The following is a 207,793-nucleotide window of genomic DNA, read 5'->3' as shown; positions in this document are numbered from 1 at the left end:
CTGCCCTCTGGACTTGCCAGTCACTGCTTTGCCATCATAAAGTCCTGTGTGGTGTTGTCAATATGGGCATCAAGCAAACAGAGCAGCTCAGGCTAAAGAGCCAAGGCAGCAGACAATGCGAATTTGGAAGCTGGCAGTAAAATATTGAGAAAGCTGTTACCGTCACACGTCGTGATGACCTGACAGAGAAATCAGACATAATGGAGAGAAAGGCGGGGACAACAAAATGAAAACGTGAACGTCTGTGCCTGTTTGTGCTCCGACAGAGCAAAGCACTGCATTTCCTCTTAAAGGTAGTTTGGGGGGGGGGTTGTGTAGGCAGCATTTGGCAGGGGAGCCAGTGGGGCCCCCTGGGCTACGCTGGGGGTGGGGCAATGGGAGAGGGGGTGGTGGGATCCTTTTTGGATTTTGAAGTTGACTTGGAGTTGAACTGCTTGTTCCACAGAGCTCTGCTGTGAGTGTTTGGGGTGGTGAGGAGGTGGTCCTACTGGGGGTGTGTGTCTTTTTTAAGTAATTGGACGGCCCCTCTCTCTGTCTCTCTCTCTCTCTCACTCTCTCACTCACTCTCACTCTCTCTCTCAGATCTTGAAAACAACTGCATCCCACTTCCAGATGCTATCTGGCAGGAACCGCAGCACAGCTCCACTGCTTACGAAGGGCCTCTGCTGAAGTCTGCAAAAAATCAAAAAGACAGAGCGAGAGACGGGAGGAGAGGGGGGTCGAAGGTAAGAAGCGCAGCGGGGTTAAAGGGGTGGCCACCATAGCAGGCCATTCCACAGAGTTGAGTGAAGCCCGTGGGCACACATGGGCACCACATTCATGACCTGGAGTCAATGTGGGGGTGTCAGGAGAACTGCTCAGCATTCTTCTCCTAAGATTACAAAAGGGGGGGCTGGGTACAGCTTTCTAAATTCCACTGGAGTCGGAGGAGTGTTTCCAACTGGCATGGGGTGGGCACTTGGCCTCCAGTTCCTTCCATTTCTCAGATTAGGAGATTCAAGGTGGGAATACGATAACGGAAGGACTGAGCTTGCAGTTTGTTCACATCTGTAGGGGTCAAGTGTGCTGGTGAAGTGTTAATGGTTTGTACCCCATCACAGGGAGCACTAGTGCCCACAGGACGGCAACGCTTGAGATAGTCTCAGGTACCGTTTGCCAATAAGGATTTCACAGTCCTCTGCTCATGTGACCATAATGACCCCACAAACCTGTGAACTTACTGGATATATTTAGATTTGTTTTGTTATCATGTATGGGAAAGCAGGGACTGGTTCACATGTGGGAAGAAGAGGAGCCAACAAACTTGTAAGCATTCATGTACTGTAGCATGTCTTGTCATCTGCTCACATCTGGCATGAATTTTGCTTTAGATTTATTCCCATCTGAGATTTAGTCACATTCAACACGGCGGGTTTTTCTTGAGTCCAATTTGCCAGATTGTATGCACGTCTAGCGTAGAAGGTGGCACTGACTACCAGCAACTCTAAGAGTAGACTGTTTGATCCTAATCAGTCAGGTTCCAAGAGGGGCATTCCACTGAGGCAGCTCTTCTTACTGTTGTCAACATGTTACGGCTGGCTAGAGCTACCAACGTGTTAGAGCGATCTCTCCTCTTCCTCAGATACGGTCAACCACCAGATCGTCCTTGCCACCCTTCCCTGAACCTTGGCATCACAGGCATTACCCTCAGGTGGTTTGACTCCTACATCATTGGCATATCCTTCTGTGTATCCTGGCAAGCAGAGATGTCAAAGGTGCACCAAGCTGGCACAGGGGTGCTGGACCCTCACCTCTTTTCTCTATACATAGCCTCACTTAGCTTTATCATCTCACTGTTTTTCTTAGCAGTGCTATGCTGATGATACTTAGCTGTACATGATGTCCCTCCACAGGACCACACTGTGTCAAGTGACATCTCTGTATCATTTACTGGTATTGCAAACTGGAGGAGGGAGCGGCATCTCCAGCTCAACCTGGTAAAGACCTTCTTGTTATCTCATGTCGTCTGTCTATCCAGCACCCCATCTTCGTTCAGCTCAGCTGATTATCGCTAACACCCGCCAAGTCGGCGGCATGCCAACGATGACCAACTGTTCTTCACTGACCATGTCACAGTGATCTCTTGGTCTTATAGTATTCACTCTACACAACCTCCACAAAACCAGACCATATTTGACAGAGTTCACAGCCCAACTCCAGGTCCGGGCTTCGGCCTTGTCGCATCTTGACCACTTCAACTCTTTGTGTTTAGGAGTGACCAGCATGTGTCACCATGTGGAAGACACTTATGTTGTCCTAGGCTCCTTCTTGACCACTTAGATCTGCTGATGAATGACGTCTGATGATGCCACCTCTGTGTACCATCAGATCTTAATCCAGACTGTTTTCATGTGTAGCTCTTAGCTGGTGGACTGAGCTGCCCACCTCCATTTGAAGTTCTGACTCCCTCAACGTGTTTAAGAAGTGTGTGAGACTCTCTTGTTTGGTGATTTTTTTTTTGTTGTTGTTTATATTTGATTTCCATTTAATATATTATTTATTCATTTATTTGATTCATGTCCCTGTCCGTGAGTGAGTGCGGGTCGGGCCAAGGCTGGGTGAGTTCCTGGAATCCCCACCAAAAAAAAAAAATCACAGCCCCACCGACAGTGTGAATGGACCTCTACAACATTACGTAGAGTCATTTCATTCTGGAGGAGATGTGGGCTTCAGTGTTGTGCTCATCTTGGGTAGACCTTGAACCAGATTTATTCCAGGTGATTTGGTCCTGTTCTTCTGCTCCCTGAGGGTCGTTGACACCTTTTGGATGGGTGTTGCTGGCAAGCTATTTTGGATTCATTCATTTTCAGCCTGGGGACGGTATCTGAGGTGACATCCAAGAACATTTGCGTGTTGGCTTTGTTGGAATGAGAAAATGGGGGCATAGTCGGGCGCTCCTTATGGGCAGACCTCACAGAAATGTTAAACTTTATTTTGACACAAAGAACCAAAGACATATGGAATACGTAACCAGGTAGTGTGGTGGAGAGCAGGACTTTAGGGACTCTCAGATATAGAATTGATGTTATGTTAGACCGTCCAGGTGAATAGGATGGATGAGATTCTTGGGCTGAATTAGTCTCTTCTTGTCACTCATTCATTTTCCTTCATAGCTGTTTTGCCCTTCATTAGGACAATCTGGATGAGAACAGGCCATTCACCCTGACACAACATGCCAGTCCCGTTCACCTAATTCTAAAATAACATCAAGTCGAGTTTTGAAGGTTCCTAAAGTCCTCCTGTCTACCACACTACTTGGTCTCTTAGTCCAAGTGCTTGTAGTTCTCTGTGTGAAGCAAAATTTATCCTAAACAAGTTTCCAACTGTGTTCTTGATGAACTCATGATAAAGTCACCATCTCGATCCCCTGCACTAATTCCCTTCATAATTTTTAACACTTCAGTTATATCATGTCATTTTCCAACCCGCTTAAACCAGACCAGGGTTGTTTTGAAGCTAGCAGAGGGCACAGGGCAGGAACAAATCCTGGACAGGGTGCCAGTTCATCGCAGACACTTCAATCAGGTCTCCTGTTAGGGCCAGGTTTATACTTCACGCGACGCAACGTGTGCTCCAGCGGACGCTCCTGCTACGCAAGTGTTGTACTGTTTATACATGCGTGCGTTCTTTATATAAATCTGGAGGAATCCACCAGGTGGCAGTGCGAGATATTATCACAGTGAGAACAGGTTCGGCTTCGCTGTGTTGTGAATTGCCTGGAGCAGCCATTAAATTCCGAGGACACCTAGCCACAATATCTGTGAAAAGGATGGATATTTAATGATTAAATCCATCAATCCAGGGATGTGCCCATTCCAGCTAGCATTGGGCACGAGGCAGAAACAGTCCCTGGATGGGGCACCAGCTCATCACAAGGTAAATACAAGCACTCATATACACACTGCCGTCATTTTAGCGTCACCAAAGCCCCAAATCTGCATATCTTTGGAAGGAAATCAGAGCACACTGTGGAAACCCAGCAGGAAAACATGTAAACTCCAGGCAGGGAACACAAGGGACATGACTACCTGCTAGACAGCAGCGCTACCACTCGCCACCGTGTCACCCCCCATGTGTGTAATTATTAACAGTATTCATTATTTAAATGAAATTAACGATTTATCTGTAAAATGTAGCATACATATGCTAATGCATTTCATCATGAAAGTGATATCAAGTATAAATCTAAGGATTCTAAATGTGTAGAGAGCTGGAATATCATACATTTAATGTGTTCTGTGTGGTGATCTATTGCTGCTTGCCGCTGCTGTCACTTTAGGAGGAAGCCCTAGAAGCTCATAGCGATTAACAACAGGGTCGGTTTTAAGATAATGTTTTACTTTATACAGGCATTCCCTACACTTTACGATGGTCTACTTTAACAATTAAGTAAACTATGAGGTTAAAGTGGACATTTCGAGATTTAAGCCGAAATTTCCACTTTAATCACAAAATACACATTTTCGCTATGTCCTTGATTTTTTTCTCTGTGGCTCAAATACAGTGCTGTACATTCTGTTGCTGTTGTGAAGGTGCCAAAAAACAAAAAAGATGGCACAGAAGATGGTATATGAGACTTTTAAAATGTATCGTGTCATTACTTTGGGGAGTATGCGACGCTTGAATATAAAAGCACCATGAATGCATTTGTATGTCGCCATTTTGCTTCACCACATCCAACCATTCATCAAACATCGAAGCAGGCACATGGATCCCGTTGGATCCTCAAAGCGGATCCAACATGTCACATGTGGATAGTAACGTCACATTCCAACTTTTATCACACTGTTTCGCCCGACTTTTTGCTGGGAGTGCAACTCGCGCACGCGTTGCGTTAATTTCTGAGGACCTGCTCAGAGGACGCGTCAAAAGAACGTTGGGAATGCGTGGCAGCCATGATGCGTATGCGTTCTGAGTGTGAATCCTTTCCATTTACTTAAACTGTGAAGGCTCAGCTCTTTTAATCTTTCCTCATAACTCATCCCCTGTTGCCCTGGAATCAACCTCATCGCTCTTCTCTGGACTTGTTCCTAAATACCGTCCCAAACAGAAACAGTATGCTGTCACCAAACAGATATGAAGAAATGTGGCCTCCTACCGGCCCTGAGTGACCTCAGTCTCGCTAGTTTTTGCCATCACATATACAGTACCCTTGATCGGTGATATCTTGGATCCATTTCAGTCCTTGGCTTCCAATATATGAAAATACAAAATGTATCCATTGTCATAATAACAGGGATTATTAAGGTCCGCATCTGAGCCTTGAGCTGAAGTTGTCGTGCTCTTATCTTTAACATCATTATGGTATTTTCATGAATGGTATGACCTGTTATAGCTCCAGTTCCTTCATCATTTTGCAGGTATGGTATGATATATGAGTAGCGCTTACTCTTATGATTTTTTTTGTTAGAAGATAAAATAATTTGTCATCCATAAGTGAGCAAGTATCCTCTTGTGTAAACCACCTGAACATTTGCTGTCAGACACCATACAACATGCAGGCATTTATACTGTTGAAGCACAGCGGAGCTGCAAATTACTGCAAATTATTAGAGCCTACAAGTATTAATGACGGACACATTTGAACATTCGAACAGTCTGGACGAGAACAGGTCATTCAACCCAACAAGGCTCACCAGTCCTGTCCACCTAATTCTTCTAAAAAAAACCCATCAAGTCGAGTTTTGAAGATCCTTAAAGTCCTCCTCACCACCACACTACTTATTCCAAGTGTCTGTGGTTCTGTGTGAAATTCACACTTAACAAGTTTCCAGCTGTGTCCCCGTGTTCTTGATGAACTCATTTTAAAGTCACCGTCTCGATCCACTGGACTAATTCACTTCAGAATTTTTAATACTTCAGTCAGGTCTCTTCTTCATCTCCTTTAAAGGCTCAGCTCTTTTAATCTTCCCTCATAACTCTTCCCCTGTAGTCCCTGAATCAGCCCAGTTGCTCTTCTCTGGACTTTTTCAAGTGCCGCTATGTCATTTTTTAGCCTGGAGACCAAAACTGCATCCATTACTCCAGCTGAGGGCTCACCAGTGTGTTATAAAGTTTCAGCAGAACCTCCGTGAACTTGTAGAAAGATTCACATCTGCCTGTGTCCTGCTAAGCAAAGCACAGGGAGTTTGTGTGCATTTTGCTTTACATTTACCAGGCAGGGTTTGTCCTTGAAAGTCTGTTCACATTTAAGGGCTTCAGATTTGTGATTTTGTGGTGGGCGTGTGCCTCAGACCACATCTGGGGTTAATTTTCAGTTGACATCTGGGGCAAATGAGATTCATGTCAAAGCCAGAAGGGCTTTGTTTAAGATGTCATCTGTGAGTAACGTTGCTTTGGATGAGGTGTGAGGAAATTGAGGTTCTGCTTGTCAAACCGGATTGGACCACTGGTCTTCTGTATCATACAAGGAATGCAGAGGGCTGCTGCCTATCCTGACAGATTTTAGTACACTGTAGAAAACTACCACTGTGCACTCACGCAGACAGACTCCATCTCACCAAGCCACTCAGAGTAACTAAATCAGCTAACGCACCTCTTTGGGATGTAGGAGGACCCGGAGACAAACCTCACCCTGACCCGGCCAGAATTTGTCAATTCCATACAGACAAAAACTAGGCCTGTGATCTTTTGGAGCTGTGCATCAGATCACATCGTGGAGACCACACGTGAGCTTCAGAGGACATTCGGTTTAGTTGGGGTCTAGGTCAGTGTTTTGGACTGACAACCAAAGTCAAAGATATGGCAGACCACTTACTTGCCAATAAGGCACTTCTTAGCGTAAATTCCACATTCCAGTTTACTGCATGTATTTATATGAAAAATCCAATGTTGCTGTACTTGCATTTCACATTCCTGGATCTTAGCCAGTGATCCATAAAAACTCTTCGGCCTTGAAGATAATGCAGTAGCAAGCAGGCTGACAGCATCGATGCAGCAGAGGTGGCACATGTCACCAGACACATAGGGATGGGATCAGCAGGCTGGCATCGAAGTGAAATTAAAAGATAGAGGCTGGGTGGACAGGAGAAAAGCTAGGAATGTCAAGAAGTATCACAAGCGGGGAGTAACTGCTATAAATGAGAGGCAGCCGATCTAAAAGAAGTGGAACAGAAATAACAGCTAACCTTCAAAAGACGGTCAGACTGATTGTGCGGTGGTGGTAGTGGTTATGGGTTTAGTGGTCCCCCCCTACCCCCATATAGCGTGGCACTGGCCAGCAGCCTGGTTGTCATTAATAGATAAGAACATAAATAAGTACACGATGGGCTAACATAGCTGAGTGATTTATACATCACCTTGCTCTGATATACAGACCACCTCTTGTAAATGATCCACACAACACGGAAAGAGGTTTGGGGCAGCCGCCCATATACTAGCTTCCCATATACAATTGGCTGCCAAAAATGTAGCAAAGATGTGGTTCAAATTGATTTAGATCAGTCCATAACAAAGAACAACAAGAATAGGAAAACATGGTGCTTATATGTAAGGTAGATGAGAAATGATGTCATCAGATAGGAACCGGAAGTGACGTCCTCAGGACTGGGACCGGAGGTGATGTTTTGATGCTTGAAACCAGAAGTGATGTGACCGGAACCAGAAGTGACGTCCTCGGGGACTGGGGGCAGAAGTGACGTGGCCAGAACCAGAAGCGACGTCCCTGGGGGCAGAAGTGATGTGGCCATAACCGGAAAAGATAGATACTTTATTAATCCCAAGGGGAAATTCACATACTCCAGCAGCAGCATACTGATAAAAAACAATATTAAATTAAAGAGTGATAACAATGCAGGTATACAGACAGACAATAACTTTTGTATAATTTTAACGTTTACCCCCCCCAGGTGGAATTGAAGAGTCGCATAGTGTGGGGGAGAAACGATCTCCTCAGTCTGTCAGTGGAGCTGCTCCTCTGTCTGGAGATGGTACTGTTTAGTGGATGCAGTGGATTCTCCATGATTGACAGGAGTCTGCTCAGCGCCCGTCGCTCTGCCACAGATGTCAAACTGTCCAGCTCTGTGCCTACAATAGAGCCTGCCTTCCTCACCAGTTTGTCCAGGAGTGAGGCGTCCCTCTTCTTTATGCTGCTTCCCCAGCACACCACTGCGTAGAAGAGGGCGATCGCCACAACCATCTGATAGAACATCTGCAGCATCTTATTGCAGATGTTGAAGGACGCCAATCTTCTAAGGAAGTATAGTCGGCTCTGTCCTTTCTTACACAGAGCATCAGTATTGGCAGTCCAGTCCAATTTATCATCCAGCTGCACTCCCAGGTATTTATAGGTCTGCACCCTCTGCACACAGCCACCTCTGATGATCACGGGGTCCATGAGGGGTCTGGGCCTCCTAAAATCCACCACCAGCTCCTTGGTTTTGCTGGTGTTCAGGTGTAGGTGTAACAAAGTCCTTGATTAAGTTCCTATATTCCTCCTCCTGCCCACTCCTAATGCAGCCCACGATAGTAGTGTTGTCAGCAAACTTTTGCATGTGGCAGGACTCCGAGTTGTATTGGAAGTCTGATGTATATAGGCTGAACAGGACTGGAGAAAGTACAGTCCCCTGCGGCGCTCCTGTGCTGCTGACCACAATGTCAGACCTGCAGTTCCCGAGACGCACATACTGAGGTCTGTCTGTAAGATAGTCCATGATCCATGCCACCAGGTATGGTCCCATCTCTGTCAGCTTGTCCCTAAGGAGCATAGGTTGGATGGTGTTAAAGGCGCTAGAGAAGTCTAGTAACATAATTCTTACAACACCACTGCCTCTGTCCAAGTGGGTGAGGGATCGGTGTAGCAAGTAGATGATGGCATCCTCCGCTCCCACCTTCTACTGGTATGTGAACTGCAGAGGGTCGAGGGCGTGGCGGACCTGTGGCCTTAGGTGGTGAAGTAGCAGCCGCTCCATGGTCTTCATCACATGTGACGTCAGAGCGACAGGCTGGAAGTCATTCAGCTCACTAGGACATGATATCTTTAGGACGGGGGTGATGCAGGGCGCAGGCCGGAAGTGACATCCTTGGTCCTGTTACTGGCAGTGATGTCCTTGAAGCCAGAACCGGAGGTGATGTCTTGATGCTTGAAACCGGAAGTGATGACCCGGGGGGTGAGGTTGCTTCAAGTGTCAGGGCCGGAACCGGAAGTGCTGTCATCAGACCCAAGTGGAATTTCCCATGCTCGGTCTGCTAATGGAAAAGAGCAAGGTTTAGTGCACTCTGCAATCCCCTGGTTTGGCGAGGAATTACCAACTTTTGAGCCTTTTAGCTGCCTCGCATGTGCACGTGTGACACTCTGTATTCTTTTTGTCCACCCTTGCTGTACATGGCATTAAGAGGAGTTATGTTTCAGCTGACATCTCCACTGATCATGCTCAAGATCTCCATTTTGGGGGGACCAATGTTTTAGATGACATCAGGGGGAACTGGGTTTCGGACCCTCTCTGTGGGAACTGACCTTCAGATCACATCTTGTTTTTGGCTTTGTGATAGAACTCGGGGGGGTTTAGTGAGCCCCAAACACGATTATACACTGTGTCCTGAGTTCAAGTAAAGGATGATTTATTAACCAAATTCCTCCACAAAGTAGCAAAAGCACAAGTAATCTCTCTCTCTCTCTCTCTCTCTCTCTCTCTCTCTAAAAATCACAACTCCTCTCACCACCTCATTGCCCTCCTTCGGTCGAGTGTTTCTCCATGTCCTCCCAGCCCCAACTCACCTGCATAAGGGAGTGCAGTCCCTTTTATTAAGGACCCAGGAGTACTTCTGGTGCCGGGGCTACTGCCCAATGGAAGTACTTCCAGGTCATACAGAAGTCCCATTTATTAGGGAGCGCATCTCTCAATAGCAGCACCTATGGTCCCCAGCAGGACCGTGTTGTCAGGCATACTTCTCCCAGCATTTCCTGCTGGTTCCCAAATGGGTGCTATCATCTTGTGTTCTGGGGGAATAACTTATCCCCAGCGACATTTTCCACTCCAGCCATCACTTCTGGGTCTGGCTCCTTCCTCTCTCCTGGTCGGGATGCCCGTTTTGCCTGCTCTGAGCCTCCCATCCGGGCAAGGAACCATCCCCTTTTCTGGTCAGGATGCCCGTCCAACCCCTATGGTATTTACAGCTCATATTTATGGTGATGGGACTTCATATGGCATTTAAGGAATGCAAAGTTTCAAACTTTCTCCAGAGAAATTGACCTTCAGATTGCATCTTGGCGACTGTGCTTTAAATTGTACTTAGGATAGTTTGGTTTCAGATTGTGGTGCAATGTGTCCAGGGTGCATGATCAGCAGACCAGAGCAGGTGCAGCTTATTTTAAAGAATAGTACAACTCGGACTTCATGAGTGTAGGTGTGTGTGGGAGGAAAACCGTGGAGCTGCGGAGTGCATGATGGGGGAATTGGCGGATTGCTCGTCCACATGCGTGAAGGTGATTAGCACAGTCATCCCTCATTACAATGATGACAACAACAATGTATCACTTGTATAGCCCCAAAATCACACAAGGATTGCCAGAATGGGCTTTAACAGGCCCTGTTTTTTGGCAGCCCACCTGTCCGCCATCCTTGACCCTCTAAAAGGACAAGAATAAACTCCCAAAAAAAACTTTGTAGGAAAAAGAAAAGGAAGAAATCTTGGGAATGGCAATTTAGAGCGAGACCCCATTCTAGGTAGGTGGGGCATGCAATGAGTGTCAAAGCGCTTGGGTGTGGTTTGTTAATAAAGCAGCTACGCTCATAAGGGTATAAAAAGATCTGAGCAGGTCAGAAAGAGTTGATGGGGAAAAGAAAGAAAATCAGAAGAAGAAGAAACAAATTACAGAGAACGAAGAAGAAAGAACAGAACTGGGCTGATAAGCAAGAGCAAGTAGAAGATGACGAGTGGTTTGGTGGGGGGGGTTCATGGTGGACAGAGAGGAACATCACTTTTGGGAAAGATCTCCGTTGTTGAGTGGTCAGAGCAAGAGAGGTTGTAGGCTCCAGGGGTCCTGTGGGTATCGATGGAGGTGACTGGATGAGTGAGCAAAACTCAGTGTGTCCCCCAGTGGACACTGATGGAAGGTGACTGTGTAGCGGGGCTACATAGTTTATAGTGTTGTCAAATGTTAGTACTGAGTGCGTCTTGTTTCCATTGTCCCGTTTGCTGTTTATGTGTGTCAGTGAATGCCGTCCCCGTAAAGGGGGATGGATGATGGAAGGAGACCGCAACCCCAAACCTGGAAAACACCTGTTCACTATTAATCAATTACATCCGTCACAGGACTATTTAAGCAATCAGGAGGGAATAGCCGAGAAAGAAGAAAAAGGAAGGAAAGAAGAGGAAGAGAGGAGATGGATCAACTTGCCTGCTGTTTTTTCACATTGCGCTTTTACAATAGTTTGTTTTTCATTCTCATACTCATTTATCTCTAGTTCAGTCATCCGTCTTCAGGACTGTTTTATAACCTGACTCTAATTCATGATCAGACATTCCGTATATCATTCATTGTTGTTATTCGTTGTTTGTTATATGTTACAGGGGCAAGGGAGGGTTTGTTGTATTTATATATGGTGGTGGAGGGATATTTATATATATTTTTTCTATTTATTTATTTTGCATATTTATTTCAATTAATACAATCAATCAGTTTAATTTTACATATGTGCTTTTCTGTTGTGCTTATATTTACACCGTCGATTGTGGGGAAAAGTTTAATTTGTTAGAGGTACGGCTTGACAGTTAGATTCAAACTCAGTAAATTATCCAGGCCACAGGTCTTGAAGGTGTAGCTGCCGGCTGGGTAAGGGGTCGGCCATTACAACTGGGGCGTAAGCCAGAGCCATGGGTGAGCAGGGGGGTCTGGATCAAGAGGAGAGCACTGGGACTGAGGAAGAAGAGTACATTCTGACTGTGATTTTATCGTTGGTTTTAGCTTATTATTTACTGCCTTTATTAACTGGATTTTACATCCTGCTCTGCACTGTTTTTATAGAAGAAGATTAGTAATCTTCTTCTTCTACTTCTTATTTCGGCTGCTCCCTTTAGCAGTCACCACAGCAGATCATCTTATTCCATATCTTCCTGTCCTCTCCATCTTGTTTTGTCACCCATGACCTGCATGTCCTCTCTCACCACATCCATAAACCTTCTCTTAGGCCTTCCTCTTCTCTTCTTACCTGGCAGCTCTATCCTTAGCATCCTTCTCCCAATATACCCAGCATCTCTCCTCTGCACATGTCCAAACCAACACAATCTCGCCTCTCTGACTTAGTCTCCCAACCGTCCCATCTGAGCTGACCCTCTAGTGTCCTCATTTCTAATCCTGTCCATCCTCATCACAACCAATGCCAATCTTAACATTTTTAACTCTGCCACCTCCTTCTCTTTCTCCTGCTTTCTGGTCAGTGTCACCGTCTCCAACCCATATAACATAGCTGGTCTCACTACTGTCCTGTAGACCTTCCCTTTCACTCTTGCTGATATCCGTCTGTCACAAATCACTCCTGACACTCTTCTCCACCCATTCCACTCTGCCTGCACTCTCTTTTTCACTTCTCTTCCACAGTCCCCATTACTCTGTACTGTTGATCCCAAGTATTTAAACTCATCCACCTTCGCCAACTCTACTCCCTCATCCTCACCATTCCACTGACCTCCCTCTCATTCACACACATGTATTCTGTCTTGTTCCTACTGACCTTCATTCCTCTCCTCTCTAGAGCATATCTCCACCTCTCCAGGGTCTCCTCAACCTGCTCCCTACTATCACTACAGATCACAATGTCATCAGCAAACATAGTCCACGGGGACTCCTGTCTTATCTTGTCTGTCAACCTGTCCATCACCATTGCAGATAAGAAAGGGCTCAGAGCCGATCCCTGATGTAATCCCACCTCCGTCACTCCTACCGCAGACCTTACCACTGTCACACTTCCCTCGTACATATCCTGTACAACTCTTACATACGTCTCTGCCACTCCCGACTTCCTCACACAACACCACAACTCCTCTCAGTCACCCTGTCATATGCTTTCTCCAGGTCCACAAAGACACAATGCAACTCCTTCTGGCCTTCTCTATACTTCTCCATCAACACCCTCAGAGCAAACATCGCATCTGTGGTGGTCTCTCCAGGCATGACACCATACTGCTGCTCACTAATCATCACCTCCCTTCTTAACTGAGCTTCCACTACTCTTTCCCATAACTTCATGCTGTGGCTCATCAGTTTCATCCCCCTGTAGTTACTGCAGCTCTGCACATCCCCCTTAGTCTTATTCTGTCTTGGTGGTCCTACTGACCTTCACTCCTCTCTAGAGCACATCCCCACCTCTCCAGGGTCTCCTTGACTTTCTCCCGACTCTTGCTACAGAATATTAATATAAATTATTAAACTCACTTTGCACAGTGGCTAATGTGGCGTTCTACACATTTTCATGACTCAGAACTACTCAGAGCACGATTAATGGAGAAAATGTAAGCCACATATTCAAAAGGCACAAAATGTGGTGCCTCACATTGGATCATTCATATATTAGAATACACTTTTAGACAAATAAAGATAAATGCAAAACTATTGAGTATTTCTGTATCTTTAAATGTGTGATAAAGAAGAAAAAAAAAGTGACCAGTTTTGCAAATAATTTAATTAAAATAATAAGACCCTCCCATTTAGGGGCCTGGCTACGCCCACACTCCTGTGTTTTTATTTAAAAAACGCAGACATTTGTCTCTGTTTTTGCCTTTTGTCCACACTTCCCTGACTTTTTTTAACACCCGAGAAACAGAAACTTTTGAAAATCTGTCTCTAGAGCCACAAATCGAAGGAAAAGCCAGTTCAACATTGCAGAGTGGATGGTTGATATCGTAGAGTTTTGAAAGCACAGACTCCAATTGTCGTGCTTATGATGTGGCCCTTCCCTAATTGGCTCCTGCTCATTACATCTTCTAAGCTGCTTTCCTCGTCTTCTAGTCGTGCGTTACTCTCAGTAACAATTCCACTTCAGTCCAAACAAAGCAATCTGTTTTTCTTTTTGTTTTGTTTTTTGTATTTGCCATTGCTGTTTTCCGTGTGCACATGCGTGGAGGACACTTCTGTTTATGGCTTCCACCAATGCTCGCTTGCCTAGTGTGGGCGAACAGCTACGTCACATGGGGTACTGCTGCAGACCAGAAGATTCGCGACAGCAACTATCTAGTGTGTAATTTGCTGAAGTTGAAAATGATTGACAGTTGCCCCACACCTACTTTGCTTTAAAGCACTGAATTGTTTTCGTGTGGGCGGAGTTACTGTTCGTAAACGATGTGATAAAGCTAATGTGGGCGGAGATCATTTTTGTTTAAAAATGCTGTACTTAAATTAAAATGTATGTAGTGTGGACGTAGGTTAAATCTAGCAGAGCCCATGTGGCACACGGAGCAGACATTGGGAGCCATGCTTTTAATTAACACGCGGAGAGAAGGAACAGAGGAACTCTCATGAATGGTTTCTGACCATTATGAAGTAACATTCACGTGTTCAATTATTAGTATTGTTTTTATTTTTATTGTTTATTGGATGTTGTCCGCATATTGATCTGGCAAAATTTTACACCGGATGCCCTTCCTGACGTAATCCTCCAAATTTATCTGGGCTTGGGACCGGCATGAAGAAACACACTGGTTTGTGCATCCCCTGTGCTTGGTTTCCTCAAGAAGAAGAAGAAGAAGAAGAAGATTGTTTATTGGATGTCATTGCAATGTCTTTTGGTTTACTGATATCTTACTGTCCTTTTTTTTTTCTTATGGTCGTCGTCATTTTGTTGCTCAAAGGATGCTCTGACATGTTGCCAGATACTGATGTAAAGCACTCCGTCATTGTGCTCGTGGCAGACAGCACATGACATTCAAGCTTTGGGATAATTGGAAAGATTCTAGGATGGTGCGCTTAACTATTCTAGTTGTAGTTGTGTCTATATAAACACAGGGAATTCCAGTTTCTGTATTCCATTTTGCCTGAAGAAGGGGCCTGAGTTGCCTCGAAAGCTTGCATATTGTAAACTTTTTAGTTAGCCAATAAAAGGTGTCATTTTGCTTGATTTCTCACTACATGCATAATGGCTAACACGGTACAACACCCTAGTACTACAGTCTGGATCATAAATGTAAGGACACATTTTACACCTTTTCTACAGGCCGGGGAGATGTGCCATTTTCTGAAGAAGGAGCCCAAGTTGCCTCGAAAGCTTGCATGTTGTAATCTTTTTTAGTTAGCCAATCAAAGGTGTTATTTTGCTTGATTTCTCACTTCATTCATAATGGCTAACACTGTACAACACCCTAGTACTACAGACATACAAGACACCGAAATGTACCGCTACTACATGGAATTGAAGACCCGGTGGAAGAAACTGGCACACATGGCCAGCGACATCTTTTTCTTAGATTACATGTCGTCTGAGGAAGGGGCCTGAGTTGCCTCGAATGCTTGCATATTGTAATCTTTTTAGTTAGTCAGTTTGCTTGACATCTCGCTACATTCATAATGGCTAACATGGTACAACACCCTAGTGCTACAATCTGGATCATAAATGTAAGGACATGTTGTACACCTTTTCTGCAGGCTGAGGAGATGTGCCATTTTCTGAAGAGGGCGTCCGAGTTGCCTCGAAAGCTTGCATATCTGACTAGTTGTAGAAAGAATGTTTAGTTGCCGCTTCCATTTTAGAACTTGTAGTTTTGACTCGTTTGGTTTTGTTTATTCTCTTTGATTCTTTTTGACTCCCACCTGCATCAGTTCATCTTTCTCCTAACCATTTTTCACCGCTTTGGTATGGAGCCCCGGTGAGAACGGGGGAAAAACAACAAAACAAAGGAAATCATATAAATGAATTTGAATTCGCATGCACATTTGAATCGAAACGTTTCCTCAATTTACTTAATTTTTGCGCAGCAGGGCCATGCAGGATGCAGATGCACGCATTAACTAAACTGAGGGAACGTTTTAATTGATATCCATCCATCCATTTTCCAACCCGCTGAATCCGAACACAGGGTCACGGGGGTCTGCTGGAGCCAATCCCAGGCAGGGTGCCAACCCACCGCAGTAATTGAAATCTGCACTCAAATTAACGAAAGCAACAGAACGTTTTGGTTAAAAGGTGCGTAAACAGGCGGAGTGTTTTGATTTAAACATGCGCATGAATTAACTAAACCACGAGTGGGCAGATTCAGTCCTGGAGGGCCGCAGTGGTTGCAGGTTTGTGTTCCAACCCAGTAGCTTAATTAAAAACCAATCCTTGTCAATTATTTAATTTCATGGCTTGTTAGTACTTTAACTCTGCCATGTCAAGTCGTTCTCATATCCTAGATTTTGTTTCCTTTCTAAGGATATCCTCCAAATGATCTGAAGTCTAAAAGAGACGAGTTATTATTAGTCCTTCACTTTTTTCTTTTCACTTTCCTTCCAAGTATTTAATTAAACCCAATAGTGCATGATAAATACACACAGGAGTAAATGGAGACAAGCTAAATGGAGAAATGCTGCTCTCTTTTGTCATTTGCATCTTATTGTTAATAAGGAGCAATTAAAAACTGAGAATACAGCTGTATAAGACTAAAATAAGCAGTAAGGGTTCAAAATCTTAACGAGTGAGACAACTAAAGTGAAGCAGAAGTGTTACTTGAGCAACAAGTGCTTCTTATTAAGCAATTAGGTTGAAGCAAAAATCTGTGGCCCTCTAGGACTGAATCTGCCCACCCCTGAACTAAACCAAGAGAGCCTATTAATTAATACGTGTGTGTGAATTGTAAATTGTTCCCATGATTTTTTTTTTGTACCCATGTCCTCTCCAGGGCTCCGTACTTTTGGTCCTTTTTTGTCTTTTCTGTGTAGTTCTTTTCTCCTCTCTTTGGTTATAATAGAAACAAGAAGCCTCATTAAGAAAGAACTTCATCCAGAAGACAGAAATAACCACTGATTACAAGTTGGCAATGGCAAACACGAGCAGCTGCTGCTGCTCTAATGAAAATGAAATTGAAATCCCAGCCTGCAGAGCTCGTAATTACTAACTGAATACGCCAGCAGGCCCCCCTACTTGACGAACGTTGGCCTGGTAAAGTTATAAGGACAAGATGATGTTTTGGGATTCAGATTAAGCAAAATGAGCATGTGCTTTGGTCATCAAGGGAATGGGGGGGCACCACAACCCCCAGCTATCATCCCCTTAACACTTTCACTGCCACGCTTTCTTTTTTTATATTGTAATTGTCCTTATCTGCCGTATGAAGTAAATGTTAGTCTGCATTGTTAAAATAACATTTTCCTTGGCATGATGAGTGACTAAAGTTTACACATTTCATTCAAAGGTGTTGTCGGATATCACATTTGTTTCCGTGTTCAGGGCGTAAGAGTTTTGCTTCTTATCGAGTGTAAACACGGCCCTCTGTGTCTGGCTAGCATTAAAGTCATCAGCCGATTGTGTCAAGCCCAGGCCACATTAGACGTCTTTCTCAGTGATTTTCATTTGTAGCCTACATTTACATAGTCTTAGCCGGTTAGTCGTTTAATGTGACATACCCAATGACTGAGGCCGACTCGCCTGCGACTGGCTACGATAAAATCAAACAGGATTGATTTTCATTTTTAGTCGGAGGAGTGGGCTCTGTGATTGCAGGTGAGTGGACAACCAATGAAAGCTCATCCACAAGGTCAATGCGTAGATTGTAGCGATGAGGAATAAAGAAGACGTCTATGTGTTTTGAAGCTTGCAAACAGACCAGAGGCTCATGGTTGTGATGACTTGAGTTTTACATAATTACCGTATATATACGCTGTAACAGATAGAGGGCACTATCGCTCCCTTGAACCCTTGTTCGAGAGGCCAGACAGCAGGTAAAAGTCCAATATGACTTTATTTTATAATAATTATGTGCACTCTACACTCCACTATACTCATAAATACACAATAATAAATCAATAATCACAAATCCTCCTCTCCCAGATGCATTGCCACCCTTCCAACCAGCTCAGCTCATTGTTCTGGTCTCCCAGAGTCCTTTATATAGTCCATGACCTGGAAGTGTTTCTCTCTTCTGTCCATGTGACCGTGAACACTTCCGGGTCGGATAAAAAGCTCCTTTCTTCAACCCGGAAGCACGTCGTTCCTTCTGGTCATGTGGCCAGGACGTACTTCCACGTTATAGGGCACATAGCAGTCTGAGACAGTGGCTCCCGGTGGCCCCCAAAGGTATCCAGCAGGACTGTGCATACAAACTACAAGGTCCATAAGGCCCTGCTGGAATTCGGGGAACCTCCATGCTGTTGGGAGAGCTCCACCTGGTGGCCTGGAGGTGTTGGCCGGAATATATGGCCGGCAATCCCTTACAACGCGTTTAAGTTCTCCCACAGATACGTCGGGACTTGATTTTACCGTATAATTTCCGGTATTTTATAATGTCGGTCGTATAAGTCGAATGCGGAAAACTCACGCTATTGGTCCAAGAGATTATGATATGCTAACGCCCACCTGAGAGAGTAACCATGGAGCACACGGCCTTTTTATTTCTATGTATTGTGCCTACGTGACCACACGGTGATACCCAAACTATTCCGAAGACACGTTTGCACTGATTTGTGCTTTTTGTATCTCACACCCTCGTACACCTTTATCGTAAGAGAATCGCTTATCTACAATGGAGCGTTCGATCAGAAGAAATTATGAAGCAGATTTTAAATTAAAAGTTGTTAAAGTGGCGAAAGAAATTGGTAACTGCGTTGCTGCAACAAAATTTAATGTGTCTGAGAAACTGATACGAGATCGGAGGAAGCAAAAAATAAATAAATCTTAAGTGTCATATTTTTGAAGGGGCGTATAAGTCAGGGTCTGATTTAAATGATGAATTTTTTGGGTTTCAACACCCGACTTATACGCGAGTATATACGGTAAACAGAATTGGAAAAAAAGAAAAGGGCTGCAGTTGGTGCAGCACTCAGTTGGGTGTTAGAAAAAGGAATGTGGATGAGCACTACTGTGCTACAAAGTCTTAAACGTGGACAGTAAAGCACACACGCTTAGTGAGTTATCAGTCGTGTAATATGACTTGGTGCTGCAAGGCTGACGTGCCCCGCGACAAAAAGTCATGTAATGTGACATCAGCTTAACACAACTTTGAGATCTTCATTTTACTATTTCTTTTAGCACTTAATGAGTATTAATGTCTTGTCAGTTACACAATGGAGGGGCACTATTGGTGGGTTGTGCTTATGCAGTATGTTAGCTTTAATCCAGTCCTAATTTAACTGTACACTTCCATCAAAATATTCAAATCCTTTCCCATTTTCTGAACCTTTGCCTACCAGTATAAACTACCCATGGACTGTGATGCCCTAATTGAAATTTCATGCTTTTGAATCCCGTTGGCAGTGTTTGTGTGGCTTTTACTCAGTGGACTCCTGCATCCCAACGTCATGCATGTGTAGGTGCTGGTGTTAATAAGGAGTGTGCCCCCCGATTCCAGTCTTAGTTACCCTCCTGCTTCCTCTACTGTTGTGACAGACAGCAACACCCTGCAATGCTAAACCAGATAAGCGGCTTACAATGGATGAATGGACAGATGGTCCCTGTGTGCAGTTTGCATGTTCTCCTCGGGTCAGTGTGGGTTTCGTCCCACAGTCCAAGCATGTGCAGTGTTAGGTGGCCCTGGTGTGTGTTTGTGAGTGTTCATCCCACAGTTTCCCAGTGCCCTATCTATGGATTTGTGCCAGCCTTGTGCCTGATGCTTGCTGGGATTGGCTCAAGCTTTCCCACAAGCCTGCTGTGGATTAGTGGATTTGAAGGATGGATGGATGCGTCAGCGTTCATTGTCCTTGTGTCCTAGCCGACTCCCTCACTGTGTTTAAGAAACCTTTTGAAGACTTTCCTGTTTTTGAATATTTGTCTAATTGCTTATGGTTTTTGATGCTTGGCTTCTTTTGTAGTTAAGGTAAGGCTCATTGGCCTTGTGCTATAATTATTTTAATGGTTGCTTACTTTTTGCTCTACTGCACTTTTCACTCATTTTAGTCCATTTTCGTAACTTAGTCTGGTAATGCTTGTTTCAGTTCAGACCTGTAGCTGATGTTACCTTGCTTATGTTGTCACAAGAATGGACAGGAGACGTAAAGAAAGTTTGGGGCAGCCACCCGTGTATTATGCCCTGACTGCAAAAGGGTTAAATTCTGAGGAGTTGTGTCTGGTTCAAAGTCCAAAACAGAACTGAAGACATGTGGCAAAGATGGCAGCTTTAACCCTGCTCTGGTACCATGACAAAAGTCACATTCTTGGTACCATGGGGTCAGTTTGACCCCATGGTGAAAAACCTGCTGTATGACCAGAATAACACCACTTTGTTAACAATATTTTGTTTTCCTTGAAATAATATGGTATGACAATGTGTTATCTATAAAATCCAAATAATATTGCACAATGCTTCATGTGCGAGTTTCCACTTATTTTACCCCACTGTAGGCAAAAATGTTACTGTTGGCATTGGTTGCACAACCGTTTGGTATGCTCTTTGCACACAAACTTATTGCACTTGTTACAGACTAATTTGATTTTCTTGTCACTTGATCTGGGACAAATATAGCATCTCTTAAGTGACAAATATAGCATCTCTTGCGTTGTCCTGGTTAGCGCTGTGTGGTGCTTGCGGCTGGTGTGGGTGCCTCTGGTACAATGCCGCAACTGTAAATGACCTGTTTGACATCTTTCGGCATCTGCTGCACTTACAATCGTTGACGTGCATGTGGAGTAATCAAAGCGACTGTCATCATCTTCTGATTCATCTTCTGACTGTGATTCATTTGCACTTACTACACTGTTGACGTCTGACTCTTCATTATTGGGTTCGTGGTCACTTTCATCCCAGCTCAAATCATCTTCAATGTTGTCCCCATTTTCACTGTCGACGTCACTTACAGTACCTCACCTAAAGACTGCAGAACATCTTTGCGAAAAAGTCCCCGTCATGTCGCCATTGTGTTATGCTGTGCCTGTCACAGATCCTTGAAATAAGGAAAAATACCTTTCTCACATTGAAGGTACTATGGGCTCAGTTTGATCCCAAGCGAAAATAAACCTAAATAAAAAATAAGCGGAAAGACTTTTGAAACTATCGAACATGTGTCACATACTTAGGAAGGCCTTACGAGAAAATACATGGCAGGCGAGGTCACTAATCGTGATAGTTTCCAAAAAAAAACACGGTCCAAAGAGGGTTGGGGTCACATAGACCTCATGGTACCAGAGCAGGGTTAAAGGCCTGGACTGGAAGTGATTTCATTGGGACAGGAAGTGACGTCCTCGTTGGCACCAGAACCGGAAGTGACATCATCACACGCGGGAGATCCCATGAATGGTCTGCAGAGGATTGAGAGAAAGAGTCTGTGCACCTCACCACCCCCTGGTCAGGCATGGAATTGTCACTATTCGGACCCTTTAGCTGCCTCTCATGCGCACATGTGTGACAATGTTGACTTCATTTGTAAGTCGCTTTGGATAAAAGCCCATGCTAAATGAATGAATGAATGTAAATGTAAGTATTGTCACATATACAGGATGCAGTGAAATTCCAGCTGTCACGTCAGACCAACATGTGACTTGTGCTACTCTCTGGCACCAGATGAGGGTCATTCATTTATAATAATAATAATAATAATAAGACGCCCTGAACTGACCAAAACTGAATACCTTCATAGGCACAGTAACACCATTACATTCCTGCACTGGAACATCTACAAAGAATTCAGCACCACCCCTAAAGAAAAAAAGGATGAGCATGAGCCCCAAACAGTAACACAAAAAAATAACATCACAATCCTATGGGACATGCCAATACAGACAGAGCAGGAGATAAAGGACAACAGACCAGACATCGCCATTAAGAATAAAAAAGAAAAAAGCTCTCTGCTCATCGATATGTCCATCCCGACTGACAGAAACACAGCAGTAAAAGTAACGGAAAAACTGTCAAAATATAAAGACCTTGAAATCGAAATTGAACCAATGTAGGGAATGAATGTCGCAAACAATACCAATAAAGATAGACGCCCTTAAAGAAAGGAATGGAGAGATACACCCAACAGATCGCAGGTAACATCAAAGTACAAGAATGACAGAAGATCACAGTACTTGGAACATGTATGATGCTAAGATTTGCATTGGGTGTGACGAGGATGGACAGGATTAGAAATGAGGACATTAGAGGGTCTGCTCAGGTGGGACGAGTGGGCGACAAAGTCAGAGAGGCGAGATTGTGATGGTTTGGACATGTGCAGAGGAGAGGTGCATGTTGGGTATACTGTGAGAAGGGTACTAAGGATAGTGCTGCCATGTAAGAGAAGAAGAGGAAGGCCTAAGAGAAGGTTTATGGATGTGGTGAGAGGGGACATGCAGGTAATGGGTGTAACAGAACAAGATGGAGAGGACAGGAAGATATGGAAGAAGATGATCCGCTGTGGCAACCCCTAACAGGAGCAGCCTAATGAAGAAGAAGAAGAAGACAGTACTTGGAACATGTCATTCCCTAAGAAAGGCTCTATCCATTAGACAGACTTCAACCTCATTCTAACTCAAGGCCCAAGGAATGGACCCGGTTAATTATGTTGTATTATGGCATGAACGCAAATGGACAAATAATAATACATTTTATTAAAAAGCAACTTTCAAAGTACCTGAGGACACTGTGCAACAATATATATAACATCAAACAGTCCGATACACAAACATTATTAACAAGAACAACAAAAAGCAATATTAAAAAGATAGGTTTAGATTTAAAACCAGAACGTGAGGTACAGTACTTGTACGGAGTCCCAAAGGCAGGGCATTCCATAACCGTGGTTCAGATACACTAAAAGCCTGGTCACCTGTAGTGTGCAATCTGCACAGTGAAATGGTTACCAGCAAGGAGTCAGAAGAACAATGTGAACGTGATGGAGTATATGGACGTAATAAAGAAGACTGATAAGGTAGGGCTACGCCATGAAGGGCCTTAAGAACTAAAAGGAGAAGTTTATATTGAATACGGACAGGGACAGGTAGCCAGTGTAATTTAGAAGTGTCGGAGTAATGTGCTCCCAGGGTTTTAAGTGTGTATCCACCTTCGTTGTTGAATTTTGTACGTATCGTAGCTTGTTTAGGGTCCGAACAGGGGTACCAAACAACACTGCATTGCAGTCGTCAGGGCGTGAGATGACAAATGCGTGGATAAACATCTCAGCTGCACTATCAGAGAGCAATGGACACGACCCTGAAATTTTGGTGGAAAAAGGAGATCTTTGGTAATATTATTAATATGTAGATCAAAGGAGAGTGTGGGATCAAGAGTTTTAACCTGTGCAGAAAAAGATGTAATAAAGCCCGGGATTTTTACTGAAACATTACCTATTTTCCTTAAAGTGCCTGTAGATACAATAATTAAAGCCTTTAGTATTATAACTATTCAGTCAGAGTTTTCAGACAAAAAGTGTTTGATGTCAGCCAAACAGGCAACCAATGCAGGCGGAGGTCATGTTTGCAAAAGCCCTGTGTGTAAATAAATTGGTGTATCGTCAGCATAACAATGAAACCGTAGACCACGCCGTCTAATAATGGCACCGAGAGGCAGCATAGAAATAATAAAGAGTAGAGGGCCAAGAACTGATCCCTGAGGGACACCCTGGAACAAATAAGATGGGTCAGACCTAAACTTACCGACGGCAACAAATTTATCAAATAAAGCATGGGAAGTGGACACCAGCACTTGACTACAAAATCACAAAGGAGGACAGTTCAGTTTGGTGAGTCACGTTAATCTGCTTGTGCTCTGGAAACAAATGTAATGTTATCTCGATTGTGAGTAAGGACACCTGTGAAAATGACAGGGATAATTATAATATAAATATGGGTGTAACTATTCTAAAACACAAGAAAGGGACAGGCCTTCAGACACATTTTGAACAGAAGTGCGCCAACGAGAGTTAAAGGGAGGAGGACGAGGAGGAGGACTTGCCAAGATCTCAATAGTGAGACTTCACAAAGAGTCGTAAGATCTCAAGTGTCTGGTAGGTTGAAGCAGAGCAGGTGTGGTAGTTAAAGCACAAGTTGCTCTTTAAAGGATGAATTGAGTCAGCTCACCTATTTAATTTACGGGTCAAAACGTCAAACGAATTACTGTGAATATTGTCAATTGGTTACACAGCAAATTTGTTAAATGCTTATCAATCAACTCTGCTGAAACAGTTGGTGGTGATGGTGCGGAAGATGATATATGAATATCTACAACCGTTAACACCGTCTGGTCTTCCACCGGCCGAATTACTGTTGTCGCAGTAGAGGCGTGGAGCCACCTCTAACACCCTCAGGTACCACTCTGAACACCAGGTAAAAGTCCAAGACTCTTTATTTTTGTCACAATAATGTGCACAAATCACCCTCCACTCCACACTCATATAAACACAATAAACTCTTTCTCACATACCAATCCTCCTCGCCCAGACACTTCGCCCTCCTACCTCCCAGCTCAGCTCAATGTCTGGGCTTTCCCACAATCCTTTTATACACCCTGACCCGGAGGTGTTCCTGTCCAACAGTCCACAGTTCCTTTTCCCTTCCGGGTCTGGGTAAACAGTCCTTTTCTTCAACCCGGGAGCACGTCGCTCCTTCCTGTCACGTGACCGTGACGCACTCCCGGGTTATAGGGCACATAAGAGTCCACGAGCCCCCCTACAGCGACTCCCGGTGGCCCCTAAGGTATCCAGCAGGGCTGTGTATAAAAACTACATAGTCCATGAAGCTCTGCTGGAACTCGGGGCACATCCACGCTGCTGGGAGAGCTCCTCCTGGCGGCCTGGGGGTGAGGGCCGGAGTAAAAAGCCGGCAATCCTCCACACTGTTGAAAGAAGGATGTATCGTAATGTTATTGCGTCATTTATGTCTGAGTGATGGGCTATGCAATAGGACAAAATGAGTCGTATTCAAAATTGGTCAACCAATTCTGACATGTAAAATTCTAACAGGTGACAAGAAAGGTAATGTAGTACATCATCAGCGGAAAACATTAGACACCAAAGGAGATCTTGATATGCCATTTGTATTAAAAAGTTTACAGTTTCCTGCTCGAATAGCTTTTGCTACGACAATTAACAAATCACAGGGACAAACATTCAAAAAAGTTGGTTTATTTATTCGAGAGAAAGAAACGATATTCACTCACGGGCAGTTATACGTTGTGTTGTCACGATGTAACTCCAAACACGGAATCAAAATTCAATGGGATATTTGGTGAAAATGGAATTCCAAAAATTGTTTTTGCTGAAGTTGTACAGTTAAAGTCCTTCCATCCATTATCCATCCCACTATATCCTAACTACAGGGTCACGGGGGCGTCTGCTGGAGCCAATCCCAGCCAACACAGGACGCAAGGTAGGAAACAAACCCCGGGTAGGGCGCCAGCCCACTGCAGGGCACACACACACACACCAAGCACAGACTAGGGACAATTTAGAATCGCCAATGCACCTAACCTGCATGTCTTTGGACTGTGGGAGGAAACCCATGCAGACACGGGAAGAACATGCAAACTCCACGCAGGGAGGACCCGGGAAGCGAACCCAGGTCACCTTACTGCGAGGCAGCAGCGATGCCCACTGCACCACCATGCCACCCTTACAGTAAAAGTGTAAGTTTAAAAAGAATTTACGTGTTAATTGCAAAGCCAAACAGAACAAAAACGTATAACGCAACAAATACCTCTAACGCAACATGAAACATAATTTACTTTCAATTTATTACGTTTTACTATATTTTATTGGGCGGCACGTTGGCGCAGTGGGTAGCGCTGCTGCCTCGCAGTTGGGAGACCTGGGGACCTGGGTTCGCTTCCGGGTCCTCCCTGCGTGGAGTTTGCATGTTCTCCCCGTGTCTGCGTGGGTTTCCTCCGGGCACTCCAGTTTCCTCCCACAGTCCAAAGACATGCAGGTTAGGTGGATTGGCGATGCTAAAATTGGCCCTAGTGTGTGCTTGGTGTGTTTGTGTGTGTCCTGCGGTGGGTTGGCACCCTGCCTGGGATTGGTTCCTGCCTTGTGCCCTGTGTTGGCTGGTAAACTAGTTAGTTCTATTATGCATATGTAACAATTCCCATGAAAATAACCATCTGTTTAAATTGCACATCCGCTTCCCCATATATACGAGCGGCAGAGTCATGATGTTGCTAGCGCATAGCGCCCACACGGGGGTTGGCGAATCGAAGCAAGAAGGGGGTAGAGCCCCCTAGTTATCTAACATATCAGAATTTGGCTGCCGGTAGCAAACTCCAAACTCCAGACATCGCTGACTTTCTTCCTTAGTAGCTTAACCCCAGTGATTCTGACGTGTGTCCTTCTTCCATCTTGAAGATTATTTTTCCCACATAATGCCACACCTCCTCCTTTCCTTCCTTGATGAGATTTGGATGAGGTCCGTACACAGTCCCCTCTGTCTCTCCTGAAGCAGGTGTAGCCACTAATATTATATTCACCCCCAATAACACTCATTTAGTCAAGACTCTGTAATTCCTACAATATCAAACGGCTGAACGCAGGATTTGTCGCAGAGGTGGAAGTCACAGAATTTCTTAATGAGATCCATGTGGATTGAATAAGAAAGGGCAGAATTAAAAATGACACCCACATTCCTTGCAGAAGCAGAAGGAGGAGGTCTGGTGACATCATCTCCAAGCGTGATTGTAAAGGAGCTCAATTTCTTTAGCTGAGCATCAAGAATGGACGTTTTTTAACATGGGGGCTTAAAAAAGAAATCTTCAAAGTTCAGTGCTTCTCAATGTTTGAGACAAAGACACATTTTTTTTCATTGATTCAACTCTCTGCTCGCTCCACAGTTTAAAATTACAAATCAAACCATTCTGGCTGACTAAAGTGTACAATGCAGGCTTTCATTTAAGGAGATTTGCATGCATTTCGGTCACAACATGTAGAAATTACAACACTTTTTTTCTACACAGTCCTACTTGTAGAAATGTTTTTTTTTGTAATCATGTAATACAAACTTTTAAAAAGCCAGCACATAGGGTGTGTAATAGTGGACATGGGTTGGCTGGTGCCCTGACTGGGACAGGTGGTTCCTTACCTGGCCTGGAGGCCATTGTAATTGAAGGATATGAGGAGACAGGAATCCCGGTCAGTTTGTTTAGTGGTACCCAGTGGTTTAGTGGTTGGGGTTCTGTTATAATGGACGAACAAGGGGGAGACTGCTCCCCAGAAGCAAGTGCTCCCTCAGTACACTGGGTGGCGACATCTCTCTGCCGTGCTCCCCTTTTGGACGCCTGCAGGGCTGCATGGGAGTTGTAGTTTTGACAGACTGCTGGAGGCGGGCTCTATTGTTCTACCTGACCTGGAAGTGTTTCCTGGATGCAATGTGGAAGCACTGGAAGTACCACTGGGTTCACTATCAAGGAAGCTGCTACGCTTCATTCAGGTGTGCTGGAGTCAGATGGAAGAAGAGAAATGTCAACTGTGAGGAGAAGAGGAAAAGGGAAGAAGTGTTGGGAGTAATATTATGAAGATGTGTGTAGGTGATTTATTATAATAGGCCTTTTATTTGAACCTGGGACTTATGTCACTATGGTTGTGACTGGGGTTTGGGGTGCTGCAGTGCCCCCTACTGGTCACAAGAGGCTATATTAAGTAATGATTGACTGAACAGATCCCTTGACACTGTTCTTTACATGATTTAGCATGAGGCAGCGACAGCCGCATTTTAAAGACACTTAATCCCACCAAAAAGAGACATGTTCATTAAAATACTTATAATGAGGTGACCCAGAAAACAAGATGGGGTGATGCCATCCCAATTCTGCTTTTTAGTCACAAAGCCAAATGGAGGCATTTAGTGCAGGAAGGTGACATGAAGAATCAGGATGTTTGAACTCTGGATAAGCAGAGCACCAGGTGGGCTGAGGAGCCTGGAGATTTGGACGAAGCACAAGGTTGGAAAGCAGAATCTCATAAAGCTAACTGAATGCAAAGGCAAGTAATAGAAACTCTTAGTGCTCCCCTTTTTCCCCCCTTCATGATGTGTATAAAACATATGAGAAACTGACAGCATTCGCCGCACGTTAGTAGTTTGGTTGTGCAAGAGTAGAGCTCAGTGAAGCTTAACGAAAGGCTTCAAGAGGCGCGTCAGAGAGATTTTCTTATCATTCTCATCTGACGACGTGTCTATTGCAGGCTGCTTCTCCTGTTCCTCTTTTCCACGGTTGTCGGGAAGGTTCATTCCTCAGTCGTCTGTACCTGTTCAGATCTGCTCGCCCTGATCTGGTGGAAGGAGCACGCCGAGGACGAGAACAGCAATGCCAAAGAATAAGAACTGTGAGTGCGCCAGATCTCGGACACCCCGACCACACTCGTGTACAGTTCATTCACAAGGACCGCAACGCTTTGGAAACTCCCAGTTTAGCCCCTCTTCGAGAGAACAAATGTCTTATCATATCCATCACACTGCGGCGACAACAAGATAACAGCCGGCCGGGGAAAACAGCTGGCTCTGCACTTACTGTATGTGACTTTGTTTGCTCGTCTCCATAAGCAGAAGGATCTTCTTCTTCTTCTTTCAGCTGATCCTGTTAGGGGGTCGCCACAGCGTATCATTTTGTTCCATCACAGCAACACTCACAAACTCAAAATGAGTCCCGGCTGAAATGTGACAGGCGCCATCCAGCATTCACATGGAAAAATATGTCATGTGTTGTTGTTCATCTGAGGTTGTATTTACCTAATTTAAGACCAGCTAAGAATCAGATGATTTATTTTTATTATGCCCGGATATGTAAAACCTTAGAATTGAATGAGGGTGCACTTTCTTTTTCACCATGCTGATATAACAGGTGGGCAGCACGGTGGCGCAGTGGGTAGCGCTGCTGCCTCACAGCTGGAAGACCTGGGGACCTGGGTTCGCTTCCTGGGTCCTCCCTGCGTGGAGTTTGCATGTTCTCCCCGTGTCTGCGTGGGTTTCCTCCGGGCGCTTCGGTTTCCTCCCACAGTCCAAAGACATGCAGGTTAGGTGGATTGGCGATTCTAAATTGGCCCTAGTGTGTGCTTGGTGTGTTTGTGTGTGTCCTGCGGTGGGTTGGCACCCTGCCCGGGATTGGTTCCTGCCTTGTGCCCTGTGTTGGCTGGGATTGGCTCCGACAGACCCCCGTGACCCTGTGTTCGGATTCAGCGGGTTGGAAAATGGATGGATGAATGATATAACAGGGAGATTGCATCAGCAGTTGGAAGTTTATGGCGTGTGTTCTCAGTAATGTTAGAATTCGACTTCAATTAATTAAAAGTGAGAAATAGAATTAGAGTGTAGGAGACAAGAGCACAACACACACTGCCGATGAACACCCAAGAAGATCTGTTAGCGATTGCCTGAGGGGTGTGGCCGGGGCGGAGCTTAAGGCTGTGTCTACGCTGCTGTAGTTATCTTTATAAAACGCGTACATTGGTCTTTCGTTTTCGCATTTCGTCCACACTAACCCAGCACTTTTAACCCATGAAAATGGGGACTTTTGGTAACGCTCTTCAGTGCAGTTTATTTCTGAAAGTGGGAGGTCAGTGCTGTAGTGTGGATGGGTGAAAATGAAGAGTTTTGAAAACACCGACTCTAAATGCGCTCCAGTTTGTTTGTGCTTGTTATGTGGCCTTGCAACGATGCGGGAGCCACATCCTGCTCCCATCTCCTTTTTAAGGAGCTCTTGAACCCGACACCATGAGCTGGACAGTGAAGACATCACGAAGCAAGGGGATGGTGCAAAAATACTTTTATTAAAGCAATCCAACTAAACAGTGTCCAAGTAAGTAGTGCAGTGCAATCCAAACGTTATTAAATAAATAATCCAATAAAAAGGTAAAAATCCCACAAGGCTAAAATGAGATTGATTAAAATCCTGCTGATGACATTGGGGTCACACCAGCCAAGCTCAACTTCTTCCCAGTCTCTCCAGCTCTTTCAAGGTATGCTCAGCGGGAGAGACTTCAGCCACCGTTGTCCTCATTCTACCGACCCCCGTCCTGGATGGCTCCACCGGCATCTGCCTGACCGCCTGGGGTCGGTTGTCCTCCCGTCTTCCTTCTCGCAGTCGAAGTCGTCCCTCGGATCCGTAGGGTGGACTTGTCCCTGATTGTACTCACTCTTCTGTTAACTCAGTGAGTACATGAGCGCTGATCACTCGCCCCATCTGGGACCCCTGACCGTGCTGACCTTACTCTTTCTCAGCTGGCTGGCTTGTCCACTCTCCTTTCCCCCAATGCTGCTCGCTGCCTCTTCCTTTCTTTTACAGTTTTCCTTTTCGCCTCATGCTTCTCCTATTTATTACGGGGACGTGGCTCAGGTGTGGCGATATACAGTTTCCAGCTTCAATTATGGATGCGGACGATTCCTCACCTGTGCACTGTTAAGAAAGGCGCTATATATATATGCGCCCGACCCGACACAGACTGACAATGGAGGCATGTTAAAATTAAACCAAAAGGGTTTATTTTTCTTCTGCCCCTCAGCTACAGCACAGTCCCAAAAGCAAAACCAAAACAAAAGGCACACTATTCTCTTTACCACCACTCCTTCCGGCAAGCGTTGTCCTCCTCCTCCCGACTCAGGCTTCCGGAGTGGTGGCTGCTGGCCCCTTTTATAGCTCACCCGGAAGTGCTTCAGGCGCTTGACCACCTGCTTCCGATTGCAACTCCGGGTGTGGCTGAACTACGGCCCAGTGCCTCCTGGTGGCCACCTCGGATCCCAAAAGGGCTGTGGAGAACTCCATCTCCCATGGAGCCCTGCGGGTATCTGAGGCACCACAGTCACCCAGGGGGGCTGCCACCAAGTGTTCTGGGGGAGGTACTGTGCAGCCCATGCTTGCTCTCCTGGAACATATAGAGAAGGGGCGTCCCAGCTGGGCATGGACCCCAGCTGTCTGTCACAGCACATAAGCGAGGAAACGCCCCCCTCATGTAGCGTCCAGAAATCGCTCCAGCCACATGACTACGCCCCCTCATGGCAATTATTTATTCAAAAATTGGGCTTTCATTCTGAGCCGTGGACCCGCTATATCACAGGTCCTTCCCTGACTGGATCCTGCTCGTTATATTTTCTCATTCCGTTTTCTCACCTTCTACTTGTGCGTTACTCTCAGTCATAACTCCACCTCATCATCAGTCCACACAAAAACAATATTTTTAGGTTTCATGACTTCACCATTGCTGTTCTCCTTGTGTAAACACAAGCTGCAAATGAATGTGCTGCATGACGGAGACACTTCCCCTTCCTGTTTCCGCCATTGTGTTTGTGTCTTGTGTGTATTTTCGGCTATTGTAGTGTGGATGAAGATGCCTTCATAAAATGATGTGAAAACACCAGTGTGAATGGAGGTCTTCTTCATTTAAGAACCCCATTTTAAATGGAAACAAGTAAGCCCGCGATTCTCTAGAGAATCATAAATCCAAGAATGGCAATCAGTTTCTGTTCCGTCCGATATCTGGATGGATGACATATCATGGAGGGTGGGTGCGTCTGGGGAAATGTCATTTAATTAAATAAGCATATCTGGACTAAAGCGGTTTCGTTTTGTGGAGACGTGATTCCGTTGCCTTTGCTGACACCGACCGCTGGCAGAGTGGAACACAGCAAGTTCAGTTTACAGGTTGTGGTGTTCGTGTGCCAGCCACTGAGTCTGGGAAGCCACTGGGTTAGAGTCTGTGACCGTTATGTGATCTACAGTATATTACAGGCACAGTGGATTAGACGCCACGGCGTAGTACGTATGCGGCTCGGTGGGAAGCCGCTGCGTGATAAAATATCATGGAGGGTGGGTGCGTCCTGGGACAATTCATTTCAACGCGCTTCTGTTATTGTTTTTCTTCATTCAGTCTCGTTTTTGTTTTTTTATGGCTGTGTCGTCGTATATGCGGTGGTGTGGCCGGTCGCGTCCAGGCGGCTATACAACCTGGCGTGCACGCTTTACCTCAGGATTAGTTCACAGGTCGTAGGCATGGTAAAGTTTCCATTTAATTCAATAACCCTATTTGAAGTAAAGCGGTTTCTTTGTGTGGGCGCCTTCGTTCATTGTTTATATCCATACAGGCTCGTGTTTGTATTACTAATCTTTGAGCTCCCTCCATTTGAATACGTGCCTCCTTTGCCTGTGCTGTGTCAAAAGCGCGTTGTGGGCGCACTCGTTCATCGTGTTTATCCATACGGGCTCGTTTTTTATTTCTGTTAGTTGAGCTCTTTCATTGTGGAGCCGTGATATCTTTGCTTCTGGTGTGTGTGAAGTGTGTTGTGGGAGCCTCCTGGCACAGTGGAGTAGAGCAAGTGTAGTTTACAGGTTGCGTTGTTTGGGCGCCACCTACTGACTCTGGGAAGCCGCTGCGTTTGACTCTGGGGCGCTGCGCCGCAGTGCGCATGCGCTTCAGTGCGCATGCGCTTCAGTGTGTCCGCCATGCATAAATTAACTGTGGTTTAGTAATATAGATGTAATCATGTAGATGTAGCCTTAGAGCCCCAGGTTTTATGGGATGTGGATTCCTCTTCTCTGAGGAGCGAACAGACTGGCTTATTATATATCTGATGGAAGACCACCACCCGATTAGGATGAGGATGAAATTTTTCAAGTTTTAAGGGTCACTATGAAATTCTTTGTTTACCGTTGCTTAGTTATGTTATGTATTGTGGTCATCCGAGGGAATGACAGGTCATGGCAAAATAAATGTTGGGGTGCCAACCTGACCATCTCCATTCACTTCAAATAATAATAATAAAGAAAGCAAACACACGATGGCGTCAAAACCACAACCAATGATGGCCTCCTTCAAGCTTGGGGCAAAGTAATTCTGTCGTTTAGGTAATTGGGGCACTCCGTCTCTTCGGCTGTTCGGTCACAAAGTGACGCCTCCTCCCTGGCACTGGTGCTTTTATGGTGCAGGGAACACAAGGGGCGGAATCAGTTGCACTCACTGGGTGGTCTCTCGGTACTATGGGGGAAAAGGAAGACGACATAACGGCAGCACCTGCTCTCGGCCCGGGGTGGAACTACATACAGTACCTCGGAACTTGGAGGGGTGACAATATCATTAATGTCCTCCGATGCTGATGGCCATTGCTAGCATGCTGTTCTTTTTCCAAGTATTTGTGTCAGACTGTGATTTTTTTATTTGGCATCCATTGTACTGGAGAATGAGCTCCTCATTAGAAGCTTTGTTTACGAGAAAGGAAAGACTTTCTCGCACACGGTAATAAAATATTTAAGAGAACCTCCATGTACCAACGGCCGCTTCTGTCTGACTGCAGATCTTCAGACAACAATCTCTGCTTCACATTAAAACTCTGACAGAACTCTGAAGTTGGTTTCGTTTTATGGAAAGATCTAAACAGGCATGACATAAGTGCGGAGCCATTCAGGGAATGCTTGCCAAGTGTCTGCTTTGCCCATAGATTTGCTTACTGTAAGTGTTCTCCAAGCTCTGAAATGACTACTGCGACTCAGCGGCACTTGGTGCTCATACTCGGTAAATTCTCGTTTGGCATTTGTCCCCAAATGTTATTCAGGGGACCCCCAGATTTGCACAGGAGTTTCAAGTCAGCGTTAAGACCAAATCCAGCGAAAGAGATGCAGCATTTTATTGGTTTTTGCAAACTATTATTGATGATTTATTCAAAACGTCAGCCTCATAGTGTTTTTGCCTGTGGTGAGAAGACGGCACATCAAAAGGCTGTGTTTGGAAGGACTGAGAGATGAAAGAGATTAACTAGGGCTGAGACAGATGGGGGTCAAAACCGGGAGATCTAAAGAAAAAGAATTAAATGAATTTCAAAAAGTAAAAAAATAAATAAATGAATAAAAAACACATGAACTTCCTACTAATAACTCCAAGTCTTCATCTCTCTCTTTACTAAACACACAGATTATATTTAGCTGGACTCCACAATTGTGACGTCATGCAATGCATCACCAGTGGTAATGCGGTAGCATTGGGGAGCTGTTAATAATAATTCTTTGCATTTATATAGCGCTTTTCTCACTTCTCAAAGCGCTCAGCAATTGCAGGTTAAGGGCCTTCCTGGCTCAAGGGCCCAACAGAGCAGAGTCCATATTGGCATTTATGGGATTCGAACCAGCAACCTTCCGATTGCCAGTGCAGATCCCTAGCCTCTGAGCCACCACACCTAATAATATGGTGTGACCAGTAGAGGGCGCCACTGAGCCCCAAACTCTAGACACAATCACACCTAACACAGTCACGGGTTCAAATATTACCCCCTTTTTTTTAATTCCAGTGCCTTAACAAACAGGCACCACAAACACAGAAGTCTCTTTCCATACCCTGAAAGTTTTTATGTTCTCTGCCACCCGAGCGCTGACTCCCTGGGCAAGGCTAAGCATCGGAAGCGTATTAGGTCACGGAGAAATGAACAAAAAAAACAGCGACAGTGAAGAAGAAAGAGATCGAAATGTTGAATTAAATCTGAAAATTTTCACTTTAATCTGGTGGTTTATTTTGTCATTAAAGTAGAACATCATAACCTTCATCTTAAAATCAAAGTTTAAATTTACTAGAATTTCTCAAATCCCATCATAACTAAAGCAGCACGTTAAATGCTTTGTATTGTATGTGTGTGAATCACTTTGTGCTTCTTAAACGGTCTTTCTCTTTCACACACAGGAGCGTAAAGGCACTGATTGCCACACAGAATACATGACATTTATTATATTACAGCTCTCTCAACACTTTAAAATACTAATATATACTTCATATCATTTTCATAAAGAAATCCATTAAAGTATGTACTAAACATGGGGACACAGTGGGGCAGTGGTAGTGATTAGGTGGCTCCCCGTCCAAGAATTGTTCCTGCCTCCCCCCGTCCAGGTACTGTTTATGTCTCCCCACTCCATCCAGAATTGCTCATGACTCTCCCATCCAGGGACTTGTCCTGCTTCCAGCAAGATATTTGCTTGGACACACGCGACCCTGGATGAAATAATTTATTGCAGCAGTACTGTGTCTTTTAAACGTACCAACCCCCAATTCCTGTCCTTCCATTTTTTTTTCTCCACATAACCAATCGGCACTATATAAGCTCTGTATTAAAGGTATACCCACCCGTAAGCTTAGAACGCAGATTCTTCAAAACTGTTAAGGAACATTAAAAATCTTGGTAATACATGTTGAACTATTCCATCCATTTTTCTATCCAGGGTCTCGCCAGTCCCAGGAAGCGTACAACACGAGGGAGGATCAATCCCTGGATAGGGTGCCGGCTCTTCGCTCCTGCTGTGCCACCGTGGCCATACATGTTTAATAATTAACAGTACACATTATTTAAATGTAGTTATTCAAATTTATCTGTAAAATGTAATATACATACTTTAATGCATTTCATCAAAAAATATCAAGTACAGTATACATCCTAGTATGACTCAGGCGCCGTCGAGAGTGGCAGCCTTTTCAGCAGCCATGCTGCTGCTGGAGTATGTGAATTTCCCCTTGGGATTAATAAAGTATCTATCTCTCTATCTATCTATCTATCTATCTATTATATAGTGCCTTTCATATCTACTGTATCTATCTACCTATCTATAGTGCAATTCTATCTATCTATCTATCTATCTATCTATCTATCTATCTATCTATTATATAGTGCCTTTCATACAGTATCTATCTATCTATTAGATAGATATGAAAGACACCATATAATAGATAGATAGATAGATACTGTATGAAAGGCACTATATAATAGATAGATAAGAAAGGCACTAAATAATAGATAGAAACTGTATGAAAGAGACTATATAATAGATAGATAGATACTGTATTAAAGGCACTATATAATAGATAGATAGATAGATAGATATGAAAGGCACTATATATCTATCTATCTATTATATAGTGCCTTTAATACAGTATCTATCTATCTATATAATAGTGCCTTTCATATCTATCTATCTATCTATTTATTATATAGTGCCTTTAATAAAGTATCTATCTATCTATCTATCTATCTATCTATCTATCTATCTATCTATCTATCTATCTATCTCCTTTTATGTTAGACCCTGGGACACGGTCCATTGGAAGCACTTCTGGGTCAGACGGAAATCCCATAAAATACCAATTATACATCCATGCAGCGCCCCCTGGTGGCACCCAAGGACTCTTAAGGATGAAAACTGTACCGGTCACCCTGCTGGGTGTCCTGTTCTTCCTTTTACGTTAAGGAAAATAAGTACAGGCAGGAGGAAGCGTCAATGAATCTTCTTTATTCTCTAACTCTTGCAAGAGGTAACACTCATTAAATCTTCTTCTTCTTCTTTTGGCTGCTCCCATTAGGGGTTGCCACAGTGGATCATGCAAAATTGTTGTCTGTATATTGATTTGGCAAAATTTTACACCAATGCCCTTCCTGATGTAACCTTCCTCATTTATCCGGGCTTGGGACCAGCACGAAGACACACACTGGTTTGTGCATCCCCTGTGGCCGGGTTAGGTAACACTCCTTAAATACATATCATTATAGCAATAAAAAGTAAGTGTTACAAAGAGGTACTTATGCTGGAACCTTTTATACATTGCAAAATCAGACTTCAGTCCCCACTCATAACATAAGCTCTAATATTGTTGGTTACACCTGGTTGCTAACAGGACATGGCAGAATGGTAACACCTTAAATGGTCCTAACTGACCCTAGTCAGAGACGTGTGCACCTCATTTCACAGCCATCCTTTGGTAGGTGCGGCCCTGCGCGGTAATCAGCGCATACTCTCAACCTCCTCCTCCATTTTTAACTGAGAGGTCAGTTAGTATGTGCAAAAGACTACTTGCTCCGATTGTTTTGTCTTGGTACAGTTCTCTATTACTCTACTTTCCCCTTTTGTATTCTTTGTTGTGTAGCCTTTGTCAGAATGCCTCAAATCTCACAGACTTAGTACTGTTTGTAAGCTACCACTCGCCCCCGTAGAAGTGAAACAGGACAATGAGGAGGTGCTCCCGCTCGGCTCCCCACTCCTGATGTCACGATTCCCTCTCCTCTCAGGCCACAGTCTCTGCCCCGGATTAGAGCGAATATATCACTCCTAAAAGTGAACTATGATGCTTAGCGTGATGAGAGAAGTCGCAAACTGGAATGTTCAAGCAAATTATAGACAAAAAATGATCTGAATCCATTAAGTAGGTCTCTCGTTCAATAGCTGAGTGGAGGTAAGGAACGCTCTGAGGTTGGTGCGTGAGTGAGGCGGTCCCTGCTTGGCTCCCCACTCCTGACGTCACTCCCCCCCCCCACTCTCGGCCTGCAGCCTCTGTCTTGGATTAGCACAAATATATCACTTCTGCAAGCGAACTATGATACTTAGTGTGGTGATGGAAGTCGCAAAATCAACCGGAACGTTCATGCAAATTATGGACAATTTAAATCCGTTAAGTAGTTCTCTCATGAAAAGTGGACAGACATGCAGACAGACGTTGGATTTTATATATATATATAGAGATTGTACTTTAGAACTTCTCCCCACCTTCCCATCTTCATTTATAATCTCAGGCAATTAGGTGTAGTAAAATACAAGCAGGAGTTAAGTTACAATTTAAGTAAAGTATTATTCATGATATTCATAAACTGCCCCCTGCTCGTGTCACTCGCCAACCCCCAGGTGGACCCACTTCACGGCTCTGCCGCTCGCGTATGGGGAAGCAGATGTACAATTTAAACAGATTGTTATTTTCATGGCAATTGTTACATATGCGTAATAGAACTACAGTGGAACCTCAGTTTGCGAGTAACTTGGTTTACGAGTGTTTTGCAAGATGAGCTAAAATATTTAATAAATTTTAACCTGATAAACGAGCGAGGTCTTGCAATACGAGTAGTATGTATACGCTTTGTCTGCTGAGCGTCATGTGATCACAACTGAGCTGATGGTTCTTCTCTCTCTCTCGCTGCGGGATTGTGGGTAATCGTCTCCTATTCTCCATCTTAGTCGGCGTGCCTCACTAATATAGTCAACATCCGTACGAGCGTATAGTGTTTACTACAGCATTGTGAATGTGTGTGTGTGTGTGTGCGCACTGTGATGTGCGAGTCCCTGTCTTGCACCCCAAAACACGAAGCTGAGTCTCAGTACTTCAGCAACACCAGCTTTATTCAGCTTGAAACAGCAACAGCGCAGTTATTTATTGTAGCAGGATCTGCCGCTCTCCTATACACAGACATAGCAGTCAGGCAGAGTCGTGGCCAAGTAGTACTGTGCCCTGCGCATTTATAATGTTCCTTGTATCAACCATCAACGGCAGGCACTTACAGCATGTCCGCAATCTTTACGGATTCGCTTTTACGGCGAACTGCTACAGCGCTAGGAGACTGCGATTGCTTTGTGACGCTCTTCCGCGTGTCGTCCTGTTGGGTGGAATCCCACAAGAGTTTAGAAACTCACTCACACCAGCCATGATTCTTTTCAAAGGTAAAGTGCAGGTTAATTTGTTTTGTGTATTTTTCCTTTATATTTTGTATTAATCATTTTTATATGAATAGTTTTGGGTTGTGGAACGAATCATCTGAGTTTCCATTATTTCTTATGGGGAAATTCACTTTGATATACAGTAATCCTTCCTCGATCGCGGGGGTTGCATTCCAGAACCCCCCCGCGAAAGGTGAAAATCCGCAAAGTAAAAACCATATGTTCATATGGTTCTTTTTATATATTTTAAGCCCTTATAAACTCTCCCACACTCTTATAAACATTTCCTGCACAATTATACAGCATAAACCGTTTGTATTCTCTTAGATATTAGGTAAGATTCATTGAAATTATGTATGTAAACACACTGTTTATATACAGTAAAACCTAAATATTATTTTATAGATATCGAGCGTCTCCAATATCACATATGTTACAGCCATTATGACAGACAGGCTACCAGCAATAAATACGTACAATGCAAGAAAAATTGTATACAGTAAAATGTGTGTACAGTGATACTAAACTATGTACATGTAATAAGTACTGTACGTAGAAAATTAATTATGTTACTCACCAACAATGACACAGCAACTTGTCTGATAACGATGAGTTTAATTTTACTGCACAACAAAGGAGAGCGTTACAGCTATTCTAAAGGAGCCTCTCTAGGCGACTGTATAGCACCGCCGTTGTTCTTCTTCCATCAGTCTTCAATCCAAATTTCTAAAGCAGATTCCATCCAGACTACTGCCTTATCACGTCCACTTACAACTCATTTTGCGCCCTGGTTAAAGGACACTGCGGCCATAGATCTTATATTCTTTTCCTCCTTTTTAAATAAAAAAGAATCGTGGACTCATTGATTCCGTAATGGCGTCCTGCAGTGGTGTAGCTGTTCCCTTCCTTCAACATATCCAAAACTTTTACCTTTTCGGATATCGTTAGCATCTTCTGTTGGCGCTTGGGCACGTCCCCTAAAGCAGTAGCAGGAGCACGTTGATGCTGAATGAGCGACATGAGACTTCCTGGTTAATGCATTACTCCGTCGCTGAGCCTATCAGCACACAGGAACTTAACTGTGTGCTCTGATTGGGTAGCTTCTCAGCCATCCGCCAATAGCGTCCTTTGTATGAAATCAACTAGGCAAACCAACTGAGGAAGCATGTATCAGAAGTAAAAAGACCCATTGTCCGCAGAAGCAGCAAAAAATCCGGTTATATATTTAGATATGCTTACATATAAAATCCGCGATAGAGTGAAGCCGCGAAAGTCGAAGCGAGGGATTACTGTACGAGTGCTTTGGACTGCAAGCACATTTCCGGAACGAATTATGCTCGCAAACCGAGGTTCCACTGTAACTATTTTACATTACAGCGAGTAATTAACCACAGTAAAAAATAGTAAAACGTAATAAATTGAAAGAAAATTGTGTTTCATGTTGCGTTAGAGGTATTCGTTGCGTTACACATTTTCATTCTGTTTGGCTTTGAAATTAACAAGCAAATACATTTTAAACTCTTACACTCTGGCTGGGATTGTTTCCAGCAGACCCCCGTGACCCTGCGTTAGGATATAGCGAGTTGGAAAATGACTGACTGACTGACTGACTGACTGCAAAAAGCAATATTTGGAATTAACTTTTCATCAATATCACATTCAATTTTGATTCCGTGCTTGGAGTTACATTGTGACAACACAACGTATAACTGCCAGTGAGTGAATTTCATTTCTTTCTCTCTAATAAATAAACCGACTTTTTCGAATGTTTGTCCCTGTGATTTGTTAATTGTCGTAACAAAAGCTATTCTAACAGAAAACTGTAAACATTTTAATATGAATGGCATATCAAGATCTCCTTTGGTTTCTTATGTTATCCCCTGAAGATGTACTCCATTACCTTTCTTGTCGCATGTTAATATTTTACATATCAGAATTGTTCGACCAAATTTAAATACAACTAGTCCTGTCAGCTAACTGGACCCCAAGAGTGTCTGCAATTTATTCGTAGCTAAAGACTTGATACATGCTTTCTGCTAGAGGTTACCACTTTTGAAGCAGTTTTCAGTCAGCACTTAAAATGTATACATTGCTTAAACGTGGCTCCGAGGCTAAGGATCTGCGCTGGCATCCCGAAGGTTGCCAGTTCAAATCCCCATCACTGCCAAAAGAGATGCTACTCTGCTGGGCCCTTGAGCAAGGCCCTTAACCTTCAATTACTCCAGGGGCGCTGTACAATGGCTGCCCCTGCGCTCTGACCCCAAGGGGTATGCGAAAAGATGCATTTCACTGCGTGTTGTCCTGTATAACTATGCATGTAACAAATAAAGAATTATTATTAACTTATAGCAACTTTAAACATAAGCTCAGAAGAGTGAGAGAGTCAGCACACACCCAGTAAGCAGTGTAGCTGGTTTTTCTACATTACCTGCCAGGTGCACACCGGGCCAGTGGTACCAATTCAACTTCTACACCCTGCTGGGGTTGCACCCCCAGAACTACAATTCCCAGCATGCTCTGTTCTGTGGATATCCTGCAGGGTACCGAAACCCAGGGACGCTGCCACCTAGTGTGTCCATGTCTACCCCAGTCCTTCTCCCCCACTTTGCCGTGATGTTCAACAATGGAGCGTCCCATGTTCATGCGTCAACTAGACTAATGGCAGAGTACTGCGCTGTGTATATTTAGACTACCCATAAGCCATTGCGAATAAGACGTTATTGAATCATCCTAACCTAAATAGAAGGCCATGCGTTGAATGCTGGGGTTGAGTTGAGGGTTCCATTCCAGAGACTACGGATGTCTTAAAACACAGGAATTGCAGCCATTTTTGACTCGTAGCAGTGCGGTGCATTGGTATTTTTTGCAGTTTTGTTTATGATGATGCTCCTTTTTTATCCTTATAAAAGAAATGCTTTAGGTGGATGGGGCATAAATGCAACTGCAGTGCGACAGCCGCGTGACATCCCCGGCTGAGCTGATTCTAATTTTTATATACAGAAATGAGTCAGGAGGCGAGCACTGCATGACGTCTCGTCAAACTCGGGTAGCCACTGCTGCATTTATGCGTGAAAGAAATATGTGAAATACGAGCATCCCAATGGGACGTGTCCTGTGAACGCTTTACTAACTGGTGGCTCTGAGCTGAACAACTCCGAGGCGACTTTACTACCAGAATTCACACCTTTCAGAGGCAATGAATCAATTCTGGTCATTTTTACAATATGTTGCACTGCGTGTTTTTTAGCAAACAGTATCACAAAGTGATTTACAAAGGAAATCTGTGAACCTTTATATTGGGTAGAACTTTTTAAAGTTAACGTTCATACAAGGTGGCTCACAAATTAATCATTCATATAGTGCCTTCCGTTATCTGCACTATTGCAAAGCCATTTTTAAAGCCATTTGTGCTTTAGGATGTACAGGACCTTCAGAAAGTACTCAGAACCCCCTACTTTGTTCACATTGCGTTATGTTTCAGTCAGGTGCTAAAATCTGTTCAATTCATTTTTTGCCTCATCAAGTAACACTCAAGGTCCCCGGAATGACAAAGCGAAAACAGGAGTTTAGAAATTTGTGCAAATTTATTAAAAATTAAAAAGCTGAAATATCCCACTGACAAGTATTCAGAAGCTTGCCAGGTGGAGTGGAGGGGAAAAGAGAGAAGAAGAGTGCTGTATGCTGAACTGTGTTATACTTGTGGGAAACGGGAGAAGGCGTTTCCCATGAAGGAAAATAAATAAATAAATAAATAAATGTGTGTGCTTGCACTTGTGCCTCCTGCGTCTGTCTGTATCGGGTAGGATGGCTGGTACTCCCCCTGGTGGTCCACACTAGTCATGTCTCCAAACAATGTGTTGAAACATCTCAACGATGACCAATAGAACGGGATGCCCCAGCACATTGATTTTGGGTTTGACGTGATGAGCCTCTTGTACACCAGGATTTTGTGCCATTCTTCTCTGCAGTTCCTGTCGAGTTCTTTCGGTTTGGATGAAGACTGTCAGTGGGCAGCTGCTTTCAGGTCTCTCCAGAGATGTTCAGGTCTGGGCCACTCAAGGACATTCCCATAGTTGTCCCTGTGGCACTCCTTTGTGCCCAGGGTCACTGTTGTCATTTTGGCAGGTGAACCGTCGGCCCACTCTGAGGTCCAGCAGGTTTTCAGATGGGATATCTCCGTGCTCTGCTTGGTTCAGATTTCCCTCAACCCTGACTAGTCTCACGGTCCCCGAAGCTACTGTTGGAATGGCACTGCACGGGTGAGGAGCGGTGTTTGGTTTAATCCAGACGTGGCACCATTCTTGGTTTCGTCAGACCAGAGGATGTTGTTTCACCAACTCTGAGAGTCCTTTAGTCACCACTTTGCAAACTCGAAGTGGGCTTCCTTGTGTCTTTTACTGAGTAGAGCCTTCTGTCCTGCCAGTCTGTCATCAAGCCCAGAATGACGGAGTGCTGCAGTGATGATTGTCCTTCTAAAAGTTTCTGCCGGCCTCACGCAGGTTTTCTGGAGCTCAGCTGGAGTGATCATTGGGTTCTTGGTCACTTCACCTACTGAGGCCCTTCTCCTATAACTACTCAGGGTGGCCAGGTGACTATTGTGGGATGAGAACTGGCAGCCAGAGGGGAGTTTGGATTATTTAGCTGAACGGGAAGTCTGAGAGGAAGAATGGATGGATCTGCCAACTGGACGGAAAGATAACTCTGTGCCCAGCCGGAGTAAAATGCAGGGTGAGTCAAAATGATGTTAACACAAATGGTACTGCTATTTATATACTTGTATACAATTTTTGTGAACAATTTCTGTGCCACATATGGTACATGTGTAAAACTTGATGGCAAACAGGTTAAGGCATTCCTGTCAATCATCTTGCACATATGAAGTTTGTTTTGTGAATAAATTGTTTCCGCCATTCAAATGTTAACATAATTTTGACTCCACCTGTAATGGATGGACCAGAAGAAGCTGGAACTTGGGAGTAGTTCCATCCCCCATAGTCTAGGTGGCAATGGTCCTCATATGAGAACCCAGTCGGGACACCTGCAGGGGTACTAGGGGGAAATGGAGTCCGGAAATGTATCCCTGTAGGGGTCCCTTGAGGTTGATAGAGGGCGGTGTCGGGGGAGGTCCAGCCTACTTTGTCAATGGCCTGGAAGTGCTTCCTGGAGGAGACAGAATGGTACCGGAAGCATTCCCGGGTCCGGCATAAAAAGAAGCCCGATGCCGCACAGAGTCGAGTCAGAGTCGAGAGGCAGCTGGCCAAACTCAACTGGCGGACGGAAGGAGGAAGATTAAGTGTGATTATTTCTGATTGTATTTGCATCTTGGCTGTTTGGTGGAAAGAGGACTGTAGAAAGGTGAAGTGGGAAGGAAGAAAAGTCCTCATAAATATGTGGTGCTGTGCTGGGTCAGTGGTTTGGGATTCTCTAGCACCCCAAGTGGTTGTGGTTGTCCCAAGTTTCTTCCATTTAAGAATTATGAAGGCAACTGTGTTCATGTGGCATGCTGCAGGAATTTATTTGTAGCCTCCTTCAGCTCAAAGACCTCATGGCTTGGTTTCTTTCTCACCCGTGGGACCTTCTAAAGACAGGAGTGTGCATTTACTAGTGTGACGGACGGCTGGGACATTTGCCCGGTCAGGATGCCTCCACGCTGGAAGTATCCAGAGCATTACCTCCACTAGAGTGCTAGGTGGCAGCCCCCCCTGGGTTACAGCAGTGCCTCAGACTCCCGCAGGGCTTCATGGGAGTTGGAGTTTGGTGCAGCCCTGTGGGGTTCCGTGGGTGCCGCCAGGGGGTGCTGCAACTACTACTGGGCCCTTGAGTGCAACTCTTCCGCCACACCCAGAAGTGCTGCCGGAAATGTGTCAATGAGCACCTGGAGCACTTCCTGCCATTCCAGCCACTACTCCGGGAGCCAGAGTCGGATGAGTGTAGACGAAGCTTGTCAGGTGGAGTGGAGTGGAGGGGAAAAAAGAAAAGAAGAGTGCTGTGTGCTGAACTGTGTTATACTTGTGGGAAACGGGGGGAAAGCGTTTCCCATGAGGGGAAAAAAAAAAACCAAATAAACGTGTGTGCTTGCACTTGTGCCTCCTGCGTCTGTTTGTATAGGGTAGGCTGGCTGGTACGCCCCCTGGTGGTCCACACTAGTCATGTCCAATCAGCTGAACTGACCACAGGTGGACCCCAAACAAGATGTAGAAACATCTCAATGATGACCAATAGAAGGGGATGTGCCACGGTCAGATTTCAAGTGTTATAGCAAAGGGGTCAGAATGCTTTTATTTTAAGTGAATTTGCACACATTTTTAACATCCTGTTTTCAGTTTGTCATTCTGGAGTGCTGACTGTTGCCTGATGTGGGAAAAAAATGCATTTGAGTCATTTTAGCACAAGGCTGCAGTGTAATAAATGTGCACAAAGTGAAAGGGTCTGAATGCTTTCTGAGTCCTCTGTGGTGTCTCTTCCTTGCCAACACTGCCTTGACATGTTCTGCAAGAAAACGCTACCTTGTGCCATTGCAAAGTAATTACAAATAAATCATTCAGTGTTGTAATTTAAAAATAATTATTCATGCATTAGTTTCTGAAACCACAAGTTTGTGGACTCTTGTAGCAGCGAGTGTACATTGGAAACAGCCCTTTAATGGGATGCCAGCCTGTTTTTAGGGCTGTGACAGGTCTGGCCGGGACACCAATGAGATGGAAGGACCATATGGGGCGTGGAGAGAGGATCACTGAGGCAATGCCTCTCCTGGGACACTGGAAGGCAATACCTTCTGGGCAGCTGTGGCACCACGGATTCCCGCAGTGCATGCTGGGAGCTGGAGTTTGGTGCAGTCGCTGCATATTTTTGAGCATTTGCACCGTTTATACATGAGACCCCTGATGAGTAAGCGCAGAAGAGATGGGAATGACAGGACATGAAGGTGAAAGAGATCTTGATTTTAACTCTTGTTTGGATTTGTCTATTTATTGACTGATTTTTAACTCCCACTAATTATTTATGGATTGTTTATTTATTGTGTGGAAGAAAATAAATTGGAAATGCTTTAAAGAAACAAATTTGTCCTCAACTAGGACCTCTTTGAGTCAGGAACCTGGCAGGAGGAAACTTGTTCATTGCGTCTTTTATTTTCTCTTCAGCAAACTCTTCACGAAGGAACATTCCAGTTACAGCAGTCTACTTCGGGACAGTGCGCTGAGCAGAAGTGGTCAGCAAATGGTCACAGAACACTGACTGGAATCTTTCTTCTATCATGGTGCTCTCACACTCCTTCGTCTCTGTGTTTTTAATCTGTGAGATTCTTGTTAACTTGTCTCATGACAAATCAGTTTTGGCTGTTTTGGTTTAGGGGTTATGTGAATTCCTGTTGCTGGATTTTAGGATCACTGCTTTTTGCAGATGATGTTGTCCTGTTTGCTTCATTAGGCCGTGATCTTCAGCTCTCTCTATGGATCGGTTCGCAGCTGAGTGTGAAGCGGCTGGGATGGGAATCAGCACCTCCAAATCCGAGACCATGGTCCTCAGCCGGAAAAGGGTGGAGTGCCCTCTCAGGGTTATTAGCGAGATCCTGCCTCAAGTGGAGGAGTTCAAGTATCTCGGGTTCTTGTTCACGAGTGAGGGAAGAATGGAGCGTGAGATCGACAGACGGATCGGTGCGGCGTCCGCAGTAATGTGGGCTCTGCATCGGTCTGTCGTAGTGAAAAAGGAGCTGAGCCGTAAGGCAAAGCTCTCAATTTACCAGTCGATCTACGCTCCTACCCTCACCTATGGTCATGAGTTATGGGTAGTGACCGAAAGAACGAGATCGCGAATACAAGCGGCTGAAAGGAGTTTCCTCCGCAGGGTGTCTGGGCTTTCCCTTAAAGATAGGGTGAGAAGCTCAGTCATCCGGGAGGGGCTCAGAGTAGAGCCGCTGCTCCTCCGCATCGAGAGGAGTCAGATGAGGTGGCTCGGGCATCTGATCAGGATGCCTCTTGGACGCCTCCCTGGTGAGGTGTTCCGGGCACGTCCAACCGGGAGGAGGCCCCGGGGAAGACCGAGGACACGTTGGAGGGACTATGTCTCTCGACTGGCCTGGGAACGCCTTGGGATTCTCCCGGAAGAGCTAGAAGAAGTGGCCGGGGAGAGGGAAGTCTGGGCATCTCTGCTCAAGCTGCTGCCCCCGCGACCCGACCTCGGATAGGCGGAAGAGGATGGATGGATGGATGGATGGATTTTAGGATGGTTTAGGTGATTAGTCGTCCAGTATTGCCTTTGGTCTTTTGTTTTTCTTTTATTGGCATTTATCATATTGGAGAATCCCGTGAAGAGTTTTGTTTGGGTGAGTTTCTAATTGGATGAAAAGTTTGATAGAACTCTTCTGAATGAACTGTTGATTTGGTGTCTTGTTGGTTACATACCATGGTGCATTGAGTGTCATTCTTAAGGCTTTGTTTTGAAGGCACTGAATCTGACAGAGGAGTGCTTTGGAAGTGTATCCCCGTACTGGTGCTGCGTACAGTAACTGAGCTCTGATGATGCTTCTGTACAGAAGTATTTTGTTTGTAGTGTTCAGGTTACGTTTTCTGTTCATCAGTGGGTACAGTTGGTTGAGTGATCTTTTTGCTTTGGGTAAAGTTTCAGTGATGTGATTTCTGCACGTTGCGCACTTGTCTAATATAACTCCCAGGTATTTTGCTGTATTTTGCCATGTAATGGGACGGCCAAACATTGTTATGGTGCCAGGCGGTGGTCTGTGCCTTCTGCTCAGTAGAACTGCAGTGCTTTTTTCTGGGTTGATGCTGATTCTTCTTCTGCCTCTTGTAGTCTTTTTGTGACAACCCAAGTTTGGCTCACAGAACACAGAGACAGGGAGTCATTCTTATAGACAACTGAGTTTGCATAACAGTGCTCAAGTATTCCTTACTCTGATTGGTTCACAAGCTTGCATTCACTCTGATTGGCTCAAGAGACACGGGATGAGCATAACCAGCTTACATACCACAAGATCAAAGTCTCATTTCTACTCTGTTCTTGGTCCTTACAATACTTTTCAATACTTCTTGAGTTGTTGTATACGTGACGACCATCAAGTCTTACTGGGTACATGATGGTCAGCCAGCTTCTTGAACCATCGCCCAAAACCTTCTCGTCCTTTGTGGTTCACTTGACCCTTATCTGGTTTCCTGATATGCTTAGACTAGACTGCTACTTCTAAGATAGATGCTATATTTTTGATATGGAAAGCATACCAAAACACTTTATGCGCAATAACAATATTACCCCTAAATGACCGTGTGACCCCTTAGTCTCGTTTTCCTTCCACAATTGGTTAATTAAAGAACAACTTTGTCTTCACTATTTATTTATCTGCACGAGTAACTTGCACAATGCACTGTGCAGCACTCTTGTTACTTGTGTGCCCCCCATTACTCCTAGTTCAACACCCCCCCCCCCCCCCCTTCCTTATACACTGTAACAGTTGAGGCTGTTATCGACCTCTCGAACCCTCAGGTAGTACGCCAAACACCAGGTAAAAGTCCAAGACGTTTTATTTTTATAATAATAATGTGCACAAAGCACCCTCCACTCCACACTACTCATATAATAAATCAACACTCTACAAATACCAAACCTCCTCTCCCAGACACTTCGCCACCCTTCCTCCCAGCTCAGCTCAGCTCAGCGTCTGGGCTTTCCCAGAGTCCTTTTATACTCCCTGACCCGGAGGTGTTTCTGTTCCATTACCCACAAGTCCTTATTCCTTCCGGGTCAGGGTATACAGTCCTTATCTTCAACCCGGGAGCACGTCGTTTCTTCCTGTCATGGGATTATGACGCACTTCCGGGTTACAGGGCATATAAGAGTCCACAAGCCTCCCCACAGCGACTCCCGGTGGTCCCCAAGGTATCCAGCAGGGCTGTGCATAAAAACTACATAGTCCATGATGCCCTGCTGGAACTCGGGGCCCGTCCATGCTGTCGGGAGATCTCCTCCTGGCGGCCAGGGGGTGAGGGCCGGAAACTCTCGCTGGCCATCCATCACAACACCTACAACTCCAGGCAATCAGATAAAGTACGGGCAAGAAAAAAGTGATCCATTTATTTGTGTATTATAGATAACAATGTTTTAATCTTCAATTATTAAAAACGCAGATTGGATATGGCTCTGTAAACCATCCCACCTGGCAGTGCCAGCTGTGTGCGGGTGTTTCAGAAACTTGTAGTTCTATTCAGTTCTCTTCTTTGCTTTCACATGGCTGCCGAGAGAGACTTGGTCTTCTTTTCCCCGAATGGCAGAGTTTGCCTTTACAAGGCTTCCCTGATTGTGCTGCGATGCCCCCTGATTCACCAAGCCCCCCCTTCAAGTCCAGTTTTGTCTCTTGTCAGCGTTTTCTCCAGTTTCAAAGTCACGCACAAATGCAGAATTAAAAAGCAATTTAAGTCGTCAGGCAGGCTCAGATGGCGCTTTTCTTATCAACGAAGCTTTGGGGTTAGAAAAATGGTTTATCTGGCTTCCTTGCACGTTACAATTAGCTAGTTAGACAATTGTTTAAACATTTATATTCTTAGACATTAATAATAAAAAATATTATTAATCTACTGTATATGTCATGTCATTTTCTTACCTGCTTATACGAGATAAGGGTTTTTTTTGGGGAGTGCTGGAGCCTATCCCAGGCAGCATATGGCACAAGGCAGGAGCAATCAGTCCATCATACAGCGAACACACACACACACGCCAAACACACACTGGGGGCAATTTATTGTCACCAACTCACCTAATCTGCATGTCTGTGGACAGTGGGAGGTAAACCCCGCAGACACGGAGAGAACACGCAGACTCCACATGGGGAGTTAAACCCTGGTCTCCTTACTGTGAGGCAGCAGTGCTATCACTGCACCACCCTGACAGCCCGTATCAACACGTATGCTAGATATCATTCCCCATTACATCGACACACCCAATGTGTGTGGTGTTCTGGGGTCTTCTTGGTGGCTGTGACTTCTTAAAGCTTGTCATGGCCAAGGTGCCCCTCTCTGTCCAGTGTCATTCTGACAGACTATATCACTGGGGTCCCCAACTCCGGTCCTGGAGGGCCCCAGTGGTTGCAGCTTTTCATTCTAACCCTTTTCTTAATTAGTGACCAGTTTTTACTGCTAATTAACTCCTTTTCTTTTGATTTTAATTGACTTGTTTTTTAAGATTTGTTCCTCTGAATTGCTTCATTTCTTTCCTTAAACAGAAATGAAGTGTGAAGTGAGTGAGCCAACAGAAGACCAACTAAGTCGGGGCCTCAAACTCCAACCAATTTCACTCCAACCAGTTGCTTAACCAGGCACTGATTCTTGTTGTTAATTAAAGTCGTTCTTTATTTCCATGGCTTGTTGCTGCTCTCATTGTCCAATAATAGACATTTCTGAAATTGTTGATTTTCTCTTTTCTAAGAGCACCGTTCAAATGTTCTGAGGGCCTGAGCAGATCTACATTGCAGGGACCTTCACCTTTCTTTATTTTCAGATATGGTATGATGGGCACCAGTTGTTTTGGCTCATTTTACATCGCATTATTGTTTGACTGCTAATGAAGGAAAAACAAACAATTAAGGGGTCTGAGTCTTCAAGGGCAAGTCAATTAAAAAGAATTCAAAAGAAGTTAATTGGCAGCAAAAACAGGTCACTCATTAAGAAAAGGGTCAGTCAGTCATTGTCCAACCTGCTATATCCTAACACAGGGTCACGGGGGTCTGCTGGAGCCAATCCCAGCCAACACTGGTCGCAAGACAGGAACAAATCCTGGGCAGGGTGCCAGCCCACTGCAGGGCACACACACACCAAGCTCACACTAGGGACAATTTAGGATCGCCAATGAACCTAACCTGCATGTCTTTGGACTGTGGGAGGAAACCCACGCAGACAAGGGGAGAACATGCAAACTCCACGCAGGGAGGACCCGGGAAGCGAACCCATTAAGAAAAGGGTTAGAATGAAAACCTGCAGGCAGCTACTGTGGCCCCCTAGGACTGGAGTTGGGGACCTCTGCCATATCAGTACGTGATCAGAGTAGTTCAAGGGCTTTGAACATCCAGAAAAAGACCCCCTTTACTGCAGAAAGTTTCATTTTTGTTGGTTTAACGTCTTTGCCTTTTTTCTGTTTTTGTGTTTAAAAAAAGTTCAAGTAAAAAGGAAAAGAACTCCTTAACACTTTAATGCACAAGAATAAAATCACAAGGGAAAATACAATGGCAATAATAATAATAAGAAGAAAAAGAAGAATAAAAAGGAGCATGACCTGAGTGAAAATATAGGAGTCGGCTGAAAGCCAAATTATAAAGCAGCAGAACTCTCTGTTTGCCCTGCCAGTGAGTAGGATGTGGTGGCAGAAAAATAACAGAGGGGTTGTGGCATTTGGGCATTTTATTTAGCAGGTGGAGTTGAGGGGTGAGGGGTGCCTACCCAGCGCTAGAAATGGAAATCTTCATTTACAGAGAATATCGACCTGTGTACAGAGCCTCCCCACCCCACCCCGCAATGTTGTCTGCTCCTGTAAGTGCACCTTCCACAGACGCGGCTGTGTGGGCTCTGGAGGTAAGAAATGAACCGAGGCTGCCATCCTGCACGGCTAATCAGGAAAAGTCGGCTCGATCTCCCGCTGGCCTTTCCTACCGCTGTGTCAGCAGCTCGCAATAAAGATACCAGATTTCACAGGGTCCGCAGGGTCTGTCTAATGTGCTCTTCTAGTGTTGTTGTTGTTTTTATTTGTTTAATAGAGAAAAAAAAGAGTAACTCACCATATTGATTGTGTCACTGTGTGTCCTGCTGCTGTGGTTCATAGCAATTTGACTGTCCTTGACAGGGTCTGTAATGTGATAGGCTTTACAAAAGATCTTCCTACAGGGCTTACTATGAAAGATTCAAGTACATTTATTTTCAGATAATTTGCCGTAGCACTGACTGCAAGAACCAATTAGGTAGCTCTGACTGTCCAAGGTCGTTTTTAGGGTTAGGGTGCAATTATTCTGGATCACAGGGCAAAGCCTATAACTAGGAAAAGATGCTATACAGAAACAAGTTCATAATAGTGACCGCTATGAAAGATAGCGTATTAAAATATCTTATTTATTCAGTGTTTTGTGACTGTGAGAGCACCTTAACTACCTAACATTCATTGATTGTATGAAGGTTTGAGCGCACACTCCTTGTAAAGCACCATCGGAAACTCAGGGGACGCAATTGTGCTTATGGCTTCATCAGCTGCTGGGTCAAACGAAGATAGGCTTTTGTGAAAGGCACTATATAATATAAAGCACTCTGTGTATTAAACACAATTGAATTATATCTACTTGAACTTTCAAGTGCTCAGTCAAATAAATATAGTCTTGTATTGCTTATTGGGACAACTGTGAAAGACACTGTATAATATAAAGCACTTTTAATGTTATTTTCATGTAATTTCATTAATGATGCTTAAATCTTTAAGAACTGTTGGGTTAAATATATTAAATATAATAAATATACATTTTTGAGTCAACTCTGAAAGGCACTATATAATACAATGCACTTTGTGTATTAACACCATTTACTTAATAGTACCTAATACTTTTTCAGCTACTAGACCAAATATAGTTGTATAGCTTAGATTATTGTGTTAACTGTGAAAGGCGCTATATAATTAAAAGCACTTTGCATGTTAAACACAATTTAATTATTTTGTGCTTAAAGCTTTATCAGCTGCTGCATCAAATAAAGATAGCCTTCTTGTATTGTTTATTGGCCAATTGTGAAAGGTGCTATATAATATAAAGCACTTTGCATATCAAACACAATTTAATTAATGATGCTTAAATCTTTAAAAACTGTTGGGTTAAATGAAGATAGCCTCTTTTGTATAATTTTTGGGTCAACTCTGAAAGGCACTATATAATATGAAGCACTCTGTGTATTAAACACAATTGAATTATTTGTACTTGAACTTTCAACAGTTCAGAACAATACAAGATAGTCTTGTATTGTTTACTGGGTCAGCTGTGAAAGGCGCTATATAATATGATGCACTTTTCATGTTAAATACAATTTAATTATTTTGTGCTTAAGCTTTATCAACTGCTGCATCAAATAGAGATAGCCTTCTTGTATTGTTTATTGTGTTAACTGTGAAAGGCACTATATAATATGAAGCACTTTGTGTATTAAACACAATTGAATTATTTGTACTTGAACTTTCAACTGCTCAGAACAATGCAAGAAAGTCTTGTATTGTGTACAGGGTCAGCTGTGAAAGGCGCTATATAATATGAAGCACTTTGCATATTAAACATAATTTCATTAATGATGCTTAAATCTTTATGAACTGTTGGGTTAAATATATTAAAAATAATATAAATTTGTGGGTCAACTCTGAAAGGCACTATATAATATGAAGCACTTTGTATATTAAACACCATGTAATTAATAGTACCTAATGCTTTTTCATCTAACAGACAAAATTAAGTAGCAGAGCTTATTTTATTGTGTTAACTGTGAAAGGCACTATATAATTAAAAGCACTTTGCATGTTAAGCATTAATTAATGGTGCTTAAAGCTTTATCGACTGCTGCATCAAATAACGATAGCCTCCTTGTATAGTTTTTGGGTCAACTGTGAATGGTGCTATATAATGTAAAGCTCTTGTCTTGTTACACTCTAATTAATTAATCGTGCTTAAGGGTTTATCATTGTTTTGTCTTGTTAGAGTATTATATTGCTCTACTTTCCCCTTTTGTATTATTAATATGTAACCTTTGTCAGAATGCCTCAAATCTCACAGACTTACCACTGTTTATAAGGTATTATAGTATATAACTTCTCCCCACCTTCCCTTCTACATCTATAACCTCAGGCAATTAGGTGTAGTAGAAGACAAGCAGGAGTTAAGTTACAATTTAAACAATGTATCATTGGTAATATTCATAAATAATAACAATATGCAAAGTACATATTTGAATATTGGCATCCATACAACCTGATAAATGGTAATATGTAGTTTCAGGCGGCACACAGACTTGTTAGTTACTTAAAATGTCTCTAGTTAAGGCATCATTTTGTGGTCAGCTTTCTTCAGAGCAGGCCGCATGCCTGTCTCAATATGGCTGCCAAGCTGTGCTCTTCATTGTGTTGTCCTTTTCAGTTCATGGTGTGTGAGATGGTCATTCATCAGTTTGGTAAGAGAGAGAGAGTGAGGGAGTGAGCAAATGTATAGGTTTTCTGTCCAACCCCTACAGCCAATAGGATGTCATGGTACTTAATGGCTTCTGATGCAAGCCAATTCCAGACAGCCATACTTCAAACCAATGGGGTGACAGAACACCTTCACACCTGCCCCCCTAAACCATATGTTAAGGTAAAGCTTGGCAGTTAGGAATCCTGGCTTTGTGTTGGGGTTGAGAGAGAGACTTTAGCAGAGAAACACTTACCAAACTGGTTTGAGGCACTCAACCCTCATTCCTAAAAGGGGGGAAGGGGTTCTTAAACCATCAAACCATTGCTGTTATTATCAATAATGTAACACTAATATTACTTTGCTTTGTCTAAGTTACAAATAAAGACATACAAAATATTTATCAACTTGTATGCAAAATTTCACATCACAACAATCATCTACTAGATCAGGGGTGTCAAAATCCTGTCTCGGAGGGCTGCGTTGGCTGCAGGTTTTCATTCTAACCATCTTTTTAATTAGTGAACAGTTTTTGCTGCTAATGAACTTCTTTTGCCTTAGTTTTAATTAACTAGTTTCAGGCACCTTAGTTGTTTTTTTTTTCTTAATTATCAGCCTAACAATAATGAAACATAAAACAATCCAACACATGACTAGCTAACCTATACTCCTCACACAATAGCTGAAAATAAATAGAGGCGAAGTTCTCAGTAAGGATAATCTCTGAGGTCATCGAAACATTTTGTCTGTGTTCTTAGAAAAAAACAGAAAATCAGCAGTTTTGGAAATGTCTGCCATGGCAGAATGAGAACTGTATCAAGCCATGGAGTTAAATAAAAAGTTTAATTAACGGCAATACTCACCTTCTAATTAAGGAACTGGTTGGAGTAAAATTGGTTGGAATCTGAAGTCCCAATTTAGCTGGTCATCTTTTGGCTCATTTGTGTTTGGCTGCCATTTAATGAAGAAAAGAATCAACTCAGAGGAGTGAATCCTTAAAAACAGGGCTATTAGAATGAAGGGAAAACAAGTTAATTAGCAGTGAAAACTGGTCACTGATTAAGAAAAGGGTTAGAATGACAACCTGCAGCCACTGCAGCCCTTCAGGCCTGGAGTTTGACACCCCTGTACTAGATGAGATCAAAATAGCTGCCTTATGTAATCTATTGTGTCAACGCTGAAAGGCTGAATGTAATATAAAGTACGGTCCATGTTGTAACCACAAGTTACCCAACACAATTGTGTGTTCAAATGAAAGGTTTTTATTTGTCACCAACACATTTCAAATAAGCACCTGCCAAAATTCTCAAGTACAAACAGATTCTCGTCCTCCCTCTGCTTTCAGTTGAGTGTCCCCGACTCCTCGAGGTAAGACAGTGGACCCAGCACTGGTGTCATCCGGAGGACCTCTGGTTCGGGCAGAAACCAAGGTAGTCTTTGCCCCCCTTGACCCCAACAGGGTTGTACTTCTGGACTCCCTGTGGGTGTCTCAACTGCATTCAGCCTGGGGGAACACTGCCACCTGCCATGTGGGGGCATGAACTGCTCCTGGCACTCACACTTAAGATTGTAAGGCGCTCTGGCCGGGTCGAGTCTCAACTCCTGCTGTCCTTCCCCTATGGCAGAGGTGGGCATAGTCAGTCCTGGAGGGCCGCAGCGGCTGCAGGTTTTTGTTCCAACCCAGTTGCTTAATTAGAAAACAATCCTTGCTGATCGTTTCATTTCATGACATTGTTAGTGCTTTAACTCTGCCATGTCAGGTCATTCTCATATCCTAGATTTTGTTTTCCTTTCTAAGGATAACATCCAGTCCTTCACTTCTTCCTCTTCTCTTGCTTCCAAGTATTTAATTAAACCAAAGAATGCATGATAAACACACACAGGTGTAAATGGAAACAAGCGAAATGAAGAAAGGCTGGTCTCTTTTGTCATTTGCATTTTATTGCTAATTAAAAAGTGAGAATACAGCTGTTTTAAGACTAAAATTAGCAATAAAGGGTTCAAAATCTTAACGTGCAGGACAACTAAAATAAGCAAAAGTGTTACTTGAGCAATAAGTGCTTCTTCTTAAGCAACTGGATTGGAACAAAAACCAGCAGCCACTGTGGCCCTCTAGGAACGACTTTGCCCACCCCTGCCCTACGGCCTACCATCATCCTCCATCCCAGCCAGCCTGTCTGTTCTTCCTCTTGGGCACTTACAATGTCAAACACAGTTTAATTAATAGGGCTTAATGCTTTATCAACTTCTGGATCAATTAAAAATGGCCTTTTTTGTGTATAGTTAAATAGGTCACCTGTGAAAGGCACTATATCATATAAAGCACTTTCTGTGATAAATACATTTTAATCCATACTGCTTAAAGCTTTATTAGCTGATGAATCAAATAAAATTTTTAGGTTCAACTCTGTAAGGCAGCAGGTATAAGATGCTGCATCAAATAAAGGCAAGATCTTTGGTAATACTAAATATGAACGAGTCTATAAAGTACAGGCCACGCTACCTGTTGCAGACCGGCAATAGAACAATTTAAAGGTATTTGCTCCCTGTTGCCCTGTGTGTACTTTTAGCTCCTTTCCTCTGTATTTGTGTGTGAATGTCTCTTCACCGGCACTTTGTCTCTCGAGCCCATTCCCGTAAAGCCTTCTTCTCAGACCCTGTCATTATTTTCAAGGCACCTTCCTCGCCTCCTCTCTGGTTTTATATTTGCTGTCTTTGAAGCCGACTCTCTCTGCATGCCTCCCATGCTGCTTCTCCTCCTTTGTGCATCTCACATTTGCATTTCCTCTTCTGTGTCGTCAGCAAAGCCAAGCTGACCAATCACACCAAAGCCAAGCTGACCAATCAGATTGCTCTGAGGGACTGCACACACAGACTTTAGTGTTCTATTACATAGCAGATGCCTTAGTCGGGTGTAAAATGGGGTGGGACTTCTCTGCAAGACTGGGCTTTGAGCCTGTGTGCAGTCTACATGTTCTCCCTGTGGCTTACAGTTCATCCAGAAAGTATTCACAGCGCATCACTTTTTCCACCTTTTGTTATGTTACAGCCTTATTCCAAAATGGATTAAATTCATTTTTTTCCTCAGAATTCTACACACAACACCCCATAATGACAATGTGAAAAAGGTTTACTTGAGGTTTTTGCACATTTATTAAAAATAAAAAACCTGAGAAATCCCATGTACATAAGTATTCACAGCCTTTGCTCAATACTTTGTCGATGCACCTTTGGCAGCAATTCCAGCCTCAAGTCTTTTTGAATATGATGCCACAAGCTTGGCACACCTATCCTTGGCCAGTTTCGCCCATTCCTCTTTGCAGCACCTCTCAAGCTCCATCAGGTTGGATGGGAAGCGTCGGTGCACAGCCATTTTAAGATCTTTCCAGAGATGTTCAATTGGATTCAAGTCTGGGCTCTGGCTGGGCCACTCAAGGACATTCACAGAGTTGTCCTGAAGCCACTCCTTTGATATCTTGACTGTGTGCTTAGGGTCGTTGTCCTGCTGAAAGATGAACCGTCGCCTCAGTCTGAGGTCAAGAGCGCTCTGGAGCAGGTTTTCATCCAGGATGTCTCTGTACATTGCTGCAGTCATCTTTCCCTTTATCCTGACTAGTCTCCCAGTCCCTGCCGCTGAAAAACATCCCCACAGCATGATGCTGCCACCACCATGCTTCACTGTAGGGATGGTATTGGCCTGGTGATGAGCGGTGCCTGGTTTCCTCCAAACGTGATGCCTGGTATTCACACCAAAGAGTTCAATCTTTGTCTCATCAGACCAGAGAATTTTCTTTCTCATGGTCTGAGAGTCCTTCAGGTGCCTTTTGGCAAACTCCAGGCAGGCTGCCATGTGCCTTTTACTAAGGAGTGGCTTCTGTCTGGCCACTCTACCATACAGGCCTGATTGGTGGATTGCTGCAGAGATGGTTGTCCTTCTGGAAGGTTCTTCTCTCCCCACAGAGGACCTCTGGAGCTCTGACAGAGTGACCATTGTGTTCTTGGTCACCTCCCTGACTAAGGCCCTTCTCCCACGATCGCTCAGTTTAGATGGCTGGCCTGCTCTAGGAAGAGTCCTGGTGGTTTCGAACTTCTTCCACTTATGGATGATGGAGGCCACTGTGCTCATTGGGACCTTCAAAGCAGCAGAAATTTTTCTGTAACCTTCCCCAGATTTGTGCCTCGAGACAATCCTGTCTCGGAGGTCTACAGACAATTCCTTTGACTTCATGCTTGGTTTGTGCTCTGACATGAACTGTCAACTGTGGGACCTTCTATAGACAGGTGTGTGCCTTTCCAAATCATGTCCAGTCAACTGAATTTACCACAGGTGGACTCCAATGAAGCTGCAGAAACACCTCAAGGATGATCAGGGGAAACAGGATGCACCTGAGCTCAATTTGGAGCTTCAAGGCAAAGGCTGTGAATACTTATGTACATGTACTTTCTCAATTTGTTTATTTTTAATAAATTTGCAAAAACCTCAAGTAAACTTTTTTCATGTTGTCATTATGGGGTGTTGTGTGTAGAATTCTGAGGAAAAAAATGAATTTAATCCATTTTGGGGTAAGGCTGTAACATAACAAAATGTGGAAAAATGATGCACTGTGAATACTTTCCGGATGCACTGTATGTGAAGTTTTGAATCTGAACTGGCCGAACATGAGCGAGTGATGAACTGGAGTCTTGGCTGAAGGTGCTTCTTGCCTTGCACTCCGATGCTGCTGGATCATCTCGGCTGGTGTGACTCTATAATTGGATTATGTGTGTTTTAAAGTATGAATGGATGGTTGTGAAGATGACATGGCAATGGCAATGCCAGTTAGTTAGTGCTGATACCTCACAGCTCCAAATCCCATTTTGACCATTTTGTGTGTCGAGTTCTTTCATGTCATTTCCCCTCCCACCCCGAATACTAAGTTTTAATTTGCCCAGTATGTGTGTATAAATGGGCCTTTGGAAGGGCGCTATATAAATAAAATGTATTATTATTATTATCTTGACTTTGCCAATCAATGGAGGCTCTGATCGGGGCTCTCGAGAGACTGAGTGTCTGGGCTTGCGAGTGTCCTGAATAAAAACCAAGAGCCAGGCCTTTAATGACCTCTTGGGCATGGCCATCAGCAGTGTGTCTGTCTGCGGAGAGAGTGTCGACCTCGTCGAGAGGTTTACTTACCTCAGCAGTGACATTCATGTCTCTGGTGACTCTTCCTATGAAGTCAGTAGACAGATTGGGAGAACATGGGGGGTTCATGAGGTCACTGGAAAGGGATGTGTCCATCCATCCATCCATCCTCTTCCGCTTATCTGAGGTCGGGTCGCGGGGGCAGCAGCTTGAGCAGAGATGCCCAGACTTCCCTCTCCCCGGCCACTTCTTCTAGCTCTTCCGGGAGAATCCCCAGGCGTTCCCAGGCCAGCCGAGAGACATAGTCCCTCCAGCGTGTCCTGGGTCTTCCCCAGGGCCTCCTCCCGGTTAGACGTGCCCGGAACACCTCACCAGGGAGGCGTCCAGGAGGCATCCTGATCAGATGCCCGAGCCATGTGTGGATGTGTGGCCCTGCTAATATCTGTAAAAGAATGAAGGTCCAAGTCTTTAGAGTCCTGGTGCTCCCTGTTCACGAGACATGAACGCTATCCAGTGACATGTGATGAAGACTGGACTCCTTTGGTGTCTCTTCGGAGAATCCTTGGGTACCGCTGGTTTGACTTTGTGTTGCTCACGGAGTCCTGAATGAAGCACATGACCTGCATTGTGAAGTAGCGTCAGTTACGGCACTACAGCCATGTGATGCGATTCCCTGAGGATTGTCCGATTCACAGGATCCTAATTGTTGAGTACCATGCCAAGGTGACGCCCACATAGCGCTTGGCTGTGGCAGATAGAGGGTCATTCCCAGAGGGTGGGACTGGACCACGTGCCTGCCTGGGGAGTTGCCAACCAGGATCCCGAGCTGTTTCATAGTGTGGTACCAGTGCATACCCCCAACCTCACCTGACCTGATTATTATTATTAGTCCATTTGAGTTCATGCCATAATACAACATAATAACCATATTATTATTATTATTTTATATCTTGAAGTGGTTCCTGTCTTGTGTATGATGGACCCCAGCACACTGCACACCTAAGTCTGGTGGATTAAGTGGGTTCACTGGATGAGCAGGTCATGTGAAATGCGTAGTGATGGTGCCCCCCCAGTAGAAGCCATTATACCAGTTTAATGGTAACGGACTCTAAAGTGATTAGTGGTCACACACGGTGTTAATGCTGCTGTTTAAAATGCAGCTGTTTTATAAAATTGACTGTAAAACTCTTTATGATAGTCCTTCGTATGAAATCCGCTCAACCAAATAAAGATTAATTGATGTGTAAACTTTTTTATGAGTGTGCCAACTTTGAAAGACTTAATGTCACAATACATTACTCGCTTTCAGCAGCACTTCACATAATAAAGATGAATGGATTGTAAAATGTTTTTATTTCTTTTGAGACTGCTTGCTGTGATCTAAAATGAGTTGACTGTTACATGTTTAGCACACACTAAGGAAAGGTGCTGTACCACATGAAGATGATGGAGGAAGCCAGCGGTTTGATTTTCTGGAGATGCTCTGTCCGCCAATGCAAACCCACAGACAGGTTCACCATATCTCACCATAATAAAACTCATTTTCCCTAATAGAACTTGTCCTTCTCTGGCTCAGGTGCTTCTGTCTTTTTGATCCGCGTGGGAGGCAGCGAACCCGCATCCTCCTGCCTGAGAGCAGCTCTGAAGACGACGCTTTTTAATTTAATTGAATCTTTTGAGACAGAAACGGGGTCAACTTGTTACTGAAGATTTACTAATCTTTCCTATTGTGCTTTTACTTTATATTGAGAGGCCCTGTGATTGTTCCTACATCTCTGACATAAAATGTTTTATTAAAAATGGACTGCATTTAGTTTTATTTGTGTAACACAAAGCCCTGATCACAGCACTTTGCTAAGCTCTCTGTGTGTTACCAACGATGCATGGCATTATACTAGATCAGATTATTTTATGTGATGAAGTCTGATCATTAAATGCTCACCATTACATAACAGATTTACTGTGTGGATTGTGAACATACTAGCGACTGAAGGCCAACACTTCAATAATGGAGTTGGGGGAAAAATGTGACATAAATAAAAAAGAGACATCGATTGTATTGGAGTAAAAGGCTTGTCAGTGCATTCCCACTCAAAGAGGCTAAAGATATTTTATAGACACACAGCTATGTTATCGCATAAATGATCACAGCATGTGGCCAGCATGGTGGCACAGTGTGTAGCATATCCTGGGTTTCAGTCTTACAATGTCTGTGTGGAGTTTGTGTGTTCTCCCTGTGTCTCGATGGGTTTCGCTCCTGCCATCTGACAGCAGTGGTAGTGCTGCTGCTTTGCAGTAAGGAGCCTGTGGAAGATTGTGGGTTCGCTTCCCGGCTCCTCCCTGTGTGGATAGCGCTTTGAGTACTGAGAAAAGCGCTATATCAATGTAATGAATTATTATTATTAAGGTGTGCAGATTAGACAAGTGGGCATTGAGTGTGCAGTTGAGTGTGGCCGTGCACTCGTGTCGGTCTACTAGTGGGCACATGCTCTGTTTGGGGTCGCTCTCTGCCTTTTTACAGAGTGTGTGTCCCAATTGGCTCCAGCAACTAGTGTGCCACAATTGGATTGAATAGACTTCAATAATCCCGAGGGGAAGTTTAGATGCACACAGCAGAAGAAACATAAAAAACAAAATTACAGACTGGCAGGACAAATCAATCAATTTAGTCAATCAATCAATAAGTTAATTATTATTATTATTTAAGGTATTTATGTATTTGTTTATGTAAAGAGCATCTGTATAAAGCCAAACATCCCCCTGTAGACAATAAAGTGCCATTCATATCTATCTGTTATATAGTGCCTTTCATATCTATCTATCTATCTATCTATCTATCTATCTATCTATCTATCTATCTATCTATTATATGGTGCCTTTCATATCTATCTATCTATCTATCTATCTATCTATCTATCTATCTATCTATCTATTATATGGTGCCTTTCATATCTATCTATCTACCTATCTATCTATTATATACTGTAGTATATCTAACATTAGGGTAATATCTATCTATCTATTATATAGTGCCTTTCCTATCTATCTATCTATCTATCTATCTATCTATCTATCTATCTATCTATCTATCTATCTATTATATGGTGCCTTTCATATCTATCTATCTATCTATCTATCTATCTATCTATCTATCTATCTATCTATCTATTATATAGTGCCTTTCCTATCTATCTATTATATGGTGCCTTTCATATCTATCTATCTATCTATCTATCTATCTATCTATCTATCTATATAGTGCCTTTCCTATCTATCTATCTATCTATCTATCTATCTATCTATCTATCTATCTATCTATCTATCTATCTATCTATCTATCTATCTATCTATCTATCTATCTATCTATTATATACTGTAGTATATCTAACATTAGGGTAATAAAGGAACTGTATTTCTATGGATGGCCGTTCAAGGAACTTTCTTTTTCATTCAGTTAATGTTTGTTTTTCGTGCATTTCTGTTTTTCAGTGGAGTGTAATGTGTTGTAGTCCATCAGTGTTTGTGTGTGGGGGGGGGGGGGGGGGTGTGCTGCAGCTCAGTTTTTGTTTAAGAAACAACTTATCTATCATAATAATTATATTATAGTTTTCACCTTGTATCTGTTGCTGTGCATTGTACTTGTTGTGGGATTTGTAGGAAAGTAGTGCTGGTCACTCGCACTGCATATTATTTAGTTAATTTTTCTCTGTAGTTGCCGCTCTCGGGATTGGCAGTGCCTTTTATAATTGTGCTGTCCTGAGGGCAAGAAAATTTTCCAGAGGAGTGGTACAATATAATTGGAAATAAACACTATGAAAATTTGATAATACAATAATTAATAACAAAAAGCAAACATACGCCATTTCCGTCTGTGGAAAAAGTAGGTCCACCCTTGGCTCTAATAACTGCCCTCAAGTTGGCATTTCCTTGAAGTGCCTGGTGGTCTCTGGCTTCAACCTTCTCCCACTCTTCCATGTAGAGTTCTTTCAGCTGTGAGCTCTTTGGCGGGTGTCTTGTATGCACAGTCCATTTCAAAACCCCCCAGCCCCACCCACATACAGCATCTTGACAAGATTCAGATACCAGCCTTGGTCTTTGCTCTTTCCTCCATTTCTTTCTTTACCAGTCATTTCTGGGTGTGTTTACTGGTTTGTTTACGATCTTTGTCATTTTGCAACACCCACGTTTGATTGAACTTTAGTCTTCTGACAGCTGATCTCACATTTTCCACTATCACCGTGGGGTACTATGAGGACTTCCTAGTGGATTCTGTGATGGTGAGCTAATGCAGTAAAGCAGGAAGAACCCAGAACATTTCCACCATGTTTTACATTAAGGTATCAAGTTCATCTGGTGGTCAAATGTCATCTTTGGTTTTTTGACAAACATGTCTTCTGGTGCTGTGGCCAAATAACTTGCGTCTGCTCAGAGCCCACTGTCCCCGAAGTCCTGGTCGTTGCCTTGGTGTTTACTGCCCTGATGTTCTTTTTGTTTCCTCTCCTGGCACACCCTCTACGCTGATCTCATTTGTGCAGCCTCTTCCTATTGGTGGACTCCTGCACCTTGACATCAACATCGCCTGGAGGTCCTAGGTGTTCTGCTTCTGGGCTGAATATGCTGGGTCAGCCTGGCCTGGTCAAGTTGGCAGTTGTTTGGAATTTTCATCAGAATGGTTGATTTCCAGTTGTTTTGTTAAGTCCCTTCCTAGATTGTTAGACATTATTGCGCTACACGTCCTACTTCAACAGCACCTTCGCAGCTTCGTCATGCAGCAGAGCGTCCGTTGGCCATAGAAAACACATCACTGTGACAACGAGTTCGCTCACAGCTCCCCTTGCAGAGCATCCGTTGACCAGGGGATGATCGCCGATCCGTGGGGCACTTTAATTTGGCCGATGACTCTACCACTTTCTCTTTGTACCCACTCCTCTGGGACGGTCCAATGCCAGTTGCGCATCCGCAGCCACAGGACCAACCCAGTGAGGAAGGATTATCAGTGCCTGGACTGAAGGAGGGAGCTGAGGCAGAATGACTAGTGAAGTCACTGCTTGTTTGCTGTGTTTGTGTGTCATGGAGTGGGAGCTCCCGCTTCAGTGAATACGCTCTCTGTTCCTGTTTGAGGGTTGTTCATAAAGCTCATCGTTCTGAAGACAGAGACTCAGCCTTGTGTTTTGGGGTGCAAGACAGTGACTCACGTGTCACAACATCTAGAACCTTCTTTCTGAAGGCCTCTGTGCGCTCTTTGTATCTTGGCACAATTCAACGATAAAAGAGCAAACTAAGTGAATGTCTGAGGTTTGAGGACGGAGGCGTCAGACGAGGTCCACTCTAGTGGCGTTCTGGTCTTCTGCACCTGATTGTAATTTGAGGTATGTGAGGTGACAAATGGAGGGTCTACTTACTTCTTGCACATGTGAAATTTGCATTTATGTTTGTTTAAATTCAGAGACGGAAAGTAACGAATGATATTTAACTTCATTGTTGTACTTGAGTAGATTTTGTAGGGAAGTGAACTGTTTAAGGCGTTTTAAGTGTTCTGCGATCAGAAACAACTTTGGTGACAAAGGATCTCGCATCACCTGGACGTTAAAACTTTCTCAGTCTGGGGGCGTTAAACTACGGAGGAAGCCTTATGCTTTCCCTTTCATGGCGCTCAGTAGCGTGTTTTTCAACTGATATATCACTTGCAGCGAAATACCGTTGCAGCTTTCAATATACCTGTTCCAGTCTTGTGTGGAAATATCTGTCTTGCCGATGTATGTCGTTCTCGCATCGGGCCCTTATGTTTTCAGCTTTCTCGGTGCGGCTCTCTCTGCTGCTATTCAGTGTCACAGTGCTTAAAGTTTTATTCTTGTTCCTGTCACCACTGTCATGTTTTCTTAATGCAGTACACTGTCATGCTTATGAATAAGATATTATAATATAAATTATTATAATACTAATAAGACCGGGTGTGCCTTTTTGTTGCTCTTTATTGAGCAGCACCACCTAACAAAACGTGTAAAGCGTTAGCCATCATATCACTACACATCAACCCCCAATCAGGCATCGATAGTTGAACTGAAATGCACGCTAATAATGATGGTGACACACATGTGACCAGGAGCGAGATCTCAGTGGACCAAGTGGAGGTAATTACCCGCCAGGCCAGGGGGTGGCAGGGCGCTCTAAACCTATTTGTGTTATCTCTGCAGACCAAATACGGGAAAACCTGCCTGCTTTAACGTCACTTCCGGTTCCGGCACCCAGAATGACAGGCCTTCCTGTTCCGGTCAAATAACATCACTTCTGGTTCACAGCATATAAAACCTTCATCTTTCCAAACCAGTTCAGTTCAATCCTGGAACTCAACCGAAGAACAACTCCTTGTTTTCTTTAAACCTTTCGCAGCCAGGGACAATACGAGGGTTGTCTGGGTTCCGCGTGGAATTTTATCGTTTGTCGAGTGTCAGCCTGTCGAAACCTGTTCTGCTGTGCAGAGGGATTATTCAATTGGTTGCATGTTTTTGTTCAGATGTTTTGCTCCCTCTCTTCCTTCAGAATGAACACGAGAAGCAAACAAACTGAGAGTGCGCAGCCGGCGCTAGCGGCGAAGCTCCCGACTCCGTGCGTGCGTGACTTTCGAGTGATGATTTTTTACGACTTTTCTGATGGTTTAATCCGCTCGGTGGAACGCACTATGTTTGCCATCTTTTTCAACATCGATGGCATTGTCGCGTCAATTCCGCTGATGGAGAGGACAACTGTGACCTCTGAGTGGTACTGAGTGGTACAGAGTGGTACATTTTTTCTGCGATGGCTAGAGGCCGGTCAAAGAACTTGCGAAGGCACTTTTTGCATCATGACAATGCGCCAGCCCACATGGCTAATGCGACAAAGCATTTCATTGAAGACAGTGGTGTCAACGTTTTGAACCCGCCACCCTACTCGCCTGATCTTGCACCATGTGACTTTTGGCTCTTCCTGTAAGGTGACAGAACCCCTGCGAGGCCACAACTTTGAAACTCGAGAGGAACTGATTGCAGCTGTCAAAGAACAGCTGGACAACCTCCCAAAGACAGCCTTTTGCGAGTGTTTTGCGGCGTGGGTCAGAAGAGCCCAAAAGTGCATTGATGTTGGCGGTGAATACTTGGAAAAAGTTTAAAAAGGATCGAAGTACATGAGAAAAATAGAAAAAAAAATCCTTGGCTACTTATTTTCGAGTGATTCCGCGCGGAACCCAGACAACCCTCGTGCATGGGTGGCTGCACCAAACCTTTCTAGTATGTTGAGACTCATTCTTTCTCATGATATATAATGGTTTTAGTCTTCAAAAAGTATATTTATTTAGTTAACAATTCTACTTCATTTCCATTTTTCAAGGTGGATTGTTACAAAGTACAAATAACTGGCTATGTTCAAAATCTGTCTAAGCACACATTTCAACAACTGACAAAATAGAAGTCATCATTCTTACTTACAACCCAGCAACACCTGCCTACTCGTGTATTTAAGGATGTGCGGCTCAGTCACAAAACTTTTACTGTAGCTTATTAATCGGTAGTCTACTTTGATGTATAAAGATAACATTAATAAAGTATATTAAAAATTTTTAAGTAAAACGACTTTATCTACATTTTTCTTTAACCATAATTTTTGTAGTTATATGTGACTAAATGAAATCGTGCGGCGCACATAAATTAATTGATTCAAACAATTTTTGAAACTTGCTTAGCATGCTGGGGAATTACAATGTTGTGTTTTTATATGTCATGACAAAAATAGCTGTTGTGTTAATTGAGTGAATGAATTAATTTATGTGCGCCCCACGATTTAATTTAGTCACATATAACCACGAAAATTGTGGTTAAAGAAAAATTTATTTTTTGCTTTTTGGTGCATCTATAACTGCATTTTTTTATATATTTTATTTTTCACTTTTTAGTTTTTGAGTATTTTTGCAAATGAATTTTATTTAATCATTTTTCATGAACGGGAAGCTTCTTTAAAAGTATTACATAATATATCATCTTTGCAGAATTATTTGAATACTAAAAAGAATTCTATTTTGTTTTCTATTTTTCTGTTCAAGCTCTTATGGGAATAAACGCTCGGTCGCTGCAAAAAAGATAAACAGAAGGTTAAGCGTACGGCAATACTCCCTCACCGTGATCATCAAGGCTACTCCTTCACAAGAGTAAAAAAGTAAAGTTGGCCCGCGTATTCACCCACTCCACTTACTGGAAGAGGCAAGTGGGGGCAATCCGACACGTCTCTCGCTCGTGCACTCCTATATCTCACTCTATTCTCTCCCCGTCATTATTATGTGTGCGTTATTTGGAATCACATAACCACTGATTACAGTAAAATTTGTTACACAATTGCATCGGTTTTGATGAATTATTGTATTGTCATCGATACTGAACACGCATGTGAAATTTGAAGAAATTCGCTTTACCAAAAGAGGGTTTCAAATCAGTTGCAATATTTGACCCAGACAAACAAACAGACAGACAGAGAAGTCAAGTTAAATAAAAGTGGTTCATGTTTTAAAAAACGTGCTTATTTATGCTGCGTCTACGCAGATTGTTCTTGCTTAACGTCAACAGGATTCAAAAGCCTTTGGTCTGCTAATACACTCGATTGGTAAAACTATTTTTCTTTACTGGAGTCTTTGCCATCTCAAATCCTTATATTATTTTGCTTGTGTCCGTCTGTGGTTGCCACAATTACTATAACCCTCCACAACAATAGCGAGGAATCCGTGTTCCTGGCAGAGTTTTGGTCTTAGGCATATCTTCAAGTCTTCAATTCTTCAATGTGACCAATTTTATCGACTGTGGTATTTGACTGTTTATTCAGTGCATACTTTGTTAGAGACCGAAACGGCATTATGACACTACCATTTCACATCTCCTTTCTCTCACTTCAACATACTGTAAGCCTCCTGATAAAATGAAAAGGCACATACAGCGTAGCTGCGACCAACACAAACGATCTTGCCGGCCTACATACTTAGACCAACGCACAGAATCAGAAACATCGACATCACACCAGACCAACCAGCACAGGCAAGATGCCTTAGAACAACAAAGACAACGTATGATGAACCACAGAGCGGCATTATCCGAAGATCAGCGGCAGCAAGTCTGGCACGAATTACACACACAACCTGTCTGAAGAGCAGCTGCAAACTAACAGACAACAAGAAACATTACAATGGAAAACTACAGGGATTCCATAACACTGACAACTCAAAACAAGATATTCCCTTTATATTACGGTGTACGCAATTCCCTATTCGTTAGAACATTGTATGACTATCGCCAAGTCACAACGACAAACGTTTAATAACTTCGGAGTTTATTTGCCAGGCCCTGTTTTTATCCATGGCCAGTAGTATACAACATTTTCCACAGCTGCATCGAAACCCGGCTTAAACGTACATACTTGCAGGTTACACACGAGAATATTTTTGCTGACAATAACGTTTATGCAACAAATTGCTTTTTCCGACAAGTATTATGATGCCAATATACTACACTAGACAAAGATCCCGTTTCGACAACGTAAGATGAAACGGGCACGAGTGGAATAGTAATAAGTATAAGCACCACAAACCTGATATAGGTGTATTGAATGAAGGCGTAATTAGGCCTTGAGCTGTAGTCGAAATCGCCTTTCAAGCCTCTAGAGCTTTAATCGAAGTCGCCTTTCTCTTTGAATTTTTGCGGCCGTAAATCCGCTGCCTCCCGCGATGTTGGGGTTGGATGTCGGTCGAAGTTGCCTTTCTGTTTGAATTTTCGCGGCCGTAGTCACCTTTCTCTTTGAATTTTTGCGTCTGTAAATCCGCGGCCTGCCGCGATGTCGGTCTCGTAAGGTTTTTTGGGCAGCTGCACAGAAGGCAACTGCGCATTCGGCTTCGGACAGACGTGAGTGAGTGAGTGAGTGAGTGAGTGAGTGAGTGAGTGAGTGAGTGAGGAGACTGGTGAATTATGTATTAAGATTACCTGACGGCCACACTTCACACACACTGACTTACATGTGCCCTGCATTTCCCTTCTTATGTGCTGTTAACCTGTTCCTGTTACACTTTGTATTGTAAATATTCCTGCTGTTGTAAGTGACTATAATAACATCCCATACTAATCATGTGACTATTCTAATATTGGGCCCTCTCACAAGTCACTACTTATTAAAATAATCTCCTTTCTTACTGTAATATGTGATGTTCTTCTCTCCCTCATCATCATTTCAGTAACGCTTTTATTCTTGCGAAATTTTCACAAGCACGACTTGCTAGTTATACTTTATAGTGATAACCGTATTTGGCATTGTCAGCTGATATTTAGAGGTGATTTTGATTATTTGCTTACTATGCTTTTGTTGTTATGTTTTGCATACTTTAGATTTTGAAATATAAAATGAAAATGAGTGTAGAATGCAGCCTTATTGATATCCAGTTGTCATCAGCATATTGCACATTGTCACAATTTAGGATGAATTTGACGTTTTGTAGCCTTTTCCAGTCCTCCGCTTCTAGGGGTGTGGTCTATGGGGTCGTGACCTTGGCCTAAAGGGTCAGCCTTTTTGCTCCGAGCCTTACCCGATCGGTGGATATAATCCTTCTTTACATTTCTGGCCTTTAGTGCGATTCCTTTTCTTGTCTTTGCCTGTTTGTCATCTTTGAGTTTGGCCTCTCGTCTGGGTTTCGGTTGCGTCGGTTTATTTTTATTTTCACTTGTTTTGCCTTTTGCTTGCTTCTCCAAGTTTACTCAAGAAACTAGCTGTCTGTTTTTCTTGCCAAGTCTGGACACTCCTGTACTATTAAAATATGTTGGCTTGTTTTCATGAGTTTAAATCTCATTCTGGAGAGGGAGAGTGTGGAGACCCTTTGCAGGTAATGAAGGGCCCAGTTTGTTAGAAGCAGACAGTAATACCTACTTAGAGAATGAAGCCGCTGTGCGTGCTGTGCTGTTCTTCTTTTGGGATTTTGGTTTAAAAATCTAAATTTTTCATATGTTGAAATCCAGATAACACTGGGTCCTCCTGCCATATTTGCTCTATGGTTGGAATTTTATCATTTGTGAAAGATGCTCCGGACATAGACAGACATGACGCCAGAGGTCCACACATTTTACTTTTAGTTCTTACACAGCGCAGTACACACAGTGCACAAACCACCACAATAATAACAGCTCACAGTCCTCTTCTCTCTCTGTCTATTGCCTTTTCTACACTCCTCTCCTGTAACCTCCATCCTCTTCCACCCGACTCCGGCTCCCTGAATGGAGTGAGGCGGCCCCTTTTATAATGCACTCGGATGTGCTCCCTGATGATGATAATAATAATTAATAATTCTTTGCATTTATATAGCGCTTTTCTCATTACTCAAAGTGCTTAGCAATTGCAGGTTAAGGGCCTTGCTCAAGGACCCAACAGAGCAGAGTCCCTTTTAGCATTTTTTACGGGATTCAAACTGGCAACCTTCCGATTGCTAGTGCAGATCCCTAGCCTCAGAGTGATCTGAATGTCCAAGGCTCCTTAGTCCTTCGGGCGCTCCCTGGCGGTGGCCACGGATCCCCACAGAAGGTTGAGCCTTCCACTTCCATGGCTCTCGCACAATCCAGGATGGCTGCCCTCTTGCGTCCTAGGGAAGGAATTGCCCCTCTCCCGGTCCCCTGCTTCTCCAAGCCATCCATCACACATTTCACTTTTGACATTTAATAGAAAACATGACAGTTGCAGTTTTGCATTTAAGGTTTTCAACGAAGTTCATTCGCAGTACATGAAGAGAATTTTTTTTTAAATAAGATCTCAATGAAGAACATAGCAGCCTTATTTAAATTCATATTTTAATTATCATTGTAAATATACAGAGTCTGCTTCCATTACTTTAAATCTCATTCCAGTGGAAGGGAGCACAATGTGTTTTACAACTGATGATGGCACACATCTTTAGACAAGTGAGCGCATGAGACTCATTATTTAGGAGGTGCATTTGAATGCACAGGAGATCTGCTAGATAAAGGAGGACAGGATGTGATGCCGAATGATAAGGCTGTCTTATGACTTAAGGACATTTGGTGTCACTGCAGCACACTCACGTGCAGGCCTCATTTGCAGGAGATGGTGTGAAAATGCAGCACGAGACGACACCGTCCACTAGAAGGGAGACATGCTCACTCTACAGAGCCTTGTGGCTTTTGAAGGCCAACACAAGTGCAATTTCATGAAATCCTTCTCCTCGTAATCGCCATACTATTAAATCAAAGTCAATTAGAGACGGGAAGTCATTGCAGTGACATGACTGAATGTGGCTGCTCTGTTGTTCCAGGTAGAAAACACCTGAAGCAGCATTCACCCAAATGATGAATTATGGCTCTACGGCTGCCGGCTTTAGAGGGTGACATTTGGATGATTAAATCAGCTCCTGGGACTCAAATTAGTCAGTCTTTATTTAAAATTAGCTGTCCCCCGTGGCTTCACCCGTGTAATAGTGAAACAGGACAAATTTAAAAATCATTAAAAAAAAAAACAAAATTAAAGTAATAATTTGTATTGAGAATAACTTATATTAACTTGATATACAGTATTTTTGGTTTTGCTATCAGGGTTGAGAATGTAACTGTGATCTCTTTCACAAAAATGTAAAATGTTGGCAAGGTATCTCTGGCCAGGCAGAAGGTAGGTACACTCCAACATTAAATGTCGCCACTGTGTCTGATCATGTTCAGCTCTGACGGGAGAACGTCCCCCTTGTGTGCCAATGAGCAGCTCCCCTCTAAAACACACGTAGCTCAGATCTCTGTCTCTCAAAAACTTCAAACGTTACTCCTTAATAATCTCTAGATGATAATATCTGTCGAGCAAACAGGTATCGCTAGCTAAGCTGAGGCAAGGTGCGCTCCAACACGTGGCGAGAGGTAGACCAACTCGAGCGGAGGCTGGCGCGTGAGTGAGGAGGGCCCCGCCCGGCTTCCCACTCCTGAGGTCCCACCTCCCCCTCCCCTCGGTCAGCAGTGTCTCTCTCTCTCTCAGATTCGCGCAAATAAATCAGTGCCACAACCGAACTCTGATACTTAGCACGATGAGAGAAGTCGCAAAATCAACCAGAATGTTCCAGCAAATTATAGAAAAAAAACCCGATATAAATCCGTTAAGTAGTTCTCTCGTGAAAAGAAGACAGACAGACAGAGAGACGGATGTTAGATTTTATACTTATAGAGATAAGGCCTTTTATGGATGGCAAGCATGTTCGTTGTGCACTTTAAAATGAAAACAAATCATATTTGTATGGCACTTGTACATTGTGTACTTATCATGCACTGCTTTGTGATTAAACGGCAATTATTTATTGTGGTGCCTCTCGCGGTGGGCATGCTGACAAAGTGCTGAATAAAGCACATCACATTACAGAGGGTGAGGCTGGACGGCCAGCATGGATGAGTCCACTGTCCGTGTTAAACCTGCAGTGAGCGTCGTTACTCACCCATTGGCCTTTCCCACTGATATCCATTACAGAGCACTTTCTCTTCATCTGTCTGTTCATTTTAAAACGGCTCACATTAACGGCGTAACTTGTGGGCTGATCAGTTATCATTGTTGTCAATGCCTGGTCGAGTCTTAATGGGAGTTTATTTTATATGCAATATTTATACATTCTGACATTTTACCCTAAGGTTTCTGTTTGTTGTTATGTTTTATTTATGGTACAAAGTGGTGTTTGATGGCTGGCCTATTTTTTTGTGATCAAATCTTTGGTTTATTTTAAGTGCAGTAATCACACACAACACATTTAGGAATATTTGAAATAGGAACGGATTATCAACAACAACCCCAAACCCCCCTGTAAAAAGAGTTCTGTACCTTATTAAGAATTACTGATGCCCACACAAACTGGTGAGAGATGTCAGACAGACACTGCGAGCCCCAGTGGAATAAGATGGCTGGCCTCTGGTTTGCTCCATTTTAAATGTGATGTTGTGGTTTCTCTCTAAACAGGTAAGCCCGCGATTCGCCAGCGAATCGGAAATCCACGAATGGCAATCAGTTTCTGTTCCGTCCGATATCTGGATGGATGACATATGGAGGGTGGGTGCGTCTGGGGAAATGTCATTTAATTACGTAAGCATATCTGTACTAAAGCGGTCTCGTTTTGTGGAGACGTGATTCCGTTGCCTTTGCTGACACCGACTGCTGTCAGAGTGGAGCACAGCAAGTTCAGTTTACAGGTTGTGGTGTCCGTGTGCCAGCCACTGAGTCTGGGAAGCCACTGGGTTAGAGTCTGTGACCGTTATGTGATCTATATTACTGGCACAGTGGATTAGAGCAAGTGTAGCTCACAGGTTGTGTTGTTTGGGTGCCACCTACTGACTCTGGGAAGCCGCTGCGTTTTGGGAAGCCGCTGCGTTTGACTCTGGGGCGGGCGCCACGGCGCATTACGTTGTGTTAATTGGGCGCCACCTACTGACTCTGGGAAGCCGCCATGTTTTGGGATGTCGCTGCGTTTGACTCTGGACTCTGGGGCGGGCGCCAAATTGAATGACCGTTATGTGATCTACATTACTGGCACAGTGGATTAGAGCAAGTCTAGTTTACAGGCTGTGTTGTTTGGGCGCCACCTACTGACTCTGGGAATCTGTCGCGTTTTGGGAAGCCGCTGCGTTTGACTGTACAGGTTGTGTTGTTTGGGTGCTCAGAGGTTGTGTTGTTTGGGCACCACCTACTGACTCTGGGAAGCCGCCGCGTTTTGGAAAGCCGCTGCGTTTGACTCTGGACTCTGGGGCGGGCGCCAAGGCCGCAGTGCGCATGCATGCATATATTAACTGTGGTTTAGTAAGATAGATTGGGACAATAAACTTCAGTTGAATGGCTTGATGCCATCCCATATCCCATAATTCTTAAACCAGTTGCAGCCTATCCCAGCACTACTGGGTTCAGGGCATTTCCCATTCACTCCTAATTTGAGAATACCTGGAGAAAAGTCTCAAGGAGAATATGCAGACTCATACTGGCACAGGATCTGAACCCAGGATGCTGGGTGCACGATGTGGCAGCACTGACCTCTGTGTTACTTAATCAATTAATGTTTATTGCATGTTATTCCTTTCGCAGTAGACGCATGTACTGTAGTAGTAGATCTGTACGCAGACATGTTTCCTCCACCTTAACGCTGAGCACAGGAGTGCCACATGGGCGTGTGCTCGGCCCTCTCCTTGATGCCCTCTTTACTCATGACTGTGTGCCCGCTTACACTTCAAATACCACCATCAAGCCTGCGGATGACACAACAGTAGTGGGTCTGATCATCAATAATGATGACATGGCCTATAGGACGGAGGTGCCGTAGTTGGTGGGGTGGAGTGAGGAAAATAATTTGTATCTTAACTCAAAAATCGACTTTCTGGTATACTGAGATAGAGGAAAAGGTCACCAGAACCACTTCCATCCATTATCCAACCCGCTATATCCTAATACAGTGTCACGGGGGTTTCTCAAATATCATATCTCTTTGTTTCTCATTATAACTAATTGATAATATTGACACACAATCAGTTATCTCTATTTATAATCAAACTTTATATTAAAATGATATTTTCGCACTTAGGGAGGTCGAAAACAGTGGTGGAATTTTTTTATGATTACATGAGCATTACTGCGATTACATGCAAAGTAAAAAGAGTTGTAATCACCTAAAAACATAGAAAAAGTGTTAGGATTATGTAATATCTGTTGCAGTAAATTGCTATATGTAAAACTGCATTTTAGCAACATTTAATTATGATAATGATGACGGAAAATCATAAAATGAAATGTATTACCAGGAACACGACGGGGACGTAGCAACTCATTGTCCCATTACATGGCATGTTCAATGTTTACACGTTATTGCTAAACTGATGATGTGTAAATTAAAATAACATTAATTATTGAAAGAACATGTGTTATTTTGAATTTAGTTTTTAATATTGTGTACATTTTTATATTTCTATGATACAAAAAATTTGGATGATTGTTTAAATGAAACGCTACTTCCGATTGAGTAATTTTTCTGAAATTTCATATCCGTTTGCTTTTTATCATTATAAATATCAATACAAAATTTGAATCATCTATCTGTAATTGTAACAATAGTTTACTTGAAAATTCATGAAAGTATTGAGTTAAACTACCACTTCCGGTTAGCGGAAGCGGCCCAGAAGTTGATAGGATTCCTTATTTTTGACATAAAGCAGGTGTACAAATCTCACTGACCAAGGTCAAGGTGTCTTCGAGTTATTGCGTTTACGCACAGACACACATAATTCCAAAAATGGTATTTTCACACTCAGGAAGGTCTAAAACGTCGAGATTCATCAAAATCTCGAGGTCGCATTTTTTCATGATTCCTAAACTTTCTCTGTACTATGCATACGAGAAAGTAACAAAGACAAATCATTATAGATTTTAGAAAAACTCCAAGGACGTAACATGCATCAACTAGGATCAGGAATGAGTATTAACTGGCCTAACCTTGCAAATAGCAGAGCACAAGAGTGGGAGTTTTTAGACGTAAAACGTTAAGTTCACGTCGTGAAGGACAGGCTCACTGTGTGGTCTTTGTTTTTCTTGGAGGAGATCCCCCTGATAGGATTACACCCATCTTTCTTTTTGATTGTGATGCTCAAGGATTAAAGCCAAATCTGGATCCTACATTTCTTTTGAACTTTAGGCCTTTATCTATATTGCCATTTCTCTCTAAGATTCTGGAGAAAGCTGTTGTTCTGCCTTTCCAGGCCTTTTTTAGAGAGAAATGTCATTGGTGAAATATTCCAGTCTGGCTTTGTAGCTCATCACAGCACTGAATCTGCTCTTTTACTGTAAAGGTCTTTCATGACCTCTTATTAGTGGCTGATTTTGTAGATTCTGCACTCCTTAGGCTCTTAGACCTCACTCATTGCCAGGAATGTAGGTGTGATATTTGATAGTAACTTCAAATTGGATGAACATATAAATTCTGTTGTGTTTTTTCCATCTAAGAGTTTTAACTAACATCAAGCCTTTTATGTCTGTTGCTAATCTTCAAAATGTGACTCACACCTTTATTTCTTCACCATTGGACTGCTGTAGCTCATTGTACACTGGGGTCACCCAGCAATCCCTTTCTCATCTACAACTGCTCTAAAACCCTGTGGCTGGACTTTTGATGGGCATATGTAAGCGTGATCATTTTTCTTCTGTTTTGACCTTCCTTCCTTGGCTTAACCTTTGTGTATACAGTATACCTTGGGTTGCTAGAGACCCACGATGTCATGTTTACAGCTCTCACGGGGTCATATGATAATGTGCGGACGCAATTCTTCAGGCATGCCTTATTCGTTTCCTCTGCACCAATTTACTACCAAATATATGGCAAAATAGTTTAAAATTATTTTATTATAATCATTTATTCATCTAACACATATTGGGTCGCTAGCGACCCCAGATGCTGTAAAGTGTCAGTTTTTTTACATTTGCATCTTAAGTGCTCTGTTTGTAAACAGGGCTTGAACAGATTGTGCCTCTTTCAGGATTTCATTGCATCTTTGTATGTTCATTACTTCTGCGTTTCTGTCATGTGACTTTTTATGTAGGCATTTTACGAGTTTAGAGAGTGTGAAAGGATTGGACAGACACAGAAAGAGGTTTGGGGGCAGCCGCCCATATACTTGAATTAGGCTGCCAAAGATAAAAGTTTGGTTCCATGAACAGTAGGTCTCTACAGACTTCAGTCCAACAACAGAACAAAAATGACAGTGTGGGGAACAGCCCGGACACAGACAGGTAGACACGATGGTTTCACCCAACACACGTTTATTAATCATATTTACAGTGCACAGACCCAGTGCCGCAGCACCAATCACCCCTCAAGTCCTTGGCCACACGCACAATGCCTTCTCTGTCTCTGGTCCGCCTCCACTTCCTCTCTACCAAGCTTCGTCCTTCTTCCACCCGACTCTTGCCCCTGACTGGAGGGAGGGGGCCCCTTTTATTCACCCCGGAAGGGCTCCAGCTGCATCCTGAGGGCTCGTAGCCACACCCCTGTGTGGCGGAAGCTCCAGCGGTGTAACCGGAAGCCCACCGGGTGTCCCCAATCCTCTTCCCCCCAGCACTTCCCGGTGTAGCGGAAGTACTGAGGTCCAGGGCTCCCAAGGCATCGGGGTGCCCCCTGGCGGTGACCACGGGCCCCTACAGGGTTGAGCTTCCAAAACAACCAGAGAGGATGCCCCCTCGTGTCCTGGAGGAGGCACAACCCCTCCACCAATCCTCCTGGGCGTCCCGGCCGGGCATGAACGCCCACCGGGCACCACAACAGGCAAACATGGCGGTTTTAAAGCTGGACAGGGGAAGTGATGTCCTCGAGTCCAGGAGAAATTTCCCGTTGTTGGTGTGCCGATGAAAAAGAGGAAGGATCAGTGCACTCTGCAACCCCCTGGCTTGGTACGGAATTATCCCTTTGTGAGCCCTTCAGCTGCCTCCCATGGGCACGTGTGTGATAAGAGATAATAAAAGAAATATTGAGCACTTATCAGCACAGAAAGCCCTTGAAAGAGACCCCTTTGTTGATAGCAGACTACGAGTCAAAGCGGGACACGGTGCACTGCAGAGGGACACTTCTGATGCCATAAAATCATGAATATTGTGAGAAGGAAATTGTCGAAGAACAGAGCTCAGCCGAAGAGGATAATGAAGGTAATGTGGGGCTTCGGGTTAAAAAGAGCAGCTGCAGAGAGTGAAACAGCACAAGTAGCATCACCTGAAACAAAAGGGGGCAAAAAACACAACTGCTCAGTGTTTTAGGTATTTATGAGTTTAGAGAAACAAGATATAAGAAAAGAAATGCTGCTGTAGTTCTTGTTAAATTATTAATTGTAATGTGCAGTACGTTGGGTCAATGTTGGTTGTTTTAAATGTGCTTTGTAATTAAACTAAACTAATTCACTGCTTGAAGACTTCAGTGGTACAGTGGCGAAAGAAATTGGTAACTGTGCTGCTGTAACAAAATTGGATGCATTTGAGAAACTAATACGAGATTGGAGGAGGCAAGAAGATGTAAAAAAAAAAAAAAAAATTAAGTGTCTAATTTTTGAACAGGTATATAAGTCGGGGTCTGATTTTATGATCGATTTTTTGGGATTCAAAACCTGACTTCTACACGAGTATACTGTATACAGTACTTAATTGGGTTTTTTTTCTATAATTTGCTTGAACATTCCAGTTGATTTTGCGACATCTCTCATCGTGCTAAATATCATCGTTTGCTTGCAGGAGTGATTTATTTGCGCTAATCTGAGACACAGGCTGCGGGCCGAGGGGAGGGTGAATTGTGACGTCAAGAGTGGGGAGCCGGGTGGGGGGACCTCCTCACCTGTCCTGTTTCACTACTACATGGGCGGAGCCGCGGGGGCGGCTATTTATAAAATAAAAACTAATTAATAAAGCCTAATCATGACCTAACCGGTTTGCCCCCCCCCCCCCAACTTTGAGTTGATTCGCCATTCATATTTACTACAGTTGTGTGCCTTCAGGTCAGCTTAGTAAAGGCTGTCAGTCCAACTTCCTCTCCTGACCACGAGTGAGTTACTTGCTCTGTCTGAGCTTCAGCTTTATATTTACAAAATAATATATTTTTTCAAATTATTACTAACCCTGACACCATTGTCTAAGGCAGCTTACAACATCTGACTTACTGTTGGTTCCATTTCTTTTGTTTTTCCCTGTTGGAGCACAGACTAGTGAAGTGGTCACATGGTGTCAGTAGTGGGATTTGAGCGCACAGCCTCAGGGTCTGAAGTCCAAGGCTTTAACCACTTCAGCCTCACAGCCTGAGAACGTTCTGCTAATGTAGGGTGTTAATGTCTAGCGTCTTGACCGTAAGAGACACTATACATTATGAAAACTGATTCTTCGGTTAGTGTTCGGGAAGATACAAATGTCATGTTTTGTTAATCGCATGCATAGAATAAAATGAAAACAAGCGTGAATTGAGTTAAACTTAGAGAGCTTCGTAAGCCCTGCTCCAAGGAGACCAGCGTTCAGAATGGCATGGCATGGACTGGTCACGTTGTGCCACTTTTGTATTGTGCTGGACACGTAGTGACAAAGCAGCTTTTGTCCGCAAGAGGCCATTTACATTGCACCGCCACCCCCCCTGCCCCATGCCTTCCTAAACATACGGCATCATCATATAAATAAATGTAAGCTTTGTAAGGCGCTAACAATCACCTGCTTCTTTTGGGCGGAATATGCAATGAGAAGAAACAAAGATGAAAAATTCAATTGTTGCATATGCTGGATTCAACTTTGCTAACATTCCTGAGTGGCTGGTCAGTGAAGTGACCCTGCTGGACTCCCCCTGTCTTAACTTCTTAACCCCAACCTACCCGGGGTGGGAATCCAAGTTAGTGTTCTGTCAAAGCCAGAGTGATGCATTATTAGGTGACATGGTGGTGCAGTGGCTGACACTGCTGCCGGAGGGATTCAGGGTCCTGGGCATGAACGTTGTGGGGAGTTTTGTTGACACTTTCTAAAAAGTGCCTGTTGTATTGTTTGGCAATTTTGTATTGAAAATCTGTGTGGATGTCATAGCTCTGGCTGTTGTCTGAATAAGCCCCATGGACCCCTGCGATGGTGAAATGAGTTTGGATCAGTGGTGGACCGTGCATTTCACACCTAGGCCTTCAGTAGTGCTCCGTCTGAATCAACCCGCCCCTCAAAAACTAATTTATGGTTATAAAAACCATCTTAATATGCAGAAATACAGTATAAAGAGCCGTTGCATCGCAGATAGATAACTCCTATGCCACAATAAATGCATTTATTGAATAGACAAACCAGGGGTGAACAAGTTCCTTTCTACTGCAGCTACAGCCCGCGACACACATAAAAAACATCAATAATAACTCATAAACTTGCAATATTATTTAGGAAAATCGCAACATTTTACTCACCAAAAATTCGGATTATTTGTAAACAAAATCCATCCTCCTCTCTTTCCTCAAAAACAGTTCAATTACTCTGTCGTACAGATTATCCGTGCGCTTCAGTTCCATCACGAAGTCCCTTTCTATCGCCATCGAAGCTAATGCTGAAAGTCGAACCTGCCCTGTCGTATTTCTGGCATAAGTTTTATTTCGCTTTAGGGCTGAAAATGTCCGCTCGACAGAAGCAGTGGACACGGGAATGCTCACCGCCAAACATACCAATGTGGACAGCTTCCCCATGATGCTCTCATTCAGATTTTTCTGATGAAGGAAGTCAAGGAGATCAGTGGGAGATTTTCCTGCAAATTCATCCATGGCATACATTACAGTCAGTTCTGTTTTTAGCCAAGACAGATCAAAAAGTGCTCCGTGGCTCTGTGTTAAACTGGAGAAGGCTGCATGCGGGAAGTTTTTCTTGTATTCTCGAAACTTCTGGGGGTCGAGGAGCGTGACAAACATCACTTTTTCGTGGTCTTGAAATCTGGTCTGTGTCTGGCAAATAATATTGTCCAGAATCCTGCCATGGAGTTGGCGGTAGTGCGCGTGAGGATCTTGCACTTGAGCTCTTCGTGCGCTCGGAGCACCTGCGGTGCGTTCAGTGGCCTCGTAGAGTTCCTCATATCGGCTTCTATCTCGCTCAACAGTGTCACAGAACTCCTTTACACTAGCCAGACACAACTGCACATCCAGTTTTTTGTCCTGTAGTATTGAAAAGAGCACATCTGAATACTCAAAAATGCCATTGAATTGTGTGAAGCAAAAAACAAAACTCAAAATCATCCAGACGTGCTTTAAATCCATCAGCACAGCGCACTGTGTCCTCATCATACTCGTCATGATGCTCCAGAATGTGATGAAACAGTTCCTTTAGAGCGTCTCTCTTCTCTATCGGATAGAGATAACATCCTCTCTAGGGCCCTCTAGCAGGCGTACGGCAACGTCACCGTATTCAGACCCATTGATTGGATAGAGTCTATGCAATCAACGGGTCTGAATACAGTGACGTTGCCGTACGCCTGCTAGAGGGCCCTAGTGAAACCAACTCAAAATCTGATTGGTTGAAGCAACGGTTTAATCAACATCTATTTTGTGTTAGAGGGCCTGCAGAACGGATTGTGAAGGCCTGCGGGCAGACTTCTTTGACTTTGACCCTGCCTGGCAACAAATGATGGCTGAAATGTGATTGGTTAAATGCTCTAATACGAAAATACATGTCTGGAAGCAGCACAGGCATCGGAAAAGCAATGAAAGGAAGTGGACAGACTATTTGGAATTATTTAATAAGCATTGATGGACAAAATATAATTAACATCAGTTTGTGATTCACATATTTTTTTAGGCCAGCAGAGAAGGCCTTGCAGGCCCTGACGGTCCGCCACTGCTTTGGATGTTACAATGTTTTGTCTTGTGGTGGTAGCTGATGGCACATATAGGGAGATGGGTCAGAACTGAGGGAAGGATAAATACAATTACAGTGAGGACCTTGAAGAAAACCTGCTCCAGAGTGCGTGCCACCTCAGACTGAGCCGACAGCTCACCTTTCAGCCCGATGATGACCTGAAGCCCACAGCACTGGAGTGACTTGGGGACAAGTCTGTAGGTCCTTGAGTGGCCCGGCCAAAGCCCACACTTGGACTCCACAGACCATGTGTGGTGTGACCACCAGGAGCCCCTGAAGCCCAAAAAACCAGGCTGAACTCAACTAAACACCGTCTGTTAAATTTTATTTAACAATCAGCACCTTGACAGGCTCACTTTAGTCCAGCACAGTATGATTAATTCAATATGTATTCTAGCAATAATAACAATAATAATTCTTGACATTTATACAGCGCTTTTCTACACACTAGTGAGCAAGGAGCCACTTCAACCACCGCTGATGTGTGGCATCCACTTGGATGATGTGATGGCTGCCATTATTATGCCAGTACACTCAGTGGTGAGAGAGCCAATTAGAGACGGGAATGATTAGAGGGCCAGAATGACTAAGCCATGGTGGGCAATTGAGCCTGAACATTGGGATACACCCTGCTCTTTACAAAGGATGCCCAGGGATATTTTATGACCACAAAGAGTCAGGACTTCAGTTTTACTCCTCATGTTGACAGCCTAAGTGTCAACGTTACTGCCCAGGGACATTGGGATCCCTTTTCAGACCACAGAGTAAGCGCCCCCTGCTGGCCTCATCAACACCTCTTCCAGCAGCACCCCAAGCTTTTCCTCCCCTTCTCCTTCCACTCCTCCTTTGTAAGTGTTGTCCTCTTCCTCTCGACTCTGACTCACCTGGATGAGGCAGAATGGCTCCTTTTGTGTGGGACCCTTGGAGTTTTTCCAATGCCACGATATTGTGTGCCAAAAGCACTTCTGGGCCACATGGAAACTGCATGAAGAAAGAAAGTCCTTTTCCCACAGAGACCCCTGGCGGCACTCAAGGCACCCTAACCAGGTTACCATTCTGCACCACAATTCTCAGGCAACCCTGAAATTGGGAGCAAGCCAGAAGAATACTACCTCCTGTCACGCTGGGGGACAAATTGTTCACAATATCCAACCTCCCCCAGTCCATCCATTATTCATTCGTCCTGACTGGGATAGGAATTAAGGAACATCCTGGCTGGGTTGCGCCCCCACTCTGGTGGTCCTTCAATTACAGCCTCCCAGCTGGGTAGGAAACTTACAGTGGAGAGCCCTGAAGATGCCAGCTCCCCATCCAGTCTAACAGAGGTGGAGAGGATCTGCCAGCAAAAATGGAATAAACTGCCCAAATCAAGGAGTGCCAAGCTGCTAGAGACTTACCAAGAAGACTCAAAGCTGGAATTGCTGCCAAAGAGGCTTCTACAAAATACATGGCAAGTAGAAAATAAAGGCCGTGTGCTCAGTGGTTCCTCTCTCAGGTGGCCGTTAGCATATCATAATCTCTTGGACCAATAGCGTGAGTTTTCCGCATTCGACTTATACAACCGACATTATAAAATACCAGAAATTACACAGTAAAGTCAAGTCCCGACTTATCTGCGAGTATATACGGTATATAAACTGGAAATTGTTGAATTGCTTTTCCTTTGTCCTATAATCTCGCTCGCGGAGAAATGCTTTGTAAATATTCATTTCATCCAGACATGTTTTATAAATTTTAGTCGCTCCTCGTAAGTTAATAATGTACAGCTGGTAGCTCATGAACATGGAGGGGACAGGACGGGTCCGGTCCGGTGGTCTCCTGTGTGGCATCTGGGGAGTTTAAAAACACACACACACCAGTCTGTGCCCTGCAGAAATGCGTTCAAAAGGCAAAAATGCTGAAGCTGTGGCCATGGAGCTGCAGATCGGTTATTTTCAGAAGATGAAATCCGAGTGTCCTCAGACAACACAACATAATTAGACGCTATAAGACAAGCCGTCTTTCTTTCCCCAGGGACACGTTTGGCCAGCGTGCCACTCTTGTTTTCGTAGCCGCCAGGGAGGGAGATATTTTGTGGTTTTGTCTGTGGGACTTGCACAACATTATTATTATTCTTTTAAAAAGGCTTAAGTTTACTATTTTTCTTTTTTTTTTCTTTTCTATTGAATCCTTTCAGTGGGCTAAAAGCAGAGCCTGTCGAAATAGCAGCCCTCATCAACATGCACGATGGTCCTGGGAAGGACCAGATGAGACTTTCTGGGAGGATCTCATGGCCGCAGTTAAAATAAGAAGTTCACATTTTACTCGCCTGTTGTTTTCGTTGAGTATGCATAAACAACAGACTGAAAAAAGAAAATAATTAAAGCCGCTGCATGTGAATCACAAGTTAAAAACTACCAGCTTGGGATGTTTACCAGCCTCGGGAAACCTCGGATGTGACCTCAGCGCCTCCAGAGCCTCATAAGGGGCTAATTAGGAGAATAATTAGACAAAGCACTGTGCATAGCTGCGTTACCTTTATATAGCGCCTTTTAGCAAAGGTGGCACAGCAAAGCACCAGGAATAGCAGCATTGAGATGCCCGGGCACATACAGCTGCCCTAAACCCCGACACAGACAGACTGGCAGGACGCTGGTTCAGCACTCAACACACACTTTATTTATTCAGTCGCCATCACAGCAGACAAGGCACAGTCCTCCACACAGGCTTTGTCCTTCCTCCTCTCGACTCTGACCGCCGATTGGCCCCTCTTTATAGGGACTCCAGGTTCCCAATGAGCTTCTTCAGTGCTGTGGCGTCAGTGCTGCCAAATAGGGCCTTGCAAAAGTCCATGTGCCCCCCTCTCTCATGACCCGCGGCCCCACTGAAAACCAAGGGGGCTGCCCTCTGTCAGTCCGGGGGAGAAACGGTCTTGAAAATCCGTTTCTCTCTCTGTGTCCCGGCTGGGTAAGGGCCCCAGGCTGTCCAACCACACTTTATATAGCGCCTTTTAGCAAAGGTAGGACTTGAAAGTATATTGTATGGTCCCAGTGTTGATTTTACATTGTGCCCTTTGTCAAAAGCAGATTTGAAATGTACCAGACATTCGAACATTTGAACAATCTGGACGAGAACAGGCCATTCGGCCCAACAAAGCTTGCCAGTCCTGTCCTCTTCATTCTTCTGAAAGAACATCAAGTCGAGTTGTGAAGGTCCTGAAAGTCCTCCTGTCTACCACACTACTTGGTCTCTTATTTCAGGTGTCTGTGGTTCTCTGCATAAAGAAAAACTTCGTAATGTTTGTGTGAAACTTCTCGTTCACAGGTTTCCAACTGTGTCCCCGTGTTCTTGATGAACTCATTTTAAAATAACCATCTCGATCCACTGGACTAACTCACTTCATAATGTTAAACCCTTCAATCAGGTCACCTCTTCATCTTCTTTTCCTTAAACTGTAAAGTCTCAGCTCTTTTAATCTTTCCTCATAACTCACCCCTGTAGCCCCTGAATCAACCCAGTCGCTCTTCTCTTGACTTTTTCTTGTGCTGCTATGTCCTTTTTGTAGACCAAAGCTGACCACAGGACTCTAGATGAGGCCTCACCAGTGTGTTATAAAGCCTGAGCAGAACCTCCTGTGACTTGTACTCCACACATCAAGGCGCTATATAACCTGACAGTCTGTTAGCATTCTTAATGGCTTCTGAGCACTGGAGTTTGATAGTGTCGAGTCCACTATGACTCCTAAATCCTTCTCATAAGGTGGACTCTTGACTTTCAGACCACCCATTTTGTTTTCAAACCTCATATTTTTACTTCCTATGTGTAATTCTTTACATTTACTGACATTAAACTTCATCGTTCACAAATCTGCCTGAGCCTGTCTGCTGTCCAAATCCTTCTGTGATGATATAACGGATTCCAAATTATCTGCTAATCCACCTATCTTGGTATCATCTGCAAACTTAACCAGCTTGTTACTTATATTCCTATCTAAATCATTTATAAATATTAAAAATAGCAGCAGCACCAGCACTGCCCCCTGCTGGTCACCACTCTTAACATCACCCAGTTCTGATGAGGTTCCTCACACCATCACCCTCTGCTGGCTGTTCAGTTAAACTCCTGTCCTTGCCAGGTGTTGCTCAATCTTATCCTTAATATTTCCTTCCATTAATTTTCCTGTGTTGCATGTTAAGCTTACTGGTCTGTAGTTACTTGGCTCTGCCCGGTCACCTTTTTATATAACAGGATTATATCTGACATTTTCCAGTCCTTCAGCATCTCCACAGTGCTCAGTGACTTCCTATAAATATGCTTTATATCCGCACTCGCTAACCTCCTTAAGAGTAAATATTATTTGGTCCTGGTGATTTGTTTGATTTCAGCCTTTTACCTTTATATAGTGCCTTAAATCAAAGGTGGCATTGCAAAGCAGCATAAATATCAGCATCACATTTATATTGTGCTGTTTAACAAATGTTCCCAGGTCCACCCTGCGTGGAGTTTGCATGTTCTCCACGTGTCTGCGTGGGTTTCCTCCGGGCGCTCCGGTTTCCTCCCACAGTCCAAAGACATGCAGGTTAGGTGGACTGGCGATTCTAACTTGTCCCTAGTGTGTGCTTGGTGTGTGTGTGTGTGTCCTGCGGTGGGCTGGCACCCTGCCCCGGAATGGTTCCTGCCTTGTGCCCTGTGTTGGCTGGGATTGGCTCCAGCAGGCCCCCGTGACCCTGTGTTCGGATTCAGCGGGTTGGAAAATGGATGGATGGATGGATGTTTATCAAATGTTGGACTTGAAAGAACTTTAAGGCCCCAGCATTGACTTTTATATAGTGCCTTTTACCAAGAGCAGGATTACAAAGTGTCATAAACATTAACATTAATTTAGTTTAATGCCTTCTATGAAATGCTGGTACTTGACAGGCATATCAGTATTACCTTTACATTGTACCCTTTATCAAAGGTAGGATTGCAGACCAACCATAAATATCAGCATTAAATTTATATAGCACCTTTTGTCCTGTGTAGGATAGGAAAGCATCCATCCATCCATTTTCCAACCCACTGAATCCGAACACAGGGTCACGGGGGTCTGCTGGAGCCAATCCCAGCCAACACAGGGCACAAACTCAGGAACCAATCCCAGGCAGGGTGCCAACCCACCGCAGGGATAGGAAAGCACTTTAAATAAAAATGTTGTTTTATTTACTGTTTTTTTTTTATCAGGAGTGGGATTGCAAAGTATCATAAATATCAGCATTAACTTTATATAGTGCCTTTTATCAAGAGTAGGATTTCAAACCACCATAAATATTCAGAACAGATTTTATTTACGGCCTTTTCTTAAGGTTAAAATTGCAAAGCACATTTCGTATCTGCATTAATTTTATTTAGTGCCTTTTATCAAGACAGGATTTCATACCCCCATAAATATCAGTGTTTATTTTATATAGTGCCTTTTGTCCAGAGTGGGATTGGTAAGCACTTTACATGTCCCCATGCATTTTATATGGTGCCTTTTATCAAGAGTGGGATTGCAGGTCAACATAAATATCAGATCTTATTTTATTTGGGACCACTTTCAATTTTGGCATGTACTTTATACTGTGCCTTTTATTAAGGGTAGGACTGCATTCCATGGGTGCCAAGGCACTTTCAGTGTCTGCATTTATGTTATATTCTACTGAATGTGGGACCAGACAACCTTTGTTTGATTTAGTGCCCCCATAGTGTGCGTGGTCACACAGTCACTGCCTGGTCATTTGTCCATTTTCACTTGTTCACTCACTTAGCCTGTTACAGGGTCACAAGGACCTGGCAGCAGGGTGGGCACAGTCATTGGCGATGTCCACACTCACTCACTCACTCATGTGGAGGTCGGTAAGAAAGAAAGAAAGAAAGAAAGAGAGAAAGAAAGAAAGAAAGAAATTCACTTGGATATGGAAAGGACCCCCTGTAGGTTGTGCACACACAAGGTGACTGGACTGGGACTTGGACCAGGACCCCTGGAGCTTAGGGGCAGCTTTTGTAACCATCCCACCACCTCCTGAGGGTCATGACCCGTAGTAAACACAGCAGTGGTGAGTCACGTGTCTGATGTAAATCTGTTAATCTTCAGTCCGTGTAGCGCATGTCACCGAGTGTGAGTGCCACAGAGGTCAGCATTGTGACGTCAAGTTTTGGTGTTCGTCGTTCTCTGTGGGGTCTCTGGTTTCTGAAGCATCTCAAGATGTGCCTTTCAGCTTAACGGTTGTCACTCCTTTGGCCTTAAACGAGTCAGTGTGGGTATGTGGCTGAGTGGGCTCTGTGATAAACTGGCATCCACTCCAGGGTTGGGTCCTGTGATGCCCCATAGTGGACTAAGTGAGTTTGAATAATGCTTGGCTGAATGAGTTGGACTAGTCGAGTCAGGTGTCAGCCCACATTCCAGGTGGGCTTGATCTTTGCTTCATCGCCGGTGCATTTTAAAACCTCTCCCTGTTTAACCCCAGCACTGTAGTCACTGGGTGGTCCGTGAGAGCCCCTCGGCCAGTTTGTGAAGTTCAGTGCTTGAGAGCATCTTGGGGTCTTGTGGAATGGCTGGCACCATTTACAGTCCAGGAGACTTTTGAGGGTCTGTAATCCAGTAGTGCTCAGTTCAGTCATGACACCCTGCAGCTGCAGGTTTTTATTCCAGCCAGTTTGATAATCCATCAGCCATTTTTGCCTTCAATTGATCTCATTGTTCAGTTAGCTGTCCTTTGTATTTCTGCTCTTATTTTACATTTCGTGAATTAGTATTACAGTTTACCGTACATTTATAAGAAGTTAAGAAATATTTGAATATTTTGCCATATCTTTGGATACTTAGTGATGTCCATTTCTTTTTAATGTACTTTTTCTGTGGAATTTGCTTTCTTAATTTTAGCCAAATGCAAACAATTAATAAATGAAAGCATCACAGACAGCAGGCTAAGTAACCTGAATGATAAAAGGCAGACGTTTCAGTGTTCTGCACTTGTGTACTTATTCCATCTTCTTTCCAGTTGCTTTGTCTCTGTCATTCCAACAGATGCTGCATCACAAACATTTGTTGTAATAAAATGCATTGCATTTGTCATTCCAACAGATAGCGCATCCCAGCCATTAAACAGAGACATATGCATTTCATTTGCCATTCCAACAGATTGTGCATCACAAACAACACTGCTTCTATGAATACCTTACCAAATCGCATGTAACAGAGATATATGCATTGCACTTGTCTTTCCAACAGATGGCACATCACAAAATTTGTCATAATAAAATGCACTGCATTTGTCATTCCAACAGATGGTGCATCCCAGACATTAACACTTCTTTTACAAACCCCTTACCAAATGGCATGAAACAGAGACATATGCATTGTTCTTGTCATTCCAACAGATGGTGCATCTTAGACATTAACACTGCTTTTGCGAATCCCTTACCAAATGGCATGAAACAGAGACATATGCATTGTACTTGTCCTTCCAACAGATGGTGCATCCCAGACATTAACATTTCTTTTACGAACCCCTTAACAAATGGCATGTAACAGAGGCATGTGCATTGCACTTGTCATTCCAGCAGATGGCACATCACAAAATTTGTCATAATAAAATGCATTGCATTTACCATTCCAACAGATGGTGCATCCCAGACATTAACACTTCTTTTACAAACCCCTTACCAAATGGCATGAAACAGAGACATATGCATTGTTCTTGTCATTCCAACAGATGGTGCATCTTAGACATTAACACTGCTTTTGCGAATCCCTAACCAAATGGCATGTACCAGAGACATATGCATTGCACTTGTCATTTCAACAGATGGCACATCACAAAAGTTGTCATAATAAAATGCATTGCATTTACCATTCCAACAGATGGTGCATCTTAGACATTAACACTGCTTTTACGCATCCCTTACCAAATGGTATGAAACAGGGACATATGCATTGCATTTGTCATTTCAACAGATGGCACATCACAAACATTTGTAGTACTGTATTGCATTTTATCACTACAGATGTTTGTGATGCACCACCTGTTGGAGTGATGAATGTAATGCATTTTATTCCCATATGTCATGTCATTTTCTAATCCACATAATTCAGATCAGGGTTGGTGGAGCCCATTTCAGCTAGCGTAGGGCACAAGACTTGAACTAACCCCAGTCCATCTCAGGGCAAAAACACACAAACACAGCAGGACCAATTTATCATCACTAATTCACCTAACCTGCACGTCTTTAGATGGTGAGATTAAAGTGGAGCACCCATACAGAGATGGGGAGAGCATGCAAACTTCATGCAGGGAGGACCCCAGATGTGAACCCTGGTCTTCTTTACTGCGAGGCAGCAGTGCTACCACTGTGCCACCCTTAATACTAGATGCTTTATAAGTTACATTCCAACAGATGGTGCATGCAAATGTGAAAGCTCAGGTCTGCTTTGATTATTTAGATTTCAATCCGTCTTAGGCAGCTGGCACAGCTAGTTAGTAAATATTGGCTTAAATAACCAAAAAATTAGAAAAGAAAATTATTATGCATTTGAATTCCTGCTTCACTCAGTAAACATTTAGTGTAACCAGTTTGTAATTTATGAATCAATGCAAAAAACACACACTGGGACGTAACGACTTGCTTAGTTACCAGTGGAGTCCAATTACCAGAAGTAACCAGTGGCCACTGGGGGACTCCAGGGAACTACTGAATTAGAGACCCCCCCACCAGGGCTGCACTTTTCACCAGATCTCCCAGTTGGCATTGATTGACTACCACTAGAGGGGCCATTCTTAGCCCTGACTGTGGCTGTTGTGGAGTCTATGGGGGTCTCAAAGGTCACGAGCTTCATTACGGTTCAACAGTCTGAATTTCCGCCGATTACCGGTGGGCTTCCTTACACCCTGGTCCAGAGCGGTGCCCCCCAGTGGCTGCAGGTTCTGACCGGTTTCACAGTCCTTGAGTCATTTTAACTCGAATTGACCCTGTGGTTTAATCTGCGCCCCTTTAATTCTTTTTTTATTGAGAAGACCGCAGCAGTGCGTCGCTTACATTTATGAGACTCCTTTGTCTTTTTGGTGGTATCGTTCAGCTGAGAGAGGGCGCTGTTGCTAACATTCTCTTCACCAACACCTCCCAGTGAGGGGCTTATCCCTGCCCCTTTGGGTTCATCAGCTATTAGATCCCCAGCTGCCCGTAAGGGGGCACCTTTTTGTAACCGGAGCGACCCACCGAACGGCGCTCCTCCGATTGACCCCTGAATTAGTGTTGTTTCCTTTTTGCCTAACGTCAAGCGGTCCCCCCATTTTGTAGGACTTTCCCAACTCTTACCCATCATTCCTGCACCCGGTCACACCCGTCTTCTCATGTTGTCATTCTGAAGTTATGGAGTCTGAATTTATTTGATTTTAGCACAGCTGATTCCATCTGTAGTGTGCCAGGAGTAAGTGGGGCAGAGCCCAGCTGTTCCCTTAAAATAAATTCTGCAAGAAGACCACGGGGGCGCAGTTGTGAGTAAACGACCAAGTAGTGCGGTAGAGAGCAGGACGTCAGAGGCCTTCAGATGTCCATCTGATGATCTGTTGTCCCGTCTGAGTGAACAGGAAGCCCCCCATCCTGATTGTTTCTGTCCCTGATTGCGTAAAGACTTATATGCAGGTTCACGCGCCTTCCATCTTATGAAAAATTGGAAGGTGGTGCCTGGCCCGTCTCCATCAGGATCAGGTCATCGCCGATACCCTCTGAGACCACCACCATCTGGCAAAATCAATTTAAAGATGAACTCTTTCAGGGCGGATGTTGACGACGGATATCAACTGTAAACTGTGACAAAAACCCGCCGTTACGTTTTAGTTCGGCTCTCTTTGCGAGAAGAAACGTTAGCTTCGTTGGTTTGACCGAGATTACCTATGCTGGCATGAGTAGTGGAGAGCACACTACGGCAAAAATCGCATCAACTTCTGGCAGGAGAATGAAGCGAGTGGTCTGGTCACTGCCGCCCCCAGGCTTCTCAGCAGGAAGCATCACTCTCTTAAGCGTCGACCACACACTCCTTCTCTGGGGCTCCCTTTCTCATCTGCCTGCGTCCCATCTGTCACTCCGACTCCTGTCCTTCTCTCCATTCTCTTTACCCTCCATCTCGCTCTTTTCCTTCATCTTCTGTTCTATTTTGGACAATCGAGGTGAGAATGAGGCACCTGACCGATCCGCTCACATTTGCACATGTGTGTGTGCGAGCAGCCAAGCACCCCAATCAACCTTGGAGTGAAGCGACCCGCTCCCGATCAGAGCCTGCACTTCACGGGATGCCATTATTCATTTAAAAACTGCACTGCGCTGCAGACCTTCCATCACAAAAACCCTCACAACCACCCACTGCCCAAGAAAATAAACTGGCAAACAAGATTTGGGGCACACGGCTGGAGACTTGCTAGGCACAGATTTCACACCAATGTTATGGTGGGGAGCAGAACTTGAGGGACCTTCAGATCTCAACTTGATGCTATTTTGGACAATCGATGTGAATAGGATGGGCGAGCTTGTCGGGCTGAGTGGCCAGTTAATGAATCATAGGTATCGCCATGGCTGTCATTTTCAGTTGACTTAGACTTGCTTATCATTACAAGAGCTCAGATTGCATTGCCTGAACTGCTGCACAGGCGGACGTGAAGCAGATAATCATCTACTCCCCGGCTTCCCATTTCCCCTCACTCCCCCAAATGCGGTGGAAAAGTTTCATTTATTTTAAATTCCACAAATACATCTGAGTGAATGATGTGCGTAGCTGCTTCTCCCTTGGCGGTGTTTAAAACTTTGGCCTAAGCTACCCAATCATCCTCCCCTTGCCCCCTTGATATTGTGTCACCTTTTGAATTCCTGCTTTTTATAAGATGCCCCTGGTGCTGTAAAGGTGGCCTGCCAAAATAATCGGGCTGCTAACCACACTCTTCTAAAATGAACCTAGTTATTTTTTATAGCGCCTTTACAGTGTGCACATTTACCAACAAGGAGGACACTTTTTTGTTGCGAGTTGCCCAGGTGGCAACAATGGAGTTAAGTCACTGATGGGGACATCTTAGTGCACTGAAATTCAGCGACCAGGTAGTACCTGCTTTGGGGCCACTCTTTAGGGCATGTTGACCCCTGAAGGCACTGAGAAGGTCTCAATACATACTACCTTATTACATAGATAGATAGATGAATGGCACTATATAATAGATAGATAGATAGGTAGACATGAAAGGCACTATATAATAGATAGATAGATAGACATGAAAGGCACTATATAATAGATAGATAGATACGAAAGGCACTATATAATTGATAGATAGATAGACATGAAAGACACTATATAATAGATAGATAGATACGAAAGGCACTATATAATTGATAGATAGATAGACATGAAAGGCACTATATAATAGATAGATAGATAGATAGATAGATACGAAAGGCACTGTATAATTGATAGATAGATAGACATGAAAGGCACTATATAATAGATAGATAGATACGAAAGGCACTATATAATAAATAGATAGATAGACATGAAAGGCACTATATAATAGATAGATAGATAGATAGATAGATACAAAAGGCACTATATAATTGATAGATAGACATGAAAGGCACTATATAATAGATAGATAGATAGATAGATACGAAAGGCACTATATAATTGATAGATAGATAGACATGAAAGGCACTGTATAATAGATAGATAGATAGATAAGTAGACATGAAAGGCACTATAAGATAGATAGATAGATGAAAGGCACTATATAATGATAGATAGATAGATGAATGGCACTATATAATTGATAGACATGAAAGGCACTATATAATAGATAGATAGATGAATGGCACTATATAATTGATAGATAGACATGAAAGGCACTATATAATAGATAAATAGGTAGACATGAAAGGCACTATATGATAGATAGATAGATGAAAGGCACTATATAATTGATAGATAGATAGATGAAAGGCACTATATAATAGATAGATAGATAGATAGATGAAAGGCACTATATAATAGATAGATAGATAGATAGATGAAAGGCACTATATAATAGATAGATAGATAGATGAATGGCACTACAGTAAGCCCTCCTCCATCGCGGGGGTTGCATTCCAGAACCCCCCGCGAAATAAGAAAATCCGCGAAGTAAAAACCATATGTTTATATGGTTATTTTTATATTGTCATACTTGGGTCACAGATTTGCGCAGAAACACAGGAGGTTGTAGAGAGACAGGAATGTTATTCAAACACTGCTAACAAACATTTGTCTCTTTTTCAAAAGTTTAAACTGTGCTCCACGACAAGACAGAGATGACAGTTCCGTCTCACATTTAAAAGAATGCAAACATATCTTCCTCTTCAAAGGAGTGCGTGTCAGGAGCACAGAATGTCACATAGATAGAGAAAACAATCTCTAGCAAAGAAATCAATAGGGCTGTTTGGCTTTGTGAAGAACTGCGGCACAAAGCTGTTGAAGGCGGCAGCTCACACCCCCTCCGTCAGGAGCAGGGAGAGAGAGAGACAGAGAGAGAGTTTGTTTTTCAGTCAAAAATCAATACGTGTCCTTCGAGCTTTTAAGTATGCGAAGCACCGTGCAGCATGTCGTTTCAGGAAGCAGCTGCACAAAAGATAGCAACGTGAAGATAATCTTTCAGCATTTTTAGACGAGCGTCCGTATCGTCTAGGTGTGCGAACAGCCCCCCTGCTCAGTCCCTCTACGTCAGGATCAGAGAAAGTCAGCGCAAGAGAGAGAGAGAGAGAAAAGCAAGTTGGGTTTCTTCTCAGCCATCCACCAATAGCGTCCCTTGTATGAAATCAACTGGGCAAACCAACTGAGGAAGCATGTACCAGAAATTAAAAGACTCATTGTCCGCAGAAATCCGAGAACCAGCAAAAAATCCGCAATATATATTTAAATATTACATATAAAATCCGCAATGGAGTGAAACCACGAAAGGCGAAGCGCGATATAGCGAGGGATCACTGTATATAATTGATAGATAGATAGACATGAAAGGCACTATATAATAGATAGATAGATAGATGAAAGGCACTATATAATGACAGATAGATGAATGGCACTATATAATTGATAGATAGACATGAAAGGCACTATATAATAGATAGACATGAAAGGCACTATATAATAGATAGATAGATGAATGGCACTATATAATTGATAGATAGGCATGAAAGGCACTATATAATTGATAGATAGATAGATGAAAGGCACTATATAATGACAGATAGATGAATGGCACTATATAATTGATAGATAGACATGAAAGGCACTATATAATAGATAGATAGATAGCTAGATGAATGGCACTATATAATTGATAGATAGGCAGACATGAAAGGCACTATATGATAGATAGATAGATAGATAGATAGATAGATGAATGGCACTATATAATTGATAGATAGACATGAAAGGCACTATATAATGATAGATAGATGAAAGGCACTATATAATTGATAGATGAAATGCAATTTTTAATTGATAGATAGATCAATGAAAGGAACTATATAGTGTAATAGTGTAATACTTTTTCACCAACTGCCACTGCTATTAATTATATAATGCCTTACATATCTATCTATCTATCTATCTATCTATCTATCTATCTATCTATCTATCTATCTATCTATCTATCATATGACTTGATATTACAATACCAATATTCTGCACTTTCATGCCCGGCCTTAGGCATAGGCGAAGTAGGCGACCGCCTAGGGCCCCGGCGTCCGGGGGGCCCCGGATCGACTCCTTGGTCTAATTTTCACGCATTTCGCAGAGCTTCCAGGGGGGCTCCGCCCCCCCCCTTTCGCCTAGGGCCCCATAATACCTAAGACTGGGCCTGGCACTTTCTTGATGTCTTGAATGGGTGTAGGGTAATCGCTTCATTGGGGCCATCATTTGGGCACCCTACTTCATCGGTGTTTCAATGATAGGCCCACTACAGCTTTACATTAGATGACAGCGCCAACCTCTGGTTCAGCTGAGAAGCAACATTAATTGAGCCCATGCGTGCGTGTGTGACACCAGACACGGGAGAGCATACTAGCGCCACACATCGATTACCTGGATTGGGGTTTGAAGCCATAAGGCAGTATTACTAAGCTGCGTATCCCCCATTTATATAAAAGAGACGGGTTGATTTTATTTACCTTTGTATGTGAAAGTAGAGTTGACTCATTACTGATGTTTAAGTCCTAAGGAGGGCTCATGAGTGTCTCATCAGGAGCCCAATGGGTGCAGGTGGTCTGCTTTAGGCACACGCCAGGCAGGATGTCACAACTGCCCGAGATCAATCCTCAGTCGCCAAAGACGATTTCTGGCGGGTGACCAGCCAGCACTTGAGGTCTTTCGAGTCGCAGTCCATTAAGTGCTCCTTCTACTTTTTTTTATTTTCTTTGCTGACTTTCATTTTTCATTTCCTTCCTCATATCTGCACTAACTGCACTTATCGCCTTGCCCATTTATTTTTCTGTCTCTTCCTCATCTGCCTGCACTCCATCACCTTTATATTTTTTTTGTTGTTGTTTTTTCCATCTCTAAATCTCCCGGCCCTGTCACCGAAGTCGTATGCTGGGCCCGGTGGTGCGGAGGCCCTCCTCCGGTTTTCTTGCTCTAAACTTGGAGCTGCGGCTCGTTAATCAGTTGAGCACCAACGATAACGCGGCGGCACAACAGAGGCGCAGGAATTCTGCTGATTGTTCCCATCGCGTCCTTCAGGACAGTCTGGCCTCCGCGGAAATGTAACTGCATTCCGATGGGCTTTTGGCAGGTTTTGCCCATGTGGGGGTTGTTTATCAAGCGATTATTATAAGAAGTATAGCAGAAGACCCCCCCACCCCACCACCCTGGGGAAAAATTAGGAGCCATCTCATTAGCCTGTAGCTTTATGATCCATGGCGTTCTAATGAAATTGGCACATTTGCTGCCTCATCTTCCCTTTTTTTTGTGCTGAGCTGACAGGTGATGTGTAACCACAAACCCACTTTGGAGATCAGACCCTCACTTGGGGGCACCGTCTACCACTTGGTCAGGTCCAAGAGCACCTCAGGCCTGTTAATGTCTGATGCTGGTGGGAGCGGAAGTGCCTGAGGGGTTAAAATGTGGAGGGTCTTATTTAGGATGCAGGTGTGCGTCTGGTGGTCACCTCCAGGCTCTGCTCTGAGGGTGCTGTCGCCAACTCTATTGCACTTCTGAGAAAACGCTGATGTCAAGCCTTGCCCACAGCACCCAGAGCAGGCTCCACCCCTTCTGTTTGGATGCCATAAAAGCGGGCAGCAGGCCCAGGAAGGCGATGTCTCTCATTTTTCTTGTACCATCAGCAAGGACAGGACGCCCCATGACAGAACCTTTTGGGACGACTTCATTTTGTGCCATTGGCACTTTTGCTGCTGCTTAATTAAATGGGCTTGGCCGGGCTGGTGCCGCAGTTCATTTCCTGGGATTGGCATGGCCTGTCCACCCAGTCACAGAGGATTGGGTCATTATTGTGACGTGTGGGAGTCGTGGAAAGCGTCTGCAAAGTCAATTTGAAGTTTGATGCAAGTCATGGCGTTTTATTGATGTACAAAGGGGAGGAAATAAGTATTTGATCCCCTGCTGAATTTGTAAGTTTGCTCACTTAGAGGGAAATGAGCAGTCTCTGATTGTTATGGTAGTCTCATTTTAATGGAGAGAGACAGAATATCAACCAAAAATATAGAAAAGACACATTACATAACAGTTATAAATTGATTTGCTTGTCATTAAGAGAAATAAGGATTTGATCCCTGGCTCCCACAGATTGGCAGTAAGCCCACGTGGCACACAGATGACAATCAAATCAATCAATCAATTACGGATACTCCTGATCTCAACCCGTTATGTGTGTCCACCGAATCCATTTCTTCCATTCCAACCTCTCCACCACCACGGGCAACACCAAAGTGCTGTCAGAGGACATCAGGGACAAGACCTGCACAAGGCTGGAATGGGCTACAAGACCACCAGAAAGAAGCTTGGTGAGGAGGTGACAACTGTTGGTGCGATTATCGGGAAATGGAAGATAAATAAAAAATGATCATCAAACATTTTTTAAGACTCCATTTTGTGACGAGCTTTGTCCGACTTGGAGCTCTGATTGTGTAGGGCAGTCACGTGAACTTTCACACTCAGACACTCCGATTTCTCCGTCTTTCAAAAGCAGATGAACACCATATTAACATTCATGCACACGGCGCTCTGCAAAAAGCACATAGCGCTAAGTGTGGATTAGTAAATGACCAGCAAGCCCGCGATTCTTGAAAGAATCGCAAATCCAAGAATGGCAATCACTTTCTGTTCCTTCCGATACTTGGAGGGATGAAATATCATGGAGGGTGGGTGCGTCCTGGGAAAGTTAATTTAATTAAATAAATATACTTGTACTAAAGCGGTTTCTTTTTGGAGCTGTGACTCATCTGGTTCTGGTGTTTCAGAAGCGCGTTGTAGGCGCCTTCGTTTATTGTTTTTATCCATGCAGTCTCTTTTTTGTTTTTCTATGGCTGTGTCGTCAGCAAGAAGTTGGTTGCTGACGGCGGCAGATTTGCGTACTGAAGTGGCCATGGCGCCGGATCCGGGCATGGAGGGCTACATTACTAAACGAACGTGGTATATGCGGTGGTGTGGGCGGTCGCATTCGGGCTGCTGTACAACCTGGCGTGCACGCTTTACCTCAGGTTTAGTTTACAGGTCGTAGCCATGGTAAAGTTTTCATTTAATTAAATAAACGGGCTCGTGTTTGTATTACTAATCGTTGAGCTCCTTCCATTTGGAGCTGTGACTCCTTTGCCTCTGCTGTTTCAGAAACGCGTTGTGGGCACCTTCGTTTATCGTGTTTATCCATACGGGCTCGTTTTTGTATTTCCGTTAGTTGAGCTCTTTCATTGTGGAGCCGTGACGTCTTTGCTTCTGGTGTTTCTGAAGCGCGTCGTAGGAGCCTCCGTGTATTGTTTTTATCCATGCGGTCTCGTCTTTGTTGTTCTGTGGCTGTGTCGTTAGGTAGAAGTCGTTTACTGTTAGGAAGCATACTCCAACTTACACACACCGACCGCTGGCACAGTGGATTAGAGCAGGTGTAGTTTACAGGTTGTGGTGTTTGGGCGCCATGCACTGACTCTGGGAACTACGGGCTCGGTTTTGTATTACAAATCGTTGAGCTCTTTCCATTTGGAGACGTGACTCCTTTGGCTCTGCTGACACCGACTGCTGGCACAGTGGATTAGAGCAGGTGTAGTTTACAGGTTGTGTTGTTTGGGCGCCACCTACTGACTCTGGGAAGCCGCTGGGTTTGACTCTGGGGCGCTGAGGCGCTCTGCGCATGCACCTCGGTGCGTCCGCCGTCCGTGCATAAATTAAACTGTCGTTTAGTAATATAGATATGCAGGTGGACAATCATCAGAATCTAAAACAGGGTTTCACAACCTTTGGGCTGCGGGACTGTAGGTGGGTCAACTGTGCGTGGAAAAGTCTGATGATGGCACTTGAGTCACAGCATCACGGGTGGGTCGCAGCCGAACCTGAGTGACCTCCCCAACCCCCGACTCTGGCGATCACACTCAGCGCATCCAAGAAAAAAAAAACATCAATGATCGCGCTTGATTCATCCAATGCTCAATTTACTGAGGAGGACCACCCCACTCCCCCCGCACAGATGATCACGCTAAATACACAGAGGGGGACACTGGCATATGGAAAAACTGGGTCATTGCAGGTAATATGAAAATATAGGGGCAAAAAGATTCTTCTCTCTCTATATAAAAAAATCCAATGTCTTTCTGTATGTCTGTCTGCTTTTCATGAGAGGACGACTTCACAGATTTAGATCGGGTTTTTTTTCTAGAATTGCTTGAACATTCCGGTTGATTCTGCGACTTCTCTCATCGCACTTTGTATCATAGTTCGGTTGCGGCACTGATTTATTTGCACGAATCCGAGAGAGAGGCTGTTGACTGAGGGGAGGGGGAGGTGAGGCGAGACCCTCCTCACTCATGCGCCAGCCTCCATTCGAGTCGCTCTACCTGTCGCCACGTGTTGGAGCGCACCTTGCCTTAGCTAGTGATACCTGCTTGTTCACAGTTTGTTTTAGAGGGTAGCTGCTCATTAGTGGAGATATCACAGCCACGTGCTTTTCTCCACATGTGGGGGACGTTCTCCCGTCAGAGCTGAACACGATCAGATACAGCGGTAACATCTGACATTGGAGCGTACCTACCTTCTTAATCAGGTTGCGATTCGGTGGGATACTCCTGAAGTGACGGGGGTCCCATAACTGAGTCAGCCCTTCTTAATCAGGTTGGGATTCGGTGGGATACTCCTACAGTGATGGGGGTCCCATAACCGAGTCAGTCCTTCTTAATCAGATTGGGATTCGGTGGGCCTCTCCTGAAACGACGGGGGTCCCATAACAGAGTCAGCCCTACTTAATCAGGATGTGATTCGGTGGGCCTCTCCTGAAACGACGGGGGTCCCATAACAGAGTCAGCCCTTCTTAATCAGGTTGGGATTTGGTGGGCCACTTCTGAAGTGATGGGGGGTCCCATAACAGAGTCAGCCCTACTTAATCAGGTTGGGATTTGGTAGGCCTCTCCTGAAGTGACGTTCACGGCCCAGCACACCACCGTATAAACAAGCTCATAGGCTGGGAGTCCAGGCACTGAGGAGTAGCAGACGTGTGAACAACTCTCAGGATCAACGCCGTGAACTAAATTGCACCGACTCAGAGCCGGTGGGAGTCTACAGGGCAGAAGGAGACGGCATCTGGTGCCCTGACCGTGCCCTCGGTATCTGGAAGATGCCAGCAGACGCACTGAAGGAATGCCAGTTGTGTGTCCGTCCGTCTGTCAGCAGAGTGCGGTGGGCCTTCCTCTTATTGTGATTTACATTCTCGGGTTTCCATTCTTTTTTTTTTTTTTTCTTCAGATGAATCCCTTCAGGCCTTTTTTTCTGTGGCTAAGAGTGAGGGGCGAATTTGGGGGTGCAAACAAAAGTTTCCTGCCCGGCTTTCCCAGGGGTGCGCTTTCACAAAGGTTTCTGCTGTTCTTGGATTACAGGAAGTTGCGCTGAGCCAGAACATTCTCTCCTCTGCTCCTCTGCCAAGGTGACAGGAGAAGGATGAGGGTCTCAATGCTGGAGGTCCAGGCCTCCCTTTTGAATCGTTGAAATTCTTTCTCTCCTGTTCGCTCCTCCGGCACTTTTCCTTCACTTTAGACCCCTGAGTTCCCCTTTCACCTCCATTCTGTGATTTCATCCACTCTTCCCATGTAGCCTCTTCCCTTCCCCAATACTAACTTGCCCCCCTCACCTCTTCTGACCCCAAAATGCCAGCCGTTCATCTTCTCCCTCCTCTAACCTCCTCCCCTTATCTGTCTTCATTCTCCCTGTTTCTACTACACAGTCCACTCCCCTCCTCTGAGATCCCCCATTTCATTCAGATCCCCTAAGGCCCTCGTCAGAACCTTTCCTTCATCTCTTGATTCTTCTTCCATCCATTCACCTGCCCCCCTAACTAAACTGTGAGATAGAGGACCCCTGGTAGACTCAGGCCCACTAAATGTAAACCAGCGGGCCCCCCCCTCATAGGGAGTAGAGTCATTTGTAATAATCCTCCTCCATTTTTGTCCCCCTGGGTTTTGCAGGGTGACCAGCCCCAAAACCCAGTGTCACATTTAGGAACCTTCAAGTCCCGCCGAGAAAGCCTGCGTAGGAAAACAGGGAACGTCATCCGCCATCAGCCGGCCTCACGTCAGACGAGCTGTTTAGTCTCCGACTGTGGAGCTTTGGGATCAAACAGAGTCCAGGAGGACTACAGAAACAGATCCCCAGACTAAATATGAGCCTCGGTGGGCCTCCTGTGAGGAGCCCCCCTACAGGGAAGTGTCAGGGTAAGAAACACAATGCCTTCCCTGCTCATGTTTTATTGTTCACGTTCTCTCAGCTCTGGGTCAGCCATTAGCACTCTGACTTGCATAAAGATGGGTGCCAGAATTTGTTATATGATATACGGTATGTTGGTGTACCGGTCCTGGAAGAGACTGGAAAAATCCAGATTTTGAAACGGTGTGTGTGGTACCAGCATGTCAGGATTTTCAATACCGAAAGTAAACGTTAGCACTCTCCTCCCAATCCCCCACCTCCACCTCTCGACACTCACTATTGCACTGTATTGATGCATTTGGAACTTCATGGGACAGCCTGCCTCCTCTCCCCCCCACCATATGGTTCAACAAAATCTAGACTGTGGGGGAGAACGCTTATTGCATTTGGGACTTCATGTCCATCAGGATGGAAGCGGTACGTAGTTTGGCCCAATCGGGTAGTGTAGCGCACTCTGGGAAGGTTGAAGTAAGACCAGAGGATTCGGAGTTCGACATCATTTGCTTCAGAACCATTTTGGTACCAGTACTAAGGTCTGAAAGCTGGTGTCTGTACTGTCATTTCACTGCTCTAATCCTGCCTCTAATTACTTTTATTAATATTTCTTAGCTGTCCATCATGTCTGTTTGTCAAGGCCCATCCTTACTCCCTACTAGCTTGGCACTTGCTACCTTAATTTTAGAGTTCACATTTCCTCTCTAAGCGAGGGTCCAGCTCTCCTGCACGTCTAACCTTTGGCTTAATGGACTATCGGTGGTTTGTAGCTCATACAGAATAATAAAAAATATGTAGGCACCCTTACATCTTAATGCTTAGTAAAATATAAGTGTCTACGTTTCACCATTACCACTTGTGGCTCAACACAATCTAGAACGTGGGGGACACGCTCTCCCTTATTGTGTTCGGGACTTCACGTCCATCAAGAGGGAAGCGGGTATGTACCGTATATACTCACGTATATGTTAGGTCTTGAAATCTGAAAAATCTATCATAAAATCAGATCCCGACTTATACGCCCATTCATAAATATGACACTTAATAATTTTTTATTTTATTTTACATCTTCTTGCCTCCTCCAATCTCTCATCAGCTTCTCAGACACCTCGAATTTTGTTGCAGCAGCGCAGTTACCAATTTCTTTCGCCACTTCAATGACTTTCCATTTCGAACCAGCTTTATATTTTCTTCTGATCGAACGCTCCATCATAGATAAGGGATGCTCTTACGGTAAAGGTGTATGAGGGTGTGAGATACAAAAACATAAATCAGTGCAAACGTCACTTCGGAATAGTTCTGGTATTACCATGTGGTCACGTAGGCACAATAGAGAGAAACAAAAGGCTGTGTGCTCCATGGTGACTCTCTCAGGTGGGCGTTAGTGCATCGTAATCTCTTGGACCAATAGTGTGAGTTTTCCGCATTCGACTTATGACCAACATTATAAAATACCGGAAATTATATGGAAATCAGTGCAAACGTCAATTCGGAATAGTTTGGGTCTTACCGTGTGGTCACGTAGGCACGATAGAGCGAGACAGAGAGAGATTAGGAGCCACGCTGACACAGCGCATTGCCACACCAACATAGAAAATAAAGGCTGTGTGCTCCGTGGCGACTCTCTCAGGTGAGGTGGGTGTTAGCATATTGTAATCTCATGGACCAATGGCGTGAGGTTTCAGCATTCAACTTGTACGAATATCAGAAATTACACTGTAAAGTGAAGTCCCGACTTATCCGCGAGTATATATGGTAGTTTGGCACAGTCGGGTGGGGAGCGATTGTGTAGTGCACTGGGGGAGGCTGAAATAAGACAGGAGGATTCGGAGTTTGACATCATTTGCTTCAGAACCATTTAGGTAGCAGTACTAAGGTCTCAAAGCTGGTGTCTATACTGGAGTTAGAATTTTAGTTCCGATCCAACACGGCCCCCTGATGTACAATAATCAGCTAAAATCCTTTACCCTTGAGTTGCTTTAGTGGCACCTCGATGAAGGGTTGTGCCCACCAGGGGGTGCATGCCTTGAAATGGCACACTGCCTGTCAAAGGTTTTAGAACACCTCAGTTTTCCTTCAGATTGAATCAACTGGAATGCAGTGAATGACCTAAAATGGTGAAAAGGTGAGCAGTAAACTGCCTTTGGCTTAGTGAACCATCGGTGGTTTGTAGCTCATACAGAACAATAAAAAATATTCAGGTCTGAGTCTTTTTAATCCTGACTCTTACATCTTAATGCTTGTAGTACTAGGGTGTTGTACCATGTTAGCCATTATGAATGTAGAGAAAAGCCAAGCAAAATGACACCTTTTATTGGCTAACTAAAAAGATTACAATATTTAAGCTTTCGAGGCAACTCAGGCCCCTTCTTCAGGCAAGATGGAATACCTTTTTACATCTTGCCTGAAGAAGGGGCCTGAGTTGCCTCAAAAGCTTACATATTGTAATCTTTTTAGTTAGCCAATAAAAGGTGTCATTTTGCTTGGCTTTTCTCTACATCTTAATGCTTGGTAAAATATAATAAGTGTCTACTTTTCTCATGGGCTCTATAATTCTTTTCTAATGCGTAGAGATTACCGATTTTAAGAATACATTTTTCTATAAAGCAAACAATTTGCACAGGTGTCCCAACTTCTACCGATTACTTAAAAACCCTCCATCTGTCCTACAGTAGTGGAGTTGGAGCGGACCGTGTTACGACACCCTCTGAAGTACAACCACCAACACGGCTCAAAGTGCTTTATGAGACGTCAAAGAGAAAGTTACAAGAAAAGAAAAACAGGTAAGATTAGCAATAATATTAAAGAACTAGTCATTTAGCCCGTTACAATAACGGGCGCTAGAACAGTAGTGCATAAACATTAGTAGGAACAGTCTATATTAAATGGCAAGGGACTTTGACCTCATTCTGTTTGTTGGTCGTATTTTTCTTTGTTTTGTTGACGTTTACTTGCTGAGCTGACCGTTCTTCATGGGCTGCCGCAGTGTATTGTGTGTCTTTAATTTTCTGTGACAGTAATACTGTCTTGTACGTCCGTAATATACCTTTAATTTTCTCTGGCGGTAATACAGGCGTGCGCGGCGGTAATATGCCTGTAATCTCCTCTGACAGTAATACTGTACTGGCTTGTATGTGGCTGTAATGTGCGTCACTGGATTAATTTCCTCTCGCAGTAATACTCGTTTGTATTTCCCTAAAACGTCTCTAACTTTCTCTGACAGTAATATCGCGTATCGCACCGTGCCCCGCGCATACGCACTTCACCAGAAGACTCCCACACACGGACACCCGGACGCACACAGGGATTTTATTAAAGAGGATAAATGACAAAGAAAGAAAATGAAACAAATAAATCGATACGATCTTAAAAAAAACGGTAAATAACAAGTAAAAGAGCGGCGTCGTTATACACAGTGTCATGATGCGAGTCTGGTGACAAGATCAGAGGGGCCGGGAGGACAGAAAAAAAACAGAAAGTCCACTTAGGTTGGAGATAAAAAAACAAAATCTGCAGGGACTCCAAGGCCTCCACTGGGCATTCTGCCTCACATAAATGTTCTTAAAGCAGCTGTCTTTGATCTCGGGCATCACACGATAGGATTTGACAAAGTTGGTCTTGTGGACCACCGAGACACCCGTCTTCATTCCATCACTTCAGGGGGCCGCCCGGTGCCTTGATTTGGTGGTGGACAGACAGACAGCAGAGAGTAGTAGAGATTAGTACAGATTCTGGATTCCTGAAGAATATGATACTACTGTGCCCATATTGACGATCAGGAATATAACTAAAATGTGGTGTGAAAGGCGCTATATGGTGCCCGACCCGGCACAAAGAGACAGGGAGGCACATACAAATTTATTGTCTTCACCTGTGGGACATGTCTTCCCCGTGTCCCACAAGCACAGTACAGTCCCAAAAGCACAAAGTAAATACATCCATCCATCCATTTTCCAACCCGCTGAATCCGAACACAGGGTCACGGGGGTCTGCTGGAGCCAATCCCAGCCAACACAGGGCACAAGGCAGGAACCAATCCCGGGCAGGGTGCCAACCCACCGCAGGACACACACAAACACACCCACACACCAAGCACACACTAGGGCCAATTTAGAACCGCCAATCCACCTAACTGGCATGTCTTTGGACTGTTGGAGGAAACCCACGCAGACACGGGGAGAACATGCAAACTCCATGCAGGGAGGACCCGGGAAGCGAACCCGGGTCCCCAGGTCTCCCAACTGCGAGGCAGCAGCGCTACCCACTGCGCCACCGTGCCGCCCCAAAGTAAATACACCAAAACAAAACACACCGGTCTTCGCCGCCACTCCTCCTGGCAAGCGTTGTCCTTCTTCTCCCAACTCTCGCTCCCAGTGGTGGCTGCTGGCTAACTTTAATAGCCCACCCGGAAGTGCTTCAGGTAATTGGTGACCTAGATCCGGCTCCACCTCTGGGTGTGGCTGCATTCCCGCCCACACGGGCTCAGGAAACCATGCAGCTCCCCCTGGCGGTGGCCACGGAGCCCAACAGGGCTGAGCTCTGGAGTCCCATATCTGTGGCCCCAATGCAACCCAGGGGGGCTGCCACCAAACGTTCCAGAGATAGTAGTATGCCGCCCACAGCTGTTCCCCCGGACCAAGTGTCGAAGGGGAGTCCTGGCTGGGCATGGAATCCGACCATCCACCACAGTGGCTATAAAAAATGAAAATTAAGATAAGTGGTTTTTAGCAGGGTGGCACGGTGGCGCAGTGGGTAGCGCTGCTGCCTCGCAGTTGGGAGACCTGGGGACCTGGGTTCACTTCCCAGGTCCTCCCTGCGTGGAGTTTGCATGTTCTCCCCGTGTCTGCGTGGGTTTCCTCCCACAGTCCAAAGACATGCAGGTTAGGTGGATTGGTGATTCTAAATTGGCCCTAGTGTGTGTGCTTGGTGTGTAGGTGTGATTGTGTGTGTCCTGCGGTGGGTTGGCACCCTGCCCGGGATTGGTTCCTGCCTTGCGCCCTGTGTTGGCTGGGATTGACTCCAGCAGACCCCCATGACCCTGTGTTTGGATTCAGTGGGTTGGAAAATGGATGGATGGTTTTTAGCAGTTGTGAAAGACGGGCAGACACAGACAGACACTGAGACAGCTAGATGTCCACAAGACACACACGTTTATTTTGTTCTTGCACAACACGGTGCACCAGAACAGCCACAACAACAAGTCCTTTCCTTCTTTTCTTCTGCCGCCTCCACTGCTCGACTAATGTAGTGAGGCGGCCCCTTTCACTGTGCACCCTGAAGTGCTCCAGGTGCTTCCCGATTAACCTGCGGCAGCACTGCCGGGTGTGGTGGAAGTGCTGCAGATCTTGCTTCCAGAGCTGTCCAGGCGCCCCCTGGTGGTGGTCATGGACCCCAACAGGGTTGAACCTCCAATCTTCCCAATCCATGGCCCTGATGTATGCCAGGGGGGCTGCCATCTTGCGCCCCGGGAAAGATATTGCCCCTCTTCCGGTTCTTTCCCTTCTGCAGGCGTTCCGGTGGTGCCATCCCCGGTCGTCTGCCATAAAGTTTTTAGCGAGGCGTAAACAACGGCAAAAATGTTGTTTGCGAGAGATTGAGGCGAATGCGTAAAGCAAAATACTCCGTGGAAGACGTTTTGCATATTATCACTGAATTGGACTCTGACTTGTCGGACCCCGATTTTGATTGCAAATGAATGTGGGGTAACCAACATCAGCTGATCGCGGTGCTGAACAGGATCGTGTCACTGACGCGCCTATGGCATCATTCGCTTGGGAGGACCACCACTTACAATGACAAGAAATACAAACCAGATTGTGATGCTCTGTGACCGCCACTGCTGCCCCCTTGCCCCGCAAAGAGAGCCTGGCAACCATCCTGCTGTGCTTTCCTGGTGAACTGGTGACCACAGCACACAGCAACTGATGCTTTATGTTGATTTCTGTGTGAAACCATTGCTTTGTGTTTTTTGGAAAAAATATTCAGCCCTCAAATAGTTAAAGTGCTCCACCGTATTAGCCTGGCGAATTTTTACGGGTAACGTATTCCAGATTTTAGGTGCCTAACAGCAGAAGGCCGCCTCACCACTTCCTTTATGTTTGGCTCTTATGATTAGAAGCGGACCTCCATTCGAAGATACGAGGTTATGACTTTGGCCGTAGGGGGGCAGACATTCCAACATATAGGACGGGATGAGATCATTGGAGGCTTTATAAACCATCAGTAGAGTCTGAAAGTCACTTCTGAATGACACGGGTGACCAGTGTAACGACGCTAGGACTGGGGTGATGAGCTCAGATTTTATTTTGCTAGTTAAGGTTCTTGCTGCTGCATTCTGCACTCACTGTAACCGATTCACGTCTGTCTTAGGTGGTCCTGTTAGGAGTGTGTTACAGTAAACTAGTCGACTAAAAACAAAAGCGTGAATTAATTTTTCAGTACATTATAAAGTCATAAGAGGTCTAACTTTTGTTATTTATTTTTGAAATTTTTAATCACCACATACAATTTCTTGTATTCGGAATTTGTCATTCCTCACATACCGCAGCTTTCTCTCCAGAGAGTTTTTGGGGTCCGAGCACAGGGTCAGTTTTTTGTGGAGCGATTGCAAGTTAAGGGTCTTGCTCGAGGGTCCTAAGCAGTAGCCTTCCTTGTGTAACTGCCGGGATTCGAACCGGCAACCTTTGAGTTACCAGATCATTCAGCCCCAGTAAGTGAAAGCAACGCAGTTCTAGTAATCTGGTTGATGTGCGATTTAAAGTTTAGGTGATGAAAGAGGAGTGCCAGGGCCACCGGGATCCATCGGCGCTGGACACTGAAACAAGATGAAGCGTCAGATGAGTGGGGAGTACAAACGAAAATCAGCAGCAACACATGTTTAGCTCGATGGGTCGGCATCAGTAAAAGATTAAATGCGCTAAATTCAAGAAAAGTTTGTTTCATTTCCTCCAAATGACTACACGTTACGGTCAAACTGAAATTATATTTTTGTTCAGCCTGAAGGTGTCCATCAAAATCACAAATTTTTCAGGAAGCAAAACTTTGTTGTCCAGCTAGCTGTAGGAAATGAGGGTCCTCCGCTGTCCATGTCCCATCTCGGACTGGCTGGTGTTTGTTTTGGCTGCCAGTGAGTGACACCCACAGGTCAGGGGTATTTGTGACAGCTGGTTAGTGACACATGGAGGGCAGCAGCCCCGGAGGTCTCTTTCTGCCCCATTAGGTACACCTACAGAGTTAGGGCTTCCATGCCAAATGAGCGGCACTCCCGTACGTGTTTTAAAAGTTCACTGCGGGAGTTTTAAACCAAATAAGGAGTTCTGTGCCGCTCAGCTCTTATCAGATTTCTGCTGTAGCTAAAAAAGTTTGCATTACACTTTATTTATTTATTTTTGTATTATGTTTCTCCGAATTTTAATTGGTGAGTTCCCAGTTATTGATGGAGAGATGAAATAAGATCGAGCCGTTTCGTTCGTTTCTCGTCGGCCCAGGCGGGATATTTCTCGTCTGTAGTCGCCGCCGCCGCAGCTGCTTTCATTACTGCTGCAATGCAGGAGAAATCATCGAGCTCGGCGCGCGACGGGGCGCACAGACTGCGCAGGACTGCGGGACCGCTCCGCCACTGAGGCTTCCAGAGGCCGCCCGCCGGCAGGACGGATGACACCCACTGGCGCCGAGTGAGTTGTGATTGTCAAAGCTGGGGCTTCAAGCGTGGTGGGGGGTGGCGGAACACGAGGGTCGAAAAAAAAAAAAGAAGAAGACGCGGCAGGAATGTAGTGGCGTAACTGAGGTGGGAGTCTAGCGGAAAGGAGGCTTTGGAGGGCAGCGAGCGCAGCTTTCGGCAGATTGGCTGCTGGAGATCCGACGGGGAAAAGTAAAAAGAGAAAAAAGATCAGAGCAGGGCCGCCCGAAGTCGGGAATCCGTCATCCGCAGCGCATTCAACGGGGAGGGGGACTCGAACTGCACCGTCGCGGTACTGCGTTACCCCCAATCGAGGAAAAAAACAAACAAACAACAACAACTTGTTATAAATGTGGGACTGATTTCCGTATCAGAGGTACAGTTACACCCCATCGATCTCTTATTTTTGCAGCCTGTTGCCGGCAGCATGGCATGTACGCAATTACCAGCGTTGGATGTGGCGCCGTTCACTCGCGTACAGCAAACTTCACGTAGTTAGGATACGAGATCAGAACAGAAGGTCGGTGACCAGACCATCATGTGCGCAAGACCCCACCAGGCGCTGCAAAGCACTGCGCCACTGTGCCCCCCATTTCAAAGTGATGGACTTTGTAGTTACATTGTGGGAGCACATGGCTTTACAGTTAGACTGCCATTAGAAATGTACGGCGACCTCCTCACTTTATTATGAGGAGGAGGGTCCTTAGTGTATGAAGTTGGTTCTTTGGAGTCTGGAAAGGTTTGGGGAAAAAAACAGAAATCTGTAGTGTCTGGTGAAGCGTCCCTGGCAATTTACTAAAATGAAATACATTTACAATTTCCATCCATCCATTTTCCAACCCGCTGAATCCGAACACAGGGTCATGAGGGTCTGCTGGAGTCAATGCCAGCCAACACAGGGCACAAGGCAGGACACACACAAACACACCCACACACCAAGCACACACTAGGGCCAGTTTAGAATCGCCAGTCCACCTAACCTGCATGTCTTTGGACTGTGGGAGGAAACCCACGCAGACACGGGGAGAACATGCAAACTCCACACAGGGAGGACCTGGGAAGCGAACCCAGGTCTCCCAACTGCGAGGCGGCAGCGCTACCCACTTTACAATTTAGTTTTTAAAAATATCTTGCTAGCCAATAAAATAGATTTTAAAATATGTTACACTATACTTCAAGGATAAATATACTTCTGTGCAAAATACTGTATGTTTTCATATATAATCTTTAACGGTATACACCTGTATAAGAGTAAAGACATCTTTAATGTCTAGATAAGCGACCTACGGCCCTTACACTGATGGAATACCTTTACAATGTGTTTTTATAAAATTCTGTTGCTACTGAAATAAATATATTTTAAAATATGTTACAGTATACTTGCAGGATAAAATACACTTATAAATAAAATACTGAACATATTTATATCAAATAAAAAAAATCTATATATTATATGAATATTTAAGATTTAAGAATCTGTAATGTCTAGTTATTCTACCTATCCCTTAGATACATTTTCAATATATTTTTAAAAATATATTGCTACCAGTATGAATATATTAAAAAAAAAAGGTTACAGTATATACTTCAAGGATAAATATACAAAGCTGCATATATTTATATATAATATTATATATGTGAATAAAGACATCTTTAATGTTAAGTTAAGCTACCTAGCTTTTACAAAAATAACTTACATTTACAATATATTTAAAAAAATATATACCAATACCAATTAAAATATATTTTTAAAATGTGCTACAACATACTTCATTTATAAATATTCTACAATATCTTGCAGCATTCAAAAAGATATTACAAATGATACAAATTATTGCCATTTTTGTATATTGTGACATATTTTCCAAAATATAAAAATATTTTCTCAATGTATTTTAAAATAGTAGTGTTAGTGTACTGTAAAGCATATTTATTACAACATGCTTCTAAATATATTGTACATTCTAGTTATACAATTTATAGTATGTGGATATTTCAATGTATTTTAATACAAATGTGTCAGAGTGGAGTCTGACATCCCACAGGTGCTGTCACCAACAAACTGGGGTCATTGAGGAGCCCACGTGTGACATCAGTGGGGGAAAACAACAAGTGACGAGTGACACACACACAAAACTGACTAAACACACAAGACATTTACACACGTGTTTGTTACAAGGGAAATGTGTGTGTTTGATTATATTTCAACTACAAAATTATTATTTTTGAGCTTATTACAGTCTATTTCACTTTCATAAGGAGAAAACAACAAATCAAGAAAACCTGAATTTGGCCTGCACTCATGATGGCAGCAGGAGTTCTTAAGAATCAGGAACACGCTGTCGTCTGGTGAGGGTTACTTATGGACCAGCCTCAAATGTAAAGAAACAAACGGTGTGTCGGCATCTACTGATTACTTTATAATTAGAGCAGAAGAAGAAACTGAATTAGCCTGTGTGATGGTGTGGAGCAGGAGTCCGTTAAAACCAGCCAAAAATCAATCAATCAATCTATCTATCTATCTATCTATCTATCTATCTATCTATCTATCTATCTATCTATCTATCTATCTATCTATCTATCTATCTATCATATAGTGCCTTTCACTTTTATCTGTTTTTCATTTTCCTCCACAGCCACTAGAAGTCGCTCCCAGGGCTCCTGTTCCTGCCCCACAGATAGATAGACAGATAGATACTTTATTAATCCCAAGGGTAAATTCCCACAGCAGCATACCGATACAAAACAATATTAAATTAAAGAGTGATAACAATACAGGTATAACAGACAATAACTTTGTATAATGTTAACGTTTACCCCCCCAAAATGAATTGAAGAGTCGCATAGTGTGTGGGAGGAACGATCTCCTCAGTGTGTCAGTGGAGCAGGACGGTGACAGCAGTCTGTCACTGAAGCTGCTCCTCTGTCTGGAGATGATCCTGTTCAGTGGATGCAGTGGATTCTCCATGATTGACAGGAGTCTGCTCAGCGCCCATCGCTCCGCCACAGATGTCAAACTGTCCAGCTCCATGCCTACAATAGAGCCTGCCTTCCTCACCATTTTGTCCAGGCGTGAGGCGTCTTTCTTCTTAATGCTGCCTCCCCAGCACACCACCGTGTAAAAGAGGGCGCTCACCACAACTGTCTGATAGAACATCTGCAGTATCTTATTGCAGATGTTGAAGGACGCCAGCCTTCTAATGAAGTATAGTCGGCTCTGTCCTCTCTTGCACAGACCATCAGTATTGGCAGTCCAGTCCAATTTATCATCCAGCTGCACTCCCAGGTATTTATAGGTCTGCACCATCTGCACACAGTCACCTCTGATGATCACAGGGTCCATGAGGGGCCTGGTCCTCCTAAAATCCACCACCAGCTCCTTGGTTTTGCTGGTGTTCAGTTGTAGGTGGTTTGAGTCGCACCATTTAACAAAGTCCTTGATTAGGTTCCTATACTCCTCCTCAGTGCCCCCGTGTGGCCAGTTCACTGTAAATGAATGACTTTGCCCATTTGTCTTTGCTGTTCTGTGTATTTATTTGTCCTTTTTTGTCTTTTCCTGCAGCTGACTGAAGTGTTTTACTTCATGACACGGCGGAGTGCACATTATGGACAGCAGATCAGGTATGAGATCGTTTTCATTCTTTCTGGTTGACGTTTTCCTTTCCTTTAACTCTGAGTTATCTCCACCTCGCCGACGGTGACGTCTTGACAGCACAGTGTGTCACTCTGTTGTGATGTCCACCTGTCACTCTCTCTCTCTCTCTCACTCACCACAGGCCTTGATCTCATTTCCACTCTCGAGGTCACCTCCACCACATTTGTGTATTCACTTCATTCTCGTTCTGCTTGTCTTGGCTGAGCCCTGGTGGGATTTGCCCCTCAATCCTTTGTGACGTTTTTCGAGTTTTTCCTTCCCTTCAGCTTCAGCTCTGCTTTCTGCATATTTTGTGAATTTCCCCTTGGGGATTAATAAAGTATCTATCTATCTATCTATCTATCTATCTATCTATCTATCTATCTATCTATCTATCTATCTATCTATCTATCTATCTATCTATCTATCTATCTATCTATCTATCTATCTATCTATCTATCTATCTATCTATCTATTCAGTGGCAAACATGACAAATTATTTTGTAATGCTCTTTGAATTAAAGAGATAAACTGCTCTGTGTTTGTTGTGCTGTGTGATTGTAAGGGTAGTCCTGTGCCACCATTACTGTGCGTTGGCCCCATACCCTGTGTGGCGTGTCACAATGTAACAGGACTGTCACCTCTAACTGGGGTCTCAGCTGAATCTGCGCACTTGAGACACAATGGCCACCCCCGTCTTTGACCTTAAATATCATTTATCATCACACTTGCCTTCCTGTATCACACATTAACTAAAACACTTGAGACCCTAATGGGACCACCCCCTACCCCCCTCAGTCGTGTACCCCATTGTGATGATCATGAAGAAGCCAACAAACACGGAGAGCTCCTCACCTATTAAATGCTCTCTGTTGCCCTGCGGCTCATCACTGGATGAGAGTCACTAAAACAAGGCTGAGTGACATGGACGGTGACCCCCCTCTCCAATTTAGGCTGCTGTACAAAGTTGGTCCCCCAGGTGGCACTGCGTTTGCTTGAGAGACCCCAATGAAAGGACAAGTGGCTTGTCCCTTGGAGCCCAAACTCCCTGACCAAGATGACCTTGCAAGTCTGCGAGTTTTTCAGCTGAACAGTCTTCACCTGGCAGCTTGTAATCGGGCAGGGGCTTCATCAGAGTGACAGAAGTGTCACCTACAATGGACATTGGTGGCCAAACCAAACCTCCTGCACCTCAGAGTAGGTCACCCACCTGAAGCTCAGCCTTTTCAGGCCTGGCCAGCACTTGGATGAGAGACCCTCTAGAAAAGATGGGGTTGCTGCTGGTGAGGCCAGCAGGGGGCGCTTACCCTGTGGTCTGAATGGAGACCCCAGCACCACAGTGCAGTGACGGACACACCGTGCTGTAAAAATGGCGCCATCCTTCAATGTAAAACCAAAGTCCTGAGTCTCTGTGGTGGTCTTGAAAGATCCCTGGGTGTCCTTCATAATAAGCAGGCTGCACCCCGATGTCCAGGCTAAATGGCCCACCTCGACCCCCTTATCATCCCCTGTCTCTGATTGGTTAACCTATTGGCTCAAAAAATGGCTGCCATCACGTCATCCAGGTGGGTGCTGGTTGAAGGGGCTCCCCACTCACTGTGAGGAAAGCTCTATATAGAAATGTTAGGAATTATTCTTATTTTTCTATTAAAATCAGTAGTTAACGTTAAGTGTATGCACTGAGCATTATTAGCAACCTTGAAGACCACCATCTCGAGAGACGACGTCCGTTAACGGTGACAAAATGAGTTCAATAACTTTAGGGTGGGATGGACGCGCCACTGACAGGAGATTTGCTGTCCACTCCACATCAGAATACATCTGCGTAGGGCAGGGGGTCCAGTGCTGGTGGGCTGCAGGTTTTCATTCTAACCCTTTTCCTAATCGGTGCCCAGTTTTCACTGCTAATGAACTCCTTTTCCCTTCATTTTAATAGCCCTGTTTTTAAGGATTCAGTCCTCTGAGTTGATTCGTTTCTTCATTAAATGGCAGCCAAACAGAAATGAGACGTGAAACGAGCCGAGCGATGACCAGCTAAACTGGGGGGCTTCAAACTCCAACCAGTCTCTCAATGAGGAGTCCATTCTTGTGGTTCATTAAAGCCGTTATTTAATTCCATGGCCTGTTGCTGCTCTCTTTGTCCCACAGCAGACTGTTGATTTTCTCTTTTTTCTAAGACCACCGTCAAAATGTTTGGGTGACCTGAGCAGATCAACGTGACCGAGACCCTCACCTTTCTTTATTTTCAGGTGAGCTGCTCATGTGGCGGCTTCTCCTTACTGTTTGGCAGCTCATTCAGGAAAAAGAAATAACTGAGGGGTCCGAGTCACATCAGTTAAAACGAAGGTAAAACGAGTTAAACAGGCAGCAATAACAGCTCAGTAACGAAGAAGACGGTTAGAATGAAAACCTGCAGACACTGCGGCCCTCCAGCACCGGAGCTGGGGACCCCTGGCGTAGGGCTTACAGATGGCCAAAGTGCACCCTAACTTTCATCCCCACGTTCAAGATTGTATTTTTTGTGTAAGAGATGGCTGATGCCTGCTTTAAAGCGTAAGCACGTTTGGATGAAGCCCCCCGTTCTTAACAGGAACGTCAGAACTGTGGCCTTTTGTTCTGTGAGGTGGACGGGCTTTTCACGTCCCTCCATTAGCATGTGCCGCCTGGACTGGGAAAAGCGGAGACTGCAAGAATAAATGAATGGTTGAAAAAACAACAGCAGGTGGGCCTCCCTTTAGATGACCTACAAGCCCCCTCACTAAACTGGGCAGCTCAGATTGAGATGTAAACTCCCAGCCAAGAGGGTTGAGTGTGGAGGAGTTTTGGGGCAACCCCAACCCTAAAGCAAATATGCTTGTATTTGCACCCCCACATTCTTTATTATGTCGGCCCACAAAGACGTCCTCCCCACTTCTGCTCTTGTTCTTGTATCCTTGCACTCATCAGGTCTGGAAGGAGACGCGGCCTGCGGTCGTAACGCACTTCTGACTTCACCAGGGCCGAGTGCTGCTGTCCTACGCGGCTCCTCTTTATTCATTCACACCGCAGGAGGCGAGTCGGGCGGTCGGAGCAAAAACTGAAAACGCAGAGAGGAGCAAGAAATCGACATACAGGAGACATTCTTACAGACGCAAAATAAAAGACAATTACATGTCACACCAGACAACTGGCATCTCCTTGGGCACCGACACTGATGGCTCTGGGCAGCACAACATGTGTGTGTGTGTCTGTGTTTGGCGAGGTGCTCCTTGTGCAGTTCTGCACCATGCCCTTAACCTCATCCTGGCTTCACTTGAATTCCTTGACTTATAAAAGTAGGTCAGGACCAAAGTGAGACCCCCAACCCCCCTCTGTCCAGTGTCATTTCGACAGACCATATCAGCACGTGTGTGTGTGTGTGTGTGTGTGTGTGTGTGTGTGTGTGCAGGCACAAAGGTATCTGATGGTTCAAATGCTTGGCATTTACTCTTGTGGAGAGTCCAGAAGAATAACGAGCTCACCACTGAGGGAAGATTAATATAATCAGGGACATCATGTGGTGGGCTGTGCCCCACTGGCTCGTGATACATGGACAGACAGATAGATAGTGAAGGGCACTATATAATGAACAGACAGATAGATAGATAGATAGATAGATAGATAGATAGATAGATAGATGTGAAAGGCACCATATAATAGATTGATAGATGTGAAAGGCACTATATGATAGATGTGGAAGGCACTATATAATAGATTGATAGATAGATAGATGTGAAAGGCACTATATAATAGATTAATAGATGTGAAAGGCACTATATAATAAACAGATAGATGTGAAAGGCACTATATGATAGATGTGGAAGGCACTATATAATAGATTGATAGATAGATGTGAAAGGCACTATATAATAGATTAATAGATGTGAAAGGCACTATATAATAAACAGATAGATAGATGTGAAAGGCACTATATAATAGATTAATAGATGTGAAAGGCACTATATAATAAGCAGATAGGTAGATAGATAGATGTGAAAGGCACTATATAATAAACAGATAGACAGATAGATATGAAAGGCACTGTATAATAGATTGATAGATAGATAGATAGATGTGAAAGGCACTGTATAATAAACAGATAGATGTGAAAGGCACTATATGATAGATGTGGAAGGCACTATATAATAGATTTATAGATAGATGTGAAAGGCACTATATAATAAACATAGATAGATATGAAAGGCACTATATAATAGATTAATAGATGTGAAAGGCACTATATAATAAACAGATAGATAGATAGATGTGAAAGGCACTATATAATAGATAGATGTGAAAGGCACTATATAATAAACAGATAGATGTGAAAGGCACTATATAATAAACAGATAGATAGATAGATGTGAAAGGCACTATATAATAGATAGATGTGAAAGGCACTATATAATAAACAGATAGATAGATAGGTAGATAGATGTGAAAGGCATGATATAATAAACAGATAGATAGATAGGTAGATAGATGTGAAAGGCACTATATAATAAACAGATAGGTAGATAGATGTGAAAGGCACTATATGATAGATAGATAGATAGATAGATAGATGTGAAAGGCACTATATGTTACATAGACAGACAGAACTTTATTTGTCTCCAGGGGACATTTGGCCCACAGAAGTCCCACTGATCCTGTCCCATTTTCTCCCTTAACCAGACTCATGGCTTCATTCACACCAGCAGGGTAAAGTGACTCAAATCTAATATTTTTTTTTTGCCTTAATGTGACACAAATCTGATGTTTCCAGGCTGTACAGACACAGAACTCCTTCTTCTACTTTTCCCTCTTCATCATTTCCCACTTCTATTCTTGATTATCCTTCTCCAAAAATGCTTCACCCCTCCACTTTGTCATCCCCCAGTTTCTTTCCCCCCTGAACTTCCATTTCCTTTTGCCCACATATTCCTTGTCTCTCCTCCTCACATGTCCATACTCTTCAGTCTACTTTCCAGTATTTTCTTAGATTTCTCTCCCACTTTTATTGTACCTCTGGTGGTCTCATTTCTTCTTCTGTCCTCTTTTTGTAACTCCACACATCTCCACATTCTCATTTCTGCCCCATCTAACTTCTTCTCCTCAGCTCCCTTTACTGCTCAGGTCTCGGTTCCATACCTCATTGGTGGTCTCACCACTGTCTTAAAAGCCTGACCTTTAACCTTCGCCTTAATTCTTTGATCACACAATACTCCTGACGCCTTCTTCTGATTGTTCCATCCACCCTGCACATTGTTGGTTATCTCTGCTCTCTAGTTCCTCATCTTGGGATCCTCAGTATTTAAACTTCTCCAGTCTTTCCAGTGGCTCCCCCTGCAGGCTAACGTCTGAATCCTGATCCTCATTAAACCTCAGATAGTCTCACTTCTTCTTCTTCCTATTTATCTTTAATCCTCTGTTCTTCCAGCTTCCTACTTTCTTGTCCTACACAACACAATGTCATCATCACAAAGCCAGAACCGGGGGGATTGGTCTTTTACTCCTTGAGTCAACACATCCATGACCAGATCAGAGTTCAGGACTTCAAGCAGACCCCTGGTGCAGACCTCCTGTTATAAAATGAAAGTATAATGTCTGGAGTTCAGAGTAGTCCATAATGACTGATACCCGTCTCATTATCTGTCAAATAACAAAGACAAACAAACAGTGGAACGACGTGGCTTTTTATAGTGAGGTGGCAGGAAAGGGAAGTGACATCATCAGACGGGGAGGGAAGTGAGGTCATCTGGATGGAAGTGGAAGAATAAACTTTATTCTTTACTTAACTTTACTCACCTGAGAGGGGCCTTAGTGCTGATGTGCGACCCCCTGTCTCTTGTACTTCCACTCCCAAGTGGACCCTTTGGCTGTCCCCTAAGCGCACATGTGTGACACTCTTCAAACAGGGATCTTGCCCATTACCCCAGCACTGCTTGGAACCCGAGTCCTCACTTTGTCCTACGTATCCCCGACAATCCTCACACACGTCTCTGCTCCCCCTTTCTCTCTTGTGCCCCTGCAGACCCCCTGAGGTGGCACTCTATCATAAGCCTTCTCCAAATCAGTCAGCATCATGGGCAGACCCAGTTGCTGGTGACGCAGATGACTCGCCAATTGGGGGACAGATGCGTTGACATTGCAGGTCACCTGAACGCCGTGACAGGTAAAACCGATGTGAGTTGAGTGGCCGTAGCCTAAGTGACCAAGTGGTGTGGCAGACGGCAGGACTTTAGGGACCCTCAGAACTCGCCTTGATGTTATTGTGGAGGAGTTAAGCGGACAGGACTGGCGCCCTCTACTGGCTTGCGTGGCCCGTTCTCGTTGTGGCCATCACGTGATTTAATTCCCCTCGCTGTGTTCATGAGTTCATTTATCGCCGGTCTTTCGCTGTGTCGGTGGGCTGCCCTCCTAATTTCAAGTCTCTTCTGTTCCCATTTGCAGCAGACGGCCTCTCCCTGAAGCCACTGGATGGCAGCAGGCAGCGGAAGCCCATCCCATATTCGGTGGAGACGCCCTACGGCTTTCACTTAGACCTGGACTTCCTCAAGTACGTCGATGACATCGAGAAAGGCCACACCATCAAGCGGATTCACATCCAGAGGAGAGCCAAGGCGCCCAAATTCAGCACGCTGCCCAGAAACTTCAGCCTCCCCAATGGCACCCGGTCAATCCAGAAGGACGGCTGGCTCCCTTCCTCCCGAGGCCGCTCCGGGACGGTGGGTGTTCGCCATGTTTTGGACTTTGAGGCGGCTGCTGCGGGCCCACGAGGCGCCCGGGAGGACGCAGCCCAGAGGCTTTTTGATGAGCAGCCCTTGGGCTTCAGGGTGAAGCCCCAGCTGCTGAGGGCCTCCAGCATGCCAGTCACCGTCCTTCAGAGGAAGCACTCGGAGAGCAGTGAGGACATCGCGCCGCCGCCCCCCGGCTCGGTCCCTGGGTCCTACGATTCTTCTGAAGTCCTGTTTCGCTCATGCGATGGCTCTTCTCTGCCAGAGAGCCTCGAGCCGCCGCTCGTTATTCAAGAGCTGGAGCAAGAGGTGGCATCTGTCCCTTACCGGTCATGTGACCACTCACTCACGCAACCCTCAGGGGGCAATAAGCAGGACCTGGCCAGCAGTCCAAAGACATCGGGGAAAGACAGAGAAGAGGAAGAAGAAGGCAAGGCCACGCTGCAGGCCTCCTCGCCCACCAGCGGTGCCACAGATAATCTCACCATCATCACGCTGAGGACTAAGCTGACAGTCCTGGAGAAGCAGCTGAAGGATACCACGAGGGACTTGGAAAAAGCAAAGGACCTTCTGAAACAGCAAGCCGAGGGGGCCGAGAAAGAAAAAGAGGTGGGATTTGACCCAATGGGGCGGCAAGGACCAGGACCCGGTGTGCCCACGCAAAGACACGATGTCTCTGTGGGCACTGACACAAAGGAGCTGTGTGACAGGGGCGTCACTGCTTTGGATCCCCAGATCGAGATGACAACCCGGGCCACTCAGATACAAGCCGACGAGTTCCCCTGTCTGGTTTATTCTGAAGAGAAAGGGGTGCAGGTGGATGGCCCCCCTCATGAGGGTCCTGTGGGGGACCGCGTGCATGCATTTGAAGGAGGGCAAGTGAAACCAAGGGAAAGGAGCCCACCTGAAAATGACCTTGGCCTTCAGTCCACTAGGTCACCAGGGATCGGCCAGCGCCTGACAAAAATCCAGGAGCTCCTGCACGAGCAGCAGGGGGAGCTGGAGAGCAACTACCCGGAGCTCAGCCTTTCCAAAGTCAGTTTGATTCAGCGCCAGCTGCTCAGTTCCTTTAGTGCCCTCAGGGCAACGTGGCAGTCACCCCCTGAGGACAACAATGCCAACCTGCAGACTCCAGGAGAAGGTACCTCACGCCATAGCTCATAGAGTGGCCATCTTAGATATGAGGGAGTGGGAACGCAACACTAGGGTCAGGCCAGTAGGGGGCGGGCATAAACCTAAAAAATCAATCAGCCTTCAGTTTCCAGGTGTTATAAGTTCATTTGCGTGTCACATGCACGGAGGACAGTGACGATCAGCACACAATATGTTGACACTCTCCGTTGCCATAACTACCTGAGCTCCAACCCTCTGTAGCGACGCCATTGGGGGAAATGACCACCTTAGCAGTGGTCAACTAAAAATACCGAGTGGCAGCAATCAGTCAGTCTTATTTATATAGCGCCTCGAAAGTATTTGAAGTGAGGCAACTGAAACCCCTATCTATCTATCTATCTATCTATCTATCTATCTATCTATCTATCTATCTATCTATCTATCTATCTATCTATCTATCTATCTATCTATCTACCATATAGTGTCTATCTATCTATCTATCTATCTATCTATCTATCTATCTATCTATCTATCTACCATATAGTGCCTTTCTATCTATCTATCTATCTATCTATCTATCTATCTATCTATCTATCTATCTATCTATCTATCTATCTATCTATCTATCTATCTATCTATCTATCTATCTACCATATAGTGCCTTTCTATCTATCTATCTATCTATCTATCTATCTATCTATCTATCTATCTATCTATCTATCTATCTATCTATCTATCTATCTATCTATCTATCTATCTATCTATCTATCTATCTATCTATCTATCACTACATGGTGTGACTGAAATGTCAGTAAGGCCCCCTAAATGAAAGTCTGCAGTGTGCACTTTAATCACGATGTCTGAAGTGTCATTTTAAAATGTGGAGCAGAGAGGGAGGAAATCAAGGAGAACAGTGTTTTAGTCCCACACATTAGAGAGGGCCCTGTGAGTTTATAAAAGTAAAATATTCACATTACAGGAAAGACCCCCCCAAAACTAACGAATGACCCCGTCTAGGGAACTCATGCCTTGGTTGATGTCCTCAGGTCCCCCACGCCACATGTGGACTTGCTGGGAAGTCTAAACTTCTGTCCGATGGCTCAACTCTCACGTCTGTAAACTCCTTGTGGGGGCACCAATCAGATAGTCGGCCTTGTGATCAACTCGTCTTCACTCTCACTCGAGAGCGGACCCCCTGCTTCCAGACGTCACCCTCCCTGAACAAGACCTTTGTAGAATGTATAAAGATGAACAGCTGATTTGTAGCAGGGAGGGGGGGGGGGGGGGGGGTCACGGGACTCACTTGACCTTTCTTTCTTTCTTTCTTTCTTTCTTTCACATTTGGCAGTCTGAGGTGTCATTTATGGTATTTTTTAAATATTTTAGGCAGCTCTCCATCATCCACTCTGAAATCCATTATGAAAAAGAAGGACAGCCGGAGGAATGCAACAAAAAAGAACCTGAAATTCGTGGGAGTCAACGGCGGGTAAGTGTCATGAAATGATTCAAAAAACGCCACGAAAAGGTTTGGGGTAGCTGGGGGTAGCTGAGAACCTAAGTATACTACAAAGTGGTGGTGGAAGAAGGCAGAACAAGAGCAGTGGGTCTTTATAGACTTGAGGCCAAAACAGAACTGATTTATAACAGACAAAATGGGATGGGTGGGAGTCAGGAACCAGAAGTGATGTCATCAGACCCAGAAAACTGGAAAGTGACGTCATCAGGGCAGGAGCTGGAAGTGGCATCATCGGGCCCAGGCGGAACTTCCCTTGGTTGGTCTGCAGAGGAAAAAGGCAAAGGATCAGTGCGCTGTGCCACCCCCTGGTCTGGCATGGCATTACCCTCATTCGAGCCCTTTAGCTACCCTCCCATGTGCGCGTGTGTGACAGTGACCACATTTTGAACACGTGGTGGGTTGGGATGGACAGCAGCAGTAGAGACTTTGGCACTGGCTGGCACCCCTCAGGGACTGATGTTGGTTTTATTTTTTTATTTATTTATTTTTTTTACCCTGAAGAGAATCTTCAAACAGATTACATTCGTTTAATCACACAGTGAGTATCCGACTGAGCACAATTTCAAAATAGTGTATAATTAGGCAAACATTTTATATATAGCGCCTTTCACACTGAGCACAGCCACCACAGTTTTACTTCTGATCGCCATCTTTGTCTTCTGGCTGGTAAACCCCTGAGCAAGTCAGCCTTCAGCTCTGCTCTCCCCTCTTCTTAGGTCTTTAGTGCACAAGTTTATATAGCGCCTTTCATGGTGAACTTCGTCCTGTTGTACAACATGAACTCAGGGTCACACTAAGTGGGATTTGGTCCTTCAGTGTTTCTCAGGGCATCCTTAAGTCCTCTTAAGGACTAAACTGCTCATTTTTTAGACAGTTTATCCCCAAGTGCTCTCCATATTACACTCCGCCGGCCACTTTATTAGGTACACCTCGCTAGTACCCGGCTGGACCCCCTGGTGCCTTCAGAACTGCTGAACAACAAGGTGCTTGAAACATTCCTCAGGTCTACATTGACATGACAGCATCACACAGTTGCTGCAGATTCTCAGCTGCTCATCCATGATGTGAATCTCCTGTTCCACCACATCCCAAAGGTGCTCTGCTGGATTGAGATCTGGGGACTGTGGAGGCCATTTGAGTCCAGCGACCTCACCGTCATGTTTGAGATGATCTAAGCTTTGTGACATAGCGCGTTATCCTGTTGGAACGAGCCATCAGAAGATGGGGACACTGTGGTCATAAAGGGATGGACATGGTCAGTGACAACACTCAGGTAGGCTGTGGCATTTAAATGATACTCATTTGGCACTAAGGGGCCCAAAGTGTGCCAAGAAAATATCACAGACGCCATCACAGCAGTAGCAGCCTGAACTGTTGATACAAGGCAGGATGGACCCCTGCTTTCAGGTTGTTGATGCCAAATTCTGACCCCACCATCTTGAGAAATCGAGACTCATCAGACCAGGTGACGTTTTTCTAATCTTCTGTTGTCCAATGTTGGTGAGCTCATGTGAATTGTCGCCTCAGTTGCCTGTTCTTAACTGACAGGAGTGTCACCCGCTGTGGTCTGCTGCTGCTGTAGCCCACCTGCTTCATGGTCGTGTTGTGCGTTCAGAGCTGCTCTTCTGGTTGTAACGAGTGCTTATTTGAGTTTCTGTTGCCTTTCTATCAGTCTGGCCATTCTCCTCTCAACTGATGCTCACTGATCTTTTCCCCTTTTTCAGACCCTTCTCTGTACCCCATAGAGATGGCTGTGTGTGAAAATCCCAGTAGATCAGCAGTTTGTGAAATACTCAGAGCAGCCCGTCTGGCACCAACGGCCATGGCATATTCAGAGTCACTTCTGTCCCCTTTCTTCACCATTCTGATGCTCGGTTTGAACTTCAGCAGGTGGTCTTGATGAGGTCTACAGGCTGAAATGCATTGAGTTACTGCCCTGTGATTGGCTGATTAGAGGTTGGTGTTAACGAGCAGGCGTACCTAATAAAGTGGCCGGCGAGTGTAAACAGCGTCTTTCTAAGTCCACAAGGTCCCATTTTAACAAAAGAGAGTCACACTTGTGCACTCTGTGCCTATCAATTCTTGGCCAAAAACAAGCCAATGACATTTGTTTATTGCTCCAGTGACTGTCGTCCAGTTTTCTGCTGTAACAATAAGAAGTGCACTGTGCCATATAGCGCCTTTCAAATGTGAACAACCGCCTACTACAAACATTAGGAAGTCTTTCTTCACCCAGAGAACCACAAACACATGGAATCAGTGACCAAGCAGTGTGGTGGGCAGTTGGACTGTAAGGACCTCGAAAACTCGGCTTGATGTTATTTTAGAAGAATGAAGTGGGCACTGGGCAGGACTGGCGAGCTTTCTTTTCTTTTCTTTGGGTCTTTAGCTGGTGTCCGGCCGAGGGGTGTCCTCAGAGCTCAGTATGCTGCTGTGGGTGCCCATTACATCTCAGATTTCGGACACAAGTCACTTCCATGTCAGGCAGTCCGTGGCAATGTCTTGTCGATGTGGGGTCTTTGAGTCATTCAGGTCTTCCTTGATTTTATAATAATAATAATAATAATAAATAATTTGATAATGTGTGTTGTTCAGGGGAAATGTTAATAAATAATAATAATAATAATAATAATAACTAGTTTGTTAATGTGTGTCGTTCAGGGGATATGTTAATAATAATAATAATAACAAATTTGATAATGTGTGTTCAGGGGAAATGTTAATAATAAATAATTTGATAATGTGTGTTGTTCAGGGGAAATGTTAATAATAATAATAACTAATTTGATGTGTGTTGTTCAGGAGAAATATTAATAAATAATAATAATAATAATAATAACTAATTTGTTAATGTGTGTTCAGGGGAAATGTTAATAATAATAATAATAATAACTAATTTGATAATGTGTGTTGTTCAGGGGAAATGTTAATAATAATAATAATAATAATAAATAATTTGTTAATTTGTGTCATTCAGGGGAAATGTTATTAATAATAATAATAATAATAATAATAACTAATTTGATAATGTGTGTTCAAAAGAAATGTTAATAATAATAATAATAAATAATTTGTTAATTTGTGTCATTCAGGGGAAATGTTATTAATAATAATAATAATAATAACTAATTTGATAATGTGTGTTCAAGAGAAATGTTAATAATAATAATAATGATAATAACTTTAATTTGTTAATGTGTGTCATTCAAGGGATATGTTAATAATAATAATAATAACTAATTTGTTAATGTGTGTTGTTCAGGGGGAATGTTAATAATAACAATAATAATAAGAAGTGTATTTCTATAGCACCATATCATTCATTTCCATGCAACTCAAGGTGCTTTTCCCAGATTAATAACACAAATAAAGACACAGCACATTTACTTGGATTATTATCATTAATTCATACTGAGATGATTCCTAATACTGTAAATGTAAGTATACTGAACAGCAAACCTACCAGGTATTGTTAAGCAAACTTTAACCATGAAAGTGCCAAACAAACCTTCACTCTTATCAGAACAAAGGTTTTCTAATTAAAATATTTAGATATGACAACAGAACAGGCCGATGTCATGGCTCTCTATACTGTACAGTACAAATACACACACACAAAGTCAATGACAAGATAAAAAAGCACATAAAGCCGTCCATTGCGGTTTATACGCTGATTTAGGACGTGACGGAATTCTCGATTCCTGATTGTGATTGTTTGACCAGCTGACATGGAAAAGAGGAAAGCAAAAAACGCCTACGAAATGTTAGCTGTTTTTCTTTAAAATGACTGCTAATGAAGGGTCACCTTCACTGAATAAAAGCAGATAACTCAGGGGTCCAAGGCCAAAAAGCTTGAGAACCCCCTGTTCCAGTCTGAGTCTTTAGCCTCCAGGCTGCCATACCATCTGTCACCAGCAGGCGTCTCCCTCACCTGAGAGTAGCACTCCTGACGATGTGTCTCTTCAGTCATTAAAGTGTGTGTGTGATGTGGGGGGATTTGGGTTGTAGTTGTCCTGGGTCAGCTGGCACACTTGGGTGTTATGAGGGTCTCTGTCTTTGTGTTGTTGGAGCTCCTGTGTGAACGAGTGGAACATCTGAGAATTGTGCACTGACATACAGAAACCCGGTGTCTTCACAGATACGAGTCGACTTCAAGTGACGAGTCAAGCAGTGAAGACAGCATTCAAGTCGACACTCCAAGTGGTGCAGAAGATGAGGGGGCCATTGAGGGGGACGACGGAGCAGCTCAGGAGGTGACGCCGGACAGGACAGCTGAGGATTCCCAACAGCCCCGGAGGTGAAAGTCGCACAGTAACCTCGAGAGAGTCCAGGACCTCCATCACATTGGGTCTGTTGTGTTTCACACACAAGAATGGCAACAAAGAGGTGTGAGGCCACCAAAATGGTCAGCAAAGCAGGCTGGAGTCTCTACTGGCCTGCCCAGAGGGGGAGCACACAAAGGTGGCCTGAGATTAACCAAGACTGGCTGGCTTCAGCCTACTCAAGGGTATTAATGGGCTTCCAGATCAAAGTTAAAAAAAAATACATCCAGTTATATTAAGAATATAACGTGTCTAAAGATGACCACAACATATGATATCTAGGGACGACCACAAACTCTTGCCTAGGAGATGAAAAAGGGCAAACAAAAATGAATCATTACACTTAAAAGATTTATTTAAAAAAAATATTCAGAAACGAAAGAAAGCTCAAAGAGCAGAAACGGCCAATACAAAATCGAAAAAACAGAGCAAGAAGGTCAGCAGAAACAACGGAAAATAACGGTGACACCGGCACACTCGCCAAACAGCAGGCACATACAGTGAACCGCAGAGGGACAGCAATTCCCATGAGCCTTTGCAGCCTTGGAAGGAGTCCCTCAACAGAGATTGACAGGCGGCCCAGCCTCCTTGGGGATCCAACCACAAAACACAAGAGACAGGGCAGGCAAGGCAGACAAGCATCAACACATAGAGGCCAACCAATTAACAAAAAATATACAATTATATAAGGAATATACTAAGTAAGTAACATTATTAACATAAACAGTAATAAATAATTAAAAATAAATACGAAAGACATAAAAAGGAATTTAAACATGAGCCAGGATCCACCTTAATAAAAGGACAGGGGTCTGTGCATCTATGTGTTGTTTGCCTTGTCTTTGTCATTCCAACAGATGACGTATCAAAAACATTAATACTGCTTTTATGATCCCATACCAAATGTCAAATAACAGAAACATATGCATTGAATTTGTCATTCTAACAGACTGCACATCACACACATTAACATTGCTTTTATAAATCCCATAACAAATGTCAAAAAACAGAGACAATACTATATGCATTGCATTTGTCATTCCAACAGATGGCGCATCACACACATTAACACTGCTTTTATGAATCCCATACCAAATGTCAAATAACAGATACATTTGCATTACATTTGGCATTCTAACAGGTGGCACATCACACACATTAACACTGCTTTTATGAATCCACATCAAATGTCAAATAACAGAGACATACTGTATGCATTGCATTTGTCATTCATATCGTCACAAACATGCTAACACTGCTTTTATGAATCCATTGCAAATGGCAAACAGCAGAGACGTATGCATTACAGTTGTCATTCCAACAGATGGCACATCACAAACATTTACAGTAATGCATTCTATTATTACAAATGTTTGTGATGCGCCATCTGTTGAAATGATAACTGCAATGATTTTTATTGCTACATGCATTACAAAACACATTGTCATAGATGGTGCACTGCAAACGTTAACGCTGAGGTCTACGTTAATTACTTCAATTTCAGCCCCTCTTGAATGGGTAGCACGGCTACTTAAACATAACAGAGTAGGGCCTTCATATTTGGGTGTTGCCCCCAGCTTTATGTGGATTCTCCTACTCCAGCGTGGCAGGACTCTTCTAATCGATTTCTTCTACTTACTTGTATTATTTCTTATTTTTTTTAGGGTTGTCGTGAGCGAGGACTTCCTTCATGCCTGTCATTTCTTAAAGGATCAGCTGAAGGACATCGAGTTCCCGGACCAGAAGCAGGTTGGTTTCTCAGTTCATTTTTAGGTGGGTTCATTCGCCACGTCCGACTCAACTTGGCTGTCAAATCGGGTTCAACGTTTGTCAGCAAAGTTCGGTTTTATGCCCCGTCCACACCACTACATTTTACTTCACAACCGCACATATTAGTCTACATTTCTGTCTTTTGTCCACGCTACTCCCAACATTTTGAACCCCTGAAAACTGAGACTTTTGAAAACGCTCTCCAGAGACGCACGTTTCTGAAATTGCACAGAGAGGTGAAAGTGCGCTGAGGGGTCTCCAGCCCGCTACTGCCAATAACGTACCCGAGGGATGAACCGAGCGGAGGAGGACACAACACACAAAGCAAGGGGTCGCCACATAAAGGGGGCAAGTGCTTTGATTAAAACCTTCCAAAACCAAAGCCGTGTTCACAAGTGTGGAGCACTAAATGTTCAATAAATAAATAACCCATAAAAAACAAAAATCAAAAAGGTGTTGGCGGAGGTTTAAACAATCCATCAATTAATCCAATAAAAACGAGGCTGGAAGCCGTCCGTGAACCCCTGAGCCCTGGTGCAGCCCTTTAAACACGGACCCTAAGTGGTTCCTTGCAGCCAAGGAGGCGACAAACCACCAGTTCAGCCCACCGTCTGCGCTGCCCCTGGGCTCGGACCATAAAGGTGCCATAGAGTGCCGTGGACCGCCCTCTCCAGTTAAATTAAAGGAGGCCATCAGAGGGCAGCCCCTTAAAGGCAGAACATTATCTGTGCATGTTGGTAGCTCAGCCTCTTCTATCGCTTCTGTAACCTGAGGGGGGTACCCCAGGGGTCTCTCTTAGACCCGGCCCTCGTCTCTTTAGATACAGTGCTATGTAAATGTTTGGGCACTTTTACATTGGACTGTGTGTTACTGTTCTGCTCTGTGCTAGACAAGTACAACACTCTGTATTATTGGTACGCCGATGATACCCAAATGTACTTCCCGTTGCAATTGGGTGAAATGGAGTTGGTGGCAAAGCTTAGATGATATAAAACACCGGATGGCACTTAACATCCTGCAGTTAAATGAGTCAAAAACTTAAGTCATTCTATTAGTCGAAACACATCTAGCACGTTGGTTCCACTTGTCCAGTACTTAAAGCCATGTGCCAAACAGCTCGGGGTGATCATGGATTCAAATCTGAAATTTGACAAACAGGCCAATGCTGTGGTAAAAAGTTGTTTTCTTCTACCTCAGGTCGAATAGTAAAGTCGAGCCACTTCTGTTGTTTAATGAATTGTAAAGCTCATCCATGTGTTTGCCACGTCTCGCCTGTATGTCAGGGTATCCAGTGTGACACCGTCTCTCTCGTCTGCAGATGGTGCACAACGTAACTGTTAGAGCTTTGACCAGCAGCAAAAAAAAAAACAAACAAACAAACAAAAGGGGGGATGACATCACTCTGGTGTTGGCCGTTCTGCATCGGCTCCCAGAATTTGAAGGTTTTAGTGTTTGTTCTTACAGCCCTACCTGGGTCATCTCCACCGCTCTGAGCTGATCTCCTTGTTCCACATTTGTCAGTCTGGCAGCTGAGCTCTTCACATCAGCTGCCACTGAGGGGCGAGCGGGCCTGTGCGGTGGCTGCTCCTAAACTGTGGAACGTTGCCCCTCGCAGTAAGGGCGCCCCCCACAGTTCAGTTTGAAGTTTCTGCTAGAAAAGCACTTGTATTCACATGTATTTTACTGAGTGTTTCAGTCTCTCTACTTATATTGTTTCGCAATGTGTATATCTTATGTTTATGCTGTTTATGTTTGTAAGTTTATATATTTTATATGTGTATATATATATATATATATATATATATATAATATATTTTAATAATTCCTTATCTGGCATTTATAATGTGCTATATAAATAAATTAAACCTGACATAAGCTGGTCATATCTGGCTCCAGCAGGGCACCATCCCAGAGTCCCACTGCCAGGCTCACGTTCCTGTGGTCCACGGCTCCCTCCACAGGACACCTCACTGAGCCTTCAATACTCCTGCAGTTGCTCTATCTCTCTCCGGCCTTCTGCAGCGAGTCGATCCAACCGAGCAGCGCGTCACTCTTCAGTTCCCTCAGCCGGAGTGACCTCCTTCAGCCCCTGAGCATCGGCCGCACACTCCCTCCAGGGGCTTCCTCCTGGCTGTCTGCCTTCTCTCTCTCGTCTTCGTCCCGCCTTCTTCTCTTCATCGTTTAACCTCCTTTTCTGATCGTCTCTGTTGTTCTATTCCTTCTCTCCTGCTGGCTTACCCTCATATGCCTCCATAGGCGTCGCATCTCAGTCACACACCACTGCAGGAAGCCGAGGAAGCAACTGAGACAAACCGCACCCTCACGTGCAGGTGCGCCTCACCCCAGCTACCTCACCGAGTACAACAACAACAACAACAACATTTATTTATATAGCACATTTTCATACAAAAAGTAGCTCAAAGTGCTTTACATAATGAAGAAAAGAAGAATAAAAGACAAAATAAGAAATTAAAATAAGACAACCTTAGTTAACATAGAAAGGAGTAAGGTCCGATGGCCAGGGTGGACAGAAAAAACAAAAAAAAACTCCAGAAGGCTGGAGAAAAAAATAAAATCTGTAGGGGTTCCAGGCCACGAGACCGCCCAGTCCCCTTTGGGCATTCTACCTAACATAAATGAAATAGTCCTCTACGCGCACCCATTTATTTATTTATTAAAATTATGTATTTATTAAATATGTTATATATTAAATAATGTCGCAGTAGAGGCGTGGAGCCACCTCTAACACCCTCAGGTACCACTCCAGACACTGGATAAAAGTCCAAGACTTCTTTATTTTGTTACAACGTGCACAAAGCACCCTCCACTCCACACTCACATAAACACAATAATAAACTCTCTTCAAAACCAATCCTCCTCGCCCAGACACTTGCCACCCTTCCTCCCAGCTCAGCTCAGTCTCTGGGCTTTCCCACAGTCCTTTTATATCCCCTGACCCGGAAGTGGTTCCTGTCCAAACCCACAAGTCCTTATTCCTTCCGGGTCAGGGTAAACAGTCCTTTTCTTCAGCCCGTGAGCACGTTGTTCCTTCCTGTCACGTGACCGTGACGTACTCCCGGGTTATAGGGCACATAAGAGTCCACGAGCCCCCCTACAGCGACTCCCTGTGGCCCCCAAGGTATCCAGCAGGGCTGTGTATAAAAACTACATAGTCCATGAGGCCCTACTGGAACTCGGGGCACGTCCACGCTGCTGGGAGAGCTGCTCCTGGCGGCCTGTTGGTGAGGGCCGGAGTAAAAAGCCGGCAATCCATCACAATAAATTAAAATATAAAATTTTTTTTAATGTATTTATTACAATTATTTATTTATTTATTAAATACATGTTATATATAAAATTAATATATTTATTACAATTATTTATTAAATATATTAAAAATATATATTAAAATGTATTTAGCAATGTTTATCTATTAAATATGTTGCATATTAAATAAATCATTTTTTTAAATGAAATTATTAAAATTATTTAACATTTATTTATTAAATAAATATATTTATTAAAATTATGTATTTATTTAATATTTTAAAACTATTACATATTTATTAAATATATTAAAATTATGTATTTACTTATTAAATATATTAAAAATATTAAGTTTATTTATTAAAATTCCTCCGCCACTGGACTATATATATATATATATATATATATATATATATATATATATATATACATATTTATAAGTTACATTATTTTTTTAAAATGTAATTTTTCAACTTATTTATTTATTAACATTTATTTATTACATTAATATATTTATTAAAATTATTTATTTATTGATTTAGCAGTTTATTTATTAAATAAATATGTTGTATATTAATTAAATTATTTTTTAATGTAATTTTTCAACTTATTTATTAACATTAATTCATTAATATATTTATTAAAATGTATTTATTAAAATTATTTATTTATTGATTTAGCAAAGTTTATTTACTAAATAAATATGTTGCATATTAATTAAATCTTTTTTTAATGTAATTTTTCAACTTTATTTATTAACATTTATTTATTACATTAATATATTTATTAAAATTATTTATTTATTAATTTAGCAGTTTATTTAGTAAATAGATATGTTGTATATAAATAATTTTTTAAAATGTAATTATTAAAATTATGTATTTGTTAACATCATTTATTAAATGAACATCTATATATATAATTCACTAAGCCGCCGACAAGTAGCCATCCATGGAAAGCACACAAGACAGCCACGCCCACCAACTCTAAGACCATTGGATACGACGAAAACTCGCAGAGCCACGCCCACCAACTCGGACGCAGCAACTCACAAAACACGACGTCATTGGATACAACGACAACTCACCGAGCCACGCCCACCACCTCAGACGCAGCACCTCACAACACAGGGCGCCATTCACGTTCGTCTCTGCTAGACTCCACATGCACCTCTGAGCCATGTTGACTTTTCATTATTCTTTTCGGTTATGGCGCACGCACCACCATCGCAAACTGTTTTACACGCCATGGTCTTAGAGTTGGTGGGTGGGTCTCCGTGAGTTGCTCTTGCGAGCGGGCACATGACCAGGCGGTGTGTATGCTTTGAGAACTAGGGTGGACGTGGCAGGTCCATGTAAGAAGAAGCATGTTTGTCACGGATGTGAATCGCTGAATGAGCGTGCGACGGCGGTCCTCCAATTGTCAGTCACGGACAATTGTATGTTTCCCTCTCAAAACACAATGAAGGAAGCAGTCTTTAAAAACCAATAAGCCCTGTGCCTCTGTTTCATTAGCGTCTCACCTGCTTCACCGATACAGGCCCTGCAACAGTCGAGACGCTCTCTCTCAGCAGCTGACCTTCTACACAAGCTGTGTGATTGTTAGTTAGTTAATTAGTTACTCGAAGGATTTCAAGATTTAATATGCACAAGCGGTAACACTGCAAAAGCAGCCCAAACCAGAAAAGACGGCTGGCAAAAAGTGGCCGACAAATTAAACGCGTGTTCATTGTACTTACTGAAAGCAGCGTTACGGATTTTGCAAATGTTCATTTTTTTCCCTCCTTTTAGACAACTGTGTCTTTCCGGAAGTGTTCAGCCATCAATAAATAATTATGTGGCGTATGCCTGCAGGAACACGAGCGAGCGAGAGAGAGAGCGAGCGACACACACACACACACATACACACATACACGTGCGCGCGCGAGAGAGAGAGCGCTGGACACATAAGAATAATGATACTTCGTTACATTGATATAGCAGTGTTCTCAGTATTCAAAGCGCTATCCACACAGGGAGGAACCGGGAACCAAACCCACAATCTTCCACAGTCTCCTTACTGCAAACCAGCAGCACTACTACTGCGCCACAAGGCAGTTAAAGAATACACCGGGCTCGATTTTGTTTTCACTTCTGTTTACAGCGATCGGGTCGTAGATAGCATTGTTGCAATGTTACTTTTCTTGGTGGCTTATTACATTACGGATGTTTTACATGTTCATTTTTTCCCCTGTGCTTAAAAGACATTAAAAAAGTGTTTCTCAACTGTGACTCCGGAATATCTCAGTACGCAAGCTATATTAAGCGTCAACAACGAAGACTCGCTACACCTTAATCTACAAGTACTGACAACTGTGTCGTTCAGGAAGTGTTCACCCATCAATACATAATTATGCGGCGTATGCTACGCCGCGGGTTGGCTAGTATTAAATATATTAAGTAAATGTACTCATTAAAATGGCTGCCTTTTCCTACCCCACAGTTCCCCACCTGCCTCCTCCAGCTCTGTCGGTGACGGCACCATTTTGTCGATGTTATGTTATCTTTCCTATCTGTTATTTTCTGAACGTGGCCCATCGTTGGGGGCAGACAGTGGTGGTGCAGTGGTTGTACTGCTGCTCTCCAACAAGGAGACAGGGGGAGGAATGTTCAAGTCCTGGAGGTCCTCCCAGAGTCCCAGGACAGGCTGGTGAGGTGGATTGGCGACGCTCAGTTGTTCCTGGCCTGGTCCCTATCTGTGTGCCCATCAGGTTTTGGGCGACCTTCTTGATGAGACCCAATGCCCCTGTCCCCCCGGTGTGTGTTGGATGTGTGTGTGTGTGTTGGACGTGCCCTGTGATGGTGCAGGTTTCCCCCCTGCCTTTTGCCAGTCACTGCTGGGTTGAGTGCAGCTCTCAGAGACTCGGTGAAGATAATCAGCAGACGGTGGTCTTTCACGGTAAGCATTTTGACTTTTCACGGATTGTTGTGGCGGTCGGCGGACTGGATGAACCTCCATACATTTTCTTTTTTCGGATGCTCCTCTGTCCTCAGTGCCTTTTCCTGCAGGACCAGTCTGAACCGGTTTGTGCCGCTCACTTTCTTTGCTCCCCATAGGCGCAGTGTTTGAGCCTCGTGTACCAAGAGTGGTTCGGCGTGTCCAGTCAGAAGCGCTCCTCGGCGGGCGAGGTGTCTCACTATCTACAGGAACTTGTGGCCATTTCAGCCGAGATGGTCGAGTTTGTCGTGAACTTGGCGGACGGCAACGGGAACACAGCCCTTCATTACAGCGTCTCGCACTCCAACTTTGACATCATCACACTGCTGCTGGACACGGGTAAGGTCACAAAGCCCCCTCCCAACCCCCAACCCCCCCAAAGCCTGTCTCTGCCTTTTGGATGGAGTCTCTCAAGGTTCGGCCATACTGGTCTTGAAGTGAGCAGGTGAGACCACCGTTGGCGAGATGAGGTTAGTCACTCTATGGTGTGTGCAAAGCCACGGGTGGGTGCTGAGAAAGATGTATGAGTCACAGGTGGTCCGGCGAGTGCTGGTCTTTCAGGATACCATAAAGTGCAGTGGACTGGAATTGTCCAGTTAAATTACAGGAGGCCATTCGAGGGTATAGTTAGACATTCTGAGGCACGTGTCCAGTTGGTGTGGTCAGTTAGCCCACCTAGGTGAGGCTGGACACCCCCACTTAGATATCCTGCTGCTGTGGCCAATCACCCCTAGCTGTGACACAAACAGTGCGGGCCTGTGAGAGTAAGCTGTGTACTTAGCCAGTGTGGTCAACAGTTGTGGTCAGTTACTCCAGAGTGTGTCAGTGGCCCCAAATTGTGACATCAGCAGGCATAGTCAGTTGCCAACATGTGCCAGTGGTAGGTGCAGCAAGTCATCCCGAATCGTGGCACCATCAGGTGTGAGCAAATACCTTGAATTATACCAGCGGCGAGTGGGGCCAGTTATTGAGACGTCTCTCTGCCATTTATGGCCACTCACTCCAGGCTGTGCTTCCAGCGTGTGTGGTCAGCAGCCACCACCCTGAGATGTGGCGGTGACAGGTCTGGTCAGTCACCCTGAGTGCTACAGGTGGTCAGTCAACCCTGAATGGTGACACCACCAGATATGGTCAGTCAACCCAAATTGTGACACTCTCAGGTGTGGTCAGGTACCTTGAGTTATACCTGTGGCAGGCGTGGCCACTTATTGAGATGCATCGCCAGCATGTGTGGCCCCTTAATTCAAATTGTACCTTCATCATGTGTGGCCAGTCACCCTGAGTAGTGCCTAAACTTGGCCAGTCCAAGTTGCGCCAGCTGCAGGTGTGCTCAGTTTCTCTGAGCTGTACCTCCAGTAGGTGTGGTCAGTCACCTTGAGCTGCATCAGTGCTACTTATGGTCAGCCACCCTGAACAGTGACACCTCGAGGTGTACCTATGGCAGGCGTGGCCAGTCATTGAGATGCATCTCCAGCATGTGTAGCCCCCCCGCCTTAATCCAAAGCTGTACCTCCAGCCTGTGTGGTCAGTCACACTGAGTTGTGCCTCCACCAGCGCTGGTTGGTCAGTTACTCCGAGTGGTGCCTGCAGCAGGTGTGGTCAGTCACTCTGAGCTGTGCCAGTGCCGGGTTCGTCAGTCGCTCCAAGTTTTGAAGTTGTATATTGGCCAGTGACCAGATGCTGTCCCACCCTTGAGCTGAGTCTCCTCACGTGACCTCAGAGACATCGTCTGCTCTATCCTGTGTCATCACTGAGTGCCCTGCTGTGACAAAGTGACTCTCTCTCTCTCCAGGTGTGTGCCAGGTGGACTGTCAGAACAAAGCCGGCTACACCGCCATCATGCTGGTCTCTCTTGCCGTCACTGAATCTCAGAAGGACATGGAGGTGGCTTTGAAGCTCCTGAAGCAGGGGGACATCAATGCCAGAGCCAGCCAGGTGGGTCGACAGCCACGTCAAGTTCTTCTGAACTGGCACACTGGTCAGTTACCGTGTTACTCTCTGCTGCCGCCTGTAAAAGGCGCTATATTAAACAATTTGATTAACTTTACTCATCATTTCTTCATCATTCAGTTCATATAGCGCCTTTCACCAGCACCACATATCATGGCTGACAGTTGCATGCATCTGTAGCATTGGCACACAGGTAGGTGAGGTGACCAGCACCCTGTGACACTTCAAGACCCCATAATCACATGGGGTGGAAGTGCTGGAGGGTGCAGAGCCCTGACTGTCAGCTGTGGTCACTCCAGTCTGCCATCTTCCAGGATGGCCAATGTTGGCTGGCTTCTCTGTGCCTATTGCTGTTGTTTTTCTTTTGACGCCAGCCACATGGGGGCAGTGTTTTGGGGGTCCTTGTCCTGCCCACAGTACGTGCACTGACACCGTGTCTTCGCGTGTCCCTGCAGGCTGGCCAGACAGCTTTGATGTTAGCAGCGAGCCACGGCCGAGTGGACATGGCGAGAGCCCTGCTGGAGTGCTGCGCCAACGTCAACGTCCGGGACAACAAGGGTCGCAGTGCACTCCTCCGCGCCAGTGAGCACGGCCACCTGGACATGGTGCGCCTCCTGCTGGCTCAGCCTGCCTGTGACGTCCAGATCAGCGATAGCGTGAGTGACGGGGGGCCGAGGGAGTTTAAGGGCTGGTGAGTCTTCGTCTGCTGCTCTGCCGCTCTCCTCTGTAGTCAGTCACTGAATCGTCCGGTCATTCTGATCATTCACCTCTCCAGACTTCATGTCGTTCACATCTTCATCCGCCCAGCATAGCTTCACTTACTACAATGCGCTGGTCATTCATGTACTCTTCACAAATACATTCATTTACACATGCAGTTCATCCATTTGCTTAATTTCATGTGTTTTCCTTCTTTCACACACATTCATGTGTTTCAACACTCACTGATCCGTTTACTGCTCTGGGGTGGCACAGTGGCTAGTGCTGCTACCTGGAATATCTCACACATCCGGCTGGGGCCGCGTATCACCCTGCGCTCATTCATCCCTTCATTACTCTAGTTGACTATTCATTCACTCATTGAGTCGATCATCCGTTCATCCACTCAAGTAATAAGACGTTCATTTGGTGATTGTTTCATGTCTTATTTTATGAACTCATTCGTTCAGCCTGTGACTGAATTACTCTCAGTGTTTGATCCCTTAGTCGCTCACTCACTCCTCTGTTCATGTGATCACTCTCACTCATTTACTCTTCCTCACAATCTGCGCCATTGTCTCAGGCTGCTGTTGCACCTTTATGAATGAGTTCACTCAGCTCAGACCCGTACACGTCTGATATTTACACTCACTCACTCTTTTCATGAGCAAACACACCTCACTCTGATTTACGGATACAGTGCTCATTCACTTACTGTATGTCGTTTACTCACTCGCTCATTCATCTGTTCATGTGACTCGTCACAGTCATTCCATGTTATTCACTCATTCGTCTTTTGCCTTGTTCGACTCTTCACTTGTTTATTCATCCATTGACTCCTTCACACACTCCAGTCCTGTGGTCACCCAGATTCATTCGTTCATTACGCATTTGATCCTTTACTTCTTCATGTATTCACCTCTTCTTGAACGGTTTGTTCACTTTGTGTTTGATCTCCCACTTTCTCCTTCCTTCACTCCCTCTGTTCTCTCGTATTCCCTAATTTGACTCTTTGTTCATTCATTCACTAATTAACTCAAGTGTTTCATCGCTGGCACACTCACTCACTCACTCCCTCTGTTCACGTCATCACTTGTATTCACTTTTGAATCACTCCTTCACTCATTTTCCGTTTGTTCCTTTTTTAACTTGTTTATCACAGATTCATTCACTCACAAAGTTTGATTAAGTATTCACTCGCCTGTTCCTGTGACTGTTTACATCACTCTGGTGGTCACTCTTATCCATTCGTTTGATTCTTCACTCATTCATTTTAATGATTGCTCAATGCATTTGCTTGCATCCCTCACACTCTCCATCTCTTCACTCCTTTACTTGCGTATCCATCACAGACTCGCACGCTCACTGCTATCCATCTGTTCATTGAACATTTGATATTCTTCATTTATCTCCTTCACTCTCACACTCACTCCTTTATTCATGTGCTCACTCCCATTCATTCACTCCTTTCTTTGCTCATTCACTCACGGTATTAACCTAAAGTTTGATCGCTTGCACACTCGTGCCATCTCTTCATGTCATTTCTTCTTTATGTAGTCACTTTTGAATCACTGACTCCGTTCACTAAGAGTGTCTACTCATCTTTCATTCATTCATTCGTTACTTTTTCATCACACTCACCTGTTCCTGTCTCTCCCATTCATTTTTCACTCGTTACTAATTTGTCTGCGGTGTTTAATCCTGCACACTCTCCATCTCTTTGTGTCTTTATGTGCATTTGTTCACTCCTTTATTCACTTATTCATCTCCGACTCATTCACTCATCTGATTTTTTTCTTATTCGTTCATTTTATTTTTAACAGATTCATTCACTCAGAGTTTAATCACACAGAGTGTATATAGCGCCTCACTTACTTGAGTGCCCTCGATCACATCCACTCACTCTCATTCGTTCATTTGATTTTTCGCTCATTCATACAGATACTTGCTCTAATTTTGTTGAATCCCTCACACTCTCCATCTTTTCATGTGCTCACTCCTTTATTCACGTATTCATCACAGACTCATTCACTTTGTGTTTTATGCACTCACACGCTCACCGCCCTTCATTTCTTCATGACACCTTTGATTCTTCATCCATTCATTTCTCTTTTCATCTCCTTCATTATTCACTCATTCTCTCCATTGTTTCTGTGCTCATTCATTCACTCATTGCCTGTTTCTTCTCTTCTCTCTCTCGTTCAGTTCCGAGTCTGAGGCTCGTGCCTGCTGTGTATAGCGCCTCTCACCGCCTGTTTGTTGCTCTCCTCTGCCCGCTCTTGTGATGCCCTCTGTTTTCTCTCCCCTTTAGGAGGGCAGGACGGCGCTGTCTGTGGCCCAAGATGGTTCCCATGCTGACGTTGCGGACCTCCTTGCGGCACACTCCCGGGAGGCAGAACCGCAGCTCTCCTGACCATCTTCAGACCGAGCCCTCCGTGCCAACATCCACCTGGCTGGCATGTGGCAGTGCGCCCCCTGAGAAGTGATCACGTGACGGCATGCGACCTTTCCAACAGAGACTGGGGTGTGCGGGGGGGGACTTTCGGGGGTGTCATGGTGCACTCTCTCATTTTAAATGCTTTTTGTATTTTCTTTTGGCTGACAATACACTCGCACCTATGAAGCACACAGGTCGCACCACTCTGCTGTTTGCACTGGAAAAGCAAGTCTGCTGGACCCCTGGGGTCCCCCAGGTAAAAAGGCAAGCAAGTTTAGCCTCAGCTAAGACACTGAGTGGACAGCAAGTTATCATGGGATGTATGGAGAGAAGGGGAGAGGGAAGGAAGACGGGGACTTGGTAAAGACCCCCGTAGCCGCTGTGCTCCCTGCCAGCCATGGCGTTCATCAGCAGGTGAAGACGTTTCATGTTTACCGTATGTAGTGCCCTCCCCTCGTGGGTACGATTACAATTTATAGTGCCTTTCATGCTTACCATTGTCCTAGAATGACCTCCAGTGTATTTTATAAAGCAGTTTCCTGTGGTGCTTCACCAAAGCCTGTGCTATATAGCGCCTTTCACAGTGTCCCTCACAAGAAGAGCCTTCACAGTTTATTTTTATGGCCGTTCATTCGCAGCGTCACTACTGAGTTGTACAGAGGCAGCTCAGCTCCTCTGTGATGGTCACAACCACAAAGGCCTTGGGCTCAGTTTTATATAGCGCCTTTCACGCTGAGCAGACATGTCACATTTACTGGACACAGCGCCCTTCATGGTAACCAGGAACATAACGTGACCCCCCGTGTGTGTCCACATGGGGCTTCACCACAAACGGATTTGAACATCTGCCTGTTTTTTATAGCGCCTTTTATGACATCCAGGAGCCTTTCACTCTGAGTTTTATTTTTACAGTCAGCCTTAGTGTAGTTTTTTACTTTTATATAGCGCCTTTCACACAGATTGGCTTTATAGAGCGCCCTTCATTGTTACCATCACCATAAAATGACCTCCAGTGTTTTTTCTAAAGCATCTTCCGTGTGGAGCTTCAGAGCTGAAAGGGTTTTAAAATCAGCCTCTGTTACAACCCCAATTCCAATGAAGTTGGGACGTTGTGTAAAACGTAAATAAAAGCAGAATACAATGATTTGCAAATCCTTTTCAACCTATATTCAACTGAATACACTACAAAGACAAGATGTCGAATGTTCAAACTGATAAACTTTATTGTTGTTTTGCAAATCTTCACTCATTTTGAATTTGATGCCTGCAACACTTTCCAAAAAAGCTGGGACAGGGGCAGCAAAAGACTGGGAAAGTTGAGGAACGTTCAAAAAACACCTGTTGTGAACATTCCACAGGTGAACAGGTTAATTGGAAACAGGTGTTTGTCATGAGTGGGTATAAAAGGAGCGTCCACAAAAGGCTCAGTCGTTTACAAGCAAGGATGGGGTGAGGTCCACCACTTTGTGAACAACTGCGTGGGCAAATAGTCCAGCAGTTTAAGAACAACTTTTTTCAACGAACAATTGCAAGGAATCTAGGGATTTCATCATCTACTGTCCATAATATCATCAGAAGATTCAGAGAAATCTCTGCACGTAAGCGGCAAGGCCGAATACCAACACTGGATACCCGTGACCTTCGATCCCTCAGGCGGCACTGCATTAAAAACTGACATCATTCTGTAAAGGATATTACCACGTGGGCTCAGGAATACTTCAGAAAACCATTGTCAGTTAACACAGTTCGTCGCTACATCTACAAGTGCAAGTTAAAACTCTACCATGCAAAGTGAAAGCCATATATCACCAACACCCAGAAATGCTTCTCTGGGCCCGAGCTCATCTGAGATGGACTGACACAAAGTGGAAAAGTGTGCTGTGGTCTGACGAGTCCACAGTTCAAATTGTTTTTGGAAATCATGGACGTCGTGTCCTCCGGGCCAAAGAGGAAAAGGATCATCTGGATTGTTATCAGCGCAACGTTCAAAAGCCAGCATCTGTGATGGTATGGGGGTGTGTTAGTGCCCATGGCATGGGTAACTTGCACATCTGTGAAGGCACCATTAATGCTGAAAGGTACATACAGGTTTTGGAGCAACATATGCTGCCATCCAAGCGACATCTTTTTCAGGGACGTCCCTGCTTACTTCAGCAGGACAATGTGAAGCCACATTCTGCATGTGTTACAACAGCGTGGCTTCGTAGTAAAAGAGTGCGGGTACTACACTGGCCTGCCTGCAGTCCACACCTGTCTCCCATTGAACATGTGTGGTGCATTATGAAGCGCAAAATACGACAACGGAGACACCGGACTGTTGAGCAACTGAAGTTGTACATCAAGCCAGAATGGGAAAGAATTCCACCTGCACAGCTTCAACAATAGGTGTCCTCAGTTCCCAAACGCTTATTGAGTGTTGTTAAAAGGAAAGGTGATATAAGACCGTGGTAAACATGCCACTGTCCCAGCTTTTTTGGAACGTGTTCCAGGCATCAAATTCAAAATGAGGGAAGATTTGCAAAACAACAATAAAGTTTATCAGTTTGAACATTCGACATCTTGTCTTTGTAGTGTATTCAATTGAATATAGGTTGAAAAGGATTTGCAAATCATTGTTTTCTGTTTTTATTTACGTTTTACACAACATCCCAACTTCATTGGAATTGGGGTTGTATATAGTGCCTTTCATAAAAGCCTTTTACAAGGAACCTTTCATGCTGTAGTTTATTTTTTATAGTGCCTTTCATAGCAAACTTTACTGTGCACTTTGACAATCTTGCTGTAGAGACATTGGCTCCTTTATTTACCACAAATGGCTTAAACTCATTTTTATATAGCGCCTTTCATAATTTGCATCACAAGAAGCCCCTTCGCACTGTACTTTGTTTATAGCGCCTTTCATAATGAGCACTACTGTGACCGATTTATAATCTGTATCTCAATATGAAGCACACAAGTTCCTCCATAACGATCATCACCAGGAAAAGGTTAAAATCATTTCTATATGGCTCCTTCCAGACTGTCTGTATATAGCGCCTTTCAGATTTGGCCTTCTACTTATTTTAAAAACAGCATCTTCGTGTGGCGCTTCGTTTTAATGGCACTCTTGTCAAGAACTGTCCCTCTTGTGTCCGCTTGGTGTCCCTCCTGTCACCTTTGTGGCTTGTAAGCTGCAGGTCAGGTGGCTCCTTGATTTACTTTCCACACATGGCTTCAAGTCACATTTACATACACAGCAGCTCCTTTCCTAATGTGTCTGACATTATACAGGGTGTCCCAAAAGTCACTATACACTTTTAATAAACTGCTAAAATGACACAAGAAACAGTTTATTAATATTTCTAGCATCAACAAAGGTGTCGTTGCAGTTTGACTTGCTAGGCGTGCCATCACGTTCCAACGCCTTGAAGACGAGTCGTATACCTCCGCATGAGCGCCTGCATTTTCGACAACCTTCGGACACAAGCCCCTACGACGTTTTGCAGCATCTCTTCCCCGAGCTCGCTGCAGGCCAAGTGGATTCTTTCCTCAAGCTGTGAGAGGTTTAGGGGGCTTAGTGGCATACACCTTGATTTTGATAGAGCCCCACAAAAAAAAGTCACAAGGTGTAAGTAAGGTCAGGGCAGTGCAGAGCCCATTCGAGGGAACCCCTTTGACCGATCCATCAGTCAGGAAACTTGATGTCCAGGAAATCTCTGGGGAGGGGCTCCATGGTTAAGGGAATGATATGCTTACAAAAACTGCAAAGCCTAAGTTGTCATATGCTGATGGCTCAAGTCTCTCTGAATGACACCGGGAAGGAAATAGAAAAAAAGAAAAGGAAGTGTATAGTGACTTCTGGGACACCCGGTATTTCATGTGTTATATGTTTCAGTCCTCGGTATGACGTTAATCTGCATCCAGCCCAGCATGGAGGCCCTCCAACCTGCACTCCAGCCACCATTAAAAACCTCCCGCTGTTCCACTCCACCTGAACTGGCATGGTGCTGAGGTGTCACCTGTCACATGGCTGTACTCGGGTCCTGAGCTGGCTTGTCATATGGTGGGTGCAGCAGTGCACTATATCACTGCAGGCTCCTAACATTTTTTTTTTGTTCTTTATTTCGTCTTATACAATTTCTTGTATTAGGAATTTGTTAGTTTTCGCATACCCCTTGTGGTCAGAGCGCAGGGTCAGCCATTGTACAGCGCCCCTGGAGCAATTACAGGTTTAGGGTCTTGCTCAAGGGCCCAGCAGAGTAGGATCTCTGTTGGCACTAACGGGGATTTGAACCGGCAACCTTCGGGATACCAGTGCAGATCCTTAGCCTCCATCTCTCAGTCTAACTTGTTGTGTTTATAGCGCCTTTCATAGTGAGCACTGCTATTTCTTTTTAAATCTGCCTCTACATGTGAAGTGGACAGACAAACTCCTTTATAATGTTCACTCCCACAAAGGGGCTCACATTACTTCTATATAGCGCCTTACAAATTGAGCAGTCAGACTTGCTGTATACAGTGCCTTTCACAGGTATGGCCTTCAGTGTACTTTAATAATAATGATAATAATAATAATTTATTACATTTATATAGCGCTTTTCTCAGTACTCAAAGCGCGATCCACACAGGGAGGAACCGGGAAGCGAACCCACAATCTTCCACAGTCTCCTTACTGCAAAGCACTTTAAGCAGCATCTTCATGTTGTGCTTTCGTCCGGTCTGTTAATATAGCGCCTTTTATAATCTGCATTACAGGAGAGCCAATCCCTCTGTCCCTAGTGAGCATTACAGTGTCTGTCTTACTGCATACAGGTGGGCTCCTTTCCTCTATGTAGCACCTTTCACTGTTACCATCACCATTAATGACCTGCAGTGTGTTTTCATGCCACAAAGGGTGCCTGCTTTCTTAGTGCCCATCAGAAGTAAGTCTTTCACTCCATGTTTTATTTTATGGCACCTTTCATCGTGAACAATACTGTGAAGGAAAGCCAATATTGTGCATTTCTAGCGCCTTTCACTACTATGTCCAATTACAATCTGTATCTGCGGATAAAGTAGGTGAGTTCCTTCATAATGATCATTCCAAGACCACCTTTCAGTGCAAGAGAATTGTTCACTCCGTCGTTTAGCTTTATAGTGCCTTTCCTATCATGCTCTATACAGTTTTGCTTCTTCATAAATGGCCTTAAACCCCCCTTTTGTGCCGACTATCACTACCGAGAGCCTCCGAGTCGTCTTTTTGTGTGAATTCTGGACAGGCACACTGGACACATCCACCCACTATCAAAGCCCCTTCATCCAGTTCAGGGTGGCAGAGGCTGGTGCCCACCCAGAGTGTCCACCATAGGGCTTATTCTCTCATGTGGGCTGAATTAGAAGTGCATATTAACCTAAGCTCTGTGGCTCACTCAGTTGTATAACAAGCTTACTTTATATAGCGCCTTTCTATATCCATTGCTATCCCGAGGCCCTTTCCAGTCGTTGACCCCAGTCTAACAATCACCGGCGCCCCCAGGACAGCAGAACTGGCAGCTGTTCAGTTTAAGTTCCACCCCAGTCTGCTGTGCTTGTAAAGTGTATAAGCAGTGCTCAGAATGAAAGGCACTATACACGATTGAGATGAACACTGGGGCAGCACGGCGGGGCAGTGCTTAGTGTTACTTGCTCGAATCCTTCACCCAGTCTGTGTGATCTCCCCTGGGTATGTGTGGGTGCAAGTGCGCCCCCCCCAGGTTATCCTGGACTGGTGCCCACCTTACACCCAGTGCCTCAGCCCCCTGTGACCCTGAACTGCATAGGCACGTCACACAGTGTGACGCTGTGTTAAGACTTTAAACCTCGAAGATGGCTCAGGTCCTGCTGCTGCCACTGTGTGACCACGAGCGAGTCACGTCACCTGTCTGAGCTCCAACTGGAAAAAAAACAAAAGAAATGGAACAATTGGATGTCAAATGTCACAAGTCACCTTTGATCAAGGGGTCAGTCTCCTAAGAATAAGTAATGCAGTGATTCCAATTTGGAACAGAATGGAAAGAGGTGTAAGGCGCTATACTGTACACAGGGTGAGTCAAAGACTAATGGATTATGTTGATCTCGACCACACCTTTCCAGGTTGATTGACAGGTTGTGGTGGACCGTTGTCATGGCCTCCATACTCCCCTGACTTGACGCCCTGTGATTTCTGGGTATGGGGTACCGCGTGTATCGTGATCTCAGTGACCTGCAGGACAGAATACGGACTGTGCCATCATCTCTCCCCTTTAAGTGGCACTGCTGCTCGTTGGTTTCTGTGTGTTGATGACAAACAGGGTGAGACGTTCCTGGAAATCATCTCGCACAGATGAAGTTTGTTTTGTGAATAAATTGTTTCCGCCATTCAAATGTTAACATCATTTTGACCAGCGGATTCTCTTAATCTCACTCAGTTTCAATCACGTAAAAGCTAACAGACGGCTTTTGTCTTCTGCACACAATGAAACACGTCGGTGGTCTCAATACACACAAAATAACGCCGGCTATGAAAGGCACTATATCAAATACAGAGCGGCGTCCTCTGCAAGTGGCTGTTTGGGATGAAGGCCAGCTGATTCCTAATGGCCCCCTCCTCAGCCTCACAGACTACGTGACCTTCCTGCTCGTTCAGAAGTGCCAGACCCCCCAGAGAGCGGCGGGTGGGCTTTGTAAATGCTGAAGCCTTGAAAGGTCGTGAGCATGAAATTTTAATGGCGGAATATTACTCGAGCAGATCATTTCAAGAGAAAACCGTAAATCATTGAAACCCGAAAGAGCAGAACACGCGGGGAAAGGGAAAAAACGACCGAAGAGCTCGGCGACGTCCACTCGATGGACTGACAGGTCGAGACGCACGTGAAATCAGCGGCGCTTGTCTCGACTGCTCGTGTTTATTCAGGACGGTTTCTTTGTATTACTGTCCCCAGCTGCTGTGACAGTATGAAAGGTGCTATGTAAACCAAGAGTGTGCAGTGAGTGCCCCCCGTGAAAGGCAGAGCATGAGACATGAATGCTGACTTAGTAAAGCACATCATGGAAAGGCACTATATCAAATAAAGAACCACTTATTGGTTCAAGAGGGGGAGCTATTGAAGCAGCCTTCTCACCTCGATTCATAAAGAATGCTCAGAAATAAACCATTTGTGCAAATACATTTCTACTAGGGAGGGATGAGCACAGGGAGAACCCACCAGAACAGAAAGCCATGACCCCTTCAGTCTACCAGAATGGTTGCCACATTCCACGTGTCCTAAGCTCATCCCCATCTCTATCCCCCCTCATTTGCACCCACCCCTAAACACTTGTCCCATCTCACCTGCAGACCCCCCCACTTTCAATGGCAGCTGTAAACTCCATCTGGGGGTCACTGCTGGCCGAGCTATGGAATTACTTCTGGGTGTCACTTTACACCCGCCTGTCCCTTCCCTTAGCTCTTCTGGGTCAATCCATACACATACAGTACAGCAGCCCCTGGTGGTTCTCTTCCATTCTGGACTGGCATGGTGAGTGGCGAGTGCCTTCCTTTCCTCAAAATGGTTTTATTTAAACCACTGGGTTGGGGGGAGTGGCAGCAAGTTCAGCAAGAAGTGAGGATCACACAGGGCAGTTGTGCTAAGACAACAAGAAGCCTCGAACAGATGGGAGAATACGGGCGAGAGGAAGGTGACCTGGATGGAGTTATGGCAATCTCAGCCAGACGTATTGCCCACTCCATTGATCCTGCACATGAGGGGTATAGCAGAGGCTCCAGTCTGCCCGCTGTGAAACACATCCTGAGCTGCTGCTCCAAAGCGTTTGGTGAGGGGTGTTAACCGAGAGCGGGCGCTCTGACCAAGTCGTGAAGGTTGTCACCAAAGCTGTCACTATGCAGGTGTTACTGCAGCCAAGCGTTCCTGTCACCTCGAAGCAGATGAGTGTTTCCATTCGAGCAGGAGAGCGGCCAGAAACCACAGGGTAGACATCTGCAGGCACCTCGGCCTCAACAAGGGACTGACAGTTGCTGGTAGACTTCAAACGACAGCCAAGGTTCCCCACCCACATTGCCGTTACTAACTGGTGACCAGACGCTGAGACCGTGTCCGATGCCACCAAGCTGAGTGGTGATGTTGGAACCGAAAGTCTCATCTGGAAAAGGCCACTGAGAGGAAGCTCACCAAATACGTGGGTCTGGTCAGGCAATGTCAGCAAGCGGGGTGGAGAGCAAGGAGCCTCCCTGTGGAGGTTGGCTGCAGGGGACCCTCAAGTCTTCTGGGCATAGTAGGATGTGGGGAGGGAGAGAGCCATCCGCAAGACCATCGAAACGGTGGAGAGAGGCTCTCGATGGCTATGGCTCAAGAGAGGAGAGTGTTGAGGGTCTTAACTAGCTGGCATGCCAACTAGACACTAAGTGAGGTTTGATCAGCCCCAGCTGGGTCACCTGGAGCAGGCTGGACGATGTTGAAAGACCTGAAACGCCTGAAATGATTTATAAAGCAAATGAAAGACACTATATACCGAAAAAAAAAGATGTCACACACTTGTTGTTTTTAAAGCCAACACTGACTTCACACATTAAAGTGTCAATTATGAAAGGCACTATATGAAGGGTAACTTTGTGATGGCGCACCTAACCCTAAGAGACTCACTTTACCAACTTTACTTCTCTACCAGGTCTAAAAACCCGCCATGCCTCCCTCCCCCAACCAACTGTAATCACCACAAAATAGCCCCACCCATTTTTGAAGCCCAGGGCTCTTCAATCCAGCCAATGGCCATTCCTGTAATGGTCACCTGATATGGGCACAGTGTCACTTTCTTGCCCTCTGGCAGCTGTCCTGTCTAAAGTCACAACCCCAATGGGATGTCCTGAGACCCCAAAGGTGGTGATCATTCTACCTTAATGACCCCGAAGATGTCAGGGGTGAAGGGCCTTTTCAAAATATCACCAGAAGGGGGAGCCCTGATATTCAGTGGTGGAGATGCTGACTGTACAAGAAGGCTAGTGAGGTCGCCGAATATGGAAAATTACTGCTGACTGCCTTGTGGGTGGTCGGGCAAATCTCTAAATGTCTCAAAGGGGCAGAGAAATGTTGGTAACTTGTAAACCCAGGGGCTGAGTCCTCCTCTTGGGAAGTCTCTGGTTACTTCACTGGTCAAGGCCACTGCAGTGAGTATTTCTAAGCAGAAGATATCTGACCAGAAATGCTGGGCACTTTTGGGGCTCATGCCCGCCAGGAGCACTGGATTGGCAGTAATGGCCTTGGACAGGGCACCATATTGGATTATGAGGGCCACACCAGACTCCTAGGTTGAAGTTTCACCTTGGATGAGCCATATGGAGTCCTTCCTGGGTCGTCAGGGGAGTTGGAGGATTTATGAGCGGGTACCTCTGAATGTTTCTTGGAGTATTAGGTCCAGGACTGGGGCCACCATACTATGGGTCACAACTACACATATGGCTTCTTAATTACTGTGCACGTTTACTGTAGTGTCCATCCATTTTCTAACTTGCCTATCTATCCGAGGGGCATGGAGGGTTGTGATTATCCGAACAGCCCTGTGCACAAGCCAGTAATGAACCCTCAGCTTGGCACCACTCCAGACACTAAATTAGGGCACACGCCCAGCTTCACATTTGTTATAAACTCAGAGTTCCAAAGTATATAGTCCCAAAAATGCCCACTCAAAGGAGAAACCGTCAAACACGACCACCAGCAAAGGCAAACAAAGAATGTTTATATATAAAATATTTATTCTTAGGGTGGCACAGTGGGTAGCGCTGCTGCCTCACAGGTAGGAGACCTGGGTTCGCTTCCCAGGTCCTCCCTGCGTGGAGTTTGCATGTTCTCCCCGTGTCTGCGTGGGTTTCCTCCCACAGTCCAAAGACATGCAGGTTAGGTGCATTGGAGATCCTAAATTGTCCCTAGTGTGTGCTGGCTCCCTGCCCGGGGATTGTTTCCTGCCTTGCGGCCTGTGTTTGCTCCAGCAGACCCCCGTGACCCGGTGTTCGGATTCAGCAGGTTGGAAAATGGATGGATAATTGTTCAACATTATAAGAAAAATGCTCTGTAGCACTGTGAAGCTCCAAAGAGCACAACAGGCGAGCAGTGCATATATAAAACAAACAAAGTCCCAATCTGAAATCTCAAGATAGCCGAAATATCGAGCAATAAGTCCAAGGACTCAAAGTCTTCAACCACAAGCAGAGCAAAACACAAAAACTCACCAGTCCCAGAGTGCAGCCGGAACAACCCCCAGGAACTGTGGGAGATCCTGCAGATTTACAGGGTGGAGGACAGTGACTGGCAGGATAGCACAGGCATTGAGAACAAAGCACATAAGAAAAGAAAGTAACACTGGCATAAAACAGAGTCAAAAGTGAAGAATAGGAACCCCTGCCAGGGGAGGAGCCCACTGGGCTCATGCAGAACTGACCGTTAGCCTAACAGGCACGGAGACATTGACATTTATTCAGTAAGTTGTTACTTACAAACAAGCTCAACATAATCAAGTAGACATCAATCTGGGGGACAGTTTGGGAACAAGTGTGACAGGACAAAGTGACAAAATTCATCATCACAAGTGAAGAGGTCAGAACAAACCACGAGTGAGTGACACTTCTAAGGTTACCAGGCCCTAACAGCCGATATCAGTTAGACAACAAATTCACCAAACAAGAGATATGAAGAGCCTGGAGTGAGATCTGATGCCATGCAGAGGTGACATCACTTGACGCCATTCAACAGCAGACCTGAGTGGTCAACAAAGAGCTGTGACCAAGTGAACAGACCAGGGGATACAAGAAGGAATGCTGGGGCACCAACTGGGCAACAAAACAACATTGGTGCTCTTGGCACATAAATATCATCGACTACTTCAAATGAAGGTTCTGTCCGAATTCCAGCAGTCATTCCACATGCACTTCGCAACAGATCATCCACCTGAAGCGAAGCATTTTCAGGCCCAGCCAGTACTTGGATGGGAGACCATCTAGGAAAAGGCTTAAGTGTTGGTGAGGCTTTACTCTGTGGTTTGTGTGTGAATCCCAGTGCAGTGACGGGGACATTGAGCTGTAAAAATGGCACCGTCCTTCAGATGAAACATAAAACTGAGGTCCTGACTCTCCGTGGTCATTAAAGATCCCTGGACATCCAACTTTTTGTCGTGAGGTGTGTCATATTTGCTGATCACAGTCGCTGCACCAAGTCAATTCACGCAACTGAAACTTGCAGCCCATGTCACATTTACTGCTTGAGCGCCGATCTTCCATCAGTCGTGCCCGTCTCTGTTTCGGACAGTCAGTATGGCTTGCTGCTTGGTGGAGCAGCGCTTTACAAAGGGTTAACAGCTGCAGTGAGTTTAGCAGCAATCTCGGGGGCTCGTAAGGTTTGAAAAACATGAGGCATCAGACAGACAAGCTTCTCTTCTGTTTGTGAGGTTCAACACGCGTGTTCCTTATTCCTCGCCATTGACAATCTATGCCAGGGGTCCCCAACTCCGGTCCTGGAGGACCACCGTGGCTGCAGGTTTTCATTCTAACCCTTTACTTAATTAGTGACCTGTTTGTGCTGCTAATTAACGTCTTGTGAATTCATTTTAATTGACTTGTTTTTTTTAAGATTTGTTCCCCTGAATTTCTTTATCGTTCCTTCATTGTTTCATTTCTTTCCTTAAATGGCACCCAAACAGAAATGAAATGTGAAGTGAGGGAGCCAACAGAAGACCAACTAAGTCAGGGCCTCAAACTCCAACCAGATGCTTCATTAGGCGTCAAGTCTTGTTGTTAATTAAAGCCGTTCTTTAATTCCATGGCTTGTTGCTGCTCTCATTGTCCATTAGCAGACATTTCTAAAACTGTTGATTTCTCTTTTCTAAGAGCTCGGTTAAAATGTTTTGGGAACCTGAGCAGAGCAGCATTCCTGAGACCTTCACCTTTCTTTATTTTCAGATATTGTGTGATGGACACCAGTTGTTTTGGCTCATTTTGTATCTCATTATTGTTTAGCTGCTAATTAAGGAAAAAAGAAACAATGAAGGGGCCTGAGTCTTCAAGAGCAAGTCAAATAAAATGAATTCAAAAGAAGTGAATTAGCAGCACAAACAGGTCACTGTTTCCTTAAGAGGCATGTGTTCTTTTCAATTGTGGCGTTTTAATTAACCTGAATTTAAATAATTATAAATTAAAAAGGTGACCCCCCCCCCAAACATGCAATATAGAGAAGTAGAAGGATAACTTAGCTTTGTTTAATATCGGCTTACACGGTATTACAGACGGGAAGCTTATGACAGACTATCAAGAATGTCGGAGTCTTGATCTACGCAGTCTTCCATCTTTCGTCGCCACGCTGAAAGGATTTTCCGGACGGAGGACATAATCTTTCGTCCGTTAGCTTCTAAGTGTGCTGGCCATAGGTCCATCCTTATATGCTGGTTGCTCCACATGCAGGCTCCTTCTCTAGATCCAAACAAGGATAGGAAAGGACTCAAACCCCACCTTCAAAAATACAGGACTAGCACAATGCCTACATGCAGTTCTCATTCTCCCAACAAGAAAAGAGGACTTTGTGCTGACAGAGGACAGAAATACACTGACTATTCAATTCTCCAGTTGTCTTTTGGCTATCTAATCCTGTGCTTGGCTCGGCAAGTCTAACTGCTGAGCCCCTGCCTGCCATACTTGGTCTGCCTGTATGAATGAATCCATAACAGTGTGCACAGAGACAGTGACATTAAACTTAATATTATAACAAACATATTACAACAGGGCGGCACAGTGGCACAGTGGTAGCGCTGCTGCCTTGTAGTTAGGAGACCCTGGTTCGCTTCCCGGGTCCACCCTGCGTGGAGTTTGCATGTTCTCCCCGTGTCTGCGTGGGTTTTCTCCCACAGTCCAAAGACATGCAGGTTAGGTGGATTGGCGATTCTAAATTGGCCCGAGTGTGTGCTTGGTGTGTGGGTGTGTTTGTGTGTGTCCTGCGGTGGGTTGGCACCCTGCCCGGGATTGGTTCCCTGCCTTGTGCCCTGTGTTGGCTGGGATTGGCTCCAGCAGACCCCTCGTGACCCTGTGTTCGGATTCAGCGGGTTGGAAAATGGATGGATGGATGGATATTATAACAGTCACTCAGTAAGAAAAGGGTTAGAATGAAACTCTGCAGCCACGGTGGTCCTCCAGGACCGGAGTTGGGGACCCCTCTTCTATGCATTGTGCTTCTGGCTAAGCAGTCATTGGTTCATGTGCTGGTCAGCTCTCCTGCCCCTCTGACCGAACAGGCAATCAAACCTGTTTAATTTTATCCTAGCCAGTCACAGACTCGTTGGTCTCCATCGTCACGTACGTCACGTTATACAGGAGTGCACCGCCAACTGCCTCCGACTGACTAAGATTACGTAAAGGAAGGATACGACTTAAAAATTGCTGGAAAAGTCGTCTAATGTGACATAAAACAGACATAAAGGTGAAAATGTTATTTGGGAACTGCAGTTATGCTCATAAACTTTGGAAAGATATCAACACCGTCACTGATAATAATAATAGGTTATTAGATTTTTTCCTTTCTTCAAGAAATACTATTTTTGGATTTCTAAGATCACAAGAAGATAGCAAAAAGGATCTCTTATTCCTTATAGATTTAATTTTACTTTTAGGAGAATTTCGCATTCATAAATGCAAATCCATCCATAGAAAACCTCATTTTATATTTTTATAAAGAACATAAAACATTACTTGGATACAATTTCTTCATCTTTAACCACAGAAGTATGTCGAGTTTATAAAGTATTAAGTTCAGTCTGTCTCCTCGTACTTGTTTGCTTCTTTTATTTTCTCTCTCATTTTTTATGTTTTTAATCTTCTAGATTCACAAATGTATAGTCATTTTTATATCTATGAAAGTTATCGAATATTTTGTATTTCATTCCATAAAATGTAGCTATTGTATGTGGCTCTTTGTTATTTAAATGAAGTGTTACAAAAAAAAAAAAAGATTGCACAGACCCAAATTCAACTTCTCAGTCAGTAATGTAAAAATTAGGCTTTTGGAAACAACAAAATTCCAGACAAACACCTCATCAAGCATAACTTTAAATTGTATTTATTTGACAAAATGTAAGTCGTAAATTTGACTAAAAGTGAAAAAGTCTGAATCAGCGTAAACCACCCTAATTCGGGGGGTGTTCATAAGAAATGATCTTCATGATGTAGACATACATGATGAACAAGAAGAGTATGTACGATATATAAATCCGTGTTTCAAGTATTTAAAATATTAAATGTTCTCGATTGTAATAAACTGTCACTTGTCACTCTGTGATAGAGGACCATCCCTAGTGAAAGATCAAAAATGACATCACTTTCGTAATCAGTGACCGCGTTATACTCCAAAACGATACTCCACCTTCTTATGTTTAAAATGTGTCAATTTTACTCTTCTACGAGGGGCTCTTATTGGGCTAGGACCCCCAGTAAAGAATCAAATATTTCAAAAATATGATCACTTTTGTGATCAACACTCCTTAAATAGCATGTAAAGACACTCCTCCTACATACACTATATTGCCAAAAATATTGGGACCCCCCTTCAAATCATTCAATTCTGGTGTTCCAAACACTTCCATGGCCACAGGTGTATAAAATCAAGAACCAAGGCATGCAGACGGCTGCTACAAACATTTGTGACAGAATGGGTCGCTCTCAGGAGCTCAGTGAATTCAAGCGTGGTACCGGGATGGGATGCCACCGTGCAATAAGTCCATTTGTGAAATTTCCTCGCTACTAAATATTCCACAGTCCACTGTCAGTGGTATTATAACAAAGTGGAAGCCATTGGGAACAACAGCAACAGACTGGGGACAGCGCATGCTGAGGTGCACAGAAGTCATCAACCTTCTTCAGAGTCAATAGCTACAGACATCCAAAAGCTCAAGAAGAGTGCAGCGTAGAGAGAGAGCTTCATGTAATAGGTCTCCATGGCCAAGCAGCTGCAGCCAAGCCTGACATCACCAAGTGCAATGCAAAGCGTCGGATACAGTGGGGTAAAGCCCACCGCCACTGGACTCGAGAGCAGTGCAGATGGTCCTCTGGAATGACGAATCACGCAATCTGATGGATGAGCCTGAGTTTGGCGGGACTCACCTGACTGTATTGTGCCAAGTGTAACATTTGCTGGAGAGGGGATTATGGTGTGGGGTTGATTTTCAGGGTTTGAGCTTAGCCCCTTAGTTCCAGTGAAAGGAACTCTTCATGCTTCAGCATACAAAGCCATTTTGGACAATTTCATGCTCCCAACTTTGTGGGCACAGTTTGTGGATGGCAATATAACTGCACACGCACCAGTGCACAAAGCGAGGTCTATAAAGAAATAGAGGAGCGAGTTTGGTGTGAAGGAACTTGACTGGGCTGACCTCAACCCGACTGAACACATTTGGGATGAATTAGAGCGGAGACTGCGAGTGAGCCAGGCCTTCTTGTCCACCATCAGTGCCTGACCTCACAAATGCTCTCCTGGGGCCTCATGTATAACGCCGTGCGTAGAACTCACACTATAACATGGCGTAAGCACAAAAGCGGGATTGTGCGTACGCACAGAAAAATTCAGATGCAGGAATCTGTGCGCACGCAAAATTTCACGTTCTTCCATTACATAAATCCCGATCAGCGTGAAAAGTAACGCACGTGCACACGCCTTCTGTCCCGCCCCAACTACTCCCAGAATTACGCCTCTTTGAATATGCAAATCAATATAAATAGCCTTCTGTGAAAAGACAATGGGAAAAGCACGGGGGGAAATATAAGAATTTCAGCGAATACCAAGTGGAGGCAAAGGAAAAACGTACTATTTGTTGGTTTAAACAGTGGGATAATCAACAAAAGGAAGTTGATCGAGTGACAGAGTGTCGGAGAAACTCAAAAGATCGAGTTCACAAAGTCGCACAGTGCCCGAAATAAAAAAGAAATCACATATCAAAGTCGCTGTGAAAAGGCGACTCGCAGCGGACCGTCTGAGTGTCATATGAAAGCTTATTAGGGTACAGACAAAAAAAATTGTCACACAGTGGGGAAAAAAGCACGAAATGTCAACTTTAATCTGGAAATTTCCACTTTAATCACGTAGTTTATTTTGCCATTAAAGTAGAACATCATAAACTTCATCTTAAAATCATTTAATTTACTAGTTTCTCAAGTAGCACGTTAAATGCTTTGTTCTGTGTTTGATCTTCTATGTGCTCTGTGTGTGTGAATCACTACGTGCTTCCGTTCTTTCTCCTTCTCCGACAGGACACAGAATGCATTACATTCAAGATATTACAGCTCTCTGAATAATTAAAATACTGAGATGTATACGTGATATCATTTTCATGATGATAGGAATGAAAGCATGTTATTAAACATGGGAACACGGTGGCGCAGTGATTGTTCATATCTCACGCAAGAGGCTTGCTGCGCCATGTGCGACCTTCGATGAAATAATTTATTACAGAAGTACTGTCTCTTTTAAACGTACTTTTCTTTCTCCAAATACCCAATTGCCACACAATCAGCTCTATAATAGACGTTAAGCCATCTGTAAGCTTAGAATGCCGATTCTTCAAAACTTTTAAGGAACATTGAAATGTCTTCGTAGTACGTGTTTAATTATTCTATCCGTCTATCCTTCCAGTGTCGCGTCAGCACCAGCAAGAATACAGCGCAAGGCAGGAGCTATCTGTGAACCACCTATACGCTGCGGCACCGTGTCCTCACATGTTTAATTATTAACAATACAGATTATTTAAATGAAGTTAAAGTTTTATCTGTATACTATAAGCAACATATTTTGCTGCATTTCATCTTAAAAATGATATTGTCATCATACGCGCTTTATAAAGTAGCGCAGGTTGTGCAATATTATAACTGTAGGGTAAGTTTACAGTGAGGTGATTGTACTTATAAGTACAGACAGTTCTACAAGGAGCACTTGATGGACTGATTGAGTGCGTTTATAGTTCTTGGGATGAAACTGTTTCTGAAACGCGAGGTCCGTACAGGAAAGGCTTTGACACTTTTTGCCGTGGTTGAGATAGTGTGTACTTGAAACTGTATACCGATAATTCTCTTTCCGATCAGCTGCTGCTGTGATTCACACTCAGATACAGTGATATAAATACTCCGAGTGGTGCAGTGAGAGTAATATGGAAAAAGATGATCCGCTGTGGCAACCCTTAACGGGAACAGCAAAAAGAAGAAGAAGATGCAGTGAGCGTAACAACGCTAAAGCAGTTATGGTATTTGGAATACTATGGCTATTCCCTGGACCATTATATTGCCGCAGGTTAATTACAATCAGATGCATTACACTAATAAACAATATGCAGTTAATTTCAGTGTATTTATAAAGCCGCGTCAGGAATGTGGAGCTAAGAAAGAAAGGATGAGCACACAGGAACAGTAGCACTGCTTTGACGCTGGGTGCCGCCAGTCTGCAAAACCGAGCGGAGAAATTGCATACGCCAAGGTATGAGTTACCGTGGAAATGTGCGTGGCTTTACGCCAAGTTTAGGTTTTATACATCGCGATTTGAGCGTGGAAACGTTTGTACGCAACATTTCTGTGCGTATGCACCGTTTATACATGTGGCAGTTAATGATACAGTTCTGTCGAGAATTCAGGAAGGCAGGCGGAGACGGGCGAATGGTGCATATCAGTTAATACACGCAGTTAAGAATGACATTGGACTTTGGGCACGTTGCAATAAGGACCCCTAAACCTACGAGTGACTGTAACATACTTTTGTTAATACTCGTGACGATATGGGGTGTTAAAATAGTTGCGTCCCATCAATTTACAAGGCGTTTACTGTGGCCTGGAACAACAGAAAAACAAAACTAAGATGCCGGACTTTTTAAGAAAATAAATTCAAGTTAAATAAACGCACCAATTGCCCTGTACTCCGTGGCACATGTTACATTATCTCTGTATATTTCGTCTCCCAAACTGTATTAACTCCTACCTTTTTTTTTTTTTTTTTTCCCCCAGTTAAAAGTACCGCTAAAAGTCTTTGACCTCATCCAGTCAGGTAGTCGACAGCAGTAGGGAGGTGATTGACCAATAGGAACTGGTAGGTTGGTTTTGATTGACAAGTGATGAAACCGTTATGAAAAGAGGCGGGGAAATTAAGAAAAGTCTTGCGGATTTTTTTTGTTTGATATTTGGTACACTTTATTAATCCCCGAAATTGTATTTTCGTGTGACCCTTGGAGGTGACAGCGCAGGATCATAAATGGCCCCCTGTAGTAAAATTAATCTTTATGGCCATCGTGAAAGAAAACCTGGAATGATTACATTTAGGCTAACTACAGTATATTACTGAATCAAGTTAAAATAGTAAAATTGTATTTCATAATAAGGTATTTATTATAAGCTCCGTGGGGGAGGCGCCCAGTTGCTTAATTTTTGGAGGTTAAATTACACTGTGACAGGTACCTACTGGGTATGCACAAATAGTTTTGGTTTTACTGCATCACTCAGGAACTCTGAGAAATAGACATTTATATTTTTACTGACAATAACGTATTTAGTCACGTTTATGTTTCGCATAAGCTATTAAATTCAACAGAATTAAAAGTGTTTTGCTCCTGATTTTCTTTTCTATTCAATGTCTGGTGCATCACGTTGCAAGCATTGACAGATTCCAGTTGCCCTGGTATCGTTTCTCCATCGTAGCAATGTCCTGGTAAAACCTTTCACCGTGTTCGTCACTGACAGCACCGAGATTTGTTGCACTTCATTGTCTTGTATGCTTTGAGAAGTTTGTCTACCAGCTGAATGGAGTTTGGGGCTCTGTAATTGCCCAGAAAATTGTCAACAACGTCTTTGAAGGCTTTCCAGGCAATTTTTTCCGGTCCAACTAACAGATCTTCAAACTGCTTGTCACTCATAACATGTCTGATCTGGGGGCCAACAAAAATGCCCTCTTTGATCTTGGCGTCAGTTATTCTTAGGAACATCTGTCTTAAATAATGAAAACCTTCGCCTTCCTTGTTCAGTGCTTTCACGAAATTCTTCATGAGTCCCAGTTTTATGTGAAGAGGAGGCAAAAATATCTTTGCCGGGTCGACAAGCGATTCATATGCCACATTTTTCTGTCCTGGAACTAACTTTTTACGGAGTGGCCAGTTCTGTCGAGAATATTGTGACTCTTTGGAACGGCTGTCCCATTCACAGATGAAACAACAGTACTTTGTATAGGCGAGCTGCAGTCCTAGTAACAGAGCAACGACTTTAAGATCTCCACAGATATTCCAGTTGTACCTGCTGTACTGGAAGTGCTTCAGCAGCAGTTCCATATTCTCATACGTTTTTTTCATGTGTACTGCATAGCCAACATGTACTGAAGGATAAACGTTGCCATTGTGTAGCAGAACAGCTTTCAGGCTTAACATTGACGAATCAATGAAGAGACGCCACCCTTCCAGGTTGTGATCACAACCCAAGACCGAGAACAAATCCTTCAATGTCACAACAGAAACAGAGACTGTCAACTTGTGCAAAAAATGTGGTTATATCATGATGTCAGCCTCGAAACACAGAAATTTTACATACCTGGTGACAGCAAACACCATTCCTGCAGTCTCAAACCCAGCAGCTCGGCTTTTGCTTTTGACAGATCCAAATCTCTGACCAAATCGTTCAATTCGTACTGTGTTATCAGATATGGATCGCCTGATGAGCACGGTTCAAAATCCGGGTCAATGTCACTGTCAGTACCCTGCATTGCAGTTTCTTCATCTGGTTCGTCTAAGGTCCAATCCTCTGGTGGTTTTGGAATTGGAAGACTGTCGTCATGTGGCACGGGTCTCATTGCTGAAGGCAGATTAGGATATTCAATTGACTTCTTGTTTTTGCCAGAGAAACCAGACACATTAGTCAAACAGAAGTAACAGTCTGTCAAACGGTCTTTCTGTTCTCACCATATCACTGGAACAGCAAACGGCATCGTCTTTCGAGTGCCTCTGAACCAGGCTCAGAGGCTGACAGCACATGTCGCACAGACGCCCACTCCTTGTCTTGATCACCAATTTTGCAGCCGAAATACAGAAGATAAGCTTTCTTCACAAGAGCAGTCACCCAACGTCTCTGAGGCACAAGTGTATATTCGCAACAGATATAGCAGAATGTATCGCGGCTGTTACGACATTGACGAGACATATTGCCCGACACCTAAACGTCTATAGCATCAAGCTTACTTACTGTTATATTGCTACAGATACTATACTTTAATATACTGATACTATACATACACACTGACTATCTATAGTAACCAAACGAGCAGGATCGGTGTATGCAAGCCACCTTTATAGCATGCTGAGACAGTGTCAAGCTCGTTCAGACCTGCCCAGGATGTCAATTTCCACAGAACAGCTTCTAGCCTGGCCAGATTCCATGGCTGGACATGCCCAGGCTGCAGAAACCGTTGTTGATAAGTCACTTACGGGAGCGAAAATGTTTGGATACAAATATAAGAAAAAATCATGACAAAACTGAAGATGTCTCTGAAACGGTACATGATGGGTAAATTTTGATGTGATATTCGTGATCAGCACCCAAAAATCTAGAAGAAACACCCAACAGTGTTCAAGAAGCAAAAACTTTGCTGTGCAATGTAATAAAAATTATTAGACTGACGTACCCCAACCACAAATACTAACCTTAAAGTTAGGGTGGGTGGAGCATACAAGATAGACTTCCAATACAACTTGGAGTCCTGCCACGTGCAAAGGTTCGCTGACGACACTGCTATCATGGGCTGCATCAGGAGTGGGCAGGAGGAGGAGTATAGGAAACTAATCAAGGACTTTGTTAAATGGTGCAATATCTGTCACAATATATATTTATACCAGTAACAGCGCACTGCATGACAACGTGCAGTGAATTCACTTGACTTGAGTATTCCTAGTTTTCCTCCTCTTTCTCTGTACGTTTAGCACTCGTTTGCTCAGAGGTTGATGTGCTTGCTGTTTCCTGAGCCGCTCTTCTTTTCTCCACCGTAGCGGCCCACTGCTTCTCTTCTTTCTTCAGCATCTTTTCGCGTTAAAACTGATTAAGTTAGCTTTTGTGTTGCAATTACTTCGTACATTTTCTTTAATCTTTCACTTAATCTGGCACTTAAGTCTTCAATGTGCTTCAATATGAACGATGAGCAAAGGTGTTAGGGAATGAGAACGGCGCCCATACATATACGCCGCACGGCCACCCTGCCGAGAGTTGATTCTAAAATAAAAAAAAATAAAAATAAAAAGAGTAATAAAATCTTCACCCTTAAAGCGGATAGTAGACGTCACATAGTATATGTGTACCACATTTCAAGTCAATAGGTGAAACGGTTTACGAGCGACAGGTGATTTAAAATCCTGGACAGACAAACGAACAGCCACTGTAGCGTATTATAGAAGAAGATATACTGGGGGGCTCCGCCCCCTGCTCGCTTCGCTCGGTTTGGTTTACCGGATATACAATTTAAAGAGATTGTTATTTTCATGGGAATTGTTACATATATATTATTTTCACTTTTACTTTAAAACTTTTGTAAAAACAATACTTGTCCTTTATTTCTGGCCCCGGGAGTTGTTACATCTCTTTCTCGCTGGACGTATAACGCCGCTCGCATTATGAAGGGGGTGCGGCAGAACGCACGCTAAGGAGAAGCAGTCGGATCATCTGCTGGCTTTCTGCTGCTGGCGAGCTGCGTGTTCTGCTTGTCGTTGTTTTAAGAGCTGGGAACACATGAAGCATGTCTGCCAAAAGCAATCCAGCAACTGCTTGGTTAGATGTCCGTGGACTTGTTTTAAATGATGTCTTGCTGCCTTTTCTTGTGTGACATTGTAAAAATAATACTTGTCCTATATTTCCATCCCTGGACCTGGTTAAATATCTTTCTCACAGGACGTATAACGCTACTCGTGTTGTCAAGGGGGGCAGCTGAACGCATGCTAAGGAGATGCCATTGGATCAGCTGCTGTCTTTCTGCAGGTTGTGCTGCCCGTCGATCATTTTAAAGCCTGTTCAGCAGTTGTCCTTTTACCACTATGCGTCTCTGCTGCTCACGTTGTGAAGGAGGGGGTGGGGGGATCATCTGCTGACGTTCTGCTGCTGGCGAGCTGCGTGTTTTGCTTGTCGCTTGTCGTTGTTTTAAGAGCTGGGAGCAAGTTAAAGTGTCTCTCGCAGGACTTCAGGTTGTCTTCCGAGAAGATCACGTCTCGTCTCCCTCCTAAAGATTTTTTTTTTATAGCAGAGAGAATTATATATATATATATATATATATATATATATATATATATATATATATATATATATATATATACATATATATATATATATATATATACATATACATATACAGTCGACTCCGTTTAAATGTGCACAGCCTCTGGTCGAGATCGCCACATGCGCTTAATAGGAGTGCAACATGTCAGTCCTGAAAATCGACCTTTCAGTTACCCCACCAACTAGCCTAGTCAAACACAATAAAACATTCATTAAAGTAGACTACGGTGAAGAATACAGTGGATACGTGTATAATGCATACATACACATTAACTGTTTAGACATACTTGTACTGTACCTGTACGTCTTCAGCCTTCCCTATTGTTGTTCGTTTTCTGTCCAGATTGCCGTTGTTCTGCCAGTCTTGCTGTATGGATTCCTTATTCTTGTAGATCCGAGAAATCTGGCTGGGATGAACGGCGTGATGTTTATCAACAGAGACGTGACTCTCCTTGTTGTCAATTCTGTTTAAGACACGTTCAGCCAGACACAATGATTTTCGCACACAGGATGACGAAGTCAACGCCATAATCAAAAGTCACGACAGCTAACTTATCACAGTTGAGTTGTAAGGCTAATCGGTAATGTCATTCGTTGCTAACACACTTTTGTTTAACGCATTGGCAGCTCTGAGGTGGCATTACATGTACGTAAGAACACGCTGCTAAGCTGACTACAGCAGACACCTAATAACTGCACTGTGAACTGTTAGGCCTCAGTACAGTAGCGGGATTGGACATCAGCACCTGAACGATCCACCTTCAGCCGGGCTACTTACATCATCGCACGCGGATTACATCACTTGAGCGTGTCAGTCAATATCGTTGTATGACTAGTGGATGTGAAGAGAGACTTTGGCTCGAGAGAACAGCAATGGGATCAGTAATGTACAGTATGTGTGCTTAAGTGGATTGGGCGCTTATCCGAAGTTATGGCCCGTTTACTTGACTTTATACAAATAGGGACCGTGCAGCTAAGCTGAGCGTGCGCTTAACTGAATGTGCACTGAGTCAACTGTCTGTGTGTGTGTATGTGTATCTTATATATAAACGTCTATACATGGAAGTGTGTGTGTCTGTCCGGCCCGGAATTGAGAGGTGGACTTGGGGTAAGGGGTCCACTGCCGAGGAAACAGAAAACTGAACGTCTACACGTGGAAGTGTGTGCGTCTGTTTGTCCAGCCTGGAAGTGTGAGGCTACTACAGCATGAAGCTCAGAGAGCTGGCAAGGCGGCCCCAAGTTAACGAGTTGGAAGAAGAACACAACTCTGTTGTCAAAGTAGAACCATCGAGAAAAGAGAGAAACTGTTACGCAAAGCAAGACGGGCACATTGGCAATACGTTATCCCTTTTACTTTTCCTTCTGCCGCTAATACAGAAGCGAGGCGGGCACATCGGCAAAATGAAACCTCCTAGGAGAGAGACGCCCAGAGTCGTTCCTTTCAATTTACCTGACATCTCTACATTTACATTTTTTTCAAATAGTTTCAATAGCTCTTTGCAGCATGGGCTGTACGTATGTAAGGATTGGATATTTGGCCTTATAATGTTTTAAATGTTTATGTCAGTTTGACACTCGGGTTTATTGACTTTGCTATTGTTTTTGATTTTCAGTTTTGGACTGTGGAGTTAACTCTGCCTTGATAAGCCATTTGTGTTTAGCTGTTTGTGATGAAGGGCGGCACGGTGGCGCAGTGGGTAGTGCTGCTGCCTCACAGTTAGGAGACTCGGAGTTTTCATGTTCTCTCCGTGTCTGCGTGGGTTTCCTCCTGGTACTCCGATTTCCTCCCACAGTCCAAAGACGTGCAGGTTTGGTGCATTGGCAATTCTAAATTGTCCCTAGTGTGTACTTGGTGTGTGTGTGCGCGCGCCCTGCCCGGGGTTTGTTTCCTGCCTCGTGCCCTGTGTTGGCTGGGATTGGCTCCCTTGTGACCCTGTAGTTAGGATATAATGGGTTGGATAATGGATGGATGTTTGTGATGAATTCTCCAAAAATATTAAGGAGTGTTGTTTTATCTTTGAGGCCAGGGGTTTGCACAGTTCCCACTCTCCCTTCATTGTATTGAAGTCAAACTTCACTTCTTCTTGGTGTGTGCCAGCCACAAAGAATGCTTCTTGAGTTTGGGACCAAGGTGGTTTTTACTGGTAGGCCTCAGAGGAGGACTGAGGCCCAGTTTGTGAGCTTCATGAACCAGCAGATGATAAGAAGCACAGATAAAGCCCTGCCCTGTTCACATCCCTTATGTCTGACTCTTCAAATCGCGATGTTGTCCTTCAGCAGTACTCTGAAGACCCGACAGGCTCCTCTTTGTGCTTGGAGCAGTGCTGCCACAATTAATCAATGTAAAAAAAATGCATTGAATAATATTTTCTTAATTGACTATTCATCTGCGCCCGTTCCGTGACATGTCTTATATTATCCGTCTGGCTCCAGTGACACTAGGTGTCTCTAACCGTCTGCCCACCGTATTTGAGCATTTCTGTGTTTGAGCCATCATTGGCCTGCAGATTATTCGTTTTTGTTTTGCATTTACTTATAATAATAATAATAATAATAATGCATTTTATTTATAGGGCACTTTACATTAGCAGTAAATCTCAAAGTGCAACATAAAAAGTTTAAACAAAGGCAAAGAAAAATAAAAACAGATAAAACAACAATAATGATAGCATTCTTGCATACTTCCATTTTTCCATTTCAAGTTGAATCTTCAATTGTGCAGCAGAATGAGTTTTTATTATTAATCAAAAATATATTTTTTTATATGTATGCTTTTTTGATTTATTGTTAATAGTTTTGTCTAGTTTGCCTTCTTGTTAAGATATATATATATATATTTTTTTTTAATTGATATCCTGATGTTTTCAAACACTGTATGTAATCATTCAATATTTAACGACAGCACACAATCAAATGTCTACTTGAGTTATTTGGACACAATTTAATCATTAGATGAACCAAATTATTGATAAAACAGTAAGTAAAGCAATCATTTACAAAATAATTGTTTTGTGGCCGTCCTAAGTTACAGAGTAAGAGACGAGCGCTCTCTCGAGCTGACGCTGGCCAAATCTCCAAGTCTTCACTTTGGATGACTTTCTTACCTGCCACACCTGCAGTTTTTTGCAAGCGGCACTTTTCTATACTGTAGGCAATGCGGAACATCTAACTAAAAGTGCAGTTTGCCAGGCAATTCGTAAAGTCTGTTTGGCTCTGAAATATTTCCTTCGGGTTTTCATAGTGTTCCCTGGACACCTGTGTGTGCAGACAATAAAAGAGGCATTTCATGCCATTGCAGGTTGGTAATACACAGGCAAAAACACCCACAGTTCCATGAAGAATCTCACAATCAGCCTAACATTCACATTACCCAGGATTTCCAAATGTGATTGGGGCACATGGGACTGTTCAGAGTGGAGTTTGATTTGGAAAATGTACCTCTCCTCCTGATGGATAATCAGACACAGTGTTTTCATCAAATATTTGACCTTCGTCAATATCTCGTTGGTCAGACACAGGTTCAAGGGATATGACATTCCCTGCAACTGACCCGACAAAAAAGAGGGCTATATGGAACATACCTACGGCACACATGGAGGACAAATATATGCAATGACCATCCTTTACCTGAAATGAAGTGACCACTGCATCCTGCCACTGGTTCTGAGGAGGAGCTTCCCCCTGGAATGCCCTCAGAAACAGGGCGATGGGCATTTTGCTGGAGAGCCAACTCTTCTGCAGGGGTTAGGTCTGGACCACGTGGACCTCCACCTGTTTTTTGCTTGTCTGCCTTCTTATTAGCTTTAAAATTAATGTTTTTAATATTATATATAATTATTTATGTTAACAATTCTTTAAATAGTTATATACCAATATTTACCAGTTTGAAGTATATTCTTGTATTTTACTTTAACCTGCTTGTGCTCACGTTTGATCTGTAATTATGACATATTAAATAATAATTAATTTGACACATAGGAAATGAAACGCTGCTTTCAGTAAGTACAATGCACTACTTAGCGTTTAATTTGTCGGCCACTTTTTGCCAGCCGTCCTTTCTGGTCTGGGCTGCTTTTGCAGTGTTACCCCTTGCGCATATTAAATCTTGAAATTCTTCATGTCCTTCGAATAAAAGATCTTGCTCCGCTTGTATGAAAAAAAATGCGCCCATTCTTTCGTCATTTTGTTACAGCCTATCAAAGACTTGCTGATCATGTTTTCTAGACTCAATATATAAGGGCTTTTCACTCAGCGTGGGCGCGCGCATTCATCTCGGATGATTAGATCCAGATAGACTAATCTACTACACGGCTGCGTTTGAAAAACCGACCTACCCCGGATGAGTGTCACCGGCATTAACTCATCCAAGATGAGGCACCTGATCTCGGATGATTTAAGTGACGTACAGAAAATACCCCCCAGGCCCTTCTGGACAGTGGTGATGGATGACGTCTGCCTTAACATGTGTCTGTGGATGATGGTGAGTGAGCCCATGTCATGATGGAGGGCCCTATGGAGTTCATTTTATTTATTTTGCACAAATTCCGTTTTTTTTTTTTTTTTTGATTTTCGGTTTTCAACGTTTTATGTTTCTTTGATTTGAATTTTTTTTTTTTTACTGTAAGTTGCAACAGTTGCAACAAAGCAAACAATAATGAAATGGCACTTTACATTCCATTTAATGAAACAGCACACTAGCTCAGCTGAACCTTATTTAGCAGTTCCATTCATGAGCTAGGAGCCCCGATCCTCCATGCTGCTGTATGCGCAGACTGCAGTAGGACAGCCAGTGCCCTCCAGAATGGTCAGAGCTGTCACTAGTTTGATGCATCCTTCTGAGACGAAGGTGAACTTCACTTTTAGGGTCTAGTTTATTTGTTACAGCCTGAGCTGATGTGTTCTCAGCCAGAAAGATCTTTGTGTAGAGGTGAATCTGTTCAGCGAGGTAGCCTACTGATTTGAGGCGGCTATTCCTCCTGGTGTTTCCTTCCTGGCAGGGTTCTTGAGGAAGGCCGACTTTACCCACCTCACTTGTGATGAAGCCTCATTAAAGTATTTCTGGTGCTGCCGGGTCTCTCTCACCACACTGATGACATGACGCGAGCAGGTTGAATGCACACTGTTAGGCAGAACCCCTTTTAAAACTTCCTGGTCTGCTTTCAGACAGTATGGTGCATTGTCTGTAACCACTGCTGAAATGTCATTAAGACTCAGCTGGTTGTTGTGAAGGAACTGAAGTGTTGCTTTCTGTGAAAAGGTGGAAAAGTTGCAGCTCACCATAAAGATAACATCTGCCAAAAAAGTCCTGGGGCCTCATGCATAACGCCATGCGTAGAATTCACACTAAAACATGGCGTACGGACAAAAGCGGAAATGTGCGTACGCACAAAAAATCCATCCATCCATCCATTTTCCAACCCGCTGAATCCGAACACAGGGTCACGGGGGTCTGCTGGAGCCAATCCCAGCCAACACAGGGCGCAAGGCAGGAACCAATCCCGGGCAGGGCGCCAACCCACCGCAGGACACACACATACCCCAAGCACACACTAGGGCCAATTTAGAATCGCCAATCCACCTAACCTGCATGTCTGTGGACTGTGGGAGGAAACCCACGCAGACACGGGGAGAACATGCAAACTCCACGCAGGGAGGACCCGGGAAGCGAACTTGGGTCTCCTAACTGCGAGGCAGCAGCGCTACCACTGCGCCACCGTGCCGCCCCACAAAAAAATCCAGATGTGTAAATCTGTGCGTTCGCCAACTTCTACGTTCTTCCGATTCATAAATCCTGTTCAGCGTGAAAAGTAACGCACGTACGCACGCCTGTCGCCACTCCTCAACTCCTCCCAGAATTACGCATCTTTGAATATGCAAATCAATATAAATAGCCCTTAAGAACAGCGTTCTGTGAAAAGACAATGGCAAAAGAACGAGGGAAAACAGAAGAATTTCAGCGAATACAAAGTGGAGGCAAAGAAAAACGTACTACATGTTGGTTTAAACAGTGGTATAAACAACAAAAGGAAGTTGATCGAGTGCCATAGAGTGTCGGAGAAACTGGAAAGCTCAAGTTCACAAAGTCGCAGCCCAAGAGAAATTCGAATTTTGGGTTCTATTTAAAATGGCAGCACTTCCACGCTATTGAGAGCCCTTAGTTCCTCTTCAGACCTTTTTGCTCTTCCTTGTTTTTTTCTTTTGTTGCTGGCTCATTTTCCTTTTCTGGTTCTTCTTGGATCTTCTGCTCTGTTAAACTGACTGTTCGCTTTCTCCTACGGCTCTCTAGTCTCCTATTTCTTTCTGTCAAATGAATTGTCCGTTTGGCCGCTCTCAATAACAACTGCCAGGAGGTCCAGAATTGTGACCTGCCCGGCCCCATGCCTGATAATGAACAGACCAAAGCACAGAAGGCTATGGGGTTCAACATCACAGCAGTGGTCAAGGCTTCACATTACAAATGACCGTCGGGTGATTCATGTGCAGGCAGCTGGCACCAGAAGACCTGTAAATGGGGTACAGGGGACCTCGAAAGTTGGGTTCAAAGCAGAAGGCAAAAAAAAAAAGAGACCACACATTACGTCAGAACACAAAATTAATTTTATATTTGGCAAAAATTATCATTAGGACTAACATGAGCATTTACATCTGGGAAGGCAGTCAGTATCACGCATAGAAGAACGGCGGCCGAGTGGAAGAGGCGGCAGTCGTCGACAAAGTGCTTTATCAACGCCGTGAAAGGTGAAGTGGACGTCGATATATAGGAACAAGTCGAGCTGCTCAGGCTGAACCTCAGCGATATCTCGTGTTGAGTCCGGGGGGGCCTGTTATCGATTAGCACAGTTTGAAAGTAACGTCCCCCGAGGGCCTTTTAACGTGGCTTTCTTACAATTTCAGCGCTTTTCTCGTCTGCTCCTTTTTCAACCCTTTTTTTTTTTTTTTGAGCACATCACACCTGAAGAGGTCATTAACATGTTCACGAAAAACCGTGCAAATGTTTATTTAACGTGTGACTCAAACTTAGCTTACCGTTCCCAATTCAGTGACCGCCAATGGCAGTAGATAGAAACGTCACCGCATCCATCCCACCAGACAGCAGCACAACTCACGACGTGAAACCAAAAAGCAGAAAATGGGAGGGTGCTGAAAACTCCGCCCCTCAATGAAATGGCCCCGCCCTACAGACTGGCAGCGCCTCTAATGAGTTTGGGCTTTGACTTCTCCATAATTGACACCATGGAGCAGGCTGGGGATGGCCTCACCTTACTTGACCGATTGTTGTATTTTTGTGAATAAAGTTTCACAATGAAGCAATCAATAAATCGCCTCCGGTCAAGTCAGAAAGTGGGCTGTCGTGGTGACCGAAATAATCGCCACAGACCACTTGGGAGTGCAGTGTCCCCCCTTTTTACTCGTGGGTACTGAACGGTGCGGGCGCTTCTGCAAACCTGCTGATTAATGCCACGTGCTTGTGCTATTGGACTTACGGAGCGCCGACTTGTGTTGTTTCTCCTTCCCACTTCAGTGTGTTTTTTTGGCAGGAATATTCGGTGAATGTTGATTTTTTTTTTTTTTTGCTCGTTTAAGATCAAACTGTATATTTTTCATGGAAATGAAGAGAAAACGAAACATATTAAGATGTATCACTTTGGCCCAAATGCAGGTCGACCACAAAAATGGCATTTATGTCTGACCAGGTAATAGGTGAAAGGTCAACGTCACGTCACCACTCGGAGAAATCGGGCAGCTTGGTTTTCCCCAAATTTTCTGACTTGTAGCTCCAAGTTCATGGGGCGTTTTGACCCGGAAACTCTCATTTACCCTCTCTGTGATGGTACACTGGAACTCGGCCTAATCTGAACAAATAAACCAGAAGGTGCACCTCGATCATCTGCCAGCCGTTTCTAGAAACTTCCCTTTGATTTGAGTGCGGCTGACTGGACGGATGGACAAACAGACTGGGACATCCCAAGCATGATTCACAAACGCCTGTGAGGATTTTAATTTTGAAAGTGCAGGCGTAGTGGACATCACATCAACATTTACACCAAGGTAGTAGCCAATAGATGAAGGTGTGGACAATACTGAACCCTTCTGTTTTTTTTGTTTTGTTTCTTTCTTGAACTTCACTTTCCTAAGTAGAACCATGCTAGTGAATTACAATTCATCGTAGAAGACAATGTGTTTTAACCAAAGTTGGTAACAATGTAACGTGCGAAAGTAAATCATAGCCGAAGTTGACGTCATCACGGAAAAAAATAAGAAGAGGAGTGGAGTGGCGATATCGTGATTGTGCTGCGCTAACTTTCATTTCGTTTTTACCCACACGCAGATTTAACGGAGACTGATAGTCGACCACAAGTGCACTTGCATTTACAGTCATATGAAAAAGTTTGGGAACCCCCCTCTCAGCCTGCATAATAATTGACTCTCCTTTCAACAAAAAAGATAACAGTGGTCTGTCTTTCATTTCCTAGGAACATCTGAGTACTGCGGTGTTTTCCGAACAAAGATTTTTAGTGACTCAGTATTAGTTGTATGAAATTAAATCAAATGTGAAAAACTGGCTGTGCACAAATGTGGGTCCCCTTGTCATTGTGCTGATTTGAATGCCTGTCACTGCTGTGATATGTGGCCAGCAGTGTATCCCGGCCAATACCCCCACGCCGCTAGGTGGAGTCCTCCCTGCAATTTGGAGGTGCCCCAAATTCCCGCAGGGCATGATGGACATTGGAGTTTTCCTTCACAGCCCTGCTGGATACCGTGGGGGCCGCCAGGGGACGCTGCAGGGAGGCACAAGGATTTATATTTTCATTATAGCCCGGAAGTACTACCTCGTCACGAGGATGGAAGAAATGAAGTACTTCCGGGCCGAAGAAAAAGAAGAGTTTTTGATCTGACCCAGAAGTGCTAGGAAGTCATGTGGACTGAGGGACAGAGGCATTTCCAGGTCAAGGACTTTAAAAGGACTATGGGAAACCCCAGCAGACTGAGCCGGAGTTGGGAGGGAGTGCGACAGAGCTGCTGGGTGGAGTGGAGGATTTGTTTATTGTTATTGTGATTGCTTATTGATTCATTATTGAGTATAGTGGAGGTGCTTTGTGCACATTTTATTATAATAAATTAATTATTGGACTTTTACCTGGTGTCTCAACGTGTTGTCTGAGGGTTCAAGAGGTCGATAGCGCCTCCTATCTGTCACACTGCTCAATGCTGATTACTTGCAACACCAAATTGGTTGGATGAGCTCGTTAGGCCTTGAACTTCATAGCCCGGTGTGTCCATCATGAGATATAAAGGGATTTAAGGTGGTCAATTACAAGTTGTGCTTCCTTCAATTTGACTCTCCTCTGAAGAGTGACAGCATGGGATCATCAAAGCAACTCTCAAAAGATCTGAAAACAAAGATTGTTGAGTCTCCTGGTTTAGGGGAAGGCTACAAAAAGCCATCTCAGAGGTTTAAACTGTCAGCTTCAACTGTAAGGAATGGAATCAGGAAACGGAAGGCCACAGGCACAGTTGCTGTTAAACCCAGCAGGTCTGGCAGGCCAAGAAAAACACAGGAGCGGCATATGATCAGGATTGTGAGAATGGTGACAGACAACACACAGATCACCTCCAAAGACCTGCAAGAACATCTTGCTGCAGATGGTGTATCTGTACATCGTTCTACAATTCAGTGCAATTTGTACAAAGATCTGTATGGCAGGGTGATGAGAAAGAAGCCCTTTCTGCACTCACACCACAAACAGAGTCGCTTGTTGTATGCCAATGCTCATTTAGACAAGCCAGATTCATTTTGGAACAAAGTGCTTTGGACTGATGAGACAAAAATTGAGTTATTTGGTCATAACAAAAAGCACTTTGCATGGCAGAAGAAGAACACCGCATTCCAAGAAAACACCTGCTACCTACTGTCAAATTTGGTGGAGGTTCCATCATGCTGTGGGGCTGTGTGGCTAGTTCAGGGACTGGGGCCCTTGTTAAAGTCGAGGGTCGCATGAATTCAACCCAGTATCAACAAATTCTTCAGGATAATGTTCACGCATCAGTCACAAAGTTGAAGTTACGCAGGGGTTGGCTATTCCAATAAGACAATGACCCAAAACACAGTTCGAAATCTACAAAGGCATTCATGCAGAGGGAGAAGTACAATGTTCTGGAATGGCCGTCACAGTCCCGTGACTGGAATATCATTGAAAATCTATGGGATGATTTGAAGCAGGCTGTCCATCAAATTGAACTGAACTGGAGAGATTTTGTATGAAGAATGGTGAACAATACCTCCATCCAGAATCAGACACTCATCAGAGGCTATAGGAAGACAGCGTCTAGAGGTGTTAGATTAGCAAAAGGAGGCTCAACTAAGTATTGATGTCATATCTCTGTTGGGGTGCCCACATTTATGCACCTGTCTAATTTTGTTATGATGCATATTGCATATTTTCTGTTAATCCAATAAACTTAATGTCACTGCTGAAATCCTGCTGTGTCCATAAGGCATGTCAGATATTAAAAGGAAGTTCAGCCAATGAGAAACAAAAATCCAAAGAATTAAGAGGGGGCTCCCAAACTTTCTCATATGACTGTATTTATACATCGGCGAAATTGCGGTACACTCTGTCCTCAAAACGATAAAACCAAAAAAAAGCCAGGTGTGTGTGTGATGCAAGGGCACACGTTGACAAAAGAGGAGAAGGAAGATCAACTCTGGAGACGCAGACGACAACCCCCCCCCCCCCCCCCCCCGCGCGCCCTCAGGGCTTCCACGAATGTGAGTGGAGGTGAACAAGCAAGGCACCAATAAATACAAAGAAATAAAAGATGCGCAGAGACATGAAAACCGACGGGGTTAGTCTGATAACAAACTGCAAGAAGAAATGGACAGCAAACGCTTTGGCCCGTTTTACTAAGTTGGGTTAGCAGTAAAGAAAAAAAACCAAAAAAAAAACCAATGGAACTCTCTGGACTGTTTTTTTTTTTTTTTTTGCATATTTATGTATTTTTTTGTTTTTTTTACACAAATGTCTCAGGCTATCAAAATATGTCGTGTACGAAAATGTATTTACAACTCAACAGAATTTTGAGTTATTCTTCTATTAGCTAACCCCACCCAACCCGTTTCATCATTTTCTGGATAAAACAGAAAACATATAAAAAAACCAAATCCCCACCGTGTCACATTATTTACACGTTAGAAAAGGCATTTCAAAGTCAAAGTGTGCAATGAGGAGTGTCTGACGTATGGCTGTTGAGACGCCCTCTCGCCCCATACCCACCCTCCCCTGTCCCCCCCCTTCACTGGCCAGCACTGAGGAACTGGGCCACTCTGGCTCCAAAAAACAAAGGGAGGAGTAAAGGGAATGAGGCATACACTTCCTCTCCATTTCATTCATTTACCATGTTGTCTCAAGAGGAACGAGTGCACTCTGTCATCACGGTCGACCCCTAAGTTGAGAGGCCTCCACGGGTCTGGCTCATGTTCCAGCTCAGTTACTGCCCTCTAGAGGATGAAAGGATGAAGAACACAAGAACTTGCATCAAGCCACAGAGCTCGTAGTTCAGGGGATGTCCAACTCCCTTCCTGGTGGGCTGCAGGTTTTCATTCTAACCATCTTCTTCATCAGTGAGCCGTTTCTGCTGCTGATTAACTCGTTTTGCCTTCGTTTTCATTGACGTGACTCAGTGCCCCTCAGTTGTTTCTATTTCTTTAATGAGCAGCCAAACAATAATGAGACACACAACATGACCAACTAACCTGAAAATAAAGAAAGGTGAAGGTCTCGGTCAGGTTGGTCTACTCAGGTCACCAAAACATCTTGACGGTGGTCTTATAAAAAAAACAGAAAATCAACAGCCGGCTGCGGCACAACGAGAGCAGCAACAATAACTGGCTTTAATTAACAGAAAGCATCGGCTTCTCATTAAGAAACTGGTAGGAGTTTGAAGACCCCCAGTTTAGCTGGTCATCTCTCGGCTCGTTTCACGTCTCATTTCTGTTTGGCTGAAGAAACGTGTAGCAAGACTACATAACGGACAGTCGTGTTAGCCTTCTGGATTGTCCGTCACTTTATAATGTTGGCTGGGAGGGTGTTTTAAATAGCCCTTCAGGCACCTTTGGTGACGCCCCGGTCTGGAAGGATCCCGCCCGAGTAAATTTTCCAGCTGCCTGTTGCTGGCGTGAGGTTCCCATGACAACCGTGAGGGGCAAGGATTTTCGGCGGGAAACTTTTTCATTTTAAGGGGAATGGCGGAACAAGTAGAGGAGGAAAAAGAAAGGATAAGGCTGAAGGCATCGCAGCGACTATCCACGCTCAAAGAACTATTCAGGATTTTACTTCACCCAGGGATGTCAGCTATTCATGGGTGGCCACCCCAAAGAAATATTCAAGTGACGAATCCCCGAGAAGAGGCCAGGGTCTGGCGTTCTCCGGGTGCTCCCGTCTGGTGAGTCGGATTCCTGAGTTTCATTCTTCGTGATAGTCCGCGGAGAAGGACGGTTGTGTTTCCTGCCTTCAGGAGGAACTAAACTGCAGTGATTCTTGTTTTCGTATATTTTGGACTAAGTGAAATCTTCCTTTTGCTTTCTCAAAGAACAGTTTTTCTTATTATTTATTTTTTATTGTCTGTGTCAAACCGGGGGTTAGTATTTGGGTGCTAGGGAGGGCGTCTGGGGAAGGGGTTCACTAAGGAGCACTCAGGCACCGGTCAAGTTAATGTAAACAGCAACTGTTAATATATTTTTTCTGTTCCACTTCCTGGTGCGTTTTATTTACTGCAAATTACTAAGAAGGGAATCGTGGCAAGAGGGGACGAGGACCGAATATGGTTGTGCTATTATGCTTTCAAACATCGTCCACCCCCCTGTACGGGTTGTGAAGTGTAGGAATCGCGTTCCCGTATTGTGCGGTTGCCACAAACGAATCAACTCAGAGGACTGAATTCTTAAAAACAGGGCTATTAAAATGAAGGGAAAAGGAGTTAATTAGCACGGGTCACTGATTAGGAAAAGGGTTAGAATGAAAACCTGCAGCCACTGCGGCCTTCCAGGCCTGGAATTGGGCACCCCTGACATAGTTGGTTCATCGGAAAAGGTGATGGTGGACCAAGTGCAGTCATAACGCAGTCGGTCAGGATGGAATTTGAGTCTGCAGAAACCAAAACACAGGCAGCAGTCGACTGATCAGACAAACGTTCATAAAACAAGAATCGGGAAGGCGAGATTTGAGGAGCTGGAATTCTTAAAGCTATCCTTGGAGTTCTTTAGCGAGAGGGTCAATGGTTCTGTTAGTATTAAAAGATCCCCCCATTTGTGAGCTTCATTGCTCCTACTGTGAAAATGTAGGACGTGTCCGTCTGGGCTCGTGTTTATTCTCTGTTTTGTTGTTGTTTTTGAATGATTGATTATTTATTATATTTTTATGTAAGTTTATAATTTAACATAACATTTATGTACCACCTCTTCAAATGCTCCGAGGGCCTGTGTAATTGGTGGGTGGAGCCCCAGGAGGCGTGGCCACATTGACATCACTGCTCCCCTCCCCGCCCCTCAGGGCTGTGGCTCATGGAGCCTCCTTGTGGTTTTCTTTCATGTATTTCAGGTTTCTGGAGTTTTCTGGCTCAGTTATAGGATTCTGCTTGTTTAGCTAAATAAATTCTCAATTTACAAAGACTCTGTTTTGACTTGTCTTTACAAGCTCTCTCTCGTTAAAACATTTTTTGTAAAGTTTGGGACTTCTCTTTATATTTTATGACTTTAAAAGACAACACCTTTTTTTTGGACCAATGTAGGCCAAAGCCAGCAGGTAGTAGTTGTGGCACTAGCTGGACTGGAGTCAGCCTCTTCTGGGCAGACTAGTGAAGGTGCTGGTCTCCTTTTTGTGGCTCTCTTTGGAGGCCTCATAGCTTTTTTGACAAGAAAATGATGTGTTTTCTAGGGCTTATATGCCTTTTTAGTGGAAGTTTTGATCATTTTGGCAGAGATATCATGAGGAATTTTTTTTCACTTGACGTGTTGATGTTTTTCTGTCAGCCATTTGTATATTCATGAGGCGAGTTGCTTTTGTTTGGCCAGTACGGGTGTGACATCATTACGCGATGGCTATTTAGAATGGCCCTGTAGAATACTGAATATCCTAGCTATTGGATTATTGATAATCAAAACTATTCATTATTTAAACAGAGTTAACGATTTATCTGTAAAATGTAACATGCATATTTTAAAATGGTTTCACACATAAATCAACCTAAAATGTCTGTTACTACATGCTGTGGCAGCTGTTGGCATATGTTTGGCATCTCTGTGGCTACGAGGAGGCACCCCAATGGCCAGCAGAAATGCACAGGGCAGCGGTGGCAGTTGCAGTGGGACGCAATATGGTTTGTACCTATTGTCATTATCATAAGTGGTGGTCCTCCCAGGCGAATGCTGCTGTAGACGCATCAGCTACCCAAATGTGTTCAGCACCACGAGATCATCTGGGGACTGATCAGCTAATGCTGGTACCTCACTTTCATTTTCGATATCCATCTCTTGATCACTTGCATCAAATTCCAAGTCTGACAAGTCAGAGTCCAATTCGGCGATAATACGTAACTCACATGGACTATTTTAATTTCTGCTTTAGTCTCTCGCCAGATATCGATGCCATTTTAGAAACTGTTTGCTCTGCGCTACTCACGCAGGGAATCAAGGTCAAAACAACAAATCTACTTAACTTTCCTTGTGGCAAAAAGAGTCGAACTAAAACGCAAGGGCGTGTTTTGACATAGTTTACAGCCGATTACCGTCCTCTACCCCTGAATTTCGACAAAAGTCAACATCAGCCCTGAAAGAGTTAATGCTTTTCATCATGAAAATGATATCAAGTATAAATCTAAGAATTGTAAATGTGCAGAGAGCTGGAATATGAGATATAGATATAGAGATGGGAATAGATGGATCGTGGACTATCTTACAGACAGAACTCAGTATGTGCGTCTCGGGAACTGCAGGTCTGACATTGTGGTCAGCAACACAGGAGCGCCACAGAGGACTGTACTTTCTCCGGTCCTGTTCAGCCTATATACATCAGACTTGCAATGCAACTCGGAGTCCTGGCACATGCAAAAGTTCGCTGACGACACTGCTATCATGGGCTGCATCAGGAGTGGGCAGGAGGAGGAGTATAGGGACCTAATCAAGGACTTTGTTAAATGGTGTGACTCAAACCACCTACACCTGAACACCAGCAAAACCAAGGAGCTGGTGGTGGATTTTAGGAGGCCCAGACCCCTCATGGACCCCATGATCATCAGAGGTGACTGTGTGCAGAGGGCGCAGACCTATAAATACCTGGGAGTGCAGCTGGATGATAAATTAGACTGGACTGCCAATACTGATGCTCTGTGCAAGAGAGGACAGAGCCGGCTATACTTCCTTAGAAGGCTGGTGTCCTTCAACATCTGCAATAAGATGATGCAGATGTTCTATCAGACGGTTGTGGTGAGCGCCCTCTTCTACACAGTGGTGTGCTGGGGAGGCAGCATAAAGAAGAGGGACGCCTCACGCCTGGACAAACTGGTGAGAGAGGCAGGCTCTATTGTAGGCACGGAGCTGGACAGTCTGACATCCGTGGCAGAATGACGGGCGCTGAGCAGACTCCTGTCAATCATGGAGAATCCACTGAACAGGATCATCTCCAGACAGAGGAGCAGCTTCAGCGACAGACTACTGTCACTGTCCTGCTCCACTGACAGACTGAGGAGATCGTACCTCCACCACACTGTGCGACTCTTCAATTCCACCCGGGGGGGGGGTAAACGTTAACATTATACAAAGTTACTGTCTGTATAACTGCATTGTTATCACTCTTTAATTTAATATTGTTTTTATCAGTATGTTGCTGCTGGAGTATGGGAATTTCCCCTTGGGATTAATAAAGTATCTATCTATCTATCTATCTATCTATCTATCTATCTATCTATCTATCTATCTATCTATCTATCTATCTATCTATCTATTTGTTATATAGTGCCTTTCATATCTATCTATCTATCCATCTATCTATCTATTTGTTATATAGTGCCTTTCATATCTATCTATCTATCTATCTATCTATCTATCTATCTATCTATCTATCTATCTATCTATCTATCTATCTATCTATTTGTTATATAGTGCCTTTCATATCTATCTATCTATCCATCTATCTATCTATTTGTTATATAGTGCCTTTCATATCTATCTATCTATCTATCTATCTATCTATCTATCTATCTATCTATCTATCTATCTATCTATCTATCTATCTATCTCATAAATGTAATGTGTTCTGTGCGGCGATTGCTGCTGTCAGGTCAGGAGGAAGCCCCAGAAGCAGGTAGCGGTTAACAACTGGGTCGGTTTTAAGATTATGTTTACGATGGTCTGCTTTAATGATAAAATAAACTACGTGGTTACGGTTTTCATTTTGAGATTAAAGCTGAAATTTCCATTTTAATCACTAAATAGACCTTTTCATTTTGTCCTTATTTTTTTTCTCTGTGGCTCAAATATGCCGCTGTACTTTCTGATGGTGTTGTGAAGGTGCAAAAAAAAAAAAAGCTGGTATGTGAGACTTTTAAAATGTATCGTGTCATTACTTTGGGGAATATGCGACGCTTGAATAGAAAAGCACCATGAATGCATCTGTATGTCGGCATTTTGCTTCTCCACATCAAACCATTCATCAAGCATCGAAGCGCGCACATCGATCCCGTAGGATCCTAAAAGCGGGTGGAGTAGCAAGAAATTCAGGCTGGAATTGAGGGTTTGAATGTGGAGAGTTGTGATGATATTCCAGAAGAAGATGACATGACTGTATTTAGACACTGTAAATGTACAGTGGGTATAGAAATGAATCTCCCCCTTCAAAATATTCCCATTTTTTTTTGCTTTACAGCCTTAAATGAAAACACACACCAAAAATATTTCTTCCCAGCTCTACTTACTCAATGCAACCTCTAACATCCAAATGAAAGATATACAATACAATACAATACAGTTTATTTTTGTATAGCCCAAAATCACACAGGAAGTGCCGCAATGGGCTTTAACAAGCCCTGCCTCTTGACAGCCCCCCAGCCTTGACTCTCGCAGCTACAGTTCAGAAAAATTATAAAAAAATTAAAAATAATGACATTAATAAAGGACCACCCCCCCCCCAATGTCAGTGTCATTTTGTTGACCCACCTTTTGTTTTAATGACCGCCTTGAGCCTGTTGGGCTACTCCTCTATCAGCTTTGCACACCTCGACTGACTGATATTTGCCCATTGAAAATCTGTGGAAAGATCTGAAGATAGCAGACCAGCAACGCTCACCATCCAATGTGACCGAACTTGAACAGTTAAACTGTGAAGAAGAGTGGGGGGCAAATATTGAGTGGGCTCAATCTCGATGTGCAAAGCTGATAGAGGAGTAGCCCAACAGACTCAAGGCGGTCATTAAAACAAAAGGTGGGTCAACAAAATGACATTGACATTGGGTGGTGGTCCTTTATTCATCTCAGTAGGTCTTGTTTTTGATTTTTTTTATCATTTTTCTGAACTGTAGCTGTGATTTCTTTCACTTGGATGGTAGAGGTTACACTGAGTAAGTAAAGCTGGGAAGAAATATTAGTTTGTGTGTTTTCATTTAAGGCTGTAAAGCAAAAAAAAAAGGGAATATTTTAAAGGGGGGATTCTTTTCTTTACCCACTGTACATTGTTGTATATGAATACATATAAGATATCCCCTGAAAATAAGCCCTAGTGCATCTTTTGGAGCAAAAATTAATATAAGACCTGATCTAATTTTCGGGGAAACGTGGTAGTTATTATGAGACAAAGGTAACCAGGAGATAAGGTGAGAGGCCGAAATCTTATTTAGGAACCTGCCAAAGTTAAAACTCAAAAATGGATCAAAACAACAAAAGTAGAGGGGAAGATCAAACTCGTAAGACAGGAGGAGTCAAATCAAACCAAGAATCCTCAGACGAGGCCTACTTCAATTTAAAGGTAACAACCATGAAGATAGGACTTTAGAAAGTATCTCCACTGGGGGATACTGAACCTGCTGCATGCTGCCATATTTATAGAGGAAGACCCCAGTGAAGTCGCAGCTTTCCCAACAAGGGGATTGAGAATGTGACAAAGCACAGCCAACGTGACATCAAGTCAATAAACGGCCCTCAAAACATGTAATGAGACTCTCATCTCCAGGGATTATTACGAGAAGAACATAAATACGAGATTCAAAATGGAGTGGGGGACAGTCAGGGTCACAACAAAGAAGAGCAAACAGTGATGAACCGAATAAATGAAAAATAAAATGAGGGCAAAACCAAAAACTTCAGGAGCCGGGGACATAAAAGGAGTTCAGAACACAAACCGAAATCCTAGGCCTTGGCCTACTGGTTCTAGCTAACTACACTACCAGTTTGGTAGTTTTATGCAACTGCTCAGTAATACGGGTCTGTATCGAAGGAGTGACATAACAAAGGAGTGACACAAATACCGTATTTAAGGAGTGACATTTTATTGGACCACACACAACTGTTGTCACCTCACCTACCACTTGGATGGTTAGTTGAAATTTCTATCTGAGGTTTCACTCCTTTGTTACGTCACTCCTATGACATGTCACTCCTTTGAATAGGACCGCATGGAACTGTTATTGGCAATGTATGAAAGCCAGGCATTGTATGGAATGGCAAAAGACAAACCGTATAAAATCCTCCCGCTAATTTAAAAAAGCAATGACGTGCAATTCAAAGTGCCAGTCACGCCTCCCTCGTTGTAACAAGTGGGTTCATTTTTTTCTCCTATTTTTTCAGTAAGAAAGTTCAGTTAGTCCTGCGGTGTGTTGGCACCCTGCCCGGGATTGGTTCTTGCCTTGTGCCCTGTGTTGGCTGGGATTGGCTCCAGCAGACCCCCCGTGACCCTGTGTTCGGATTCAGCGGGTTGGATGGAAGTTCTGTTATTTTATTTGATATTTTCTTTTTTCATTTATGTCATTTTTAATGAAGGCCTTTTCATGACTCTCTTTTCAAGTTTTACTTTTTTGTGCGAAAGACAATTAAGTGCAATTTAAAATAACATTTTTTCCTCCCTTGTTGCAACAAGTAGGTTCGTATTTTATTTTCTCTCGTTTTCCTCAATAAGAAAGTCCTACACTTTATTTTGTATTTCTTTCCTTTTCATATACGTCTTTTCAATAAAAGCCTTTTCATGACTCTCTTTTAATACTTTGCCTAAATAGTATTTGTCATTCTATATAATGCCTAGGGAAAGTATATATTATTAAAATAATTTGGATATTTCATACTTTGCCCAAAAACACCAGGAATTCTATATAATGCCTAGGCCAGGGGTGGCAAACTCCAGTGCTGGAGTGCCGCAGGGGCTGCAGGTTTTCATTCTAACCATCCATCCATCCATTTTCCAACCCGCTGAATCCGAACACAGGGTCACGGGGGTCTGCTGGAGCCAATCCCAGCCAACACAGGGCACAAGGCAGGAACCAATCCCGGGCAGGGTGCCAACCCACCACAGGACACACACACCCACACACCAAGCACACACTAGGGCCAATTTAGAATCGCCAATCCACCTAACCTGCATGTCTTTGGACTGTGGGAGGAAACCGGAGCGCCCGGAGGAAACCCACGCAGACATGAGGAGAACATGCAAACTCCACGCAGGGAGGACCCGGGAAGCGAACCCGGGTCCCCAGGTCTCCCAACTGCGAGGCAGCAGCGCTACCCACTGCGCCACCGTGCCGCCCCTCATTCTAACCATCTTCTTCATTAGTTTTGGCTGCTAATTAACTTCTTTTGCCTTAATTTTAATTAACTTGATTCAGGCCCCTTTTCTTTAATTAGCTGCCAAACAATAATGAGACATAAAACAAGCCGCCACATGACCAGCTCACCTATATATATCTGAAAATAAAGAAAGGTGAAGGTCTCAGTAAGGCTGATCTCTCAGGACCCCAAAACATTTTGACATTGTTCTTAGAAAAAACAGAAAATCAACAGTTCTGGAAATGTCTGCTATCTCAGAATGAGAGCAGCAACAAGCCATGGAATTAAATAACGAGTTTAATTAACAGCAAGAATTGGCTTCTCATTAAGAAACTGGTTGGAGTGAAATTAGTTGGAGTTTGAAGCCCCAATTTAGCTGGTCAGCTGTTGACTTGTTTCATATTTGATTTCTGTTTGGCGGTCATTTAATGAAGAAAATAATTCAGAGCACCGAATCCTCACAAACAGGGTTAGTAAAATGAAGGTAAAAAGACGTTAATTAGCACTGGTCACTGATTAGGACAAGGGTTAGAATGAAAACTAGCAGCCACTGCGGCCCTCCAGGACTGGAGTTTGCCACCCCTGGCCTAGGCATTCTATGCAATGCCTGCGTTTCATACATTTAAACTCTCTGTCCTGGTGATTTATTTACTGAGCTACCCGGCAGATGTGTGTAAAAGATTATCGAACCAAAACAAATAAAAATAAACCTGACAACCACATCCAAACGAGAGACGAGAATCAAAGTCGGAAAAAACAGGCAAAGGCCTCAAACCAAACAAAACCCGCGAGAAGCACAATAACAAAAGGTTTTGTTTAGGTATTTTTTCAGTTTATTTGTATTTATTAAGGAGGTTTGTATCCACAGATTAGATAATGAAAGGAGCCCTGCTGTCGTGCCGACTCCGTGTGATTCACGATCCTGTATGTCACACCATCTAGCAATGCGTGAAGCAGCGCCAACGGCAGCTCTCAAAATGGCGTTGAGAAAAGGACCTAAAAACCAGCATTCATCGTGTGGATAACACCAAATCAATTCACTCTAAACCGAATCGTGACACTGTCACTAACATTAACGTCATGCGTGTGCAGGTCACATGACACGTCTCCCATGCTGCATAAAAGAAGAATGTGAAGAGTAAAGACAGCAATGAATTAAAACGGTTAAGAAACGCCACAAAAATAAATTCCCCACAATAAAAAATCTAAAATAACGCAAAATACACGTGTCGTTACAAAAGGAAAATGAAAGGAGAAACTAATGTCAGAAATGAAATCCCTACCAATAAAATGTTGGAATACAATAAAAATATACGTTACAAAAATGGCTCAGTACTAAAGTTTCGACCTCTGCTTGCTTTCCTCTCCTCGTAACAACATTGTGGCTCAATGACGTTGCACACCCAGCATGCCTGGCAGTGGTCCCCACCATGCTTATAGAAAGAACCGGAACTGACGATGTCACTGAAGCAGATGGTCAGGGCCATCAGAAACAAAGCGACAAATAAAATTCATCTCTTGCGGTGGAATACAATGGAGGGGGGATAAAAAAAGATACTGAGCGTTGACGTCTACGTTTTTTGTGGATTCTTTGCACCATGTCCTGTGGTAATAAGGTTCAAACCATTGTGGAAAATTGTGACTAGTCCTAGAAAGGAAAAGTAGAAAAGTGGACCCGGCGATGAGAGAAAAAGAGAAAAAGGAGGACCAAAAACAACAAAAAAAAAAAGGGTCATTTCTAACAGTGCTACCTGACAGGACTCCAATTCCCATCATGCTTGAGGGTCGCTGCACCACCTGACTACTCCTGGCTAAAACAGAAAATGTACAAAGTAAGCCCAAAAATCAGCACTATGTCATCGACAGGGGCTTCTGGGAAGATACCAGTTAGGAGCAAGATTAAGATGGATGTGGGATTTACAGAGGAAGACGTTATCCGTTTCTTCGACAACTCTGCGGTATCGTGTTTCCTCACGTGTTTGTCTTCTACCGAAACAATTAGGTTGTGTTTGTCATTTTGTGGGGCGATTATTTAATGTCACTTTTGTGTATTATTTATTGAAGATTTTAAGTTACACACGACGGCCTTTCCGGTGTCCACTGTGACCTCCCTGTTTCCATGAGGCTCTTGTGTCGGTCAGCCCTGATTTTATTCACTTTTTCAGTTTTATTCTCTTTTTTATTTTAGGTGGATTTGCTCTTTTCCCCTTCCACCGTGGAGCTCGATGTCACTCGTCCACATGATGGTCAACTTGCTGCCATTAGTCTCATTTTGAGGCTCTCGATTTATTTACGCATTAATAACAATGTTCCTTTAGATGGAGAATTTCATCAGAAGCGCGTTAACAAATGTCTGGAGGGTCACCTTATAAATGTGACTCTCAACGTCTGCCTTTCTGGACAGACGCCGCCTCCTCGCTCTCGTCCCACTCGCCTCCTCGTTCCTTTGGAGTTTCGAAAGCCGCCCAGGCTGCCCCCCCCACTGGAGCCAGTGCAGCCAAGTGCCTCAGTGCCTTCTACCACAAGCCCACCGATCGCTTTAACCCCGTGTCGCCTGGCCAGCAGGCCTCCCATGCAGGTGCAGTTACTGCCGGCTTGTGTTGTCTTTCCCACCTGCTTCTAATCGATCCACGCTATTGGTTTGTTGAAAACGGTGACGGAAAAAGCTTCACTCTTATTTACAGTAAAAAAATAACATTTACAGGAATACAAAGCAGTGATAGGAAAAGTCACTTTACACAACGCTGGGTAGAGAATTTCCCCGTCCCGCACAGCACCCCAGGGTACCTGGCGAGCACTCGCTCGCGTCTGCATATGAAGTCCACCTGACGTGGTCAGAATGGGTCAAGTCTGACCCTGCAACACCCCCCCCCCACCCCCCAATAATGAGACCCCAAAACTCTAAGCCTAAGAACAACTAGCAGTGCAACCCCTTGGATGTGAGAACGCCGGCGACTCCTTGGCTCCTTCAGCCAGTGGTCTTCTCTCCTCCATCGACGCTGCAGACATCGGGGAGCACAACGCTGTTGGTCTTCAGGGTAAGCCATCGTCCTCCAGGCTGAGAGCCACACGCTGTGAGGCAGAGAGGAGAAAAACGCGTTAGGGACATGAGGGCAATGAGAGGTAGTGGGGGGCAGAGATGGGCACGGCCCTGAGTGACATAGCACTATATACAGAAAACAGATGTGAAAGGCACTATATACACTAGAGAGATGTTACAGGAACCATACAACATAAATAAATAGATTTGAAAGGCAGAATATAATAGATATGAAAGGCACTGTTCAATAGATAGGCACTACAGGTAGGAAACAGACATGAAAGGCACTATATACACTAGAGAGATAACAATGGAACCATAAATAAATAGATTTGAAAGGCAATATATAACAGATAGGCAGACAGATATGACATTTTTTATATAATAGATAGATAGGCACAGTAGACAGATGTGACATATGACAGATAAATAGATGTGAAAAAGAGTATAAGATCAACAGACACATGTGAAAGGCATGAAAAAGGCACTGTATGGTGTAAATTGACATGAAAGGTGCAATATAACAGATAGATATATAAATAGGAAAGACGCTATATAATATATAAAATGTGTATGTATGTACTGTATGTATGTGTGTGTGTGTGTATATATATATATATGACATACAGTGTATATACCAGTAACGGTGCACTACATGATAACGTGCAGTGAATACACTTGACGTGAGCGTTCCTAGTTTTCTTTCCCTATCTCTGTACGTTTACCATTTGTTTGCTCAGAGGTTGATGCTCTTGCTGCTTCCTGAGCAGCTCTTCTTATCTCCACTCTAGCGGCCCGCTTCTTTCGTCAGCATCTTTTCGTGTTAAAACTGATTAAGTCAGTGTTTATGTTGCAATTACTTAGAACGTTTTTCTTAATTTTTCACTTAAGCTGGCACTTAAGTCTTCAATCTGCCTCAAGAATGATTTAAGATATGAAGAGGTAGAGGAAGTGATGGTGAAGGTGGTAGGGATGAGAATGGCGCCCGTATGCATGCGCTTCACGGTCGGCCCTACCGAGATTTGATTGTATAATAAAATAAAAATAAAAAGAGGAATAACCTTGGAGGTCAATCATCACCCCAAAGCGGATAGTAAACGTCACGTAGTATATGAGTACCAAATTTCAGGTCAATCAGTCAAACGGTTTGCAAGCAACAGGTGATTTAAAATCCTGGACAGACAAACGTACAGCCACAGTAGCATATTATATATGAAGATATATGTGTGTGTGTATATGTGTGTATATACAGTGGTGTGAAAAACCCCCTTCCTGATTTCTTATTCTTTTGCATGTTTGTCACACAAAATGTTTCTGATCATCAAACACATTTAACCATTAGTCAAATATAACACAAGTAAACACAAAATGCAGTTTGTAAATGGTGGTTTTTATTATTTAGGGAGAAAAAAAAATCCAAACCTACCTACCTGTGTGAAAAAGTAATTGCCCCCTGAACCTAATAACTGGTTGGGCCACCCTTAGCAGCAATAACTGCAATCAAGCGTTTGCGATAACTTGCAATGAGTCTTTTACAGCGCTCTGGAGGAATTTTGGCCCACTCATCTTTGCAAAATTGTTGTAATTCAGCTTTATTTGAGGGTTTTCTAGCATGAACCGCCTTTTTAAGGTCATGCCATAGCATCTCAATTGGATTCAGGTCAGGACTTTGACTAGGCCACTCCAAAGTCTTCATTTTGTTTTTCTTCAGCCATTCAGAGGTGGATTTGCTGGTGTGTTTTGGGTCATTGTCCTGTTGCAGCACCCAAGATCGCTTCAGCTTGAGTTGACGAACAGATGGCCGGACATTCTCCTTCAGGATTTTTTGGTAGACAGTAGAATTGATGGTTCCATCTATCACAGCAAGCCTTCCAGGTCCTGAAGCAGCAAAACAACCCCAGACCATCACACTACCACCACCATATTTTACTGTTGGTATGATGTTCTTTTTCTGAAATGCTGTGTTCCTTTTACGCCAGATGTAACGGGACATTTGCCTTCCAAAAAGTTCAACTTTTGACTCATCAGTCCACAAGGTATTTTCCCAAAAGTCTTGGCAATCATTGAGATGTTTCTTAGCAAAATTGAGACGAGCCCTAATGTTCTTTTTGCTTAACAGTGGTTTGCGTCTTGGAAATCTGCCATGCAGGCCGTTTTTGCCCAGTCTCTTTCTTATGGTGGAGTCGTGAACACTGACCTTAATTGAGGCAAGTGAGGCCTGCAGTTCTTTAGACGTTGTCCTGGGGTCTTTTGTGACCTCTCGGATGAGTCGTCTCTGCGCTATTGGGGTAATTTTGGTCGGCCGGCCACTCCTGGGAAGGTTCACCACTGTTCCATGTTTTTGCCATTTGTGGATAATGGCTCTCACTGTGGTTCGCTGGAGTCCCAAAGCTTTAGAAATGGCTTTATAACCTTTACCAGACTGATAGATCTCAATTACTTCTGTTCTCATTTGTTCCTGAATTTCTTTGGATCTTGGCATGATGTCTAGCTTTTGAGGTGCTTTTGGTCTACTTCTCTGTGTCAGGCAGCTCCTATTTAAGTGATTTCTTGATTGAAACAGGTGTGGCAGTAATCAGGCCTGGGGGTGGCTACGGAAATTGAACTCAGGTGTGATACACCACAGTTAGGTTATTTTTTAACAAGGGGGCAATTACTTTTTCACACAGGGCCATGTAGGTTTGGATTTTTTTTCTCCCTAAATAATAAAAACCACCATTTACAAACTGCATTTTGTGTTTACTTGTGTTATATTTGACTAATGGTTAAATGTGTTTGATGATCAGAAACATTTTGTGTGACAAACATGCAAAAGAATAAGAAATCAGGAAGGGGGCAAATAGTTTTTCACACCACTGTATATATATATATATATATTCTCTTTAATAAAATCCCTATGTGCGTCCAGGTGTCCGTGTGTGTGTGTCTTCTGGTGAAGTGCACATGCGCAGGGCACGGTGCAATGCACGATATTACTGTCACAAACCAGTATTACTGCGAGAGGAAATTAAAGGTACACAATACAGTGACGCATATTACAGCCACATACAAGCCAGTATTACTGTCAGAGGAGAGTAAAGGCATATTACCGACGCGCACGCCTGTATTACCGCCAGAGAAAATTAAAAGTATATTACGGACGTACAAGCCAGCGGATGTACAAGACGGTATCCTTCAATAAGGGCGCGCACAAAAAGGCGAGCCTCAAAAGGACGACCTCAATTGGGCGCAGCGAATAAAGGCGCACGTAAATAAAGATCTGCACCTGTTGCTCTTCACATATTCCAGAGCCATTTGAACTAAATTATCTACGCGCCCTTATTGAATAGAGCCGTACAAGACAGTATTACTGTCACAGAAAATTAAAGACACACAATACACGGTGGCAGCCCACGAAGGACGGTCAGCTCAGCAAGTAAACATCAACAAAAGAAAGGCTGAAAGAAAGAAAAATACGACCAACAAAAAGAATGAGGTCAAAGACCCTTGCCATTTTAATATAGACTGTTCCTACTAATGTTTATGCACTACTGTTCTAATGACTAGTATATATATAATAAATATATATACATATATACATATATATATGTATATATATATATATATATATATATATATATATATATATATATATATATATACACATATACATATAAATATATATACATATATATATATGTATATGTATATATATGTGTGTATACTGTATATGTGTATGTATGTATATGAAAGGCACTTTATGAAAGAAATAGATATGAGCGGTATTAATTACTAGCTAGGAAAGGCACTATAAAATACATCAATGCCCACTTTCTAGATCCTAAAGGGACTTTTGCCTTTACGCAGACTGCACACAGCGTGTTGCTTGCTGAACAGTAAAGTCCACATTACAGATCTGAAACAAGAATGACATCCCGAATCGGTGCCCCCTATGGGACAGACTTAAAGCAGCAGGTTTGACACTCTTGTCAGGAAGGGAGAAACGTTACACCAGGAGCTGGTAACATGACATCTCCTGCCATCCATCAGGCATCTGCTCTGGACAGGCTCACTAAGCATTGTTTTCATTCATTTCATTTGAGTTAGGCTGCAGCAAGTTTATGGTCCAGCAACAAACATACGAAGTCCCATCTGATCCGTGGTCAGCAGCCTCAGAACCAACTTTGCGCAGACACGTCTCATTTTCAAATCTGCAATGCCACTAGCGTATCCGAAGCCGATTTCCCAATTTGCACATGAACTTGATGTTAGCTCGTTGTTCGAACTCCAACACTGCGCCGAATGACTACGCACAAGTCTAACTCAAACGGTAATTAAAACAATACTACACGGCAAAAGCAATCCAGACCTGCTGTAACTGGTCTACAGACGTGCTGCGCTCCCCTCCACAACAATGTGTGTGTAATCTAATCTCTCACTCTCCCGCTATATCGCAATTCCGGGGACTTTTTGACTGCCCCTCATATTAATAAAATATACAAATCCTTAATTTTATGGAGCACCTATTGTGGAAAAAATATTTTGCAATGAATCTGCCCCATTTTTTATACTAGCTGTGCTACCTGTCTAAGTGGGGTTGAAATCTAAGTAATCAAAGGACCGCATTGTTAACATTTGCAGTGCACCATGCAGTGTGTATATCTGTTATATGCCATTTAGTATGGGGTTTTAAAAGCAGTGTTAATGTTTGTAATGCACCATCTGTTGGAACAGCAAATTCAATGCATTTCATCCATCCATCCATCCATTATCCAACCCGCTGAATCCTAACACAGGGTCACGGGGGTCTGCTGGAGCCAATCCCAGCCAACACAGGGCGCAAGGCAGGAACAAACCCCGGGCAGGGCACCAGCCCAAAGCAGCGCACACACACCCACACACCAAGCACACACTAGGGACAATTTAGGATCACCAATGCACCGAAACTGCATGTCTTTGGACTGTGGGAGGAAACCCACGCAGACACGGGGAGAACATGCAAAGTCCACGCTGGGAGGACCCAGGAAGCGAACCCAGGTCTCCTAACTGCGAGGCAGCAGCGCTACCACTGCACCACCGTGCCACCACTCAATGCATTTTATTACTAAAATGTGATGCGTCATCTGTTGGAATAACAACTGCAATGTATGTTTCTGTTATATCCCATTTGGTATGGGGTTTTAAAAGCAGTGTTAATGTTTGTGATACACCATCTGTTGGAACAGCAAGTTCAATGCATTTTGTTACTAAAAATGTGATGCGTCATCTGTTGGAAGACAACTGCAATGAATGTTTCTGATTTTTGCCATTTGCTATGGGGTTTGTAAAAGCGGTGTTAATGTTTGTAATGCACCATCTGTTGGAACAGCAAATTCAATGCATTTCATCCATCCATTATCCAACCCGCTGAATCCTAACACAGGGTCACGGGGTCTGCTGGAGCCAATCCCAGCCAACACAGGGCGCAAGGCAGGAACAAATCCCAGGCAGGGCGCCAGCCCACAGCAGGGCACACACACACCAAGCACACACTAGGGACAACTTAGGATCGCCAATACACCTAACCTGCATGTCTTTGGACTGTGGGAGGAAACCCACGCAGACACGGGGAGAACATGCAGGCAGGGAAGACCCAGGAAGTGAAGCCACAGGTCTCCTTACTGCGAGGCAGCAGCGCTACCACTGTGCCACCACTCAATGCATTTTATTACTAAAAATGTGATGCGTCATCTGTTGTATCCCATTTGGTATGGGGTTTTAAAAGCGGTGTTAAAGTTTGTGATGCACCATCTGTTGGAACAGCAAGTTCAATGCATTTTATTACTAAAAATGTGATGCGTTATCTGTTGGAATGACAACTGCAATGTATGTTTCTGTTATATCCCATTTGGTATGGGGTTTTAAAAGCGGTGTTAATGTTTGTAATGCACCATCTGTTGGAACAACAAATGCAATGCACTTTATTACTAAAATGTTTGTAATGTGCCATCAGTTGGAATGACAGAGACACAGCAGCTGGGTGGACACCGACTGACACTTACCCTTTAGATAGTACCTTTCACAGTTTACATCACAGTGCATGCAGTTGGACGCACTTACCGCAGGATACACATGCCCAATGTGCTCCGTCCTGCCAATGTGGATTTCATCGTCCTCGTCCTCTTCGGTGGTCTTCCTGTAGACGGGATTGTCAAAGTTCATGCTCTTTGTGTTTTTCCTCCTCCAGTTTCTCCAGATGAGGAAGCTGCTGGTAAACACCAGGCTGATGACCGCTGTGGGAAGAAAGAGGAGCACAAAACATGAGTGCCCATGACATGACAAAGCAGAACACGGGAGAAGCCAGCTGTGGTCTGGAGATCAGGGCTTAATCCAGTCCTTGGTCACGAGGGGGACCGGAGCCTCTGCAGCAAAGCAGGTAATAACCCTGGAGGGGGCACCAGACTGTTACCTCCAATAGTCTATATAGTGCCTTTCATGGTGAATAAATGCTAAAGTTCTTGCTCTGGGCTATATGTGACATCTAAACCTCGCTTCTATACCCTCTTGTCCTGTTTTATGAAAAAAAGACCAAAGTGTTACCAGTGGATTCCTGGGGCGGGCATTGGGGTATAGCAAGTAAAACAAACAAAACGCCAGGCATTGCTGTGTATTGCTGTGCCATTGACGTCTCTCTCTCAGTTGCCATCAGCTCGACCGACTTTGAACTGGGCTTCAGGGTGCCGTCGTGTTTCAGGTTTTTAGTATTCATTCCGTGCCGTGCCGTGCCGTGTTGTCAGGTTGTTGTGGGGCTCAGTGGTGCCCCCTTGTGGTCACAACACACATACCTAACTACATATCAAAATAATGTACAAATTATGAAATGATATATTTGTGATAGGATCAGAGTGGACCACCAAGGACTCCCTCTTGTACACCAGACTTTAAATAAATCTAACAAATCAAATGAATCAAAAGTATCAGTTCACTTGAACAGGCAGTTTGAAAGAATCAATTCGGTCAAGTCAGTCAAAATGCCCATCTCTAATGTGTGGCAATGGCTGCCAGGTGGGTGCTGCATATTGCTGGTGGTTGAAGTGGCTCCTCACTGTTCATGTAAAGCACCTTGCTGTAAGGAGACCGGTTTGCTTCCCGGGTCCTCCCTGCATGGAGTTTGCATGTTCTTCCCGTGTCTGCGTGGGTTTCCTCCCACAGTCCAACGACATGCAGGTTAGGTGCCTTGGCGATTCTAAATTGTCCCTAGCGTGCGCTTGGTGTGTGGGTGTGTGCCCTGCAGTGGGCTGGCGCCCTGCCCGGGGTTTGTTCCTACCTTGCACCCTGTGCTGGCCCGGATTGGCTCAGGCAGACCCCCGTGCAGGTTGGACAATGACTGACTGACTGACTTTGAGAAGTTAGAAATGTAATGAATGAATATTAGTGAATTAACCCGGCTGGGTTCCTGCCACGATAGACTCCCAGAGCTGGAGTAAGAAGGTTTGACAGTGACAGGTGGAAGGTGTCACACATGCACGACTGCTCACTCTTTGATGCAGACTGTTTTACAAGTGCACTGGGGGTCTGCTAAAGGGGTGAACGCCAAGGAGAACAAGCCTGGCATCACTTATGCCCCACCTCAAGTTCCATCCAACTGGCACAGAAGCAGGCAACTTCCTGACGTCAGGTGTCGTTTGATTGGATGAGCTCGAGCAGTGTGGATGCACCAGCAGTTTTTTTCATCTCGCCACAAGGGGGCGCCAAGTCATTTTTCCATCCAGCTGGGAATTATTACAGACGTCTGCAGTTTTTTGACTCTCTCCTTATTTCACAAAGGACAGAGTGACCTGTCGCTGTTCTACTGGGAACCATGAAGTGTGATGCTCATTCTGCAGTTGTGCACCTTTGTAGTTTTTCATTCCTAATCCACCCATCCATTCATTTTCTGGTCCTGCTTAACCAGAGCAGGGTCGAGGGGGAGCTGGAGCCTCTCCCAGCATTCACAGGGCACCATGCAGGAATAAACACCTGGACAGGGCAGTGGTCCATCTCAGGGTGAACGCCAACCCACCTGGCCTGCATGTCTTTGGACTGTGGGAGGAAATCAGACGATCGTGTCACGTCTTTTTAAATGACTCTGCTCACATTGTGATGGATGGCAGACGTGGGCTGGCATCCCTGCTGGGTTGGTTCACGATTCTTTACTTAGCCAGCAGGCCAAGGTAGTGAGTAGGCAGGAAGGCAGGCAGGCAAGGTGCCTCAGTCAGGAGGATGGCAGAAGATGCCAACATACTGTAGAAGTGGATACAGAAGCGGATCTGAGGACCCTTATTCAACTGGGATGCCAGTATAATGGAGGGAGAGGGAAAGTCAATCTGCCTGGACCATATGCTTCCCTGACATGTTAGATGGCAGCATACCTGGGCCATGGTACCCATATGCACACTTGCGGGGCACGCTGAGGAAGTGTAGTTCCATGGCATAGCCCTGTTGGGTTCCATGGGTACCATCCGGGGGTGCTGCCCTACTTTGTGGGGCTTCTGCCTAACCCAGAAGTGCTTCTTATGTGCAATGCCCTGGCATCGGAAGTCTTTCACTGTCGGGCAACTGGCGCGAATTTTCTAGGGGCGCCGCGAAAACTTTTGTAAAATATTTAAAATTGCTAGTGTTTTTGAACTTTTGGTTGATTAAAAAGATAATGTTTAAAAAAAATATTTTATGTTGGAAAAACAGATAACGGTTAATCAGATTGTTGAATAAAGAAATGTATTTATTTTGAATGCAAGTTAAAATTTTCGCTGTTCACCATCTATCTATATTACTAAACCACAGTTTAATTTATGCAAATTTATGCACGGCGGACGCACCGAGGCGCATGCATACTCCGCCGTGGCGCCCCAGAGTCGAACGCAGCGCCTTCCCAGAGTCAGTAGGTGGCGCCCAAACAACACAACCTGTAAACCACACTTGCTCTACTCCACTGTGACAGGAGGCTCCCACAAATACAAAACGAGCCCGTATGGATAAACACAATGAACGAGCGCGCCCACAACGCGCCTTTGACACAGCACAGGCAAAGGAGGCACGTACGCAAATGGAGGGAGCTCAACGATTAGTAATACAAACACGAGCCCGTATGGCTACGACCTGTAAACGAGCCTGTATGGATATACACAATGAACGAAGGCGCCCACACAAAGAAACCGCTTTAGTTCAAATAGGGTTATTGAATTAAATGGAAACTTTACCATGCCTACGACCTGTGAACTAAACCTGAGGTAAAGCGTGCACGCCAGGTTGTACAGCCGCCCGGACGCGACCGCCCACACCACCGCATATACGATCACGCAGCGGCTTCCCACCGAGGCGCATACGTACTACGCCGTGGCGCGCGCCCGAGAGTCAAACGCAGCAGCTTCCCAGAGTCAGTAGGTGGCGCCCGAACAACACAACCTGTACACTGCACTTGCTGTAATCCACTGTGCCAGTGATATAGATCACACAAGGGGGGCTCCGCCCCCTGCTCGCTTTGCTCGCCTACCCCCAGCGTTGGGTATCCTGAAATACATTAGTCGAGCTCGTTCGTCTTGGAGCCGTGCCCACTTTGCTTGCGGCATTTCAGACGCGCGTTGTAGGCGCCTGCGTTCATTGATTTTATCCAGCCGGGCTCGTGTTTGTATATCCGTCAGTCGAGCTTGTTCGTTTTGAACCCGTGCCTGCTTTGCTTCCGCAGTTTCAGACGCGCGTTGTAGGCGCCTGCGTTCATTGATCTTATCCAGGTGGGCTCGTGTTTGTATCGTTGAGCTGTATTGTGTTTGAATTCGGTGTAAAGCGTTCAGCGGTTTGTACAATCCCAAGCAGCACATTATTCCTTATTTCACTCCACAGTAGTGCCACTCACAATATGGCGGCGACGCCTGCGCCTTCCATAGTAGTGCCACTCACAATATGGCAGTGACGCCTCCGAATCCTCTTTGTGGACCTGTAGGACCTCCGTAGCCTCTTCCGTTTGAATCCGGGCTGCAGCGCAGAATCCTCTTTTGTGTGTGGCTGTGTCGTTAGCTATGGGCGCGTTGTTGCTTCATTTCTCATTCACGTCAGTTGAGCTCTTTCGTTTTTGGGCCGTGACACCTTCGTTCGCGGTGGATACGACTTCGCTGGCGGTCTATGAGACGTGCGCTGTACGCGCCTGCGCAGTATGTCTCATGGTCCCATCGCCGTGTACCTGCGTCCATGCCATCCGGTTTACCATTCTCGGTTAGTAATATGGATAACGGTCACAGACTCAAACCAAGTGGCTTCCCAGACTCAGTGGCTGGCACACGAACACCACAACCTGTAAACTGAACTTGCTTGTGCTCCACTCTGCCAGCAGTCGGTGTCAGCAAAGGTAACGGAATCACGTCTCCACAAAACGAAACCGCTTTAGTACAGATATGCTTATTTAATTAAATGACATTTCCCCAGACGTTCCCAACCTCCATGATATGTCATCCATCCAGATGTCGGACGGAACAGAAACTGATTGCCATTGGATTTACGATTCTCTAGAGAATTGCGGGCTTGCTAGTTCATCATAATATCAACACCAGCGGTGTCAAAAACACATCTCATGAGATTTAAAAAGTCTCGTCGTTAGAAGATCTCGCTCACTGTACGGATAGAAGAAGGCGGAGCAAATACAGAACGAGAAAATACGAACGCTACATTTCGGCTCTTGCCGACGAGAGAATATCGCTGTAGCTGCAGCTCTCACCACTTAATCGTCTGAGTATTACTATGGAAAAATGAACCTTATTTTCACTCTGACACCGCTGATCAACACAGTAAACTTTGTAAACTCAGTGACCTTTTCCAGTTCTTTGTGGTGAAAAACATTTTGTTGTGATGCAAGCATTCGATACTTCCTTGTAATTTAATTCTCAACGATTATCACTCGCTTTTTATTTACGGTAATTTTAATTAAAATTCATACATAGTTTATTCTAAAAACTCCCAAAAAACTTAGATGGAGACATTTCTAATTAGAAACGATGCAAGTGATAAGAAAGATAAACCGAACGAGAACAGGCAAGATAAGAAAACTGTAACATCAACAGGAAAAAAGCGGAAATACGATGAAGATTATCTTAAATATGGATTCATTCCATCTGATAATGACCCATCACTGCCGTTTTGCTTGATTTGCCGAAGAACTCTCAGCAACGAAGCAATGTTGCCAAGTAAACTGCATCGCCACATTGAGACAAAGCATCGTGAGCAGATGGGCAATCCGATCAGTTATTTCGAGAGTCTTACGGAAATGAAGTCTAAGAAACGCGAGAGACTTCAAATGATCGACAAGGAAATGCGTGTCTGTCTTTCGAAAATTGATCCTCGCATCAATCTCATATGTGCTGAAAAACAATCTCAACGTTCACATTAATTAAATTTAAGATTTATCCTTTGATTCCTTTATTAATAAAATGTCTTTCAAACTTGTAAAATTAACTGTTTTTATTGGTGATTGTCCATAGATCGTATCGTCACGACTTTATTTATGGGCAGTCCCTCAGGTGCGCCGTGAAAGAAAATTTTTGGACTTAGTGCACCGCAACTCGAAAAAGGTTGCCTTTCAATGTCTTATCTAAAAGGAGCCACTCTGCCTCACCCAGGTTGGGTGCAAAGAGCACAAAACTCACCTGGGAGGAGGAGAAGAGAATCTTTAACTGTGTTGTGTTTCTGGAAGCCTCTTTTAGGGGAATTTGTTACAATTAAAGCTTGGATTTGCACTGGGGTGCTGCTGCGCCCCCTGCAGGTCACAACATACATAGTGCTGTATACTGCAGGATGGCAGGTTGCTAGCCCACCACGATAAAATGGACAGCAGCTGGCAAAAGTCTTCACCCCCTTGGAATTTTTCACACTTTATTGTTCCACAACATGAAATCCTAGTGGTTTTTATTTGGGTTTTTTGATGCTGATCAACAGGAAAGGCCTCTTTAATGGCCAAGTGAGAACAGACCTCTGTAAAGTGGGCTAAATTAATCCATCCATCCATTTTCCAACCCGCTGAATCCAAACACAGGGTCACGGGGGTCTGCTGGAGCCAATCCCAGCCAACACAGGGCACAAGGCAGGAACCAATCCCGGGCAGGGTGCCAACCCACCACAGGACACACACAAACACACACTAGGGCCAATTTAGAATCGCCAATCCACCTAACCAGCATGTCTTTGGACTGTGGGAGGAAACCCACGCAGACACGGGGAGAACATGCAAACTCCACACAGGGAAGACCAGGGAAGTGAACCCAGGTCCCCAGGTCTCCCAACTGCGAGGCAGCAGCGCTACCCACTGCGTCACCATGCTGCCCGGGCTAAATTAATGACAAATATACAACACAAAATCACCCCTAAATCATTAGTCCTAAGTGGAGATCCCCTCATCCGTGGGGAGTGGCGGCCCATCCGGAGTTAGTTCCTGCCTTGCAGCCGTAGCAGTCAGGACAGGCGGTGGTCCTCTGAGACCCTGAACTTGGGGTCCACCGCAGGGCCCACTGACAGACACACATTTGTAGAGTGGCCAGTTGACCAAACGTACAGGCGACCCTGCTGACAAATTTAGGGAGAGCAGCCCACTGGAGACCCTCAACAAAGTTGCAGAAGCAACAAAAGAAAATGTTACGGTTTTATTTTCTTCTGCTTTTTTTTGCTCAAAAATGATAAACAAACAGCTTCAAAATGAATCGAACGTAAGATAGAAATGCCATGTAACGCTCAGGAATAATAATAATAATACATTTTATTTATATAGTGCCTTTCCCATGGTCAAGGCACTTCACAGAGTTTCAGATAGAACGGCAGGGTATACAGTATATCCATCCATCCATCCATCCATCCATTGATCCATCCATCCATCCATTCTCTTCCGCTTATCCGAGGTCGGGTCGCGGGGGCAGCAGCTTGAGCAGAGATGCCCAGACTTCCCTCTCCCCGGCCACTTCTTCTAGCTCTTCCGGGAGAATCCCAAGGCATTCCCAGGCCAGTCGAGAGACATAGTCCCTCCAGTGTGTCCTGGGTCTTCCCTGGGGCCTCCTCCCAGTTAGACATGCCCGGAACACCTCACCAGGGAGGCGTCCAGGAGGCATCCTGATCAGATGCCCGAGCCACCTCATCTGACTCCTCTCGATGCGGAGGAGCAGCGGCTCTACTCTGAGCCCCTCTCGGATGACTGAGCTTCTCACCCTATCTTTAAGGGAAAGCCCAGACACCCTGCAGAGGAAACTCATTTCAGCCGCTTGTATTCGCGATCTCGTTCTTTCGGTCACTACCCATAGCTCATGACCATAGGTGAGGGTAGGAACATAGATCGACTGGTAAATTGAGAGCTTCGCCTTGCGGCTCAGCTCCTTTTTCACCACGACAGACCGATGCAATGCCCGCATTACTGCGGATGCCGCACCGATCCGCCTGTCGATCTCACGCTCCATTCTTCCCTCACTCGTGAACAAGACCCCGAGATACTTGAACTCCTCCACTTGGGGCAGGATCTCGCTCCCAACCCTGAGAGGGCACTCCACCCTTTTCCGGCTGAGGACCATGGTCTCGGATTTGGAGGTGCTGATTCCCATCCCAGCCGCTTCACACTCAGCTGTGAACCGATCCAGAGAGAGCTGAAGATCACGGCCTGATGAAGCAAACAGGACAACATCATCTGCAAAAAGCAGTGACCCAATCCTGAGTCCACCAAACCGGACCCCCTCAACGTCCTGGCTGCGCCTAGAAATTCTGTCCATAAAAGTTATGAACAGAATCGGTGACAAAGGGCAGCCCTGGCGGAGTCCAACTCTCACTGGAAATGGGTTCGACTTACTGCCGGCAATGCAGACCAAGCTCTGGCACCGATCGTACAGGGACCGAACAGCCCTTATCAGGGGGTCCGGTACCCCATACTCTCAGAGTACCCCCACAGAATTCCCGAGGGACACGGTCAAATGCCTTTTCCAAGTCCACAAAACACATGTAGACTGGTTGGGCAAACTCCCATGCACCCTCCAGGACCCTGCTAAGGGTATAGAGCTGGTCCACTGTTCCGTGACCAGGACGAAAACCACACTGTTCCTCCTGAATCCGAGGCTCGACTATCCGAAGGACCCTCCTCTCCAGGACCCCCGAATAGACTTTTCCAGGGAGGCTGAGGAGTGTGATCCCTCTGTAGTTGGAACACACCCTCCGGTCCCCTTTCTTAAAGAGGGGGACCACAACCCCGGTCTGCCAATCCAGAGGCACTGTCCCTGATGTCCATGCGATGTTGTAGAGACGTGTCAACCAAGACAGTCCTACAACATCCAGAGCCTTGAGGAACTCCGGGCGTATCTCATCCACCCCCGGGGCCCTGCCACCAAGGAGTTTTTTGACCACCTCGGTGACCTCAGTCCCAGAGATGGGGGAGCCCACCTCCGAGTCCCCAGGCTCTGCTTCCTCATTGGAAGGCATGTTAATGGGATTGAGGAGGTCTTCGAAGTACTCCCCCCCACCGACCCACAACGTCCCGAGTCGAGGTCAGCAGCGCACCATCCCCACCATATACAGTGTTGACACTGCACTGCTTCCCCCTCCTGAGACGCCGGATGGTGGACCAGAATCTCCTCGAAGCCGTCTAAAAGTCGTTCTCCATGGCCTCCCCAAACTCCTCCCACGCCTGAGTTTTTGCCTCAGCAACCACCAAAGCCGCATTCCGCTTGGCCTGCCGGTACCTATCAGCTGCCTCCGGGGTCCCACAGGACAAAAGGGACCGGTAGGACTCCTTCTTCAGCTTGACGGCATCCCTCACCGCCAGTGTCCACCAACGGGTTCGGGGATTGCCGCCACGACAGGCACCGACCACCTTACGGCCACAGCTCCGGTCAGCCGTCTCAACAATAGAGGCACGGAACATGGCCCATTCGGACTCAATGTCCCCCACCTCCCTCGGGATGTGGTCGAAGTTCTGCCGGAGGTGGGAGTTGAAGCTACTTCTGACAGGGGGCTCTGCCAGACGTTCCCAGCAGACCCTCACAACACGTTTGGGCCTACCAGGCCTGACCAGCATCCTCCCCCACCATATATATATACAGTATATAGCATTGTACAAACCAGATAAATAAATAAAGAAATAGGAATAATAGGAAGACCACTCACCTGCAGGGATGACGATGCTAACCACGGCCACCGTCACGCCGGTCAGCAGAAGGAACTCTGTGCTTCCCCCTGGAGCCAAAAAAAAGAAAGAAACGTGAGACCCTCACAAGTCACACTGAGGTGGTGGTCACTGCGATGTATACGGACCACCACCAGGAAAATGGTGACAGCTGCTGCCTCTGACAAGACCACCTTACCAAGCCAAGGAAAGTATTAACAGTAAGACATTTATTACACAGAACAAAATCACACTGAGGGTCTGTCCCAAGTCCCCCCTGCCTGTCTCGGTGGCCAGCTTCTTAGGTCAGCTCAGCGCCTTTCCTTGCTAAGATGTCCATATGCTGATGTATAGAGCACATCTCGCAGACCACACAATGGCAAATGTCTTTATTAATATAGTGCCTTTCACAGCAACAACGGACCTGATTGATATCCAGTATCGCCATTTACAGTAATGGGGATCACAAAGTGCTCTGCAAACCCAGTGCCTTCACAACTAAACATACAACTTGGTTCAAGTCCACATCCACTTATTGGCGCCACATGCTGAATCGCATTTCAATGTGTATTTCGAGTGCCTTTCTATGCCACATGTACTGTAATTTATGGTAATAATGGCACTAGTAGTCAGCACTGAAGATGTTATGCCAAGACATACTGATATACTGCGGTGCCTTAACATTGTGAGTCGGCCATTTTCTAACCCTCTTATTCCTGAGCAGGGTCACCCGGGGGGGATGGGGGTCTGCTGAAGCCTATTCCAGCCAGCATAGGGTGCAAGGCAGGAACAAACCCTGAACAGAGGGCCCAGTGATATTTCAGTTCTAATATTAATTGTAGTTTTTATCTTATTTTATAAAATTAATTTTTTATTTTTATTTTGTTCTAGTTTTCAGTGGAGTCAACAATTTTTATTTTTATTTAGTTCTGGCTTTTTTACATAATATTTGTACAATTTTAGTTTTTCTCTGTTGTAAGACCACAAGTGCTGGCCTACACATATATCAAAGTCAGTAAAATACACTCGCAGTTCATAATGCCGTTAAACACAGCTTGACTATCAATGAGCAAACAGATCATGTGGCCCAATGAGTGTAGTCGGCAGGATCAAATGTTTCAACCCAAGAAACCAGTCTGTGCAAGCACGTTACTGTTAAGCTTTAAACGAGCACGCATTTCGAGAGATCTGTTCATGTTGCAATGGCGTCCACTGCACAGATAGCCACACAGTGAAAAGATTCGCTTGACGAGTGCCTGTGATGAAGGTGCACAGAGGAGGTCGTCATCCACTGGTGCCAGCAGACTGCATGGTGACGATTTCTGCTGCCAGGACTGAAGTGCAGTGACGTGCGGTGAGGTTCACGGCTGGTGAGGCACGGACTCCTTCAGAGCCAGATTTACAAATATATGAACCCCAAAGAGTCGCTTATTCACTATTTAATTGGCACATTGACTACTGGTTATGTTTCATATCACATCAGTTTTCTTTACACACATATAGGTAAGGCGCATATTTGGATAAGAAAGAACGTTACATAGCGGCAAGAGAGCGCATTTGCTCCTCACCCTCCATGTGTTCTAAATTTGCCTTTGCAATTCCACAATTCCCACTCATTTAATACAAATGAAAGTATAGAGAGGTGTACAAAAAAAATGGATTTCAGTTATGACCTTCATTGAAATATCCATCCATCCATCCATTTTCCAACCCGCTGAATCCGAACACAGGGTCACGGGGGTCTGCTGGAGCCAATCCCAGCCAACACAGGACACAAGGCAGGAACCAATCCCGGGCAGGGCGCCAACCCACTGCAGACATTGAAATATTTAGTGTTTATAAAAGCGTTTAATTCTGATGCTTTAATCAATTTTAATACAGACTGTTCAACAAAAGGGTTAGAGTATTTTATTCTATCCTTCTCCATGACAATCTCCGTCACTTTCTTGTAAAAGTCCTCCTTATTTTCCTTTAGTTTTAAAAATCTTAATCTTCCATTTTGGCAGTCAGTCAAAATAAAAAATAAACAGAGTGCCGCAGTGCACTTGACTTTCTGATATCGTAACTTATCAGCGCCTCTGCATAGTACAGCAATGAGCGCCTGTTGGGCTCACATGCGCCCCCTACTGTCTGCCCCACTCACCTTGTGCCTTTTCACTACGGTTTTATAAGTCTGATCATCAAGACTAAATATGTCACACACATTCATTAATGATATTAGCCAGACTGTGGAATGTCAGGGTGTGTAATAAAGGTGTCTGCTAACATTATATTGGCCACATACAGAGAGACAGCAGCAGGCACGCGCCAGTCGCACACATCAATCCCGTCAGTGTGACGGAGAGTGAAGTCCGAGCTGAGGTGAGGCGCATTGTTGCAGCACCTTGCATTTCTACCCTGTATTTGAAAATTCAGTGATTTTGACTATAAAAATGATCAAAACTTTTGGAATCATATAGAAAACAAATGTACAGTGCATCCGGACAGTAGATAGATAGATAGATAGATAGATAGATAGATAGATAGATAGATAGATAGATAGATAGATAGATAGATAGATAGATACTTTATTAATCCCAATGGGAAATTCACAGTATTCACAGTGCATCACTTTTTCCACATTTTGTTATGTTACAGCCTTATTCCAAAATGGATTAAATTCATTTTTTTCCTCAGAATTCTGCACACAACACCCCATAATGACAACGTGAAAAACGTTTACATGAGATTTTTACAAACTGAGAAATCCCATGTCCATAAGTATTCACACCCTTTGCTCAATACTTTTGTCGATGCACCTTTGGCAGCAATTCCAGCCTCAAGTCTTTTTGAATATGATGCCACAAGCTTGGCACACCTATCCTTGGCCAGTTTCGCCCATTCCTCTTTGAAGCACCTCTCAAGCTCCATCAGGTTGGATGGGAAGCGTCGGTGCACAGCCATTTTAAGATCTCTCCAGAGATGTTCAATCGGATTCAAGTCTGGGCCACTCAAGGACATTCACAGAGTTGTCCTGAAGCCACTCCTTTGATATCTTGGCTGTGTGCTTAGGGTCGTTGTCCTGCTGAAAGATGAACCGTCGCCCCAGTCTGAGGTCAAGAGCGCTCTGGAGCAGGTTTTCATCCAGGATGTCTCTGTACATTGCTGCAGTCATCTTTCCCTTTATCCTGACTAGTCTCCCAGTTCCTGCTACTGAAAAACATCCCCACAGCATGATGCTGCCACCACCATGCTTCACTGTAGCGATGGTATTGGCCTGGTGATGAGCGGTGCCAGGTTTCCTCCAAACGTGACTACTGGCATTCACACCAAAGAGTTCAGAATTTTCTTTCTCATGGTCTGAGAGTCCTTCAGGTGCCTTTTGGCAAACTCCAGGCGGGCTGCCATGTGCCTTTTACTAAGGAGTGGCTTCTGTCTGGCCACTCTACCATACAGGCCTGATTGGTGGATTGCTGCAGAGACGGTTGTCCTTCTGGAAGGTTCTCCTCTCTCCACAGAGGACCTCTGGAGCTCTGACAGAGTGACCATCGGGTTCTTGGTCACCTCCCTGACTAAGGCCCTTCTCCCCCGATCGCTCAGTTTAGATGGCCGGCCAGCTCTAGGAAGAGTCCTGGTGTTTTCGAACTTCTTCCACTTACAGATGATGGAGGCCACTGTGCTCATTGGGACCTTCAAAGCAGCAGAAATTGTTCTGTAACCTTCCCCAGATTTGTGCCTCGAGACAATCCTGTCTCGCAGGTCTACAGACAATTCCTTTGACTTCATGCTTGGTTTCTGCTCTGACATGAACTGTCAACTGTGGGACCTTATATAGACAGGTGTGTGCCTTTCCAAATCATGTCCAGTCAACTGAATTGACCACAGGTGGACTCCAATGAAGCTGCAGAAACATCTCGAGGATGATCAGGGGAAACAGGATGCACCTGAGCTCAATTTTGAGCTTCGCGGCAAAGGCTGTGAATACTTATGTACATGTGCTTTCTCAATTTTTTTATTTTTAATAAATTTGCAAAAATCTTAAGTAAACTTTTTTCACGTTGTCATTATGGGGTGTTGTGTGTAGAATTTGAGGGAAAAAATGAATTGAATCCATTTTGGAATAAGGCTGTAACATAATAAAATGTGGAAAAAGTGGTGCGCTGGGAATACTTTCCGGATGCACTGTAGATAAATAATAAATAGAAGTAATGTTACATAATCACTGAGTATTACTGACGGTCACGAAATGCAAGTGAATAGAATTGAGTCTTTAATCTTGTTTTGAATTGTTGACGACTCCTTTATGTGATGAGGTAACGAGTTCCACAGGTGAGGAGCAGCAGCTGCCAAAGACCTGTCTGTCCCCCTTAGTTTTACACTTGGTACAAGGGACAACAAGAGACAGCTGACCAGAAGATCTAAGCTCTATAGATGGCTGATGTAAAACACACAATTCAGATAAATAGGCAGGAGCAAGTCCATGTAAAGATTTAAAAACTAGCAACAAGATTTTAAAATCAATTTGAAAACTGACAGGCAGCCAGTGTAAAGAAGCTAATATTGGAGAAACAGAATCAGACTTTCTTGCCCCAACCAGAAAGCAAGCGGCAGCATTCTGGACCAACTGTAACCTGCATATCAGGGATTTGCTAATCCCAGAATACATTGAGCTGCAGTAATCGAGGCGAGAAAAGATAAAAACAGGAGTAGCTTCCTCAAGATCCCTAGAAAATAAAAAAGGCCTGATCTTACCTAATAGACAAAGCTGGAAAAAGCAACTCTTGACTACAGAATTTACTTGATTCTCAAAAGAGAGGTTACTATCAAAGATAACACCAAGACTGTGGACTTGAGGTTTGCAAAAGACAGAGAAAGAGCCGAGAAGTCCAAGACCAATTTGGGCTTCAGCTGATGGGCCCACTATAAACACCTCCGTTTTATTTTGATTTAGATCAAGAAAATTATTAGCCATCCAGGATCTTAATTCAGACAGACAGTTGTGGAGTTGATTTATTGCAGAGTTGCAGACAGGAATATAAACCTGTGTATCATCCACAAAGCAGTGAAAAGAAATGTTACATTTCCTAAAAATCGCTCCAATAGGGTGAAGGTATATAGAGAACTAGCAAAATACCCGCACTTCGCAGCGGTGAAGTACTGCTTTCAAATTTTAAATAATAAACTGAGGGAAATTATACCAATAATTAATTGTTAAGGATCTCTTTGTCTACCATGTTGTCAGTTCGCCCCTCCGGTTGTAATATGACCAAGTTGTGCGCTGAGCTTACTCTTGAGCATGCAACGTATAGTTGGCCATGTGAAAAGCAAATCCAGAACAGCAAGACCGCGCCAGCTGCGGAGCTCAGCTTGGAGCGAAATGAAGTGAATGAAATGAGGTGAATGGGAGGGGAGATGATCACGTGACTCCAACACCCGCCTTAACTCTCCATCCCTCCACAAACACACAAACACAGTCTCTCAGATCCCAACTCTCCTTTATATATATAGATAAATAGCAAAATATGAGAAGTAGTGTGTTAAAGAGGTTATGAAAAAGAAAAGGAAACATTTTAAAAATAACGTAACATGATTGTCAATGTAATTGTGTTGTCATTGTTATGAGTGTTGCTGTCTTTTATATATATAATACACACACACACACAAACATATATATACATATCTACATATACACATATCTACATATATATATACATATACACATCCACATATATATACACATATATATATAAATATATATATACACATATCAACATATATATATACACATACATACACACACACATATATATATATATATATATACACAGACACATATATATACATATTTACATATCTACATATATACACATCTACATATATATACACATATATATACATATCTACATATATATATATATATATATATATATATATATATATATATATATATATATATATATATATATCTAGACATACATACATACATAGATTGACACATATATATATATATATGTAATATATGTATATATATGTTATGAGTGTTGCTGTCATATATATATATATATGCTATATATATATATCTATATAATTAATAAAAGGCATAGCCCTCACTGACTGACTGACTGACTACTGACTGACTGACTGACTGACTCACTCACTCACTCACTCACTCACTCCCTCACTCACTCACTCACTCACTCACTGACTCACTCACTCACTCACTCACTCACTCATCACTAATTGTCCAACTTCCCGTGTAGGTGGAAGGCTAAAATTTGGCAGGCTGATTCCTTATAGCTTACTTACAAAAGTTAGGCAGGTTTCATTTCGAAATTCAACGCGTAATGGTCATAACTGGAACCTCTTTTTTGACAATATACTGTAATGGACGGCAGCTTGATGGCCGTGGGAGGCGGAGTTGAGTGTCACGTCATCACGCCTCCCACGTAATCACGTGAAAAGACTGTGAATGCAGTAGGGAGAAATGAAGTAAGAGCCGCAAACAGTGAAGAACAAAAAATTCATTAAACAATTGAGAAGGGAGCAAGTGAAGCATACAAGCATCTTCATAAGGGAAACAAAGCACCGTGTAAAACGTAATTTAAATTAAGTTCATTGAAACGCTCCCGTTAAGGATTGTAATAACATATTCGCGAGATAAAATTACGCAGTAGGGAGAAATGAAGGAAGAGCCGCAAACAGCGAAGAGCAAAAAATTCAGTAAACAATTGAGAAGGGAGCGAGTGAAGCATACAAGCATGTTCATAAGGGAAACAAAGCACGGTGTAAAACGTAAGTTTAAATTAAGTTTATAGAAACGCTCCCGCTGCGGATTGCAATAACATATTTGCGAGATAAAAGTTTAATGAGAAGACACGAGGTATAAACGAACCACACGCCGTGGTGCAACGTTAGGGGCAACAGTTTCAACCATTCTATGATCTGCTTCTCACAACTGAAAGACGGCACATGGCGGATGTTAGCCGACTTGCTGACCGCAACGTTAGGGGCTTCAACTCTGGCGCTGACGATAGAGATTCGATTCCCGAGAGGGGATGCAGTGAGTGTGTATGCCTGATGAGCCCAGAATTAGGGAGAAACACGTGTTGCATACTCTTTGCATTATTTGAAAGTAAACTATTAAAACCATTCTATGATCTGCTTCTGAGAACAGAAAGAGGGCACGTGGCGGATGTAAGGCGACTTCCTGACCAACCACAAGCGTAACCTGGCAGGTAACCACCCATACAGTCAGATTGTGATTCAGAAAACGAATGCCATGAATGTAATTACCACGATCTACATACTGTCAAATAAACGAAACACACGCCGTAGCGCAACAGCTGTGAAAAGCGAGGTTCACAAAAAAACAGATCCTTAACAAATTGTTATTGGTATATTTTCGATCCGTTTAAAAAGGTTTTATTTTCTTCTTAAAAAATTAAAAGCAGTACTTTGCCGCAACGAAGCGCGAGAATTTGGCTATATATATCTGCTTCTCGCAATTAAAAGAGGGCACGTGGCGGATTTTAGACGACTTCATGACCAAACATAAGTGTTACCTGCCAGGTAGGGTTACCACTTTTAATACAAAAAAATAAGGGACGCATACTGCAGCGGGTGCCACATCCCAGTGCCAACACTTTGCAGACTCTACTTTAAAGACCCGCCCTCCTCACTGGACAGTTAAAAAGACCAATCAAACTAACAATGACATCAAGTATTACCCAATCAAAAGTAGGAAAGGAGGCATCTTCATAAAATGTGTGTGGGATGATTTGCATGAGACGCTGTTTTAAAAAAAATGATAAAAAAAATACGGGACAAATCCCGTCCCATATTGATTCAAAACGGGACGCGCAATTTCATTCTCAAATATGGGACGATTCCGTTTTTTAAAGGACGGGTGGCAACCCTACAGTGCCAGGTAACCACCCATACAATCAGATTATGATTCAGACTAGGAATGCAATGAATGTAATTACCCCGATCTACATACAAGGCGAAAGTCTTGCAACATTCAAAGATGATGGTTTGGGATAAGTACACCATACAACATAAAAGAGCTTATGAAGCCTTGAACCGAAAAAAGCAAGATCTCAGAGATCGTAAAAAAAAAAATAGGAGGTAATGTCGTTTTACTCGCTGTACATTTTAGTCAAACATTACCAGTTATTCCACGAGGGAGACCAGCAGATGAACTCAACGCGTGTTTAAAATCCATGCTTCTCCCACGCTCGGTTATATGTCGCGTGTTCTTGGGTAGGTGCACCAAAAAATGTATACATTTAAGCATGTAATGAGCAAACAAAAAATGAGGTATACCCGAAGGCACTGCAGTAGTACTTAATGTAACTTTACTTCTTAAATGTTAATGTTTTACTGTTTAATAATTTATACGCTTCTTATATGT

The 207,793-nt window shown here is 44.2% G+C and overlaps 2 protein-coding genes across 4 annotated transcripts in view; one reads left to right on the top strand and one right to left on the bottom strand.

The window, feature by feature from the left end:
- Positions 1 to 474: 474 nt before the first annotated feature.
- Positions 475 to 139,413, top strand: kank4 (KN motif and ankyrin repeat domains 4). 3 transcript variants are annotated; one of them, XM_028810921.2, is made up of 11 exons: positions 475 to 493; positions 583 to 725; positions 112,329 to 112,387; positions 118,851 to 120,275; positions 121,634 to 121,733; positions 125,902 to 126,060; positions 127,750 to 127,834; positions 134,218 to 134,437; positions 135,891 to 136,033; positions 136,504 to 136,704; positions 139,059 to 139,413. In XM_028810921.2, exons 3-11 carry the CDS (start codon positions 112,372 to 112,374, stop codon positions 139,158 to 139,160), a joined length of 2,451 nt encoding a protein of 816 aa, XP_028666754.1. In that variant the 5' UTR covers positions 475 to 493; positions 583 to 725; positions 112,329 to 112,371; the 3' UTR covers positions 139,161 to 139,413. The 3 variants fall into 3 exon arrangements, with proteins under 3 accessions (XP_028666754.1, XP_028666755.1, XP_028666757.1); XM_028810922.2 differs by lacking the exon at positions 475 to 493 and having other exon boundaries at positions 565 to 725; XM_028810924.2 differs by lacking the exons at positions 475 to 493; positions 583 to 725 and adding an exon at positions 108,441 to 108,761.
- Positions 139,414 to 183,711: 44,298 nt separating this feature from the next.
- Positions 183,712 to 207,793, bottom strand: part of lrp8 (low density lipoprotein receptor-related protein 8, apolipoprotein e receptor) — a 485,237-nt gene continuing 461,155 nt past the window's right edge. The window contains exons 17-19 of the mRNA XM_051932703.1: positions 199,404 to 199,472; positions 190,371 to 190,543; positions 183,712 to 184,324 (exon numbers count right to left, since the gene is read on the bottom strand). Of these exons, the coding sequence (XP_051788663.1) occupies positions 184,286 to 184,324; positions 190,371 to 190,543; positions 199,404 to 199,472 (281 nt within the window). The 3' untranslated portion in view covers positions 183,712 to 184,285. The remainder of the gene's footprint in view (positions 184,325 to 190,370; positions 190,544 to 199,403; positions 199,473 to 207,793) is intronic.

The sequence above is a fragment of the Erpetoichthys calabaricus genome, chromosome 10 (genome assembly GCF_900747795.2).
Source record: "Erpetoichthys calabaricus chromosome 10, fErpCal1.3, whole genome shotgun sequence".
In the NCBI taxonomy this organism is placed as follows: domain Eukaryota; kingdom Metazoa; phylum Chordata; class Cladistia; order Polypteriformes; family Polypteridae; genus Erpetoichthys; species Erpetoichthys calabaricus.
This window is presented reverse-complemented; position numbering and strand designations above follow the sequence as displayed.

What these genes read in the sequence shown, in the direction of transcription:
- kank4 (XM_028810921.2), top strand. An exon ending in CCTGCAGACTCCAGGAGAAG is followed by an intron (nt 120,276 to 121,633) that starts GTACCTCACGCC and finishes TAAATATTTTAG; the next exon opens with GCAGCTCTCCATCATCCACT. An exon ending in TTCGTGGGAGTCAACGGCGG is followed by an intron (nt 121,734 to 125,901) that starts GTAAGTGTCATG and finishes GTGTCTTCACAG; the next exon opens with ATACGAGTCGACTTCAAGTG.